Source organism: Sceloporus occidentalis, unplaced genomic scaffold (assembly GCF_023333645.1).
Source record: "Sceloporus occidentalis isolate IW3139 unplaced genomic scaffold, rSceOcc1.0.p SCAF_93, whole genome shotgun sequence".
Taxonomy (NCBI): Eukaryota; Metazoa; Chordata; class Lepidosauria; order Squamata; family Phrynosomatidae; genus Sceloporus; species Sceloporus occidentalis.
Window position 1 is genome coordinate 967,846 of NW_028317073.1, and position 236,718 is coordinate 1,204,563.

Here is a 236,718-nt window from a genome sequence, read left to right on the forward strand (position 1 = left end):
GGTTACCATCATTAAGATTCTAGAACTCACCAAATGTATTAACTAAATGGCTCCAATACCGTTACTCATGGAAACCTTGACATGTCATTATTTAAAGATGTACCTAATTAAGTCACCTGCATTCACCCATAACATACTCGTAGCAGAAGCCCCAATCAGCAGTATTATATATGATCACAGCACTGTAGAATAGGAAGGAGTCTGCTCCAGACTGTCTGACCCTGAGACGCTGAGATTGGGGGAAAACTCTGAGAATCAAGGTCAAACCCTGAGAGTTCCCGGGTATGGTTCCCATATGGAGAGGGATGGGGAAAACACAGATGGAGTACACCTGACAAGTTCCAATGTATTTTAATACAGGGATTATCATTCTTTTATTCATGCCTAAATAGAGTATCAGTATAGAACACAGTGAAACACCATTGTTTAACTCAACAAAAAGTTATTATAGCGATCATCTTTTAGGTCATGGGTACAGATAAGGCACAGTAATCACACAAATATTGATTAAAGGACATAAAGACCCATAATGATCTAAATTATAATATCAAAATGGCTTGCTCCACCTTTTCAGCCGATCTGTCACTTTTCCTATATCTTTTTAAAGCAATATTGTTTATAGAGTAAATTCTATGAATCAAAAGTCTGTTTTATATGAATACTATGATGAAAGTTATCCTAGCGTCCTGTTCTTAAGACCTGCTTCTGCTAGGGACTGATTATTCCTCCCCATTAAGATATTTCTGCTGTACTGTTTAGTTTCTGATTGTTGTTGTTTCAGGCAGCCTTTGTAAGGGTGGGTAAGAATAAGTTTGATAAGATTTGCTCAGATAATGTTGGTTCTGCCACAGGCTGCCATTAATCTCGGCATCCATAATGCAATTGTTCAACTAATTAATTATTTCTAAAACATCTGCACTGATTGAGAAACAAAAAGCGCAAGCTGTAGGCAGTCTATATAAATAAATGTATTTATGCTAAATTTTTGACAACATAGTTCCCCTCTGTAACATATGTGATCATGTGATATGGTCCATCAGCACACCAGTTGCCATCCATCCATGTTTCATTCTAAAATTGTGCACAAACCCTCATTATAAATAAGTCTGATTTAATACCCTTTCCACTTGCTTTCTCGTTTTACTGTTTTTCAGGATAATATTAGAGCAAAGTGGAACCAAGAAGAAAGAACTAGAACGAGACAATATTTCCGATTTAACATATTCTCTACAGTAAGGCTGTATAATACCTTAACTGGAAAGTAGCTCAGGGGTCTCAAACAAGAACTCACCAGCTGCTACAAAATAATCTGTCTCCAGCCTGACTATGAGTTTATTCACTAAAAACAAAGCTTGCTGGAGAGTTCTGGTTTTAACTCCGCAAACTTCACTATTTATTATGAATGGCCAAAACTGGTAAGTTTCTCTTGCATGTAGGGTTGAGTTGACCCTGAATAATACTTGAAGAAATCTTGCTGATTTAACAATACCTTACACAGGGCGTACCTGCAGCAGATGCTTACATGGGTTTGGACCTTCATAGTTTACAGCAATGTCATGGAGATGAGGCCTTACGTGAATAAATCCCTATAACCAGAAAAAAGAGTGATGCGTATGTCTTTATTTCAACACAACTAACCTACCAAAAGAAGATCTGAAAAACAAATGGGGAGCACGAAATAATATATTGATAAAATACTTTAAAAATATGCCTAATCAATTTTATAGTAGCGCTATACATTTTTAATTAATCATAAGTAGTGCTCATAATTTGAGTGGGTATATTGTATACATTAATAATGATAATAGAATTATGTTATTTGTCAATTTATGGGTAAAATAAGCAATAATAAAACAAGGGTGTTGTTTTCCATTACTGTGGTTCGGTATGAGAGACAAATGCTTAGCAATGCATTTTGGAAATCTAACTTTGATCTTGGGTTCACTTGCTCTATTTTCACATTTAGTAAATACTCCTCATAGTGGATATAATAACTATAGGATGATTAATATTTTATGTAAAAATAGTTCTGTTCAGTTTAGCTTTTAGTTAAATGATATGGAATATAATACAATAGAACATTTCAACATATTTGAATAGTTTAGGGTAGATTGCATATTAGCATGGTGTGCTAATTCATATTTACAAATATTTTCCCTGGATCAACATTACAAATGAAAATGTTAAACTGTTATGGCTCTTTTCTTTAAAATATAAATGGAATCCCGTCAATTGACAATGCATTCCTCATTGAAACTGCCCTGACAGCTAGAAAACAAACAAAAGCCAATCCCTTGATTTGCTTAATATGAAACCTTTTTTTCTCTAACCTTAGAAGAAGCCCCAATGTTTTCTGTAACCTCATATATGTGAAAAGATCCCCAGGGTGGTCTTTGGGTTGCCCTTGAAAATACATACCTGAGATCTTCTAATCAATTAATTAGTTTTGTTGACCTGCTATGAACCCTTTTCAGGCCGTGATGTACTTTTTATAAACTGGAGCAAAAATGGTATATTTAAGGTAAGGTTTTAACAAATATATTAATGTCAATGGTGCTATCACCTCCCTGTCTCCTCATGCCCACTGTCTTGGTGTCACTCTTGACCTTTCGTTCACCCCCCACATTCAGTCTGTCTCTAAAAACTGCCGTCACCATCATAAAAACATTGCCCTCAACCATCCCTTCCTAACACAGCATGCCACTAAGGCTCTCGTCCATGCCCTTATTATCTCCCGCCTTGATTATTGTAATTCTGTTTTAGCTGGTCTCCCTCTTAACCGTCTCACCCCTCTACAATCCACCATGAATGCTGCTGCCAGACTTATCTTCCACTCACCTCGCTTTACTAACGTCTCTCCCCTCTGTCAGTCTCTTCACTGGCTGCCTGTGCACTTCAGGATTCATTTCAAAATCCTCACTCTTATTTTCAAACCCCTTCACAGGGGTTCCCCTCCCTACATCTCCTCTCTCATCTCTAAATACACTCCACTCTTCGCTCATCCAATGATCTCCTTCTATCATTTCCTTTGATTTCTAGCTCTCATGCCCGCTTACAAGATTTCTCAGGGGGTGCCCTTATCCTCTGGAATGCTCTCCCCCGGCATATCCGTCTTTCTCCGTGCCTTCATTCCTGTAAAAATCCCTCAAGACCCACTTCTTTAAGGGTGCTTACAACATTGCACATTAACGCCCTCCCATCCCTTTAGCTCACCTTTCCTAGTCCCTCTCCTGCAATACTAGTGTGGCTGGTTCATCCCTAACAACGGCACTTTTACCTATTGTGTAAATATACCCTAAATCCCTCTAGATTGTAAACTCGTTTGAGCAGGGCCCTCCTCACCTGTTTTCTCTGTAAATCAAATTGTTATGTTACATACTACTTGTTTTGTCCTGCCCACCCATTGTAACAGCTCTATGGAATTTGATGGCGCTATATAAAACAATAAATAATAATAATATTATGTTTGTAACAGGAATCAGATAGGCTGGAGGGTACCTGTCCATTGTTACTGCTGTCCTTGGACTCTAAGCTGGTTACAGACTCAGGGTTCTCAGAGTAAACTATAAGCCCTCCAACAGAAAGTTTTTTTGGTCGCAAGGAAGGACAAAACATGTTAGTTAGGATGCAGAAGAGAAACACACTTTATTGGGGAAAATTATGCTTTTAGCAATAGTCAGAACAATATTATCTAGGGATTGCAAATTGAATTACCTACAGTATTTCTGTGCCTGGAGTGTTGCAACCAATCAAATAAAACAGTGGAGAACAATAACCAATCAGAATGGGACAGAGACATTTAATCAAAACAGCCAATTGATATACAATTGAGGAGATGTACTGTGGGAGCAACCAGTTGGTTAAAGGGTGCACATTTTGTCTTGTGGAGGCATTTAAACAGACAATCAATGAATACCGAGTACTGTAAAAGAGACCAATTGAGGAAAGCGTCCGCATTTTGAATGTAACCACTGGGTGCTATCACTTGGTGCTCCGGGATGTGGGAAAAACACTACCTGCCGACAGTGTTATGTGTGATGGCGAGCTTGCGCTATGTGGAATGCGCATAACAAAGTATTGATTACAGGACTAAGTTCGCATCCTCTACACCCATTCCCCTTGTAAAAAACGTCAACAACTTGGTTGTGTTTGCCATTGACAAGTGCTCTCAGATACTTCTCCATACAGGATTTCATAAATAAGCAGCCATTCATTTATGTTTTTTCATCTTATATGTTTTACTGCCCAGTCTGCTACTTTATCTTAATCCATCTGCAGGGAGACAACAGTATATAGCCTATATGTATCCTGAGGCAAAAGCAGAATCTCAATTTCCATTATTGACCTTCTGGAGAAAGAGAAGAAAGAGAAGCAATAGAAGAAACCGGTTTAATGCGTTAAATAATGATTCCATATGTATCCCTTTGCCCCAGTAAACTGGTTTGAAATATTTATTTGATATATGGCCCATTACATAATATTGAACTGAGATTTTTTCTATGATTCATGATTCTATGTATATCCTCATTAAACCTAGGAACATTTTCCTTAAAGATTTCCTTCTAATGTACAAACAAACAATTTCAGCTTGCACTCTGACTAGTACATAAAGCTAGACAGAGGGGGGAAAAAGGAGTCAAGCTCAAATCAGTACACACAAAATACCAATAATTATAAGTTGTGTTGTTATCACTGTGATCAAATTTTAAGGCAAGACAGGAGGCTTCCTATTTTGCATATCTTCCTTTACTCTCACCAACAGCAGCAAAGAAAGAGTTAATAACACAAGTGAAAACAACCAATAGAAACAGTACACAGGTGGTATATAAACCCCTTAACTATCTTCCTCTTCCTCTTTCTTTGCTGCTCACCAAAGTTGCAGGTCAGTCCTCTTCCTATCTACAGTTATTGCTGATTTATTGAATAATATCCGTTTATTATTCATTACATATTGCTTTTTTCACCTAATTCTAGATAATTAGGTGGGTATGCACTTTTATATACAGTATAGATTTTTGATATATATATATATATATATATGTGTATATGTAGATTTTTTACTTGTCTTTCATTATTTATATTCATTATTTCTTTGCACATTATATACAGGCTGTGTGTCCCTGTGGCCTTGCACATTATATACAGGCTGTGTGTCCCTGTGGCCTTGCACATTATATACAGGCTGTGTGTCCCTGTGGCCTTGCACATTATATACAGGCTGTGTGTCCCTGTGGCCTTGCACATTATATACAGGCTGAGCCCCTGTGGCCTTGCACATTATATACAGGCTGAGCCCCTGTGGCCTTGCACATTATATACAGGCTGAGCCCCTGTGGCCTTGCACATTATATACAGGCTGAGCCCCTGTGGCCTTGCACAATATATACAGGCTGAGTCCCTGTGGCCTTGCACAATATATACAGGCTGAGTCCCTGTGGCCTTGCACAATATATACAGGCTGAGTCCCTGTGGCCTTGCACAATATATACAGGCTGAGTCCCTGTGGCCTTGCACAATATATACAGGCTGAGTCCCTGTGGCCGTGCACAATATATACAGGCTGAGTCCCTGTGGCCTTGCACAATATATACAGGCTGAGTCCCTGTGGCCTTGCACAATATATACAGGCTGAGTCCCAGTGGCCTTGCACAATGTATACGGGCTGAGTCCCTGTGGCCGTGCACAATGTATACGGGCTGAGTCCCTGTGGCCGTGCACAATATATACGGGCTGAGTCCCTGTGGCCGTGCACAATATATACGGGCTGAGTCCCTGTGGCCGTGCACAATATATACGGGCTGAGTCCCTGTGGCCGTGCACAATATATACGGGCTGAGTCCCTGTGGCCGTGCACAATATATACGGGCTGAGTCCCTGTGGCCGTGCACAATATATACGGGCTGAGTCCCTGTGGCCGTGCACAATATATACGGGCTGAGTCCCTGTGGCCGTGCACAATATATACGGGCTGCGTCCCTGTGGCCGTGCACAATATATACGGGCTGCGTCCCTGTGGCCGTGCACAATATATACGGGCTGCGTCCCTGTGGCCGTGCACAATATATACGGGCTGCGTCCCTGTGGCCGTGCACAATATACGGGCTGCGTCCCTGTGGCCGTGCACAATATACGGGCTGCGTCCCTGTGGCCGTGCACAATATACGGGCTGCGCCTCTGTTCTCATCACCTACCTTATACAGCCATAATGTCTCAGGATACTGTGCCATCCCAGGATGCCTTTATGGCCTGGTTAGGGGCAAAGTTTTTCTAACTCAGTGGAATCCTTTTTCTCTAAAACGTCTGCCAATTTGCCCCAAGGGCAGCCTCCTGCTCCCTCCAGACCAGAGGCAATACCATCGGAGTCAGAATCCGAGAAATCTGAAGGAGAGGCGTCCGGCTCCAAACGGCCTTGGAAGGGCAGTAGTGTTTCAGTCGGCAAGGGTAAGGTGCATGACCCATTATCTATAGTGGGCGTATGGCATGCGGATTCATCTAGTGAATCAGAGGCTTCAGCAAATCTGGTCTCGCCCAGAGATTTCGACTCGCGCTTCGTCCGTGAGTATTTGGTGGATGAGCCCCACCTAGACGATCCCCAGCAGAACTTGGGAGCAGTCACCCAAATCCTATCCCTGGCAGACAGAGCAGTTCTATAGGAGACACCCCTTTATCCCAAGACTATCTGAGATTGGGCACTTTGTGTGGTATGCCTGTTGGGAAATGCAACAGTTGCAATCTCTTCTGTACGTTGCAAAGGCTACTCCTCATGGATCCCAGGTTGGCGGAATGGGGCCCTAAAGACCTAGGTGCAGCCGCTTACTGTTTGGAGACACATTTGTCAAGGAATCAAACCGCCACGTATCCTAGATGACATCATGGAATAAGGCCAAACTGTCAATGAGGAAGGTCTTTCAGACTGGCCCTCGTTTTTCTGGGAGGGCTGGTCGACCGCCGGGCCACCAGCCGTTCATCCCGAGGCTCCCGGTACTTCCCTCAGAACCAGATGTCCTACAGGACTCCGTTCCAACAGAGGGCCTTCAACCCACGCGGAGACAGTAGAGGCGCTTCCAGTTTTCCCAGGGGACGCTCCGTTTTCGGTAAGCCCGAATGTTTCTTGTCCTTCTTTCCCTTCCCTGGGTTACGGGCCATATATCATCTTTTTCCACGACTGGGTGTGGATTTCGTCGGACCCTTGGATCCCCCTAACGGTACAGGTTTTCCAGATAGTTTTTCAGCTCTCCCCCCTTTTCAGGTACGCTGACCGCCCACATCTCGGAGGGCATTACAGATCAGGCCTTAATGGAAGCAGAACTCCGCACCTTATGTGACAAGGGGGCTATCCAGTGGGCAAAAGGATCAATCGGTTTCCTCAACTCCTTTTTCCTAGTACGCTAATGCACCGGGGACTTCTGCCCAGTGATCAATCTACGGGCTCTCAATGCTTTCGTTTATCGCCACTTCAAAATGGAAGGGATCCGTCTCTTCTGAGACCTTATGTTGGAAGGCGATTGGTTTACACGGTTAGACCTCTCAGACGCTTTCTCTCCGTCCCGATTCACCCAGATTCTGGGCGATTTCTTCAGTTTCGCTGGGGCAGGCAGGTATGGCAGTTCAAGGCCCTTCCCTTCGGCCTAAGTTCAGCCCCTTGGTGCCTTACAAAGCTCCTGAAGCCGGTTATGGCTCTCTTCAGGTCCAGGGGTATCAGGTGTATAGTCTATCTAGGCATTCTGCTCTTCTCTAGCTGCCGGGAGACCCTGCTCGTCCAGACCGCTTTCGTGGTGCAGATCCTTCACCAACTAGGGTTTCTAGTCAATTCTCTCAAATCCGACCTGGCCCCAAGCCGCTTTCTCTTCTTAGGCTTCTTAGACAACATGTCGGCGGTTCGGTATATCAACCGCTTAGGGAGTTCTCGGTCCAAGTACCTCAGAGGTAACAAAGGACGTTTTTCGACTTTTGCCTTGCGTGCAGCATACTCTGCAGGCAGGATACCTCCCGGGTGCCGCGGTTCTCTTGGCGGACGGGTTCTCCAGACACTGGCGGGATGCGAGCGACTGGAGACTTCTCAGTCAGGTCTTGCACCTGGACCTATTTGCATCCAGGACGAATCGCCTGACGGTCATTTCGAGGGTCATCCATCACCTGTGTTGGGACGGGGGGGTCTTTGGTTCTGGTGACCCCCCCGTGGCATGCTCAGCCGTGGTTTCCAGCCCTGCTGCGGGTATCTGCCCAGGATCCTCTGGAGATCCCATCTCTGTACTATCCCCTGACGGGCCCGGAGGTCCAGGTTCATCCGCACATCCTGGAAAGACATCTCCTCCTGGTGGTATGGACGATTTCAGGGGACCCCGAACAGTCTTGGGCCTATTGGAGGCGGCTCAGTCCTTGCTCCGCAAATCTTAGGCTCCAGGTACCAGTATGTCATACCGGACAGCTTGGCGAGGCTGGGCTCCTTGGAGTTTGGGACGGCACATGGATCCCCTTGGCTCCCTTAGTCTGCCACCTTTTGCGTGGTATTCGTTTATCCCGTCCTCCGGCGCCACGCTACGGTTCTCTGTGGGAAGTAGCTGTCGTGTTAGATTTCCTTCGGGATGGCCAGACAACGATTCGCTCTCCCTCCGACAGTTGTCGGCGAAACTTACCCTTCTGTTGTCTCATCATTTTGCAGGGTTTTGGATGTTAGCGCTTTGGATGCTCATGCTGTCTCTATTTCTTCCCCGAGTTGTTCTCATCTGTATCCTAGCCGTTTTTTCTAGGCGACCCAAATATGTGTCGCCAGGTGTGTCAGGACTTATCTGTCACGCACAACGTCGATCTGTCCGGTCTTGACATCTCAACTCCTCTCCTTTGTGAAACCTTTCAAGGCTGTTTTCTTCTCCTACAAGAGCATCGGTGCTCTTTCCGTCAGGGGAGCTGCGGCCTCCTGTGCCCTTCGGGCTGGTGGAGCTTTAGTGGATATTCTGCGAGCGGCAGATTGGTCCCGTGCCTCCACCGTTTTATTTCGCCTGGTTTCTTCAGGGGCAATGGCGTTTGGTTTCCGGCGTTAAAAATGCAAAATAGGAAGCCTCCTGTCTTGCCTTAAAATTTGAAATTATTCTAGCCTTGGTGCCCGAATAATTATAATTTTAATAAAGACAGGAGGCGAGTATTTTCCCTCCCTGCCCTCCCGATGGTTAGGTGTACACTCTGGGTAAGTAGGCCAGGTTTGAATTCGTTTTTTGGGGGGTTTTGTCTACTCCGTTGCGTTTGCTAATTTGTGATGACTCGTTCTACTGTGTGTTACCATGTTTGTGAAGAATTTGGTTCTGTTATGTCTCTCTCTTTGTTTCAGCTTGATACCATCTCCGTGTCAGCGGTTCAGTTTCCCAGTTGGAGTGCATTGTCGCCTTGCTCTTGACTTTGGTTCCAGTTTGGGTGTTGGGTTCGGTTTTACATTGCTAGACGGTTTGCTGCGTTCTTCAGTTCCGGTTCACAGCGGACGAAAGAGGAAGAGGAAGATAGTTAAGGGGTTTATATACCACCTGTGTACTGTTTCTATTGGTTGTTTTCACTTGTGTTATTAACTCTTTCTTTGCTGCTGTTGGTGAGAGTAAAGGAAGATATGCAAAATACTCGCCTCCTGTCTTTATTAAAATTATAATTATTCGGGCACCAAGGCTAGAATAATTTCAAATTGTACAACTAAATTTCTCCACCTGAACCATGAAGAATACAGATCAACATACTGAAGATAATGCCCCAAGCCTATTCAGTGTAAATCAATCTTAATGAAAAGCCAATGGTTTTAATAACAATTAAGCCCCGATATCAACTGAATACATGATCCGCCATATACGTATATGAACACCCTCTGCTTCCTGGCCATAGTGGGATGTTTTTTTTGCTCCTTTAACAGCTAATGCTTCCACTTAACTAAGGGTCTTCTCCTTTGTATAACTTCCTGTTACTAGATGATCGTCAAGCTTCAACTCACCACAACTTTAAGAGAAAACTACAATACTACTTCTACTTACCTCCTCCTTCTTTTTGTATTTGTATGCCCCCGCCCTCCCTAGAAAGACTGTAAGCTCTACAGGGAGTAATAATAAAGTCTATCCTTTTTGGCATGTTCACAGCTCAGAGCTTAATTGTATTACATTTAATATCTTGAATGTCCTTAAATACAACTAAACTTATAACACTTTCTGTGTGTAAAGCAGTGATGTGTGTCTTTTATTATTTATAAACAAAAACATAGTGTATAACTAGGACCATGTTAATGGCATATTGTACACAGATGCATATTTGTGAATATATGTTTAAAAAGTATATCTAAAACAAGAATATTTAGTGAACTAGGAAACAAGAAAGGGATAGTAGTAATGGTGGGCAAGATTGTAGTATATGGTAGTCTCACTTTACGAGACACTCTGGAATATGTTGCTCTATAGTTGGCAGCCATTTTGTGTTGCATGTGTTACCTCTGGCTTGCTCAGTGTGTTTTTTATGCTCTCCAAGTGAATAAAGAGTTGAATCTACACTAAAGGTAATGCTTAGAAACATAATATGTTCTCGGACGTATTTGAACTGTAAAAACAATAAAGTACCAGAAAACAGAAGTGAGACTGCTACATACTTTCAGGTCACTGGTTTTGAAGGTTGCGCTGTGTCTGAGATGAACTGTATTCATCTACAATGCAGAGTGGATCAACTTGGAAAATGGGAACTGGAATTATGTAAGTGTTATAAGGTTTCCATATAAACCTCCAGCACAGACCTCATACTCCATTGCACATAGACGGTCAGCAGTGGAGGACTGGCACGTTCTAGCCAGGGGGCTGGTAAAGCTAATTGCCCCCCAGTAACTCACATATATTTACAGACATTTACACAAACCTACACACGGTTACACATACTTACTAACACACACTAATGAACCACTAACACATATTCCCTCTAACACGCTTACACATATACCTGCATCACCCCCCCCCCCGGCCAGCCCGCACCTGACTGCCAGTTCTCTGATCTCCCCAACCACGCCAACCATGAACACTGAAACACCTCCATTCCTCTCAGCCGCAGATCATGGGTAGTGGTCAAGGGTGCCTAACCGGCAATCCGGCTCTGTAATATTCTCCCATGCGAGGTTCATGTTTAACCAATTTAATTTAAAGAGAAGCACACCACATGTTTATTAGTTATGGTAACATTTTATAGGATAGCATCATTACATCAAGAAAATCTGCCCTAAACTAACTCCTGAGCAATGATAGGAAACTGGGTGATGTGTGTACTGCATTTTCCTTATGAAAGACAGTGACATTCAACTGTTCCTCCTTTGAAGGTGTCCCTCAGAGGGCCAAAAAAGTGAATATGATGCTGTAAATCATAATATGTTTTATAGGAAATATTCCCAATTTTTATTAGCATTCAACATCAAAAAGTGTATATGGGACTTTTTGCAGTATTTTTACCACACATATTTACACATTTCTTCACATTTCTTCTGTATAAGCCTCTCCCTGTTTCATCAATTTCCGGCTGCTCCAGACACATTGTGTAATACCTGCCTACAAACATATTGAACCGTTTCACCATCGCCATAATATGCTTCATTTGGATGCACAGGTTTGAGTTTGCTTTCATCAAAGTTGTTCATAAGGAGAATGTCTACGATATAAAAATAAAAATGTGCTGAAAATGACAAAGTTGTAAAATAACAAAAAAAGTGCTATTATGCTTAAAACACTGATAAAGATAGAAACATAGAAAAACAGAATTTTATGGCAGATGAGAATAATTCGGCCAATCTACTCTGCCCATTTATCCTAAAAAAAAGACCCTAATCAGTCCTTAGTCTGGTCTTAGATTTGGGATAGCTGTATGCCTGTCCCGTACAGTCACCCACTCTATTAGCCTTTCCCTGCTGGGAGGCTGTTCCATTTATCTACCACCTTCTCAGTATAGTTAAACTTCCTTATAATTACATCTAAGCCTCTGACCCTCTACATTTAGATTATGACCTCTTGTTTCAAGATAAACTACCAAGTCTGTTAATATTTGCATATAAATGTAATTAATACTTTACCTGTGGTTGGCCTTTTATAGAAATGTACTCCTGTACTATTTAGGAGTCATAATTAAAAATGACCAAATTTGTACACATTTAAAAACACACATAGTGTATCAAGAAGGTAACAACAGCAACAACAATAGCATTTGAATACATAGCATAGCAAAGTTTGAAACCTTACGGAAAAAGTACTGTGCCCTTTTAATATTTTCACTATACATATCAGAAATATAAAAGGTAATAACCCTACAAAAAAAGGCAATCCCAAAATCAGTACAACATACAGTGCCAACAATAGGTTGGCATTTCCCCCTTTTTATTTAATCACAACAAAGTCTGACTTCTCCAAGAAGATATATAAGTATAGTATAAATGAGAAAACAGGTCATTTCAGGTGAACAGAAAAATTACAAAAATGCAAGAAAAGTTTAGTCTTTGGAGTATATAAAGATGCTAAGTTTGTCACCTTTTGCCACTTTTGGTTCCATAAAAGTAAATATCCTTACATTTAACTTAAATGTTTCAAAATCACAAGCAATTTGAATTTAAATACATTGAACTGTGCTAAATGCTTCTAAGCTGGTATATATCTTTTGCATCACTTATGCTAACATCAGGTGTCTCTTTTAGTATGACTTCATTGAAATCTGACCACACAAAGAGATATTGTGAACAATAAACTGCACTTACTTTCACGGAAGCATTGATGATAGTTCATATTTCCATCAATACACGTGCCTTTTAGAGGAATTGAAGGATGTCGGTTTTTAAAGCCATCCTTGCAGACAATATTAACTTCTGTGCCGTGCTTGTATGTTTTACCTAAATACTCCATTGACTGGAGTTCAACATTTTTTTCATTGAGCCCTTCAATGGAAATTCTACACGGCTCTGAAAGATAATTGTACTTTGTTAGACATGGCATAATTTCACATGATGAAATACATTTTGATTAGACCTACAAAGTCTTGTTGTCAGAATTGTTAAAATCATATGTTTTGCAAAAGTTCTAGCGGGGCTTTCCAGTAAAGTTGTGTTTAATGTTGTCATCAGTAATGGATGTTCTAATTTTTTATGACAATATTGCAGACCATTTAATCATCAATTTAATTACTAACAAATATCAAGGTGGAGTTTTACCCTTGTAATGCAGTCTTTAGTTGAAGCTGATACTTTTCATTAAAACAACATAAAACAAATATGTAAGGTCACACAAAGTCTGCTTTATGCCTACAAGTTGCAGAAATGTGTATTACATTGATGTAACCATTTTTACTGCTGCTTATTTTCTTTTTTCTGTAAGATTTCTGCATAAAAAAATACCCTTCAAATCAATAGAAGTTATCTGGTTGTGATAACGTATAAGAAGTTGAGTTCCCTCAATAAAGAAAAAAACATGAATATTATATGTGTTATTTTATAGTACAGTTGAAGTTACATTAAAAAAAGTTTCTGATGGAGAAAGAAAAAAATACTGAATTATACAGGTTCTTTTTGCAGCAAACGCTCACTTAGGTTGGACCTTCATAATATATAAATAATTCAAGGGGATGAAATCCCGACTCTCGTGAATAGTGACTTGACCTCATAGTGTGAGGTAATCGCGGAAACACTATTGTATTTAGCATATTTATATGATATACATACTTGCAATGACACATTTTGGGTAATTAAGGTTTCCATTTTCACACGTGGCTTCCAGATTGCTTTCTGGAACCATTCCTTCATTACATTCAAATTGAACGGTTTCTCCAGGAAGAATTTCATCCATCCTATCAAGCGATATATTTCTGATCTTCATTGTTGACTGTGATAAAAAACAGGACCCTATAAAATAAAAACATCAGTTATCACCATTTTTCGGAAGAAGAAACATCTAATTACATTGAAACAATTGTGTATACCACATGCAACAACAATATAAATCCTATGGAGAGACAAAGCAAATATTGATAAATCCAGGTAAACGATCACTTAAAATACACTTTGATGTATCGGTTTTATTATACTGTTTAGTATACTTTCTAGCCCTTTCATTTCCATTCTTAACCTTCTCTGTAATCGGTGTCTATTTTTTCAAGATATGAAAGCACCATTTATACAGAGGATAACATCTGTTGTTTTTAAGGGGTTGCAACTATCATCAGGTCAGTTTTTTAAGGTATAATAGTCAGACAAAGGCTTAGACTAGATGTAAGATGTAGGTACGTAAGGACCACAGGTAGGCAAAATGTCCATACATGGACACCCTTATCCTAAACAAGGCTTTTAATACGATGCTTTTTAGTGAACTGACCATCTCCAAGCTTGGTGTGGCCTACCTCTACTCAGGGTGATCAACTGGGTATTATCAGTTATATTTAGTCTATTTTTCACTCTCTTTTTCCTCTCCATTGCCTCCAGCCATTTTCCCATTTCTTTACCTTAACCTTTTTAAGTATTTTCCTGGAGCCACCCCTTTCTGCTCAAGACATGTTTCACCACTTTACCAACCTATGTACCTCCCAGGGGTGAGGGGATGCCTCATCATTGCATATGTGTGATTTGGCTAGTGAAAAAATGTATGATTACTGCAGTTTTTAATCAATCATGTATGTGATTTAATTGTAAAGTCTGAGTGCTTAAAAATAAAGAACATGAAAAAATCTGGGGTGATAAAGCTGTTTTTAGACCACAGTGTCAAGGTTTCTTCTGGAGTTGCGATATCTCCACATGGAGTATCTGTGCACCGAGATGAGCTATTTTCTTGGGTCTCTGAAAGACATTTTGGGCTTCAACCGAGTTTAAAGGCAAGATGACCAAATAGTTGTGGATATATGTTAGAAAAGCTGGAATAAGCGTTCGATCATATCTTTGCTGTTCAGGGCTGGATTCATTCAGACTAGGAATGTGCCATGTTTGTATGGGCACCGCTTGATGCATAAGGGCTTAGGGTAGCTGTTCCCTATCTACTTTTGTATAAACCAAACAGATCTTATGCATTCTACACCAATTCACCCTTGTATCGAGACCATTGAATGCCTATACTGTCCTATAATGACTACAGGTCATGAATGAGAATGCAGATATGGTCTGTGGTATTGGTTTCAGCATTTTTATATTTGCTCACATATGTAAAATCCTTTAAAGTTTAAAATTCCCGATCGCACGATCGGGCATTCCCTACCAGGTTGCGTCACTGCTGACGTAACCCGGAAGTTCATCGGAGGACAGACGCTGCAATCTCTATGCACGTCTGTGAGGACCTGCATAGAGATCACAGTGTGATCGGTGCAGGGGGATCACGGGGAGGGGAGTGAGAAACCATGTCTCTCACCCACCTGTCGTCCTGAAACAGAAAAAAAAAAAAAGTTTATTAATTTAAAAAATAATAATAAAAAAATCATTAAAATAATAATATAAATAATACTAAAAAAAAAATAATAAAGTGAGCTAAGTGATGTCATTGTGACATCACTGGCATTAATAACATGTTCAGGAGGTCCCTAAGAGAACCTCTAACCATTTAAAAAAAAAAAGTATATATATATATATATAAAATACAAAAAAAATGAAATAAAAAAATGAAAAAATATATAAAAAACATAATAATAAAAAATTAAAAAACCTTACATCCCATTGCCCTAGCATAACATCTAGCCAGTATAACCCTCCTGCCCCCGTTCACAACCCCCAAACCCGTTAAGCCATAGGCATAAAAATTATACCAAAAATGTACACCTTATAGTATGTTCCTGGTGCTAGGAAAGTATGGAAAATCTATATAAATTACATATTTCTGAAATCAGGACACCTGAATTGATAAACTTGGAGGGGATTTTCCATCACTTTACCTAATTTTGTGAGGATTCAGAGGGAAAATTTAAAAAATATTAGGTGTTTTTTTCTAATTTTCACTAGTTTTTACTAAATTTCTTATTCTAAATTTTCAGCTAATCATCCAACTATAGTATCAAAAGAAAGCTCTATCTCTCCTTGAAAAAACAATATATAGTTTACATGGGTACACTATTCACAGGAAAAGAGAATAATTGCTGAACCGACATAGCGCAAAAATGGCAGAATTGCTCTGGGACTTGAGGTACCAAAAACCCCTGGGATTGAACATGAGCATGTTAACATTTTTTGCAATAAACACTTGATTTGTGTAGGTTAAAATACTTACCAATCTTGAAACATTTAGGATACATAATCACCCCTTTATTGCATTTTGTGTTTAACTGTGTTGGATCAGATATTTCATATCCTCTCATACATACAAATGACACATGATCATCATGTTCCATGTACAGCTTATCAGCATATGTCCATCTTAATAATATATTGTGTTCTTTAAGATGTATGTCCTTTACAGTGCATGGCACTAAGTAGAAAACAGAACATTCATGTTAGATACATAACTACACAGTAAGATACAGGAGGTTTGTTGTATAATGGTTGGCTACAATATTGTTCCTTTTAAGTAATCTACCCACCGTTTATGCTAAACTGAGCTCTCTAATTTGATGCATTTTAACAGTATCATAATAATATTTCTCCAGTCTAGGTGATTGCCTATTTGGGCAATCAGTCCCCTTGGTCCACCATTTGTCAATGGGCCTGTTATAAGGAGATAGCTGATTTCACCAACTGGCCCATTTACACTATGAAGGACTGTACCAAACTAGCACAGCACTGACTACTACACCATCATAAATCTAAAATTGCATTTGAGCACATACCTAAACAAATTGGTGGATCTTGCCATGTTCCGTTCTCACACTTAATATGTTGATTTCCTTGAAGTATATAATAGTTTGGACACTTATATAGCACAACAGACCCCGCTTCGTAAGTAGTCTTTCTATCTCCTACATAATCCCCAAAATCTATTATAGGTGGGGGACCACAAGGTTCTTTATTGCCTGAAACAAGGAAAACCATTAAATGGAACAAATTCAAATATTAATACTGTGTATGATAAATCTAACAAAAAAGTAACAAATAGGCAAAGCAGTCAAGAAATCATGATACTTACATACAAGAAATATCCTGTGGATTTCTGTAAGATTTTTTTGACTAGTTAATATTTTTATTTTTTTTAAAACAATCCTGGATATAAGTACCATGCATTCTTCACACATTAGTCTGTGAGTAGTCACATGGGATTGGGACCTCTGGAGCTGCTGAATGCCACTACTGGAGATCTTATGCAGTCACATATTCTCCGTGGGCAAAATGATTAAGCAAACATTGCTTATATTAAAATGAATATTTGCAGAATAATTCCGCAAGAGTTTGGTAGATAAAAGTAATTAGGCAAACTTGCTTCCACCTGTATACTTGTCTTTCTGTTGAAGGTGAAGACCATTCAGGAGTTGGCTCTGTCTATAAAATGCAGTTGGATCCTCAATATACAGTGTAAGGGATGCTGAACCACCATTTAATTAAAATTCTTGGGACTGCAATTTTACATTGATTTACAGGAGTTTAACTTGTAATATTTTGTATTTTCACCCATTTCCATTTCTATGTGTATTCAGAATGATTCACTGTCTAGGTTTAAGTGCTACTTCTTTAATCCTAATAAAGAGATCCCAATAAAGTGTGTTCTCTTTCATCCTTACTGGCGTGCATGGTGGTACGGTTCTTTGGGAGACCCCTTTTCCCCAGAGGAGCACTTTACTCTTAGATCCAGAGCGGCAACCCACTCCTTCTCGTTACGAGGAAGATGCAACAACAGCCAGGGACACCCTGCTTGCTTCCCGTTACGAACAGTGAGGATACAATTGTGCTGTATTGACACATCCTGCTTCCATATGGCATTTGCTTTTTTCTACCAAACTCTCAAATAAACTTTTTTTTTAAAACCAGTATTATTTTGCTATAATATTACTGTATAGATAGTGTAACAAATTAGTAATATCTGATGGAGCAAAATTATTCGTTTGCAGATATTTATTTAAGAATTGGTTAATGGTATTTACTTATGCACTTTGGTAGCGGAGTCCATCCATTTTCAGTACAGTTAGATCTGCCATACTTTTCTTTCAATGGTGTCAGATATCCATTATTGCAAAAAAAGAAGATATCAGTACCCACTGGTTTGGGAAGCCAGAAAGAAAAACGAAAACGGCCATTTTCAATAACTGGATTCTTACATGTTTTAACTGTAGACAGAAAGGTAGCATCAGATACATAAATAATTGTAAGCCATGCCGATAATCATTATAAAATTTATAAGCAAGCAATATTCAAAGTAAGCAGGCATAAAAAATGTGCAGGTCAAACGTCATGGGCTCTACACAAACAGATTTCACTTGTGTCACCCATTGACAAGGCTCAAATGGGGGGTGAGGTTGTTGTAAGCTAGAGTAACGGGCAAGGGCATTTTATACTTTGTGGTTTCCGGCCTGGCTCTCATTGCTTGCACATTCATTTTGGCAAACAAGTTGCCAGCCAGCTTGCGGACAGTTCTGCAATTAATAATGCTTTCTTCTACTCTCCTCTAGTGTTCTGGAAAGGTAGGATGAGTTACCAATGAGTATGGGCACAAGTTTCAAATCTGGATAGTTCTATTGAACTTGGGATGTGTGGCATTTGGTATATTACGTATATATGTATATTAGTGTAAACATTGCAAGCGATTCTGCTGCTGATAGAATGCTTTAATCCTATGTGCCACAAGAACCAATAATACAGATTTGCTCACACTCAAAAATCTGATGGGACGGGTATTGAAAAAAGGAAACACAAAAGAATGAAATAATCAATTATTGTTACATGCAGTCATTATGATTACCTACAAATAAATAATGAAAGTATACAGGGTAATTGCATTTAAATTCCAATCTGTTTTTCCTACTATTTACCTGAATTACCCTCTTGTATGGCTGCAAGTCCTAGATGTAATGTAACCAACAATATAGTTATCAGTCCAGTCATATTAAAGCCAGTGTGTCAGAGCGCTGAACCCTGTTTTTTCTGGAATGCAATCAATAGGCCAGAGCTTTTAAATAGGTCAGGGAAGTGTTTACTTAAGTAAATCATTGAAATTCTCCAAGCAATGTGTTTACCAGCACACAAGGATATGATATGATATAATTGTTTAATCTTTTTTTTTTGTTTGGATTAAAAGACACTAAAGCACAGTTTGAAAAGCCCTGACTCTATTTAGCAGTCAGGGCGGCATGTGGTTGTGGGGATAGAGGGGTCATGTAGAGGTCAGGTTGTATAACAGGTTAGGATAGAGGTTACATAAAAGAAAAAGAAAAAAAAGTAGAAGTTTCTAGCTGTGCTCGCGCCGCTTAGTTTGCCGCACTTTTGCGCTCAAGGGTGTCTCGAGCCACTTAGTTTAACCGCGATTTTGCCTTCCCTGAGGTAAAGTGTATCTCGCGCTGCGGTCGCGGGTGCCTCGCTCTGCGCAAAGGGCGGGATTTTGCCCTATAAATAGACCTGCTGAGGTGCGTTCCTGTCACACCTGCGGCAAACCTCTAGCTGCCTGCACTGACCTCTTTGTAGCGTCTGGTGAGCAGCAGCATAGCGGGAGAGCGGGAGAGGTAAGAAGATGGAAGAACTTCTTCTGAGGCGATAAAAAAAATAAAAAAATAATAATCTTTGTTGTGGCTTGTATTAGGGTTAAGGTTGCCCTTTTTCTTTTCTCAAAAAAATGTATGAGAAAAGAGGGTGAACCAGTGGTATTTTGACTGTCCTGGCTTTAGGGCGGATGGTCTTTGAGTATTTAAGTATGGTTGCACTCTTGATGTTACATTGTAAGCTAAATAAAAGACCACGGCTTGTTTATCCAATTCAAAGTTGTCAGTGTTTTTATTTATTATAATATGAAAAGGGTTTATGTTAAAGCTGGTTTATTTGTTTGGTGCATATCCCTTACAATCACATGACAACAACATGTTTTTGCCCCCACAGAAAGCAGTTTGGGTGCCTTGAGGCTAAGCTATGATTTTCACTGTCCATACTCCTGCCACTGAAACATCCGACAGCACTGGAAGACAGATAGATAGTTGTGTTAAGTGGGTCTGATCTGCCTGGGCTTTACTTAAATTAACCCCTTACCATGCCACTGCACCATGGGACAGGTCCAATTCCATCTCAATGGGGTGTGTGTAGTGGTAGAATAAGGGGCACTTGTATCCCCTCTTCCATTTTATTTCTATCCCATCACATATTTAATGTTCTTGGGTTGTGTGGGTATGGCCATTTTGTCAGAAGTGAAATTTGTGAGTTTGAACGCTGTTCCTAAAAAGTGATGTGACTGCAGTGATTGAATTAATCCCTGGAACCTGCTGATCTGCATTTTTTATCTACATTAAAAAGCAACCCACTTTATATCCTGAAATCAAGAGGCGCCTGAAGACGCATAGATGTAAGGGCGACATGACTTGTCTTGGTCAGAGAAGGTGCACCCTTTGCATTGGTTCCTGGCAAAGATTGGGATGGTTTGGGGCTTGAGGTTAGATACTGGGGTGTGGCAGGTTCACCCTCTTTTTTACAGCCTAAGAAGAGATGTTTTCCACTCTAGTGCCATGGAGGAAGGGTATAAATATGTGGGTATGGGGGGTGGGAAAGTCTGTGTATCTATGAAAAAGCCAAAATGTAACTATTACAATTGCACACAAATAAATAAAATATGCAAAATATGCAGGATAGGGTGCAATGCTAGATAAATACCCTCCAGGGTCTAAATAATGCCATAAGTATATATAACTTAAAGCCCCAAATAAGAAAGAAATGTATACGCATGAATGAAATTTACTATGTATGGCAAATATCTGAATATGAGCATATTCATTATGCGTTTTTTTTTATTTTTTTTTGATGAGCATGCTTTAAATTATATATACTTATCCATGAAAAGGTGACCTCATCCTGAAGTTTTTGGCACAATGACCCTATACTGTGCCAATATGCTAGCCCAATTGTAAATATTTTTTCTGTTTCTTTTCACTTCTCTATAAATGCTAGTTTAATTTGAAATGAAAGGTAATTTAACCCTGAACTACATGATATATAGATGTGTTTAAAATATGCTCTACCAATTATATAAAAAAACAAACCAAAAAAACGTTTTATTTTATTTTTTACCAACAGCACGGCTATTGAAAGGCAGAACAAAGTAGTTTCCCAGCAATGAGTAAAGGTCAAGGAATGGCCAATATTTATACTTCTTTTGCAAGCATTCATGAGTTTAAAATCAGATTTACGGGAACATAAAGGTATTGATTAACACCAACAAAAAATAACTAGAAGAAAGGGCTACTTAAAACACATTTCGTTGTGGAAGGGCAATACTACTCCTTTTAGTAAACTTAGTAAATGTTAAGTTTTATGTAATTTCAGTAGTGTGACGTAATCTGATGTACTAATGGACATTTTTTTCTGTAATGGCATTGATGAGCTAAAACTTGAGAAACCTCCAATCTGTTAGCTATTTAAGTTCTCTTGGCTGACCTGAGGCTCACTTTTTTTTTTTTGTTGCGTAAACCGAAGGAAGCACAGATTTCCTATATCCACTGAAAATGTTATATTTATTATGTGTATAACAGGTGACCTTGATTTGACAAAAGGATTCCTATAGATCAAGCCTGCACAACTCCAGCCCTCGAGAGCTGCGAATTCCTGGCCAGTTTGCCAGACCTCAAGGATTGGAGTTGTGTGCCCTGCTATAGATCCATATTTCTCAACGTGTGATATGTGTATCCCTTGGAGTACTTCTAATGGAGCCAAACATGTTTTAATTCCTCACATGGAATAACTGGATTAAATAACTAACTAAAGGAATCTTTCTAAGGTGTGCACAAGAGTATACTGGACTTTAAAGAATTAAGTGTAAAATAAACATTGTTAATCTGATCCCTAAATTGTATTATTGTTTGAGCAGGGCCATCCTTACCCTTTGTTTCTGTAAAGACAAATTAAGTTCTGCCGTATTAAACCACGGGCTGCGGAATATGATGGCACTATATTATAATAAAAAAACCACAATATATAAAGCAGAGCTGTTTTAATAGGCAATTTCATTTAGAGTTGCCAAAGAAATGAAACCAATGCGTGGCTCTCTTTAAGTAACTGATTTATAATAATAAATTAGATACCCAGATTTAGGAAAATGCTCTGCTTTTTTACACACCTGTGTTAACATAATTGGTTGGGTCTCCATAGTAATCATCAGAAATTAGTATGTCAATCCCAATTAAGCACATTCAAAACACATGGAATCATGAGATAATTTACTGATTGTTACACAGATTTTCAAGCCAACTTTAATTTGGCTTGTGATAACCATCATGGGAACCGTGCCTCGAGTATACGAACACTTCTAAAACAAGATTCAGGCATTAAATGTTTGGCCATTGTTTAGCAATGTACAACAACCCTGCTCCTTACACAGGTTGCATATTAATGGAGAAATAATTGTGGAATATTTCCTGTTGAATATTAAAAACGTCGGCTCAGTCTCACATCATTTACAAGGTGCAAAGATGTTAATCAAAAACATTGGCAATCTTGTGGAAATGAGGCACGATTTAGATCCCGGTAAAATACATATTTTGTAGCTTTATTGTGGTCTGCATTACATAATAAACTAAAAAAACAACAATATCAAAAGTTGTACAGACAATATCAGAGGTACATCAATGTATGTATGTCCAGTGCTTTCTCCCTGTTCTATTACCGGAAAAGGCTAGAAAAGAGAAAAATAATTGCTTCATCGTAAATCCAGTAAGTAAGTTATGTTTTGCAAGAAGTGCAACCAGACTGCATGTGGAAAGGACACAACTCAGGATGCAGGACAGGTCAGGGACACAGGAGAAGGACAGAGAAGTTAGGAGATCTCATCTTGCTATTTATGTTGAATATTTTTGGTGAAAACTGCACAAATGTCACTAGACTTGCTGCATCTGTTAGATCCCCTGGAACCTTTGCAGATCCCTTAGTCTTTCCTCATAATTTTTATCCTGCAAAACATTTACCATTTTAGTACTCCTCTTCTAAACTCTCTCCAATATGTAAATATCCTTCTGGAGATGGTGTCCCTAGAATTGTACGCAATACTCTAGGTGAAGACAGAACATTGTGGCTGGATAGCCCACTGACACACAGCAGGTATTTAAGGTCAGAACTACACCCAGGTAATCAGGTTCTGCTGTCATAGTACTTGGTCATAGGTTTTACACTCAGAAGAGTGGCCTCTAGTGGTAGAAAGGGATAAAACACCTGATGTACCTGGTGGACTCCTGACAGATTTTTTGGATAATGTTGATTGTGTGAATTCACACAAAAGAAAATAAAAAAAAAATATTTAGGCAATATTTTACGTTAAGGAATTATTGCTGGAAAGGGTTACGACATCCATGATCACTAGGAATTATATTTCTGGCAGGGCATTGCTTGTGAGGAGCCAATACCACCGCATAGCAGGGTGGGGTTGATAATCCCTAATCGCCACTCCACTGCATTTACAGTCTGGGACCCACATCTTGCAGCCAAGAATTCAATTGAAGCCAATGTTGATGAGGTGCACTAGGTATGACCATAAAATATTTTGTTGACCACTTCTAGATCCCATGTGTTTCACAACTAAACCCTTTATGTGTTGAACAATGGAACTAAAAATGTTCATTTTTCGGCAAATGTGTTCAATTACCTCAACATTTCAGATCCTCTCTTTTGTGCATGTTGAACACTTTTACACCAAACCAAAATGAAACACTCATTACATTACAATTATTTAACGTCATCAGAATCTGTGGAGATGGTACAACCAGAGTCAGTGAAATCATTTAAAATCTCACACAATAGCAATAACATGGATGGTCCTGTGACACATACTGCTCACATGCCCCACAATGTGGTGATTCAATTGGTTTACATGTCATGCGGCAAACATCCTCCCTCAGCGTGCAGTGTCAGTGAGGGTGGATGATTGCAGCATGTGGAATGATTTTGGCACATAGGGAAAGACTGCTATCATGACACTTGCTTCTAGAAGCAAATGGAGGCATAGGGGCATTGCTGCTGGGTGGCTCAAGTGTGCCCCTCACCTTGCAGTGACTGGGGCAACTGGCCCTTTTGACTCATGATGAGTGGATATTGATGGGAACAGGAAATAGCCCCCTACCATCATACTTAAGGAATTAAAATGCTTCTCTGGAGGGGTCTGTTGTCAACTGTATTATTGTCTGCACAAAACTAAACATGCACCAAAAGAGACCACATTTAAAAAAATAAAGTGTTATATTTATTTCAGTTTGGTGGTTGTAGCTCTGGATATTATAGCTGGAGATAAAATTATCGCTGCATAACATTTCTCCCACACGTGACGTAAGAAAAAACTAACATAAAACAATAAATATAATCCAGCTCAAATATTCACCTTACTGCCTATTGGTCATTAGAAACTGAATAACAGTGCTAAAAAAATCCATTACTACTAGGAAATCTAGTTGTATGTTTTTGTGCGTGTGTGGGAGAATATGAGAATTTAGATGAAATCATATGTTTATGGGAAAAAAAATGCATTGCTGGAACTTATCTTGATTTAGGTCATTAAATTGCTGAAAGGTCTAGGATATATGTATATTGTAAGACTTAATACAGTTTTGTTCAAATTTTTCAAACCTTTGCATATGGGACACAATTTCCAGCCAGCTTCCTGGGGGAGATGGGGGAAGTTCCTAATGATATTTGGTGATGGATTTAATTTCCAGTGGTAAATCTATCTCCGGTAACTGAATATCAGTTCTCCCACAAACCACAATATGAAAAAAAAAAACAGTGATAAATGATCTCCGGTGATAGAATCTAGCACATAAATCCCAATAATTGTATTGCAAATATTTTTTTATAGTGTGCAAAGGACTGAGCTGAAATGGAAAAAAAAAGAAATGACACAAGAAAGTTAAGGATGGAAATATAAAGTAAATTCTAGAACTTGATAAGTAACATAGTAACATAGTAACATAGTTCATAAGGTTGAAAAAAGACCAAAGTCCATCAAGTTCAACCTATATACATATTGTGTCCCTACTGTGTTGATCCAGAGGAAGGCAAAAAAACCCTTATGAAGCAGATGCCAATTGCCCCATACCAGGGGGAAAATTCCTTCCCGACTCCAAATATGGCAATCAGAATAAATCCCTGGATCAATGTTCTGTCCCTATTAATCTAATATCCATAACTTGTAATATTATTGCTTTCAAGAAACACGTCCAGGCTCCTTTTGAACTCTTTTATTGAGTTTACCATTACCACTTCCTCTGGCAGAGAGTTCCATAATCTCACCGCTCTTACTGTAAAGAACCCCCGTCTGTGCTGGTGTAGAAACCTTCTTTCCTCCAACCGTAGAGGATGTCCCCTTGTTATAGATACAGTCCTGGGTATAAATAGGTCCTGGGAGTGATCTCTGTACTGTCCCCTTATATATTTATACATAGTTATTAAATCCCCCCTAAGCCGTCTTTTTTCCAAACTAAATAACCCTAATTCTGATAATCTTTCTGGGTACTGTAGTCCTCCCATTCCCCTTATTACTCTGGTTGCCCGTCTTTGAACCCTCTCCAGCTCCACTATATCTTTCTTGTACACTGGTGCCCAGTACTGTACACAGTATTCCATGTGTGGTCTGACTAGTGACTTGTACAGTGGTAGAATTATTTCCTTGTCGTGGGCATCTATGCCCCTTTTGATGCACCCCATGATTTTATTTGCCTTAGCAGCAGCTGCCTGACACTGGTCGCTACAGGTAAATTTACTGTTAACTAAAACTCCTAAGTCCTTTTCCATGTCAGTCGTCCCCAGTGTTTTCCCATTTAATACATATTCCCAGCCTGGATTTTTCTTCCCCATGTGCATAACCTTACATTTATCTGTGTTGAACCTCATCTGCCACATCCCAGCCCAAGCCTCCAACCTATGCAGATCCATTTGTAATCATGCACTGTCCTCTATTGTGTTAACCACGTTACAGAGCTTAGTATCGTCTGCAAAGATTGATACTTTACTATACAATCCCTCTACAAGGTCATTAATAAATATATTAAAAAGAATAGGACCCAAAACTGACCCCTGTGGTACCCCACTAGCAACAGTAACCCACTCAGAGTATGTACCATTAATAACCACCCTCTGTTTCCTATCACTGAGCCAGTTACTTACCCACATACACACATTCTCCCTCAGCCCAAGCATTCTCATTTTATGTACCAGCCTTTTATGTGGCACCGTATCAAATGCTTTGGAAAAATCAAGATATACGACATCCAGCCTTTAACCCCGATCCAGTCTTGAGCTCACCTCCTCATAAAAGCTGATCAGGTTAGTTTGACAGGACCGATCCCTTGTAAACCCATGCTGATATGGAGTCATACACTTATTTTCATTGAGATACTCCAAAATAGCATCTCTTAGGAAACCCTCAAACAGTTTACACACAACAGAAGTTAAACTAACAGGCCTATAAATCCCCGGGCCACTTTTTGTCCCCTTTTTGAATATTGGCACAACATTTGCTATGCGCCAGTCCTGGGGAACAGACCCTGTCACTATAGAGTCCTTGAATATTAGAAATAGGGGTCTGTCTATTACATTACTTAACTCCCTTAGAACGCGGGTGAATGCCATCTGGACCTGGTGATTTGTCTATTTTGATTTTTTTTAGGCGGCACTGCACTTCTTCCTGGGTTAGACAGGCGACATGTACTGGGGCAGTTATCTCATCCTGCTGTATATTACCTGGCATTTCATTTTCCTCTGTGAATACAGCAGAGAAGAATATATTTAATAGATTAGCTTTTTCCTGATCCCCGTCTATAACTTCTCCCTCATTACTTTTTAAGGGGCCAACGCTTTCATTTTTAACCTTTTTACTATTTATATAGTTAAAGAACATTTTGGGGTTTGTTTTACTCTCTTTGGCAATGAGTCTTTCTGTCTCCACTTTTGCTGCTTTTATCTGATTTTTACATATTTTATTTTTTTCCCGATAGCTTTTTAGTGCTTCCTCACTGCCTTCCTGTTTTAGTAGCTTAAATGCCTTTTTTTGCCATTTATTACCCCCTTTACATTTTTATTTATCCACATTGGTTTTCTCTTGTTCCTGACTCTTTTATTCCCATACGGTATGTACCTTTCACAGTGAGAATTTAAGATATCCTTAAAAATCTCCCATTGAGTGTCTGTACTCTTGTTTTTGAGGACATTTTCCCAATTTACAGTGTTAAGGGCTTCTCTTAGTTGATCAAACTTTGCCTTCCTAAAGTTCATAGTTCTTGTGGCTCCTCTAAGAGTTCCCTTATTGAAGGACAAGTTATAATGTATCATATTGTGATCACTATTTCCTAGATGCCCCCTGACCTTCACATTAGTTACTCTGTCAGGTCTGTTGGTTAACATTAAGTCCAGTAGGGCGCCCCCTCTGGTCGGGTCCTGTACCATTTGGGACAAATAATTATCCTTACTTATAGTCAGAAACCGGTTTCTTTTATGAGATTCACAGGTCTCTGTTTCCCAGTTTATGTCGGGATAGTTAAAGTCCCCCATAATAACCACCTCATTGTGATTTGCTGCCTTGTTTATTTGCTTTAATAATTGATCTTCTGCTGCTTCCATTATATTTGGTGGCTTATAGCAAACCCCGATCAGTATTTTATTATTTTTCTTTCCATATATTTCTACCCATAATGACTCCACATTATCATTTCCCTCACATATATTCTCCCGCAGTGTGGCTTTTAGGCTGGACTTTACATAAAGGAAAACTCCTCCCCCTTTTCGTTTTTTTCGATCCTTCCTGAATAGACTATAACCCTGTATGTTAACCGCCCAGTCATAGCTATCATCCAACCATGTCTCTGTTATACCCACTATGTCAAGTGTAGGATATATAATTGGCATATTATAATATTGGTAATGTACAAGTTGTAGGATTTTAAAGATAAAAATATAAATAAATTAAATGGTATATGAGATACGAATGTATCGTACATCTTGCAGGGAAGGACAGCTGGGACAGTTTGGGAGCAGGACCAGCCAAAAAGGACAGTTATATGGTTGGCAAAAACATATTGGCACAAGACACACTATCCCGTTCCGTTCTACAAACAGATACTGCATTAAAAAAAATCACAAAATAAGCAAACGAAGAATATAATCACAATTACATACTATATACAGTCTCTGTTGTGCCAGACACCAGGGGTGGTTATTGGGTCTGCGTATTACAGGTGGATATGTTAAATGTAACACAACAACTTTAATGCAGTCTTAAGGTAGAGCATATATGAAGATTGAGTTGATAAGTTGGTGCAGAACATTAGACCCCAACGAGGGATGGGGAGTGGAAGTTCTATAACTTCACCATAAAGTATTATTTTTCATTGTTTAGGCTAAATTAATGCATACGAAGGTACTTAAAAATACTCTTGCATGCATTAATTTTTCAGAAGGCCACCTGAGACACTTGAGTGTCCTTTTTAGTTCGCTGTTGGTTGCAGAATAAAGGCTATATCATATTCTAGCTAGGTGGTCTTAACGTCTCTGTGTAGAGCAATACAAATTAGAATGTCCCACATGCTCAGAGGTGCAGACAGCTGGATCCAGCCACTGCTTATCAGATGATTATACCCTAGAAAAAAAGTTTATATAATCATGTTTAGAACACACTACAAGTGATATTTCATTTAGTGTCTGGACCTCCTTTTTTGAACCATATATATACAGCAACTGAACCAATGTAAAATGTACTTTATTATTAACTATAGATTCAGAATACTAATTAATGTGTATCACTGTATAAATTAGTCCTTATCGTTCATAGGCATTGTAACTGTTCAATTGCAGTGGTCATTTTATTGTAATGCATATTTGTACCTCTCTGAAGAACAAAGTTACTTGTAAATTCGGTGTGCCATAAAATGGACCTTCTGTGAACAATGAGTTTTATTCACATTATCTCAGTTTTTTCACATTTTCTCTTTGTCCCCATCCAACATGATTAATCCTTCGGGTTTCCAGGGAAGCTTAAAACCTTTTACAAAGCCCTTATGTACAAGTGCGGCAACGCAGGTTAACAAGCCTAGTAGAGGATTGTGGAATTTTATACAAACAGAGCCCAGTGACCTATAGACTCCCATGTTTAGATATTACTTAATATTTCTCCTAGAAAAAAACAATTGTTGTGTATTGTCTTAATCACTTGACCCTTGCACATGCTTTAGATAAAGTGCCCCACCTTTTAACTTTTTGCCCTGAGGAACAAAAACACAACTTAAAGATACAGGAAACAATCAGGATTGGATATTCAATTGCCCAAAGCATTTTAAAAAAAAATAAATGATTATAGATAACACCACAAGTTAATGATAACATATAATCTGTAAACATATTACCAAGTACATTACATCTACCATCAGTGAATGATGATCGCTGGATAACCTGTTAAGAATCTACCCTCTGGAAAACTGCTGTAGGCCTGACCCCCCCATACAACAGATCTTTTTAAATTAACACAGTGGTCAGGCTGACAGATCCATCATTACTATGTCACATCACTTGTGAGGAGGCATGATTCGAATCTCTAACGTTTAAAGCACAACTTGCCCCTCTCCATTTAAGCTCACTTAACTGCCTAGAACCTACACTTCATCCATGAAACCTAACTGCTGAAGCTGACACAAACTTCCAGGACAGCTCTTGCTGTGGTAATGTTCAGAGAGGGCTAGCACCCAGGGAGATGCAAATGGCTAATGCAGAGGTGCTTTCCCCCAGGACTGGCGATGTCATGTCCCATTTTCCACTGAGGAACTCCAGTGGGCTCTTCAGAGGCAAAAAGAAAATCATGATATTCCTGTAATTTCACTTCCTCAAAAAATTATCCCTTCAGAATACTATTCTCAAATAAGTCAAACAAACGCTAATTGTTGTATAAGCTTTTGATTAACAGCAGAGTGGCATATAGGGGTTAAAAGGCATATCATGGGGCAGAGTGGCATATAGGAGGGTATAAGTGACTGTGTCAAGAGCTCGACTATATGGGGCTGGTCTCCAAATGTTTCCAGGGCTGCTTTTCATTCCCAGTCTGGCCCTGTGGGGTATTAGTTAAACACACAAATATAATTAGATGATTATATTATTCATTATAACGTATATCGTTATATTACTCTAAATTATAGAACAGAATTTGGTTTTATGCATATACAGTATATGCCAAATAAGCCCCTACATGAAGAATTGAAGTGTGTCCTTAAGGGGCTCTTATGCTATATGTAGTAAACAAGGGGCAACATATGTAAGGCGCAGTTTCTCTGTGCGCAACCAGAATGTAATGCATTCTGCAGACTGCTTTTTGTTAGCTACCTCTAGACACAGTAAGTGAATAAGTGTAGTTGAAACAATCCTGCAGCTCCCCAATGTCCGGCTTACATTGTTTTCTCATCACAAAAGAAACTATTATGATTATGATTGACTGAATATTAAATTAGTCAAGAATGCAGCTCAGAGAGTTCCCCTTCAAACATATTCTCAAAATGGCAACTGTTATCTTTAAGCATTGGATTCAAGCTTCCGTCTTCCCACCTTCCTGAAAACACATAGGAGATAAAGAACACATCAATACAAAGCTTTATACAGACTATCGGTACATTCATTCTCGCCTTCATTTTTGTACATCTTATGTCAGTAATAACTTATTAAACTAATCATAATGATATTTATGTGGTATTTGGATTAATAGGACACTGTAATTACATTTTGCATCAAAACAACACTTGCCAATGTTTCATTAAGCACAATTTTCCTTTGATCTAACTTGCTGTAACGTTTCTGAAGGTGTATACAGGTAAGGAATCCAGTATGCAGAAAAGGTAGCAGCAGGAACGGTTTGGACGGAATCCAAAGAATAGTCAAGCAAGCCGGGGTCCGGAATGGAGAGGTCAAACGTAGTCAGGCTCAAGCAAATAGTTCAGCAACAAGAGGGTACTCAGACAAGCCGGGTCAGGAGTGGAGATAACAGAATAAACAGGAACAAGCCGAGTCAGCAACGAGAGGGTAATCAGACAAGCCGGGTCAGGAGTGGAGATATCAGGATAACAGGAACAAACCGAATCAGCAACGAGAATAATGCAGTACAGGTAACAGCTCAGCTGGGAACAACAACCAAGCACTGACTGAGTGTCAGTGCTCAGGTTTTAAACTTGCCGCTTTTCCAAGCCCCGCCCCCAGCCGATGACGTGGAGCCGCGCGTGCAGCGTGGTCTCCACTGAGGCATAGAGAAAAGGAGGGGGCGTGGCGCGCGAGCGTCCTCCATTCCCCGGAGAGGAGGCATGGGGAGCAGCAAACCACGGGTGCCTGCCGGAAGTGGGCACCAAAGATTGGGCACCGGGGAGGGCACTCGGGTGAATGGCTGCGATGCGGTTCGGGACGTGAACATCCCGGATCGTGACACTGGCAGATATACCTTTCACCACCTCCACGCTGTGCGTGAAAAGTTCAAAACAGCCGCTGAGCAGCTGCGAGCGGGATTGAAAGAGGCAGCCAGGCCGTGTGTGCACCGCGCCGCTCAATGGCCATGCCTCAGCACTTTGTACCACGTCTTAAAAGGGTTGAGACGAAGAGATGACTCCACCCGATGCCCCCACCAGACACCAGCGAGTCAGAAGCAGTGGTAAGTCGGAGGGTGGGTGTAATATGGAGGGCATAAGGCATAACAGGGCATAAATCCTGGATAGAAGGTGCTCATTTTTACCACACATAGACATTCAATGGGTGTTAACGATCTACCAAACTGGAGTTTAGGCAAGAGGGAAGAAATAAAATGTTTTAATTGGTGGAATAAAAAAACAGATATACCAGAAATTAAATGGGTGTATTTCAAGCCAAATCAGTAAGTGGTTTAATCCTAGACTCCTTAACTACATACAAAGTATACAGGTTGATGGCAGGTTGAGGGCTGACATATTTCCTAGCGATGAGCCCGGGCCCAAGTCTGGATTAAACGTTAGAGGGAAGAGGAGGTTAGGGAAGGTAGTAATAATGCCCAAAGCAAATACCGGTAGTTTTTTCAGAACCCTTAAGGTAGGAGCATTGGTTGGGTGCCCATAAACAGTAGGATGCCAATGGCACTCAGATATCCATTAGACAGCTGGATGAGGGTGCAGTAAGAAGTTTTCTACAATTTGCAACTGTTGCTTTGGTCTGGAACCCCCATAACACCATTCACCACCAGGTGATAACCAGGTATTGCAGGAGACTTATCAGTCCAAATTTATTTGGAAATCATTGTGTGACATTGTTTAAAATAAGATCAGGGAAGGAATATTGGCAAGGTCTGGATAATGTAAAGAAAGAAAGGTAAAATATTTATTTTAATTATGCTGATCCTGCCGAACTAAGGGATATGGGAAAAGGCCCATGTACGCAGGTCCGAGGAGAAGGAGGATAGTAAGAGGTAAAAAGTAAGAGCCAATAATTGGGATAGATCAGAGGGGATATGAATTCCCATATATTTCAAACAGACCCCGCACCATCTGAAAGGGAATCCAGTGCCTATCTGCTGGGAGAGATTAACTGATAAGTGAGAGCCCAAGACATCCAATTTTTGCTAATTAATTAAAAAACATTCTCAAGTTTTGTGACAATGCGTGACCATAAACAGCAAGGATATGAACAGCATATGAAATGCAAATGCACAGCATATATTGCACGTTTTTGGGTCAGACGACCAACAGATATACCAGAGATCTAAGGGTTTGACCTTATCACGTTAGCCAGGGGCTCAATGGCTAAAATAAAAAAGGGAAAGACGGTATCCTTGGGGTGTGCCATTCGACAGGATGACCAGACAAGAGAGTGATCCATTTATTATGACCTGGGCCGTCGGAGATGTGTATAGTGTATCAATTTAAAAAATCTGACCCAAAATCAAAATGCCCAAGCCAATTCTCTGTCAAAGGCCTTCTCAGCATCCATGGAAACTAAAAGAGAGGGTAATTTGTGATGTCAAACGTGAGCAGGAAGATCAGCGACCGTAATGTTATTGTCCCTGGCCTCCCTGCTAGGGACGAACCCCACCTAATCCTGGTATATTTATTTAGGTATGTAAAATTTGAGTCTCGTAGCCAGGATTTTTGCAAACAGTAACACTCAAATCAGTGTTAATCAAGAAAATGGACTGATAGCTGGGGATAACTGAGATATGTGCCCAACTGGTTTGAGGGACCAGAGAAACACCCACTATGAGGGCTTTAAAGAAGGAGATGCTCTGTGGACCAAGAATTGGAAAAAACATTATAGTACTATAAGATAATGAATCCATTTGATCCAGGGCATTTGCCCAGTGGAGAGGCTTTTACAACCGCCTCCAGTTCCTTCAACTGAATAGGAGAATACAAAAGTTTAAGGCGAGACATTCTTTCAAAAGTAGTCCCAAAGTTAAGCAGAAATATCTGAAACATAAGTGGGATTGATGACAAGATTCTCATTAAGCCTCCAGCTCCAAGTTTTAGGCGGAGATTAGGAAATCAGAGCAAATTAGAACAACAAGAAAAACCAAAAGCATAGTAGCATAGATACTATATCCTCAGAATGTATTATTAATTAACTAAGGCAACAATATTGAGTATTAGAAAAGTAAGAGCAATCTGAAGTGTGGGAGATGATGAAAAAAGCCACCACTCGTCTTTGTGGATAATAATAACCAAATAAAATCTAATCCCTGTGAGACTCCAATCGGACATCAGTTGAGTACGCATATCCAATAGGCAATGTAGTCATCATGATGCCGGAAAATAAATTGACAATACAAAGTAAACAAATACAAAGTAATCTAATTAACAGAGGTAATGGTGCCTGCTTGTTGCTTTAGTTTTATAACAACCACTGTTGAAAAAAAATATCATCTGGACACAACAAGGAAGATAAGCATTGGGAATGTTCGCTGTGCAAGGGAAAGTCACTTCCAAGCTAACAAGGATATATCAAGCATATTTGATCCAGCAATGAGTGTAATGAAACTAATTAGTTTGTGTAGTGTTAAAATTCCCCATAGACTCCAGTAGAAAATAGTGTAATCGGTTGGCCACTTTAGGGTATTCGCATGTCAAAATGCTCCTGAAACAAGGTGCGTTGGCAAGGCAACCAGACATCCATTGCAACTTTTCTTTAACAACACAGATGAGGGTTGAACAGAGATGTAACTGAAAAGTAGTCTCCGAAAGGCAACATTTGTTCACTTAAACCGTAGAGTGTGGCAGCACAAAAAAAATAATTCCTGTTTCTCCTTCCCTTTCCCTCCCTTCTTATTCCCTCTTACTTCCTTCTCTTCAGGGGAGGGGGTAATGCCATACTCGGAAGACATAAAGATCAAGGTGTAGCAAGTCTCCTAGGTATCTGTCTGTTCCTTTTTCTTATGGCCTAGGAGATCAAGGAGTAGACCTGGCAACCGAGTTGTCTGTTCCCAATCTGCAATAGAGATTATCGGTAGACCTAGTTTACCCAGAAATTGTGCCCTTACTAGCAATTAAAGCAAAGGAGAATCCTCATTAGTATGGTATTGTGGCCTCTCGAAGGGAGGTTGTAATGGATTTCAGCACCCTTCTATTTTGAAGGGTGATAGGAGAGAGCTCTTGAAAAATGTCCATTTTATGGCCATCAAATTTCCCAGGGTCTATGGACCTGTATTTGCGTAGGATTAACTCCAATTAGTCATGGTGACAACAGATTATATCTCTTGGAGGCACGTTATTGCTATTTGTAGGTCTAAGTGCATGGTGTGCTCTGTAGAATTTAATGGGTGAACTGGTGGAACGTTGCAAAATGTAATTAAAAATAGATTGTAGAGTGGGGGCAATATCAGTGCGTGAGATGGATTCAGGGATCCCATGAACACGCAGATTACATCTGTGGCACTGTATATCTAAATCCTCCAATTGTCTCGTCAGTTTTTGAATCGTACATGTCTCAATTGAAATTTGGGAGGTGAGAGCATCAACCGTGGTGCAGATTTTAGTGCTATCCGCTTACATGAAGAACACATGGCACCAAAATGCATCGATGGAGCCCCACCTCACAATTTACAGGATTTAAATGATCTGATGCTAACGTCTTAGTGCCAGATCCCACAGCACACCTTCAGAGATCTAGTGGATCTATATCTTGACGGGTCAGGGCTGTTTTGGAAGCAAAAGGGGAACCTACACAATATTAGACAGGTGGTCACAATGTTATGGCTGATTGGTGTATAGCACATCTTTGTGCATCTTAGAAACTTGTTTAAACTTCTTGGGGCTCCATATTAGGCTAGCATGTCTGGGATATTCTTCAAACCATCCGGAGGTTATAACTCTGATAGCGTATTCCCTTTGATTTACAGAAAAAGTTATCTCCACCATCTCTTTCCTTGCCCCCAAGTGGCTAACCCATTTTCAAACATCTTATACAGATAAGCTTTATTCTATAAATACATCTGGGACAGTTAGAATGATCATATTTGGTGGAAGGTACTAAATGCTGGGATGACCAGCAAGAACACTGCTCTTCATAAGTGTGGTCCTGCTTTGTTATTATAACCTGTGCTGAAAATAAATTTCATGAGATTTGTTAATTGTTTAAGGTAGGCGTTGTATTAAGTGGCCGTGCGTCTAAATAATCCCTAAACCTTAATTTATCATACATTGTAGCTGGCAGGGGCATTTTTATTAACAAGCAACTGGAAGTCCCTGTTGAAATACCGCTGGTTTTGTATAACATTTTCAGAAAATATGAGAACATACTATTGTGTTCCAGTTTTATGCACAGCAAGTTTTCCAGCTAATTCTCGTTATCCTCTCTTTATTTTGCAGGCCTTATTAACATTATTTTTTTTAAATGCATAGTTTAAGCTTCATTCTCTTCAGACTATACATATTGGAAAAACAGACACACATAGACCACTTCAAATGAAACTGAATGAAACTAGAAACTACGAACAGATACCATGCTGAGGAAACATTCCTAAGGACGGAAGTCTAACAGATTCATATAGTTAAAACGGACGCTCTAGTCATTATATACACCTTAATCTATATGACAGCTAAGTGGTTCCTTTAAATAATAGTTTCCCCTTGCAAATGCTTGAAGGGAGCCTGCCAGCTGCTTATCTTGCAGAAAGATGTGCTGCCACCATGCCCACAGGGTGTACTCATCACCAGCCAGCTCCAGCACTGGGACACAGGGCCGGCCCAAGGCAAAATCTACCCTTATCTACCCTTCCTCTCCCTCCGTCCCTGCCGCCCCCCCCACCCCTTGTACTTACCTTTCAGCAGTCCTGCGGCGAGTCTCCCTGTTCGGTCTCGGTGCCGGCTTGTAATGCTGAGCGCCGGAAATCTTCCGGCACTCAGCATTACAAGCCGGCACCGAGACCGAACAGGAAGACTCGCCGCAGAGGAGGAAGAGAGGGGCGCCGAGCGGGTACTGACAGCTTGGTAAGCGAAAACCACTCAACGCCCCTTTCTCTCTCTTTCGCTTTAAAAAAAAAAAGGGCTTGGGGCGGCAAAGGTTGCCCCACTCGGCTCCATTGTCGGGCCGGCCCTGCTGGGACATCTAACGAAACCGCATAGCACCCCCATTGATTTAAGCAGCCAACAGAGGCAGGTGTTCCCCCTAGAACATGACACCTCAGTATGATTTAAGATTAGTCTGTACAGCGTGTAGCACATCTTACTGGTATCTAACAGGAGATATGTGCCTTCTTGGAAGAGATTGCCCACATAGTCAGTGATGCCCGAGTTGACCACTGACCAGTGTATTTTTGTAACGTTTTCAATGAAATGCCTGGGCAACTAATATTAAAAGACAGCCAATCCATCCAAATGAAACAATTTGCTATTAAGACTGCACTTGAATTTTGAAGTATTTGCTTTCTCAGTGCCAAGTTTACTACTGTCTCCTGGGATAATATTAGTGCTGGAGATTAAAGCTGTAAAAAGATGCTCTTATTTCTTTTAACACACCAGCTGCTTTGCAGCAACACCACAGCTACACTCCATACAAATAATTTCTACTAAGTGTGACTTTAACCCCTTTATGTACAGAGCAGCTGCCAATGCAACAAGATTATCTTTTCTGCAATCATACATACCTCAAACAATTGAACCAGTGTCTCATGCAGCCCCACCAATCAAGAGTGCATATAAAAGTAATAGTTTTATATTGTTTATCTGGGAACAAATGCGCTTTAATCTTGGAAGATGCATGAATCCATCTATTTGGTTGCAAGAGGGAAAAAGTTCATTTAAAGGCAACGTTCAGCTATCATATGTATTAATGTGCTAGAAAGTCCCTTTAACATATCTGCCAACATTTCAGGTGCCTAAATTGGGGCTTTTGTCCTGGAGATATGGCAAGAGGTGGTAAAAGGGAAGACTCGCCCTGATGTGGGCAGGATAGAAGACATGGACACTTGGCTATTTTACCCATATAGCCACTCTGTGACCCTAGAGACTATGTGGAAGTTTTTCCACCACTCTGGACTGGACTAACAGCCCACTGCCCAAAAATCAAGACTGTGCCATGAAAACAGGACTATTGAGAAGTATACTTTAGAAGTTCAGGATTTTTTGTGCAACTGGAATAGACAGGGCTATTTATAACTCTAATTGGACCTAATTTCACATATACACAGTGGGGACTGTACTGCATTTTAACCCAAATGAGACACTCAAGCAATTTGAAGCTCACTATTAATGAGGCACCTGTGCGGCAGGAGGGGCTGCTCAACCCTGCACACCCTTGCATAGCAAAAATAATACAGAAAGGAGAGCATACAACCTAAAAAAAGGCATAAAAGACATACACATCCATATTTGCAGGTACAAACACTGGTGGCTGTGATCCGCCAATCACATGACCCGGGGCAGCGCTATTGGTTCCTGCAAGATAGTAGCTCTTTCGAGGCATGCTATTGTAGAAACATAAGAATGTGTCAACAGATGAGAACCATTCGGCCCATCTAGTCATGATAGAGTTAGTGTGCCTCAAAATTATGTCTTTGAACCTCATTATGAATGCAAAGTGGTTAAGGCTGTAGATCCTTAATATACATTCATTCTCACCAAACATTCCGAAAACCTAGGAAAAGGAACATCAGAGAAAGATAAAGGGACATCACAGAAAGAAAGTGAGAGATTCAGGTCCAAAGGAGGGCCTATTGATCTTATGACACATGGTTGGTTTGTAGATGTTCATTATATGATTGGATGATCTTTTACGGTGAAAATGTTTGAATATTTTTTATATAGTTTACAGATCTTATCACCTATGTTTGTTTTCTCTTTTATAAAGTGCACATCTCAACATACGCCTTTATTATAGATACTGATTATTATTTATTGCTTTATATAGCGCCATCATATTCCATGAAACTGGGTAAACAATCGGTAAACAAGAAGTATATAACTTAACAATTAGACTTACAGAAATAACAGGTTAGGAAGACCCTGCTCAAACAAGCTTACAATCTAGAGATATTACAAATAAATATATAAATACATAACAAATAATGTATACATTTTTTTGTATTGATTTATGAGGCAAATAAAATAACGTGCCTAAACAGAGGTTATTGCCAGAGGTAGGCAGCAACCAAGTTTTTTAGACCTTCAAGTTAAAATCCCTTATGCCTCAATGGATTTCAAAAACCTTGTCACACCTCTGCAAATGACAATTAATGATTAATATTGCCATATTAATGATAAGATTTAATACGTGTTAAAGATTTGAGTGGAATGTAACAAAGCATACCCCATGTTTGTCCCTGCATATCTTTTGGTAAATTAGTTATGTGCTAATGAAAAAGACATCATAAAACTGAATGGATCGCAAGCCATGGACTGAACTGTTTGTTATTTTATGTTTGAGTTGTGCATATGTAGAAGACGAGTATGTTCAATATACAGTAAACTTATACAGACATGTGCATAGACTTATACATGTATGTTGCATGTATGACAATATGGGGGGCACCGTTTAGCTTTGAAACACTTTTTCTGATGCTTGATGCCTATTAACAGTAAGCAATATACAGCAAGTCATTATGTATCCAACTGAACACAGGGATAATCCTCTGACTGACGATAAGAAATTAGCAGCAGGTAGCAAGGTAATTTTCTTCGGTGGGACACCTAGGGATGCAGTCAGCTGTCACCAACCTGAAAACAATGAGTTTGTAACAAGAAAATGTTACTGGTGATTGATCTGTCATACTCCAATAAGTCTTCCATTCGTCTCAATTTAAATCTAAGCAAAAGGTCAAGAAAGGTTAAAGAGTTTGGGTTAGATATATCACCTAATACAGCAGAATGGTTTCAAATGATTGCTTTTCTCCATAAAACGGTGGTCTCTATACATAAACTAGCAGAGATGTGCGGTGCTGGATAATGAAGAATTGGCCTGTTGATTACACAGCTTATGTTACTTCTGTTTACAAAACTGTAAACATTACACTTAGGCAACTATATATATTTGGCTTGAATAATGATGTCAGCTGTTAGAACCTTTTCTCTAAAGGCATTCTACTACAACAGAGGAGGGCAAGTGCATAGCTCTTGATAAGCCAAGGTTGAGCCCACAACCATAAAAACAGGCCCAGTCTGGCAACCTGGCACACCCAACAGCGCCACACAATCAGTATGCAGCCACCGGCTGGATATGCCCGGCCACACAAGTTTTGAGCTTATAAACATAGTGTGCGTCCGCGCATATCCTGCAGTCTGGCCTTAAACTGACAGGGCCACCTTGTCATTGCCAGACTGGCCATGTCACTTTACATTCTCGAAGAGCATAAAAGTAAAAGAGAGGAGGTTGAACTGGCAATAGGTATTCTTCGTGCATTACACTTTTAAATAAAAAAAACAACATAGTAAGATAGTAAATTCGATTTAAAAAAAGAATCAAGTCCATCATGTTCAACCTTTCAGCTATCCCTGTCCATGCTGTTGATCTAGTGGGCAAAAAACCCAATTTTTTAAAACAAAAATTAGAAAATAACCTTCTTGACTCAGAAATTAGTTAGGCATACATATGTATTGGTCCAAGAGAATTTGGAGTTTCGGTTTAACGTTAATACCCATTTAAATAAAATATGTAGTTGCATAATCTTTTGAGGCCTCTAATTAAGGTGTCCTTCTAAGATGTTTCTCAATGGATCATCAACTATAATGATTCCTGTTATTACTTCCGGGCCAAGAAGTAGCAGTGCATTGCGGAGTCTAATCCCCCATATGCCCCTGGGCAGGGACTGCTGCCCTCCTTGCATCAGCTGTGCTACGCCAAGTTAGCCTAGGCTAGAATGTGCTACTCTTTAGACCCATAAGTTGAAGTAAATTTACATTTTTATTATATTAATAGTCTTTTTGGGAACATTGAAGGTGTATAATGATTGATATTTGTGCATATGGCTTAGTTTTGACCATTTTTATCAGTGGAAAAGAACAAATAAAATCAAGCAAGAAAATAGAATGTATGAAAGATAAAACTGCAGAAGGATGTGAATATGGCGATAATAATACAGAAAAATAGTAATAAAAACCCCAGTGAATTGAATGAAAGAATAATAAGCTATACTTCATGGTTTAGCAAGTACGTAAAATCTTTTGCGACTGGCAGTGGTGCCTTTTTAGTGAAGTGTTAAATCAGATGCTTCGGGAAGCTTGGCTGTCTTCATAGTCCATTTCACATTTTGCTTAGTGCTTCTTGAGTGGCAAATGAGATCAGCAGAGGCGTTTCTGATCAGCACGCTGAGGATGAGTCTGGGTGCTGAATGTATTAAGAGCTTCAGATTCTGAACACTGTATCTGCCAGCAAGGTAATGCTGCAAAGTGTTCAAACTCAGCATCCACGCTGCCTCTTCTTGCAATCTGCAGACACTGCCAGCATCCATCAGACAGTTACTCTCCCTTGGTATCCTATGAACATAGAAGAATGGTGGATTTAGACAGTGAGGTTCCTCCACTGCCTCCTAGGTACAGATTTAGGGATTTGCTGCTAGGGGACCAGGGCTGGCAGAATGATGACAGGTAAGGTTCTACAAATTATCATTATACTGTATGGCTGTTAATCTGCAAACACCTATGCCTAGGTTTTAATTGACAAATCAATATACATAACAAGATCTCTTTGTATGACTATAAAAGCTCATGTCATTGTTAATACTGAATTCCTATTATATCCACATTGCTATTTCATGGGATGAAAGTCCAATGACGAAACAAATCCATCACAACAGATTTACAAAGTGAATTTGGTTATGCATATTTTCTTCTTTCTGCAAAAAACAGATATTGAAATCCTTGCTTTCAAAACACAGGAATACTTTTTTTTGAAAAACAGCAAACTGCAGTTTATCTGTACAAATTGTAGGAAACAAAATCATAGAATATAACTTTCTACTTGTTTGACTCAGATGCATCTATAGTGTGTACATTAAATTACTTATAGGACATCATAAGAAAGGTGGCATTTAGCACACTGCATATGATTTTGTAGATACAATTAGCCTGAAGAGCTTGCAGTTTGTGTGTTTAAGAACAAATGTTTATTTTTTTCCATATCTATATTTCTTTGGGTTGTTTCATGAAACTTAGATGAAAACAATGTGTCATAATAAAAATGATTACATTATTATAATTGTTGAGATATAGAAATATTTTTGAAGGTAATAAAGCTTAAGGTACGTGTTGTAGTGAATTATCTAGTAGTTTACGGAGATGTGAGATGTGTCAGTTTTATGTTAAAGTTTGCTTTGTGTAAAAAGAAACCTTAACCCTTACTTTGCCAAGAGGGAATGCAGAACAGTGCATGAGCAGTTTTGAAAGACCTAAGATCCTTTTGGCTACGTGCTCAGGGCAACTGCTCATATTATAGTAAACATTTCTAACAAGTGCTGTCATCCATGGGCTGTAAATATTGATTCTCATAAGTAGGTAGAAATTACAGAGGGGAAACCCATGCTTGAGTAAAGATGACTCATCCAAGTAAGGATACGATGAACTTGTCTTCATCCATATGGAGGTTTCGCAAATGGGAATCACATGGAGGTTAAGTGAATATCTGAAAATGAAGGGATTCACAGCAATAAAACACACTTTATTTAATTACATGCCAGATAACAAGACAGTAAAATTAATTAGCTTTCCTGCTTTTACTGTGCCATTGAAACTACATTTTTGTCAAAAGGTGTTATGTATAGGGATGTCTAAATGAGGGGCAATCACTGGATAACCCAAAGGAATTATTCTGTTTATTGTGTCACCTACTTAAAATGTTCTACCAGAATAAGTAAATCCAAGGTAACGTCTGGTAATTATCGCTATATTCTGTTTTTTATAGTCACTTTACAAGCATAAGTGTGCCCTGGAGCTTTACAAATGAACTGAGCAAATCACAAATAAGCTAGTGTCGTGATTCACTAATGGTGGAAAACAAAGAGTTTTCAAAGTCCATTACATGGAAGGAAGTAGAGATATTATGAAGCCACCAAGGTCTGGACTGGCCAACGGGCACACCAGGTTAATGCCCCTAGCCAGTTGTCAGGACGTCATCAGGTGGACCACCTAAACATTCCCAGTCCAGTCCTGAAGTCACCTGTATTTAAACAGGGATTGCAGTTGTGATACACCATTGGGGAAATATTGACTGAAATGCTTAGATATTAAAGCAGAACAGAATATGAGGTAGTCAGCTTCAGAATATGTGACCCTGAAGATATGCCTTAGAGACCCTTAGAGTTCCAAGGTGCGAGTCATGTCATGCTAGATATTGTGAACTCCCGTTATGCTCACCCAACTTCTAGTGGCTGGTCATCACAGGTATTGCATTCTATTTCCATCCTAATTCATTGTGACATGCCTGTGCTTATTCATTGTTATTGAGAAAAATAACATCTTAATGTTTAAAGCCACATAAGCTTGAGCAACACAGCTAAACATGAAAATTACCCAACACATAAATCATTAAAATGTATTCAGTTGTGTGTATATGCATCATTTACTATCACATCTTTCTTTTACCAGTTTTCGCAAAGGTATTTTTAGATAATCTTTGAGATAAAGTTATTAAAAGGGCTGTTTTAAATTACCATCTACCTAGAATTCTTCAATATATTTTTGCAAATATATATATATATATATATAAATTTTTTGTAAAATATAAAAGCGTATTGATTTTTTCATACACACATCAAAGGGTGTTTATTTGAACTTACAAAGAGCTTGAGGCAAAACCAACCAGCATTTGAACCATACGGCAAATCAGAAAATTAAGAGCAGAGTTATTTCTATCAATGTACCTTCTGGAAGTTATCAAATGTTCATGAAACAGCAAATACTTTTGGTATTTTCAGAAATCCTTAAATCATATGAACACCATTTCATCAAATGTAAATGCCCAGTGCGATAGAAACCTGCTGAGTTTGCCGGTATAACTGTACATAATTCAGCCTTCTGAAGCATTTGATAGAAAAATCACTAAAACAAGTCTGTTTTTTTCAGCATACTCATTTTAGGCATTACTACAAGTTGTCTGTGGGATTCGCGTATTTCAGTTCAGTTAAAGTTACCCTGCCTTATGCTTATGTCCTTATCTTGCATAAAAATGTGGTGGGACATAAAGAAGAAGAATTAGGGGTGTAACTAGAAACCACTCACTGTATTAACCTCTACAACTTGTGCTGAGAAGCTATTCCATTTACCTAGAGCCCTCTGAATAAAGTAAAACTTTCTTACAGGGATATCAGTGTCTATAAGATATCCAGTGCAGAGACTGCATTAATAAATTGCATACCTGGGAACTCTCTTTTGGGGTTAGAGTGTCTGTGTGATGTGCTGCTTCCCGGATCTCTGAGTCACTCTACTCTTTCTCCCTTGAGCAGGGGAACTGCGTTTAGCCATACTCACTCTCTGCCCAATTGCCCTTCCACTCTTAACCCATTTAATGCCATCTGGGGCTAGCTCAGCCAGCTTGCAAAGCCACTCTCTCAGGAGGAGACAAGCTCCATATAGGAAAACTCCCAGGCATGCAAAAAATGATCAGTGAAACAAACTCCATTCACTTTACAGATCCTAAATCCCTAAGAAATATTTCCTAAAATTCAGCATAATATCTTGCTGTGATAACAAAAATTACTAAATCACTTTAATTATTATTATTTTTTTTCAAATCTCCATTTATTAGATATGCATAATGTCAATACAGAGAAAATACAGGAAAAATGGTTACTATATGCATAATGTTATACAAAACAGAAGGACAGCGGACAATAATGACCCACATGCCTTAACAGGAAGCGGGCTAGTGACGACATAGTGAGCGGATCATATGCAAACGGCATGCCGAGCGGAAAATCACTTTAATTATTGAGCTTTCTCTCAACATTTTGTCTATTTTTCCCACTATTTCCTTCTATGTCTTTCTCTTGCTTCTCTCTCTTTATGCTCATTCTCCTTCTTTGCACAGCAAGTTTTGTTCTGATATGCCCTATTATTGGACAAAACTGTTCTTCACTGATTTTTTAACAAACCTTTTTAAAGCTGTTTTTAGAATGATATTTTAGAAATAAAGATGAATAAGCCTCAATTAATTCTAGTGAAATGCAGTTTGTTTGTTCCCAAGAGCACATGGCTGATTATAATTAGCATATCACTTTGATGTTCCAAAACAGGATTTTGGGGAAATCTAATAATGTGGATTGCTGATGACGGTGTGTTGTCTGCGATCATCATGAATACAAACAGTACGTTAGACCTTGTGATTTATTTTCTATGCTGCATCTCTGCTTGATCTGCAAACGTCTTTTTGTAATTCAAATAAAAGATCTAACTTTCTAACTCATCTGCTAATATTGGCTATTGTTGCCGACAGCTCCACAAGCTCACCTAATCTGGGGCTCCATCAGCATACCTGGGAACTCTCCGTGTTTGACCCGGAGATTGCCGGGTGAATTACCGCTTCCCACTCCCACGCCCCGCTCCCCGCCCATTTTCCCTTTAAAATGGGGGGTTTCCTGCTGCCGTCAGCAGGAACGCCCCCAACATCAGCTGGACTGCCCCCGACGTCAGTGGGAGTTCCCCGATATCAACAGGGACATCAGGGGGACCTCCCACTGGCGTCAGTGGGAACTCCCATCGACGTCACGGGACCGCCCGCTGACGTCAGTGGGCAGTCCTGGCCGCGTCCCCCAAGGGAGGTCTCTGGGTAGCCGGAGACCAGACGTTTCCAGGTATGTCCATCAGGTGCTGAAGTGTGGGACCAGCGGTTGGATATGCCCGTCTGCACGCTATGTGAGCATAAAAATGTAGCATGCGGCTGCGCATATCCAACTGTAGACTGCACTTACGTCATTAGGCAACAGCTGGCTTTAAAGCCCCAGGGCTGCCTCATCATCGACTTTTAGCCCTGTATATATAAATATATATATATATATAATGGATTTACATATATATATATCCATTCATCTAACATAAAACCAAAATATCTTTTAATCTGTCTTGAGATACTTTACCTGATCAAACTTTGGGGCCAGTATAGACCTGGATTTCTCAATTACCATACAATGCTGTCTCCCATACACATGTAGATCTGTGCAGGGGTGGCCAGGTGGGGCGGACTACTCCTGTGGGAGTAGTAGTGGGGTATGTCATAATGTGTGAGTGTATATGTGAGAGTGTGCGTTAGAGTGCGGTTTAGAATTTATGTTTCTATTTGTACATGTGTATGCTAGTGTTATTGTTGGTTATTGTGGTAGGGAGGGGCCGAGTGACTTAACTTGCCCCAAGGCCAGAAGACGTTAACCTTCCCCTGTATAAGTGATGATGGAAATACCTTAGATAGTCAAAGCCAATTGGGAAAATACCTAGAACAGTTTTTAGCTACAGTTTTGATTTAGATCTTTTTACTAAAATATCAAAAATAATTCACCTTCCCAAACTATTTTACTTTTGTTTCAGATGTAAAATGCAAAAACATTTTATCAAATAAAGTACAAATACAAGAACCAATAAGATCCTTTAGTTGTAAACAAATAATTGCAATGTCTGACTCCTCGTTCAGTATTAAAGTGCAACAAATGATGGGTGAACTTTTGGTAAAACAGGAAGAAAATGTATTCTCGGAAAGAACATGCAGGTTACATAGCTCTAAACATAAACATTTTCTCAAACCTTTTATACATTTATCTTAAAAGGGTCAGGGCAGTTTAAAGCATCTTGGGGCTAGTTTCAAGAATATAGAGGCAGTTACATACACTCTAAAGAATGTGAGGCCTCTTACATCCTTATCTCTTTTCCTACAGTACTATGGGTAGTTGTTTGAAATATTCAGTCAAGGACAAATTAATATTTTTGATTGTATATAATGTATTATATATATTATGATATTGTTTTAAGATTTTTTATTACCGTACTTGCTCGATTATAAGACACGTTTTTTTTCCAGATCAAATGCTCTGAAAAATACCCCTTGTCTTTTATTCTAGGTCATCTTATAATCAGACCACAAATAGAGGTCTGACTACAAGACTAAGATCCAGATCCCCCGCAGCGCTGCAAGGGACCTGGATCCTCCTCTCTGGCAGCTAGTGAACGTAAGCAGAATGAGCGCAGACAACCTCCGCTGCTACTGGCACTTTGACTTGGGCTTCTATGACGGAGCGCCGGCGTGACATGACCTTGCGGCGCTCCACCATAGAATCCCTGGCAGCAGTGGAGGTTGTCTACGCGCATAGCGCAGACTAAGCACTGGAAGGTCACGCCGGTGCTCCATCATAGAAGCCCCAGCATGACGTGACCTTTCAGTGCTCAGTCATAGAAGCCTCGACGGAAGTGTCAGGTAGCAGCTGAGGTTGTCTACGCACATTGCGCAGATGTCCACCGGCTTCCCCCACTAGACACCAGGGAGTTTGGGGGGGGCATATAGGGGGGTATAAGGCATATCTGGGGGGCAGTATACTAGGTCAGATATTCCAACCCTCCCTTTCTATATATGAGCGTGAAGGGGATCTAGTTGTGCTAGTTCAGAGAGGGAGGCTAGCTATGAACGGGGTGTGGTTGCTACCAGGAGGCCAGTACTGAAACTGGGACAGATTTCGAGAGTTATATATGTATATGAGACATAACTCTGGGATAATGCAACTCAAAATACCAGGTACAAGGTACCTGCATAGTTTACTTATAACATAACACAATATGGATTTTAATGGTCACACGAAATTTCACACACCACATATATAAGGACGAGGCACAAACAAATGCACGTTTTAAGAGGGATGTAATCTTATGGTGTCCCACTACTCCCCGCTAGTCTATTCTGAGATTCAAATTATGAGATTTCCCATACTCCCTACAGTTGCAGAAATGCGTTTGCTGATCAAGCTCTGAACATGTTGTATTTTCACATCACGAAAATCAGCAATTGCTTCTTTTATTCTTTCTATTCATTGTTATTTCTCTGTTTGCTGATGATTATGTTTCTATTGTTGGGTAAATGCTGGAGCAGGGATTCTCCCCTATAAATCATGTCTGCTTTTGTTTATTTTCTAGATGCTATTATTTTACTGTTCCAATAGTACCATAAAATGCTGTGTTTATATACATTAACACAGTGGTTCTAATTTAACGCTGCATTCTAGATCAGTGTTCTTTAACATTGCAAGTCTCTCTTTAAGTATTACTGTATAAACTGTTGTAGAGTTGGAGAAGCAAATGTTGTTAATGTTGAGTTGTCTCCTAAGTCCAGGGAGCGCTAAGGTGGGTGCACGTTATGTGAATTACGTGACCCCTTGGTAGTAGGGAGGCAGTGGCGTGGCAGTTTGCCAGTGGAGACAGGTCTCCGCAAAGGTAAGAGAGGTAGAGGGGGAGGGAGGGACAGCAGTCTGAGCTGCACGGCTGATGGGACAGGGGATGGGGAATAGTGTGTGTGTCCTCATATGTATAGTGTTAGAGAATCAATATGCGTGTGTATATGTGTAGTGTATGAGTCAGTATATGCCCTTTGCTTTATAGTGTGTGTATATGTACATGTATGGTGTTTGAGTATGTATCCATGTGTATGAGAGCTTGGTGTTAGCATGTGCAAACGTATGATGTGTGTGTTACTGTACGGTGTTAGCATGAGTGCGCATGTCAGCATTTGGTCTTAGTATTTGTGTTAATATGGTGTTAGCATGTGCGTGTCTGGTATTAGTGTGTGTGTTGGCGTATGGTATCAGTGTGTGGTATTAGAGTGTAAATTTATGTTAGTGTATGGTGCTAGCATGAGTGTGTGTGTCTATTAGTGCAGTGAAGGAAAAATTATTTTCTGCTGATTTTGTACGTTTCACCTGGTAGGTTTATTTGAACAGTGAGAGACAGAAAAACAACAACAAAAATCAGTCGGGCTGGCCTAAGAAACTCAATTTGGACATGAACATGTCATACTCTGCACTGTCAACTTCTACAGTGGAAGGCATGAGCATTTAAAAAAAAACAGTGGGCGAAATGATACTGTGCAAGGGCTAAGTGCTACTAGTATTCATAACTGGTATTCTGCCAATTTTAAAGTCTTTCTTTGAACTACAGATACCCCATACATAATTCAATCAGACAGGAACAGGAGAAGGGAATGTTAATAGTGTGTTTGCTCTATCTCTGCTATGAATTATTAAACCAGACATTGTTTAGTTCCGTACATCATACATCCCACAGGCATTTAATTGAGACTTTCTTTTACAATATCAGAAGACCTTCTATCATTTATAAGGAATAACTCCAAATATATAAGCAGTCATGTAACTAGGCACCAGAAGGCCCCATGTCCTAAATATGTTTTTGGTTTCACGTAAGTGCTCACCCGCTCATGTCCATTTACAATATTGTAATATCAGCAAGCTTGTCCTGAAACAAATCCTTCATGATACGTATTTAAATCCAAATCTGAACATTGCACTGTGAGAAATGTTGGCATTAAATAGAGGTCCTCAAATCTTCACAAACCTTTTGTTTATGTATCCAGAGCAATATCTGTTCTTGAAATGAAAAAAAGTGTTGATGATGCACCCTAGGTATAAACAAAACATTATGTGTACATTTTCTTTAAGAGATAATAAATATTGTTTCTCTCAGTTGATGGTTTTCAATAAAAAAGGAAGATTTTACACATTTATTGTGCACTATTTTTTTCTCTTTAATTGTCACTCTATTCTCAAGGTACAGAATATCCAGATATAAGCAGTATTCTTTTAATTAAAAAAGTAAAATTTCCATGCAAGGCATACAGCTGATGTGAATTGCAACACTGAAGATGGGTTTAACATTAGCAATCTAAAAACCAGTATGCATAAATAAATGCCAACATCTAATACAACCAGAGAATATCACTGTCCAAAAAAGGTTAAGGCATAGGGCTGAATTTGGACCTAATTGCCTAGCAGGAGAAAGAAAAGCATTTCATTTCCATGACCTCCATAGTGATCCAACAAAGCCAAATGAGACATTCATGACCAACCGGTAAGGGAGGAAGCATCTCAGATGATTTGGCGCATGCAACATTTCAATGGGATTCACGCTGTATATATAATACTGTATATACCATTAGAGTTAATAGGACTTTACATATATGCCCCATTCACAATGTTTTTTCTACTTTTTAATATCTGGGAGGCGCTAGTGTTTTCTATGAGTGCATATTTTTTTTTTCTGAGAAGAGTAGGTCTATAGATGGCAGAGGAAAAGGTCTGATTGGGTACCCTGAAAATATCACAGCACTGTCGGCTTATCAATCAAAAGACACTGCACTGTTTATTTAAGAATTTTAGTTTACATAGACGTAATCTCTAATAGTTAAATTTTAGTTTAACATTATATAAAGGTGAAATTCATTTCAATATGGATTGGTAATTTTTAGGGCCAGACTGGGCATAATGAGGTAGCCCTGGTTTGGCGGCCACATATGATAGGGCACACGTTTTATGCTTACATGCATGGCTTGGCATATCCAGCTGGTGGCCGCAAACTGCAATCTACTGCTGGGACTTTGCTCTGTGTTTATGTTGGCAAGTCCAGGCCTGGTAATATCGATCCACTTTGCAAGATCATATTTCAACCCAGCAGATTCCATTTCTTTATTTTCAGTCCAGTAATTGCTGCTAAATCTCTCTGCAATCTTTGTAACTTCTAGACACATCACAGCTGGTGCCAGGTGAGAATGAAAAGATAGAATTTTTTAATTTTCACCTCCACATTTTGTGTACTTTCCAAACTGTAAATGTGCCGTCCAAAGCTTTGTTCATGTTAAACTGTGAGATTGCAAAATGGACTGAAAGAAAAGTCATCTTCTGTAACAGTAGGTGATGTGCCGATGGCTGGAATCATATCTTATACGATCATAGGCAGTAAATTCTTGACAACGTCTATTACATGTTCACAAACTGGTTCGCATGTTAACCTACTTCACCAAATTTCAAATGTAGATGGGCATTTGAGTTTTAGGTATATGGCTAAACATTGGGCTTACCAAGATTTTTACGTAACCTATCAATAGCAACATATGTAGCTTAGTATATTATTCCAATGAAGAAAATGTCTTATTATCAAAATTACATTTTTAAACACATTTCTGTTGTTTACATACTCCTTATAATAACGTTTACAGTTGTTTATTGTTGTCACACTGATAAAGAAAATAGGTTAAAGACTTGTGCATGCTAAGCAAAATTAATTTGGAAAATGTTTCAGTTTTTTTCCCCGCAGTTCTTATCTGGCAGGAAATTCCGAGGCCTTTTTTGATTTAGAAATGGCAATGGTGGGAGGGGGGAGTCCAAAGGTGTAAGTCCCTGACCAGGCCCGGACTGGCCATCGGGCACACCGGGCATTTGCCCGGTGGGCCGGGGTACAGGCGGATTGACTTAGGGGCTAATGGAGCTGCAGCTCCAGGCCCCTACCTTAAAATAGGCCCAGTCAGGACCGGACTGACTGGGCCTATGCGGCCGTCCTTAACGCAGGGCAAAAGGGGCACCTGCCCCTTAAGCCCGCAGCAACTGCGACCGGGCCTGCAACTCTAGCAGTGGGCCCGCTACTTACCTGGCAGAGGTGCGCGAACCAGCATCTCTTCTTCGGCCAGGGTGACGCAGGAATCCAACAGAGCCATGTCATGTACGTCTGCTTCCCCTGTGCAGATTTGCAGAAGTCTGCGAGCGGCGCGTACATTATCAGTTCAGGTAAGGGGGTGAGGAAGGCTGTATGGAGTATGTGAGATTGAATGAAAGAGTGAATTAGTGAGTATCTGTGAAGGAGTGAGTGAATGAATGGTTGTGAATGAGTATATGTAAATGAGTATCTGAGGGAATTAATGAGTATCAATGTATGAATGAATACCTGAATGAGGGAATGATTAACTGTGAATTAGTGAATAAATATTTGTGAACGAGTGAATGAATATGTGTGTGCGATACCATGGATGTGTAAGGGGGGGCAAAGATGCAACGGGGAGGCTGTTTTGGTGGCAAAGATGCCACAGGCAGGCTGTTTTGGTGGCAAAGATTCCACAGGCAGGCTGTTTTGGTAGCAAAGATGCCACAGGCAGGCTGATGGAAACCGTCCTTGGAAACCCTCCGGATGCGGGTGTCAGTGTGGCAAAGCCTGTCCTGGTGTTTGTGATTGGGTGTCAGTGTGGCAGAGCCTGACCTGTTGTGTGTGTGTTTGGGTGTCGGTGTGGCAGAGCCTGTCCTGGTGTGTGTGGGTGTCAGTGTGGCAGAGCCTGTCCTGGTGTGTGTGTGTGGGTGTCAGTGTAGCAGAGCCTGTTGTGGTGTGTGTTTGTGTGTTGGTGTGACAGAGCCTGTCCTGGTGTGTGTGTGTTTGGATGTCGGTGTGGCAGAGCCTGTCCTGGTGTGTGTGTGTGTTTGGATGTCGGTGTGGCAGAGCCTGTCCTGGTGTGTGTGTGTTTGGATGTCGGTGTGACAGAGCCTGTCCTGGTGTGTGTTTGGGTGTCGGTGTGGCAGAGCCTGTCCTGGTGTGTGTGTTTGGTTATCTGTTTCCTTATTTACAGTAGGAACTATTTCATTTTTATCCAGAGATAAAACGCCCTTCTGAATTTGACTTCAGGTGACAAAACATTCAAGGCCCTGAAATCATTTAGTGGAAAAGATAAGGTATTGTGTTATTTACTCTATAATATTTATTTCAAGGATTAGTCGCACTAAATTGTGGCTTCAGGCTTCCCATGTTATATGACCAAGTATTATGTATATGTATGTACATATATTTTTTTTTCATAAAAATGGGCTGCTCAGTCTGAAATGCTTGGCCTATTTTTTGTCCCAGTCCGGGCCTGTCCCTGACACCTTCTGGATTCCCCTTACACTTACAGCAGCAACTCAAGGTTTAGGAAGATAGGAAGAGATCCAGACTATTTTGCACTACAGGACAACCACCAACAGCAAAGGCAGCACTGCACCAATGGATATACAAACATCCAGCCGCATGCTATGGGACTGTTATGTTCATGCTATGTGCTGATCCTTCAGAGTAAGGAAAGTTATTGTAATGATTTGGTGAGGTAGGACCCTGGATGGCGGAGTGAGCCAGGCCAAACAGGAACCAGAAAGTCAGAGAACCAATTGGGTCAGACAGGTAATCAGGATAAGCCAAATCAGAATCCAGAGACGAGGTCAACAAGCCGAATCAATACCAGACGAGCAGGAATCAGGAGCCGAATCAGAGAGACAGGAATGAGGTCAACAAGCCAAGTCAAAACGGAGCAGTCAGTCACAATCAAATGCACAAGCAAGTAGCAAACTACACCAACCAAGGGTGACCCAGAAGAGGACGCCCAGGTTTAAATAGGGAGAGGAGGAGGCGTGTCCTGCATGAAGATGTCACCCGAGGTTACAAGAGCACCTTACAAATGTAACGTGCAATATTACGTTTTGACCACAAGGTGCCGCTGTGGTACCAGTTTGCTGCGTGGTTGGCCATGTGGTGAAGACACCAACCTTCAAGCATCGCGGGAGCAGCCATGGAGCCGGACCGAAGAGGCAGGTAAGTCCTTACAGTGATAAAGCAGCGACAGCAGTAGTAGGGCACTGGGTAGACATAGGCAGAATTTCCCTTGAGCTGTAGCAGCAACTGAGACAGGGCAGGGCACAGTGCAGGCACTGGCTGGCAGACCCACAGACCTATATTGTAAGTTGACTCCCCACAGTAAGGAAGAAAATAGCGCTTCTCGGCCTTTTGGCTAAGATCAAGTGTAGTTCCCCTTGTGGTGGGGGGGGATGACACTGGTCCTCTGGCCTTAGGGTTAGGGAAAGCAATGGAGCCTGAGGTGGAATTGCCCGGGCAGAAATGCTGGAATCACCGTGTGTGGTATTGCACGCCACTGCACACGGTGAGCGCACGTTCTCACTTGCGGCCTACCAGCACTACCTTTTCCCCATGTACCTTCTGGTCTTGGGGTTAAGATTTTATTTTTGAATCCGGCAGGCCAGTAATGGTCTGTCCTTAAATTATTTTTCTTTAATTTATATAATTCACATCGTTTTTACACGAGTGCCTATTAATTTCCCCGTTTTTGAATTCACGGCTTTTGAAATTCACGGCTTGGCCACCACGATTCTTTGGTATATGTTTTTGTAACCATGTTTTTGGACACTGTTTTTCTTTTTAGAGGCAGTGAAGTCTGGACTTTGCTGGAGGAGGATTGGGAGCCTTCTGGCCCCTTCCTCTCTTCAAGAAGGCCAGCAAGGAGTCTCACTCTTCGGGGTGAGACTTAAGATCCGACCCTCCCATGGGGGGGGGTTGGAATTTGTCCGAGTTCTCCGTGAGGGAACTCGGTATCGTAGTCTGGCTTCTGCTGCCTTGTGCACAGTTTCGGCACCCAGGAGCACGCCCCTCGGGCTCCAAGAAAAAAAAAAAAAAGTAATAGTAAAGTGTGTGGCATGGGGAGGAACTGGCAGATAGGCATATGCAGACCCTTGCTACAGGACTGAATTCCCACAATATATGGAAAATTAAAAGAACTAATGTCCCAGAATAAAGAAGGAGAGAGAGGAGCACCAGCAGTAGGGCACTGGGCCTGGACAGGCAATGGGCAGACCGACACATCCAGCCACTTGGTACAGGACTACATTTCTACAAGTTAAAATATTTTTAAAATGATCCATCAGAGTAAGTAGGGAGATTGAGCTGCAGAGGCAGGATATTGGGCAGGTACTGGCATTTTAGAAAAATTAGACTTCATCCTCAGAGTAAGGCAGGGCGAGGCATAGGGCAGGCACTGACAGACAGACACATGCAGATTTTATAGGATTGTACAGGATCAAATGTTTATGCTGTCTAAAAACTAGATGTTTTGCTGGGAGCGTAAATGTGCAATTGTCCTAAACCCAATTCAAGAATAGAAAAATGCAATATGGGGTGAGCAGAAAGTATCCCATCTGGGGGCTGGAAGATGCTCATTTCTATTGTATTTAGAGTCAGCTGTGTGTCACATGTATGTGCTTAAGGGAACATCATGATTTTATGTGGTTCTACTGCATTCTACTGCATTCTACTGGGGTTTAGTATTGAAACCTGTAATGCCTTGTGTACCCACCATGCTATAATCAACAAGCAGCTCTGAAAAGTTTTTTTAACGATAAACATGAAAGGTGTGGAGTTCTACATGTAAAAAAAGACTGCTGCTTTTTAAAGTATTATAACTTTTTTAAGGGTTATACATACAATAAACCTGGATGCTATGATTCAGCAAGGTCACACTTGATCCGTAAGGACTGCAATGCTGACCGTGTTTTACAGTTTCTCTAATTGGTTTCTAGAGAAACAGAAAACCCAGTGCAGAGCATCATTATAACAACCAGTTAGTGCTTACAGCTGTGTAAGTGTAGTTTTTGCCCACGATTCTGACAGAAACGGGGAATAATGCAAGTCCCATACTAAAGAATACAAAAAAATATTTGATTGGAGTAAGAAACTCATAGATTATTAATTTAAACGGATTCAAGGCAAAATGGTAAGGGTTAAGTGCAGAGTGCTTAGCTTGCGATGTCTGTAGGTGGAAGCAAAGAGAATCTGTCTGCTTACATGCCATCTTTTGTAAATACGCATTGTGCTTCGCACAGCGCACTTAATGTTTATGTGACTTATCTGCAATGCTTTTTTATGTATGCATGTAATTGTAATAAAGTTTTGTATTAAACTAAACACCGGCTTAGTGTGATTTATGTGGCTGGTGTGTGTGGCTGAATGTGATCTGTGTCACTGTGATCTGTGCGGCTGAAAAAGGTGTCTGTGAATATTGTCTGTGTGGTTGAGTGTGATCTGTATGGGCCAAAGTGGTATGTTTGTGCCATTTGGATCTATGCTATAAAGAGAGTGGTGTGTGATTTGAGTGGCTGAGTGGTGTGCATGGTAGAGTGTGATGTCTGGCTGAGAATGATGTGTACTGCAGAAAGTTATTTGTGTGGCTGAGAGTGTTGTTGAGGGGGGTTATGCCTGAGAGTAGTGTGTAAGGCCACAGATGTGGCATAAATATTGATAGAGATACTTCCCCCGGGTTAGCCCCCCCATATTAAGAATTTTAACAAAAGATCATTGCATTTGTTAGATCTTTGTTAGATCAGGTTTGATCAACTGTTTTTTTCGTTAGATCTACTCTAAAATAGGCAATATTAACAATTTTTTTCAGGGGGGGCTAACAAAATAGGTTTGTGAATACCGCCTCCTGCGTGATAGATCTAACAGAAAAAAAAACAGTCGATCTAACCGGATCTAACAAATATCTACCAAAATCCAATAAAAAAAATCTAAATTTCAGTTGAGGGGGGCCAGTCCCCCTCATTAAATATGCAATATCTCAGTAATTAGACTAGATCTAACAAAAATCTTGTCTGATCAAACCTGATCTAACGCAGAGCTATCATAATCAGTAACATTTTAGGGGTGGGCTGGCTACGGGTTAGCCCCCCCAAAAAAGATTGTTAATATTGCCTATTTTAGAGTAGATCTAACGAAAAAAAAACAGTTGATCAAACCTGATCTAACAAAGATCTAACAAATGCAATGATCTTTTGTTAACATTCTTAATATGGGGGGCTAACCCAGGGGAGGTGATAGAGAAGAAGGTAGGAGACTCAGAATGAGAAGGATGATACTAAATATTAAGCTAAGCTTAAGGAAGCAAACCACATTATTAGATGTGCCAAAGCAGACATGGAGAAGAAAATTGCCAGGTTAACAAAAAGGGCAACACATTATCTGTTAAATATATATGTGAAATGAGAAAATGTAAGCAAGGAGTTACAAGATTAAAGACAAAAGTTACACTATATGGACAAAAGTATTGGGACACCTGATCATTGCACCAAAATGGACATTGTATTCTACTTACATAGACATTAATATGTAATTGGCATCCTCTTTGCAGCTATAACAGCTTTCACTTTTCTGGGAAGGCTTTCCAGAAGATCTTGGAGTGTTTCTATTTCAAACTCATCTAACCATGTCTTTATGGACCTCGGTTTGTGCGCTGGGGCATAGTCAAATAAATCTTGGATCTAAAACAAGATTAAGGACTGATTAAGACCCTGAGTCTTACATCAGCAAAAATGGGCAGACTAGATGGGTCGAATAGTTCTTATCTGCTCTGAGTGTGGTTTGTGCGGCTGATAGAGAATTGTGTTTATGAGGGTGGCAAGCACAGTACAGTAGCATTGAAGATATTATTGTCCCATCTACTGAAAAGTTACTTGGTTAGTATGTTAAACAAGATTTCACAGAGCTGGCTACCATCAGAAAAGGGGGTTCATATTTTTTTCAGCCCACTGCCGATCATCTAGTGTCAATATAATACCATGCATTTCACTCAAAGGGTAGCTAGGTCTAAACCCTGACTTCTTATGATATTTATTTGGAAGAAAATAGATTTTAAACATTAAGTGGTCGGAGGTAAAAGAACAAAACATTTACAGTATTGCATTACAAAATTATGTATCTCATATACCGTATATTAATAACTAAGCTTAGGCATGCGCTACATACATCTAATGCAAATCGTACTTTTAATGTTCTAAGTCTTCTTTATCCAAAAGTGTTATTGTAATAGGACCAGATAATGCTTTGTGAATACTCCAGCTACATGATGACTAAACCAACTAATAATAATGTCCCAATATCTGCCAGATAGAGAGGTCAGACTTGTCACCTTTCTGTCCATCTCCAGCTCACACTTCGCAACATCAGTTCAGGCCAAGTCATATAGGATTTAAACCTAGGACTTAAACCTAGAAGCCTGGCAAGTCATATAGTATTTAGTCATTGGGCAATCTTCTTCAGTCTTCCACAGAAATGTGAAACAGAAGACTCATGCTTCTGTATTTGTTTATTTAAGGCGGCACCATATTCTAAACAATCTAGAAAGATAAGACTATTTTTTAAGATAGCATTATGACTTAAAGTCTCTTGAGGAAGGAATTATTTTATTTCCTGAATCAACTAAAATATTTGGAGACAGGCACTTTTTAAACAAAAATACAGAGATAAAAATGTAAAATGTTCTTGCTTCTCCCATGTGTATATAGAGCCATATGTTAACAATTTCTTAAGAACACTGTTAGAAACATGCTTGGAATATTGCCTAGTGAGTTTAGTACTTATGTTATTAACTAGTTGCAGGCAGTACCAGGGGAGCACAAGCACCTTCTGGCCGATGGGGCAGGTACAGCTGGGTGCCCTCAGCACTGCCCCCCCTTCTAACTAACTAACTAACTAACTAACTAACTAACTAACTAACTAACATAATCATTAGGACATGCACACCCACTTTATCTCATACACGTGTTTATACTAGCAAACACACACTCACTGTAAGACATATATAAACTAACACACATTTGCAATCACTCTAACACACACTCATTCTCGCACACTGTCATCACATCTCACACCTCAATCACTCCACAATCACACCTCTAGAAATCATGATACCCTTACTTTGGCTGTAGCTTTTCCTTATGGCTGCTTGCACACTGTCAAACCAACTGCGCATTTGCCATGGGGTCAAATATCATAGCATTTTCCTTTTGTGGGGAATGGATGTGGGCACCAAAGTCAAAAGACATTGAGCAGTCATATTAAAATGCATTTTTTTAAATGTATTACACTTTGATAAACTGGTGGTCCTATTAATACATTTAATTCTTCCCTCTACTACGACAACCTTACAAGACTGGTGTAAGTGGAGGTATGCGGAACAAGAAAGACACCAGCATGGAATGTAAACTAGCTATGAAGGAAAACTGGTGGACTAAACCTGTCATTTTACCGCAGTGTCACATACAGATATTGTAAATGTAATTCAGAATATGCATGCACATATAGCTGAGAATATTATAGTACACACAAAAATGTTTCAGTGGAAGTCGTGGATAGATACATTCTCAATTCCAATTATATTTTGGATGGGACCAAGATCCAAATGTGGATTGCACCTTATTTTTGCCCAGAATATTTAACTACCGGTATGAATTGAAATCCATATTTTTTTAGAGTTTTTACTTTTTGTTTATGATAGGTCTTTTGCTTCTTATTCTATATTTATATATATAACTTTGTTGTGGTAGAAGAGGTGTTATATGTCCTTACCCTTTGTACCAAGGTTTTATTTCTGTTTTTGGGTTGTATCAGAGTTCAGATAAAATACTGCAGACAGACCATGCCCTCTTCTTGTCTTGCTCGTTAGTTTGTTGCTAATGAACACTTCTATCTTCTAGCTTGTTAAAATGATTACTGGTTTTCCCATATCGCCTACAAAGAAACCTGTTACTATATTACACTTGTTTCTGCTGTTTAGCTTCATTATCATTCTTCATTTATAACTTATTTAGTTTAGCTATCACATTTGTTTTAACCATTTCTCTAGTAAAATGTTCTAGAATCCACTTTTCAAGACCTCACGTTTTATCAATATGCATAATTTACTATAAAATCCACTGAAATATTATATTATTGCACTTTTCACCAAATAAAAACTTGGAGTTTATATGGTGGTCACATAGCTAACAGAGAAACATTGACCAATAGAATTTGACAGCACATAAGCCCATATATTTTGCCCGTTTGTTCCTGCTTTAAAGACTCAAGCCTTAGTCCTTTGCATCATCTTATATTCAGGATAACTATATGCCTATCCCATGAGTGTCAGAGAATTGTTGTTTCTGTCTGGTACATTAAGTAGGAAGCAACCTTGAATTGTTGGTTGCCACTCGATCAGTGGGGTTACATGTTAAAATTTAATTAAATAAAAAACAATTTCCATCAAGCCTCCATTGCTTCTCTAGGACAAATACTCAGGACCGTTGATTGATAGATGCATTCCTACATGAAACACTAATCTAATTTCATAAACAGGGATTTGCGATGTTGCTTCACTGATCCTTGAAATAACCAAAAAGCAAATGTCATGGCTGCCTCTTTAATTGTGATACATGTATCCTTTCTCACATTAACACAAATAAAGGAAGCAAAGAAAAATATTTTCTTGCTATGCGTCCTTAAAAATAGGCTTGTTTTTTCCTTTACAAAGCTGAACAAATGTGCTGCAAAGGTTAATCAAAAAAAGATTAATCAAACCCTAGAAGTGCCATCTCTTTCAACACTATTAATGCATAAACTCCATTCAACATCACAGTTTCAATAGAGCAATGCTAAGCGACTTTTTAAATTACATTAAATTATAAGATAAGCTCAAATGTTTATTTGAGGCAACCATATGTTGTCGTTTTGTTTTCTACCGAGGGTTAATCAGCTATGCCCTGTCTATCGCAGGTTTTGAGATTCTTTGAGAGATGATACATAGGACAGAATCTCACCCCTTTTGAAGACACAGATTTAGCTGTAGATTCCTGTCGAAACATAATTAGACCTTGGAGCACATCTGTTCTGTATTTCCTATCCTTTGTTCTGCCCCACAGGGTTAAATAAAATAGCAATTTGTTTTTGAAAGTCTATGTTTACAACAGCAGAGGCGTCAGGTCTGTCTGCATGAGCACAACTAAGCCAAATAGCTGTTTTGACATGAAAACGTGGGTAGAGAAAGTATTAAGACTGTGGAGCTTGTTTCTAAATTTTATGTATATACGGTACCCTGTGGCATAATTTACCATGATATATCGTATTTGCCTGATTATAAGACGAGGTTTTTTTCCAGAGCAAATGCTCTGAAAAATACCCCTCGTCTTATAATCGGGGTCGTCTTAAAATCAGACCTCAAATAGGTCTGACTATGAGGCTAAGATCCAGATCCCCCGCAGCGATGCAGGGGACCTGGATCTTCCGCCTGTGTTATGCCCCCCCACCCCACCCCAACTTACCGGTGCTTCTGAGTCCCCGGTGCTTAGTCTGGGGAGTGTGTAGAGCTCTACGCAAATCACGTAGAGCTCTACACGCTGCCCGGACTAAGCACCGGGGACTCAGATGCAGGGGACCTGGATCCTCCTGTGTTATGCCCCCCGCCAACTTACCGGTGCTTCTGAGTCCCCGATGCTTAGTCCGGGCAGCGTGTAGAGCGTGTAGGGAGGGAGTGTTAAATGGACGGGGGGGCATAAGGCATTTCTGGAGGCAGAGTGCTCTGTGAAATGCCTTTTAACCCCCTTAATGCCACTCTGCCTCCAGAAATGCCTTTTAACCCTCTATGCGCCACTCTGCCTCCTGAAATGCCTTATACCTCCCTATATGCCACTCTGCCCCATAATATGCCTTTAAACCCCCTAAATGCCAGAGTGGCATATAGGGTATAAGGCAATTCTGGAGGCAGAGTGGCACATAGGGGGGTCAAAAGGCATATCATGGGGCACAGTGGCATATAGAGGGTTAAAAGGCGTATCATGGGGCACAGTGGCATTTAGAGGGTATAAGGCATTTCTGGGGCAGAGTGGCAAGCCTGGGGGCAGATGTGCATAACTGGGGGGGCAGGTTGAAAAAAAAGAAATAAAAACAAAAACAACATATTTTTCTCAATCATAGCTTTTATTAACAAACAATAGTTCACATAGTTTACATGAATTAACATTTACTGGTAAAACTTTTTTCCTATAGGGTCGTCTTATATTCAGGCTTTTTCTTTTTTTCATTAATTAATATTCAGATTTGGGGGGGTCGTCTTATAATCAGGGTCGTCTTATAATCGAGCAAATACGGTAATCTTGGTACTTCAATTAAATTACCATGGGTTACAATTACCCCAGGGTGTGTGGCTAGGAAAGGCCCTAGTTAGAACAGGAACTAGGCAAGTAAACTGCAAGTACGTTGGCATAATCATAGAGACCGGGATGGACAGAACCTACACGGGGCGTCAGGTGTGACCAAACACAACTCCCATTCCTGGATATGTAAAATACTAACCTGGAGTCGTTGGGAAGCGTCAGTTTACCTGGATCCTGGCTGGATCCTCAGGGGTAGGACAGACTGCAGAATGACAGTAGCCACCACCTTGAAGTGTCTGCAAACATTTCATTACATAAAATAATCTTGCTTGCCTTTATTATTAATATTGTAGTTCATGAAATAATACACTACTTTTCATCTCACCAATAAGTTATAAACAACAACAGGATCAGGTTAACTTATTTGATAAGACTTTAAAAGGACAGTTTAGTGCTCCACCAATGACAAATGAATATTCAAGTACATTTTAAGCACATTGTGAAGGGATGACCTGGCTGGGTACACCCGCCAAACTGTTCTTCCTTCTGCCGAGACACCAGGGGGATGCCACTGCACCGGAGCTGCAGTGGTGCTTTAGCTAGCCGTGGCTTAGCGTATTCAGCGTATGTACTGAGTCATTATAGCAGCCCACCCCAAGCATCTGAAAGGACCAATGTTGAGGTGAAAACAGAACAAGCTTTATTAGACACACATACATGTATTTATATAAAGCAAATGCAATCAACATACAATGGAACAGAAAAACACACAAAGTCCTCCTTTAGGTTCAGCAAGGCGAATACACCACATGGGATACATGGGAATTATAGGAGTATACCATTGGCTCCTGACTCTGGGCCCCCTGTGGATACATAGTCTAGGGAACATAGAACATGCCACTCTGGGTCCCCACTGTCTCTAGCCCAAATATGGCTCTAATTGGGGTTCCAATCCGCTCCAGAGTTCCTTTCCAGTCAAACGCATGCAGCGTTTCCAGCTATGTAGAGCCCCCATAGCCGACTAGTCCATCGAAGTCTGGTTAGGGCAGACCTGACTGGGTCTTCTGGTCACCTTGTGTCCCCAAAGAGCACAGGGTAACGTGGACATAAGGGGAGGGGGGACTGGTCAGGCAGACAAGGAGTCTGCCCATGAATCCATCATGGCCCCATGCCAAACTCAAACCTACCCCCATGTGTCCTCAGCCTGAGGAGGTTACTGTGACACACATTAATACACATTCTTTTACCTAGAACTAGATAAAGTAATACTAATACATTACATCAATGCCCCCTATTCTTTGTGCTTTTCATCAGTTTTATTTGCTTAAAGCAGCTAATCACTGACAGGAAAGTGCACCTATTGTAATTGTAATGGTAGCATTTTCTATGCAAGGGGTCTTGTTTAAACCCACTGGAATTCGCTCAGAGCTTTTGATGGAACACTTAGGTGCAAATGCATAGAGGAGATTCAGCTGAATGAGATAACTCTGTGGGGTTACCAACCCTCTTAAGTTTTTTTAGATTGTAGGAAGTAGGTAGATTCTAGAAAATGAAAACATGCACAACCATTAAATATGCTGTTCCACCTATTGTGCAGAATGTAAATGCAGCATTATCATTAAGTTGAAAACGTCCAAGAAAAGGAAATTTGCAGTAACTACAAAGAGTCAAGTTGCGAATGCTAAAAATGTTCTAGTAATAAGCATAAGCATATTATGAAAGAACAATTCAAAGCATGTGCTGAATGAATCATGTTTGTTAGGGGTCAAATGCAATCTCACTGACAGCGAGGCCTGATTTATCAGGAGTGTTACACTAGGTTTACAGCAATTGGTTGCAGTCAAAAAGATATGAATGAATTTCCCTGTAACCAAAACAGAAAAGTGCTCATCAGTGTTATCATTGAGCATGTGTGAAAGACCAGTACCTTTCCTGAATGATGGCCCAAAACAAGGTGACTTCAAACTTTTTTTTTTTTTTAGAAAACCATCGCTGTCTTTAGACAATTTGTGATTATAGTCCTAGTCTGGCCAATAGTTTTGCACCAAATCGTCTGTAGCAGTTAAACAAATGAAAACAGCTGAAAATGGCCAATCAAAGCAACAGTTTGATTACTATTTCATGTAATGTTATAGTAGCACATTTCACAGATTCATGCTCGGCTGCTGATTTATAGTTCTTTTGTTCATGTCCTTTATGGAAAATGAAAAGAAATGATCAGTCTGCAAAATATTTTTGCACTTCACATTTAGATGGCAAATTTTAATAATAGAATTTTGATAAAAGGGAAGAATATTCAGATAATTTCAACACCTCCGTATTTTACTTGAACAAAAGCGTTCCTGTCTCTCAACCTGATGGAAGGTTTTAAAAGTGATTTTCTGCTATGTACATCACAGATTTCACTTTAGCAGTCATCTGAAGTGGAATTGGAGACTTTTTGATTTTAAACAGTGATGGGAAGTAAAAATGTAGGGAGAAAGAAGGCTGGTGGAATTTTATGTGGAATAAGGTATTTTTCATTTTTTTGTGTGTGATTTATGAATTTTGTATATTGTCAGTTTAAATGTTATTGTTAATATTTACACTCTCCTATTGTGCTACAAAATATGCTGACACTCTCTTTTTAAGATTTAAGGTAATAATGTGTTAAAGTGGGCTAGGAGTATTTATATTGTGGGCTATTAGGTTCATAGACTTATGGAAAACTGTTTTGCTTGGAGACTTGATGATTTAGTTGCTTGTACATAAACACTACTTAATAGAATGAGACAAGAGGAGAAGGAACTAAAAAGGGAATGAGAATGAGTTTATTAAATACATATCATTAATTGAGCCAGTTATGTCTTTCTGGTCTTTCTTCAAAGACTGCTGCCCATACAGGTTTTCATAATGATATATAACACATTACTTGGTAATGTCCAGTGTAAATTGTTAGATCACACTGCCTTTCAAAAAAGCAGATAGGCAGAGGTTATAAATAAGTTTAAGTGACAAATTAACAGTACAAACCATAGGCAAAATAGTAAGAAATATGTACACATTTCTTATGTCAGCAAAACCATATACAAATTTTTATTTTATATCGTATCTTTGTCTTCAAAGGAAAATGTAACACTTCAGACATAGGTTGGGCTGACCCTAAGGATTTTAGTGCCCAATGTAAAGTGTGATTAAGTTTACCGATTTCTATTTTCTAAAATATCCTGTGTCTAGGCTGAGAGCACAACCTACCCCCACTAACCGCTCTGTGTTTTAGAGTACCCCTACTGAACTTTACTTAATTGATTATACCTGATGGCATTTTCACTATTTACAATGATCTGGAAGCCTAGCTACCTTGCATGAGGGCTCACAACCTATAGGTCCCTGCCATTGTGTCACATTACAGTTATGTTTTCCTGGCAAAATTATGAACAAGGTAAGATATTACATTACATTTCATTTATTTATAAAGTGCTATCAGATTCTGCAGCACTGTTACAGTCAGTAGAACAATTTAGAAACACATACAATAACTGGTGCAAAGGAGAAGAGGGACCTGCTCTTGCGAGCTTACAATCTAGTCGGATGTGACATATTTATAAAATGGGTTTGGAAATTCAACAGTACCAGGAATGTTGCTAATGCTGCATTAGGAAGGTGATAAATTTAGCAGACTAGGTAGAATAGAATCTTTATAAAATAGTTTACGTATGTACGTTCTGTGTTTTGATATAGGTAGATTACACCAATTCATACTAGAAAAGTGTTCAACACAAAGAGTTGACTAATGCACACCAAAGTACAGTAGGAGTAGATATAGACCTCCATATGGTTCAAAAGATTCTAGATTATATTTTAGTGAAGAGGTCATGTTAAATTCCCTTTCCCGTCTAAGGTAATGAAAGAATAATGAAAGTAATTTCAGGCAGCTGAACTGAAGAGTAGGAGACAGCATTTCATTTGTCAATCATGAAGGCAAAAACGAATTGCTTTCTAGGTCTTTTATGGTAACTGCCTACTACATAATAACACCTACAAGCATCACTTCTACATCGTTTTGAGGTCATTGTGTCTATAAGGTCTCCCAGATTTTGTATGTTCCTTTTGGAAAAGCACAGGAAACATAGAAATACACTTAAAAAACACTTTTAAGGTTGATAGAAAAAGAAACAATCCATAGTAAATCTTTAACCTTGATAGCAATTATATAATTGTCTCACATAACTGTTTCTATTTTGGTTGGAAGCATAAGCTCAGTTACCAATGCTGACATTCGTTCTAGTAATACAAAATTCAATACATTATGTTTTTCATGTAAGATTCCTTAAACAAAAATGTGAGGCTTCCAATGCCTGTGTGCATGCATGTGCCACAACAAGAAAATATTGACAAAAATATGTCTAGGAGCAATAATTATTTCTTTAGCATCTTTACTCGTCAAAATGGCCCTATGATGGCCAAGAGACAGGGTCCAGTGAATCAAACATAGTCTTATGTAGTTATCTCTGAAAAAATGAGAAGGACTTGTTTTTCCAATCCCTTACAATCTCCTTCATCCTTATGAAGATAAAGCATAATATATCAAAACCCCTCTGGCTTTTCATCCACTGGCCAGGTCTTTGGAGAAATGCATGGATGGGAATAGAATGTATTATTGTCCATTTAAACCTCATTCTATCCAATTCTCACTAATCAAAGAAACATGTGCAATCAAAAGACAGGGGCAGTTCCAGAGCCTTTGGGAGGCCACCCCCCAACAGTAACACACACACTCACACTTACACACACATGTCCAGACACACACTAATGTACTCACTAAAACACATACCCAGACACACACAAACACACTCATACTAATACACACATCCAAACAGTAACACAACCAGACACACTAACACACATGCATACACTCATACTAACACACACAGTCAGACGCCCAGCACTAATACCCACATAGACACACAACATATTATGACACTCACAATAACATACCCAGACACAACAACGTACTGTAATGGTTGGGTGAGGACGGGATCCTAAGAGCGGAGGTCAGACAGGGATGGTACATGTGACAGCCCATCTGTTTGTTTCCTGTTATTTTGGCCCCATACCTGTTTTCATGTGTTGCACCCCATCTCTGTTCTTTTCCCATTAAGGGCTCATGGACCCTGTATACCCCTAATGCTGGTCGGGTTCCACCTTCGTCTTGCTTGGCGCCTGACCGGGACCTAGCCGTAGATTCATGACACTTTACAGGCGCTAGGAACCACGTCAATGCTCACTGACAATCGGAACTGCGTCGCTACGGTTAATTCCTTGAGCAACTGAGCATTCATGGCAAGGAGGATTTGTACAGCGGAGCTATTCAGCCAGAGTATGGGTCTCCCTCACAGTACACAGAAACTGGAACTGTACTGCTAGGCGGAGAAGAATCAATATCCGGCCTGGGTCAGAAACCAGAAAGGGTAGCGTCAGGTTCCAAATTGTAGGGCAGGGTCAGAATTGTTAGACAGACTGGGTCAAGATGCCACAATTAGATGCATCAAACAAAATCAGGAACCAGTAACACAGTCAAATGGGAAGCGGGATCAAAACCTTAAATTTGCAGACAGATAGAGCAGAACACATTACAACATCTAAGGGCAATATATGGGAGAGGGCCCAGTGTTATATAAGTCTATTCCGGGTTTACCTAATTTGCATGCACACTGTCCTCCCTGATGCAACCTACTCACGAGTGGAGCTTTGGAGGCAGTGGTTACAGAGGTAAGTACCCAGACACTCACACTAACACACATATCCAGACACTAACACAGCCAGACACTAAAACGAACACACATGCACACAGACACTCACACTAAAACAACCAGGCACTCACACTAACACACATGCATACAGACACCCACAGTAACTCATGCAAAGTAACATGCACAGACACAAACACACTTACCCAGGCACAGACCAACACACAAAGGCTAACATACCCAGACGCACAGACACAAATGCTAAAATACCCAAACACATTCACACACTAAAACCCACACACACACGTCAATATACCCAGACACTCATGCTAGCACATACCCAAACACACACATACTAACATAATCAGACACACACCTACTCAGACATACAATGCACTTACCCTATCATCAATGCAGCTTGCACACAAACAGTGCAAGCTGTCGTGCTACACTCACAGGGTAATGCAGCGAGAGGTTACATGATCCTGCTCAAGCCCTCGGGTCCCGGGACTTACCTCTTTATCCGCATTTGTGAAACATGCTCCCGGCTTTCTCAGCCGTTGCCCCCTGGATCTGCACATGCTACAGGATTTAGTTGTGTACTGTAAATGGGAGTTAGGGATTAAACTGCTAGGTAGCTTCTTCTGTATGGAGGGCTAAGGGGCCCCCTGTATAAATTATAATTTAATGTGTGAGGTAACTAATTGAAATCTCAATTATTTTAATTACGCATTATACAGGACCAACCAGAAAATGTTTATTGAGGTTGGACTTCTACATTGTACAATGCGTTGGTGAGTTTATACAAACTCCCTGCCAACTCTCGGTTTTATCGATTATAAACCAAATTTCATGTTACTTTAGGGACGTTTCTGTAGAATAGCTATAAGTACTCATGTATTATTAGTACTTTTTTATTGTCTGTTATGCGGTGTACCTGAGTCAAAACAACATCGTTTTCTTTAACAAGAGAGAGTTGTGCATGAGGTGATGAACATGACAGTATGCCCCCTAGGGTGCTAAGCTCTTTCTATAATTACAAATAAAATGTATGAACAGATTTAGTATAAAATGGACCAAAAGATATTACCTATAGGGAAGTCACAGCTGTGCTGCTTTTGCCATGCATCAGCTGCAGTCAATTAAGGATAATTCCTTTTTACCAAATAAATAATTCATTCAATCTAATTGTTGTTCTGAAAATTTGCTTACGTATGTGTTGTTGCAAATGTGACTATTACCATATTAGAGTTCACCTCTACATAGGCTAGAAAGAGTCATTTAAAAAAAACCAACTACTAGTAGTTGTTAGAAAGTCCACTTTATTCGGAGAAATACAAATAATAACTTGCGGACAGAGGTCTCCGCATTAATGGAGCTATGGCATAATCAACCTACATGATTATGGCCCCATTGAGAAGCGTTTCAAATTACGGCTTATCACCATACCTGGAAACTTCCCAGGGCCGACTTCCCAGAGCTCCTCTCTCCTGCTCCATATAGGAGACTGGAAGTGGTTGTGCCTTTGACAGGTGTGGGGCTAGCTGTGCATAGGTTTTCAGCACTATCACATAGTCCCATCTGTCACGCCTTAGGATCCAATGTCTTTCATTGAGATCCACGTTTACCTTATAGTCACAAGCAGACAAATGGTAGGTTATCATTAAGGATATTATTTTTCTTTCAATTTTTATATAAAAAAAAAATGGGTCAGAGCATTTTCAAAACTGCAGCTCTTGTGGGGTGTTCCTGGTCTGCAGTCGTCAGTACCTATCAAAAGTGGTCCAAGGAAGCAATAGTGGTCGACCAGTGACAGAGTCATGAGTGGTCAAGGCTCATTGATGCACGTTGGGGGACAAGGCTGGCCGATGTTGTCAAATTGCACTACTGTTGCTCAAATTGTTGAAAAAGATAATGCTGATTCACTGATAATGATAATGCTGTGTCAGAATACACAGGAACACTGCAAACCTATTTGATTCTGTTACTAGGATTTGATGCCCTTAACATAGGACAGGATAGTCCAGATTCAGTATTATAGACAAACAAATATTCTGAGTATATAAACAACATTGATTGGTGAATTACAATACAATTTGGTTAAAAATGCAGAGGGAAAATGTATTTTTATATCAGCCATGGTTTAAAGTCTTAATTTATACAACTTTAAAAAATACTCATCTGGTGTCCATTTGTTAATTTGTTTTGACTAAATATCTAAATGTCAGTCAAAATCAATCTTAAATGGGTTCATTTATTATACAAAACATACATACATCAATCAAACAGCACCAATCGATAGTAACAGGACCATGGCACTTGGGTCCTGGAAGCTCTTGTTCTTGAAAGAATAAAGGAGAGAGAGGGTCAAAGGTGAAGGTAGAGGGGACTTTCAAACTACAAGTCTTTATACCCTTTTTCAATATCCGTTAGGGTGAAGTGATTACCTTCTATGTCACATACCTACTACATCATACAAGAATTTCAGAGAAATTCTCTAGGAGTTCTGTAGTTCATGTGTCACTTATACCAAATGTATATGTATATAACAAAAACAAACAATGAAAACATGTATAACAAAGAAAGCATGGATTTCCTACACCATTCCCAAATGTTCAAATATAGTTGAAGCAAACATGTCTAACTCCCTATACGCTAAAGCCAACTTTTAAAACAAGTCATCTTGACCCAAAGTGATTTCCTCACAGTTGCATAAAAAACATTTGTTAGCGGCCAAGTTGCTGTCAAATAAAGTCATGAGATGGTAGCATTAAATCTAAACATGTACTTTCCAGCTCTACATAAAATAAATAATATGCCTAAATAATAATCATTATAAAATAAAAGGGCACACTAAAAACATCTATTAATCAGCCAATGTGTGAAGAGATGGGAGTTAGAAGTAATAATGTAAAGAAACAGTGACAGATGTAGCTTCGACTCACGGGCCAGGCTCAGCTCAGTTGCTCAATTAAATAAAACACCAACACACAAGATGGGTTTGAAAAGGCCACAGCCGTTTTATTTAACAGTCATTGTCCTGTAAAAATAAACATAGATGTGTTAACAGAGACAATGACGTAACCAAAACCAACCTAGCTTGCCAAGTTATCCAGGTACCATACCACACACCAATTTTGGGAGGGGACATACCAGGATGTCCCAACCCGAACCTGAGGTTCCGAGAACCACTCCTTGCAAGGAACCTCCCACCGGTTATGACCACCAATGATCATACCACCACATTAACCCCTTGGATACCTGGCAAGCTACCGCCATGAGCCCATCCCTTGACACCTCAAGCCGGATGGGCTCCCCCACAAAAAGCTTGGTCCTCTCAAAACCCACCGCCACTCACAGAATCAAAAAATCTGCACCAAATGCCTACAAAAACCTATCCAGCACCACAAACCAGCACATCCACCTTTGCTGCCTCTGGACAAAGCACACCAGCAGCGTAACCATTCCGCCCAGGCAATGCTCAGTACCCCTTTAACTCACATAAGGTGCTAACAGGCACGGCACCTGTACAAGCCAAATCAACCGTCTCACGGTGACCAACCCTCACATAAGCAACATAAATGAACAAACTCATAACTGAACAAGTTTTGTAATGTCGAGCCACCAAGGTCCAACAACCCACACCAAAATTTCCATCCCACAAGCACCAAACCAGGGGCGTGCTGGGCCGGGGGGCAGGGGGGCAATTGCCCCCCAGGCCGCACCTGAATCCGGTGCCGGTAGCGTACCTGGCGGGGGGCGGTCCGCCTGGAGTGTCGCTCACTGAGGGGTGCCGGCACGCCTCCAAAAACGATGCGCGCGGTAACTGTGGCTGTGCATCTGGACTTGATGTCAAATCCCGGCGCACAACACTGAAGCCACCCCCACCGTCTTCCGCGCTCTCTGCACCGGAAGAACAGGACACAGAAGAGGAAGAAGAGGAAGAATGAAGAGGAGGAGGAGGAAGAAAAGTGACAGTGCCAGAGGAAAGGTAGGAAAATCTTAGTAAGTGTGTGAGAGTGATGGGTGTTATGCTATAGTTTATGATGAATGTTTGTGAATGAGGGTTTGAGATTGCATGGAAGTGTGGGGGGATAGCATGGCATAGGGATGCTATCTAGGCATGATAGGAGTGTGATTGCTGTTTTTTTTTTTTTTGTCCAACTGCGGTGTGTTAACAACACTTATTAAAAGTAAATTACATACCAAAATTGGACAGAAAAATTCAACAACAGTATTAATAGATATATATGATTGCAAACAGCAATCACACGCCTATCATGCTAAGTCAGCCAGTACATGCTAGAACCTGGGCATGATAGGATTATGATTGCTGTTAATTATATATATGTATAAGTATAAATATGTGTATATGTATATATATATATATATATATATATATATATATATATTAATATTGTTATTGATTTTTTTTTGTCTAATTTTGATGTGTTACTTTTAATAAAGTATTTTAAAAGTTTTAGTTTTTTTCGGTTTTGGCCAAATGAATGCATCCCTACTATGTACTAAGCCAGTCACTGAAGTGTTAGGCCTACACCACATCAATGTTTGGCTTAGTATATAGTGATAGGGGTTGTACTGCAGTATTGTCAGTGTTTGGCTCAAAGTATAGGCACACATTGACGGTGGTACAGCGTAATCCTTAAGTATATAATGTTAGCAGTTATGCTAAGTATATAATGATAACAATTTTGCTGTACCCCTGTCAGTGTTTGCCTAATCATAGAAACTATGCAGTTTTGAAGTGTGTGTGTGTGTGGGGGGGGGTGCCACATACAGGATTTGCCACAGGTGCCAAATATTCTAGGTACGCCCTTGCGTCGTGCGGCAGTCAGGCCCAATGGCCATTCCTCAGCTCTTTGTCCCACGTCTTAAAAGCGGTGGGATGAAGAGCTGAGGCACAGCTATTGGGTGGGGTGGTGCGTGCGCGCTGGCCGCTTTAATTTCATTAGGCGCCGGTGGAGTGACTGCCGCACGGCGGCCACTTTCAATGTCGCTCGCAGCCGCTTTGGTGGCGCAATGGGCCACTTGACTAGACTTGTCCCCCAGGCCTTAGGCTGCCAGCCCTCCCCTGCACCAAACCCTCTGCGTAACCCAGCTCCACAAACGCTATGCCCAACTGCGGCCCCCCCGATGGGCTCAGTTCTCCAACCACAGTTCCACCACATCCCCAAAACTAGTGAATGCCGATAGGTGACCCCCACAAACCGGCACCCCCCAGCAACAAGAAGAACCAAAACAATCTTACTCATAACCAAACATGTGTAATGGCAACCCAGCCACCACCAAAAACTCCTGGGAAACCCAGCTGCAAACCGCTATACCTAACTGCGGTCCCCGTCGAGGTCATTACTCTTGAGAATGGCTGATAACCTGCCTACCAAAAGAGGCCCGAAGAAAAAACCCACAGAGGGGAGAAGCAACCCGAGCCCCCCCCCCCCCCCGACCACCAGCCTCAAACACCATTTGCATGGTGAGGCGGCCAAGCAGACCGAGCCAACATCCATCCTGATGTACCCGGAAGAACACCATCCGCTGGTACAACCCCCAAAAGCCCATCCACATGGCGTCATCGGGCACAATAGACAAACCAAACCTGCCCACCAAGACCAAGACATCCGGTCATTTATGACCATAACACCAGCACTATCGCACATCAACATCCAAAGCAAAATTAGACAGTGAAACCTCATTAACCACCTCCCCACAAATCTCAATCGGGGGGGGACGAACGCCCACCACTTGATCTCACATCCACAAACTAAGGAGCGCTTCACCCAGCCCAAACCCATAGACCTGGGAAGGGGTTGCCCCTGCTAGGAACCATCTGAATATGGCTACGTGGGCCACCCACAGAGTTTACTGCCACCACAAACAATCCCACCAATGCCAATCTTTGTGACCTCGGGAGTCCACTATACTGCCAGGCAAGGCAAGCCCCCGAATGGTGTACCCCCAACTCCATCTGCCGAGGCCGCTTCCAATGAAGCAAGAACAAGAATCAGCGATACTTCTATGCAACACCCGAACAAAAACATGCACCACCAAGCACAAAAACATCCACCAAAGCCACCAACCATAAGAACCAAAGTGCCCTTCCTCCGATATAGCTCCATCAAAACCACCCTACCATTACCCCTGCCAACTCCCCAAAACAGGGCCGACACTAAGCAGAACGGTTCAAAGAAAACAAGGAGAGGGCGTATATGGCCAGACCTCAGGCCATACTAACATGAACCAATGGCCCCCTGGACAACCCCGTCACCAATTGTCCCAAACACTTCCCCGCGGCCTGCGGAGCAAGAGCTCACTGACCAGCAAGTCAACTCTCAGCACCTATTTCACCCCACCTTACACATAGTTACCCGAATCAGAGCCCTCCAGCTCCCGAAAAGCCAAACTGAATCCAGACCAGGGAAATTTAACAAACCTATGCACCAGCAAGTTTCCAATCGCTCAGAGTAAGTGCACGAAAACCGAAGGAACACAGAAAAGACATTGAACACCACCACCCCTCCCCAAAGATGGTGACCTCTTAGACGTACCAGAAGCAGATCAAAATCAGACAGCGGCACCCAAAACAGGAGACTCGCCCCTCAGTCCCACTAAATCACCTTGGGCCACGTAGTACATACCACCCCAGTGCAACCCCCAGTGTACAAACACAGCAACCGCACACGCCACAGTGTATAGCCCCAGTAGTTGTGTGCCCACAACACTGGCGTACCCCTCCTCCAACCCCAATATATCCCTGCGCAGCCCGGCCTCAGCCCGCTTGAAGTCTTTGGACAAACCGTAGACCCCATGGCCCAGGGAAATGCTGACAGGCACTCTTCCTGCAAAGCGAATCCACCATCCCAACAGAATCAGCTTCAAACCCCATGACGAAAGCATTTGGTCCCCCACCGCTATCCCCTAGGCACCAACAAAACAGCTCTCTCTATGGCGACCCCAACAAAAACGTTACCCCCATACAACAAACCTGACAAACAGAGCGGATCCCTAGTTAGGAGACTCCCTCCAATACATCTCACCCCAGTCATGCTGAACCCAGTACCGAAAGTTTCAGAAACCCGCGGTACCGTAGCCCCCTTTCCTTAACCTCGTCCCATCAACGCTTCCCAGAGGAAGCCAGAAGCAATTTCCCTCATGCCTCGTCCCCCTCCTCCATCTTAACATGACCCCCAGGCCAACCGGGGACACCGCTCAGGAGACATAATCCACCTCAGAAAAACAACCATCAACATCGCCTTCCTGCTGCAACTCTTCAACCATGCAATTTGTCACATCAACAGATAACCCGTACCCCCTCACCCCAAAACCCCAGTATGACCTTACTTGATTGCAGGCGACCTGGACAAATGCAGCTACACACCACAACAAAGCAAGGGTTCCCTGTATAAAGCTGCCTGTGCAACCCACTCAAGAAGCAGCTACAGGAGGGGCCAATAAAGGGGGGGGGCACACAAACATTTCCAACACACCGTCACATAGAAAGTGACAGCAGATTAGGCCCATCCAGTCTGCCCAATCTCCGAGTACTTTCCTTAATACCTGCCCTTATCCTATATCTAACTCGGTCTTATGCCTATCCCAAGCCAGGTCAAAGATTTGTACCATATTAACATCTACCACTTCTGCTGGAAGGCTATTCCATGCATCCACTACCCTTTTCAGGAAGTAATATTTCCTGATGTTACCTTTAAACCATTGCCCCTCTAGCTTATGACTATGTCCTATGTGGTAGTACTTCCTTTAAAAGAAAATCTCTCGCTTTATCTTGTTGATTCCTCTTAAGCATTTAAATGTTTCTTTCATATCCCCCCTGTCACGTCTGTCTACCAGGTTTCACCTCCCTCCAACCACCGATTAGACTGACAGCTCTCAAGAGAAGAGCCATGCTTTTCCCCTGCAGTGGTCCGTCAGTGACCGTGACCTTAAACCATTCCACTGCCCCCAAATAAAACATTGCTACGGAACCTGCCAGAATCACACAAACAAATGCAATGTAACCTGCAAAGAATCTCAAGCCCAGCACATCTATAAACTTCCCAGGAAACTCCCCACTATACGCTCCATAGATACCGCACTACAGCCCCTGAAAAACATCTCAGCATCAACCCCCACTTGTGCACCATAACACGCCTTAATAATGGACCCCTTGGCCGTCCCGTACAGCAAGGTCGTATGATCCTGTGCCGCCGCAGAGAAATACCGCAGGAGTGGCAGCACCAAAACCACCTCCTTGGGATGCAGATTCCCACCAACTCATCCCATCCTGATAGAGGCATCAATTAGGGTGTGCCTGCTTGTGTGTCTGTGCGAGGGATGGGGTGCTGCAGCCGGAACCCCCCCATATGCCACTTCAGGATGGAGATTGGAAAAAAGAGGGGCCTCCCCAGCCCCCCTGCTCCACAGCCGAAACCTCCTGGCCTGGATGCCCAAACAAGCCTCACGGCAGCAGCCCCAGGTAACTGCCTAGGCCTCTCTCCGGTGTCTCCCTACCTTGACATCTGCACAGGCCGCAGTGCAGGCAGCACCCGGCCGTCCTGCCAGCTTCTCTGCCTCCCTGGATGACTCCTGGAGGACCCACATCTGGGGAAACACAGCGGTAGGCCTCAGAGGCCTATACCAGGCCGAACCTCCTCCTTCAACTGCCGACTCCTTGCACGCTGCGCCCCCTTTTCCATCTGTGGAGCGGTCAGCAGCCACAGGACACCCAGCTGGGCCATCTGAAATCACTGCCTTCCCATGGGCCCTTCTGGCCCGCTGTGATGGAGCGCTGCGAGGGCCGAAGCCTCCTCCATGCCATTGCACTGCACTGCACTGTATGCCTCTGAAAGCCCGCAAATGGTTTCTTTGTCTCCCAGGCCCCGTCCTGGGCCATCTGCGTCGTCCTCCTCAGGTCTGCCTCTGCTCCAATGCTCCAACGCTGCTGCAGTCCTCCATGCCAGCCTTCAGGAACAGTCCAGCTGGATCAGCATGCGGCCTAGTCGCTCCTGCAGCCACGAGGTCCAACAGCTGCTTCAGAACCTCAAATCCACACAGACACCTGCAGGGGACGAGAAGAGGGGAGAGAAAAAAAAAAGGGGGAACAAAGAAAGGACAGGCACACAAAAATGAGCCCCAGATAAAAAGGAAAAGACTCAGACACAAAAAACACAAAAACAAGAGACAGACCCAAACACAAAATGACACAAAAAACAAAGACAGGCCAGGACACAAGAGAGAAACAGACAGCAAAGGAACACAAAAGAAACAGAAGCTAGAAACAGCCAAGGATACAAGAGAGACACAGACAAAAAGACAGGGGAAGACAAACAACACCAGGTAAGGTTAAACAAAATGGATCCTTACCCCTGTGATCACCAAACTTAAATATCCTCCTACCAAAACTCCTCCCCTAAAATCCACAATTCCTGCCTTAGCCTAGCCCTTCTCAGCACTCTGTCAGGGCCCACTCTAGTCCATTCTGGCCCCCGTGGGCTTCATGAGCTTTACCCCTATTTACTGTGCAGTGTGTGGTGGGGACTATATGTATGAGTACTGGACTGGGGGCTCCCCATTGTGGGTGTTTTGGCTCTAAAAATGAGGTGAATCACATTGATTTGATGACTTTAGGGATAAGAGAACAGTTAACAAAACAAAATTAATTAACTATGCAGTTGACTTAGAAATGACAGAATCTTAGATGTATGAACTCTTAACTGCAAGAGGTGACAACCACATAATTTGTTTTGCTTTAGCGCAATGGACTCCGGTGCACTTAGGACACAGAAACAAAATTAGATTTGTGAGCTCAGCAGGTATATTGTAACAGAACAAATGCAAGAATAAAGTAAAGGAGAAGTGAATTGTCATTACTCTGCTGTGTTGGGTATCAGGAAAGATACAGAAATTTAATTCACAAATGGAATGAACTGTATAGGAAATAACATAGGGGACCTAGTATTAAATTGATTTTGCAGCAAGTGCAGTTTCCAAAGATGTCAATAGAGCTTTACAATTGGTACTAGTGAAGCAGTCACCATCAAAATGTGTATTTTCATTGTAAAGTGAATGAACTACTGCTTATTGAACTGGGAAACCAAAGTACTTTAGAATGCTGTCCTGTACAAATTATGTTTCAGGGAAGCCCTGAACTCACAGCCCTTAAATCAGTGTTGGAGAAAATGTAGACAGGTGGCTTCCACACCCCAAATCTAGTGGAACTGTTATCTTTTACCCTTGTGGAGCAAAATGTTTCATTTTTCATCTAAGATATTTCACATGCAAATTAGGTTGTCACCAGAGCTGGCTATTGTGGGCAATATTACTCATTAAATCATACCTAAATATCATTAACTACTGGGGTTCGTATTATCGGTAGGGAAAATAATGACTGCATGAAAATGAAGACAGTGCAAGCCGCCTGCTGAGGAAGTGCTGGGGGAACATAACGTATTTATAAGATGGAGAATTACTCACTTAATATACAATACCATGGTAGAATTTGACAAAGAATGGAAATGTTGGCATCCATCTCAAGCAGAAGGTGTCACCCAGAAGTAAGGTTATCGTGTCTCCTTGCATTTTGTGCAATTATACTTTTAGTATACTTAATTTAAGCTAATTTAACTCTATGTGTCACATTTTATTTGTTCATTTATATTTATATTTTGTATGCTATATTATACAAGATGTTGTGCAATCTACGATTTTTTGTGACACTATGGACTAATATTTGGAAAATGTGAAACATGTGCACTTGATGTTATGCAGAGGTTACCAGATTGTAGATGATATTATTTATCAACTGTTGCACAACATACTCAATAAAAACAACAGTTATTTTTTTTATATACAGGGAGCCTATAGGTCCACCATAAGATAAAACACATAAGGAACTCCCATTCCGCTTTTGTATAAACCAGGCACTGTGGATGCTAATCTTTCTGTGGTCATGATACTCAGGGCATTTTCCAGGGTAGGTGACAGCTGGGAGTGTGCCTAGGGCTGTCCTAGCAAAGTCAGGACCACTATCAGTAGGCATGCAAGAGGGATGATTGATATGTATATTTTGTAAATTCCAAGGCGTTTTTTTTTTTTTAACTAACATAAAAGCATTGTGCAGCTCTTTGTTTCTCTTTCATACTTTTAAACCATATTTGTAGTATACACAAAGTGACTACTATTAGATTCCCCTGCCCAGACATTATATGGGAGTCAGGACTCAGATAAATAGCCCACAGCCGGACCTCCAGGACCACATGCAGCCGGGTGGTATAAAAAAAAACCTTATAAAGATCATATTAGAAATCTCTGAACCTTTTTGGCAGACACCAAAGACAGTATTTTTCGAAAAATAGAAATAGTACTTTAGAAATCATGACTTTGCATTACATTTATATTTTTGGTGTTTTATTTTCTGTTGTTAATTTTCTCAATCCATCTCACTCTTCTTTAATGACATTTTACAGGGTTGTCTTTTGCACAGGGCAGGGAACTTGATCGGTTCCAACAGGACCAATAGTACCTGTACAGGCTCAGTAGTAATTTTGAACATCCATGGGATAAGCAAAACGACTATCCTAGATACAACACGAGCCAAGTAAAAAGAGTTATTACAGTAAGTAGTAAATTGTTCCACTATCAAGTTCCATTTAGTAACATTGTATTTAAGATTGAACATCAGTCTGTCAAGTTCAATCCACATTGAAGAGATTTCCAAAATGGGGAAAATTAGTTCTTGACTGCAAATGTCAATCTGATTCCTTACTGGATCAACAAGCTATATCTTTCTAATCATAATATGTTTATCCCTGCAATAATCCAGGCGGGATATCACAAGGGAGTGGATTAGTAACTTGGTGGTATCTTGTGTGAGGAAAGGGCGGATTCTGGACATGTTTTTCAGGTGGAGGCGGCAGGATTTGGTGAGGGACTGGATGTGAGGGATGAAGGAGAGAGCAGAGTCGAGGGTGACACCAAGGCAGCGAACCTGGTCTGTTGGATGGATAGTGGAGTTATCAACAGTAATATAGATGTCAGGAAAAGTGGACATAGCAGATGGCAGGATTACCATGAGTTCGGTCTTAGAGATGTTGAGCTTTAGGTAACGGGACGCCATCCATGATGATAGACAGTCAGTGAGGTGAGTTAGAAGAGAGGGGGAAAGGTCAGGAGCAGAAATATAGAGTAGGGTGTCATCTGCATATAGGTGGTACTGGAAACCAAAGGAAGAAATAAGTTTTCTGAGTGAAGAAGTGTAGATGGAGAATAGCAGAGGCCCAAGAACTGAGCCTTGAGGAACACCAGTAGATAGCGGTAAGGGAGAGGAGAGTAAATGAGACACTAAAAGTACGGTTAGAAAGGTAGGATTTAAGCCATGAAAGAGCTGTGTCACGGATGCCATGAGCATGGAGGGTTTGTAGGAGAAGAGAGTGGTCGACTGTGTCGAAAGCGGCTGAGAGGTCCAAGAGAAAAACCAGTGAGAATTGGCCTTTTGTTTTAGCTGTGAGGAGGTCATTAGTAATCTTAGTCAGTGCAGTCTCTGTTGAATGCTGTGGACAGAAGCCAGATTGCAGAGGGTCAAGTAGAGAGTTTGACGAGAGAAAGTTTGTCAGTTGATTGTAGGTTAATCGTTCCAGCAATTTGGAAGCCAGCGGGCGAAGTGAAACTGGACGGTAGTTTGATGGGGATGTGGGGTCAAGTGAAGGTTTCTTTAGCATGGGGGAGATGATGGCATGTTTGAATGAGGATGGGAATACACCAGAGGACAAGGAGAGATTAAAGATGTGGGTTAGGCTTGGGGTAAGGATACTAGAGAGAGGTGGCAGGAGATGTGAAGGTGCAGGGTCGAGGGGACAGGTGGTGAGGTGGGAAGACAACAGGACATTGGAAACGTCGAGGGGTGTAACTGGGCTGAAGCAGGTGAGGATTGATTGAGGTGAAGAGGGAGGTTGAGGTACCATATGATTGACACTATGGGGGATGTTAACCCTGATGATGTCAATTTAGTTTTTTAAGTAGGTGGCAAGCTCTTGGGCAGAGAAGTTGGAGGGCAAGGGGAGTGCTGTGGGTCTGAGAAGCGTGTTAAATGTGGAGAACAGACGTTTAGGGTTATGGGAAAGAGAGGTGATTAATGAAATGAAATATGTTTGTTTGGAGAGATGGAGGGCCGATGTATAGGAGCGGAGCATAAATTTGTAGTGAACGAAGTCTTCAGGTGAACGAGACTTCCTCCACAGGCGCTCAGCTGTACGTGAACACCTTTGAAGGAGGCGTGTCTGCTTGGAATGCCATGGCTGAGGTGGACGGCGTGGGGGATTGCGTACAGTTACAGGGGCAACCGTATCTAGGGCTGAGGCTAGTGTATGGTTATACTGATCTGTGGCTGTGTATATATATATACACACACACCTAATTTCTACCGTTTGAATACTTGCAAACGCACAGATAAATTCAACTTATTTAACGCCAAAAAATAACAGTATAATTTGCATGGGTATATGACTTGTAAGAAACATATATCCTAAATTACAGATATTTTTACTTTTATAGCCAAAAATAGTGGTGCAGTCTAATAATTGGTCCTAATCATTACACTGTTATCTTTGCAGTAAAATAAATTATGAAGAAAAAATAAATTCTGTAACACGCATTCCTTTATAATTGGATGCAGTATTCTCTGAATCACCTTTTTCTTCTAAAGTAATTTCTGAAAACTGAAATTAACCTTAAACAAGTGCAATTTGCCTCAGATTCAAAACACGATTTTGTAAAATGATTTTGCTCAAAGGGTGCTTGAAGAGAATTTTATTGAGGAATAATGTACTAAATGGGCATGAAATTGAAACAGCACAGCAAAACATAACAGAATGGCAAAAAATGATAAAAAATGAATTGATTAAAATACATACTGTTTTCTACTTATTGAATAGAGTATTTAAAAACATTTTATGACTTGTGATATATATTTTTTAATTCACAGTAGCACTAAAATTCTTTCTCCTCAATGCCATTGGGTTTGTCTGTTTTCCTCCATTTAAATGCCTCAGATAATAGGTCACAAAGTCATATCAAAAGTCTTGGCAAAGCCCTACCCCTTGCTATGTCTAACCCTATAAAATAGATGTGGCACTCTTTGACTAGTTGAAATTTTGGGAGGTATGCTACATGACACTATTTATTCCACATAATACAAAAAGGATAACTAATCCCAACACAACCTCAATTACTACTCAGGATACCTAGCATCAAGGTTTTAAAAGTCTCCAGGAGGGACTAAAATGTAAACTTTTCTTTGTACCACTACTATGGTGATATAAATACAGAAAATCCTTGACATGCTCTCCCTTGATTTACTAGATTGATATACACACACATACATATATGTATATATATGTATATAAACAATAATGAAGTACCGGCACGAGGCGGCACTAGCTCCTTGGCATCAACCAGTGAAGAGTAGCTGCCCTTCGTCGGTTGAGGCTGGAGGAGGCCCCTGCCGGCGACCGATCGAACTCCTGATGCTGAAACTTAGCTTGGGGAGGTTCCAGGAGTTAAAGGTCCCTAGTAGCAACTCTATTGGTCGCCGGCACTGAGCTCCTCTGGCATAAACCAATGAAGAGCAGCTGTCCTTCGTTGGTTAATGCCAGGGGAGGCCCCTGCCAGCGACCAATAGAGTCGGTCGTATGGACCTTTAACTCTTGCAACCTCCCAAGGCCAAGTTTCGGTGTCAGGAAACCGGCACGAGGCGGCACTAGCTCCTTGGCATCAACCAGTGAAGAGTAGCTGCCCTTCGTCGGTTGAGGCTGGAGGAGGCCCCTGCCGGCGACCGATCGAACTCCTGATGCTGAAACTTAGCTTGGGGAGGTTCCAGGAGTTAAAGGTCCATATAAGCAACTCTATTGGTCGCCGGCACTGAGCTCCTCTGGCATCAACCAATGAAGAGAAGCTGCCCTTCATTGGTTTATGCTGGAGGAGGCTCTAACAAAGAGCTAAGAGCATGCTCAGGTAAAGTAGGCACATGTCCATTAGGAGACAGAGAATCCCGCAACCCCAAAGGATAGGTGTAACACCTTCTATACAGAAGGTTGTTGGCTCAAGTTGCCGTGGTTCCTGCCATTAGGCCCTAAAGAAATGTTCCACCAGGATCAGGACTTTTTCCTTTTATGACCCTCCATGCAGGCGCAGAGGGCCTGCTCAAAAACTTCTTGATACTCCCTCGGTATTATGGTCCAATTGGAGTCCGCAATGAGGTCCGCATAGACGTGAGGCGTATCAACATGGGATGAGCTCACAGAAGCTGGTGCCATGTCACAGAGTACAGTGAACAGGGCAAACTTGGCCATGTCTCTGGAGGAGTTTTTCTTAGTAGGTTGACCAGGAGTACGCTTTGATCTTTTAGTAGTCTGAAGGTCCTGATATGGATCTATAGTCTCCTTTTCAGAGTCCAAGTCTCCCCAGGTGTTCTACTATTTGGAGGCAGAGTGTGAACAAAAAGTGTGAACAAAATATCAACTTGTTTAGTTTGGAGGTTCAGCTAAGGCTCCAATTTACCATATGGGTTTAATGGGTTCACAACAGGCTAAACTCAGAGCTCCTGGTTGCTGTAATGAGCTCTATATAATACTTTGCTTGAGAGCCAGTGCATTTTCTTTAGAAGATGCATAGGATTTAAGGTCTTAATCAGTTGAGTCAGAAAGGATGCACTGCAGGCTAGAGGTAGATGGCCTAATAATCATGTCAATTGACAATACCATCCATTTGGAACTGTGCTTCCTCTTAGCTTATGCCGTGCCAGAAGGTAAATGGAGTGCCAGAACACTCATGCTAAATCTGATCCTGTTATTGGGATTAGAAGGAACTCTTTGGGGTGTGATGGAGCAATAGCTGATGCAGTGACCTTATCCCTGCAATAAAAACAAAGATTCTAGTTCCCATACATCAGTAGAGACAAGGCCCTTAGGCCTGCTGACAGTACAGCACAGAATGGTATCAAAGCATGTAAAGAATGCAGTTGCAGCCCTGAATTCTTGGGAGTCTTGACTGCGGACTTGGTGACTGCTGGTATTTCATTTAGAAGGTTTGGAACTGAAGCCTCACTCCATATAATGCCCTGATCGCAGGGATTGTAGGTGTTTTACCCCCTTGATCAATAATATAAATCCAAGTTTGCCCCTGTGGATTCCACAGTGTGGCTAGAGCATTCTGTCAGTACTGTGGATCCCAGGTCAGATAGGAATCCATGTGGAGGGACAGACTCCGGCTCAGAACTGAGCGTAAGGTAGACAGGTGTCGATGCACCTAGTTGCAGATGGCTGGCTGCTACAGCCTTAGACTTTTTTTTAGATGCCATCTATAGACACAGAACTGGTAGAAGCAGGGAGTCGGAAGAGGCTCATGGCAGCAGACTGGGGAATGGGCAGACTGCAATGGAGTCTGGGGATCTGAGGTCCTTCACAAGGGGACAATTGCAAAGTACATAAAGATAAGCCAAATGAGTAATCAAAGGTCAGAGTCCAAACAATCCAAGTCAATACGTTTCAAGAGTACACGCCAGGATTGTAGTCTAAGCTCTAGCCAGGGGATAAAACTAGAGAAATGTCTGGCACAAAGAAACCAGATTTGCAGGATGCCAGGCCAAAACCTACAATTCTCTAGCAAAGAAAGCTTGGAGCGTGCCCAGGTTATTAAGTCTTTCAGTACAGGAATTAGTACAAGGTGCTGCCAGGAGCAGGTAGGCATCTCATGTTCACCAGGAGACAGGGTCTCTGCCAGCTCCAAAACCATCTGGTGGTATAAAGAATAGGCTCGGGATCAAAGCTTCATATGGTCTTCATGAAACATCACATTTTATTTTACTTAGTACACAGCTGGAAAATATGGGATTTGGAAATGTGATATATATATATATATATATATATATATATATATATATATATATAGAGTGAGAGTGAGAGAGAGATCTCACGTTAATATTAGAAGGGGTAACACAACCTTTGCATTGTTATAAACATTACCATGGATTCTTTCATTAACCTTCTAAGAGCTATCACGTAAATTGAAAAAAACAAAACTTCAGTAAATGGGAATTTTAAACAAGATCATAGAGAAAGCTTCAAGGAGGCAGGAGAAAGGATAGAGGAACATTTTCTGTTTGCTATTACATTCTGAGTCCCTTATCAGATTACCATCAACCAGCATAATCATACACATGGGCCATTTCTCCAAACTGCTTTCTTTAGAATCCTCTTATATCTCACGGTGATTTAATTCAAGAAAGAGAGAGAGAAAAAAGAGGCAAGAGCGGAACAAGAGCAGCTTCAGTAAGAAAAATCACTGTAATGAGTCAATGTAGCAACCTGTTCCTTATTAATGAATGTTACAGGGATTTGTAATGTAATCATGTTAAACAGAACAAGGTCCTTCCTGTTCCCGCCGAGCCTGGTTAGTAGGCGAGATGGAAAGATTCCTGCCAGCAATAAACACATCAGGCAGGATATTGTAACAAGGGAGTCGAAATGCTTTCTAGTGTATATAAAAATATAGCCATGGACAATACAGCATCAGGGGTTTGTGGTTCTGTAAGAAAAAAGACATGGCAATAAGCAAACTTGAATCATTGCAGCAGTTTGCATTGCAGCAGAAGACTAGGATGTCTCCACGACTAATTCACTGTGGTGCGACCTTCGTGCCTTTCCCTGGACTGGAACCTACTCTCTTTGACAATGGACAAAGGTAGACAACCTGCAGCATTAATACACTATAAAATGTATTGTACCATGTACCGTATACGCTTACGTCTATTCAATGTTGTGTATTTAAAGGATTTTCATTGTTGTCTCATTTACGCTATACAAACAGCTACAGCTAAATAGTTTAATTATTACTGAATATCTACATAAAGTTTTTAAAGGACTTGTAGAAAACAAAACAGGTTGCTGTTAATATAGGTGCATTACTGCCTTTTAATTTTTCTATTTTTAAAATGATGTTTATGACATATCCTTGTCTTGTTCTAAATTGTACTTTGAGCAAATGTGTTTGATGTGTTAGAAACTTGTTTCAGATACTAATACACAGTGCCAAATAACCAACAGTATTACATACATAGGTACATTCAAGAAACTAGTACTAATCTTTATATTCATTAGTACATTGTTTAAACCTTTATTAATCTTTTGAATCTTGTTTTGGTGACAATGCTGATTACAACGGATGATTATCAATTTGGACCAGTTTAGAGCCTAATTGTAGATACTTTGAACAAAGGTATTTGATGAATTAAAGACTTGTTTCAGCTACTGATACACTGTGCCATATAACGTATTTCACTAGTAGGCTTTATTACTGTAATTTACAGAAAATGTTTCATATATTTTTATAACTGGTTCCCAAAAGTGTTTTTGTCCGTATAAACTGGGGTACTGTTTCAAGTTGCTGCTTCTTTTCAAAACCCAATTTTTGCCCACGATATGTGATCCTGTGGTTATTATGCAGACATCTGTCTGGTATTATAATAGCAGTAAAGGGCCTCTGGTTTCTTGTAACCTTATTATGGTAACAGTTCCATATTAGAATAAGTGGATACATATCCTAGTACATGGATACTTGCAAAACAAACACTAACAATGCTTTTAAGATGGCTTCCTGTCCAAAACAGACATGCCATATTCAGGTTATTCCAATAACATATAGAATGACGATACAATGACTAAAGATTCTTGACTGTATGTTAATGTAATAACTTCAAATTTATACCTAATCTTATGCTACTAAATACCAGGAAGTACCACTGCTCTTGCTATGGGTACGTAAACCAGAGCTAGATGCCATTTTAGTCATCCAGTCCACGTCCACCTCCAATCCATCTAATTGGTACCAGAGTATGTTGCCGGAGCTCATTTAAATCTCAAATGCACATTGTGTTTCAGTTTATGGCCCAAATAAACATCTGCTTTCTGCGCATTGGAGATTAACTACTCATGCTACTAAACTACATGAAGAACTTTAAGTTATGTGGTTAGATGTTTTATTTGCTGATAGGAATTTTATGCTGAAGCTTCTTAGTGATGCCCGGAGGAATCAGAGATGTCCCTGCTGGTTTACTTTGAACTTTTAGATCTCCCTTGTTATCAGGATGGATATTGTATAAACTTGCCACCAGAACTGTCAAACCACTATATGATAGCTTATAATGAGGGTAAAGTTCCTTGAAATATTACATAAAATGTTGTTATTGCCTCAGGTGGTAAATGTGTTGAGAGGACCTATTCACATTGGAAAATAAATAAAAGTTTTGCATGTTGTACTATATGTTAATTGTTTGGCCATCATTAACCACTGAAATAAGACAGACCAATTAAAGACAGCGTGTCAGGTATTGACTTTGCAGGGACTTCAACCTTGATTTCTAATAGTTGAGTTTCAGCTCTGGTAACCAGGACAGGCCTTGGTATCATTGGCAACTCCCCACAGCTGTGTCTGGTCAGATGTCTGCTCTCTACCTGTAAAAGCCACTTCCTGTCACTGTCATTTTGTCACTGTCACTGCAGATTATTGCGATTAATGGACTTCAATCAAGCCTGTTGCTGTTTCTTAACTGTGTTGCATTTTCCTACCTACTGACCTCAGCTTGCCTGATTATGATTACTTCCTTTTGGTTCCAGTCAGCAATGCTGTTATTACTTAGAGCAGACAGCAGCTCTAAGCTTAAGGTCACAACCACCTGAGTGGCCATTTCTGGAGGAAGGCCAAGTAGTCTTGTGGAAATAGCATAATGAAAACTTATCATAGCCTATACAGTACTGTACATTGCTGTGAAAAAGTATTTGCCCCTTCCTGATTTCCTCTATTTTTGCCTATTTTCCACAGTTAAATGTGTCAGATCATCCAACTAATTTTAATATAAGACAATGACAGTATAAACAAACGCAAAATAGAGCATTTAAATAATAATTTCATTAACCCCTTCGCGACCTTTGCCGGTTCAGGACCGTCATAACAAGAAGGTCACTAAATGACCTTTGACGGTCCTGAACCGTCAAAAAATTAAATAAGCTTAGAAAGTGATAAAGGATCACTTTCTTCGCTTAAACGGCCTTGCTGCAATGCCTCGATGTCGAGGCATTCAGCAAGGCCGAGATCGGCATCGGGGGCCATGTCTGGCCCCTTCCCGGGGCGTCAACAGCCGCCATACATTGTATGGCGGCGGACGCCCGTTTTAAAAGCGTTTAGGAGGTGATCAACGATCGCCTCCTAAACTTAAATGGTGTCGCTGGAATGCCTCGATCAGGAGGCATCCAGCGACACCAAACACTTACCTCTGGGTGGGCTGTGGCCGCTCCGGAGAGCGGTCACAGCCGCCGCTGCCGGTGATCTTCGCCATCAAGCAAGATGGCGGCGGCCCGGGAAATAAAACAATAAAGACGAAAAAGTTCGCTAGAGGGTCTCCAGACCCTCTAGAGAACTGGCTCCACTTGCTGGTTGAATACAGGTACTGCATTCAACCATGCAAGTCAATGGAGCCCAGCTTTCTAATCACTATGTGATTAGTAAAATATTCAAAAAAAATAAAAAAATAAAAAATGGAAATTTTTTTTTTAAAAAAATGTGCTAACATTTAAAAATAATTATGCAGTGATGTCACTAGATGAACCATCCAGTACCAGCAAAATGTGTAAAAAAAATATATAAAAAAAGTATTAAAAAAATAAAATAAAATTAAAAAATAAAGTTTATTATTTTGAGCAAGTGCTAAAATTTCTCAAAAATCTCAACAAAGAGTTAAAATAAAAGCACTTCAAATACCCAAGGGGTGTCTAATATATAAAAAAAATGGCTGATGGGGTAAATTGGAGTGGCCTAGCTCAAAGATAGGGCATAGGTACAGACTGACCAAAATGGCGAAAAAAAGCGCACTTCCCAAATGTGGCATTTTAAATCTGAAACAACCCGACAAACCCATGCATGTCGGGTATCACTGCACTCAGGAGATGTTCCTGAACACACATTGGCGTGTTGTTTGACAGTGGCATATACCAGGACCTGTATATCTATAACTAAAGTACAATTTGTGTGAAAAAAAAATAAAAAAAATTACTATTACAAAGTTTGACAAAGTGTAGTTGTATAATTGGTGCATGGAAAGGGTTAAAATAACAGCATTTGGAATACCCTGGGGTGTCTAGTTTTCAAAAATATATGGTTTGAATGGGTTAAATTGAGTTAACCGGCTTCAAAGATATTCCAAAGAGGAGAGGGAGGCACAATGACCAAATGACCACCTGAATTACGCATGCCCCAAAAGTAGCCTTTTACCAGCCAAACAATCTGACAAACCCATGCATGTGGGGTATCGCTGTACTCAGGAGATGTTGCTGAACACATATTGGGGTGTTGTTTGACAGTGACATATACCAGCACCTGTATATCTATAACTAAAGTACAATTTGTGTGGAAAAAAAAATAAAAAAAATTACTATTACAAAGTTTGACAAAGTGTAGTTGTATAATTGGTGCATGGAAAGGGTTAAAATAACAGCATTTGGAATACCCTGGGGTGTCTTGTTTTCAAAAATATATGGTTTGAATGGGTTAAATTGAGTTAACCGGCTTCAAAGATGTTCCAAAGAGGAGATGGAGGCAGACTGACCAGATTTGTTAAAAAAGATTTGGAAATCATAAAACGCTGCTTGTACTTATTGCCCTATAACTTACAAAAAACAGCAAAAAAACATAAAAACATTGGGTATTTCTAAACTCAGGACAAGTAGTAGAATCTATTTAGCTAGTTTTTTTACTTGCTTTTTTAGGTGAGTAAAAGATTTTTCAAATAAAAGTCATAAAATGTGTTTTTTTTTCAATTTTTCACCATGTTTTTTTATTTTTTTTTATAGTAAATAAGATGATACGATCAAAATAATGGTATCTGAAGAAAGCCCATCTTGTCCTGAAAAAAACAATATATAACTTATGTGGGTACACTAAATGGGTGAGGAGAAAATTACAGCTGAACACAAGCACCACAAAAGTGTCAAAACAGCCTCGGTCCCACAGGGTACAAAACGAAAAATGAGCCCGGTCCTTAAGGGGTTAACTGAAGGCAATGAGGTAATATCATACATGCGTAAAGTTAATTTGCCCCCTAAACCTAATAACTGGTTGTGCCACCCTTGTTGGTAGCAACTGCAATAAAATGTTTGCATTAACCGGCAATGAGTCTTTTACGTTGTTGTCTTGGCAGAATTGTTTTAATTCAGCCACATCGGAGGGTTTTTGAGCATGAACTGCCTTTTTTAAGGTCATACCACAGCATCTCAATCGGATTGAAGTCAAGACTTTTATGAGGCCATACCAAAACCTTAATAAAAGAAGAGCAGTATTATTTGATATATCCCCTTAGGCAAGTCCAGAGTGTAATTAGGATAGGCATCAGCTTCCAATGTAATAGGATGTAGCAGGAACACACACCTATAATGATAGTTGCAGTTGAAGCCAGAGGGTTTCTATATGAATTTGTCATAGCAGAATATTTAACAGCTTAAGTGCTCATTTTATGAGCCTTTATAGCATAGGACATCTATTTTAATGCTCTGACAACAAGGGGTGCACAACCACCAAACCTCCAGTGAATGTATAGTTACTATTAGACTTCGGGCGAACATGAAAAAAACACTAAGGGTGCGTTTTCATTGTTCAGACTGAATACCGAACAAACGAACATGGCGGCTACAAAACGTACACGAAGACGAAGACACACAACACGAAGAATCTTCGTGTTCATCTTTGTTTACTAATCTCCCTGGTCCCTTACCCATCTAGTCTACCTTATCTACGCAGCATCGCAGGGGTTAACGGGAGCAGAAATCTTTAGGTTCGCGCAAGGAGTTTAAGGTCTGTGTAAGCGACCCTATTGGCTACCTGCAGGGCCTCCTCTGGCATTAAGAGGTTGATGCAGGTGCAATTTATTGGTTGATGAGAGAGGAGGCCCCTGCCGGTGACCAATAGAGTTGCTCGTATGCACCTTTAACCCCTCAATGACCTTTGCCGGTTCAGGACCGTCACGGAAAAACGTTCACTTAACTATCACCTCCTAAACTTCAATGGTATCGCTGGAATGCCTCGATCAGGAGGCATTCAGCGACACCAAACACTTACCCCAGGACAGGCTGTAACCCATCCGGAGAGGGGTCACAGCCGCCACTGCAAGTGATCTTCGCCATCCGCAAGATGGCGGCCGCCCTGTAAAAAAAATAATAAAGATGAAAAAGTTCGCTAGACGGTCTCCAGACCCTCTAGAGAACTCTGGCTCCACTTGCAGGTTGAATACAGGTACTGCATTCAACCATGCAAGTCAATGGAGCCCAGCTTTCTAATCACAATGTGATTAGTAAAATATAAAAAAAAAAAAAAAATTATGGAAAAAAAAATGATTAAAAAAAAATGTGCTAAGATTTAAAAATAATTATGCAGTGATGTCACCAGAGGAACCATCCAGTACCAGCAAAATGTGTAAAAATAAATAACTAAATAAATAAATAAATAAATAAAAATAAAGTTTATTATTTTGAGCAAGTGCTAACATTTCTAAAAAAATCTCAACATAGAAAGATTTAAAATAAAAGCACTTCAAATAACCCCCTTGGTTTAATTTAATAAAAAATGGCTTGATGGGGTAAATTGGAGTGGCCGGGCTCAAAGATAGGGCATAGGTACAGACTGACCAAAATAGAGAAAAGAAGCGCACTTCCCAAATGTGGGATTTTAAATGGGGTATCACTGCACTCGGGAGATGTTGCTGAACACACATTGGGGGGTTGTTTGATAGTGATGCATACCAGGAGCTATGAATTCATTCCTGAAGTACAATTTGTGTGGAAAAAAATACTAAATTAAATTTTGGCAAAGGCAGGTGGTAGAATCTCATGCATAAAAGGGTTAAAATACCAGCATTTGAAATACTTTGTGGTGTCTAGTTTTCAAAAATATATGGTTTGATGGGGTAAATTGAAGTAGTTGGCTTCAAAGATGTTCCAAAGAGGAAATAGAGGCAGAATGACCAAATGACTACCTGAATTACGCGTGTCCCAAAAGTAGCCTTTTACCAGCCAAACAATTTGACAAACCTATACATGTGGGGTATCACCTGTTAGCAGGGGAGGGCTGGCAGCCTAAGGCCTGGGGGGCAAGTCAAGTGAAGTGGCTCTGCCCTCTCGCACTCACCTTTCACCCCTCACACTGCTCCCATCACTATGCGGCCATCAGACTGCTGGAAATCTAAACGACCGCTGGGTGCTGATGCCACCGGCCGGAGCTACTTTAATCCTTTTTTTTTATTTATTTAATATGCCGGATCGGCATATTAAAAATAAATAAATAAATAAAGTATTAAAGTAGCGCCGGCTGGCAGCATCAGGACCCAGCGGCCGTTTAGATTATATTTCCAACAATCTGATGGCCGCATAGTGATGGGAGGGGTGAAAGGTGAGTGCGAGGGGGCGGAGCTTTCACCCCTCACACTGCTCCCATCACTTGGCGACCATCGCATACGGCCGCTGGGTGCTGATGCCGCCGGCTGGCGCTGCTTTAATACTATTTTTTTTTTCATTTAATAGCCGATCCGGCTTGCCATATTATATTTTAAAAAAAGGTATTAAAGTAGCGCCGGCCGGCGGCATCAGCACCCAGCGGCCGTTAAGATTAGATTTCGGGCGGCCTGGGGGGCAATTGCCCCCCAGCCCATCCCGCCTCTGCCTGTTAGAGATATTAATGAGACAAAATAGGCAAAACCAATATTTTATCACACACGCAAAATAACAACGCTACCAAATATTGTAGGACCACATCCACAATATTAATTTAAGGAGATACCCTATATTTTATCTCCGATCCTAAATTCTTTCAGATCGCCGAAAATTATAATTCAAATTAGATATATATCATTGCGATAGTCAATCAAAAAAATATTATTTATCGTTAACACAATTTATAAAATATCTATATGAGTCACACAATGCATGATATAAAACACAAAATTCTTAAAACGTCAAATTGAATCAGTTCCAAATATAGTATATAATCGAAATTATCAATATGAATTAGTACTTTATGAGTCTAACACACACAATTAATTTCCAGTCCACTCAGCAACCAACAAAGATAATAATCAGGGCAGTAATAAAAAGATCACTCACTCTATTTATATATTAGTTCTACTAATATGACATTAAAAATAATTTAATAATGTCTAAGAGTATAAGTGAAGTTCCTAATAGATGCAAATGATGTCAAACTTCATCTACAGGTAAAAATACCTTTTCCATCGTTGTCATTATCACGGGTTATAAGCTGCAGTCTCACAAGCCGTCATATACAATAATGTTAAATACTTGCTATTTCCCAAAAAAAGGGAATTATATATGAAGAAGACAAAATTCACCTCTATTCAGAATAATAAAACAATTATAATTACCACCACTTGTTGCTGTGGTCCAACTGGTCCTTGTAGAAGTTAAGTGTAAAAAAAGGTGAGAAAAACCAGTATAGGGAATAGGATAGTGAATGGTAGGAATAATCAACCTTAATGACTTTCCTTGTGTATCTGGAACCACAGCTGCAACCCTTAAGCAACACTCTCCGGGTGTTGAAGTAATACAGCAAAAAGTCCACTAGGGGGCGCTCGTATGTTCCATTCAATGAAAAATAAAAATAAAACAGAGAAAAAAAAAAAATATATAGTGTAGGAGTAAAACAGTGTGTTATGCCCTGTGTATCGCAGATTTCCCACTCACACCTAGATGTGACCAGATTATCGCCAGAAATTACGGGCATCTTGACACTTATTTAAGTGTAAGTATATTTCCACTTGTTGCGTATCTAGCGCCATATACATAATACACTATTGGATTCTTTTCTGGTTTGTTTCCTCGGTATATATTCCTATATATGGACCCCAAGGCCATCTCTATGACGCACTGAACCCCATCAACACACTGTGAGTGGGAAATCTGCGATACACAAGGCATAACACACTGTTTTACTCCTACACTATATATTTTTTTTTTTCTCTGTTTTATTTTTATTTTTCATTGAATGGAACATACGAGCGCCCCCTAGTGGACTTTTTCCTTGTAGAAGTTAATCCAGGTTCAGTGGCAAGAAATTAAGTGGGAAGAAATATAACTTTCTAAAAGTTATATAGGTTAGTACTCAAAGTAACTCTAAGAGTAAAATATGGTGTCAGGATCTTAAGATGTTCCAAATTCTCTGGGGTAAATTTGGTGAATAAGTTCGTCAGGGTCTGTCTGTTTGTCTAGGTGACTTCATTTCAGGGTTTAGGTGGCCCCAATTAATAAAGACATAAACTTTTAAAGACCAAGCTTATTATCATAGCCTCCACCTCTTGATTGGAATTATCCAATCATAACGGTGGGTTTTACCCATTATAATTAGGACTCCTACTCATATTTACACCGTTGTAATTTCTTAATTTACCTCCGAGAGACGCTCTGGTCTAAGAAATAACTTAAGACCATTACATATGCGTTTGGAATTTATCCATGGTCACCCTTATCTTTAGATGTTACCTCCTAGATAGTAAATCAGGTCTTTGTAGTCACCCATATCTCCAGATGTTTCCTCCTAGGTAGTAAATTAGGTTTTGGTGGTCTTAAGACGTATCCCCCATTCCAATTTACATTCCTAAGGATATGTAGTGTCTACTCCTTAACTTTCTCATGAAAGATAACGTTAATTAGATCATATATACTGAAGCATCTATATACATGACTACTTCTTTGTTCTCAATTATAGAGGGAACAAAGACAGAAAGTAAAATAAAATGGCTCTGACTCCATTTTGTGTTCATGTAAAATACATATATATAGAATACATGTTTTCCATCATGAAATATCTGACACACCATACTCAGGAGATGTTGCTGAACACATATTGGAGTGTTTGACAGTGACATATACCAGAACCTTTATATTTATAACTAAATTACAATTCGTGTGAAAAAAAAAAAAAAATACTATTACAAAGTTTGACAAAGTGTGGTTGTATAATTAGTGCATGGAAAGGGTTAAAATACCAGCATTTGAAATACCCTGGGGTGTCCATTTAAATATATGGTTTGATGGGGATTAATTGAGTTAACCGGCTTCAAAGATGTTCCAAAGAGGAGATGGAGGCAGAATGACCAGATTTGGAAAAAAAGGTTTGGAAATCATAAAACGCTACTTGTACTTATTGCCCAATAACTTACAAAAAACAGCAAGAAAACATGAAAACATTGGGTATTTCTAAACTCAGGACAAATAGTAGAATCTATTTAGCTAGTTTTTTACTTCCTTTTGTAGGTGAGTAAAAGATTTTCAAAGAAAAGTCATAAAAGGTGTTTTTTTCATATTTTCACCATGTTTTATAATTTTTTTATAGTAAATAAGATGATATGATCAAAACAAATGTTATCTGAAGAAAGCCCATCTTGCCCTGAAAAAAACAATATATAACATGTGTGGGTACGCTAAATGGGTGAGGAGAAAATTACAGCTGAACACAAGCAGCGCAAAAGTGTTAAACACTGCAAAAAGAAAAAATGAGCCCGGTCCTTAAGGGGTTAAAATCCTGGTGCCAAAGCTGCTGCGTAGTGCATACCACGTTAAACTGAAGAATGAACACTGAAGAATGTACACGAATATTCACCCGAACCGAGCACTGGAACGGGGGAATATTTGTGGAATACAAAGATTTTTTTCCCCATGAAGACGAACACGAAGACGAACACGAAGAGTTGGCCAGCGTCCAAGTCTAGTTACTATCATATTTCACAGTAGCTGAAATGGAGTACTGCTTTGGAGAGTGGAAAGAGAGCTTAATAGATTGTAAGCTAGTAGAGTAGGACCCTCTTCTCCTTCTGTACTGGTGGTTTTCAACATGTGTTAATGTTTGCCATTTTACATATTGTAATTCTTAATATTTTTTTAATTTTCAATGTGACCTATTGTAATAGGGATAAAGAATTTAATGTTGCTCTATAAATACATGTGAAGCAATTAGGGAGGAACATTCTCTAAACATTAATGCACAAGTCATTGTAGAAAAACACAAGGGAAATTTGTCTAGTGTGATAAAAATCAGTTAAATACTCAGGTCTTCACAGCTTCCAAGAGCAATTCTACACATTCAGGAATGGTGTTAAGATATCCCTGCTTGCTTATCTTATCTTTTTCCTCTACATAAGTTATGCTCTTGGTAAGTAGCATCTTATAGAGAATCAGACCTTGGGCCTGGTCTCTCTGGAGGCTGCAGTTATATCATACAGTGTTCCATGTATTCCTGCTATTTGTCAGATTCATGGTAGCTGCTCTTTTAATATTGTTTTCATTTTACAATTTTCCAATTATTTTTATTTCATACACTCTTCTTTTTTTGCAGTGATTCCAAATACAATTATGTGTTCAGGAAAAGAAAAGCTTTTCTAATTTAAATATGTGCAGTAGAAATATTGTTCCTTTCACAAACAATATATAATGACCTTTCCACATGCTTAATAAATGTAGATCATTAGAAAGAGAACAACACCCAGTGTTATTATTAAGCCTCCTCCTAAAGAGTTTAATAATTTATGTTTGGAATGACATATGATTAGCCAGCATGAAACATATTTTGATGCATGACTTTACCTAAATTGTGCAGAATAAAGCAAGATTCTTGCAGCTTTCAGATAATGTAATCAGTGAGCACTGCTGTCTCCTTCATTACAAGAGGCATCACCTGTTAAGTGATAATATCATTGTATACTGCCTGCTGTGACTGGTGTTCCAGCGATAGACAAGCAATTTCTCTATAAGCATTGTAAAAGGAAAAAGGCAGCTTCATCCCATCACATATGCCCTTCTTTCTCCCCATCAGATACCTATTTCCTCACTATCCCCTACCCCACTTTCTCCCTATATCTTTTGTTCAAACATATATATAAATATATATAACTATAAAAGCTATAACTATAATATATATAAACGTATACAAATATAGGGAAAAAACAGCTAATACCGTATTTGCTCGATTATAAGACGAGGTTTTTTTCAGAGCAAATGCTCTGAAAAATACCCCTCGTCTTATAATCGGGGTAGTCTTATAATCAGACCTCAAAGTCTGACTATGAGACGACTAAGATCCAGATCCCCCCGCCCCACTTACCGGTACCTCAGAGTCCCCGGTGTGCAGGGAACTCTGATCTCTGACAGCCGGGTAATGTCTGCGCGATGCACGCAGACAACCCCCGCTGCTAGCCACGCCTCCTTCCGGCTGCAGCGTGAGTCTACACGCTGCCCCAGCTACATGACAGGAGACTCAGAAGTACCGGTAAGTGGGGCGGGGGTGGAGTGTTAAATGGGGGGCATAAGGCATTTCTGGAGGCAGGGTGCTCTGTGAAATGCCTTTTAACCCCCCTTAATGCCACTCTGCCTTCAGAAATGCCTTTTTAACCCTCTATACGCCACTCTGCCTCCTGAAATGCCTTAAACCTCCCTATATGCCACTCTTCCCCATAATATGCCTTTTAACCCTCTAAGTGCCAGAGTGGCATATATAGTTAAAAGGCATATCATGGGGCACAGTGGCATATAAGGTTAAAAGGCATATCATGGGGCACAGTGGCATTTAGAGGGTTAAAAGGCATATCATGGGGCACAGTGGCATATAGGGGGTATAAGGCATATCATGGGGCACAGTGGCATTTAGAGGGTTAAAAGGCATATCATGGGGCACAGTGGCATATAGGGGGTATAAGGCATTTCTGGGGCAGATGTGCATAACTGGGGGGCAGGTTGGAAAATAGAAGGAAATAAAACCAAAATATTTTTCTCAATCATAGCTTTTATTAAAAAAATAGTTTAAATGAATTAACATTTACTGGTAAAACTTTTTTCCTATAGGGTCCTCTTATATTCAGGCTTTTTCTTTTTTTTTTCCTAAATTAAAATTAAGATTTGGGGGGTCATTTTATAATCAGGGTCGTCTTATAATCGAGCAAATACGGTAATTGAAACAAAAATTTTTTTTAAAATATTGAAAAATTGGACCCTAGGAAAGCATTTCCTTGGGCCCCCCTCCACGCTCACTAGCATGTAATCACTCCCTCCACTCCCACACCAAACAAAAATATTTCCCACACTGACTGCAGATTAGGGAAAGACTGAGAGTCAGTTAAGTCTTCCCTCCTTCTGGCCCTACCGTGACTTTGAGAGGTCCTCTCCCCCATAATTATCCCAAGTCCCTTTGTCCCCTCATTCACTTTTACTTACTCCAATACAGACATACACATCCTGTATTTGCAAGTATACAATAATAATGTATGTAAACATAGCATAGCAGGTATAGATCAACAGAATAACAACCCCAGCTTTGCAGGTATAGATCAACTGGAAATCACATGTAAACTCAGAATTAAATGTATAAACACCCCTAAATTACAGGCATAGATCACAGGTTGCACACCCCAAAGGCCAGCCCTGGCATCCACATTGCCCACATAGGACCTGACCAGCACCCATATTACACAAAAAGATCACAGTCCAAAGTGAGCAAACTTTGTCCCCAAACAGCCTAGCACAAGCCAACTTTGTCCCCAAGCAGCCCAGCTTGAGCCATCTTTGTCCCCAAATAGCCCACCCTGTGCCATCTTTGTTCCATAAACACCCTGTCTGTGCCATCTTGGCATAACACCAGCCAAAAAGACTAACACCATAGTCACACAGTGCACACAATAAGAACTCTCTTTAGAAGTACACTATGTCCTAGTAACCCTTGAACTTATGTATTGTATTAAGCGCTGCGTAAATTGTTGGCACTATATAAATAAAAGATAATAATAATAATAATAATAATAATAATATATTGCTATGCTACTTGTATACAACTACACTTGTATACCCCAACACTAGTTGTAAATGCTATACATACATACATACATACATTATTAACTCCAAGTACAGTTCAACATTGTTTTGTGGGGCAAGAGCCTATACAATTTAATTTTTCAGAATTTTTTTAATGAAGCCTTAGATACTAATGCTCACAATTACTGGCGAGACAGTTAAACAGGTGATCCAGCGGGTTCAGTGGATACCAGGTCCTCAGTCTTCAACTTCTGGGGTTGCACTCCTCAAAGTGGAATATGCAGCCCCTTCCTTCTGTCATGCAGCAGAGAACTGCTACTAGCAGCCAAGCAGCAGCTAGCCAGAGCAAGCTCTCTGCATAGTTCAGTCGGGCTTCCACAGAATTTGTGACGAGCAACGAGGGGTTGTGCATACTATTTGCTGGATTTAAAAGTCTAGAAGTGCTATCCAGAAGTGTGGTGCTTCTGTATCATGAAGCTGTTATTTGACTCCTGGCCTGTTTGGCTACTCTCTGTCTAGCAGTTTTGTAGTGTTTTTTTACTCTCCTGACTACCTGCTCTGCGTACAGACCTTGGCTACCCACTTGCATTGAACCGGGTAGCGGCTGACTACCTGTTCTGTATACTTGACCTAGTTTCTGGGACTCCCTGTCCTGAGTAACTACCTGTGACATTTCCATCTACATGTATCCGGCTATCCAGCTAGTGCTTCAGTTCCTGCAGTATATATATTCAGTTTCTGCAGTATTTGCCTCTAACTGAGCCGCCACGCTATTGGAATAATCAAAGTCCCTGTTGTCTTGCCTTAGGGAACACAATTACCATCACCACCAGCCATAGGCCAGCGCATAAAAAGCTTGCAGTATGAAAAGGGTCAGGTGAAAGGGTCCAAGGGTGTGCTCATCAACTCAGTCAGTGATGTAAAATATGTTCCTGTATAACTACAACCATGTGTAGAATGCCACCAGTTGGCAACAATGCTTAAGCCAAGAGGACCAAGCTCTCTCTTTTTCACAGGTACCCACTTGATCTTAGCCACTGAGAAATAGTGAAGAGTAGCATGTGCTGTTACTTAGATAACAACAACTGTATCCTCTTGAATGGTAACCATATACAAATGCTACTCAATATAATATTTCTGGAAAAACTTTGGGCATATATTATTTTTTTGTATGGTAACCAAATAATAAATATATGATAAATATTTTCCCTTACAACAACTTATGGGTAACTGTTGGGTCAAATGAAAAAAGTTTGAATAAGGCAAAATTTAACTTGATAGAAATATTTAGAAAAATAATCTGGTGACCTAGAGTTCAGAATTTAAGTTTATATTTGGACATTGTATTTCAAATATGTTTACTTCTTCTACTTTCTTCTACGGAAATGAAGGTGTTAATAAGTTAGAAGATGTATCAATTCCTAAGAAACTGAGCATTTTATATAGTTCTAGGATTTTTTTCTTTTTCATAACTTTGCATGCATTGTCATTTCTGGATGCAATCAACTACTTATTGTGTGGATACTGCTGTAAATTATACACATTTATATGAAGAATGCATCTTCATACTGTATTCATATAAAATAATTTACAAAAAATATAAATGGAGGCATTTTCTGTGCAGAGTGAAAATGCTGTAAATATCTTACTGGAAGTTTAAAGTTATAGGAAATGTTGGAAAAGAGAGGAATTTGAGGTGTTATCACTTGTAAGAGGTTAAAAGTTAATACTGTAACTGTAAGTATAAGTCTTAGGCGAGAGATACCTTGTTAATAAAAGAAGAAAATGTGATTGACAAATCATGGGTTTAGGCAAAAACCAAAGCAATTTGCTTTATGACAGCCCAAAGAGGGTCTAGAAAAAGAAGCAAATGGCAATTTCTCAATAAGCTCCTTAAATTTTTTGTTTAATTGCATATATGCAGAGCCAAAATAGGGGCAGGTGCACAGGGCCTATACATTTTATAAGGGACCACTGTATTCCTCTGTGCAGGGGTGAACCTAGGTTTACCAGCCCCTGGGTGCAGGATTTCTTTCATCATGCTAACATGGCTATCCATTCTAAAACCCTGTGCATCATCCACTCTCAAACACTATCCACTAACACACACATTCACTCTAACACCATAGACTAACATTATATGCTAACACTCTCTTACACACTAATATACACTCTCTACCACCATACACCAACGCACCAGAAAAACTCACTGACATTTCTTGTGTGAAGCTTTTCTTAAGAACACAGTGCTTTAATGTACCAACATGGATAGATCTGGAGCGTAACTGCCACAATTGTAAGGACTGTAACGATCTTGCTTTAGGATACATGACATTTTGTGACCTCACACACTTGCACAATGTCACCTCTGATGTCGAGAAATCTGCTACTTGCAACTTGGCACTCTCCTGTTAAGTTTAAGTTGCTCACAGCATTTAAAGTTGCACAAAATAATGCATATATTTAATGGGGAATATCATCTGAAATCAAAGAAAAGCAGCAATAGGCAGTAGGGAACATTTCCATAAACTGCCTATACTATAGTTGCCAACAACTTCCACAAGGCTTTCTGCGTCCTTGTACGGACGTTTTGCACATTCCAGTTTGTAATAAAAACAATGCTAGGTGTATGGTAAAATGTATCTGACTTTGATGAATCTCAGTATAACTATAACTACTTACTGCAATCTAGAATAAAGAATAGTTCACTGTCTGATCAATAACCCTATTGGCTGTTATTTATGTTGCTTTTTATCGGGTTCTACAGAAAACTCTCTGCCTTTCAAGTGTGAACACTCCCCAAAACAATCACAATGACATTGCTCTTAGTCAAAACATATGAATTATAGAATAAAAAATACAATATATATATATATACCGTATTTGCTCGATTATAAGACGATTTTATTTCAGAGCAAATGCTCTTATAATCGGGGTCGTCTTATAATCAGACCTCAAATAGGTGTAACTATGAGACTAAGATCCAGATCCCCCCACAGCGCTGCAGGGGACCTGGATCCTCCTGTCTTATGCCCCCCATTTAACCCCCCCCAAAACTTACCGGTGCTTCTGACTCCCTGGTGTGTAGGCGGGGCAACGGGTAGACATCTACGCGATTCGCGGCTGTCAGAGAGGAGAGTTCCCTTTTCTCTATTTTCTCTCCGATTACTCCTTTTAACTATTTCCATTGCTCCTGAGGAAGCTGAACCGGCGAAACGCGTCGAGAAGGATTTAACTGGACTAACTGGACTCTCTCTGGCAGAACTACTGCGGACTTTGGGTGTAATGAGCGTTTAAGCACTCCTCTATATGTTGTGCCTACACAATCTGTGAGTGCAATTTGACTTTTTACCATCCGGCACACCTAAAAATACTGCACTATTGTAGTTTGCTTTTTTATAGATTTTAAAGAAGATTATTAAAAGGATTTTACACCATATGCTGATGGGTCTGATGCACCTATATTGTTTGTGAGTGCATAATACACTACACATAGCACTTAATATTGTTTAGACATATTGCACTATTATCATATAGTTTTTTTCCCTGTATGTACTTGTGCCCCAACGAGTAACACTTTAAATATATGTAAATAATTGTATTTGTAAAAGGGTAAAAAGCAGGTGAGGGGATACAAGCAGTTGGGCACTGCCCTAGGCCCGATGCAGGTGTAGTGCCCCTCAGCCTCCCCTTTGCGATCAGATCCTCAATGCATTAAAAGAGGCACAGCCCCTTCAAGACAGGGCTTTTGGGAATTCTAGGGATATAGAATTTTCCACAGTGTTTTCCTTGTATTCTAGATCACCATACTGTAAACTATACTATAATGCTTATACATATAAATACAGCAAGGTACATTATAAGTCTTACTTTTAAGTGCTCACAATTATAACATTAAGAATGTTTAAAGTAAATATTAAACCTTACTCAGAAATAATTATTTAACCAGGTAGGTCTTTATTACTTTTAGTCTGTCATGTGATACATGTCAAGGGCACACATAAGTTTTAAAAGATTATCTTCCCATAGTAGCAAGAACAGCACATCTAAAGTGTTAAACCCTAGGACACTTAGTTGATGTTTTGTCTAGGTAGAACAAGACCTTGATAATTAAGGTTATATTGCTGTAGAGCAGTCTGGCCAAGAAAAAGTTAATAAGACAGATATAAGAACATAGGGTCAATATGACATTTAAATACACAGAGACACACTGTACATAGAGTTATTGTACTGTAATTGCTTAGGACCAATGGCTTATGCAAAGACATGATAAACTATCTCTAATTACAGTCTATTGCAGTGAAAACAGATTTTATATCCCCTGGGTGGAATTATTTTTTTTGTAGCACAGTGGGTACAATATACCCTTTTCAAAGTCAGTCCAATGCTGTTCAAGTAATCCCCATATCACCTTCTTGCATAATTTACTATTAATGTTGGAATACAGCTCTTCGTGATTAAGTTTATTTTCTACATATTCACTCACAATGTACTCTAGAAATAGCTTTAAGAAAATTTTGAAACGAAAATGAAGATGTAGTGTACTTGGACTGTAATCTCTACGTGACAAGGACTTTCTTAATGTGTTTATACATTTAACACGTCAATCAATATTTGTATTACTACTGTACTCTCTGGTGCATTATTCTATATTGGTTTTGAAGAAACATTATTGAAATAATGAACTGTGTCTGTATTAAAGTAATTCAGGTTACCCTCTAATTTATTCTCTGCTGGAGCATAGCCTTAAACAGTTATATCAACTTTTTTGCCATGTTAGATATATATATATATATATATATATATTTATATATATATATATATACTATAAATGTTGACTTTTGTGGTATTTAAAGGTTCTGTTCTACATAATATGTTTTTTCCTAACATTCCAAAGTTTGTATATTGTTAGGTGAAACTATGGTACACATCTTAAATAAATGTATTCCTTTTTAACCCCTTGACAACAATCGACATGCTAGGCACGTCACGGAAATGTATCCCCTTAATGACAATTGGCATGGGGTTAAATAAGCTTAAAAAGTGATCAACGATGGCTTTCTTTGCTCATCTGATACTGCAATGTCCTGACATTGAGATATTTAGCAAGAGAAAAAAAAAAGTTAGGGCACCAAGTAATCACTTTACTAAATCTAAAAATGTATAAAAACTAAAAGATATAAGAAGAATTAAAATAGTTTTAAACAATACAATTCAAATTTAGTAATAGCATTACCATCATGTTCTAAAAAAATGTATACAAAAATAAAAACCCTGGGGTGTCTAAGTTTCATAAATACCGGTATAATTTATATATACAAAAATACAATTGTATAAATACAATTTTCATTTAATATATTCATAAATCAAAATGTATGGTTTGATGGGTTAATTTGAACTGTTTCAAAGATGTCCCAAACAGGACAAAGGCGCAAGATGTCAAGATTCCAAGCTGAAAACTGAATTGTGCATGTCCCAAAAGTGACCTTTTAACCTGAAAAACCTTAATACCAACATTTCAAATGCACTGGGGTGTCTAGTTTTGAACAATATATGGTTTCATGGGGTAAATTGAATTGCCAACTTCAAAGGTGTCCGAAATAGGGAAAATTCCAAATAAAAAAAAATTCGTTTCATTTTATCATTTAATTTTGTTATGAATTCAGTGAAAAAATAAATCTGTCTCTATTAATTACCATTATCACACATACACTTGGATTGGTAAATACCAAATAGTGCCCCAGAATCAGAGGTGTCCAGGTGCTTAAGCCCCCCAAAACCTTATTAGTGCATAATAGAATCATTTTATTCTGGCACCAATGACATCTGCTGCTCAATGATGTAATTAGCTTATTGCCAACTATGTGCAAGGTGTTTGTTATCATATAACTGGATATTTGTGTAAATACATTGACACATAGGGTTTTATTACCTATATAATATAACTGAACATAACTGTGTTGTTATTGCACACCTTGAATTACATATTTAGAGACAACGACATTTAGATCTATAACACAGCTTGCAGAGGAACCCAATGTTTTGTGTTATTCCACTGCCTAGACTTAGTGTCAAAGGAATCAAAACCTATTTATTTACTTTCTAATTAAATATATAAGTGAATATTTCCAGGATAACTTAACTACTAGGTTTGAGGAAAAACAGTGACACCCGAAATAATCATACACGGAGTTCGAAGAAGCCGTCATTTTGCCCAAATCTTTGCTGCACAGATTCACTATGCTACATTATTATAATTTATAATTTACAGAAACAAAAATAATTTCTTGAAACCTTTAAATCCTATAGCTTCTCCAGAGGTTCCATAGTGTTAATGCTGTTGAATGAATGGAGCCTGTATGTTAATATACTTAAGGTATTTTTCTTGTGTGCGCACACTTTAGTTTTAGTAAGAAAGAGAGGATTGATTACAACAGATATTACATTACAGATTGATTACATTATAAAATATTAAATTAAGCACATTTATAATCACTTAATCTTACCATTCTTACACAGTCACATTTGTACATTCATTTTATATGTAATCAAATCCCTTGGTTTTAATGGAATTTATTTTTCATGATATTTCTTATTGAAATTAATTCAACTGGCAAAGGTAAACCTACCAGACTTCTTGAATGTTTTGTCGGTTTCCTCTCCATGAGACCAGTGAGGATAAGCTGACATTTTTCCCTTGTTGAGTTATGGTCACCATGTTATCTGCCTGCAGATGGTTTAGAAGAGAAGAGTTGAATGATATGATTAAAGTGATTTCTAAGCTCCTGCATTTACTGAAAATGGAAATGCAATCAGCTGTTATGTGGCTGTTATGTTTAATTATTTGAAATGGTCCGGAGGACCTGTAATACTGAAGTACTGGAGTAAGCAGGGTCCGAATAGAAATCAAAAACATAAATATATAACAGTAATATGTTGTATCAATGGGAATTTAGAAACACTGTTTTGGAAACAATCCTAGTTAGATAAACACTGGTAGACTAGATGGGCCAAATAGTTATTAACGTATTTGCTCGATTATAAGATCCTCCTGTCTGGTACCCCCCAAATTTACTGGTGCTTCTGACTCCCCGGTGTGTTGTCCGGGCAGCCGGTAGACATCTATGCGATTCGCGTCGGCAACTTCCGCTGCAGCATTTAGAGGGTTAAAAGACATATCATGGGGTACAGTGGCATTAAGGGTGTATAAGGCATTTCTGGGGAAGAGTGGCAAGCCTGGGGGCAGATGTACATAACTGGGGGGCTGGTTGGAAAATAAAAGGAAATAAAAACAAAATATTTTTCTCAATCATAGCTTTTATTTAAAAAAATAGTTTACATAGTTTACATGAATTAACATTTACTAGTAAAACTTTTTTCCTATAGGGTCTGTCATGAACTGGGTCCATACAAATGACTGTAAAGACCCAGAGCACCCAAAGATTGTGTTCAGGAGTTAAGATGCAGTAGCAGAGTTGGACAGGGCCTGGTGCAAGGCGACAGCACTCTGCTGGTGGGCATCTAGGGTTGTGCAGCCACATACCAGCGCCCTGACATAGCAGCAGATGATGACAGAACCTGGAGATATCCTGCAGGCACCCTGAAGCAGGCATGAGACATAGCACTGAAATCATGTGCAGGATGCTACAGGCTGAGAGTATGAAAGCTAAGCAGAGTACAGGAGAAACATAGCAAGCAATGGTGACAGAGCAAGGAGCATAACCAGACACGATATACATAATACAGGGCACAACAGGGAACAAGACAAGGAATACTCAAGATCCGATGAGAACAGGACAGGACACCCCTCTACTGGGGATTCAAGACAGGACACCCCTCTACCGGGGATTAAAGACAGGACACCCCTCTACCGGGGATTAAAGACAGGACACCCCTCTACCGGGGATTCCAAGACAGGACAGCCCTCTACCGGGGATTCCAAGACAGGACAGCCCTCTACCGGGGATTCCAAGACAGGACAGCCCTCTACCGGGGATTCCAAGACAGGGCAGCCCTCTAGTGGAGATTCCAAGACAGGACAGCCCTTTACTGGGAATTCAAGACAGGACACCCCTCTACCGGGGACTCAAGACAGGACACCCCTCTACCAGGGATACAGCACAAGACAACAAGGCACAGAGCTGACAAGACTGACCAGGCAACACATGACAAGAATACACAGGAACCACAAGACCAAACAGGACTAGCCTAGGACTACAAGATAACAATTGGAGATTCCGTCACATCTTATGGCCATAGTATGCTTAGCCCACCACTACGCCAAAGTACTCCAATTTACGGTGGGTCCTAACGCTAAACCCTGCTTACGGAAGTACTAATAAACTGAACATTAAATCTATACACAAAACCAAGAAGGACATACCTTTAGACTGCTGAGACAAACAGAACACATGGGTGGGGCACACCTTATAAAGGAAACAGAGCTGAAGCAAAGAGCAAGACTGGAATAAAGGAATCAGAAGCACATAGCAGAGCATATGGAAATCCAGGAACAAAACATGGGAACAGAGCATATGGGAAATCCACAGCAAAACATGGGAACTGAGGCAAGGAAGGGAAAAACAGAGATATGCAGCTCCGCAGCCTGGATGGACCCAGACGTCTTATATTCAGGCTTTTTCTTTTTTTCCTAAATTAATATTCAGATTTTGGAGGGGTCGTCTTATAATCAGGGTCGTCTTGTAATCGAGCAAATACTGTATCTGCCGGCACATTCTATCTTTTAATGAAAACGTGACAAAACTCCAGTTCAGGAGAATTTTATGTTTAATAGTCATTATTACAAAATTCACACATTAAAATTATATTGCTTTCTAAGTATAATTTTCATTGTGTGTCACTCTGAATAATAATTATCTTGTATAAAATAATGTGATTAGATAGCTGGAGAATATTTTAATTGAAATATTTCTTCTGCTTAAATGGCAAGTTAAGTATGTTATAATTTATGCTGCAAGACATGGAATCATCTGTAATTGATTTTTACATTTCTGTGTATAAACGCAACGGTGAACACAAAGTATAGGTCAGAGAAAAAAAACGAGTGATTTGCAGACTTCTTAAATTCTTTCTAAAAATCAGTATTGTAAGTGAGGAATATTGTGCCAGAGAAGTATTTTTTTGTTTATTAGTACTTACCATAAACAGGTGCCACATGTGATTTTATTCTTATAATCAACACAGTAAAAAATATGCTGCTCAAGGAAAATCTGAGTTCTTTGTTATATCTCCTTGCTTTATATAAAACCCATATGCTAAATACAAAAATAAAATGATATATATATATATATATATATATAAACGTTAAACAGTGTAATTGACTTATAATGATTGACTTTTTTAAAAAAAGAGACAGTCTTAAAAGTCATAAACATAAGACAGTAAACTCATTTAAAACTCATATAAACACTTGTATTTGGCCACTCTGCAAGTTTTTCTAAATAGGTAATTATATTATAATTAAACTCATGCAAATGCTTTTGGAACAGATACACTGCACAATATAGCAACTTGATGAAATTTGTAATGCATTTTAACCATCAAAAGCATTGAGAGAGCTAAGATCAAAGAAAAGTAGTGTACTAGTATCAAATGTTTGAATTAGCATGCAAAAAAATAATAAGTAAGCCATGACTTTAGAAGACAATCCACATTAAAACACAGAGACAATTTAATTAAGTGCTGTAGCAAATCGTTATTTTCTGCCGTATTGCATTTTTTAATTTTGATTTGTTTTTCAAGTTTTTAATAATTTTTAACAAATAGCTAAATTTTCATGATTCTATTGCTCAAAGGGTTAATTTTATAAAATGTGTTAAGTTACTTGTAATGCAGAAATGCATCTTCTAAAAACTAATTATCAATCTATAAGTGCTAATATAGTCCTAGTTTGTAATATCTTCCCATAGATTGTTTTGCTGAGTTTCTACATTAGGATTAGAGTTACAAAAAACACTAATGTAAATGGTTATTTCTCAGAAGGGAAGTGCTGGCCTAGGGGGCACGGGGCAATTGGTGCAAAATTGGACCGGCTTACTGGCAGAGGTGGGAATGCAGCTAGGTTAGCAGCTGTTAAAAAAGAGCTTGGAACAAGGTAAAGTGTTAAGGGTATGTGGGAGGAAGTGAATATGTATGTTGGCATGAGCGAGTATGTGTTAGAGGGCGTATGTGTTAATATGAGTGTGCGTAGGTGTGTGTGTGTGTTAGTGTTAGCTTGTAAGTGTGAGAGTTGGTGTGTAAATACGACCACCAGTGCTTATGTTAGTTACCAGGTGGTAACAAGTGGGCAAAGGGCAGGTGGGGCCACTTGACTTTACCTACCTCCCCAGACTAGAAGGTGCAAGCCCTTCCTGTTTCTCAGATATGCATGTATATCAAAAACTAGGAGCTTTCCAGGGGACACAACAAAACTTCTATCTCATTTATTTCTTCTCTCTTTCTTCTGATATCATTAATAGAACCTACATACAACAACCCTTTTGCAGTGGCGTATCCAGCTTTCATATTTGGGGAGGCACATGGGGGGACAGGGACCAAAGTAAAGGGGCCAATTATAAAATGCTACATACACTCTATGTGTGTATGTGTGTGTGTGTGTGTGTATATATATATATATATATATATATATATATATATATATATATATATATATATATATATGCTTTAGACATGTATTCTTAACTACATAATATGTGCTCTCGTTGAAGTAAAGACTGTGATTGAAATATAATTTCAAAATAACAGCTGAACTGGCAGTTATTTTTCATTCTTTCATATTAGACCTTGCAGCCAATATATACTCATATTAGCCCCTGCTGCCGATATATATCAATATAAGCCCCTGTTGCCAATATATTTTATATTGAAAAAATTGAAAAGCATTTCCTTGGGCCCCACTCCACACTCCCTAGCATGCAATCACTCCCTCCTGCACCAAAAAACAATATTTGCCACACTGACTGCAGATTAGGGGAAGACTGTGAGAGTCAGTGCAGTCTTCCCTCTTTCTGACCCTACCGTGACATTAAGAGGTCCTCTCCTCCGTAATCATCCCCAGAGTCCCTTTGTCCCCTCTTTCACTAAGCCACACCTCTCTTTTACCTGTAGTTCAGGTATAGATCAAATAAACAACACATGTAAACAGCAAGTGAATGCATAGATCATCTGAATAAGACATAAAAACCCTGTATATTCAGGTATACAATAAAAATGTATGGAAACATAGCAAAGCAGGTATAGATCAACAGAACACACAAACCCAGCACTGCAGGTATAGATCAACTGGAAATCATATGCAAACTCAGCACTGAGGGTATAGATCAAATAAACAACACATGGAAACAGCACTGCAAGTATTGGCTAACTCAATAAGACATACAAACCCTATATAGGGTATAGATAAATAATTTATGGAGACATAGCATAGCAGATATAGATCAACAGAATAACACAAAAACATAAAAACTCAGCATTAAAAGTATAGCTAAAACCCCCTAAATTAGAGGCATCGATCACAGGTTTCACACCCCAAAGGCCAGCCCTGGCATCCACACTGCCCACATAGAACCTGACCAGCATCCAAAGTACACACTTAGGATGTGCTATCTGTGTCCCCAAACAGCCCAGCATGAGTCAACTTTGTCCCCAAACAGCCCAGCGTACAACATCTTTGCCCCATAAGCACGCTACCTGTGCCATCTTTATACCCAAGGCTTAAACACCCTGCTTGTGCCATCTTTTATACACACAAACACTTTTACAGTCACTCACTAATTCACACTTTCATTGACATAATTCATTCACACAATAATTTATTCTCTCACTCTTTCACACAAATCATTTACACATATTCATTAATGCAGTCACACAAATTCATTGATTCTCACTCATTAACACAATTCTTCCACACATTAATTCATACACTCATTCAGACAATTCATCCACACATTAATTTATACTCTCACTCATTCAGACAAATCATCCACACATTAATTTATACTCTCACTCATTCAGACAATTCATACACACATTAATTTATACTCTCACTCATTCAGACAATTCATACACACATTAATCCATACTCATTCTCACTCTTTATTTAAATATTCTTACTACCCTCCTTTCTCACTATCTACCCCCCTCTCCCCCCTTTTCTCATTATGTACCACCTCTCCCCCCTTTCTCACTATCTACCCCCTCTACCTTCTTTTCTTACTATCAACCCCCTCTTTTCATTATCTACCCCATCTCCCCTCTTTTCTTACTATCTACCCTCTTCCCTTTGTAGTTCACTTACCTTACAGAAGTCCTGCGGGAGCGCGAAATGCCGGCACTGCAACCAAAGCAGAGGCCTCGCGGAGGAGAGTGAGAGGTGCTGAGCGGTTGCTAAAAACTTATTCCTGAGCGACCGCTTGGTGCAACTCTCTCTCCCCTCCCTTGCGGCTGCCAATTTTTTTTTACGGCGTTTCAATTGGGGGGGCACATGGTGGGGCACAGCATGATGTAGGGGGGCCATGGCCCCCTCTGGCCCCCCTTGCTGACGCCACTACTCTTTTGCACTGTACTGTTTCCAGGTATGTGTATTGTGTCATAATGAAGCACAAGCTTATAGAGTAAATGAATGATCAAGTAATTGTATTATTTAATATTAAAGTTTAGCCAACCTCCCTCTGCACTGGAGAAACAAATATTTGAAAGTTTCAGTGCGCGAGAGCAATATAATCTAAATCTACTGCTTTACACCAAGAGCATTTAGAAAAAAAAGTTAATTAGTATTTAAAATAGTTTCTTAAAATAATCTAAAGTTGTGTGCCCCATCTGAACAATATTTTAATGTCTTTATTTTGTCTATGCCAATGAATAGTTTTAAGCATTCACAATTAAATCTAATAAGCATGGCTTTTAATAGAACTATTAAGACATATGAAAAAATGAGATATGAAATCTCTAGAATAGGAATACATTTCAATATCTTAAACCTGCACCAACGTTTCATGAAAGTTCACATAATGATTATCTTTGAAGTGTATGCTGTGTTTGACTACCAAATCTCATCTGCAAATTGAAATTGTCCCTGCTTCATCCAACCAACAATGAAGCATATTTAATACATTATCACAGTTGTTGATATGCTAATGTATCCTTCAAGCCACTGTTATCTCTCTACAACGGTATTGCATATATGGTAGTTTTCCTTTTTCTTAACCTACAGGAGAGGTTGACGTGCCACTTACAGCATTCTGCTAGTGACTTTTACTGGATAATAACTGGATCTAAGCTATCCTAAGTGAAATGAAATCTGACTATTCCATTCATTGTATATCAGTTTGTGCTATGAAATAAGTACTTCCTTTAAAGTACCAGGAAAAGCGCTAACAGTTGAAATAATTAAAAGTGACATAAAATGAGAGCCTATGCATTATTTTCCACAATATAAGTAGCTTTAAATGATAAAACACAAAAATAAATTTGTTGAAATGAAAGAAGGATGTGACATGTAAAACAAGGGTTTTTTCATAGGATGACTTTGTACTTGAACTCTCCAAAGTAAAACCAGACAAATCCATGTGATACAGCCAAAGTTATTAAAAGAGCTTAAAAGTGGCCTGGCAAAACTATTGGCAGACTTATTTAACCCGTCGCCATCGGCAGGAGTAGTTCCAGAAGTCTGGAAGGTGGCAACTGTATTACCACTCAACAAAAAAGGTAGCAGGGAAGATGCTCCCAACTACATACCAGTATGTGTTGGTAAATTCATGGAAACCATGCTAAAGAATATGATTGTTTTAAAGAAAATGATTTGCATGATCAGAAACAGCAAATGTTTACTACAGGGAGATCCTGACAAAATAACCTAATTTGTTTCTTTGACTGCGTAATTGAGATAATAGACAAGGGAGGAACTGTTAATATAGCTTATCTAGATTTTAGTAAGATGTTCAACGCTGTTCTCCACATTGGCAGATCTACCCCCCCCCCCGATATGGAGGCATGCTCCGGGAGTAGGGATAAAGCGGCACCTGGACTTTATCTCTTTACCTCTCTAACTTCTAGGAGGAGGTGGTGTCATGCAGGGTGAGCTGCATCAAACACAGACTGAGATACAGGCAAGATTTAACCGGGTCACGAAAGACAGTTTGGGGTAGGCGGAGATCAATGTTAGGGTTCAAGCAAAAATCAATACCAGGAATCAATACAATAATCTAAATTATTAGTACAAAGGTACTATCACAGGCAATGATAGAACTTAAACTACCGCTTCTGTGTTTATCTTACACAAGCGCCCCTAGGTGGATATATTTTTTGGACATCAACATTTGGAGAGTGTTGTTTTAGGGTTGCAGCTGTAGCAATATACTAGGAAGAGGAGTATCTATTTCATTTTATTGTACTATTTCTACACATTATTATAGTTTGTCACCATAGACACTAGTACCCTGGTCACAGGTTTAAATATCCCTCCAGGCTCATAAGACTCATGACATGGCGCATGCCCCGCTCTGCTTCTCTGCCGATCGCGGGAGTGCGCGCCTCTGTTTGCGGAGGCTGGAGAACTTCATTTCGGCACCTGTAAACAGAGACAACAAGGGACTGAGCTTGAGGGCCAAGACTCAGTTACCCTGCTTGCTATTCAGCTCGGACTCTAACAGTGTTTGTGTGAGTACCCATCCTGAGGTTCTGTATCCGCCCTTGGTTCTTCATATGAAAAGTTTAAAGTATAAGTAGAAAAGTATGGATTTGGGTTTGAATGTAAAATAGTTGAATGGATAAGGAAACGGTTGAGTGATAGGAGGCAGAAGGTTGTAGTTAATGGTGTTCAGAAGATGGACTTGTTATTAGTGTGGTACCTCAGTAATCAGTATTTTTTAATATTTTTATTAGTGATGTTACAGAAGGTCTTAATGGTAAGGTATGTCTTTTTGCAGATGATACAAAGATCTACAACAGGTGGGACAAGTCAAACTGCAAATGACTTAAATTAGAAGAATGGTTGTGAGTATGGCAGCTGCAGTTTAATATTAAAATATATGTGAAATAATGCACTTGAAACTTACAAATCCCAAGGCAGAATATAGCATTGAGGACACTGTTCTTTCAGTGACAACAGAAGAGAGGGATTTAGGAGTATTTATTTCTGATAACTAAGGGTAAGCAGACAATGCAATAAAGCGTCAGAAAAAGCAAGCAGGGTGCTGGGTTGTATGGTGACAGGCATTAGTAGCAGGAAGTGGGAGGAGGTTGTGCTACTTTACAGATCTCTGGTAAGGCCTATTGTGTACAGTTCTGGAGACCCCAACTCCAGAGGGATATTGACACATTGGAGAGAATTCAGAGGAGGCCTACAAAACTGGTAAGACAAAAATTATCAGGAAATACTACTTATTATGTATAGCTTAGAGGAAAGAAGAGATTGGGGAGATGTGATAGAAACATTTAAATGCTTAAAAGGATTGAACAGAGTACAGGAACCCAACAATGTACAGGAAGGAACAATGTTAGAACAAGAGGTCATAGTCTAAAAAGAGAGGGTAAGAGGTCATTTTAAAGTTCTACTTTACTGGGAGGGTATTAGATAAATGGAATAGTCTCCCAGCAGAAGTGATGGAGGCTAATTGCAGGAATTTAACCAAGCATGGGACAGACATAAAGTCTCACTATGGGACCAGACCAAAGACTGAGTGTTTGACTAGAATGGGCATTCCATGTTCCATGTTTCTATGTCAGCAGTATAACTTGAAAGATTGATGGGAAGGCAGATTTGATAGATACATTCAAATACATAAAGAAGTCAAACAAGGTATGGGAGGAAAGCATATTAAAAAACATGGTAACAGTTAAAACAAGAGGTCAATACATAAAATAAGAGTGTTCAGGACTTTGTATAATGTGAGATAATCTTATTTTACAGATAAGGTGGTGGGTAGATGAAATATCCATTCAAAGGTAAGGTAAAATATAAAACCATAACATTAATGAGATATTTGGGTCTGTAGAACCCTCATAGTAACCAAACATTCTGAGTTACTAGAAAACCTAGACATCATGTTAGGTCCAGACAAATTTGGGTCCCAGAAATTGACTGTCTCTGCTGGACACTTGGGCATCATGTTACACATTAAGGGATAGGGATTATGCATAGGAAAGGTATAACGTTATCTGGAATGTATGAGTAGGAATGAGAGCAACTAAGGATCAATGTCTTACAGTAGATATAAAATGGAAGATAACTATGTCTACCATCAGATTATATGTTCTCAATACAGGGTACATTGCCCCCTGGCTGCCTTGAACATTTCCTTTTTTTATAAATCAAAGGGGAAAGGTAAAGAAAGGATTCAGCCAAGAAAGGACGGGAGAAAAAATAAAATATACAGTAAATTCCTGTCGCAGCAGGACAATATCTGTTACAAAAACATGGGCAATAATACAACATAATTCAAAATTAACTCAACTCATCAGGGCTTGTGACAAAGGGTCCCCCATAATAACGTGACCAGTAAAACCAAGTCCGCCTATGTTTGTCATCCCGGTTAGCAGACCTGGCCACCAGATCCTCTAGGGACCGCATATTCTCCACCCTCATGACCCATTTCCGCAACGAAATATGAAGGACGGTCCCTCACTTCAACCCATAACGCCAACAGACATAAGGGTAATCAGGGAACATGGCGTGAAGGCGTAAGATACCACATTGAGAGGAGCTTGTATGACAACTCCTGAGTTTTAGTGCTAATGGAGCACCCATGTGTCAGCAGATCTTTACCCATTCTGCTCTAGACAACGATACATTAAGTGCCTGTTCCCACATACCCACATATGTGGGCAGGGGATCTTCCGAATCATGAATAAGGACCTTGTACAACAGAGAGATACCATGCGATGGGAGAGCATCTCTCAGAGGTAAAGATTCAAAAGAAGTGAGCTCTCTGGGCGAGATTATGTTTTTGTAAAATGGACCCAATGAAACCCCTCAACTGCAGATATTGAAGAGTCTAAAGCACAGTCCATCTATGACCATATTGTCAGGGACTCAGTTGGAGTTGCTAACAAGAAACTACCCCCAGACAGACCAGGAGGAAAATCAGGATTATGTTGAATGGGAGTCTGAGGTGAAGGATACGTTGTGAGTCGAAATGTACAATGCGCCATAAGGATAGCCAAAACAAAAGGATTCCCCCCCCCCGCACTTCTTCTAGCCATACACGGATCTATCCAGACAAGAACCCACAAGGGGACAGAATGTATGTAAAGTAACAAGGGCCTTAGGCAGAATTTGCAACATTGCTGCTTGGTGTTTGAAATGGATGGTTATTGTATCGTATTGTATTGTGCGTTGGGTATGTTGTTTCCTAAATGCATGTTATTGGTATATTCGGGCAAACATGAAAGCAAACAAGAAGGGTGCGTTTTCTTTGTTCAGCCCAAATACCGAAGAAACGAACAGGGCGGCGGCAAAACGTATAAGAAGACGAAGACACACAACATGAAGAATCTTCGTGTTTGTCTTCGGTTACTAATCTCCCTGGTCCCTTCTCCATCTAGCTTACCTTATCTACACAGCACCGCAGGAGTTAACGGGAGCGTAAATCCATAGGTTCGCCGTCATGAGTTAAAGGGCCGTGCAAGAGACTCTATTGTCGACTCAATGACGGCAGGACAAAGAGCGAAGGTACAATGAATGCAGAATAACCAAGCATCATCTGGTTACATTTGGCAGGCTTATGGAGTACCTGGACGTATTTAGTTGCCTGGGACTTGATGTAGATGTGTCACTAAGATTTTAACTTAGTTGTCAGTGGAGGGTTGGGAACAAGACAATCCATGTTTTTTTTCACAGTACTACCGGCACTGTAGGGTGCAACAAATTAGGGGAAAAGTCCTTATCAGATTGTTGTCAACTAGATGCCTATTGAACACAATTTGTAATCAAGGAACCATGGATGGGTGGCAATCAATGTTGCTTAAAAGGCTGATAATTCAGTAGATCCATTTATCCTGCACCAAATAGAAACTGGACCCTGTGATCTTTTAAGTATTTCATGAAACAGCATACATATTGGTATGTCTGTAATATCATTGTTGTTTGTAATGTTATTGTTTGTAATGTTTTCTATCTGTAATTTAAATTAAATTTTAAAAAAAGAAACAGCATACATATTGAAGTTAAATTCTATATGCCCACTGGACTGAGTTTGGAAGGTTGTGAACAATGCAAGAAAAACAACATGGGAGCCTCATCTCAGCCGAGAATGAACAGTGCTGTAATAGCCTGCCCGACTAAGGAGGGGCATCACTGTTTTTTGTTCACTTGCACCATTACAGACGGGACCATTTCATTAGCATATCAGACTGTTCCCAACCAACAGGGCAGTCCAGGCCCAAATGCATGATAAGCCCCCCTGCACGAGGAATACAGCAACCACAGTCGAACGTTTCATCCTCTCATAGACTTCATCAGTGTGGTATGCCTGATATCCCTCTAGCTGCAGTGAGCCAGGGACCCATGTCTGGGCTTATCCTGAATAACCTAAGGCAAGAAAAACAACATATGAGCCTCGTCTGGGCTGTGAACAATAAATATTTAATATGCAATCCAAAACAGAATGCTTTCCAGAAGTTCAAGGTATATTGGGAACACATATCTAAAACAATGTTATTAGGTAGGAAAAATATTTTCAATAAAGACAGTGGCAGACCCCCCAACAGAAGGGTGGCTTTTTATGAGGGAGATGAGTGGTAGATCTGTCATAAAGTCCATAGAAATCTCAGACAAGGGAACAATTAGGTAGTGGTTGTAGTGGCACAGAAGTCACAAGAGAAGACATTTTAGGCCGCCAGAAGGTCAGATGTATGAAATCTTTGGTATTTTTGATGTCCCTTCGCTAGGATGTCTGGCTGTCGGTATTATTCATTACATGCTTTTGGGTCTTTTGCTGCCATATAAGAGAGAGCATTGGCCTTCCAATTCTGAGAAAAGGGACAAGAGGTAATAAATAATCGGCAAAGGAGAGAGCCCATCTGGTTTATCTGGGCCAGAGTCTGCAGGTGTTGCATAAATAATCCAAATTGCAGCAATCAGCGTGCACTGTGAAAGGTTGATTACCTCCAGTTGTTGCGATTCTTTAAATGCTAGTTTAACAGCATGTAGTTTTCTATCTCCAACATCATAGTTCCCTTCAGCAGAGGTTAGTGATTTGAGACGTATGCAATTGGATGCAGTTTATTTCGCTCTGTATCTTTATTACAGAATACCACAATCAATGGTGAGGAAAATCTCCTTCTCTTACTCATATGCACATTGCACCGATCTTTGTTAAGTTACCATTTGTCTGGGGAAGGGGCATGGGAAGAGCTTTTCTTTGGCCCATTTACGGTTAAAGACAGCCCTGGTACTACTTCCTGCTGTACAGACTCTCCTCTCCAAATGTTTTTACCAAATTGTTAGTTTCTGCTGAGAAAAGGCCAGCTTGCAGGTTTGCATCAGACAATTTTATACATAATCTATATTTAAAATCAGTTAAACAAATTAGTGACACAAAGTTGTAGAATTTAGACTCCTCTGAAGGAGATGATAAATCTTATTCCTCTACAAGTGGAATCCACCACAAGCAGAAGACAGCTACTTCTTTGAAAATTGTTTTTTCTATATGTATTAACTGCCTTCTCTAGATATAACTCACACAGCATGTCCATTAATATTTGGATAAGCTCAAGGGAGGATTTAGAGGAGCAGCTGTGTTGACTACATGCTCTGTTGAGCGCCAAACAGGGATCACTGTTGTCAAAAGAAGAAGAAAAGTAGGAACTGCAGATCAGGAAAATAATTGTACAACGCTGCCTTGGTTATTAGTTAAAAATCTATTTTGTCGACGCAGTTTCCTTTAAAGCCTTCCTGTTCTTTTTAATGAACTCTATCAGAATAAATGCCACAACAGTGAATAAATGAGAGGCGTTCAGCTATGAAAACACATTAAATATGTATCAATTTTTCATTCTGCAAGGAGCCATGGAAAATATATTTCTAGATAAGTAAAAATAAACAAATGTTCAATTTTCACACCAAACTTATTTAATGATTTATGTTAGAGTTAATTAATATGCTGCCTGAAATCAATATAGTATTCCAAACGCTTCTGGAGCTCAAGATTAGCCACTTCACATACTGCTTCCAACAAATTACTTATGTTCTAGGTAATGGGCATACTGAAGACAATATGGACTTTCCATGGGCAGGGTTCCACGTCAATTGCACACCTATGATCTAGTGTTGGATACTGGAAAAAAAATAATAAGTGTACATTTAGCTATGATGCCAAAAAGTGCTGTGCTAGAACTGATCTTTTTAACTGGACATTGAAGGCTGGCATCAAACACCAGGTTACTTTAATGTAAGCAGAATTCTGTAGCGCTGTAGCTAATTATGCAATCGGGTGTTTATTCTGCTATTGTATTGGAAAGTCTTTATCGAATTAAAAGTGTTATTAATATGAAAATCCCTTTTTAAGCTTTATTTGAATTTTGACAATAGCATTTGAAATCAAGCACATACACATTTTCACAGAATACAGTGTTTGCAGATCTGCAATAAATTAATTTGGTTAAATTAAACAGCTAATTCCAGCTGATCAAATAAGCAAAGCAGATGTGAGATTCATTCCTATGATGCAGATTACAGAGCAAATAATTTGCACATATCTAGTCTGGAAGGAGTACTATGGTATTGCAATAAAACCTAAAAAATGTTTACAGTTAAATTAATGTTTTACTTTAAATATGTTGTAAAATGTGTTAAATACTTTTAAAGCAACACTGTATATATTACACAATATAGCATTTTGTACATGAAGATTGCATTCACTCTTTTCCACCAATACTACAAGAATTGCTGTGGTTGACATTGCTCATACATGGTATGGCCTCAGGCTGGATACTTTTAGCCATTTCCCAACTTTTGAAATATTGTGCTCTCGATCAAATCTAGGTTAAAAAAGCCACCCTACAATACAATACTCTACAATATTCTATTTTAAGGATTATTGCCTTACCTTATTTATCTATTTTCAGGAGACGTTAGATGAGTCTTTCTCCTAACTGTAGCTGAATTCATAAAAGCATTGTGGCAGGTGTCTAAGAAGCTAAGTACGAGTCTGTTAATCAGCTTTAATAACCACTCTGGAATATAAATGATTCTGAATTGATGCTCTGCAGTGATTTCTCAGGTTTAAAAATAATTATGTTGCATTTTTAACGTTAGATTATTTTCTAGCTCAGAGTTAACATGCCATTTCAGACTAGACCAGGATAAAAGATGTGATGTCATTTTTTTTTAATAATTCAATCTCTCTCAGCCCTCTGTCTCTTTTTTTTCTCCCTCAAAACTCTTACTTAACCACAGCACAGTAAAATGTGCAGTTATCAGACCTAAACTTGCTAGCTCTCTCTAGTACAAAATGATGATGAACAGGCCTCTTTACAGTTGTTTCCAAGCAGGGACATATTGTCTAAAGTCTATTCTTAGATGCACATTTTCTGCTTTTCGATCAAGCCTGAATGCTCAGGCAGCTGTAGACAGGTATTAAAAAGGGTAATGTGTTAATTCTTCTTAAATAAATGACCAGGTAAGCTTATAGACACAATACTTCTAAGATGGTTCATGCAACTAAAGTTGAATATTTCTTTGTTACATTTTCATGTACCATGGAGAGCTGAAGATCTTTTTGTCTTTTCTGTGATCTTGTTACTGACGTCCTGTAAACTTCATAATGGTGTTTGGCAATCTTAGTAAGTACACTGTTATGACAGGTTTTTACATTGTTCTCTGCCACTCTTTAGCTCAATGTGGCAATGTACTTTAGTCCAAGATCTCCAGCTTCCCTTGATGCAGTTAGTTGTTTGCCTGTTAAGCTATAGCAACAAGAATTGTCAAAAAACGTGAAATAATCAAATTACATTGTGATTTATGTGCTGAAACAAACGTGCATCCGTTCTTTTAAAGGGACTGTAAAAGATATAGGTTTACAATAATATCCACAATATTTACATATTTAGGGGATACAACATTTTTTGGGCAAACAGATATACTTTCTCTTCAAAAAAAAAAAAAAGATTACAAAAAATGATTCTGGCCTGGAAGGGAAGGCATTCTATGTGTTTAATTACCAGAGAGGAGATTGCCCTGTACGGTAATCAGGTTCCTTGGTATGCCACTACTCAATGTGCTACTTTGTAGACATGAGCACACGGACCAAAAACAATCCAGATGAACATCTCGTGTCATTTTTGGTCCATTTGTTTTTGGACAATTAAATATATTTCCTGCCCTTTTGTTTTGGATGAAATTTGGAAAAAATTTCATATTTGGAAAAAATATGGATTTGTCATTCTCATTTTATCCCTCTCTCCGTCAATGTCCCCCTGTTTCTTGTTCAGAGTTTTTCTGGTCTCCTATCTTTTGTCTTATCTGTTGGTCCACTTGTCCTGGCTCTCAGCAGCTTTATCCTGGCCTGGTGTCGTACACCCTCTCCCCTGATTAGATGACTGAATTAGAGGCTGTCCCTGCTGTCGGCAGTCTGTGGTTTGTCTGCACTTCTCTTTTTCTGCGGATCAGTCTGCATTTTTCTGACCTGGTGTAGTGGTTCTGCAACAGGGTGGTGCTTGGGGAAGTGGACCACCACAGAAGAATGAAGAAAGACAAAGCAAAGTACAAGAAGTACTAAGGAGAAGAAGCCATTGACATGCTGTGAAAGAAAAAAAAACAATGAAAGGCTAACAAAAATTTTCTGCTGCAGTTTCATTTATTTCATTGGGGCCTCATCTATACGAATAAATCAAATTAAGTAATTACATTAACATTAAAATTTGTAGAAATCCAACTACTTTCGGATATTTAACTGGCCCTTTTAAACAAAACTTTCTCTAGTTGGCTACAAAACATCAAAGTACAAAATCATATGTTAAATATATATCTCTTTCAAATATACCGTATTTGCTTGATTATAAGACAAGGTTTTTTCAGAGCAAATGCTCTGAAAAATAACCATGGTCTTATAGTCAAGGTTGTCTTCTAATCAGAGCTCAAATAGAGATCTGACTACAAGACCAAGATCCAGATCCCCCGCAGCGCCGCAGGGGGACCGGATCCGCCTCTCCGGCAGCCGGAGGAGGTCTGTGCGATGCGTGCAGACAACCTCCACTGCTGCCAGGGCTTCTATGATGTCACATGACCTTCCATTGCTCATTCATAGAAGTGCCGGCAGCAGCAGCGGAGGTTGTCTGTGCACATTGTGTTGACCTCCACCAGCTGCCCCCACTACACACCAAGGAATCTGAAGCACCAGGGAGAAGTCTAGGGAAGCACTGGTAAGTCGGAGGAGGGTAAGAGTGGCATATAGGGGGTTAAAAAGAATATCAGGGAGGCATTTAAAATAACATTTTAAATAGTTTTAAAAATTTAGAATTTATGCAGCAGTATCTTTTTAGGTTGAAAGACGCTGTTTTTTTATTACAAAAACCTGATAAATTATTCTTTTCAAATTACTCTGTCCATGGTTTGTTTCAATGAATAGGAAGAAATGTAAAACAATACATTTGTCATGACTGTTTTGAAATACACCATAGAAAAAAGTACATTTTGGCAATGTGTTTAAAATGAATGCGATATCACAGTGCAGCCGATATCCATTAGCTCAATTTCCATTATCTGTGCTACACAAGAGCCTATGTTACTGAATCTTATTTAAAACTATATACAATTTTTCCATGGGATAGAAAAGGAAATCAGTGAACTAACAAATGAGTCATATGAAAGGAAAATTATGAATTAAGAGTTTGATTGCTGGGAAAATTAGCAGCCATGCAAATAACATCATTTTCATAACTATTCTTTATTTAAGAGCACAGTTTTTTTAATATAAATAGTTGTTTTTTTTCAGGGTGCAAGTGGAGTTTTATGTGAATGAAAACACTTTTAAAGAGAGACTGAAGCTGTTTTTCATCAAAAACCAAAGATCAAGTATGTATACCCACATAAGATGTGTATTGCTATATAAACATTTGTTGAAAGCATTTAATTGCCTTATTTCATTTACACTCTGCTAAAAAAAAAGAATTCTATAGAAGAGGATTATTTGTATTGCAATAACAAACATTGCAACAAACATTGCAACAAACATCATTTTTTGTAGAATTGTGGATTTGTATAGGGCACAAAGCAAATCAAGATCTGCAATTTAGAAAAAGCAAGAGTAGGAAAAATGATTTCCACAATTAAAATATTTTGTTTATGTAGAACACAAGTTATTCATTAAAGCTGGCTGTCAGAGCAGTTACGGAGGTTACTAGACTGACTTGTCAAGATAATTCTGCTGCATTTGACAAAATAGAAATATGATGTTTCTTTTCACTGAAAGTTGAGTCACTGTTGAAACAAATGTTGTCAAATCTGAAATTTCATGTCTTGTCAAGTTGTGCTGAATTGCAGTCAACATATGTTGAGTTGCTGTTGAGGGCCATTGAGATAGAACCCAAAGCTGTTGAGTCGGTAGGTTGGTTAGGTTCACCAGTTCTAGTCAGCACAATTTTGTAGACTTGGACCGCTATGTCAGCCTGATGAGATGGAAGAGACCTTGGAGGCTCCGAAAGCTTTTATAACTTTTTATCTTTTTCTAGACCAATAAAATATATCAGCTTCAACTAACTGCTCCATTTTTCTGTTGGGCTAATACCAATATATCCATTTTTCTTATTGACCTGATAAATAAACCAAATGGCCTACTAAGCTGTTTGTGATATGCTGGGTTACTCTATTTCAACATGACTCAAGTTATTGATCAAGTTGATTCCACTGGAAATATGTCCAAGTTCAACACAGCAACCCAGTCAGCTAACCTTGTGCAAATGAGCCAAAAAGGATTCGGACAACTTTTTCATTTCATTTTTGGTCCATTTGTTTTTAGACAGTGAATTTCAGTCCAATTTCAAATTGGGCAAAAATCAGAGGGGGTATAACATTTGGAAACAAAATTTGCCGTCACATTATTCACTCTCTCTCTCCTGCTTACTCAAGCTCTAACACTCTTATTCACATTCTCACACTCTCATTCACTCTCACACACTACTTGAATGTCTCCCTATAGTCTCTACCGACCGCTTCCCTGTCTCCTTATCACACAGCTCTGCTTCTTCTCTTCGATTATCTTGTTCTTGGTCTTCTTTCTTCAAACACTGCTCCAGGCCATGTTCATTGAAAAGCAGTTGAAGAAAGAAGATACAAGGAGCAGTGGACAAAGAAAAAAAAAAAGACAGGGACATTGAAGGAGACAGGGACATGGAAGTGGTCAGCATAGAAGGTCGGTAGACCTTCCCCATAGGGCACAGAAGAGACGAAGGGCTCCAGTTTACAGGGCATCATGTCCTTAATTTCAATGAGGAACAATACAGAAGCAAATGAGAAATTTGTTTCATTTGTGGACTATATCATTGTGGACTATATCATATGTGGACTATATCATTCTGGCTACAAAGTTCTTGTGTCACATGGTAAACCAGGACTGCTGGGAGCTATGCTTCATGCAACTGCTGAATTAAACTTAAGCACATAATACTGCATATCTCAATCTTTAATGAATAAATGGATGGTCTACCATATTGTCTATGGGACATATAAGTAGCACTCCACTTATCTATTCTTGGTGTGGCTTGCCGTGGTAAATCTCTGTGGATGCCCAAGAACTGGAGCCTCATTTTCTGTAGGTGCTATCACATTACTTATTTTACAGTTAAGAAAAAAATTATTTGATCCCCTGCTGATTTTGTACGTTTGCCCACTGACAAAGACATGATTAGTGTATAATTTTAATGTTAGGTTTATTTGAACAGTGAGAGACAAAATAACCTTGTTACCTGTATAAAAGACACCTGTCCACAGAAGCAATCACCACCATGACCAAGACCAAAGAGCTGTCCAAGGATGTCAGGGGCAAGATTGTAGACCTACACAAGGCAGTAAAGGGCTACAACACCATCGCTAAGCAGCTTGGTAAGAAGGTGACAACAGTTGGTGCGAATGGAAAAAATGCAAAATAACTGTCTATCTTCCTCGGTCTGGGGCTCCATGCAAGATGTCACCTCGTGGAGTTTCGATGATCATGAGAACGGTGAGGAATCCGCCAAGAACTACACGGGAGGATCTTGTCAATGATCTCAAGGCAGCTAGGACCATAGTCATCAAGAAAACAATTGGTAACACACTATGCCGTGAAGGACTGAAATCCTGCAGTGCCCGCAAGGTCTTTCTGCTCAAGAAAGCACATGTACAGGCCATCTGAAGTTTGCCAATGAACATCTGAATGATTCAGAGGAGAACTGGGTGAAAGTGTTGTAGTCAGATTAGACCAAAATCGAGCTATTCGGCATCAACTCAACTCACCCTGTTTGGAGAAGGAGGAATACTGCCTATGACCCCATCGTCAAACCTGGAGGTGAAAACATTATGCTTTGGGGGTGTTTTTCTGCTAAGAGGACAAGACAACTTCACCGCATCAAAGAGACGATGGATGAGGCCATGTACCGTCAAATCTTGGGTGAGAACCTCCTTCCCTCAGCCAGGGCCTTGAAAATGGGTCGTGGATGGGTATTCTAGCATGGAAATGACCCAACACACACAGCCAAGGCAACAAAGGAGTGGCTCCAGAAGAAGTTCATTAAGGTCCTTGAGTGGCCTAGCCAGTCTCCAGACCTTAATCCCATAGAGAATCCGTGGAGAAAACTGAAGGTTCGCTTTGCCAGACGTCAGCCTCGAAACCTTAATCACTTGGAAAGGATCTACAAGAAACCTCTGACCTCTGTGATTGACAACAAGGGTTTTGCCACCAAGTACTAAGTCCTGTTTTGCAAAGGGGTTACTTATTTTAACTTATATAACTTATTTGAAATGCGTTATTCTGGATTTTTTTTTTTTTATTCTGTCTCTCACTGTTCAAATAAGCCATTAACATTATAGAATGATCATGTCTTTGTCAGTGGGCAAACGTACAAAACCAGCAGAGGATCAAATAATAATATGTGATTTATTATTACCTTATTGTATGAGAAATATTTAGAGAGAGTACATACATTCAAAGGGTATGCCAAAACTTTACTGACTAACACAAACCAATATATTAGGTAAGATGGCCCTGCTCTAAGGCTTCTCTAAAGAATGGAATAAAAAATAATGAAAATTAAATATTATGTAAGAACAACAAATTTATTTCCCAGTTGATGGGAAAAAAAGGCATCTGATGGATTCCGTTTGAATTAAATGAGTTTTATGTTTTCTTAAAATGTTAATATGCCACTAGATTAATGTTCAATTACATTTATAATGTAAATGGGACCGTCCTTTCAGTGGCATTTGCAAAAATATAAAACAAATATTTAACAGTAATGCTACTACCACGTAAATGTTTTACCACTGTATTTTTTATTTTGCTTTAGCCTTTATTTAATGGCCCACCCCGTATTTTGCTATGTTCATTAATAGCTTAAGATCAAAGTGTTTTGTCTGAAAATATTGCCTTATCTTTTTTTTTCTAAAAATGCCTATATGATACAGACAGATGTCACATCCTGCAGACAAATTTGATTTTAATGAGAGAACAATCAAAACCTATAAATATTTTTTCTCCCAATGCAAACTGTAAGAATTATTTTAAAATATGTTTATGTATGTTATTTGATCAAAATTAAATTCAAATATGTGGATAGTCAGCATTTTTATTAATATTTCTATTAATTTAAAAGCGATTTCCTACCATCTTATTGGAATTGAATGATGGAGAAAAAAAATTGCAACTAGAGGTAAACAAAATACATTTAAGCAATTTGGGTCTATTTTTATTTAAAACAACATAATGCAGCTTTAGATTGGTAATGTGATGTCAATAAAGTATGGATTATATAGGACCAGCCAAGCTCTAAGCTAATTGTAAATTAACTTAGGTTGGACTTTTAAAATGTATTGTAGAATCGGCAAGTTAAAACCTCAACTCCTGTCAACTCTCACTTTGGTGAATAATTCCTGGTACAGAGAGCAATGAGACAACAAGGCTAAGAAAAGGCATAGAGGAGCAAAATTGCTTTTGACAAATTTTTATTGTTGAACAACATATTTAGTTTCCTGACCTTTAGGTTTTGATTACATTTGGAGGGGTTTATTTATTCAGAAAGGAAATTTGGAGCAATATTTTCAATGAGAGAGGTCTCTGCCACCTCCTAGACTCACTTACTTTCACTTACAGCAGCAGAAATGAGTTTTAGTCTCAGTTAATACTTTCACTGACTGTCTGACATTTCCAACTTTCATTGGTTTCTGGAGTTAAAATGGCATCATTGATTGGCCAGAGTAAAAAAAGAAAGAAAAGATCCCAACAGGCTGTTGGACTATCCCTCTACTTCTTTCAGTCACTTATCATGTACCCCACTAGACACAGACCCTTCCCAGTTTTCCTGATCAAATAGCACCATAAAGAGCCAAGACAAAGAATGAACAAATCACAACAGAAATTTGAAAGTTTAACATTTCATTTGTTTGAGGTCTACCCTAATTTTAGGAGATTCATACAAACAGCAGCCAGATATAAAAGAGAAAAACCCAAATGCATTTACCTAATCGATATCACCGTTTCACATGATTTCCCATATCATATATTTATAAAAAATATAATTCTACATTCTTTAATAATGAAAACTGCTATATGAGTACTAGCTGGCTTGACATTCAAGGGGAGTTTTTAGTGTCAAGTCAACCAGTTCAATGTGTGTAACTCAAATCCCTCAGGAAGCAAAATAAGAACAAGAGCAGTGATTCTTCCTACTCATATGAGAGTTACATTTCCTAGAATTTTATTGATGCTTATAATGTAGTTGTAATTATAGCCAATGTAAAAGGCTAAAAAGCTTTCCTCATTGCTGTACAAAGAGGTACGGAGAGCCCAGAAGCTGACTATATCTTCATCTTCAGTGAATATTGAGCATCACTGGCTGGCAAGGGATTTGACTGTGATGTGTGAAATGTTTACAGTGTAGTGCTGCAATACCTTAGGGAAAGTTAATTTGTTCAACAAGAAGCTATTATCCCAAAAAAGTTATCTCAGTTTTTTCCTTGTATTAGCTGTCCCTAAATCACAAATTTGCAGCATAACATTACCACGGACAATATATTATATTTGATGTCCGCTGGAGACCTGAAATTTTTAAAATATCTTCCCCTTTTATCATTCAGTCCTCCATTAGTACATAGAAAGAGTTAAAGTATCAGCATTTACAATTACCCTGAGGTGTCTAGTTTAAAAAAAAAAGGTTTGATGGAGAAGAATTGGCTGGCTTGAAGGATGTCCCAAATAGGATATGGGCACAGGATGACCAGATTTTAAAAAAAATGTTTTGAGCAATACTTTACTTGTACTTTTTGCCATATAATTAAAAAGCAAAAAAAAAAAAGACAAATATAAAAAACATTGGGTATTTTTAAATTCAAGACTTTTGTACCATATTGTCAGCGACCATGCGGACGACCGACCCGCAGCCACTCACCGGAATACCCACGGGTCGGTCCTCCGCAGCACCCACGCCGCGTCCAGCCGGCAGAGACGCGGCTCGGTCCTCGCCGCATCCAGCCGGCACAAACACGGGTCCATCCTCGCTCGCGTTCACGCCGCATCTAGCCGGCGCGCGCGAAAACCTTTTTCTCTGCTTCAGGAGGGTGGGGGCCGCGCGCGCTCCCGATGACGTCACCAGCCCGGGAACATTTAAAACCCAGCAGCTCCTGCTGCTGGGCACTTGGTATATTTCTCTCTCTGTGTGTTCCTGTTGCTAAGCTATTGTTTTGTTGTGACCCTGCTTGTTTAACGGACTTTGCCGATCTTCTGGATACCCTGACCCTGCTTGTTTTACGGACTTTGCTGATCTTCTGGATACCCTGACCCTGCTTGTTTAACGGACTTTGCTGATCTTCTGGATACCCTGACCCTGCTTGTTTAACGGACTTTGCTCATGTTCTGATACCCCGATCCCGGCTTGTTTATCGGATTTTTGCTGATCTTCTGGATACCCTGACCCTGGCTTGCATACCGGACTCCGCCATATTTTTACCTTACACATATATTGTACCATATATTTATTTTATATTAAAATTAGATGATATGATCAAATTATGGTAGTTAAAGAAAGAAAAAACAATATGTAATTTGTGTGGGTACCCTAAATGAGAAAGAAGAAAATTACAGCTAAACACAAACTCAGCAGAAATGTTAAAACAATCATTGTCACGAAGGGTACAAAACTTAAAAATCAGCTCTATCCTTACGGGGTTATGGTTTGCTTTGGTGTTACCTACCAAAATCAAAATAAAATAAAAAATAGCGACAAAAATAAGCGGGATGACTTCCTGATAAACAGGTTGTTGAATCCCTCGAATATATTTTTTTATGAATTTGTTCTTGCCGCTCACCTCAATTCCCAGTCCATGTTTTTCATTTTTACATGTAGTGCTACTGTAATGCCAGGGCTTTTTTTATTTTAATAATTTTTGTTTGTTGTGTGCACTATTATATGTGTAATATGGATAGAGATCCCTTTTGGAATCTTTTGTACATCTTATGAATGCCACTATTTTTATTTATATTTCATTTTCTATTTGTGGGAAGAGGGAGAAATGTTGTTCCCTCTCTTCCCTCCAATCTCCTCTGCACTGATCACACTGTGATCAGCAAGCAGGGCTCTATTGACTTGCATTGCTGATCGCAATGCATGCTATCAGTCAGAAAGGGGGGGAAATTGGAGATCTCCTGTCCTCCAGTGGCATTCGGGTGGGTGTCAGCGGTGATGCCTACTGGAAGCCAACGCCAGGGATCAGGCATTTTTTTATAAAACAGTGTACCTGTGCATGCACCGCTTGGTCAGCAGGAAGTCAGCAATACTGGCTTCTGCTAACAGTTGACAGCCAGATCTGCCATGTACATATAACAGTGTCCCAATGTGCTTGTAAGCACAGCTTATGGCTGGCTCACAATATAGTGCTGTGCCAGCAGTTAGACATGAAAAAAGAAATAGAAGGGCTAAAGGAGGAATTAGTGGACCTGGAGCACAGTCCAAGACGAAACAGTGTAAATTAGGGGTATTTGGGAGGCGTGCCCTGCTGCTGAGCTTTGAAGGTATGTTAAAGAGCTAATTATGGGCCTGTTGGTTGAAGAGGCCCTGAATGACATTTGTTTAGATCAAACTGAAATCTCAAAACCCAAGGTCCTGAAACCCTAGCTTACCATATGATGTGATAACTTGTGTTCATTTTTGTAACACAAAAGAACAAATAATGTTGGCCTAGGTTAGACATAAAAAGCTTCCAGAGAAGTTTCCCAAAGTCACACTGTTTCTGGAACTCTACACATACACACTACAGAAGAGAGGGTCTTTTGTTGGTGTTACCCAGACCTCATGGCTCAATAATATATGCTACCAGTGTGGTTACCTGCTGAACTCCATGTTCTGAAAGATGGCCAAGCATTTACCTGGCACGCACCAGAAGAGGAACAATGCAGTTTGAGATTATAAAATTATGTTAAATTACAATACTTGGAATGTGTAAATAAACAATTAAGGAAACTCAGCCCGTGCTCAGATTTCTTAAGTAGTGGTACAATATTAAAGGTAACAGAGCAGACTCACTTGATCTCACTAGATCTTTGTGAAAGAGACCACTGTTTATGTTAGATTGTAATGGTAATAAAGTAAATCAGACTGCAAAAATGCTGACCTGTTACAGTTTGACTTTTATACACCATTTTATAGTAAGAAGAAGATGGATTAAATTTTTAAAACCCATTTCTCTGCCGCAGCTATCACCCATTGCTAGAAAATCCTTGGAGGCCCCACTGAAACTTAGTTAAAATACTAGAGCTGTCAAACACTTAAAGATAAAATCTGTAAAGATGTCCCTAGACACACCTCTAACCACAACCGTTAGAATCAAAGTGTCTACAATATGTAAAAACTATATGTGTCCTGGAAAACATGGCTGAGGAAGTCACTCTACAACAAACACTGGGCAGATTTGGGATATTTTACATTTTTCTGGTGAAACATTAATGGGAAAACATTTTTACAAAACACAATCAGAACATATGCCTAAGATTAGAACAGCACATAATTAAAGAAACTGTTTTTGTGTAATGCTATTGCAATTTTCTGTAGCAGAATGACACACGATACCTTTTAATTGCTTCACTGTTGTTTAGCATTGCTGTGGGAGTTTGGAAGACATGGGAATATTGGTGTTTTTCCAAAATAAGCAGATGCAACTAAAATTAGTAAACAGGGTTATAAAAACACACCAAATCATTGGGTTATTTCATAAATAACATAATGGCATGCATTTATTATAAAACAGTGCTTCCCCAGAATGGTCACTACGTTAAATTATTGTGTGAACAAAGCTGCTTATTTTGTAAACATGGTTTCCATAGTGTAGAGTGTTTTTAATTTGGTTTTGGGTTAAATGGGCTTAAGAAATACAAAAAATTTTAAAATGCATTTATGTGAATGAGTAAATTAAACTCATGCCAGCTTTATTGTCTCTTCATTTTAAGTTGGCACATTATTTCTAGCACCTGATTATGTAAAGCAGAAACCTTTATTTGGGAACCAAGGTAATAGATTTGCTGCCAAGGAAAGCAGGGCAGAAATGAAATGTCGGTAAAGTATTTGGTTTGGCTTTTCTTAGTACTGAAACAAGAAAACACCTAACTGGGATCGTTATACAACCAATGCTACGCAAAAGAGCTTTTTTAACCCCTTAAGGTGTAACTCAGAAAACACCAGTGGGTGTGTAACAAATCAATCATAAAACACTGTGGGTGATGTTTAGTATGCAAAAATGCAGCAATCTCCAGAATGATACCCCAACTCGCCAATCCAAAGTAAACAGTCAAAAATAAAGATGCACAAAATATAGTGGATAAAAACGATAGTGTATTATGTAAAACAGATGGGGAATATAAAATGTGTATAATGCACTCACAAAATTAGAAGCACCATGTATGCATGTAGAGTGGTCTTTAAAATATTTTCTTCTTAATATCTAAACGTGTTACGAAAAAAACAGCACGCCAATGGTACAGTACCCAGAATCAATGAAGTAAAAACAATTTAGATATACTCAGAAAAATGTTCTGATAATAGGAGCCCAACTGTAGTCCCACCAAGGAAAACTGCACATTAAAGCACTTTAAAATGCATTAATTAAACATGTAGGATACCCACCCCATGGTTATATTAATTGTGCCAGTCTTGGCTATATGAAGCAGTCAACTACTGTCACTCTCATTGTTATAAATGGGAGAGTGTTCTGGACATGCATACAGGGGTCTGTATCCCTGGAGCGCCTAAGTGAGCTACTGAAAGAGCTGAATGGGGGGAGTATACCCCTTGTGCGTGGTGGTAAGCAGGAGATCTCTTAGGCCAAATACATCTCCCGCAAGCCAAGCTGCTGGGGGAGGGGGGCAGTTGCATCCCTCTACACATTTGCAATTGGGAAAAGGTGTTAGTTTAAAGGGGACACTGATCTATGACATGCCTTACAGTTCGTATGATGATGTCTGAAGTGTCCCTGCAACAAACATTAAAAAGGCTTTAGGCGGTGGCACATAATACTAAGTCAGAGCAGCAACAGCGACCCCCTTTGCCAGCCCTTCCGTGCCAAGTGTATCTGTTCTCATCTGTCTGTTAAACTAAATCTTATTATATGCACTACTACAGAATTTGTTACAACTTTATTAATAAATGAATGTCCTTTCTTACTTTTATTCCAGGTCTTAGAATACGGCTGTTCAATTTTTCGCTCAAGCTTCTCAGCTGTATGCTGTATATTGTGAGAGTGCTCCTTGATCAACCCTCTGATGGCGATGGATGGTAATTTATTTTACTGCTGCAGTGGCCTAATATAGCAAACCATATCCATTTATTGGCAGGGAATATTTGATTTACAGTTAGGTAAATCTCTAGGTATAATTCTCTAGATTGTAAACTTGTTTGAGGAGGGCCTTACCCCTTGTTTTGTGCTTACTATGGTTAAAGGAAGGATATTGCTTAAACTTTTAAGTAACTTATTAATAGCTTGAATATAATTGAATGAAATCTTTTAAAAAATAATCATGTACTATGTTTGCAATAATAATGATTTAATAATGTAGTATAGTGTAATAGACAGTACTTATAGGCAGATTTTGTGCTATTGGTATATATTTTATGATTTTTTAGAACTATATAACACTGTGATACACCCATAGCCACTAACCAAAAAGTAGGGGACGGACTAACTTTTATACCTGGAAACTTAAAAATAAAAGATTATGTCTTTACAGTTACACAGTAAAAAGTAAAGATTAAAACTTGATAAAATAATAGCAAAAACAATGTATCACACACTTGCTACAATGTCGTTGCTCGTGGCTACTTTTTGTTTAGTCGCCATGCACTGACCTACCTCAAAAGAAAGACTTGGCACAAATGTGTAGCTTACATTCTAGAAATAAGCACTTACATTTGTGATATCTTTCATGCTAAATGGCAAGAGATCAAAAAAAGTAATGGTGAGTTACTCTCATTTTGTTAAAGAATTCCAGCTTTGTCATGACCATCTGTACCTCCCACCATTCAGATCTTTAAGCCAGTGACTTTTACATCCTTGTACCCCATTACCCTCAGACTTCCAACAGAAGTTCACAAGAACAGGGCTCTACTCTCTCTGTACCAGTCTTGTTGCTCATTCTTTTGCATGCCAGGCAGCAATAACATCACCAACATCACCCACTTCAATAAATCAACGAGGCATCGATGACTTGGCCATGACTTTAAAATAAACAAGATACATTAATTAACATATTCAGCATTAGAAAATTATTCAGGGTGAAATTGGTTTCTTGACAACTTTCTAATTTAGAAATTTGTGCTGCGGCCCAGTTATGTACAGAACATTTAATATTGCTGTAATCATTCTAGTCACAAGATAATATTAACCATTCAGTCCTAATCTATTGCATTATTTTTTACCCTATTGCAGATAACAATATATGTCATCTAAAGACTCTTCTCAATGTCATTGAGAGCTAATAGGCTGTAGATGCACACTGGCATTATCAGTTGAGCAATAGCCTGGTGCTAATAAAGTGATCGTCTCTCGCTGTTTCTGTAATGAGGATCATTTGCTTTGGCTAGCAAATAATAGAGGGTTTAGGTTAAGATCCCTTTTACCATTCTAGATGAAAATTGCATTGCTCACTGAGACTATTGCTGACCAGCTAACTGTCTGGAAGAAGCCAAAGCTGGTCACCCTGAGAAAACAGCTTGTAACTTCGAAAGGCTTCTCAAAAATGGATTTCTTTTGAAGAAGTCAACATTGCTTTTAAAGTTTACTGAAATTTAGCATTTTGTTTCCTGAAGCAGATGCATACAAAGAGCATCGCAGTTCACTAAGGAAGGAGTACAGCCTTCCAGCAAAAGTGGGAAAGGTCATTATAGCAAGAAGATTAAAACATGTATGGGAGAGACATAAGGATATCCTAAATATAAAGCAAGACCTAGGCGCAAATAAGGTTTATGTTTTTTCTACTAGATGCACTGAAAGGTCCTTATCTGCTGTCAAATTCTATGTTTCTACATTTCGTTTCCAATCCTGCTATAAAAATCAAAGGGTGAAAATAGTGGTTATAAATGATGCTGATATGACAATCGGCCCATGTGAACAGGATTTTAATATGGTTGCCCATAAAACCATTTAACGTAATAGACATCCCTGGAAAACATAATGGTTGTAGACGTCTACTCTAGGGCTTATTTATTTACATAATTTTAGGATGTATTTTACTATTTTACAACCCCTTTTCACAAAAGTAAACATCCAATATTTTGATCACATAATAGTCATTAGTTTCCCAATGGCAGCGGGAACGCTTCATTCATAAAGGCATATCTCATCTGCTGCATGTACTTTAAACTGGGGCCATTGCCAAATTTACTGAGTGATATGTTGTAAACTACCTGGAAATACAGGGAGAACTAATTGAAGAGTATCTTGTTGTGAGATGATTAAAAAGGAAAGAGATATAGAGACATACTGAAAGCAGCAGAGTACAATGGCAGTTCTGGGATGACATCATTTAGTCTAGATCAATGCAGCAGTATTGTGTTGTCACACACATTGAACCTTGAAAACTATTGATGTCATTAAACAATGCTAGATATATTGCACTGTGCCTCCTCAAATCCACCTTATTAACACAAATTCTATATTTTACCAATTAAGTGGAAGATTTTAGCATCTTCTTCGTTCTATTAAACGAGTTTGACTTAGCAAGACGACAATTGTTCCATGAATGTGTTAGGGGAATCGGACTACAAAGGAACAATTTCTAAATAAATATATTTACATTTGTTGTGCAGTGTCCAATAATATACCCTCAAATTTAAGTCAAATGTTGGACCAAATAAAACACACCAAAAATAGAAACATGATTTTGATCACCACTTTAGTATTAATACCCTAATAATGTGATGTAAAACTATTAGTAATTAATTTAACACATTTCACTGTTTTTCTAGGTCTCATATATTATGGGTACAGAGAAGCTTACCCCTGTGGGGGTTGCAGGTAAGACGCATATAACCATTTTTCATTCAATATTCTATACTTTGTACCAATAAAGCTAATTTTCTTAATTATTAATTTATTTACATATGTCATACAATCCCAATTGCCTTCATAAACAGCGATTCAGGTCAGGAAAGACTGCACATTTTTGTTATTGTTAATCAGCCACACTATGAGATAATTTACATGTATGAATATATTTAATTCTATATATGATGATACAAAATGTGAATTATGGAATCAGCTGAATTAACTAGTATTTAAGACATGTATTATAGTTATAAGGTATTCTTCTGCAAAATTTGAAAAGTAGTCTCATCATTATAGCAAACAACTCAGTGATGTAATAAAAAGGACCATTTCATTGTTGGTATGGTGATAGGACCACTATAACACATCGTGGGAGGGGAGCCAGATACAGAAACTGAACAGTGAAGAGGACAATCCTGTGAGCTGGCTAGAAAAAAATTGAACAATTATCTTGTCTCTGATGTTTACCTTTCAGGTTACAGTGGCACTGATCAGCCTTTTTGAAACAATTCTGCTTAGTTACCTCAGCTATAAGGTAGGTTTAACCCCTTTCGTGACAAAGGCTGATTTTACTTTTTGTACCCTTCGTGACAATGGCTGTTTTAACATTTCTGCGCTGCTCGTGTTTAGCTGTAATTTTCTTCTTTCCCGTTTACTGAACCCACACACATTAGATATTGTTTTTTTCAGTTTCTAACTTTTAGTTGAAAAATCTTTTACTCATCTATAAAAGGTAATGAAAAAACCTGCTAAATAGATTCTACTATTTGTCCTGAGTTTAGAAATACCCAATGTTTTTATGTTTTTTTGCTTTTTTCTACACATTATAGGGCAATAAGTACATGTAGCGTTTTGCTATTTCAAAGCCATTTTTTCCAAATCTGGTAATTCTTTCCCCCATGTGCCATTTCGGGTATCTTTGAAGCCGGCCAATGCAATTTACCCCATCAAGTCATATATTTTTGAAAACTAGACAGCCCAGGGTATTCCAAATGCTAGTATTTTAACCCTTTCCAAGCACTAATTCTACCATCAGCCTTTGTCAAACTTTATGGTAGTAATTTTTTTTGCATTTGTTTTTTCACACACATTTTACTTTAGGTATGAATTAAAAGGTTCTGGTATATGTCATAAAACACCCCAATATGTGTTCAGCAACATCTCCTGAGTACAGCGATACCTCACATGAATGATTTTGCCTGGCTGTTTGGGGGCAAAAGGGCCACATTTGGGGCATGCGCATTTTTCAATGTTGAACTTTGGCATTTGGGGATCCACTGCCCATGCCCTATTTGGTACATCTTTGAGCCGGGCCATTTCAGTGTGCCCAACAAAACCATATATTTTTGAAAACTAGACACCCCAGGGTATTTTAAATGCTGGTATTTTAACTCTTTGCATGCACACATTTTACCACCAGAATTTTTTCAAAGTTTGCAGTAGTATTCTTTTGTGTGTATTTTTCCCCCACACACCTATGTTATGTATGAATTTACAGCTCCTGGTATATGTCACTGTCACACGACACCCCAATATGTGTTCAGCAACATCTCCTGAGTACAGTGATACCCCACATGCATGGGTTTGTCATTTTTTGGGGGAACTAAAAGGCCACATTTGGTACGTGTGCATTTTTCTAATTGGAAATTAGATGTGTGGCCATCCTTCCCCCCGTGTTAATTGGGACATTGTTGAACCCGGCCAATTCAATTTACCCCATCAAATCATACATTTTTTAAAAGTAGACACCCCATGGGCATTTAATATGCCAGTATTTTAACTCTTTCCATGCGAGAATTGTTTTAAGCTAATGTGCTAATTTTAGGACTTGCTCACAAAAATATATTTTTTATATATATATTTTAATTTTTTTTGCCTTTTTTTAAAAAAAATTAATTTTTTTTTTCAACTTGAAGGTTCCCCTGATAGTGACATCAGTGGGAAATAATTTTTACATTTTACTGTTTTTTTTACCATTTTTTTCTAATTATTATTAATTTTATTATTTTTTTTAATTTATTTTTACTAATCACACTGTGATTAGAAAGCTGGGCTCCATTGACTTGCGTGGTTGAATGCAGTACCTGTATTCAACCTGCAAGTGGAGCCAGAGTTCTCTAGAGGGTCTTGAGACCATCTAGTGAACTTTTTCATCTTTATTATTTTTTTTCCCGGGCCGCCGCCATCTTGCTGAAGGCTGTGACAGTCCATCCTGGGGTAAGTGTTTGGTGTCGCTGGATGCCTCCTGATCGAGGCATTCCAGCGACACCATTTAAGTTTAGGAGGTGATCGTTGATCGCCTCCTAAACGCTTTTAAAATGGGCGTCCGCCACCATACAATATATGGCGGATGTTGACGCCCCGGGGAGGGGCCAGACATGGCCCCTGGTGCCGATCGTGGCGTTGCTGAATGCCTCGAGGGTGCTTTCTGCACCCGTTTAAAGACATGCCGGACCTGGCACGTCATTTGTCGTAAACGACTTGATTTTCCGTGCCGTGCCAGAACCGGCAATTGTCATTAAGGGGTTAAGCAACATATAGTATGTCTTATATTTATACTTGATTTAAAAGTCTTCTATAGTCCTGATTTTAAGATATGAGTGATCTGTTGCTTCCCGATGTCTTCCTCGACTTACGGAGCTGCACCCTGTGACTTTCAAGTTGTTTTGTCACTGCCTGAGTGAACGCTAGTATGGCTAATCCCTTTTTCAATTTACACTGTGCTCACACCTCTAGGTATTCTTAAAGCAGCACTGTTGGAGTGTGAGGCTGGATAGGCAGAAGTGGATTAGGTGCGCACCAAAAATCCATTATTTGTTATTATCGCAATACATAACATTAGCAAAATAAAAATAGGCCCATTTACGTGATCGGACAATTCTCCAGTTATGGATTCGAAAACATAGTTACATAGTACATAAGTCTATCAAGTTCAACCCTTCTACCTAACCTTCCTATTCTTGATCCAAAAGAAGGCAAAAAATCCTTCTTGACTCCAAAAGGGCAATCAGATTTCTCCTTGGATCAAGAAGCTCTAAAATATTAATTCTATTTATAGCCCTGTATGTCATGCCTTTCTAAAAAAATATCCAGACCCCTTTGGAAGGCATCTAATGTATTTGATAACACCACCTCCCTAGGCGGTGAATTCCATACCTTTATTGTCCTTACTGTAAAGAATCCCTTCCTTTGTCATCTATGAAATCTCCACCCTTCCAGTGACAGAGGGTGACCTCTTGTACTTTGTACATTTCTGTTAATGAACAGGTCACTGAAGAGCTCTTTATATTGGCCCTGCATATATTTATATAATGTTTTCATATCCCCTCTAAGACGCTATTTTTCCAGTGTATATAATTTTAACTTTTTTAGTCTCTCTTCATAACTAGTAGCCCTCCTTTGCACTTTTCAAGGTGAAGTCTTACCATAGACCTGTAAAGAGGCAAGATGATATCCTCCTCCCGTGAATCAATACCTCTTTTTATGCATGCCAAAACCTTGCAGCTGCTTGCTGGCATTGCACACTGTTGGCAAGTCTGTTGTCTACCATTTTTCCTAAATCCTTCTCATTGGTAGTTTTCCCCAAGCATATTCTATTCATAGTATAGGTTGCATTTTTATTATTTTTACCATAATGCATAACTTTGCATTTATCTATGTTAAACCTCATCTGCCACTTGCACGCCCAGTCCCCAACTCTGTCTAAATCTTCCTGCAAAGAAGAAACATCCAGATTAGTCTGAATTACCCTGCCTAATTTTGTGTCATCAGCAAAAACTGTGACATGGCTCTCAATGCAGCCTGGGAGATCATTTATAAATAAATTAAAAAGAAGTGGACCCAGGATAGACCCCTAAGGACCCAGGACAGACCCCTGAAAACAGACTCACAATATGTTAATAGGAGTAACTGGAGACTGAATGAATGATTACTTAAACTGATGCTAAACCAAATTTGTTCAGAACTATATAGAACATAATGATAATGGCAACGTTTCTGCCACAACCCTTTGGTGTGTTTTAACACGCGCATTAAACGGCCATTTTAACCAGATGGGCACTTTTGCAGATATTCAGTTTTAATTAATAAACTAAAATTATGAAAATTTGTTTAAAACTTTATTGCACCATCTAAATGAATGGGCTAATTATAATTTATCGTGGATAAGCAGACTCAACATGATTAATACTTATACCAAAACTTACCTATTTGAACAATCCTCCTGATAGTACCATATAAGACTCTGCAACAGTTTCAATGTTTATTTTTGAAATGTATTTGGAAGAAAAAGAGAATATCTCGGCTATTGACCAAGTGAAAATGTAAGTATGGGGGTTTATCTATCCCACATGTAATAAAAATTGATTTGTTTAATATTTATATTGGGGAAAAAAGAAAGAAAAAAAACATGATTAGAAATGTAAATGGAAAGTGCTAAGCACAAAACTGCACCCTCTGTTTGCTTGAGAATTAATAAAAATGTTGCCCTTTGGAAGCACCCTGTATGTCCTAACATTTCAATGAGGGACACTTTCTTAGACGGTATAATAAGCAGTGTCTTACTAGAGCTGAAAAGCAACCCTGGTACTTCAGCGGTACTCTCCGGTTTTATACTGTTGTAACTGATGGCCGCTTAAATCCAGCCCACAGCCACACAATAAAGGATCCAATCTGCTGCTTTAGCAACTACCACACTGCTGCTTTAGTGGTAGTAAAGGTAATTGTGTCACCCCATGGTCATTTGCCTAGTTTTATTTATATAATTTTATTTACAAATACCGTATTTGCTCGATTATAAGACGACCCTGATTATAAGACGACCCCCCAAATCCGAATATTAATTTAGGAAAAAAAGAAAAAGCCTGAATAAAAGACGACCCTATAGGAAAAAAGTTTTACCAGTAAATGTTAATTCATCTAAACTAATTTTTTTTTAATAAAAGCTATGATTGAGAAAAATATTTTGGCTCTATAATTTCCTTCTATTTTCCAACCTGCCCCCCAGTTATGCACATCTGCCCCTGATATGCCTTTTAACCCTCTAAATGCCACTGTGACTTCTGACTTCCCTGTCATGTAGCCGGGGCAGCGTGTAGATCCCACGCACTTCCGCTGCAGTCAGAAGGAGGTGTGGCTAGCAGCGGGGGTTGTCTGCGTCCATCGCGCAGACCTTCCCCAACTGTCAGAGATCAGAGTTCCCCGCACCGGCACCGGTGCGGGGAACTCCGCTGCCCCAACACGCTGCCCCAGCTACACACCGGGAACTCAGAAGCACTGGTAAGTGGGGTGGGGGGGGGAGACAGGAGGATCCAGGTCTCCTGCAGCTGCGGGGGATCTGGATCTTAGTCGTCTCATAGTCAGACCTATTTGAGGTCTGATTATAAGACGACCCCGATTATAAAACCTCGTCTTATAATCGAGCAAATACGGTATATTTCTCACTGTTTATAAGCATATTATTGGCATTTATATATATATATAGCCATCAAACACACATTACAGGACCTCACCTATATCACCAAATATAGTATAATAAATTACAGAATTTGCTTGATTATAAAGTGACCCTGATTATAAGACGACCTCCTCAAAATTTGAATATTAAAAAGGAAGGAAGAAAAAGTCTAAATCTAAGACTACCCTATAGGAAAAAGGTTTTACTAGTAAATATTAATTCAAACGTAAACTATTTTTTCATATTAAATAAAAACTATGATTGAGAAAAATTCTTCTTTTTATTTTCTTTTATCTACCAACCTCTCCCCCAGTTATGCACATCTAACCCCGGCTTGCCACTCTGCCCCCCTAGACTTATCAATTCATCCCAGACTTCCCCCCAGTGCTCCATGCTAACTGGTGTCTAGTGGGGGCATCCAGTGGATAAATAAAAAGTGTCTTATATTCAAGCAAATTCGGTAGCTTATCTGTTATCAGGATATAACGCATTCTTTTGTATAGTTTAAGAAAAAAGGACCACGCATTGCATTTACAAAACTACTCTCAAAAGGAATGAAAGTTCTTGGCTAAATATTGACATGCCCTCTAAATTGGGATGTTTATTATACCGTATTTGCTCAAATATAGGACAAGGTTTTTTTCACAGCCAATATAGGACTATATGACTAAGATCCAGATCGTTGCAGCGCTGCAGGGGACCTGAGTCCTTCTCTCTGACAGCCGTTGGACTTCTGCTGGGGCTTCTATGATGGAGCGCCGGCGTGACATGACCTTCCAGCTCATCGCCCACCGGCCGACAGAGAGAATGATCCGGGTCCCCTGCAGCGCTGCAGCAGATCCTCCTTTCTGGCAGCCGACGAACGTTGCGCAATGCGCACAGACCACCTCCGCTGTACTGCCCGATACTCCCCCGGGCCTTTTATGGTGGAGCACCGGAAGGTCACATTGGTTCTCCCTGGTATATTTAGTTTGAGGAGGCCAAGCCAACTTAATACCTCTAAGTAGATGGCATACCAACAGGTGTTGACCCACCAGGATTCCATTAACCGAAATGTGAGCCGCTGATATAGCAGATGTGGCAAGTGCAAGGAACGGAAAGATTTTCCCAAAGAAAACCTATGGGGCAAGAAGTTCAAAATGGAGGAGACAGGTGCCGTAAAGGGATCGCAATCCCGCAATCCCGTTCCAAACACCAATCACTCCAGAGATTCCAAGCGGCCATGCGAGTGCCCACGAATCCCAAAGAAACTCTTTTGTTGTTTGCGATAGGCCACTGACATTCCATGATCCCCTGAAATTGCCCAAGCCACTAACGCAAGGGGATGTTGGTTCCCCAACAGATCCCGCAAAAGACCGGTGAACGGCGGGAGAAGTAATGGATCCCTGAACGTTAGATCTAATAGGTCGGGGGAACCAAGCATGGCTCTGCCATAATGGTGTGACAAGAAGAATGGACACTACCTGTCACCGAACCTGGTGAACAACTCTCGGAATCATGGCAAACAGTGGAAACGCATACACACCCTGGAGAGGCCAAGGCTGAAGAAACGTGTCCATGGCCACACAATTCGGATCTGGGAGCCAACTGAAGAAGACAGGGAGTTGACAGTGTGACCGGGAGGCGAACAGGTCCAGTACCAAACATCCTCGTAGACGAGAAAACTGTGTCATGAAGGGTCCAATCGCTGGTGTCTCTCCAATGGCGAGAGAACCAATCCAATCAGATTGATCTCACCCGGGAGATACGTGGCCCTGATTGAGATGTTGCTTTGAAAGCAAAACTGGAAAATATCCTTGGTCACTTCCGCAAGAGTTTTGGAGCGAGTCCTGCTCAATTAGTTGATGTACTGAACTGCGGATACGTTGTCCATACGAAGTAGAATGCAACAATTTGATAGATGATTTGTGAAGCTGCGAATGGTGAATGAGCCCGCTATCAATTCCAACCAGTTGATGTGAAGGCCATTCTCTGTCGCCGCCCTAGCTCCCTCTGAACATGATGCACCCCATCCCCTTTGGTGTCCTTGTCCTGAATCTCTGCATCTACCAGTTGTTGATCTAGCGATAACACCATTGGGGGAGGTCTGACCTGTTGAACTGGTTCTGTGAAAAAATCTATAACATACCTTTGGACTGTGTGAAGGACCCATGAATCTGGAATTTGCCAGGCCTGGGGAAACAAAGCAATTGACTTACCGGCAGGGAAGGCAGACAGAAGGCATTTTCTGATGTCCGTTGTGTCCACGGTCGATCCCTGGGACATGGCTTTGTCTACCAGGAGGAGAATACGTGATAATGGGCCACACACATCGAGCAACTTGTCTTGAGTTGCACGTAACCCTTTCTCGATTCTCTTCCGGGGATCTCTGCCCGACCTGGCCATAAATACCCCAACAACATTATCAAAAATCGGTGTAGCCAATACCTTATCTGGGAGGTTAGGTCTGGGACATTCCACCTTCAGTCTCCTGTGGACCTCCTTGTCCAAAGCTTACCAACCCCAGAAGTGCACGTACTGAGCCAGATGATTAGGGAGTGACCACTCAGAAGATTGAGGATGACGTATGGCTGCTGTCCAGCAATGTATCCCTTTCTGCAGGATATTCATATTCCACAGAATAATCCTCATTGAATTGAGAAATGTCAAAACAGTCATCTTCAGAGGCCGAATTGTCCCCCGCTTGCCAAGTGTCAAGCACTGTCAGCGGGAGGCCGGGTTCGTCTTTATCTTCCGAGGTGAAAGGACGAGTAGAAAACCCAAGGGTCTTTGTTAGGGCTGCTTAGGAGCCTTGCCCTTAAATGTGCCCAAAGATGAACGCACACCCTTCCAGTATTTCTTATTAGGGTCCCCTGTCTCCTCACCTGGACCATCCATGTCAGGCTTATACATTCTTCTAGCATCATGGCTAGATGGGGACTCCAAGGGGGTAGCAGCTTGGCCAAGGCCTTTTCTACAGATGATGCCACTGAGGCGTTGATAAGGGCCTGTATATCTTGAAGATGATCTGAGGGAGCATCCACAACTGACAATGGAAAGTGTGATCTCAGATCAACACTAAGGTCTAAAGCAGAAAACACAAAAACAATAAAGAAAATCGGACATGTCTTCCTAAGGTGTTCGCCCAAATAGCTGCCAACTGGGGTGTACCCAAATTTGAATAAATGCAGGTCAGATACTGAGCTGCTAATGAATCCCAACAATAAAGGGGAATTGAAATGCAGAGGCCACTAGGGTTATAAATAAATCCTGCTTCAGCAAGATCCCACAAAATCACAAAGAGGGGTTCATCCCAGTTGCACAGTGGTGTTCACCCCTGAAAAAGGAACAACATCTATGCAACAAGGTTTTTTAATTTAATGTATTTATTGTCTGCAGAATAGAGGGTTAAACCTGTATCATGCCCTTGATGTGTAACATGAGCAGCATATATAACCTGAGGTTCACCTCAGAGGGAGAAAAAATAAACTAAAACAAATTTATACCAAATTTGAGCTGCAGGGTTCACCCTTGTCAACTCTGTAAAAAATGACTGTCAATAACTTCTAAAAATAGGATAACTTCTAAAAAGCATGAAAAATCTGTACGGTTTTTACTGTGGGGTATTTGTGTAATCTGGAGTCGTAGTGAACACGTGTTATTGGACTCTGCAGATGCACATAATGTGTTAAAATATTGTCAAGTGAAACCCTGAATATGAAAAAAACACAGAAAATTCACACTACTGCGGAGATGCATGGCTAAATGGCTGCATAATAAGCATAAATGTAAATACACCTTTGTGGGTTATGGTGATAAATATGGTATATAAATACACACACTATATGGACAAAATCTGACCCATTATCACAGTTGTCTAAAATCGAGTGGTGTAAAGCAGGCGCCCACTGTACTGTGGAGCAGTGGAAATCTCTTCTGTGGAGTGATGGATCACGCTTTTCTATTTGGCTGATAGGCGAGTCTGGGTTTGGTACCTGTCTGATTGCATTGTACCACCTGTAAAGTTGGGTAAAGGAGGGATAATGGTCTGGGGCTGATTTTCAGAGGTTGGGCTATGCCCCTTACTTCTAATGATGAGAAATCTTAAATCTAAAATCTTGGAAATTGGGAAAAGCCTTCCTAGATGAGTAGAAGCTGTTACAGCTAGAAATTAATGTAAAAGTCCCTGTTGGTGTAATGGTCAAGTGTCACAATACTTTTGTCTGTCTCGCTCTCTCTCGTCTCTCTCTCTTCCCTCTCTTAATTATTGATGCTAAACTATATATAAAAATGTTATCTGAAAAGAGTCCAAATCGTTCTTGAAAAAAGCAATATATAATTTCTGGGGTACACTAAAAATTTAAATGGGAATGTTGGTTGAACAGGTAGAAAAAATATATTTTAATAGGTTTACATAGGTGGGAGATGTTATTGCAGTGCCTAATAGCTGTTACCAGAAATGTTGACAGTAATATCATTGAATTCTTTACTTTTAAGTTGTATTTGTTCCATTAACTTTCTTGTTATCTCTCCTCAGGGAAACATATGGGAGCAGATTTTGAGAATACCATTTATATTAGAAATGATCAACACAGTACCATTCATAATAACAGTAAGTATCTAGCTATACAAATACAATACATCACCGTACATAGTTTTGTGTCATCTGCAAAAAATAAGACATTGCCTCCAGTAAGTCATTGATAAACAAATATAAAATAATCGGCCCAAGGACAGAACTTGAGGCACTTCACGTAAGACTTTTTTTTTCCAATCCATGCCATTTACAACCATCCTCATCAATCTGTCTTTCAACCAGCTCCCTATCTGAGTACAAATAGGTTTTCAAATCCGACATACCTTAGTTTCTTAGTTTACTAAGTAACTTTTAGTGTGGTACAGTATTAAAAACTTTGGAAAATCTAGGTATATTACATCCACTGCTTTACCTTGGTCTATAATAAAACTTACCATTTAATATAAGGCCAATAAGTTATTTTGACTTGACCTATTACGCATAAATCCATGTTGCATATGTGTAATAATAATGTGATTTGAAACAAAGTCCTGGATTGCGTCTGTTAACTATAAACAGTTTTCCTACAATGGATGTTAGGCTTACCAGTCAATAGTTTCCTGGTTCTGGACAGGACCCCTTCTTGAACAAAGGCATCACATTTGCTATTCTCCAATCCAATGGTACATTTCCAGTCAATTGAATCCTTCAAAATTAAATATAAAAGTTTGTCAATTACTGAGCTACGTTTCCTAAGTACCCGAGGGTGAATCCCTTGTGGTCCGGGAGCTTTATTGACATTTAGCATTTCTATATATCCCTATGGTTTCAAATGAAAGCCATGACTCTCTCAAAAATAAGAGAATAAGAAAGAAATTATGACAAAGACAACAAAGATATAAAAAAAAGTGCTAAAAATACTTTGTCCCGCAAGATTTCAAAGGAAAACAACCTTAGTCTTTAAGGGGTTAATCTATGAATGCCATATAGCTGGTTTTGATTTTATAGAAATCCATTGACCAAATTAGATGGGAACTTCTAGAAACCACAGCGAAAATGATACTGTGTTTAAAAACTAATGTATTTGCCCAGTTGCCGTCAAAGATGTCTGGCAGCAGATGCATTAAAGACCTTCAGACACACCTCACGTACCATGATAAAATCATCATTTTATCACATTTCTTTCTGCTTATTGTCTGTGTTCTATTTAAAACTCATTAGCTTTTCTTACTTGTAGAAGTTAACAGTGGGAACTGTCACTAGACCATATTGGACAAAATAACCACATTGTAAGATTATAGTGTTTTCCATTGGTTAGAGCTTCTTATATAATCTTTTAGCAGCATGAAAATGTTACTAATGTGATGTAAGAAGCCCTTGGAAAAAAAGACGATAACACTTAATGAGCCATGTATGACTAAAAGGCCACATTATCTACGTTGCACCATTTTTGAAATATACCTTTTGTTGCTGGAAAAGTACATCATCTTTAAAGATGATGGAACTCTTGGCAAACCTCTGTTCAAGATCCCTCAAAGTAATTGATTACATTTTCTTTATAGCACCCCTTGCATTAAAAACATATTGCAGTCTCTAGCTAAAAGTACTGATCCATACTTTTTGAGACCATCACCTACCTACTATGGGCAGTATGTAGACAAAAACAGACATTGTGACCTTAAATATAGCTGATCCCTTTGCCACATGGAAAAGGCAGCCCCATGGAAGATATATGGCTGTAGAAGTTTTTTTATCCAAAGGGTATATTTGTGTATAGTACTGTTACTCACATGGTGACTAAGTAAGCAAAACAAAATGAAAAAAACAAGATTTTTTCAAATCCAAATCGCCACAAATATAATCAGTATTCCCTGCTTATGTAATATTACCCTTTTTACTGTTTTAAGCTGTTTTCAAGAGATTGCATATTATTATCAACAGTATAAGTTATCGTTTGATATCAAATGTAAACTGAAGCAGTTCTCACCAATGTAATAAACTTAAAAAACATACCACAAATGCAAGTTTTGAAGAAAAAAGTTTTGGCTTGTAGTTTGACTTAAAATGCTTTGGGTGAATCTCTGTGGGAAAATGATGAAAAACATATTAACAGCATTTTAATGTTACACGCTCCTGCTGAACACCAGCATGGCACCAGATTGTAATCCTGCTGCCTCTGGATAACTATAAAAGCAATTCTATCTTTCAAACTCAATGCTTTAATTATATAGTGTCTATAACCCCCAGGTGACCAGAAATTAACTCTGTTTTAGAGCAAAAAACCTTATTTGTCTTAAATACAAGTCAACTTCAGCTATGTGTTTCCACAATTTAGGTTAGAAAATATTTCTCAAATATTCCCTCATAATAATGCTAATGTCATAGACACAAAATATGAATTAAAAGGGAGTTAGCTATGCCTGAAAACCACATTTCTTGATAAGTCCTTGGTTTTACCTCTGAATTCTTCATTATTATTACTGTTCAAAAAGTTCACCAAGATATTGGCTTATTGGTTTTAAAGAAGTTTGTAATGTTTTCTACTTAGAAATGTATTCAAAGAACAAGTGATTTAGTCACCCAATCTGTAAAGAGCTCGGATATGTACCGTATATCTGATTGAAGGGAGCTCTAGGGTCTTAAACACTTACGTGACTTTAAATCTTGTTTTCTGATACTATTGTCTGTAGAGTCTGCATTAACTTATGTCCCCAAGACCCCAAATGTTGTGCTCCTAAATTAAGGCAAGACACACTCTGAGAGAAAAGAGAAGGAAAAAAATCTCCAGCTTTAAAGTTCCTTCATTACAGTTGAAAATATGCTCCATCAAAGTAATCCATTATATTGGATGTAATAGCAACAGATAAACTACTATATTTGCTCGATTATAAGACGAGGTTTTTTTTAGAGCAAATGCTCTGAAAAATACCCCTCGTCTTATAATCAGACCTCATAAAACGTCCGCTGGGGCCAGGCTGCTTACCGGTGCTTTGGTCGCGAGCAGCGTCTCTTCTACTAGCAGCAGGAGAACAGGAAGCTAGCAGAGTGTCACATAATTCTGCCTCCCCCTCCTTCCTCTGGGGGCATGGCCAGAGAAGTTGCTCGCACAGCCGGGCCCTTCCAGAAGTCTGCGAGTGGGAGATCTGCAGTTCAGGTAAGGGGGTGGGGGAGGGTTTTTGAGCAAGTATGTGTGATTAATGGAATGAATGAGTATTTAAATGTTTGTGAATGAGTGTGTGTGTGATAGCATGGATGTGTAAGGGGGGTGGTGGTGGTAGCATGGCATAGGGAGGCTGTACTCACACTCCTATCATCCCCAGGTTCCAGCATGTACTGGCTGCCTTGGCTTGATAGGAGTGTGATTGCTGTTAGCAGTTATATATATATATATATATATATATATACCTCCAGAAATGACTTTTAACCCCCTATATGCCACTCTGCCCCATGATATGCCTTTTAACCCCCTATATGTCACCCTGGCATATAGGGGGTTAAAAAGCATATCATGGGGCAGAGTGGCATATAGGAGGGTATAAGACATTTCTGGAGGCAGAGTGGAATGTAGAGGGTTAAAAGGCACATCATGGGGCAGAGTGGCAAATAGGGGGTATAAGGCATTTCTGGGGGCAGAGTGGCAACCCTGGGGGCAGATGTGCATAACTGGGGAGGCAGGTTGGCAAATAAAAGGAAATTAAAAAAAACTTTTTTTCCTATAGGGTAGTCTTATATTCAGGCTTTTTGTTTTTTTCCTAAATTAATATTTAGATTTTGGGGGGTCGTCTTATAATCAGGGTCGTCTTATCACCTTAACTTTCTAATTCGAAAAATGAAATACTGGGGTCAAACACAGAAATGATCGCATACAAGAAAAAGAAAGATCAAATTTGCAACACGTCTTTTTTTGCTTTTTTGACCTTCAATTAAATTATATTTTGCACAATTTATAAAACTCTTTGTTTGAAATGCCTCAAGGTATATTTTTCTGCTGTGTATAATCATTTTTAATTGTCCATTACATGTGATTATACTCCTCAACAATGGCCTGACCGTTTTACTTTAGGATTCAAACACAGGATATGATAAATGCATTGTTGCAGAACAAAGAACATAAAGTGTTCCGTCAAGTGAGTGCTAGATAAATGGAATTTTATAGGATAATCTGATAATAATAATAAAAGGAGCATTCAATTAAATTCAAAATTTGTGTTCATTTTCGAGGGGAAAATCGTTTTATTCATATTTGCCGAAATTCGTCACATGTAGGAGTCTGCAAGAAGTATGTTATGATCATACTGGGGATAACTTATTGGCCCAGGTACTTTAAGCTGGACATGTTGCATTTTTATGCTCACATATCCATGTGTATGGAGCACTGTCTGTAAAATGAAAATGAAACAAAATATTGTATTTTTCTACTTACCAACATTGTTTTGATACAATCAGGAAATTTATAACTTCTATTTAATTTAACCTTGAAATATTGTAAACAATGTTTCGACAGTGAATTGCACATTGTTCTGGAAACAATCAATAACAATAAATTATAATAAAAGCCATGTTAAAGAAGCATGTAAGTTTCAAGGTTTTAACTTTCAAACATTGGTATATATTATTTTCAAATATATCATACATATTAAGCATAATATACAGCACTGAGATCTTTCTTTGCAAGCATATGTTCTACAGTAACAGTCTATCCTTTCAGCTAATAGATTTTTTTCTGTTCTTAGATTTTCTGGCCTCCAATAAGAAATCTATTTGTTCCTGTATTCCTTAACTGTTGGCTGGCAAAACATGCTTTGGAAAACATGATTGTAAGTAAAATAAATGCAAATGTTCCCAAGCTGAATTTTACAGGATGTGATTATGATATATGTATGCTTAGAAATTGTAGTTGTATTGGATTATTTGGAAAAACAATTGTAGGTAGGTTTAAATTTGATGGCAGATAAGAATCATTGCGCCTATTGTGCACTATGGAATATGAAGGCGCTATATAAAACAATAAATAATATTTTCTCCTGATGTAAAGACTCAGACCTTGTTCTTGTCTTAGATTCATGATAGTTTTATGTCTATACCATGCATGTTTAAATTCCCCAACTGTATTAACCTCTACAACTTCTGATGGGAAGCTGTTCCATTTATCTACAACCTTCTCGGTAATGTAAAACTTCCCTACGTTACATCTAAAACTCCAACCATCTAATTGTATGACCTCTTGTGCTAACCATTTCTCTTCTTTGAAATAAACTTCCTTCCTGCACTTTTTAACCACTTAATGACAAAGCCCGTACATGTACGGGCTCAAAGTGCATTGTTTTCAATGGGTTTAGGGACCGCCCATTGTCCTTAAGGGATTTTTAAATCACTTTAAGTATGTAAATGTCTTCTTCCTCTCTTTTCTCTCCTTATCCACATTAAGATCCCTTAGTCCTTGTAATTAATATAGTTGGTCAACAGTTCATTGTTTAACTATAACGTTTATTCTGACTGAAATACTAGGAGCCATATTAGGGAAAAAAGGTCAAAGCACTGAATGTAGAGCAATCAAATGGATCATTCATTGGTTTCTGTGGTTTCCTTCTATGAGTTCATATGTTAAGAAAAGCAATAAATGCTATTTCAGTGTTAGTGTCAGATAATAAGAAGGATCATTACAAGCTTGTTATGATTCTAAAGCATATATTTATAATGTGTAATTTATAAGGATTCATTAATCATGCTGCACATATATTAATTTCACTGTAATCCCAATTTGTGCTGATTGTATTGTTACCAGTATCGCAAACATACAATATTACTATCACATATTCTAACTGCTGTATATTTTGAAATGCAGGGCCTTGTTCTTTGTAGGAGAAAATAAACACCTAAGTGTGAAGTAGAACTTTACAAAAACATTTATAATCAAGTTTTAACCATGAAAACAAGACAGCTGAACCATTTATACCTTAATTTCTACCAGTTACCATAGTTGAGCAGATCATTTTTTTCCCTGTACTTATGGGAAATTAGCAATCCAGTGAAATTTAGATATTCTTTGAAGAATACATGTAAGGAGACTCTGTAATGTGTTTAAAGAGCTAATATCACCAACTAAAAGTTAACATAATTTTCTCATTACTACTTTCAGAATGATCTTCACAGAGCAATTCAACGCACACAGTCTGCCATGTTTAATCAAGTCCTAATTTTGATATCAACTTTGCTATGTCTTATCTTTACCTGGTAGGTCAATACAATTGTTCTACTTCATCTTTATAGCAATCACATTTTTGGGAACTTAAGTGGGATTTGTTTCAGATAAAATCTCTTAAAAGTTTCAATAATGACTCTTGAGACCTATAAAGAATGATATTCTGATGATGGTATAGGATGTTATGTTTTAACCATATCTGTTCTTAGTTCTTAATTGGGAAAATAAAAAAATAACCAGCATATAACTTGGCATGACTTAAATTATATACCGTATTTGCTCGATTATAAGACAAGGTTCTAATCGGGGTCGTCTTATAATCAGACCTCAAATAGAGGTCTGACTATGAGACTAAGATCCAGATCCCCCGCACCGCTGCAGGGGACCGGGATCCTTCTGTCTCCCCCCCATTTAACACTCCCCCCACCCCACACACACTTACCGGTGCTTCCAATTTCCTGCTGTATGCCGGGGCAGCGGGTTGACGTCCACGCGATCCGCGTAGATAACTTCCGCTGCAGCTGGATGGAGGTGTGGCTAGCAGCGGGGGTTGTCTGCGTCCATCGCGCAGACCTTCCCCGACTGTCAGAGATCAGAGTTCCCTGAACTGCGCGATGGACGCAGACAACCCCCGCTGCTAGCCACACCTCCTTCCGGCTGCAGCGTAAGGAAGACTGCTGCCCCTGTATACAGCAGGAAATTGGAAGCACCGGTAAGTGTGTGTGGGGTGGGGGAGTGTTAAATGGGGGGGAGACAGAAGGCAGACTGCTGCCCCGGTATACAGCAGGAAATTGGAAGCACCGGTAAGTGTGTGTGTGTGTGGGGGGGAGTGTTAAATGGGGGCATAGGGCATTTCTGGAGGCAGAGTGCTCTATGAAATGCCTTTTAACCCACTGAACGCCACTCTGGCTCCTGAAATGCCTTATACCTCCCTATATGCCACTCTGCCCCATAATATGCCTTTTAATCCCCTAAATGCCAGAGTGGCATATAGGGGTATAAGGCATTTCTGGAGGCAGAGGGGGTTAAAAGGCATATCATGGGGCACAGTGGCATATAGAGGGTTAAAAGGTATATCATGGGCCACAGTGCCATATTGGAGTGGCAAGCCTAGGGGCAGATGTGCATAACTGGGGGGCAGGTTGGAAAATACAAGGAAATAAAAACAACATATTTTTCTCAATCATAGCTTTTATTAAAAAATGTAATAGTTTACATGAATTAACATTTACTGGTAAAACTTTTTTCCTATAGGGTCGTCTTATATTCAGACTTTTTCTTTTTTTTTCCTAAATTAATATTCAGATTTTGGGGGGTCGTCTTATAATCGAGCAAATACGGTAAATACACTCAGGCATTAAAGGGGCACTAAAGTCTGGACCATATGATGCTGGCACTGCTGTTAATGACTTCTTCTAACCACTGATCCAGAACAAATCACTGGCTTCATTTTTCAGCATGTTATATAAATTAGTATTTAGTTGACGCAGAAATGTTTTTCAAACTTTGTAGATCTCTACTTCAAAGCACACTATTCATTTGAACCAGAAATGTCAAGAAACAATAAGATACAAAAGATTTTAAAGGATTTGTGTAAGGGTGCGGAGGGGAAATGTAACCTTGTCAGTTTTGGCAGAATTGCTCTCCTACAAGTGTATCTGTCCTTTGTCTGGTCACATAATGTCCTGAATTGGGACAATGAGCACATGCTATAAGATATACCACACTGTAGATCCTCAGCAAGGTGCAATCCCTGCAAAAAGAAATATACTGTATGTTGAAGCCTTTGTTACCCTGCATGTTTTAATTTGCTTACAAACCAGGCACTAGGCTTGGTTGCAGCTGCAACTTCTCAAAAAGCAATATTTTGGTTTCTGTATATTGTTTGAACATGGTTGTTTCAAGAAAATGTACTATATCCAAATATGCTATATCTAAATGTGCCCCAGAAAATATCAAAAATTACAGTGAGTGCTTCAAATTAACATTTATGAGTGCCATATATGTGGGTATGTGGCTAATAATGAATGATCTTTATTACAAAAAAGTAGATGTTAGAGAGGGTGCAAATACATTTTAAATGAAGCAGTAATCAAGTTAACTTTAACTACTTAATAATAATTGAAAAACCAGTGTAAGGATACACTGGGATGTTCCATGGTCTACGATCACATGAAAGGTTACACATCATATCTCTGAATTATGTAATTTTCTGTGCACATTAGCATACATTATGTTTACTTTTTTGCATAGACTTATTGTGGAATACAATTAAATGTGGATAATCCTTTTCATTTGATACAAACTTTAACATTTCCTTGAATTGCCTACACTCCTTGAAATGTAATTTGTGTAATTTGTAAATTAAAAGCAATAAAGTATGACTTTCTTTCACACACTGTTTGATAATTTGAATTAATGCTTTTGATGACTTTTTAGAACTCTCATTTAATAGTTGATTGTTGTGATTATTGTACGGAAGAGGGTTATATATATTTAAAATCACAAATCTATTTTAATAGCTAATGATGCTTTGCAAAACTTCTAGTAATTGATAATTCCATTATTCTCATTTTCATTAATATTATATTGTAGCATATAGTTACTTCTAGTAATTGATAATTCCATTATTTTTCATTTTCATTAATATTATGTTGTAGGATATAGTTCTTGCATTATGTATGTAAAGGGTTAATAAAATTAATCTAAAATGAAATCAGTAAATAATGTATGAAATGCACCTAGCATCAAAAATGCAAGGTGTTCTACAAAGAGCATAAGAGAAAGTTATAGAATTTATTTATATTTTATATTTCATTTTAAAATAGATATTTTCTTGAAGTCATGCATTAGATACTAACAACCAAAAAGTTAGAATATTATAAGCATCTATTTCTAATATCACAGTGTGATCAGTTTCCCTTAAAATTACATTTGAAGTCATCCATCGGGCCCTAGCAGCGGCTCCCCCTCATAGCACACTTCATTGTGCTGCACGGGATAAGCTGGTGGTCATTGTGGCTCTCCACCCCGGGAGTCTGGCCTGAGAGTGGGCCCAGACCATTACCGCTAGCGTGAGGCCTTGCTCCCACGCAGTGCACCGTGTCTACGAGGTGTCTACACCGTGTGGGGCTGTTCGCTGGACCAGATCCTCTGGCCGTCAGTTCTCCCCATCTGCCGCCCGACCGCATCTCACGGAGGTTGACCCCAGCTGCACTTACGGACGTGTGTTCCAGCTCACAGAATGGGCCCGGATCGCAGGGATCCCAACTCCAAACCTAGACCAGTGATAATCCGCCTGCTCAACTTCCAGGATAAGGAAAGGATTCTGCAGGAATATAGAAGGCTCCCGGAACTTCTTTTGGGGTCGCATAGAGTTTTTATGTTCCAGGACTACTCCGCATTGGTGACCGCGAAATGCAAGGAATTCACCCCATTATGCAGGCAATTGTTTCACCATAAGGTAAAATTCACCCTTATGTACCCTGCGAAGCTACAGATTGTCCATGATGCCAAGGCTGCATCCTTCATGGATCAGAGGAAACTTTCACATGAACCAGGAGGGTCCTAATCTGGTGTATCCCTGTCACGATCCCGGCCGGAGTACGGTCCGGGGGGACTCACCGCGTCGCGCTCCCGTGCGGAGTGCGTCGCCCGAGTACCCGCGGCGTCACAGCCCCGTCCGGGACGCGTCGCCCGGGTGCTCGTGGCGTCGCGCTCCGGTGCGGAGTGCATCTCCCGAGTACCCCCGAGTGGCGGGTACTCGGTACTTACCCCTCCCGGGATGATCCAGCTGCACAGGGTCCTCTTCCGCGGCGGTTCACAAGAATGAACCGCCGCACAGTGATGGACACCCACGGTGTCACAGGACACGCCCCCCTGTCAATCCTCTACCCCTATGGAGGAGAAACACGTCCATTGGACGTCATCATAGTTGGGGGCGGGATCTGGAAGGGCGGCAGGTTTAAAAGCAGAGCACTGACACCGGTTCAGTGCTCAGTTGTTTTTACAACTAGCTGCTGTATCTACCTGGTGTTTACCTGTCTATGTTGATTCCTGTTACCGACCTTGGCTTGAATTCTGACCACGTTACCCTCTCAGCTCCTGACCCGGATTGTTTGACCATTCTCTGCCTGCTGCCTGTTACCGACCTTGGCTTGATTCCTGACCACGTTAACCTCTCAGCTCCTGACCCGGCTTGTTTTGACCATTCTCTGCCTGATACCTGGTACCGACCTCGGCTTGATTCCTGACCTCGTTTACTTCTCTGCTCCTAAACCTGGACTATCTGACTAAGAAGAGACAGGTCCGTTTGTTTCCTGCATCCTGGTTTCCACACCTTTGCAAACGTAACATAACAACTGAGCCCTCATGGAAACCGCAGGATTAGCCGATGCTGTTGCTGCTCTCGCCCAACAGATGCGGCAATTACACAATCCCTTCATGAGATCCAAACTGGACAAAATCAACAGCAGCAACAGATTGTACAAATTCAAGGTGCTCTCCAGGTACCCGGCAACCCGCCTCCAGTACCAGTCGAGGTGCCTGAGCCTCCAGTACTGCAAGGAGCAGCAGCGCTGGAACCACAAGTGCCCCTGCCAGACAAGTACACCGGAGACCGTACAAAATACCAGACCTTTATAACCTCATGCCAAATATTGTTTGGTCTCAAACCTAGAACTTATGCTAATGACTACATCAAGATTCACACGGTCATAGCCCTCCTGTCCGAAGAACCCCAACTCTGGGCCCATCATCTGATCCGTACCAATAGTCCGGTACTTGGCACATGGAACACCTTCCGGCAGGCCATGGATGCACTATACGCCGATCCGTTCCAGACCACGTCCGCCACCAGTGCCTTAAGAGCCCTTCGTCAAGGGAAACGTCCAGTAGAGAACTACATAGCCGAATTCCGACGAGTCTCCCTCGAGACAACATGGAACGAGTCGGCTTTGCATGACCAGTTCCGGCTGGGCCTATCGGATCCGATACGAGATGAACTTGCTTGTTCCGCTATCCCGTCCTCTTTGGAAGACTTTGCCACTCTGTGTATACAAATCGACCGGAGGTTAAGGGAAAGAAAGGCCGAACGCTTAGCCTCTCCTTCTCACACCTGGTCCACCGCCAGACCACCACCGAAAACCACACCCAAGAGGAACCTATGCAGTTGGGACTCATCCGAGGTCCTTTATCGGGTGCCGAGAAGGACCGACGTCGGTCTCTTGATCTCTGCCTATATTGTGGTACCCAAGGCCACTACGCCAATGAGTGCCGAAATAAGAGACGACCATCCCGGGGTAAGCTACCCTCATTAACTATTCCGGCCACCCATGGTGTTTCTCCACATTTACCACATCATTTGTCCCTCTCCATTACATTACAGTGGAAGGGGAATACCGTCGCTCTCGCAGCTATGATTGACTCGGGTGCCAGCAGTAACATACTTGACACCGACGTGATCCGTCAACACGGCATACCTGTCCAGAAGAAGACAACACCTCTACTGCTCCAGTTAGTGGACGGACGACCTCTACAGTCCGGTCCCATCACCACAGAGACATCACCCTTGCACATGCACGTCGATCCTGATCACACGGAGCACATATCGTTCGATGTTATACCCTCTCCTGTGTTTCCGGTCATCTTGGGACTCCCCTGGTTACGGACTCAAAACCCTCACATTGACTGGACATTCAACTCCGTGTCGTTTCGTATCAATAAAGACCCTTCTTCACACAAACCGCCTCCATCCATCAATGTAGCACACGACTACAGCTCCCTTCCGATACCCACGATTCCAAGCCATTACAGCCGATTTGCCAATGTGTTCGAGAAAAAAGCAGCCAACAGGTTGCCACCCCACAGGGAGTACGATTGTCCGATTGACTTGTTCCCAGGAGCCCCTATTCCGTTCGGTCGTTTGTATCCTATGTCCGAACCTGAACTCGTCACCCTCAAGGCCTACATCGACGAGAATCTAGCCAAAGGCTTTATCCGACCATCCACTTCCCCTGCTGGAGCAGGGATTTTCTTCATTCCCAAGAAGGACGGGGGATTACGTCCTTGTGTCGACTACCGGGAACTGAACAAAGTGACAGTAAAGAACCGATATCCACTGCCGTTGATCCCAGAACTTATGGAACGAGTTGGCACTGCCTCCTACTTCACCAAGATTGACCTGAGAGGCGCATACAATCTGGTGAGGATAAAAGAGGAGCATGAGTGGAAGACAGCATTCAGATCCCGGTATGGACATTACGAGTACCTAGTAATGCCATACGGGCTATGCAACGCCCCAGCCACGTTCCAGCATTTCATGAACGACGTGTTCAGATCGTTTTCTTGTGGTCTATCTCGATGATATACTGATCTACTCACCCTCGCTGGTTGAACACAGAGAACATGTTTCCAGGGTGTTGGAACGTCTCCGAGAAAATGAACTATACGCAAAACCCGAGAAGTGCGTGTTTGAAACACAGACCGTGGAATTCTTGGGCTTCATATTGACACCTACACGAGTGGAGATGGACCCAAAGAAGGTACAGGCCATCCTACAGTGGCCCGCCCCGACGGACCGAAAGAGTGTCCAAAGGTTTGTCGGCTTTGCGAACTTTTATCGGAAGTTCATCCGCAACTTCTCTAAAGTCATACAGCCCATCACCGCTCTCACGTCCGTCAAACGAAAATTCCACTGGTCTGAAGACGCACAGAGAGCCTTTCTGTTTCTGAAGGAACGATTCACGTCAGCCCCCATATTGATCCATCCGATACACCAAAAGCCATATACGTTGGAGGTTGATGCCTCTGACAACGCGGTTGGTGCTGTTCTCTCACAAAGGGCCGACGGCGACAATCAACTCCACCCGGTAGCCTTCTTCTCGCGTACTATGACCCCTGCAGAACGGAATTACGGGGTCGGAGAAAAAGAGATGTTAGCCATGAAACTAGCACTGGAAGAGTGGAGACATCTGTTGGAGGGGACGCAACACCCCATTACCGTTTTCACCGACCATAAAAATATGGAGTATTACAGGACCGCCAAACGGCTGAAACCTAGACTCGCAAGATGGTCCTTGTTCTTCACCAGATTCCAACTTCATATCACCTATAGACCAGGCTCAAAGAACACCAAGGCGGACTCACTGTCCCGCATGTGTGACGTATCCTCGTCTCATCAACAAGACGAGGAGACCGTGTTAAGGCCCGGGCATTTTTTGGCTGTTACCCACTCTTTCTGGGACTTGTTCCACTTCCAAGCATCTGACACCGTCCCTCCAGAGCACCTCCAATTACGCAAGAAGAACGGGTACTACTACCGTGGAGACTTGCTTTATGTACCTCCTGCCGCACGTCTCCAGGTTCTACAACACTGCCATGACACACCAGCAGCAGGACATGGTGGTATGACCCAGACCCTGGACCTGATCAACAGATCTTTTTGGTGGCCCACACTACGCAACGACGTCCTTCGATTCGTTCGATCCTGTACAGTTTGCGCCAGGGCCAAAGGCACTCGGAACAAGCTGGCTGGTCTTCTGTGCCCACTCCCGGTTCCCGCGACACCCTGGACAGACCTGTCGATTGACTTCATCACAGACCTACCCGTGTCGCATCGTCACACCACCCTCATGGTAGTAGTTGACAGGTTCACGAAAATGGGCCACTTCATACCAGCCAAACGCTTACCCTCAGCTACTGAAACAGCCTCTCTTTTTATGCGCAACATATTTCATTTACATGGATTACCAGTGACTATCGTGTCAGATAGGGGAACTCAATTTACGTCAAAAGTGTGGAAGGCCTTCTGTGACACACTCCACATCCACCGCTCCCTGTCTACATCATTCCATCCACAAAGCAACGGCCAAACGGAGCGGACTAATCAAACGCTAGAGCAGTACCTCCGCTGCTTTTCCACCCATCTCCAAGATGACTGGTATGAGATGCTCCCCATCGCCGAATTTGCGTACAACAATCACATCCACTCCTCCACACGTTTTTCTCCTTTCTTTTCGATGTACGGACTACATCCGTCCATGCTTCCTGGTTCTCCGATCCGTAGTGCGGTCCCTTCTGTGACGGAACGTGTAAAGAACATACTCGAGACACACAAGATGTTACGCAACACCCTCCATAGAGCACAAGAGCGATATAAGGCACAAGCAGACAGACGGCGTTCCGCTGCCCCAGTCTACAAACCAGGAGACAAAGTATGGTTATCAACTGTCCATCTCAAACTGTGCTGTCCCACTAAAAAATTAGGACCTAGATACGTAGGACCGTATGTCGTGGTAAACACACCCTCATCAGTGACTGTCGAACTACAATTACCCCCGACGATGAGGATCCATCCTGTCTTTCATGTATCTTTGCTGAAGCCTTACCACGCTAATCCTTTCCCGGGACGCAGTCCCGATCCTCCAGCTCCGGTTACCATAGACGATACGGAGGAATATGAGATAGCCAGCATCTTGGATTCCAGGCGACAACGAGGATGCCTTCAATACCTCATCCAGTGGAAGGGATATGATGTCAGTCACAATTCATGGGAAGACGCCCGTGGACTACACGCGGAAGACCTGATAAAGGCATTTCACTCTGGTCATCCCAGTCGCCCTGGACCCTTGAGGGGCCGGAGGCCCCTCCTCAGGAGGGGAGCCTGTCACGATCCCGGCCAGAGTACGGTCCGGGGGGACTCACCGCGTTGCGCTCCCGTGCGGAGTGCATCGCCCGAGTACCCGCGGCGTCACAGCCCCGTCCGGGACGCGTCGCCCGGGTGCTCGTGGCGTCGCGCTCCGGTGCGGAGTGCATCTCCCGAGTACCCCCGAGTGGCGGGTACTCGGTACTTACCCCTCCCGGGACGATCCAGCTGCACAGGGTCCTCTTCCGCGGCGGTTCACAAGAATGAACCGCCGCACAGTGATGGACACCCACGGTGTCACAGGACACGCCCCCCTGTCAATCCTCTACCCCTATGGAGGAGAAACACGTCCATTGGACGTCATCATAGTTGGGGGCGGGATCTGGAAGGGCGGCAGGTTTAAAAGCAGAGCACTGACACCAGTTCAGTGCTCAGTTGTTTTTACAACTAGCTGCTGTATCTACCTGGTGTTTACCTGTCTATGTTGATTCCTGTTACCGACCTTGGCTTGAATTCTGACCACGTTACCCTCTCAGCTCCTGACCCGGATTGTTTGACCATTCTCTGCCTGCTGCCTGTTACCGACCTTGGCTTGATTCCTGACCACGTTAACCTCTCAGCTCCTGACCCGGCTTGTTTTGACCATTCTCTGCCTGATACCTGGTACCGACCTCGGCTTGATTCCTGACCTCGTTTACTTCTCTGCTCCTAAACCTGGACTATCTGACTAAGAAGAGACAGGTCCGTTTGTTTCCTGCATCCTGGTTTCCACACCTTTGCAAACGTAACAATCCCGTACTACAGCTTCCACCTCACAGAGACTGCTCCTGACATAATGCTTGGCGAGATCCTCCTCATGGGTGACGTTGCACGTTTAGAGGCACATCAGGTTTATGGTTATGAATCTTTTTATTTGTATTTATCTTATTGTTTCTGTTCTTTTCGTGTTTGTGTTATTCGGGTCATGGCTCTTTTGTATCTAGTTGCTTTACCAATGTCCCACTTTAGGTCTGTTCTTGGGTACCCCCTCATGTGCTGGGACAGCAGGGGACCCCATATGTCTGATGCCCACACACTTTTTCTAGACAGCGATACCAGGTCTCCTGGTCTCACTTGTTTATTGTTATGAAATTCCAACACTTTGGCCAAACTTTTCTAACGCTGATTCGGCAGTTGTATTGCGATCCCTCTACGGTCATTACGACTAATGGATTGGATTCTCCTCCGATTACTATGGAGCGGGGTGTGCGGCAGGGATGCCCCCTTTCACCACTGCTCTTTAATTTAGCACTGGATCCTCTGTTGCAATTATTTCTTTTATCTCGTACTGTCCTGGACATTAGTGTGATTGCCCATAAAAAGGTTTTTGCTTTTGAGGATGATGTCCTTCTCTACATTACCCACCTGCACCTTGTCATACCACACATTTTTGACCAGTTGGATACGTACGGTTAAGACTCTTATGCCAATTGTCTCCTGTCTATGTGATCATGTACTGTTCTCTTACGTATATAAGGAGGGAGATGGGGTATTATGTTGTTTTTTTCTGTTTAAAATTAATGAAAAGAGTTTTAAAAAAAATGACCCTGTGGCGCCTCATCTTAATTATGATCAACACCTAGACAGAGCTGAATACTCTGGAGCACACCCAACATCAAACTAAACCAAAAAAGGGACTCTCTGTTTCACTCAAGGGCTTTTTCTCTCCCCAAAGGCAGTAAATGTTCTGAAGAACCAGATAACTCATAGCATTGCTTCCAGTCACAAAGAGAAGCAACATGATGCTAACAACACTGGGTTCAAAGTGGGGGCTGATTTTACTCTAATTTCACTAGTTTCATACAGGAATGATATAGATATGTCTGAGCTTATTAAGAACTACAGTATATTTACCAGAGTTCTCAATGTTCAGGGTAATGGTTATATGCATTACGTTATGTTGTTCCTGAAATGACCATCTGATTAAGTTTATGCTTAAATAACAGCTAGTCTGGATTTCTATGAGGACCTGTATTATAGCCATTTGGGTAACACATTATTTGGATAGTCACTATGTAGAATCTTCATTATTTGCTATTAAAGAATTAGTATTTCAAGAGTCTCAAGGTCAGATTGTAGCTCCATTCATATACTGTACTGGTTTGACATTCTCTGCCAAAAGTCTGCATTTCATGTTTCAGGATGTGTTGGCAATATGAGAATAAATAATAAAAAAAATCGTATACATAATAATAATAATTTTCTAGAGAATTGAATACAATTTGTAAGAAGTGGAGGAAATGAAAACCATTGACAGGTTTATGGCTTTTAACTTAGAAAACATATTTTTTGCATGCGAAAAAAAATAGATTTTTCATCTGATAGTTATTAATAGGAATAGGCTGGTATTTCCCACTCCTGATAATAGATAAAGTCATTCCCGGCAGCTGTTCAGATGAACTACAAATGAGTCTTAGGCATTCATCTGCATGCATTTGTGTGACAGTGATCATCAAATTGATTCAATGTACTTTCAATGTAGAATGCACTTATTATGGGGTCACTGTATGATATGCATTCCTTTTTGTATCAGAGGAGACTACATTTGTCTTTTTTAATGTACATTTTGCATGGACTCTGGCAGTAATCTATTTACCTTAGGCCTAACCCAGACCGCCCCCTCTCCATCACTGTCCTTACTACATGGTACTGAACCTTTAAAGGAAGTGTGGTGCAGAAATAAACTATGGAGGACTGTACTGACTCAACACAGCCCTCCATAGTGTCCCCCTAACTTGACATTATCTATAAGATACACTTAATTGAGTCACCTGTATTCAAACAGAGATATCAAACATAACAGACTGGTAGTAAAAGCACCTGTTGGCAGTCTTATAATTGATCACAGCAGTGTAGAATAGGGTTTATGTAAGGACTTTTGCCACCTTAGCATCAGGCCTTGCGTTTCAGCGCACCCTTGTGATGCTGCCAGTGAGTAATGCTGAGCTCCAGGATATGACACATCCTGGCATTCAGCAGTGAGGTCAGGCACACTGCCGGTTGGAGGGAAATCAATGATCTACAGGCCCTGTTCCTACACCAGCAGGCAGACCAGCCCACCACTCAGGAGGTACGCCCAAGTTATCTGTTATCTAGATTTCTGCCTCATTTTCGTCCTCCCTGCCTGTCTCTACTTAAGGAGGGAGTCTCATATATATATATATATATATATATATATATATATATATATATATATATATATATATATATATATATATACAAGTTGAGCTGCCATTTACTCTGTGACTGCACAAACATTGTAATTAAGTTTACTGCCTTCATCAGTAGAATCAGAAAGAAAATGATGCATAATCGTCAATGTCCCATAAAAAAATACATTAAAAACTCTAATTTGAATTTGCTTTCTATAGCTTTTTTTTTAAAAAAAGGAAATAAATAAAACGTACATTTTTTTCATGTATTTATCTTGTGTATTGATTCCAAATAAGCTTGCCGCCTTAATTAGAATGCCAATAACACAAGTTATGGTTTGTAAAGGTGATGGAAAACCCTTCCACTTAAAATTAAGAGAGGGAGTAGAAGCATTATTAAACACTCATCTACAGACACCAGACAAGCCAGAAAGCTTGCCTTTTCCCTCAAAAATCTCATGGTGCTGCCACAACCACAGAGATTCAATATTTCAAATTACCATTTGTTTTCCTGCTGCCCATGTAAAATTACTTTGGTGACCAAGATTGTTCAAACATATTACAAAAACATACCTAGGAATGCATGGTAGGCTACTTGGAACTCTTAAGGGAGTATAGACAGGCTAGATCCACCATACCTTACAATTGAACTTTAAATTAGACTTGGACACCAACTGAAAGTTCATGTTTGTTTTCGGGGGGGGGGGTTCTTCCCATTCTATGAAATTTGTCTCCGTCTTTGTATTCAACGAAATTCGTCCAACATTTTTTTTCCAGAAATCCCATTCGTCAGGTTGCCATAGAAACAATAAACAAATGTGTAGAAGAAGTTAAATAAGGGATTTGAGACCAATGGATGGAAGAAAGAGGGTCAAAATTAGCTTAGAGTTATAGGGTAGTGGTAGTGGACTGGTTAAATTAAATCAAAACTTTAGAGAGTCTTAGACACTGTGAGAAATGGCAGGCTGAGGCTCACCAAGTCTTACATAGAAGAATCTCACTCTGTAAAATGCTTAGATGCAGCACAGGAATGTCACATAAAGCAGCCACAGTGAAATGAACTGATCCCCTGTCTGCTCTGCTCTTATATAAGCTCTCTTCATTACTAGTCTGCTTTTTTTTTCTTTGAAAGATATGGCACAGCCATTGGACAAGCCCTCAACATGATGTGACAGGAGTGAGCTAATTGGACAAATGGAGGTCATCTTACTCAATGTCCCTCTACTTAGTGATAGCAACATGGCTAGATTTTCCTCCTCTTTGTATAGTTAAAATGACGGCCACGGCAATGGAATGAATGAACAAAGATTTTCGTATTGTGCACATTTGTTTTTTTGTTTCTTTCATTAAATGTTGCATTCATTCATTAACTTGAACAAATGAACGAAAGGTAACATTTAGCACGAAAACACATTTGTCCAAAAATGAATGTGCAAGTCTATTTTAAATTGTCTAATGCCTGAAGGAGACTCAAGCTGTCTACTTGGATGCTAAACTGGCCATGATTCAGGTGGGAGGGATGAATATTTGGTGAGTCAAATGTACTCACCACTTGTGTATTGTGATAACTAGATATCAATATAGACCTCACAGTCTTGATCAAAAGTAATTGTTAATGGCATGGGCTAATGTGCACCTTGCTGTGCACTGATTTGTCCATCAATTTTTCCATCTTTCCATCTTTCCATGTCAGTAAGAACACCAAAAGGAAGCAAAACTATGGAGTCTGAGGGTGTCAATCCAATGCTTTTAAGCGTTTAATGATATTCACATGGAGTAAAATACACCACAGCAGAACAAAAACAATAGCTTGACAAATTTGCACTTACATGCTTAGTCATAAGCTAATCACCACATTGTGAGACATTCTTTATATTAAAAAATTATAATCAATAATCATTACTCCTCTCCATACCTAGGAGGGAAAATAACACCCCAATTAATTAATTAGTGTGTACACAAATTGATGTGAAATTGCAATAGTTTAAAATCTGTCATTACTTTATAAAGACAATAATTTAATGAATGGTTTCTATAAAAAGATTCAATCACACCTACAAGAAATCTGTTACTTGTTTTGTTTTCTGGGAGGAAATAAATATTTTTGGTTGAATTCAAGAAATTGAATTCATTGTTTTGACAGTGTTTAACGCATGTGCCCAATGAGGTATCAGTTTTATTATAACCTTATCAGGCTCTTAGAGTCTAGTAATTTTCCAACTGATGTTAAGACCCATGTTCATGTGTGGAAAGTGCACCCAGTGATTTCTGTGGGAATGGTCTCTTGCCACTGACTTTATGTGCTGCATGTAAAACCTGCCATGTTGCTGCCACCATGTTTAAAAATGTCATTATGTTCAGTCTTTTAAACTGATGTACACAAGGAGCAGGAAGTGTGTTACATATCACTGCTTAGCTAGACAATAGTATGTAGTGCAACCTTGGCTGGGGGATTATGAGAAGATGTAGAAGGTTTGCAATAAATGCCTTGATTATACTCTTAGAATAATGTGGTGGTAGTACTTAAAATTCTAAATAAAAATCTGAAAACGTTAAACATAATACTTTTAATACAGAATGCTTTAAATATAGCATTCATGCAATAATGCCTTTATGACTGGCCATCTTTCTTAGTCTAAAGAAAGATGGCCAGTTTTACCATGTTTGTTACACTACAATTTTCCATGTTTCATGTATCCAGATAAATTAGACATTATTTTTTTTCTTGTGAAAACATATACATACTGTATATATAATGTAATAATTCTAAGGCCAAATATGCAAACAACCTACAATAAAAAGAGAAGAAAAAGCACCAGGCCCTGTTCAACTCCGCTACTGCGCAATAACTCCTGAATTCCATCATTGGGCGCTCTGGGTCATTACAGTCATCTGTATGGACCGAGCCCCTGACAAAGAGTTTTTTTTAATGCAGAAAACATACGGTTGCGGGGTGGATTAGAGAAGATGTAGTGACTACTATAATGACAGGGACTGCAGCAGCCATTTTGAGTCGATTGAGACAGTTGCCCAAACCTGTAATTTGTGGACAATTTTTTATTATATTTTTATCATATCACATATTCATTGATAAACAAATATTGGTGACAAAACAAGGCATTATTATAAATCATATTGGGGAAATTCAGACCTGCTCCAGGGGACTACAGGAGCCTACTTTTTAATAAATTTCTATAATGAAAGGGGAGTCCAAAAGGTCTCAGGGAACCCCCTCCTTTAGGAACTCCCCCTAATTGTCGCTCCAAATCAAAAACGGCCAGGAAACGAAACTTGTTGCCCAAAAACAAATGTACCAAAAATGAAATATTGTTCTTTCCATATCAGCCTTTTTATATTGTAAATTAAACAGTTTTGTATTTGTGTTCTTTTTATCAAAGTATTCAGTTACCATTAATACAAGCTCAGAATGGATTTAGTTTCAGTGTGGTCAAAATGCAATTTAGTGCTAGCGCAAGTGTATTGTAGTGTTGACATTACACCATCTGCCTTGGTGCTTTCATAATAAAAATGCTGGCAATTCTTCATTGTATTAGATTTTGGTGTAATTGATTGTATTGTAGTTAATTGCCTTTTTGCTACCATAAGAAACATGCTTTTTATGCCCAGGAATACGATTACATCATGTTCCGATATACTCTGCAAATAACCAGTTAATTAAATCCATTCTATAATAAAATTATGATTCTGTTTTAATTTTATTTTAAGCAATGCTTTTATTAAATTAATTACAGTGCCTATTTTACTTATTATATTAATTAATGCCCCATTGGTTAACAAACAACCTTTAATATGTATAAAATTAACAATAAGCCTGCCTCCATACAATAAGTAATTTGGGATTTGGTCTTCTTGCAGGTGAAGACTTTATGGTGGTCAAGCTGCCCCTTTCTGTGAATACCAGTGTAGAAATTATGAGATCTTTTCACCTAATACAATTCAACCAAAATGTCCCCACAAGTTAAATGTAACCTATTTTGGTCACAGAATTTACCATACTTACCAAACATTGCTTGTGTTGAAACATAAATAACATGTCTTGCATCGCAAATTTCAGAACGCACATAAAATAAGAGCTTGCTTAAACTTTTTTCTTTGAGGTGGAAAGTGTTATATGCCTCTGTTTTTTAAATTTTCACCCCTCTACATTGATGTGACTCTTAAGAGTGCCAGAGGTTATCTGGACCCATCCCTTCATTGCTACCACATGCTTGGTTTCCATTTTAATTTTCAGTATGGAAATATGTGTGAGATCTGTTTTCTGTTTGTGTCAGACATTTTGCATGTTCTTATTTTAATAGTTTAAAATTTAAATTAATGTACTTCATTTACTTTTATTTTTTAAACCCTTCTTACTTTCAGTGCCATGCTGGCAAGGGTGTGTTAGAGGGAGTGTGTGTGTTTGTTAGCATGATTGATTATATGTGTGTAAGTGTTAGAGAGTGTGTGTAAATACATGTGCCAGTGCAAATGTTAGTTGCTGGACGGGGGCTTCTAAGGCCACTCAGCTTTACCTGCCTTCCAGGCCAGAATGTTCCAGCCCTCCCTTGCTTTCTTTGCACTTTAGAGGGGGGCCTTTCTCAGCAAATCTCAGCAACTTTTTGCGATTAATATATTAGTAGCGGTTAAATTGGACAGACCTTATTAAATACCCTGGGAAAAATACATACAAACCCAAGTTTCATATACTTAATCATTTTTCCCCCTCCTCTATACCCCTATTCGGACTGACTCATAGATTATTATAAAGTTTGACTTTCAAGACCTTAGATCCCCAGACATTTTAACAACTTGGCACTCAAAAATGATACTCTATTACATCATGTATGTAGGTTGTATGTTTTTATGTAATATATTAAAAAACATATTTTCCCCCTTTGGTTAGGAAAGAGTACAGAATAACCAATTGATGAAATTATAATTTATAAATTTGTCTGTATTTATATTTTTATTCATGGAAGTTTTGTAATACATTTTTTGAAAACCAAAAAAAGAGAAGGGGTCCCTGACAGTCCTATGCAGGAGACACTGTGTTAGGTCCTATCTGGTTCGTAGGAAGAGAGCCTGGGACACTTGCAGGTAGGTATTGATACTTTGTTACCAACAGTGAGGGGCACATCTGTCATAAATCAACTCACCCTCTCCCCGGTTCCAGCGTCGGCAGGTCTCGGCGTCGGGTTTCCTCTCAGCCTCTGCTCGCCGACACAGACACGAGCAGAGGCTGCGTGCAGGCACGCCCCCTCCACTGCTGGCAGAGAGCAGCAGGGAGGAGGACGCGGTCCCAGGTTGCTATGGAGACGCGTCCACTCCCTGCTACTGCTGATAGACGCCGGCAACGTAGGAGTTGTGTACACGTTGCCATGGCAACGCGTCTCTCAGTATGACGTCATTTTGGCGCCAAATTCAAATTATAAAAGCCCCTTCCACTGAGAGATCATTGCTCAAGTATCAAGCTATTACTGCCTCTGTACCTAAGCGTTCCTGATTGATTCTACTAGTGTACCAGATCCTTCCTTCTGATTTTTGACCTACGTTCCTTGCTGCCTGCCTCGACCATTGCGTGTGACCTGACCTTGTTTTTGGATTATCGTTTTTGTACCTCGCCTCGGACTTTGTGGTTGCCATCTGCTATTAGGAACCATCTACCTTTTCGGCTCACGGGTCAGCCGTGATAACATCACACTAAATCCTCACAGTAAGTAGCACAGAGCCCTTGATTAAACTGGATCCACAGGAGGATCCACAGGAGGCTCCAAAGCCTTTAGAGCAGCATAGGTAGGCTGAGGAGTCTGGTTGATCGGAAGCAGGTGACAAACAGGCCAGGGACACAAACTGGAATCACAGAAACTGAGTACGACATGTGGCCGAACAAGATGGACTATGACGTGGCCACTGACGCCACAAAGAAGACAATACCCACTTGGGTGGGACCCAAAGAGCTGCAGGAGCAGAGAGAAGACAGATGGGTAGTTACTCTTCCTAACACTCGGATCAGCAGGCTGATCTGTTGCAATCTTCATGGAGTCTACTAAAGCAGTGTGAGAATTTGATGTCATATCCCAGCACTTTCACTTAGAAGTTCCTACTAAGGGCCCACAAGAAAGCTGTTTGCGGATCTGCGCTAGCAGATCACAGTTTATATTGTGGTTTGCCCACAAGTTGATTAGGATGCGTGGTTTCAGCAAATTACTGCTAATCTAATTTAATATCCCTACAAAGTTTATTTCAAGATATATAACAAATGTTTCAATGTCCTCTACTGCAAGAATAAATAAAAAAAACACCAACCTACATGCTAACTAAATAAGTAGGTGCTCAACAACATTCTGCATCCCTGATATGATAGAAGAAGCTAAATATCAAAAGGAGAATACCAGTATGCCAAGATAAACATACTACAAAGTGGAATATCATTTGCAACAAATGAGAGCAACAGAAATAGATTCCATAAACAGTAATGCAGTTAGAAGCTTATTAAAAATAAACAACATTAGTCTGTAATAGTAAGACTGCATCAATAATTACAGTTTGTGTACCTTGATGGTATGTAAAACATATTTTAAAATATTTGACAGCCAGCTGGATTACCACTTGGCTGCAATCTAGCCATTCTACAGACTGTAGCCACTCTTCCCTTTGCCAGATTATCTTTCAACCATGATGTGGAATTAAGCGTGGCTCATATCAATGATATCCTGCTGTAGCTTATACTCTCCCAGATTTTAGCATTATTTGTTGTATGGAACAGACGCAGTTTCATTTTCTCATAAACCATCTATTGTTTGCCTAGCCTCATCCTTACTCTTGAGACCTTGGGCTCTACCGCTAACTAACTAACTAACTAACTAACATTTCACTTTATTGTACATGATTGTAAGCTATTTGCAATGCACACTAGAGATGGGGGAGTTGGTGGTAGTGGTACTGAGGAAGTGAGACACACTAAAGCAATGATGAGAGCCAGCTAAGGGTGACAGGCTCAGGGAACCCACAGTACCTATGTGAAAGAGCTGATTGATGAGTATATCTTGCATCACATGCCATTAAGGTGCTGGAGATGACGCTGGCAGGAGATGCAAAATACAGTTAATGCAGTTGCCATTAAGAGGCCATAAATAAGAGGTGGTCTTATTGCAAGAGAGTAGTAAATAAGTAAATGCTTGCCACCATGGGCGTGTGAAAAGCTTCATGCAGGAACTTTGAACAGAAGGTGCCAGTTACATGTTTCTACATCAAACTTTTGTTAAAAAAAATGTGTTGTAGCATATGGCAAAAAAATACAAATGTGATGGATGTGTTGGGAGGCATTTGATTCTGGTAGCAGAAGCTACATCAAGAGGGTTATTTTTCTTCAAGGACCATGACATCTTTGTTCCACAAACATTATAGTTGAAATGTTAATTTGCTCTTAGTCTATTAAGCAAATACAACTTGTCAAATCACATAAAGCAACACAGACACTTTTAAGAAGAATTTTCACTGTCTATGGCAACAACATCTCAGTGTCTGCTTTTATTTCAGCATATTTTTAAATGAATGACGCTAAAATGTACAGTTAAATAATTAGCTCTGGGATAGTTTTGGGTATTTCAAAAGTATTAGGAATGTTATTTCTGGTGTTAAATTTAACTGAGTAGGTAAAAAGGTGCCTTTAAATATATCATTATTTTCTGTTGAGAAAAAAAAATAAACTGCATAGATACTGAATGGAAGGTTCACTTGTGCCACATTCCTTTATTGAACATGTAACGGGCCATCTTTAATGCTGGGTAAAAGGGGTAGTAATCCTTGGCCCATGGTATTTGCTTCTTGGGTCCCTTTACACGGATCCTTAGATATAAGGAAAGCCCTGAAAGTATATATATATATAAAAGCTATCCCTGGTCAGGGTTTCAGAGCCACTGACCCATTTCCTAATGTACCAGTCCTGTATGAGAGGTGAAAATGGCTCTTTACCCAAACATAATTTCCTGGTTTTACCTCTTAGTATTACTTTCCTTTGCTTTCTTTGTAATTTCTACAATATGATGATTAGAGGCGAGTCATTTGAAAGACATTTAAGAGTATATTTGACATGTCTAATTTTGCAGTTTACTTCCCTAAAATACCCATATAGATTAGTGTATGTCAGTAAAATCACCAAATGTCTTAAGGATTGTATATCACAACATAAAACCAATATTAGAAGGATAACAACACATCTTCCACAAAACACCTAATATAAGCAGGGGACAAGTGAGATAACAGATGCACATACTGTACCTCCACCCACAGAAAGGGGCATTTAAAGGGTTTAAAGAAAAGCTTGAAGTCAATGGTTTCTATAACTAAGGTTTGTTAGTCCCTGTCTTATATGACTTGGCTTATATGTTAGCCTTTTGTCTTCAGAGACTTGGAATTCCACTTGGATAGATATCTTAATCTAGAATAGATGAATATACATCTTGTATTTTTAATTGCACTACACTATTATTTTGATTATATATATATATATATATATATATATATATATATATATATATATATAGTGACAAACCATAAAGCATGAGGGCCATAAAGTTATTTTTCTTCTTTTCTTTAACAGCATCTGTGGGATACAGCACCTTGAACGAGCTGGAAATCATCTATCTCTTTTTGATTCTCTTTACTTCTGTATTGTGACCTTTTCAACAGTGGGATTTGGAGATGTGACGCCAAAAATCTGGCCTTCCAAACTTCTGGTAGTCATCATGATCTGTGTAGCTCTTGTTGTTCTTCCCATCCAGGTATTGTAAAACGAAATACCTAACATTTAAAATTTGTTATAAGATAAACTAGAGACATTTAAAAGTAGCTGATTCTTTAAATGCTAAAGTAGTAGTAGTAACGTCCTAATTTTTAGGGACATGATAAGAAGTGATTGAAAACACGGCTTGTGTAATTCATTGCTGGCTGGTGCCTGTTTCTTAGCAAGAATAGCCACTGGGATTACTATATAAGTCTATACATTGTCCCACAGCAATGGTGTTCAGAAGTGATGGTCAACTTGACATAAGACCATGTCATTCAGCTGAAAGGATAAGGCAGGGAGGTGTTAACAGTACATAAAGAAACATTTATCTAAAATGATATGACTGTACGGTATTATATGGCAGACTTAAATGTTTATGCCCTATATTGGAAATCCCTCTTGTTAGTCCAGTAGTAGAGGCCCGATAACACATTTAATACACAGAATGCCCCCAAAAGAATGCCCCAAAGCCATTACTATTATAATAATCTTGTGAGCAAGATTTAGCAATACTGAACTTTACCTACTTACATATATTTCTATGATATCCTTGATAATTTAATACAGAACAACAAAACCTTATAAAAGAAACAATGCTTCAATATTCAGAATCTTCAACATAAAAGAAAATCCCATTGACCTGGGTATGATTGCAACATTCAACCATAAACGAAACTGAGCAAAATGGTACCCTAATATAGTGAACTAAAGCACACTTAGCATATTGTGCATCCCTCAGCTAGGTAGGTCTGAGTATCTGAAGTGTCTGTGGCAAGAGTGGAAGTTATTTATGCCTATGGATAGTTAATAAAAGGTCCATCATAAAGCTTGTTACTGCTAACTTCTACCGAATGGTACAAGTGGGCCAGTCATATCAAATACTCATTAAAGAAAATTTACTTCAGACCTTGGTCACAGAAGCTGTCAGTAACCCATTACTGTCCATCCGGCTCTTCAATGCTCATTGGCTTTAGAAGTTCACAAATCTGAAACAATGGCCTGTGAGTGTTAATTCAAAATATCACTGTCCTATTTAGAAGGTACTTTTTTTAAAATGGGTATCTGTTTAAAGTAGATGGCTGGTTTGATTTGTATCTGTCATCAAAGTCCAGTTCATTTCATGTAAGCCAGGTATTTTACTTCTAGTATAGAATACACTCACTTTTATAGTATGTTGCACTGAAAACTTGACAACCACTGAGTGTATATTTATTGTATTAGTTTGAGCAGCTTGCCTATTTATGGATGGAAAGACAAAAGTCAGGAGGGAATTACAGTCGTCATCGAGCACAAACAGAAAAACATGTAGTGTTATGTGTCAGCTCTTTGAAGATTGACCTGCTCATGGATTTCCTAAATGAGTTCTATGCACATCCAAGACTCCAGGTATATATATGTATCTTCCAAAAGATGCGTTCTAAGTACAGTTTTGTTAATAAACGATTAAGGCCTTGGGTTTTCCCACAAATAGAATATGTATAAACCTTTTTCTGCACAGATTTTATTTTACCAAATGACATGTCTCTTTTCAATGCTTACCTAACAATATATTAATATATGCAGTCAGATGTTTACAACTTAAACACTACTTGTGTACACATTTATATCTATACAGACTATTTTTTATCTATTTCTCACAGGATTATTATGTGGTAATTTTGTGTCCTACTGAGATGGATGTGCAGGTTAGACGTGTTCTTCAGATCCCTATGTGGTCACAAAGAGTCATCTACCTGCAAGGCTCAGCCCTTAAAGATCAGGACCTGCTAAGAGCAAAGTAAGTAATCATTAATCCACAGTGTGTGCACTGATCAAACAAAGGACGGTAGAACACAACAATAGAATCTATAAAGCAGTGTTCATTAAAAAGCTGTAAAACCTAAACCAAAGTGATACAGTACATCCTGTCTTAGTGCCAATTAACTCAGGCAGCTGCCACCCCAGAAAGACACCCCCAATGTGTGGAAATATGCCAGGCACCTCTTCAAACCATTTGGGGTGCACCAAAAAGGGCTATGCCTATACGGACATGGTGTGAGCGTTCTGAGGGGAGGGGGGCTGCAGAGAGGAATTTGGTACCAACCATGTCTCCTGTTTGTTTCTGAAATCAGTTTGGTTTTAGTATCATATTAAACATGCTTTTCATAAATGATTTTTTGCGAATCATGTGCAGTACATTTTCAATGACAACAGTCAATAAAAAATAGAAAAGGAAGTCTGGGGGAGCAGTCATTTTGATATGTGTCATACATTATTAATGCTATTACCATATGACTACCCACCCATTAAATTCCACATACTTTTAATTTACTAAATAGCATTAAACAATCCTATAAAAAAATGAACACAAATCCATAAAATTTAATTTATTAATAAGAACATAATGTATATATTTGCAAACTATGTTTGGTGAATGAACCATTTCAATTACCATGTCATCTAAGATTATCATGTATGTTTCCCACTTTTTTTTTTGGTCCTTCTAAAGATTTGACATGCTTATCTCTTGTGGATTTCCATTAAAATTGTAATAAAATATAGGGCCAATACAAACTTCAAATAATTGGATCAACACATATGTATGTGCGTCAAAAATAGGCAGAGTCACTTAGATGCAAACAAAGGTAAAACATTTAATATGAACAAAAATAGAAGAAGAATATAAAAAGAAGATAACAAAAATAATACGAAACAAGTCTTACAAAACCTTCGAGAGGAATTTAGTTCATGACATCTGTCCTATGCAAAACCCTATTTTAGGTGGTCACTGTGCGTATATTGTAATGCCCTTTTACAGTTACAACTATACCATGCATTAGCAAGTTACTATCCTATCTATAGAATGCCTGTTCAGCAAATCCTTCATTCCATATTTTAAGGTCAAGGAAACCTTGAAGCCTATTATTGAAACATATTAATATATCTTAATAATCATTTATTTATGAACAATGATTACATATCTTTGACTACTGCCTATACCAATAATTATATATGGTCCATTTCTTAATTGAGGTTAGAAAATGTATTAGAATCTTTTACAAAAATACAATTCTCTTTTTTGTCCTTTTTATTTAAGTCCCAAGAGACTATCAGACACAGTGTGAATACAATAAGGCAACCATTCGGAAACAACATAGAAAGTTTGCGCTTTAATACTTATTTTTACCCAACCGCACATCTCCACCGCATGAAAGCTGTTCCTTCTTATCTTGTGGATTGTTATACATGACACGTAATGAGCCAGTTCAAAAGCATCAATGAATCCTAAGTATGTCTGCTCAGTTTTTTTTGTATCTGCCATAAAATATTACTGCGAGTTTCTAGGATTTATGCCATCATCCTCCTTCCCTATATTTGTAAAATAAAATTTGAACTGAGAAAAAACAAAATTTTGGGGTTCCATACAGCACTAAGTTAACTGTGAAAGGTATATATAATCGTGATTGATGTGTCATTTTGAACAACTCAACAGTTTCTTTATAAAAGCAATATGTACTTGACTGTTTGAACACTCACCCATCTGGTAATAGGAATTATTGTGTCATGTACTAAGCAAGAGCAACTTAATGTTTTGCTCTACATTACATGATATACTTTACTACCAGGTTATCTACCAAAAACTGTAAGTTGACCACTTAACTGCTCATCTTAAGCCAAGCTGCATTGATTGATTCTCCATTCAATAATGCTGATCTTAGTTAGATTTTGGGGCTGCTCATCAGGTTTTTATAGTTGTAGATTAATGTTCCATCTGACTTAATTTCACCTTAATAAATAACTAAAGAAATAGTTTTTAGCTTGGTAAAAGAGAACTACTACCTTTGCGGCGCATTTGGGCTAGCACATATTTTATAAATAAATTCTGTGGAGTCTCAAAAGGTAAAAGAAGCATAATAGACATTACAATTACTATCCCTGTAAATGATTATTCAGTTTGACTGCTGTATATTATATTCAAAAAATATGCTTGAACAGAAAACAAAAACTTGATTTTCAGATGAGATGCCAACATATCAATTGCTGTGGAAATGGACACCATTTGTTTTACTTATTTTTTTTTACACTGCTGAAACATGCCAGAATTCAAAATGCATTAGGTCCTGGCTCATCAAAGGGTCTGTTAATCAGAAATGCGTACCTACTGAGCTGACATGCATACCTTGTGCAATTTTTCATGCATGGTTAATCTACCTGGAGCATATGAATCATCCATGCATAACTCGTTAGACACTTGAGAGCCATTCAAGTTATTTTCAGTTTTGTCCAAAAAACAAATACAATATATTAACTTAAGTAGCTGAGAGTCCGAAAGCATGATAGTCCATCTGAATGCTGTGGCAGTCAAACAATGCTTTCACTTACCTTTACAAGCTTTTTCATTGTGTTAGGAAAGCATGTCAACAAAAACACAAAAAATGGTGATTATGTTTTATATCACGACTCAGTTATTACCACAAATTGTCCTTTAACGGTTTTACAAACTCACCTTTGTTTAACATGTGTACACAACCTATTTGTTATATTACCATTCACGAAACTATAAAAAATAAGTATTGGTTTAAATATCTAGAACAGTCCTAAAAATCAGTGTTGCATTTTTGAGAATGGATTTGGAAAAGACATTGAAGAAAATAAGTCTTTGCATAAAGTATGCCATGCAACAAAGTAAGAATACATTTTATATTATAGGATGGATGATGCTGAGGCCTGTTTTATACTGAGCAGCAGATGTGAAGTAGACAGAACAGCAGCTGTAAGTACAACTTATCTTATGTCTTGTACCATGCATGTAGACATACATATTGTGATAGGTTTCCTAGTTAACAAGCTATGTAAAAGCATGATGTCAACATATATCAGGATTTCCTTTCTAAATTTTCATCTCCGTTTAGTCATTATGGTTCTTTCTTTATCTTGTTCTGAATTTAGCTGTCCAGGAGCTGGTACAACATTATACTAATAGTTTTTGTATTCACTCTCGCTCACTCTCTCATGCACATTTACTCTCTCAAGCCCTCTAAATGTTTACATACCTTTTCTGCTGGTCACTTCTGCTTCTTCTTGTTCTTCGTCTTCTCTCTTTTATCATCTCTCTTGTATTTATTCTCTTTTATCTTCATCTGCATCTCTGCGGACATAACGTGGCGCTTAGCTTCAACCAGCAGTGAGGATGTCACTGAAAGCGCTGCCATTTTTGCTAAGGTCAACTTACACCAAAATGGCATCACTTTTGCTGATGCCCCCTCCCCAGTTGGAGAACCAAAAAGATCTTTTTGTCAATTAACACCAGAGGTGGGTTTGGTGCACACAGAGCGGTAGCTATACAGAAAAGTAACTCATGTCTAGGATTAAATATGGCGATGGTTCTTTAATGGTTTGAGGGTGTTTTTCTGCAAGAGGACCTGGATAATTTTGGTAGAATACATGACATATCATGAACTATATCAAATATCAACAGATATTACATTAACACCTAACTGTCTCTGCCAGAGAGCTAAAAATGGGCCATGGTTGGATCTTCCAGCAGGACAGTGACCCAGAACATTCATCAAAATCAACACTTAAATGGTTTACTGACCATAAAATCAATGTCCTATCATGGCCATCCCAGTCCCTTGACTTGAACCCCATAAAAAACCTGACAATGATCCACAACATGCATCAAAATCAACACAAAAATAGTTTACTGGCCATAAAATCAAGGTAACACCATGGCTATCCCAGTTCCCTGACTTGTGTTGACCTTAAAATTTAAAGGATCTGGAGAGATTATGTATGGAAAAATGGTCTGCAGTTATAAAAATCACAATGCAAAAAGACATGTACAACTTCTTATATTTAGCAAACATTATAACAAACTGTTGAAACAAACACAAAATGTATTCACCTTAATAATAACCCTTATCCCTATTAGCCTGAAGTCTAAACTGGCCTTGGGCATTGACCATTGACCTCTAAGAAGTCTGGCAGTTGACAAGTACCCAAATAAAGGACCATGAAAAATAAATCTTATGTCAAGGAAAATGCAGAAGTTTGGGCAGCTCCTAAGGGCATACTGTAGAGAAGCTATAAAGGATATACTGTATTGATCTTTGAGTGTTTACCATAGAAAAAAACCTGAAGGTTTCTGTGGCCAGTATTGTGGGCCACATCATCCCCCCAAAAATTATTATCTTGAGGAATTCTATCATTGAGTGAAAAAAAATCTACAGTATTATGTTCTTGAGGATTTTTTCTCACTTCAAAGCACTAGTTTCAGAATTGTCCAACAGTATGGAAATATGTGCAGGAAAAAAGCCAACTGTATAACAGTTTAGTTATATTTTTAAGAAAAGCATGTATGATATATTTATTATGTCTAAGAATTCATATGTAAGGAGAGTCATTACTTCCCCCCTGGATATGGCATTGTATTATATTGTATATTGTGTATAAAATATTATTAACTTAAAGAATAATTTAACATAATGAAATCATCATACCACACAATTATATCCAAAATATTATTCCTAGAACAACATCCCTCTTGCTTATTTGTTTTAGTTGTTATCTCAGCATGGCTTCAAGCTTGGACGAGAATATTGTTTAAATGTAAATTATTGTATGTATATCACTTATCATTGTAATATGTGAAATGTTAATGAGCAGTTTGTGATGTATAATAGTTATTCTGGGGTCATTGCTTCTAATTGTGTTTGTTTCATAGGATCATCAAACAATATTAAGAGCATGGGCAGTAAAGGACTTTGCTCCTAATTGCCCTCTGTATGTTCAGATACTGAAGCCTGAAAACAAATTCCATGTCAAATTTGCAGGTAATGTATTGTCATATTGCATACTTTTTTTTGCTTCATTTTCCACCTGTGTGTGTGGGGTTTGGCCTTGTCTTTGTGGCTTTGTACGAATTGCAGAATTTGCCAAAATTCTATAAATTTGTACAAATCCAAACAAGTCCAGTACTAATAAGCCAGGACCATTTGCATCAATACATTTATAGTCAATCAGAAGCCAAACAAAAGAATAAATCAAAACCAGAAAAACAAATATTCCAGAGCAACAAAACCAATGACCAGTTTGCATACACAGGAAAAAAATCACGACACTGTTTTAAAGGCAAGCAATTTTGTCTCCATGTTGATGTCCAAACAATGTTAAACTAATGGCAATATAAAAAGAGGAATGGACAGCAATTTGATTTCTGAACTGATCCTAAAGAACAGCCACTCTTGTGTCTAAGGCTAATAGTAGTAGGATTACTTAACCAATGGGAAACGTAATATTAGGTTCCCTGCTTTTACACTTTTATTCCCATAACCTTTCTTGATGGCAGAATATGTGTTCAAACTTTTATATCAGTCAAGTAATCAAACGAGTTTTCTTCTCTAGATCCCTGGAATACTATGACTTTTATTCGTGCACGGCTTATATCTCAGATAAGTTTTGCGTACATTTTTTCAACATCATTGCTAACCTGTATTGTAAATCAGTGAACCCAAAATCAATTACGTGAACAAAAGAACCATGTATATAGAACTTTTGAATCCTGTATTATTGATTCTTTAGAAAGAGGTGAGTGAGTAAAATAGTGCCTATTACATTACCCAGATTTTGTGTTTGAGTAAGAGTTTTGTAATAAGCCACTTTGGCCATGAATAATTGTTCGGTGGCTGAAAAATAGAGTAATTGTTAAAAGACGGTACATTCAAGCACTAAAATGTGTACACCATTACATAGATATTGTTAGTTTTAAACCTATGTCATTCATCAACATTGTTCACAATAAGAATATTGGCAGCTATAAAAATACATTTTGATTAAAAGAAGAAACCATATCTATTTCTAATAACAAGCAAAAACTAAATCAGAGGTTTCTGAAAATCTATTAAGATCACAAATTCAGCAATATTTTTATTTTAAAAATACTACACCATTCAAATTCAATTAGGGAATCATATAATTCAATGTATGACACAAAACTAATTCTAAAAGTTTTAATTAGGACCAAGCAGTTTTTACAACTATAAAATACATTTCTATATGATAATGGAATTTTATGTCTTCCAGAGAATATCATGCAAAAAATATATTAATTACAGAATGCATTTTGTAGTAAAAAGGCATGTTACAAAGGACGGTATTTATTTTTGTGATCCACAAGAAAGTTTTGTTCAAGTAGCGCTAACATTTTGTTTTAATTCAAGTAGAGCATGACAAGCATAACAAATTTTGAGAGTTGAGATTATAAAAATGGAGACAAATATCTGATACAGAATATGTATGTCATGTTAAATTCCAGTAATAGCTCAGTACATTTTATATTAGTCTAATTTGACTTTTAAATCACCATTTCAGTGATTAAGTTCCTATGTATGGGTTGAAGAAAGAAATCATCTTTGAAAATATTCTCTCTAAAAGTTTACTTAGTCTAATGAAAAAGTGTAAACAAATATTATAAAACTCGTTGGAAGCCAATTTAGCTACTTATATTTGATTTAAAAAGCAGGCACATTATATATATATATATATATATATATATATATATATATACTTAATGGGAAAACACATAGCTGCAAATCAATTTTCTCTAGACATTGAATTAAATGCACACAAAAATATTCATGCAAGCACTGTGTATAGCTTAGTAGTTCTCAATAAATTACTGTAACATATGATTAACCAAAGACAAATGGGTCCAGTGAATATCAAGAACTAATGGTTGAGTAGACAGATTAAAAACGATGGTTTATAGAACAGAGTATGTTCTATATGCAAATAAACCCATTAGTACCTATTCAACTTTCAGTGGTATATTTCTCATTTCAGATTATATTGAAAAGGTTAAAATGACTCAGTGATTGAAAAAGGCGGCGGGAGAGTTTCACTAAGATTTAAAGTAGATTATAGAACAACATCAAGGAGAAAGTCAATCAAAAGAATATGAAAGATAACACTTATACTGATATGTATAGGTAATACACATAAACTTATATTATTTGAGAAATGGTCTGGAAAAGAGAACATTCTATTTTTACTTTACTTTGACACATTGAGCTGGATTCGGTGTCAAAGATATGTCTATCCAAATAGATGCAGTAGAGATTTATAGAGAACGGATGGTACCTCATTTAACTCCTTCTCCAGGTACTCTAGTGAAAGCAGGAAGCATACTTAAATATGCTTCTTGTACACGCTAAGTAAAGCTCCCATTCTAGGCGATAGGAGCTGAGTGTATCCTGAAATCCTCTAACTTACAGTAGAATTAACATGGAGGGAAATTTAGTGAGACTTTTCTGAACTTCAACCACTAAATAATGAGTGCACTAAAGTTAATTTAGTTGGGCAGACTAGATGGGCCGAATGGTTCTTATCTGCTGTTGCTTTCTATGTTTCTATGTTAAAGTTTAGTGGTGAATTAAGATAGATGTTATCTAGTGGGTAACATGCCTCCTTGACAATTGAACATGTTACAAGTAGGAATTATTGGTAAATTCTGCATCTGACAAAAAATAAATTCACAATTGAATGATTCAATAACATCTCCAATTTGACAATGTTTGTCACATATTCATTCTGTTAATATTATTTTGTATACAGATCACGTTGTATGTGAAGAGGAATTTAAATATGCAATGCTTGCTTTGAACTGCATATGCCCGGCTACATCTACACTCATCACCTTACTAGTTCATACCTCAAGAGGACAGTAAGTTAATGTTTAAATACATATATTCTGTTTAAAGTTGTTTTTGGAAAAATAAATCATGGCAGTTGCATTTAAGATGTTTCCTAGTTTAGAATGCAACCTTTTGTTGGTGTCTCATGAGGCAGCATATGGGTTGTTGAGGGTTATGGGTTTGGGTACGTTAGTATGTATTTTGGCTTATACTTGATTTTAGCTATGTCCATTTGTAAGACTATTAATACACTATGTAATTTTATAAATATATGTTAAAAACTCAAACAATAGTACTTGCCAACTTGCGGATCCAAATCCTGTTTGATTTCTAAAGTATGGTTGATGGTCGAGGTGCCAAGTGGTCGCACAAAGTGGAAGCATCATATTATGTGTAAGTGGTCGAGGAGTTTTCTGTTTCGAATTATCAGTTACAAACATGATAGAAGCAATAGATAAAACAGTGTTTGAGCTACTAAAGTATTTAGAATGGATTTGCCTACCCTTATACCCTTATACCCTTGTTGTGGACGTGGAAATGTAGCTTTTTTATTAGTACACACACTTAACAAATATCTATATGAGAGGAGCACTTCATTGGCCTAATTGTTTTTTCATTCAGAGATCTCCATTCTGGAGAACTTAGTTGCAAAAATTATATATTGATGAAAGTTTGCACATTTTTGGCACCTTCTGCAACATCATCTGCTATTTTATTCACGTTTAGCTTAGATTTACGTAATATACATTTGTGTTTTTTATTTAAGCACTGCCCATTCTTCATAATTAAAAAAATCCAGAAAACATCTCAAGTGAGATTTCAGTGGGCATCTTGATATTAATCTGTGGTTTTACTAAGGTATTAGTACTGGCCACTCAGCAAGATCTGTGATAATTGACGTATATGCTACAGATATTGGGAACAGTTTTATTACTTATACATTAGCATAGTATAGGTTTCTGTTTATATTAGATGATTCTGTGCATTTTCATGAGAAGAGATACAGTATGGTGGTTGTGTATATCGTGGAAGTACTGCAATAGTCCCCAATTGGTATCTGTATCTATGTCCAAAATGAGTATGGATACAGCTATGGATCTGTTGTGCTAAAAACTAAATTTTTTGTTGTTACGGGGATAAATACGGGCTTTTTCGTTAAGGGGATAAATATGATTTAAATCAAAATAGCATTAGCAACATAGCTGTTGACTTCATGCACTTATGAATTTTTTACCTACAAAAAATAGTGAACATAATGAGGATTCCGGAGGGACTTTAAGCAGTTAAGCAGGTATTTAATTTGCTACTTAATGTCTTATTCTAGTTCTTCATTGCCCTTCAGTAATTTCCCTACATGAGCAGATGTTTCAAAGAGTTGCCTGACTGAAGTCTGGAGACAGCCGCTGAGAATGTAACAAGGGTCAGTTCATGTGGAACAAGTGAAACGCTGCTCATTTAGGTTGCGATGCAATCATATTTTTCCCCGAAGAACTACTCTTTAGATAATCAGCCTGGTTTTAAAAGGTGCTACAAACTTAAATGCAATATCCTCAACTAAAATGTTATCTCTGCAGCATCTATATTCCTTTTTGGTTTTCTCTAGGTCACATCATAAAGAAAAAGAATACTTTATTGGTCAAAAGGGTTGTTAAGCGGAAGCACATTTCATCTGGCTCCACGCTGTTCAAAGGATTAGGAAGGTGGCAGTGTGTTTTTATATAAAAACTTTAGAACCCAGGCTATATTATATTCTCCATTTTGATCTTTAGTTTGGCTTTAGGAAATCTTTGCCTGAAGTGTTAAATGTTCCACCACTACTCCTTATTTAATAAGATCAAGAGCCTTTGGAGGGAAAACCATGTTAAAGCTAGCCATTGGGAAAAACACACAGCTTTTTAACAATCTCAATATATTTTCTTTTTTTGACTCTCTGGCTACAGCAATATTTTACTGTGTTTTATTGCTTTCTGTCGGAAAAAACTGTGATACAACATAAAAATATATTACAAAAGTAAATCCCAAGTAAACTATGTAACAGTTTGGCCTAAATAGAAAAAGTGTTTTCGATGGGGCTCCTGTGTAAGCTGCAAGAGGACTTAAAATTGTACCAAACTTTAAAAAAAGTCCAGCACTTGAAGTGACAAGGCTTCAATTAATAAATAATAAAATAAATTGGAAAAAATAGAAACATTAAGTTCCATCAATTATTCAGACCAACATGATTCCAATTGTGAATAAATATGTAAATGAATTTAATTAATCAAGGAATGGATCAGTCTATGGGTATACAGGTATGCCCAACCTTTAGATGGTGAATATCAAAATAAGATCAAATTTCATCCACAATAGAATGTTTAAATGTAAAAAGCTTCAACATAAATATAACGTGCACGTTAATAATAAAGTGCAAAGTTCTCTTTCCAATTATTTAGTCGTCTGTTCTTCCGACGTAGCTTCTGGGTAAATGTAAAAAAATGTGTAGTGTACTACTCACAAAAGTGAGTTACACCCACATGAAAAAAGAAATGAAGAACAATAGTGTAATGAGGCTCCATTTCAAACAAATATGGAACAATGAAAAGGCTCATAAAATGGAATTCTCCGTATTCTCAGAGGCACTGCTTCCTGGGCTTCAACAACACAACCAAAAAATCTTAATTAGACAATGTATTTCTTCAAAGGTCTATTATAATAATAAATAACAATTATAGTTTAAAAAGCATATATCACTTAGAAATGCCATTCATTAATGATTTCATATAAAAACTAATCACTATAAATAATCCATTATGTATATAAACCAAATAAGAAATAACAATCCAATAAATAATTTCATAAGTTCAGTAAATATCAAAAATATCAAAGAATCACCATAAATCATAAAGCAATTGAATTACTTTATAGATACAAGAATGTTAGCTTTTGCCAAACTTGACAGGATAGGGAGTACAGTATAAGAATTATGCTTAATTAACCATAATTTTTTTGGAAACAAAAGTTAATGAGCATGATCACGTAGGCTTGAATACATAGACTTCCATTCATTGTTTCATATATATAAAAGTAGAGGCCTACTTTTATATATAAAAGTAAGCCTCTACCAGCAAATGTAGACTCTGCCACAGATCAATTTTGGTGCTTTGGCGCTAAACTCTGCCGTGCATAGCTTTCACGGTCTCCCAGTTCGTAAAGGGACATACAGTAAACATCTGCTTCAATCTTCTTTTAGCTAGTTATTATGCATGCGTTTTGATTTGGTTAATAAGCTATATGCATGACTTCATTCATTGACTGAAACTCTCATCTCTGTATCCTTAAACTTGTTAACCCCTGCCTGTCCACTCAGGCATGTGAAGTCTTGGGTTTAAAACATATGAAAAGATGGGTACAATAGCATTTAAATAATTCATAAGCACACAGAAAATCTTAAAAATGGTAACTATTTTTCATTGAAAATTATGTTTGATGTGAAGAAACTACTGACGTTATTTTGAAAAGTATAAAGTAAAATAGGACCATCTTTTGTTATGAGCCTATTGCCCAGTAGTGTACTTAGAGGGGGGGCAGTCAGTCTCGAGTGCTACTCATTAGAAGGGTGCAACACTGGCACACAGGTCTGACCTTGACCAGCCCGGTCCAGCTGGACCAGACCTTGTAAACTATTTTGGACCAGACCCGTGAGGCAGGAAGGTATCTGTGTTACTTAACACAAGGTTGTGTGACCCTGCATATAAAAACAAACAGCAGGGGTGGAAAGCTGCAGTTGAGGTAAGGGAGTGAATGAGGGAAAGAGTGTGCATTTATGTCTGTAAGTATGTGTGAGAATGAATGTGTATGTACAAATGTGCGTGGGTATGACTGTATGTGTGTGAGCAAGGTTATGTAATGGTATATGTGTCAGCATGGTTGCCTGCGTGTGTAATTATTTGTGAGCATGGATATGTATGTGTGAGCATTAATATGTGCATGTGTAAGTGCGTATAAGCATGTATGTGTTGGACCATGTGTGTGTAAGCAGTTGTGGTGTGTGAGCATGGATGCATATGTGTAAGAATGCATAAGCATTGATGTGTAAGTATTTGTGAGTATGGGTGTGCGAGTGTGTGTGAGCATGAATGTGTAAGTATGTGTGAGCATGAGTGTGTAAGTGTAAGTATGTGTGAGAGGCAGTATGTGTTAATTGTGTAAGTGTGCGTTAGTGAGCATGTGTGTGTGTGTTGACATAAGTTTGTAAGTCTCTGCAAATGTGAGAGAGAGAGTGTGTAGGTCTGTGTGCCAGTGCGTATGTGAGTTATCTGGAGGGGGCCGCAAGGTGCCAATGGGGTGATGCCATTTGTAGGATCCCCCAGGGTGCCAAATACTCTAGGTACTCCCCTGCCTAGTGCCTTTGCAATAAGGTATTTTCCTCTAGTATGTGACAAACTATTGAACTACAAGTTTATAATGCTGCTGTGCTGTGCATTTAGCCACTTGGTGGTGTGGTTGCCTATGAAATTAATATGAGCTGAAAAACTAGTACAGCTACTCTTTAGATCCTCCAAAAAGGCTTCAATGTATTATTACAATACAGGGGCAAAATCAGTATTCCGTTATCTAGTATTGTATAAGTGGTGAGCTAGCCCAGGCAATGAGGGGCAGGGGTAATTACTAGACTTGGGCACCAGGGGGCTCTTCGTGTTCGTCTTCGTGCTCGTCTTCGGGGAAAAAAAAATCTTCGTATTCCGCGAATATTCGCCCGTTCCTGTCTTCTCTTCGGGCGAATATTCGCGGACATTCTTCGTGCTCGTTTAATCTTCGTTTTCCTCCTGGTTGCCTAGCAGGGGTTAATACGGGGTTAATAACACATCACAGCAGCAGCAGCTGCCGTGAAGGTACGTGTGTGCAGCTCTATTGGTCGTTTCGGCAGGGGGCTGGTCTGGCATCAACGAGTGAATTGCAGAACTGCAGAATGCACTTCATTCGTTGATGGCAGGCGAGCCCCCTGCCGAAACGACCAATAGAGTTGCACACACATACCGAGGTGTACTGTCCATAGATGTTTAATAAAAGAATAGGGAATATTTTACATTTTTAAATTGATTTTGGACCACTTTACATGCCTAACATTTGCTACCTATTTACAATGGCATACTTTGCAACAACCCAACTTACTTATTGGACAGGACTGGAAAATAGCAGGACTGTCCACCAAAATCTTGGGTGTGTTGGCAGGTATGCTGATGGAAAAATGTTGGACAAGAACTAAAAAATAGCTTAGGGTTAATGTACGGTTATGTTTAAGATTAGTAGCAGTGCACTGGTTTGGTTAAAGATGGATTATGTCTAAATAATAATAATTTAATTTTAATGTTTTTTTTTAAAAAAAAATAGGGGTTTATTTAAATGTATTTTAAAGTTAGATTTATTATTTAGTACTTGATTATATTTATTAAATGTTTATAGTAGCGTTACCTACCGAGCTATAACTACCTATGTGTATTTGCATTTTGCATACCTAGTTTAGCTAAATTAGATGGGACAGGACTGGAAAAAAGCAGGACTGTCCCTGAAAAAGTTGGGTCTGTTGGCAGGTATGTGGATGGAAAAATGTTATAGGGTGAAGTGTGAGTTATAGTGTTAATGTAATGCTATTAGTGAGTGAAGGCCAGGGCAAATAACAAGGAAAAGGTCCTTGTGTTTTGTGCATTGTAAGTGTGTGTGTATGTGTGTTATGTGTGATGTCACTGTGTGTTATATGTGTTATTGTGTGTGTTATGTTTGGTTGGTTGTGTATCAGAAGGAAAATAATGAAATGGAAAAGGAAATGGGAAAGGCGAATGAGAGGGCAATTGGCGACCCGCTCACCTGTTTCACCCCAGGGCAAAGCACCCAAACACTGTCAGTCTTAGACGTTTGGCAGCAGACTTCCAGAGCTCAGACACAAGGCCCTAGCGTAAGCTGGCCACTCCGGCGGAGGTAGCAGGCGTTGCCACACCGCAAACAGAGGCAGCCAGGGGGGAGAAACTGCCCTTACCATTAGGGACATTTTGGGCATGACTCTAGCCAGGAAGCGAACTGGCAGAGAAGAGATGCTGGCACCACCACCAGCAGCAGCATTGAAAAGGCGAATGAGTGGGCAATTGGCGACCCACTCACCTGTTTCACCCCAGGGCAAAGCACCCAAACACTGTCAGTCTTAGACGTTTGGCAGCAGACTTCCAGAGCTCAGACACAAGGCCCTAGCGTAAGCTGGCCACTCCGGCGGAGGTAGCAGGCGTTGCCACACCGCAGACAGAGGCAGCCAGGGGGGAGAAACTGCCCTTACAATTAGGGACATTTTGGGCATGACTCTAGCCAGGAAGCGAACTGGCAGAGAAGAGATGCTGGCACCACCACCACCACCAGCAGCAGCATTGAAAAATGGGAAAGGCGAATGAGTGGGCAATTGGCGACCCACTCACCTGTTTCACCCCAGGGCAAAGCACCCAAACACTGTCAGTCTTAGACGTTTGGCAGCAGACTTCCAGAGCTCAGACACAAGGCCCTAGCGTAAGCTGGCCACTCCGGCGGAGGTAGCAGGCGTTGCCACACCGCAGACAGAGGCAGCCAGGGGGGAGAAACTGCCCTTACCATTAGGGACATTTGATTCATGACACTAGCCAGGAAGCGAACTGGCATCGAAGAGACACTGGCACCACCACCAGCAGCAGCAGCAGAATTGGGAAAGGCGAATGAGTGGGCAATTGGCGACCCACTCACCTGTTTCACCCCAGGGCAAAGCACCCAAACACTGTCAGTCTTAGACGTTTGGCAGCAGACTTCCAGAGCTCAGACACAAGGCCCTAGCGTAAGCTGGCCACTCCGGCGGAGGTAGCAGGCGTTGCCACACCGCAGACAGAGGCAGCCAGGGGGGAGAAACTGCCCTTACCATTAGGGACATTTGATTCATGACACTAGCCAGGAAGCGAACTGGCATCGAAGAGACACTGGCACCACCACCAGCAGCAGCAGCAGAATTGGGAAAGGCGAATGAGTGGGCAATTGGCGACCCACTCACCTGTTTCACCCCAGGGCAAAGCACCCAAACACTGTCAGTCTTAGACGTTTGGCAGCAGACTTCCAGAGCTCAGACACAAGGCCCTAGCGTAAGCTGGCCACTCCGGCGGAGGTAGCAGGCGTTGCCACACCGCAAACAGACGCAGCCAGAGAGGAGAAACTGCCCTTACCACTAGGGACATTTTGGGCATGACTCTAGCCAGGAAGCGAACTGGCAGAGAAGAGATGCTGGCACCACCACCACCACCACCACCAGCAGCATTGAAAAATTGGAAAGGCGAATGAGAGGGCAATTGGCGACCCGCTCACCTGTTTCACCCCAGGGCAAAGCACCCAAACACTGTCAGTCTTAGACGTTTGGCAGCAGACTTCCAGAGCTCAGACACAAGGCCCTAGCGTAAGCTGGCCACTCCGGCGGAGGTAGCAGGCGTTGCCACACCGCAGACAGAGGCAGCCAGGGGGGAGAAACTGCCCTTACCATTAGGGACATTTGATTCATGACACTAGCCAGGAAGCGAACTGGCATCGAAGAGACACTGGCACCACCACCAGCAGCAGCAGCAGCAGAATTGGGAAAGGCGAATGAGTGGGCAATTGGCGACCCACTCACCTGTTTCACCCCAGAGCAAAGCATCCAAACACTGTCAGTCCTTGGCGTTTGGGAGCGGACTTCCAGAGCTCAGACACAAGGCCCTAGCGTAAACTGGCTACATTGGCGGAGGTAGCAGGCGTTGCCACACCGCAGCAAGTGCAACCAGGGGGGAGAAACTGCCCTTACCATAAGGGACATTTGAGGCATGACACTAGCCAGGAAGCGAACTGGCAGAGAAGAGACACTGGCACCACCACCAGCAGCAGCAGCAGCAGCATTGGAAAAGGCGAATGAGTGGGCAATTGACGACCCGCTCACCTGTTTCACCCCAGGGCAAAGCATCCAAAAACTGTCAGTCCTTGGCGTTTGGGAGCGGACTTCCAGAACTCAGACACAAGGCCCTAGCGTAAGCTGGCTACACCGGCGGAGGTAGCAGGCGTTGCCACACCGCAACAAGTGCAACCAGGGGGGAGAAACTACCCTTACCATCAGGGACATTCGAGGCATGACACTAGCCAGGAAGCGAACTGGCATTGAAGAGAGACACTGGCACCACCACCAGCAGCAGCAGCAGCAGAATTGGGAAAGGCGAATGAGTGGGCAATTGACGACCCGCTCACCTGTTTCACCCCAGGGCAAAGCATCCAAGCACTGTCAGTCCTTGGCGTTTGGGAGCAGACCTACAGAACTCAGACACAAGGCCCTAGCGTAAGCTGGCTACACCGGCGGAGGTAGCAGGCGTTGCCACACCGCAGCAAGTGCAACCAGGGGGGAGAAACTACCCTTACCATCAGGGACATTCGAGGCATGACACTAGCCAGGAAGCGAACTGGCATTGAAGAGAGACACTGGCACCACCACCAGCAGCAGCAGAATTGGGAAAGGCGAATGAGTGGGCAATTGACGACCCGCTCACCTGTTTCACCCCAGGGCAAAGCATCCAAGCACTGTCAGTCCTTGGCGTTTGGGAGCAGACCTACAGAACTCAGACACAAGGCCCTAGCATAAGCTAGCTACACCGGCGGAGGTAGCAGGCGTTGCCACACCGCAGCAAGTGCAACCAGGGGGGAGAAACTACCCTTTCCATTAGGGACATCTGAGGCATGATTTCAGCCAGGAAGCGAACTGGCAAAAGATACTGGCACCACCACCAGCAGCAGCGTTGGAAACGGAAAAAGGTGAATGAGTGGGCAATTGACGACCCACTCACCTGTTTCACCCCAGGGCAAAGCATCCAAAGACTGTCAGTCCTAGGCGTTTGGGAGCGGACTTACAGAGCTCAGACACTAGGCCCTAGCGTAAATTGGCTACACCAGCGGAGGTAGCAGGCATTGCCACACCGCAGCAAGTGCAACCAGGGGGAGAAACTACCTTAAACATTAGAGAGAAAAAATTTAACTTTCCAAGCTAAGAGCTGGGTAACCCAATTTGGGCAGATTGAATTTAAGAAAGGCAATCTGCTCCATCAGATGAGGTGCCATGCGTGAGCGCTGTGGACTCAGTATGTTTCCAGTCATAGAAAACACGCGCTCACTTTGAACAGTGGTTGGCGGACATGATAGAAGCTGCTGCGCAACCCATGAGAGTGCAGGCCACACACTCTTCTTTTCATCCCAGTAGCTAAGAGGATCAACATTAGGAGCAGAAGGAACTTCACAGAGGTAAAGTTTGACCATTTCAGCAGCACTACTCTCCTTTCTGCTGCTAGCTCTGTCAGATGGTCCAACTATACTGCCAAGTGCCTCTTCCCAAAACGCAGCTGCTCCACTCAGCTGTGTTGTGCTGCTTGTGGCACTGCTGCTGATGCTGCTGCTAGGGGTAGCAGACCACATCATCTCTTCCTCCTCCTGCACCTCACCCTCCTCGGACAGCATTCCCATTTTACGCTGCCAGTCACGCACCTTGTTGACCAATTGCTCCCGGTAGCTACTGAGAACATTGAATTTCAAAGCTAGCTTTCCCTTAATTCTTGGATCACAAAGGCACGCTAGCATCATTTCGGGACTCTCTTCCATTCGCTTGCGAAGGTGTACTTTTAGCAGATCCTTCAGCTTCCTGACTATGGCTGCTACGTCAGGATGTAGAGTGCCACCTTGAACAGCCTCACGGTTTCCAAGGAACACATCCATCTTGCTGCCTAGATGGGAGAACACTGGGATTACCTGGGCCAGACTGGCAGTGTTTGAGCTTAAATTTTCTGTGGCATCCCTGAATGGTTTAAGGACTGCCACTAGCTGGGCGATCACTGTCCAATCCTCCCTATTCAATGGAGAGGTAATCCCAATATTGTGCTCTGAGGCAAGATTATGGATTGCCCTCTGCTGCTCCAAAATCCTCTCTAGCATGTCTAACGTGGAGTTCCACCGTGTACTGACATCCTGACGTAGGCAGTGTACGGGAAGACCTGACCTCTCTTGCTCTTCCCTCAAAAGTTGGCTAGCCTTAACACTATGGTGAAAGTGCCCAGCGATCTTTCTGCAGCGGGACAGAACTACTGCTGCCACATTAGTTCCTTCTGACATTGCTGCCTTCACTACAAGATGGATGATGTGGGCTGCACAGCGCACACCAACAATATGACCATCTCACAGCGCTTTCACCATATTGGCACCTCCGTCAGTTACCACAAAACCAACTTCAACATTGGTGCCCGCCTCTGCTCCCACCCAAAGGCTAAACATTTTCCTAATCGCATGCAGAATATTTTGGGAAGTGTGCTTTTCATCCATCACTTCTGCATGGAGAAGGAATGATCGGTAGCCTGCTGCAGCAACTTCCTTAGACACACCGGGCTGCCACCAGTGTGCTGTCAAAGAAAGAAAGGCATGCTGGGCGCTAGGTGCACTCCACAAATCTGTAGTGAAATGAACACACTGACCAGCAGCCTTGGAAAGCTCCTCTTTCACTGCTGCAACACAGGACCGATACAGCGAGGGGACAATGTTCCTGCTGAAAGTGGAACGTGACGGAACTGTGTATTGTGGAGCCACAGCCGCCATCAATTGTTGGAAAGGCTCCCCTTCAATCATGGAGAAGGATGCCCCTCCAACAGCAATGAACTGACCAATAAGTCGCGTTACTTTATTGGCCTGCTGTTTGGGCATCGTTCTCTTGGAGTGGAATGCCCCAAATTCTTCCAGGGTGGGCTGGGCATGCAGTGCTCCAACCTGCCTTGGTCTCTGGCTGCCAGCACTAGTTGCTGCTGCTGCTGCTGCTGCTGCTATTGGCTCAGAAGAAGAAGCTGTTGGGGTTTTTCCACGGCCACCAGCTATGCTGCCTGCACTAAGTTTTACCTCTGCATCTTTCCCCAATAGCACAGCGTTGTGTTGAGTGCTGAGGTGATGCTTCATGCTAGCACTGGTAAAATGGCCAGACACTTTCCCTCTGCTTATTAGCTTCCCACAATGTTTGCACTTTCCATAGCGCCCTTCTTCAACATTTTCAAAGTGCTCCCAAATTGGGGCGCGCATAGCCTTGGAGTGTGCCTTGGGTGCTGCTCTTACTGCTCGGGGTGGATGAACAGAGGCAGAACTAGTGGTGGTGGGACTGGTGGTAACAGTACTGGCCATAGTGGGACTGCTAATTGCTTTAGATTTGCTAGGTTTTGCTGCTGCTGCTGGTGGTGGTGATGGTGATGATCGTAGCGGAGAAGGTGGAGGCTCAGGGGAAAATTGTGCACTAGTCATTTGGACACTGCTCCCTGAGGAATCTGATTCCTGACCACTCATCTCCTCTACTTCCTCTGGCTCATAGTCTAGCTCTTCATTAGCCAGATCGAATGGAATTCCTGCTAGGCTGGAGCTAAGACTGATATCGTCGTGAGACTCGTGACTAGTAGTAGTGCGAGCAGGAAGAATAGACTCTGCACTTGGCCTCTCAGTCTCAGGCTCCTCTGCTACCTCGCTAGGTGGAGTTCCACTATGTGTAGCCCTCTCTCTAACTGTCTTTACAAAAATTTTGTAAGGACTTGGTGGCTTGCTAGAGGTACTAGGAGGACATGGCGTGGCGGTACCAGTGGGAACAGTAGGCGCAGCACTAGTGGTGGTAGAGGCGGGGGTGGTGGTGGTGGTGGTTTTCCCTACAAAGGAATGAGATCGCTTTGGTTTGGGACCCCTCTGAGTCTTGCTGCTAATTTGGCTCTGCTTGGTACCTTGCATGCTGCTGGTGGATGGGGAAGATGCTGCTTGGGGCAAAAGGCACTTCTTTTTAGTCACTGGGCTGGTACTACTTGTGCTACCCTTTAACTTTGAACGTGCTTCTGGTGCTTTAGGCTTTCCGTAAAAAACCATAGAGCTTGTGGGCCTAGCCGCACTACTACTGCCTGCTTTTGGTGCCTTTCCTTTACTTGATGATCCTTCAAGCAATGCTTCCCCAAATGATAAGCGAGAGCTTGGCCTACTTGGCCGACTAGACTGACGCAAAGGCTGCATCTTAGAGCTGGTGGTGGTGCTGGTGGTGGTGCTGGTGGTGGTGGTAGATGGAGCTTGTCCCTCCTTAGTCCCAAAAGGAGGATCCATTTCAAATTTTGTGTTGTGTGTGTAGTGTAGTGTAGTGTAGTGTAGTGTAGTGTTTAAAAAACTATAAAAAATAAAATAAAAAAATAAAAATAAAAAAAAGGAAAAACGAATTAAAGACAAAAAAATTAGAGGAAGTTCTCTTCAGTGCTACTGCTTAAAAAGTAAAACTATGCACTACTGCACTGTGCTGTGTGCAATCTGCCAAAATCCTAAAGTTATTGAAATTATTAACTCAAGATTAACTATTTAATAACTAGCAGTATTTTATTTTTAATTTGAATTTACACGGGCCTAAGAGCTTAGCCTACCACTATGCTAGCCTAAAGCTATATTTCCTTACTATAAGTCTACCTCTAGGCAGACGCTCTCAAACCCACTAAGCTAAAGTGAGGTTAAATCGGATTCAGTATATGATTTATTAATTAATATTAAGTTATATAATATTAATAGATTAGAACTAATTTACTTATATATTATGTATTATAGATAGAAGAATATAGATTATGAATTAGAATTTAGAATTAGAATTACTTATATTATAGATTATGAATTAGAATATTATTATTTATAATATATTATAGATTAAGATTAAAGAAGATTAGAATTATTTTAGTACTACAGCTAGTAGCTTGAAGCTTTGCTTAGTACAGCTCGTCACAGTCAATTTTTCTTGAAAAGAATTAGAAATAAAATAAAATGTCACAGCAAAACAGTTATCTTCACTGCTTGCTGCACTCACTAGCCCAACAAGTTCACTTCACTGATGGACTGAGGTGAGCAAAACACTAAGGGTACTTTTAATAAAATTGAAATAAAATGTAAAATAAATGAGAAAATCTTTGCAAAACAGTTAACGTCACTGCTTGCTGATCAAAAAAAACCACAGCACTTATGCGGCTGCACTCACTAGCCCAACAAGTTCACTTCACTGATGGACTGAGGTGAGCAAAACAAATGAAATAAAATGAAAGATTAATTAAGAAAAATTGACTTGGTCTCTTACTGTTGCTAAAACAAAGCACAAACTATAGAGCTGCAGCACCAGTACTAATAAGATTAGCTGAACTATACGCTAGTAGTAATTAATTAATATTATTACTTTTATTTATAGCTAATTTAATTAACTATTAAGATAAGAAAGAATTAGAGAATTATTGATATTACTGATTTTAGATTAGACACTAGTAGATGTTCTGAATGTCTACAGTACACTCTACACTAGTATACTATTACTAACTATAACTGACAAATATATATATAATTTTATAATGAATTCAATTATTAATTATATTAATTAATATTACTGATTTTAAATTAGACACTAGTAGATGAATGTCTACAGTACACTCTACACTAGTATACTATAGTATATATATATATATGACTGACAAATATATATATATATATATATATATAATATTATAATGAACTATTAAATTATAGATTCTATTAAATTGTAATTTATAAATTCTATTTAATTTATTTAAGCAGGACAGGCAATAGGCACTAGTGCCAGCCCAGGGCAAGGGCACCCCAGTGCCACTGAGGCACTGGGTGCACTGTCAACTCAACAGCACTTACACTAAAGTTGATGACAAATTAATTTTAAAAAAATTAAATTAATCAAATTATTATTATTAAATATATTAATTAAGTAGCACTGAAGTGAGGATGAAGTACACAGTGAGAAATGGCAGGCTAAGGCTTACCAGTCTCACACAGAACAGAACAATCTCTCTCTGTAACGCTCGGATGCAGCACAGCAGTGTTGCCAAAGCAGTCACAGCGAAAAATGAATGGATCTCTCAGGCAAGCTCTGGTCTTATAAAGGCGCCTTCAGAATTCAAAAAACAGCAGCACAGGCATTGGACGAGACCCTTAGCGTTACGTCACAAGAGTGAGCTGATTGGACAGACGAGGATCAGCTCACTCCTGTTTGAAATTTTGGCGGTTGCGCGGCAAAAACGAAGACGATCACGAAGAATCTTCGATTCTTCGTGATTGTGAGTCTTCGTCTTCGCCTACGGTTTGCCGGCACTGTATTCTGTTCTACGTTCCTTCGGAACGAACAAAAAAACGGCCTCTTCGTGCTCGTTTTCATGTTCGCCCGAAGACGAATGCACAAGTCTAGTAATTACCTATCACCTTCAAGCAGATGTAAATCTATTGCCTTAGGCCAAACCAGGTGTGATGTGTGGCACTTAGTAGGGGTCACGTAATACATTGCTACGTGACCCTGTGGTAGTAGTGTGGCACATCAAGCATGGTAAGTGCATGTTTGCGTGTCAGAGTGGAATATTAGTCTGTGTATAAGTATGCATTACAGTAATGGGTCGGCAGGGGGTCACTTGTCTTTATGTATACCACAGACCAGAAAGATCCAGCATTATATTATAAGGCAAACAAATGCAAGGTACCAGTTTTACAGTGATATGACATTAAACACCATTAAGTAATTACATAATGCATTAGCAGAAGATGTCATTAGTGCTATCAACTAACTTTTGCACTAGTGAGAGTAACATATGAGCTAACATATTATGCAGTCCAATTGAGGGATTTCAAAATTAACAAGAAGCAAGATGCAGATAGACCAATTTTTTGCAGTTGGTGGCCTTTTGAAAATATTATATTCTATCTCCCAGATGGAATGAGAAAAACTAATAAACACATTGATATATCCTTTTCTGTGCTGAGGCAGCAAAAAGTTTTGATTAAAAAAATACCACTGATTGGTTTTATATCATGCTCACTCTCTGTATGTTTTTGTATCCCATTACAGGGAAGGACAGCAGTCTCCAGAACAATGGCAAAAAATGTATGGTCGATGTTCAGGCAATGAGGTCTACCATATTAAGATGGAAGACAGCATCTTTTTTGCTGAATATGAAGGCAAAAGCTTCACATATGCATCATTCCATGCTCATAAAAAGTATGTTATAGCTCCTGTTACATATAAATCTCACATTAAATACTGCACTGGCTGCTACTAATCTACCAATGCCTTAGTTTAAAAAATGATTATATTCCTTGCCTCTTATATTTCTCTCTATGCTTCTTCTCGTTCCACTCAACTCCAACATTAGGAAACACCATATCTTATGGATAACCAACCTACTTCCCATTACTTTTTTCAATCAGTCCTAAAACCCACCTTAATCACAAGTGCCATACTTGTCTACAGTATCTGCAATGACCCATCACAACCCTGCTAAACTGGTCTTCTTACTTCAACCCATTTCCTCATTTTAAAACTGTATTCTTCTAGTCTCTGCTAAAGCCTAAGCATTCTGCTTCCCTAAGCACTCCCCACCCTAGTTGCACACTGATATGTACAGTCATGGACAAAAGTTTTGAGAATGACACAAGTGTTCTTAGATATTTTTGTCAGATGTTACTATGGTATACTGAAGTATAATTACAAGCATTCCATATGTGTCAAAGGCTTTTATTGACAATTACGTTAAGTTTATGCAAAGAGACAATATTTGCAGTGTTGACCCCTCTTTTGTAAGACCTCTGCAATCCGCCGTGGCATGCTGTCAATTAACTTCTAGGCAGAGCTGGCCTTAAGTGTTCTGGCGCCCTGTGCGGACTACTCCTCTGGCGCCCCCTTCTCACTACCCCCCCCTCTGCCCATTCTCACTATCTCCCCTCTGCCCCTTTTCACTATCCCATCCCTCTGCCCCTTCTCACTATCCCCCCCTCTGCCCCTTCTCACTATCCCCCCCTCTGCCTCTTCTCACTATCCCTCCCTCTGCCCCTTCTCACTATTGCTCCCAGAGCCACTTAGCTATCCCTTTTGCCTTATGGCAGGGTGCTTAATCATGCTGGAAAAGACATTGTTCATTACAAAACTGTTCTTGGATGGTTGGGAGAAGTTGCTCTTGAAGGATGTGTTGGTACCATTCTTTATTCATGGCTGTGTTCTTAGGCAAAATTGTGAGTGAGCCCACTGCCCTGGCTGAGAAGCAACCCACACATGAATGGTCTCAGGATCCTTTATTGTTGGCATGACACAGGACTGATGGTAGCTCTCACCTTTTTTTTTCCGGATGCCCCAAACAATTGGAAGGAGGATTCATCAGAGGGAATGACTTTACCCCAGTCCTCAGCAGTCCAATCCCTCTCCCTTTAGCAGAATATCAGTCTGTCCCTGATGTTTTTCCTGGAGAGAAGCTGCTTTTTGACACCAGGCCATCCTCCAAAAGTCTTCGCCTCACTGTGCGTGCAGATGCACTCACACCTGCCTGCTGCCATTCTCGAGCAAGCTCTGCCCTGGTTGCGCCCTGATCCCACAGCTGAATCAACTTTAGGAGACGCTCCTGGCGCTTGCTGGACTTTCTTGGGCTCCCTAACGCATTCTTCACAATAATTGATTTAGGTGCAATCTTACTAGCAGCAATATCCTTGCCTGTGAAGCCCTTTTTGTGCAAAGCAATGATGACAGCACATGTTTCCTTGCAGGTGACCATGGTTAGCAGAGGAAGAACAATGATGTCAAGCACCACCCTCCTTTTAAAGCTTCCAGTCTGTTATTCTAACTCAATCAGCATAACAGCGTGATTTCCAGCCTTGTCCACGTCAACACTCTCATCTATGTTAACAAGGGAATCACTGACATGATTTGAGCTGGTCCTTTTGGGCTGAAATGCAGTGGAAATGGGTTTTTTAGGATTAAGTTAATTTTCATGGCAAAGAGGGACTTTGCAATTCATTGCTATTCATCTGATCACTCACTCATCATAACATTCTGGAGTATATGTGTCACGATCCCGGCCGGCGTGCGGGTAGAGGGTGCTCGCAGCGTCGCGCTCCCGTTCGGAGCGCGTCGCCCGAGTACCCGTTACGACGGGATCTCATACGGAGCGGGTCGCCCGAGTACCCGCGACGTTACGGTCCCGTCCGGGACACGTCGCCCGGGTGCTCGTGGCGTCCCGCTCCGGTGAGAAGTGCTTCACCCGAGTACCCACGAGTAGCGGGTACCCGGTACTTACCCCTCCAGGACCGATGCCGCAACGGTGTGTCTTCATACGCGGCGGTTCACATGAAAGAACCGCCGCACAATGATAGACACCCACGGCATCATACACCACGCCCCCCTTCTGAATCTAGTCTCCAATGGAGGAGACGAAACGTCCATTGGACGGCACCCCTGATGGGGGCGGAGCTTAGAAAGGCGGTTGGTTTAAAAGCTGAGCACTGATACCTGTTCAGTGCTCAGTTGTTCTTACAACTTAGCTGTATGTGTACCTATTGCCAAGACCTTCTATACCTGATACCCGGTGCCGACCTCTGCTTGCCTTGTGACCTTGTTGACCTCTCTACTCCTGACCCGGATTGCCTGACCCTTCTATGCCTGATACCCGGTACCGACCTCTGCTTGCCTTGTGACCTTGTTGACCTCTCTGCTCCTGACCCGGATTGCCTGACCCTTCTATGCCTGATACCCGGTGCCGACCTTTGCTTGTCTTGTGACCTTGCTGACCTCTCTGCTCCTAACCCGGATTGCCTGACTCTTCTATACCTGATACCCGGTGCCGACCTCTGCTTGCCTTGTGACCTTGCTGACCTCTCTGCTCCTAACCCGGATTGCCTGACTCTTCTATACCTGATACCCGGTGCCGACCTCTGCTTGCATAGTGAACGCACTCCCCTGCATCCTGGTTTCCTCACCTGTACCATCGTAATAATATGCAAATTGCCGTAATCTAAACAGAGGCAGTTGACTTTGTGAAAGTTAATATTTGTGTCATTCTCAAAACTTTTGGCCACGACTGTAGTATAAAGCAACATAATTTTTACCAGGAATGGAAAAGAGGATCTAACTAGACCCATCTCTATCTTTTGGGACCCAAAACAGGTATGCTTTTTACAAAAGCAATAAGAAATGATCGCTCTGTCAGCTTCTGAACATTATCAGAGATCATACTTTTACAGTTTTTTTTTTTAAATATTGCAGTAAAGTTTTATGAACTTTTTATTTGATTGTATGATGGCTACATAACCTCTATCTCCGTTCATCACAGCAGGTGCTACACTAATGTGAACTGGCGGTGTGGTGTTACATTTTATTTATATTTTTCTAGTATTACTAATGTACATTACATGTAAGCAAAAAATTAAATAAAAACAATTAAGCTTTCTCCTCATGAGTTATCTTGGGGCAGGAAATTCAGCTGATTGTGTAACCCTGAGATCAAAGACACATCTAATATGTTGTGATTATGATATCTATAATGCAACTATTTAATGCACAAGCTGATTTTTGGGATTTCTGTAGACATTTATGTAAAAACAGGCCATTTTTCAGTATTTATTTCAGATGTCTGTTTATGCTGGTGCACCTTACCATTTCAATTTAGTAGCCGGTAGTCTGGCCCAAACCGGCATACCTGGGAACTTCTTGGCCCCGGCAACCCGGAGCCTTCCCTTGCGGGACACGGCCAGGACTGCACACTGACGTCAGTGGGCAGTACCGCTGACATTGGTGGGCGGTCCCGCTGACATTGGTGGGTGGTCCCGCTGATGTTTGTGAGCCGTTCCGCTGATGTCGGGGGAGTTCAGCGGGAAACAGCTCCATTTCAAGGAAAAGATGGGCGGGGAGCTGGACGTGTCAAGATCCCGCTCCCGTGACCTGGAGGATTCGGGAGGAGCAGCGCTCACCCGGCAATCTCCGGGTCAAACCTGGAGAGTTCCCAGGTATGCAAACCGGTGTGGGCTACTTACTTTTACTCTTGGTTGTGCGGCAATTACAGTTAATGAAATTGTGACTGCAGACATCCGTCTGCTGGGTAAGTGCAGAATGCAAATACATAATTTAGTGGGCACTGGCCTTAAAGTGCCCAAGCCATTTTTCTCCCCTTCAGGCCTATCTGTAGTCAAATCTACATACTTAAAAATGTATGCACAAAATCTTTTGTTATGCCTATCCCTTAGATTTGGTGTGTGCTTAACTGGCGTCCGGAGAGAAGATAATAAGAACATCTTGCTCAACCCAGGACCTAGATACATCATGAACACAACTGATACTTGTTTTTATATCCATGTCACCAAAGAAGAGAATTCAGCATTCAAACAGCAGGAACAGCTTGAAAAGTTACACAAACATAAATCCACCTATCATGGACCTTCCAGGTTACCTGTTCACAGTATCATTGCCAGTATGGGTGGGTATATGTATGTTGATTTTGTTAACAAATAGACCATTAGAAAAAAAAAGTTAAATGCCATGGATATCACATTCCTTTATAAAGAGTCAATACATAGGCCAGCATTCATGTGAAATCATACCTGGCAGCATACAATAGTACCTAGTGCTTCAACTGGTTATGACATACATTTTGAAGGAATCAATTGAATGGCAACAAAGTAAGGGACATTTGGTAGTATTTTTTCATGATAATGTTTGTACATTTTATTACATTTTTATAGTATACAAAATCTATTTTAGTGACATAATTCTGCTATTAATGTACTGAATAAATAACTATATTATTGTATTGCAGGTACTGTGGCCATAGATTTACAAGATACTAGCTGCCATTCTTCAAGTGGCCCAACCCTTACTCTTCCATCAGAAGGACCTCCATCAGGGAGGAGACCTAGTATTGGAACAGTGCTAGAACTAGCTGACAATGCATCTACACAGCCTTGTGATCTTCTAAGCGACCAGTCAGAAGATGAAACGAACCCTGATGATGATGAGTGTTCCGAGGGCAAAGAGTATGTATTGAGATTGTCTCAAGCACCTCATGCATTATTAAAATTCTTCTTCCTGTGCAGTATCTAAAACAGTTGTTATTAATCACATAAGTAATAAAATGCATTAATGTGTACACCTAAGCAATGTTGTTCTTTGAACAACATACAACCAGTAAAGCACTGTTAGGCAGAGGAAATGTTATTTTTATGTACACTCCTGCTCCTTCAAGTAAATATTTATACTAAAAAAACTTTAAAAAAAAATATCAGATAATCATTATGCAATTATTTAGATGATGTTATTGGCCACTTACTTATCCCACACGGTATTAAAAAACACGCCTATACCCAAAAAATAAACATTTACAAATCACAAGAATGGTTAGAAAGAAGATGTAAGACACAGACTTACTAAACCTAAAACAGAGAACATGTTCTGTCTGGTGTTCAAGTGCAAACACCTGTGTGGTCATAGCTCAAAGCTACATAAATCACATTTTTGTTCCTCTTCTGCCTCTGTTAACTCTGACAGTATTTTTCATAAAAACAACCAATGTAACCCAACAGGCTAGTCTATCACATTCAGTGGTGTACATTGTCACCTCTGTATTTAATTCTCCTACGGTATGCCAGGGTCTTTGCTTTCCAGTAGCACCCAATGATATTGAGAAATCTAATGCACATGGTCACTAAATCTTACTGTTAAAGGCTTGAGCTGATTGATAGAAAATTTAGTTTGTGTCATAGCTATGAAACAAATCTTTCATTTGAGATAGATTGGCCATCCTTTTATATGCCTTGACAATTGAGAGGTAAATTAAAATTCATATTGTGTGAAAGAAATTTGATTGGGCAGCTATTTTTTTCTAGTGACTAACATGCCTAAGATATAAGGTGACCTACTTAAGTCTATTCAAAGCTGTATGCCATGATTGATCACTAGCCAACCAACTTGAAAGATCACTGGCTGATGATACTTTTTCCTATTGTAGACATATTTTAGCTATACTACTAATACTATATATTATAATAATTATAATTAGTAACAATATTTTTCTCATATAGGTATGCTAAAGGATACCCACCAAATTCCCCATACATTGGAAGCTCTCCAACATTTTGTCACCTACTACAGGAAAAAGTGCAATTCTGCTGTCTACGACTAGACAAGGTAAGGAGGTACTTTGCTTACATTTAGTTTTTTTATTTTAACACAACAAGGAAATTAGCAAATTTTGCCCATATAGACTTAATAGAATTTGTCAGGAACCTTAAATTCACATTTAAAGATAAGTAAGAAACACATTTTAAAAAATATATATATATATAAAATATTATATATATATATATATATATAAATATAGCATAATATTATATTATTGGTATTGTATAGTTTTGGTGCAATATATCAATGTAAATTTGTATAAAGTATGTAATTCTGTAATTACAATTTTAGCAAGTTTATAAATTTAGATTGAATCACAATACAGTAAAATTTTTACCTGGGTTCTTAGGGATGCCAGCATAACTATTTTGAGGATGCAAAAGCTTATGGATTTAAGAATAAAATCATCATAGTTGCTGCAGAAACAGCAGGGAATGGATTATACAATTTTATTGTTCCGCTCAGAGCATACTACAGACCAAAAAAAGAACTTAACCCAATCATATTGTTACTGGATAACCCGTAAGTATAATTTTATTTTATAATAACCAGACAAGTAACATATTATAACATTTAGATGTTACAGATGTTACAGTTCTAAAGCTAATTGTAGATGAATCAGGTTTACCATATCAAATTAATTTTTTTTTTTAAAGAAAGTTAAAAGAAAAAGTTAAAAGGCTTCTCATTGGGTCCCCTCAACAACCACCATAGTCTGGAGAAAAAAATGTTAGTTTAAAGGGGAAAGTATTCTAACTATAGTAATCAAACTTTACTAAAACTACAAACATGAACCAGCCCCCAAAGGGAAAAATGTGTCAATACAGAAGACTCATAGGGTTAAATGTTATTGCTTTGACATTTTAGACCGTAAGAACAAAAAGAATATGGAATTCTCTGCCTAAGGATATTGTATTATCTAACTCTGTGGATATTTTTAAGAAAGGTCTGTATGCATTTCTGGTGAAGCATAACATAAAGGGCTACAAAAAGGACAGTTAAAAGGACAGTCATGTTAGCAAATTGATCCATTGTAATTTGAGGTTAGCCGTGGATCATGGAAAGAAATCTCTCCCCGAAAAAAAAATGGCCGGCAGCCAACTAAAACAGAGCTTAAGAAGCTATTAAGAATCGCTTCCTAAGCATAATCGGTGTTGCTGACATGCCTTGATACCGAGGTATTTCTGTTGATCTAAATATGTAATTAACCCCTTCAGTCCCCTATGGAAACGCATCCCAAGAATCCCCTATGGACATGTCAAACAGCCTGGACTCCCCCCTGACAGCAGAAGCCAGCACAAAAGCCGTAAAACTGTTAAATTTTTAAACGCCGATTGCGTGATCAGGCATTCCCTTCAGGGTCGCGTCACTGCTGTCGTCACCCGGAAGGTCATCGGAGATGAGGCACAGTCTGTGGGGACTTGCATAGAGATCACAGTGTGATCGGTCCAGGGAGGAGAGTGAGAAGCCATGAAAAATGAAACGGAGAAAAAAAATGGTTAGTGATTTAATTTTATTTTTTTTAAATCACTAAAATAATACAATAAATAATAATAAAAAAAACAATAAAGTGAGCTAAGTGATATCATTGTGACATCACTGGCATTAATAACATGTTCAAAAGGTCCCTAAGAGGACCTCTAACCATTTAAAAAAAAATTAAATATATATATATAAAAATACAAAAAAAAAAAAAAAAAAATACAAACAAAAATATAAAAAATAATAATAAAAAAATAAAAAAAACCTCACATCCCATTGCCCTAACACAACATCTACCCGGTGTAACCCTCCTGCCCCCGTTCACAACCCCCAAACCCGTTAAGCCATAAGCATAAAAATTATACGAAGAATGTACACCTTATAGTATGTTCCCTATAAGTGTTGGGAAAGTATGGAAAATCTATATAAATTAGGTATTTCTGAAATCAGGACACCTGAACTGATAAATTTGGAGGGGATTTTTGCCATCGTGAGGTAGAAGGCAAAAAAAAAAAAAGGGAGGATGACAAAGTGTATGTGTGCGTTTATGAGTGTAGGACAGTGGGCAGTAGGGCCAAACAAAGCACAACAGAAGAAGTGCCGGTCATGGCCCGTGGGTATGTGGAAGAAGTAGGTAGAAGAACCCCAACCAAACCCGTAAGTAATGCAATGGGAAAAGTGCGGTATCTCGAAGCACCCCAGTGGGAGTGTGAAGTATCCCAAGATGACAGGTGTAGGAATGTACACAGGACAACACCAAGCTGGCACCATAACCGGCATAGCAGATAAAATGTATAGTGCGACATTGTCACTCAGCCCAGAGGGTGCCGCAATATCAAACTAGAAAGACTAGTTTAGTGGTGGAGACAGGGAAAACGAAAGTAAAAAAAAAAAAAGGGGGGAGACAAAAAACCGCCCAACCCACCTCGCCATCCCGGACTTCCCCACAGCAAATGTGTACGCAGCAGGTACTAGAGAGTGTGTAGTGCAAAGTGCTCTAGAGGGGGCCGTGACAATGAGCCAAAATGGCAAGAGCCGTGGTGCGCGTAAGGCGAATTAAGGTAGAGAACAGGAGGCCGCATAAGGGACATGGCATAAAGTGCAACACCGCCACGCAGCCCACAGCGGGTCTCGGTGAGGGGGAAACTAGTAATGCACACATGTTAACATAAAACTCCATGGCGCCTGACGGGGGCAGGACCGCGGCAGCCCGTAGGTTAACCCCCTCGTCGCCACCGCAGGTCAAGGGGGACAACCATGCCCGGCATAGCACATGTATAAAGAACTGTAATCAGAACACAAAAACTGCAAGGCCCAAAAACAATGAACGGGGCCAAAGTCACTGTCTCAGGGGTTTACTCACGGCACAGGGCAGCTGTTACTCCTCGCGCACGAAGGCTCTCGGAGGGGTTCCAGTCCCCGGAGGAACAGAGGACAGGTCTCGTTGTCCTGGTGGGCCACGAATTCTGGAGGCCTCACGGCGCCGTCGACGGGGCAGACGGTCCGCGGGACACCCAGGTAAGTGCAAGTCCGGTAACCCCCAATCGTCGACATGAAGATCTTCTAAGCCAATCTCCTCCAAGAACTCGGGGAGCTCATGGTGGTAACGTAGCATCGCAACTCCGTTGTTGGTCCGGACATTCAGGCTGAAAGGGTAGTCCCAGCTGTAACGTAGCCCGCGTCGTTGGAGTTCACTCGTTAGCGGGCGAAGTATACGTCGAGTGCGCAGGGTCAGGTCGGAGAGATCGTGGAAGAAGGATACGGTATGGCCCTCGAACTGCCAGGTGCCCACCTCCCGCGCCTTCCGCATGATGGCTTCCTTCAGCCTATAGTCCACCATGTGGCAAATAACATCCCGCGGTGGGGCGCAAAGTCCTGTGAGCCCTATCCATGGGGATTGCGGTGTCGTGGGGCCGATTGAGCAGCGAGTTGAATAGAGTAGTGAGCACATGGAACACATCGTCCTCCACCTGGGGGCCTACCTCAGAGAGGCCGCGTATTCTGATGTTGTGTCGCCTACCCCTGTTATCCAAGTCCTCCAAACGTCTCCGATAGTCCGCCAGATAAAGGGTGTGTTGCGTCGATATCCTCGCCACAGACAGGCGGGTGGTCTCACGTTCCTGGGAGTCGATCCTCTTCTGGAGGCCTAGTAGGTCGGCCTTCAGCGATGCCACCTCCTCCTTCACTGTGAGCTTAAGCTCCGTTATTAGCTTGGCAAAATCAGCCTTCCAGGGGGCCGAGGAAAATAGATGAAGAATCGTCTCCTGACCCATAAGGTCCGCTGGAGTGTCGTCACCACCGCTCTGCCTGTTGTCCTCCGTGCCTGCTGTGCTTTCAGGGGACGGTGCTTCAAGGCTTTCAGGAGGCCACGGGGCGAGATCGCGTGGCGTTTGAAAATATTCCCGTAACGAGGCAGAAGTCTATTTGTTCTTACCCCGTGGGGTCTCTGCATCTTCCGGCATCTTTTTATTGCGTCCCATATTGCGGGATGGCTATAGATAGCTAGGACAGGTCAGGGCCGCGGCAGAGCTCTCCACTTAGGCGGCCATCTTCTCCGGCGGCTGGCCACGCCCCCCCGGAGGTTAATATATATGTGTTATATTGTAATATTGATATAATGTTTACTTTGTTTTTTTCTATTTTCTGGTATTACTTTTATTATGCTCTTTTTATTTTCTTTAATAGAAATGTCTTTATCGGTTCCTTATAGACAGTACCTTAATGATTGTTTGTAATTGTTTTACTCTTTTTATCAATATTTTTTTTTGTTTTTGGGGAGATTAATGCATTCTACTACAGAGTGATAGGAATACCTGCTCATATGATTGAGCATTCAATGACATTATACTAGCTTTAGTGTTAAGCTCTGTTACACTGGAGCTGTCAGTAAACAGCCATCAAAGGTACTTTTATAATATAATATGCATAGGATTTACTATGCCATCCTTTTGTGTTCTGGTCATTTTTTTAACAATGCACTAAGAATTTAAATCAGTGAGACTTTGAAATTATTTGCAGGTGTTAGGTTCCTTGAAAACCCTGTGAATACCAAAAATTGTCAGTACAGAACCATTGATCCTATGGGAAAAAGGGGGTTAGGTTCCTGCGGGACCCTGTTCATTATACACTTTTACTACCGATCACTATAAATTCATCAATTCATGTACCCTTCTTGTAAAAAAATTGCTTATTTATTATAGGTTTCTTTGTAATATTTTAGCATACATAATCCTTCAGTGTAACATCATTCATTCATTCATTCTCTTACACTGTTACTACTCATTCATCCATACTGTATACAGTACTTTATCACTGAAGGCAATTATTATATGACATCATATTTATTAAGTGCAGTTCTTTGGTAAAGTTCCAAATATGGAACAATTAGCTGATTCCCATGTTTAAATGTCATCCTAGACTTTTTTTTGTATAAACGTCGCCCATTGGGAGTTAAATATAAAGTATTCCCAGTGTAGAAAAAATGATAGCTAACACCAACACTATCCTGACTGCATGATAACTGAATTATAGAGTATATTGCCCTTATTGTAAAATACATATTTTGTAATTTTGTACTTAATATGATTACTTTGTGGTCCTCAGTGGCTATTCCTCCTTGATTCGTGAATTGGTGGCTAAACTGGTGGCTAAATTGAGATATTTTGCTTTGTACTGTGTTTACAGGAAATGGTCCAACATATGCAGGAAACTTCTAAGCTTTAGCCTTCACTGATCATACATCTAGGAAAATGTAGAAAAAAAAAGTGAAATAATGTGTAACGTAAACATGTGATTTATTTCTTATAATCCTTACACTTAATCCTTAGGCCAGATATGCATTTTCTGGATGCAATATGTTGGTTTCCAATGGTCTACTACATGGTGGGCTGTATTGACAAGTAGGTAAAATCACCCCTAGTACTATATGTGGTGATTTTATACGTGGTCTGTGTATATGTCATGGTCTGTGTCAGAAACAAAGCTGTACCTCCTGGGTTATATTCTCAGCCAGAAAACGGAAAGCACAGGCTCCATCCAAAAAAATAGTTTCCAGATGGGTGCTCAGACATCAACATATTGGCGAAATCCTGACTCCAAATGCTTGGAACAATCCAAAAAATTTGTGACACTCCTAAATTTATCAGAACCTGGTAAAAAAAAATTAAGGCAGCACAAGGTGCGGAATGTGTTAAGCATTAGGCTATTGAGGATCTCATGTTGGTAGAGCCCTCATGATATGTGAATGTTTTTTTATATAATCCAGTAACGGAAATATATTTTTACCAGCCATCTTTGAAGTTTTGATTAACAGTTTACTGTTCCACTCTCAAGTTTATTTCTATGTCATTGCGAATATTGCAATTACTTCGGAAAATACTAATAATTGACTGTTACCATTAAACATAGGGACATTTCTGACACTGAACATGACAAGTGTGGTCCCTGTTTAATTGTAGTGCATGGTCTATATTCATAGTGTTCGCACACTTTTTGATTTAGATTTTCATTTAGATCTTGAGAAAATTATTACAATATACATTATATATGTGTTTAAGGGGGAGTGAGGAGGAAGGAAGACATGGATTGTCATGTAAATGAGCATGTGGCTTTAAGTTATCATATGGAAAAGTAGGAGATGCAGGCTTTATCAAGGTTGCAAATGGTTGGGGCGCAGGTACATGTAAGGGAAGAAAATAAATATATAGTGTGAAAAGTATAAATACTGGAAAATGAGTATTATTGTGGTTACACTCACAAACGGATAAGATGCTTCAGGCCCTTCAAATAGTGTTGAAAAAGAATCTTTAATATATCTTCATACAGAATCTAAAAGATAAAACTGAACATGGTGCAGTATCCTCAATAAAACAATTATTGCTATTCAGAATGCACTCACAGTTCGTCCATGCACTGAGTGCATATAAAAGCGATGGATTAAAAGTCCGCCGAAAAAATCAATCAAAGGGGGGGGGGGTCAAGTGTGAAGATTCTGTATGAAGATATATTAAAGATTCTTTTATCTATTTGAAGGGCCTGAAGCATCTTATACGTTTGTGAGTGTAACCACAATTATACTCATTTTCCAGTATTTATACTTTTCACACTATATATTTATTTTCTTCCCTTACATGTACCTGTGCCCCAACCATTTGCATATCTGTACATTTTCACCCTGAGGAAGAGTGCCTTTTGGGCTGCTGCGGTCATTTGGGAAGTATATCACATTTTTCTTTTTCACTTCTATACATCATACTTATAAACACGAGAACTAAGCATATTGCATTTTGTCTATTTTATCAAGGTTGCTCACCCTTTATGACCCTTGATAAAGCCTTTATCGGCGAAACGTGGAACACATTGTTGGACCGTTGTTGTCTGCCCTTCTGTCTATTTTTTGCTGATGTGTCTTTATTATGGTATTCTTTTTGATTTTTGTGGCATGAGTTTAATTGCTGATTGGCTCCCACTTGTACTATTGTCTTTTTGTAAATTGTGCTCATATAAATTATTTTTTTTTTCTTAATCATACAGTGGGTTATGTGTTCTTTTTGTGGCATGTGCATCTCCTACTTTTCTATATTCAGTGTGTAGCCCATTGGGACAGGCTTGTAGCTTTTGCACTGTCTTTTTGATTTTTGTATGCTTACATTATTTTCTTTTATGTAATTTAGAGTGCTGCCTTTTGCCATATTGCTTTGTTATCATAGTCACCTTTATTCAAATGGTTATATGGATTGCAAAAATTAGGGGCATCCTAATGGTCATTTTGAAGTTTGAAGATAGCATAATGATATTATATTATGTGAATATCGCAAAACACAATTTCATTAGTATAAATATGTTCATTGAATGCACCAATGGAATTCATGGCTCAAATATCAAGTCCTTTAATGTGTTATAACAAAATAGGTTAAGCTTTTACAGTAGTTATTATTTAAGAGTAAAGACAATTCTGAGACAATTCTGAATACAGCCTATTCAACAAGGTACAAGATAGTGTTTTTTATATCAGGGTGTTTACTAAGGTTCCTTAATGGGCCATTCTTATAGGGAATCACAAAGAAATTGAATTCTAAGCTTCCTTCTAGTTTAAAAAAAAATCATAGCAATTTAGGCACTGTAAGCATAAAGGGACCAGAATTGAGCCTTCTTATGAAACAATAAGGACTACGTCTCCTAATGGAACCCCCAAATTGTGTCTAGTGTATTACAAGTTAATGAAGAAAACATATTATTAGAGGATTAAGGCTGTATAGTAAATACATAAAAATATATATATATATATATATTTATAGGATAAGTACCACCTTCAATGTTCTAAATCAACCATTGGAGGGACATTGAGAATAGACATTATCAGAGATCCCACAAATTTCTTACCTAAGGCATTCTCTAGGTTAACGGACCCTGAAATGGTTGGATTCTCATCCTGTGGTTATACTGGATTTTCCCAATAGGTTATTCACACAAGGCTTTTTTTTGTATTACATTTAATATTTGTGGTGTGCTCTTGAATTTATAGTGAAGATTATAGTATTTCAATATGATTATGTATAGAGGCTCCCTTTTCAAGCAATGGTTGGTAATATTGATTTAGCTGAAGTTCACAAGGAAATAAATCAAATAAATATAAAATAGTAGGTATTGCATGTAATTCAAATATTTACTGTATACGCATTTAATACATTTAAAACATAATACATCTTGCTTTCCAAAAGCCTAGATGATTTGCTGAAATGTGGAGTAACATTTGCAGCCAACATGGTCGTTGTAGACAAGGAAAGCACAATGAGCGCGGAGGAAGACTATATGGCCGATGCCAAGACAATAGTCAATGTCCAGACTCTTTTCAGGTAGGCACACCTTACCATGCCTTTTGGCACCTGGTAACTATTAACACTCCCTTTGGTATTAGATTTGATTTGTTTTCTTTCAATTATGCTTTAGAGATATAATTCATTCCACCCAATGTAAAAACTGGGATCACACATCACACACAAAAAGCAGTATAGTAGCCTGCAAACAGAAATACTCTGGGGAAAATTTATTTCTTGCAGTGATCCATTTTGCATATTTTTTGTACTGCAATGGTGCTTACAATTGTTTTTACAGGATAGGTCAATGGGATGCATTACTTTTCCTGACACAGAGCAGTCCCTCTCTCTCTGTACACCCCTTCCTAGTAAATATATCACTAGGGAGCATGCTATACATCTAATGGTTTCTTATCCTTACAGTTTACCCAAATATCTTCAGTAGCTGCCTGAAAGTAAATGATTTATATACAATAATCTCTGTATGATTTTCCCCAACTCTGTTTTCTTAATTAGGCTATTTTCAAGCCTTAGCATCATTACTGAACTGACCCATCCTGCCAACATGAGATTCATGCAATTCAGGGCTAAAGACTGTTATTCGCTTGCTCTGTCCAAACTGGAGAAGGTAAGGCAAATCTATGTGAATAATGCTTTTGCTATGAACAACTTTGTAATATATTTAGCTTTTTATATTATATTATTAAGTACAAATTTGCAAAGGAGCTAAATTCACAAAGCTGAACCCAATATAATTTGAGTGTGTGAATACAGTGGATGATACAGTCATTTTCTGTGTCAAGACTGTTGTAAGAACAATGGTGGTAATGTATACTTAAAAAAAGAAAAAGTAACCAACATAGTCATGCAGGTATTATTAAAATGTAGCATTTTGTACAGAAACCTATACCTTAATATATGTGGTTGATTTTTGCATGCCATGTTATTTTAATGCATTCTTTTGTTTTTAACATGAGACTTGTAAGATATACTTAGATGGTTGTTTGTTATGGGTGTCACAAGGCCAAAGGAGAAGGACAAAACCAGAGTTCTGCCTTTACTCCTTGTGCTCCTCCCTTCATCAGCAATATTATGTTTCCTCACAAATATAACTCAATTTCAGTTTATGGCAGAATGGTTAAAGTACTTAAAAAAATGTAATTTGATTTTTTTTCATTGAATCAGTTTAACTGTGCATGTCTTAATCATAAAGTCTCTTTAACAGTGTTAAGGACTGTTATGACTGTTCTTTCCACAGAAATATGTGACATTTAACACTCCAACTTGTAAATATTTTTATTGTTAAGACATGTTATCAGAAGCTGATGATTTCCAATGTTAGTTTGTATCTACCTTAGTGCAATTAAACAGGTCTGTTTGCATGTTATGTTTGTCCTTTTAATTATTACTCCATCTGTTTCATGAAATACTGTAGGGTAAGTAGCCTGGAGAGTTTAACATTTATTTCTTTATGTGCACCTTGACTTTTTAATATATATATATATATATATATATATATATATATATATATATATATATATATATATATATATATATATATATATATATATATATGTTTTCTGGTAACACTGGTGCCAACATTAAATCAAGTCACTAAATTTCAGAAAGTATCTTTAGACCAGCTGGGAAGCAGAAAGATTGTGCCTCTGATGAAGCAGGTCTTGCTTCTTCAACTCCTTTGATTTCCCATGGCCTTTTCCTTTTACTAAGTAGTTGAGTGCCAGAAAAATGTATTGGAATGAAGAAATCCTATTTTGAAGCTAATCTCATTTGGTCCGTAGAGTTTACATCAAAAGACACTATTTGAATATACTAGATTTTAAGAATAGAAGGTGTTTTTGTTATTTTTTCTATTTCAGAAAGAACGAGAAAGGGGTTCTAACCTGGCATTCATGTTCCGCTTGCCTTTTGCTGCTGGGAGAGTATTTAGCATCAGTATGTTAGATACACTCTTATACCAGGTAAGTTAAGCAGAATGAGAGGTGTGATAGAGACCTTGAAGGTAGGGGGGCATATGGTTTCTTTATAGAATGCAAATTGTTTGTGTTGAGAGCATAGCGTTAAGCTTCTCTAAAATTATATATAAGGATGATTCTGACAAAATGAAGTAAGTTCAAGAGAAAAAGGTATAACAAAGCTCAAATGCTGCTTATAGTACATATACTCCATATGATTATTTATGGAGTGCTAACCCATTCCACAGTGCTCAAAATGGTTTTCTTTTTAACTTTTTTTTTTATATACAGAAACATGCTATTTAAGAACACATATCTTTCCTGGTGTTCTTGCTTATCTACACAACACATTATCATTACATTTTGTTTTACCTTAAGTATTTGTATACGTATATACGTTGGTAGAATAAAACATTTGCTTTCATCTTGTAGTCATTTGTGAAAGACTATATGATCTCCATCACAAGACTGCTGCTGGGACTAGACACCACCCCAGGATCTGGTTTCCTTTGTTCTGTAAGTTGAATGGCTAAAAGCTTATTATATAATTTTCTGTAACTAGGATAGAAAAATCACACAGATTCACCCTATAGCACATGGATTTTACTGCTACTGAAAATTTGAAATTATTGTTAGTGAAATGGACATTCAGAGTGTTTTGGGGGTCTAAAGAAAAACAGCTGCTGCTTTTCTTTATTCTGTAAACAAACATTCTATTTTCAAGAATTATTCTTTTGATTTTTGGGGGAATATCAGGGAATTGGCACAAGAGATGGATTAATACTTTATGGTGGGATGTGGGAAACTGAAGGTAAGATTTAAATATTAAACTCAAATGTCAAGTCAAGTAAAAGCATCTAGGATGTAGTTAAAGGGGATAGCTAATATTTTGGGATGTAGATAAACGTATTTGAATTAAATATTTATGTTTTTTGCCACCTGAAAACCTGGTCTGCTGTTAACATGATGAGGTGTGAAGAGATGGAGCAGGTGTGAGGCTGTTTTAGATGTACTAGCACACAAATTCGTGGTGGCCATGACTCAATACTTTAGATTTAGAACATGGTTAATCAATTTTTCTTGTTAAACAAACTATTCTTTCCTATGGTTGTAGTGCAGCGAGGGGAAAACATTTAAATTAAAGAGTGCTGTTCTTCTAATGTATAAAAAATACTTTTGTTCTTGAATGCTATTGTGTGGACAACCAACAAAAACCATCCATTGTTGATTTCATTATCCCTACAGATGAAAATTACAGAGGATGATCTGTGGATTAGAACATATGGGAGACTTTACCAGAAACTCTGTTCATCCACTGGAGACATTCCAATTGGAATCTATCGGACAGAATGCCAGAAGCTCACCACATCTGAGGTTAGTTTCCTACCTCATGTGAGCTTTCATTGCACCCTCAAAATGAAAGGGAATCGTGGGTTTACTTTTACATAAAGCATAAAAATAAATAGAGTTGGTAGAGGAATCTTGAATTCTAAAATTTTACTTCATTTTAACTGTTCATCAAAGAAAGAACACTCCTACGACTATTTACAATGTTGGCATTTTTTGTTAGTACAAATAACACACAGTCAAAGAACATTCAGAGTTTTTGAATCAAGACTACAGCTTTTATTTCTTCGGTCATGTATACCAAGTATTACAATGGGGCACTAGTCATTGTACACACTTCAATGCACAAGTGTCAACTTCTATGTTAGTTATTTTGGTATTAAAATGCATAGAGGGATTTATCACAATCTACTCTATACATTTACTGTATTTCCCCACCCCCAGCTATTTGCCTTGCGAGAAATTTTATGGAACTATTCGACCCATCTAGTTTGCTCATTTTTCCTGATGTAAAGGGGCCTTAACCCCTTAATGACCATTGATGTGGGAGTTCCCGCTGGTGTCGGGGGCGTTCCCACTGACGGCAGTGGGAAACACCTCAATTTAAAGGGAAAATGGGCCGGAGAGTTCCCAGGTATGCTGATAATTCCACAACAGTTCATTTGATCTGAGGTTGTTAAGCTTGCCGCCTTATGTGTCCAAGGATTTTTAATTTTATTAATATTGTCTTAATTGCTAGAATTTTCAATAGGCCATTTTGTACAGATAAGTAATATTACTTGGATATTGTCTAGTTAAAGATAGAGACCAGAGAAGGTATCACATAGCACATTGGTTTTTTTCTTGATTTTGTGGTTTATTTTTACCAGTGATAAGTGATTGCAAGTGGTCCTTTCAATAAAGGTATCTATATGAAAAGCAACCGGAATCCATTGCAAAAATACATTGCCAGTGGATCAGTGGTTTTTACCGTATTTGCTCGATTATAAGACGAGGTTTTTTTCAGAGCAGCTGTCAGAGATCAGAGTTCCCTGCACCGGTACCGGTGCTGGGAACTCTGATCTCTGACAGTCGGGGAAGGTCTGCGCGATGGACGCAGACAACCCCTGCTGCTAGCCAAGCCTCCTTCCGGCTGCAGCGTAAGTGCGTGGGATCTACACGCTGCTCCGGCTACATGACAGGGAAGTCAGAAGCACCGGTAAGTTTGGGGGGGGTGCCGGGGGAGTGTTTAATGGGGGGGCATAAGGCATTTCTGGAGGCAGAGTGCTCTGTGATATGCCTTTTAACCCCCTTAATGCCACTCTGCCTCCAGAAATGGCATATAGGGGTATAAGGCATTTCTGGAGGCAGAGTGGCACATAGGGGGTCAAAAGGCATATCATGGGGCACAGTGGCATATAGGGTTAAAAGGCATATCATGGGACACAGTGGCATTTAGAGGGTTAAAAGGCATATCATGGGGCACAGTGGCATATAGGGGGTATAAGGCATTTCTGGGGCAGATGTGCATAACTGGGGGGCAGGTTGGAAAATAGAAGGAAATAAAACCAAAATATTTTTCTCAATCATAGCTTTTATTAAAAAAAAATAGTTTAGATGAATTAACATTTACTGGTAAAACTTTTTTCCTATAGGGTCGTCTTATATTCAGGCTTTTTCTTTTTTTCCTAAATTAATATTCAGATTTGGGGTCGTCTTATAATCAGGGTCGTCTTATAATCGAGCAAATGCGGTAATTCCATTACCGAACCTTTGACATTTTGGAACAAATTACTTGCACATCACACACACAGTGGTGGAAAGAAAATGAAAGGCCTTGATTTCACACCACTATGCTACATCACATTAAAAAAGGAGAGAAGAGAGCACATTGGTGCAGCAGAATGGTTATTACAATATAAGCTGCTTTACATGACATTTGGTTTCATTTTCATGTTTCTCCTGTTTTCATCCTAACTGGAAAGATTTCTCCTAACACCCTTCCATCAGTTACAGTATGTGTGTAGAATTGTAGCTGTTATGCAATGTGTGTGTGTGTTTCGTTCAATGTTAAATACGTTTTCTGTCTCTTTTTGTTTTTTCCTACCCTTTCCTCTGTCAGTCTCGAGAAATGGCTTCTCAAGTAAGTTTGTATGTCTTCTCTTTCCTGCTTTTGTCTTTTATTGTGCAGATGTTATATTTAAAACAATATGTGTATGAAATTATCACAGTGTTCTGCAGTTCCAAAACTCACAATAATGTTTAGATTAAACAGCAAGACAAAGCAGGAAATGTCTTATAAATAAAGTTGTAGAAATACACAATAGCTGTGTAAAAACATGATGACATAGTAGATGGCCTTGAATTCACAGCTGGGGATGGGAAATTGTCTCATGTTCTCCACGCAAAGGTTTTTGTATGAAAAAAAAACATCAAGTTGTCACTTGTCTGATGAACAGTCCAGAGCAAAACTATCACCCATAAACCAAACTTGCATCAAACTCTCTTTATAGACACATGCATCGAATCTATTTAGCCAAAACATCTAAAGGGAACTTGTCATTTTTGTGGTAATCTATCATTGAATTAAGCACTGAAAACCTGTCTGTCAATGTTCAGTCTATGACCAATATATAATGTGTTTATATGTGCACAGGAAGTAGATCTCACTTTTATCACCATGATTTTTCTATTTTCATTAAGTCACAGATCTCTATTAGTGTTGAAGAATGGGAGGATACAAAAGAAACCAAAGAGCAAACTACAAACCGCAACAATCATCGAAATTCCACATCCAGTGACCAATCAGAACATCCTCTTCTTAGAAGGAAGAGCATGCAATGGGCAAGGCGACTAAGCAGGAAGGTGCCAAGACACTCAAACAAAACAGAACGAATTAGTCAGCAGAGAATGACTTTGTGTCGGAGGTCGGAAAGACAAGAACTAGCAGAATTAGTAAAAAACAGAATGAAGCATTTGGGTCTTTCAACAATAGGCTATGGTATGTGTTTTAAACAGAATGCTGTGTTCTAAACCACTAGCTTCTTTAGCAGAAAAAGGATGCCAAAAATATGTGACTAATGGAAATGGCCCACGACCCCTTCAAAGTCCAAGGTGGTCTAATTGGGCAGGCATGTCATATCAGCAGATGGTCTTTTTAAAGTAATCTGTCTCTTGAGGCCTCTAACTAGAGTGGACCATCTAAAAGCAAGAAATTGAATATTTATCTGTCCGTCCATTGATTCATAAATTCATATAACATGGTAGGCCGCCTCCCTTGGGCCAGTCTTCAGGGCCGCAGCGAGGCAGCTGCAAGATTGTGCCCTCCCCAACCAGCCCTGATGGGCAGCGTGGACCCAGGCACCATCAGCGCTGGTCTGGGTAGAAGTTGTCCGATGAGCAGGGCTGGTTGGGGAGATCACAATCCCCCTCTAACCGGCTCAAGATTAGGGAGCACAAGATCTGCCACTTCAGACCTCGGCTTAAGTGCTTCCTCATCATATGCCATCACCCCAGCGCTCTGCATCAATAGCCGGCGCATAGTGATGAGGGAGCATGGAAGCCGAGGTCTGAAGTGACATGACAGGGTGGAAGATGATGGAAGATGAGAAAAGAAAGAGATGAGGAGAAAGGGGTTAAGGGCTGTGTATATGTGTATGTTTGTAAGCTGGTGGGTGTGTATAAGGGCAGTGTGTGTGCAAGGGCAGTGTGGGTATTTGAGTGTTTGTAAGCAGGTGTGTATAGGGGCAGTGTATATGTATACATGTGTTTATGGGCAGGTGTGTGTAAGGGCAGTGTATGTGTATATGTGTGTTTATGGGCACATATGTGTAAAGGCAGTATGTGAGGGCAGTGTAGGTATTTGTATGTTTGTAAGCGGGTGTGTGTGTGTATGTATATGTATGTGTGAAGTCAGGGTTGTGTGAGGGCAGTGTATGTGTATATGCATGGTAATGGGCAGCTGTGTGTAAAGGCAGTGTGAAAGGGCAGTGTATGTGTGTGTTTATGGGGAAGTGTTTGTAAAGGCAGTGTATGTGTGTGTTTATGGGCAGTCGTGAATAAGGGCAGTGTGTGTATATGTGTGTTAATGGGCAGCTTATTGTGTGTAAGGGCAGTGTATGTGTATATGTATGTTAATGGACAGGTGTGTGTGTAAAGGTAGTGTGTAAGGGCAGTGTAAATAAAATAATCTCTGTAAAAAAATAGCTGAGGGGCACAATTTTCCACTCTTGCCTCAGGCGCAAAAGGAGCTAGCTACGGCTTTGAATATACTCACATACTCAGTATTTTTATGTAAAAGCAACCATCCTCCCTCTGTTGGGCATTATTTGAGAATTCTCAGTGTTAAAAAAGTAATTTTCTATACTTTTTGTTATTGTCCATAGCAAACATCTACATTTGTATCCTGGATATATGCATGAGTGTGACAGCACTGGAAATGCAAATGAGTACCTTTTTGTTCCATTGTTTGAAATCTTGAGAATAAATTGGCCATTCTTAAATTGAAATATTACTTATCTAACATGATTTTTCTTTTACAGAGCATGTGCTTTAACATAAGTTTGGTATTCTCCCATGTTTCACCAGCTTCACTGGCAAAGAATGCATCTTAATGTAAATACATAGTTTGGAGAAGCATAGGAGAACATGGATGCTAGGTTGACATATAAATGTAACTAGGGTTGCAAGTAATGATTATTTTCCTAATTGAATAGTTGGCCGATTATTTTTTCGATTAATCAGATAAAAAACAAAAATGCACATTTTTCATTTGTTTAAAATAATTTAATGGTAATTAAAATGATGATTAGGCGCTAAAATATATATATACATCAATTAATATAAACAAAATATATAGTGAAGAAGTGATATGATCAGTGCTGCAGACAGTAGCGTACCTAGGGGGGGGGGGGCGGTCCGCCCCGGGTGCTGCTCGTCAAGGGGGTGCCACGGGCTAGGGTGACCACATGTCCCGGATCCCCGGCAGCCTCGTCACTTTTTTAAAAAAAAATTTTACCCGGAGGAGAGAGAGTCAGTCTCCTTTGCGAGGCCTCTAACTCCGTCGCGGTGCGGGCATGTCATGCTAAGCGCCGAAATATGATGTCATATTTCGGCGCTCAGCAGTGAAGCAGCGCAGCGGCAGAGCAGGAAGCAGCGGCAGAGCGGGAAGGTAAGTACAAAAACCTTTAACTACAAAGGGGGAGAGGGGGGTAGATAGTGGGGAGGGAGAAGGAGATAGATAGTAGGGGTAGATAGTGAGGAGGTAGGGGGAGAGGGGGGTAGATAGTGAGGAGGGGTAGAAAAGGGGGAAAGGTAGATAGTGAGAATGAGTGAGAGAATGAATGAATGTGTGGATGAATTGTCTGAATGAGGGAGATAATTAATGAGGTGGTGAGAATGCATTAATGAATGTGTAAATTTGTGTGAATGAGAGAGAATAAATGATTATGTGAATTAGTGAGTTACTGTTAAAGTGTTTGTGTGTATGATAGATGTAAAATTGATTTGTGGAAAGGCAAAGATGGCACAAGTAGGATGTTTGAGCCTTGGGGACCAAGATGACACAGGCAGGGTGTTTATGGGACAAAGATGGCACAGGCCAGGCTGTTTGGGGACAAAGTTGACTCATGCTGGGCTGGACAAAGATGGTAAATCCTATATGTGTAATCTGGGTGCTGGTCAGGTTCTGTGTGGGCAGTGTGGACGCCAGAGCTGGCTTTGCATTGTGCAACCTGTGATCTATGCCTGTAGTTTTATCTCTTGCTCTCTTGTTTCCATACATTATTATTGTGTACTTGCAAATACAGGATTTGTATGTCTGATTCTATGCCTCCAGTGCTGAGTTCACATGTGAACAATAATAATAACAATATTTATATATATATATATATATATATATATATATATATATATATATATATATATATTGCTAACAGCAATCACACTCCTATCATGCCAAGTCAGCTAGTACATGCTGGAATCTGGGTATACCTGGGCATGATAGGAGTGTGATTGCTGTTAACAATCATATATATATATATAATATATTAATATTGTTATTGAACGTTTTTTCCTATTTTGCTGTGTTACTTACTTTAAATAAAAGTGTGAGATTTTTTTTATGGTGGGGGTCATATTTGGTTTCGGACAGGTAAATGCTGGATTTTCGGTTTCAGTCCAGAATTTTCGTTTCAGTGCATCCCTAAGACAGACAATGAAGTGGCAGGCCTACACCACATCAATGTTTGGGTTGGTATATAGTGATAGGCGTTATGCTGCACTATTATCAGTGTCTGGCTCAATGTATAGTGATAGGGATTACGCTGTACCACCGTCAATGTCTGCCTCAGTATATAGTGTTAGGTGTTATGCTGTACCCCCGTCAATGTTGGCCTCAGTATATAGTGATAGGTGTTATGCTGTACCCCCATCTATGTCTGCCTCCGTATATAGTGATAGGTGTAATGCTATACCACCGTCAATGTCTGCCTCAGTATATAATGATAACAGTAATGCTGTACCACCTTCAATGTCTGCACCAGTATATAACGATAGAAGCTATGCAGTTTTAAAGTGTTGGCCATATACAGGATCTGCCCCAGGTGCCAAATACTCTAGGTACGCCCCTGGCTGCAGACACTTGAGGTACAGATACCACAAACAGTAGTGAAAAGTAAAGTGTTGCGCACAAAAATTTAAACTTATGGAGTGACAATCAATTAAAAATCAATCAAAATAATTTAATGAACAAACTGGGTGTTAAAAACAAAGAGCAGACTAAAAAATTTAAAATTGACATTAACATGTGTCATTGTATTACATTATCACAATGGCGTTTCTCTAAACACCTTCCTATTTTACTGATATAATAATAATAATAAAAGCTTTATTTTACAAGAACCCAAACATAATATTTCTCAAACTAGGTTTTATTACCTAAAAAAGTTTTACTAATAAATATTAATTCACATGTAAACTATTTTTTTCGTATTTAATAAAAACTATGGTTGAGAAAAATGCATTTCTTGTTTTTATTTCCTTTTATTTTCCAACCTGCCCCCAGTTATGCACATCTGAGCCCAAGCTTGCCACTGTCCCCCCAGATATGCCTTATACTCCCAGATATGCCACTCCACCCCAGATATGCCTTATGCCACCTATATGCCACTGTACTCCCTGGTATGCCTTATATCCCCCTATATATATGCCTTTTACCCCCTGATATGCCACTGTGCCCCCTGATATGCCTTATACCCCCTGATATGCCTTATATCCCCCTAAATGCGACTGTGCTCCCTGATATGCCTTATATCCCCCTATATATATGCCTTTTACCCCCTGATATGCCACTCTGCCCCAGATATGCCTTATACCCCAAGATATGCCACATGCCCCCCTGATATGGCACTCTGCCCCCCCCCGACATGCTCCAGACTCCCTGTTGTCTAGTTGGTGCAGCAGGTGAACATCTGCGCGATGTGTGTAGGCAAGCCCCTGCTGCTGCCCGACACTTTCGCTTGAGTTTCTATGACTGAGCATCGGAAGGCCATGTGACACCGGTGTTCCATCATAGAAGCACCAATTGAAGTGGAGGGAAGTAGCAGAGGATGTCTCTGCTCATTGCACAGATGCCTACCGGCTGCTAGAGAGGAGGATCCAGGTCCCCTGCAGCGCTGCGGAGGATAATCCTCTCTGGCAGACCAGTGAATGTATGCACGATATGCTGCTGCTGGCCGGGACTTCTGCCGGACTGACTGGGCACCGGACGGTCATGTCACGCCGGTGCTCCATCATAGAAGCCTCAGCGGAAGTTGAGGGCAGTAGTGGAAATTGTCTGCACGAAAAGGATCCAGGTCCCTCTGCAGCACTGCGGGGGATCTGGATTTGTCTTATAGTCAGACCTCTATTTGAGGCCAGATTTTAAGACGTGGGGTATTTTTCAGAGCATTTGCTCTGAAAAAACCCTCCTCTTATATTCCATATAATTGATTCAACTAATTGATAATGAAAATTGTTGACAACGATTTTCATTATCGATTATTAACGATTTTATCTATTTGTTGTTGCAGCCCTCAATGTAACTACCCAAAAATATGTACATTTCGTGGCCTCCTATGGGGATAAATAAATGATTGATATAGTTTGTAATTGTAACAATTTACTGGGAATAACACTAGTATCTGTTTTTCCCCCCAGATGAAATGAATGATCATCAGAACACCTTGTCCTACATCCTCATCAATCCTTCCCCAGACACTAGACTGGAGCTGAGTGATATCGTGTAAGTTATCAGAATAAAGCCCAGATATTTGTTCCTTGTCATTCATTCTGATAATGAGATGGAAGCAGTGATAAAAGCCTATATAAATTAATTATGAGTGAAACAAATTAGCTTTATTTGATAGAACATAGATTAGCAAAGACATTAACAACTAGTATGCCATATAACTTACCCTAAAGAAAAGCTAAACAAAGCCAGGTTGCAAAAATGGTAATACCAATAAAAAAGCAAATGACGAAAGGGTTTAAAGATGCAATCAGAGAGAGAAAGCCAAACAATGAGTTACAATAATTTTTTGTTCCACTCATTGGTTCCTCATCTATGTCTTTATTACGGGGTCTCAGGAAGCCTCCTAAGTAAACACTGCACATGGGAGCATTTTGTGCATTGTTTAGATTTAAATCAAAATAACACTGCCTTCTCTTTAGTCTGATGATTCTTGCCATAGCTGGGAACTTTTGGCCTCCGGCTACCCGGAGCCTTCCCTTGCGGGACCCGGCCAGGACTGCACACTGATGGCGGTGGGCGGTCCCGCTTACGTCAGTTTTGTAAGATTGGCATTTTGAACATATTCAATATTTGTTGCCTCTAAGTGTCTGGTTGGGTATATTTGAAGCAATAAAACATAGCAGAACCAAATATCAGAATTAAAATTTGAGTAAAAAGTAAAATAAAATGTTGCTATAAATTTACTTTATACTTGTATCAAAATTGCCTATTAAGGTGCTACCTAGTACAAACTAAACATAGAACCATTAAAACAAACACATGCAGTATCAAGCGACAAAAAACCCCCAAATGGACAAATAAGCTTCCAATGTAGCCCTGGGTAGCAGGTCATGAGGAATCAGTCCTGGGTAGCGGGCTACAAAGGCCCAGTTCAGTGTAGCTATCTGCAGTGGCCTAGTTACAGGTAGTAGACCACGATGGCCAATAAGGGAGTATGTGACAGATCAGGGAGGCCGGGCCTCTTGCCTGGGCCCAAGACACAGGTACTGGTTGTAACTCCCTGATTGGGGCTCTGCCTCTTTGATGTTTATTCACTAAACACTAAGCTTGAGCTGGCCCTGTATAATGTATAACTCAATGTGTAAGGAGACTTTGAAGAAACCTCACCGAATAACTATCCATTTTAAGGGCCAGCCAAGCTCTTCCTGCAGAAACAGAAATACAACTATCCTGCAAACTGTCCTGTCAAACCTCCCTTTAGTGAATAACACCCTTGTGCTCTGTCCATTTCTTACTACCATCCATCCCTTGTTTAGGTCCCTGCCATGCATTTGCAAATGCGCTCTTCTTAGCAGCAGCCATACATATAACCCAAACTACAATAGTAGTTATTGTGTGTACGTGGCAGAAAGGTAAAGCTGCCCCTACAACCCTTTACTAACTACTATGCATCTCTGCTTGTCCAAAAAAAATTTTGCAGCTTTCTCTTGGCTGAACTTTTCCAATCCTTAATCCATCTCCGATGTCACCTATTATTTCTATGTGGAAATGCTGGTTTAATAAACCATAGACAATTTAGTCACATTCAGTCCATACTTTTTATTTAATCATGTTTGTATAACTATTAGAATCCTGAAAAGTTTTTTGGGGAAATTATTAAATATGTACATATATTTTTTTTCCAGTTATCTTATCAGGCCAGATCCACTATCCTATGTTCCAGCGAATGCATCCAGTCGGAAAAATAGCTTTTGCAATGCAACAGGACAAGAGTCTAAAGATGAAACACAGCTCTGATACATGAGTTTTTCTGGTTGAAGAACTACTGGCTTTAGTGAAGAACAGTGGCTTTAATAACACCACTAGCCAATCAGCAGTCAACACACCATAGCTACTGCTAGAAAGTGCAAACATATGCTTCATTGTGTAGGCTGAAAAAGATACCATCATCAGTTATGTCTATAATCTGTGACCAGTGTTATTTGTAACCCATTCACTGTTGGATAGGGTTAACTGAACAAATATCTGCAAATTAGATTGGATAATGGGACTGAAGAAGATGGATGTTTGCCAGCTACTTAATGCCATGTAATGTCATTGTTTTTGCTACCAAAATATGAAATTTTGCTTGCTTTATTAGTAGAGCATGCTATTTATTGCACAACAAAACCATTGATTGGCATATTTATGATTATTTCCCCCAGTGTTTTAAATTACTAGATTTTATGGTGAGAGGTTGGTTGAATTGTAATATGTGGCTGGCAATGTGGAATGTGAAATACATATACAAACGCTATAAGCTGCATGTGTCTTATTCATTTTGTTTCCACAATCTATGCAACACAGGTAAGGACAACTTCCCTATATAAGCTCCATGTAGGCATTTAGATTTTGAAGAGTTGAGTTACATATTCAGAATAGCACAAAACTTGCAAGCCAACAAATATTGTTGAGAAAAGTTAGAATAGATTATTTAAGCATAGCTGCCCAGTACCAGACTAACGTACAAAATAAATAAATGCCGTATATGTTATCTTATATTTGTGCAAGAAAATGCACAATATGTTACTGGATACCTAATGATACCATGTATCCTTGTATATGTTAACATTTCATATTATTTATAATCTACCATAGAAACATGGAAACCTTTACAACATACATGTATTCTTCCTTAGAGCTTCCTGTGAAGCTCAACCCCCCTCTTTGCCCCAGTTTTGAGGTCTAACAGTGTCTTTCAGCCAGTACATCTTCAACTAAAGCTAGCTCAGGGGATGTTATTAAATGCTTGTGCCTTGGTACACATCATATGTAAGTAAGGAAACAGATATTCAAATGAGCTGCCATGATAGCATTGTTAGTTATGGTTGGATTACATTAGTATGGATGATGGAGTAATGGGTAAGCAAGCATCCAGAAATACTGGAAATACTAAATAAACTAATACACTAGTACCATTGTAGGTACATCTATACTTGATTATGTCTTATGGCTTTGTTTCCTTGCTATCTTAGATTGAGTTTTTCAATTAATTTAGCTTTTAAAGATAAATATATATATATATAATTATTATTATTTTTATTATTTTAATACAAAGAACAGAGAAGCAAACAAAATCCAGAATGGTTCAATGTGCTTTGGTTCCAACAGTCAACAGCAATAAAAAAAAAGCACTAAAATATAGCAATTTGTGATAGTCCCCAAATAATTAATTCTCGTATTTTATCCAACATCATCTTTGGAGAACTTGTAGACCTACACTGGATTTTGTACAATGAATCTACTATATAATTACATATGGAATTTATTATATATATATATATATATATATATATATATATATATATATATATATATACTTATATATATATATTAATATAGTTCTCTAAAAGAAAAGACAGATCACCTTCAGATAAAGGAGCAGATACAAATGATGAAACAGAAAGATTAGACTTTGGCTTTGCCCAAGCTTGGAAATAAACCTGTTGCTTTAATCATTAATGAGAAAGTTTAGAGGACAGTTTCATTTTCAAGTCACTGACAATTCCCCTGTATACGCTCTTAAGTAAATAAAGCCCTAAGCCAATGTACATGGTTTACATGTTTATGTCTTACATTTTCATGTACAATATTTGTGACTGTTGCAATTCGTAAGTTAATTTCTTTCCCAAATAAGCTACCCAAAGGGAAGTGAAAAGTGAACAGGTATACAATAGTTGTTTTATCAGTCTTACACTAATCGACCGTGTATATTTATTAAAGTGCTAAGCCACTATATAGAAATCATGTCATTATTGTGTATGCCATGTTATAATTAAGTATGATAATGAATATGACCCTGCCTAATTTAACATTTAAAACTTAGGTTTGCACCAATATTTATTTCTAGTGGATGATGACTACATTCCAGCTTAAGTATATAAGAAACTTGCTTTTAAATCAGTATTATGGACCAATGACAAAGAATATTCTATTATATATTTTATAAAAGTATAACAATATATTATATTTATAATAAAATATCATAAGCCTGTTGAAGAACTATATACAGGTCAAAACAAAAACACCAGAATTGTCTTACAAGTTTAAAACAAAAAACACAAAATGAGCCAGGATCGTTGAATGTAAACTACTGAAATTGCAGAATATATGACTATGTTCGTTAATGTCTGGGGGTATTCCTTATCGTATTAAATACTTATCATCTTTGTCAACAATAATTTGTTTCTTTATAAAACAATATAGTAAAATGTATCTTTTTGGAGGATGTAAAATAAAACATAGCAGTAACAAAACTCTTTATAGTATATTGCATACATGATGTAAAAAAGTGTCCTAAGTATTTGTAATGACTAATGTAAAAAATACATAAAATACTAAAATTTACATTCATTTAACCATCATATTGGACTTTGGTATCATTTCATTAACATATATTGGGTTTTTGCTCTTCTACCCTCCATGTTTGTTTGGGGGCACTAATACGATGCCTGGAGCTACTGCAACACCATCCTCTTAGCTTTTATATTTTTGTGATGGGAAGGGTAATAATTTTCATTGAGGTTGCTCACAGGCCTGTCCTACTTATCAATGTGCAGTTGGGGTAGGCGTTTAAAATACACCGAATGCATAGGGATTCCCTATATCCTCCCCCCATAGTCCCCATCCTAATGTTTGTTAAGAGGGTAGAGTAGACCACAACTCCCATCTAACACTTATCACCTATATTGTGCAGGGGTGCCATAGATCTGTTTGGCCCAATCCATGCTGAGGGTTAAAATAAAAAAGTATTCCTTACCTATCCACTAAGAAGTTGAGACAGGTGTGTCTTAATCACGCACACACTTTCAGTGAGAAAGAGATGCATTATATAACTGATTGACTCTTCATGATTATGTGTGTCTGCCTGGATATATAATAATGTGTGTCTGGGTATGTATGTTAGTGTGTTAACTTGTGTCTTTGGGTATGTTAGTGAAAGGATTTTTTTTGGGGTATGTTAGTGTACGTGTGTCTGTATGTTTGTGTACTTTCGTGTGTGAACATGTATCTTAGTCTGGGTATGTGTAGTGCATTTTAATAATATGACTCCTGGGCCCGGTCACGACAGGGTTAATTAGTTAAATATAGTTATATAACTTGTAGCTTTGGCTTCAATATGTACAGACCACTGTGCCGAATAGATAAGGAAACGCCTAAGCACATAAGAACAAAATGGCGAAGGACCTCTGTTTAGGGTGTTTGGCCTGCATCACAGAACAGAAGCCGCCTATAGGTAACACCATGACATAAAGACACTTGTCCCTGGATTATAATGGAAAGTCCCCACAACGGCTAAAAAACCCTAAGGCCGCAACTACCAACTTTGAAGCCTCAACTGCGGTGTTTGCAATAACATGCACGGGCAGCCCAGGACGGATCCAGGGATCCTTGCGTCCGAGACAAGTGGCTCTTCGAAAAGACTGTCCTCAGCAAGAGGAGTGATAACTACTAGGCTGGGTGATGTATTACTGTATTGACATTTGGCACTATAGCATTAATTGCTGTGATATTGATTGATTGCTCAACTCATTTTACACACACACATATATACATAGATATACGTTTACACACATAACTATTTTTTATTTGCTGTAGTAAGAGTTCTATATGAAAGTGTGTTGTGCTGTCATTCCGTATCCTCATTGATTGGGCCAAACAGTTTGTTAGTATGTGTGTGTCTAGGTATGTGTGTGTGGGGGGGGTATATGGGTGACAGGGCTGGCCTTTGGGGGTATGCGACCTCCAATGTAGGTGCCCTCAGTGCAGGGGGTGGGCGATATGTATGATGTGCTTATATGACTCCACCCCCAAGGGCAGTATATAATGGGGCAGCAAAATTAGTCTTTTCCTAGGGTGACAAAAATCCGTGCACCAGCCCTGTCTGGGTGTATGTTAATGTGATTGCCCCTCCCGAAGTCTTTTTTTAGGGAGAATCTTGTTCTTTTTTTGTTATTAGTTGGTTAGATGAGCAATTAGGTTGGATAAAAGGGTCAGTGTAAGGTTATTTATAATAAAAAAAAAACAACAATAAAAAATACATTTATAGTTATGTGTTCAAAATGCTCCATATGTATAGTTTGGACAAGGCTTACATCATTCTGGCATCCAGTTTAGACACCGCAACAGCCTCAGCTATTGAGCTGATTAGTAACAGTTCAGGGGGCTGTGCTGCGAGCCTGCAACCCCCAAAAAGAACAGTCTCTATGCCTATGCCTGATGGAAATCTGTGGCTGCCGCCTAATTTTGTGCAAAATAACCATTCATGGCAACAGCAAATCTGGCATCCTACAGACTTGCTGGAGATCCAAAAGTTTGTTTTTTTCCACTCTTGCTGGGGATGGCTATTTTTGAAAAGCCAAGTATACACTCCTATTGAACCAAGCATCCTATATGGACCAACCCGCTTTTTCCTGCCATAATGACCGGGAGAGGTTGAACTACTCTTCCGTTTCCTCCACTTCCATGACAATGCTATGTCATTCCCTCATATGACAGGCTCTATAAGTTAAGTACCTTTCTAAGTGATCTGTCATAAAAATGTTCTGAAATATATATGCCTGACCAAAAGATTTGTAAAAAACATTTGAAAAAGAAAGTACACACACTATATGATTTCTACGGTTTTAAATATTAGGACATAATAACATTTGTTCTTTATCCGGTCTAAAAATTAGGTAAATGCAACCCCAGATGAGCAACAAATCATGACATATTGTCACAGAGCTGGCTAGTCCGAGCGTCTACCTCCGCTGACTTGTGCTCCCTTAGCCTGGGACAACACACTTTCCCCGGGTTTCCCAGTCACTAGCCAAGACTCAGTGTAGGGTATAACCAAAACGAAGACTCACTTTATTTCAGACACACAGGGCTGGATATATCCAGCAAAACAAATATTAACATAAAACAAGATATTGGAACACAAACCGCCCACTTAATCTGCCTCCCAGAGACAACAGGGGTAGTAACGGCATTAACAATACAATAAGGGTCCCAACCTCCACTATCACTGGCCAAAATCAGTTCCAGGGATGGCCGGGGAAAATGTCTGTAGTAATGGCAGTGGGGGGGGGGGGGTTTGACTGAATTATACAACATAAAACAAAAAAAATGGTGGTCACTACCTGGTTGCAGATCCGGATGAAGATAATCCCATCAGGAAATGATGAGATGATATACTGCTGGGGTGACACAGAAGTCTTTACAAAGTCAGGCCCATAGTCAATAGGGAGGAGGCTGGCAGTCAGGACACTCCAGTGGTCCCAGTGATGGAGGGTTCTGTCACACATATTACACCGTGTCATGATTTACTCAACAAAAATAAAACCAAAATAGAGAAGCCATGTGTGAAAAACTAAGTACATCTCATGATTGAATAGCTTGTAGAATCATCTTTAGCAACAATAACCTGGAATGTTCATTTTCTGTATGACTTTATCAGTCTGTGCAATATGGCCAAACATCTGCACTTTGCTCTTGTCTATCCAAAGGACATTGTTCCCAAAGTATTGTGGTTTGTTCAGATGCAACATTGCAAACCTAAGCTGTGCTGCCATGTTCTTTGTAGTAGAGGCTTTCTCCTGGCAAACCTTCTAAACCAGTGGTTCTCAACTCATGGTCTTCAGTGGGTCGCGGAGGGTCAGGGCCAGAATGGAGGCATACCGGGAAAATTTCACTTTCCTGGGGCTGCCTTACACATTCTAGCGGCAATCTGCGAGCCGCAGGCTGTCAGGACCGCGGCCGCAACAATCAGGGCCATCAGGCAGCCTCCGGTCCGGCATGTACTTAGTAGTATTACTCCCCAACCGCAAAGCAAGTTGCTTGATTGCTTTGTGGTCACTGACTGCTCCTAGTTTTTGCTCCTCCCCTCTTCCTGCTGCAGCCCGCGGAAAGCCTTTCCACTCCCTCGTCTTTTCTGAGGTAAGTATATATTTTTTTAGTGTACTAATTATGTGTATATATATATATATATATATATATATATATATATATACATTCTGCTCTGCTGTCCCTATTGCCTCTGTTCCCCACTAGGACACAACCCCTGTTACCCCACCAAATCCCCACTACAGCCCCAGTTACCCCCCACCACATCCCCTATCCACCATCCAAAACACTCAGGGGTGGTGAAGATAATTCTTGAAAAGGCACCATATGCGGTTTGGGACCATTGTTTTTTGCACAGGGAGGCATTAGCAGCCAAGGATATGGTGCCAGTGCTTCACGAAACTTTGAAAGATGCTGTCAAAGTGGTGAACTACATTTAACGGAGTGCCAAGCATGCCAGGTGTTTTCAGAAGCTGTGCATAGACCTGGGCAGTGAACATGTACAGGTGCTGTATCATGCGGAGGTGCGCTGGCTTTCCAGGGGCAAAGTTCTCTCATGTTTATACGAACTGAGAGAAGAAATCGCGGCCTTCCTCTCAGAGTTCAACTCGACTCTTGCCGATCTGTTTAACAGTGACATGTGGCTTGCACAAGTTGCTTATCTTGCAGATGTGTTTGAGCAGCTGAACACATTAGATGTATCTAATCAATATTTTTGCAGAGACTGAATTGTATGAGGTGCCGTTAGGGACATTATTTCAGGTTTTTTTCCCTTGTATATCATATAGTGAAACGCATATATCATATAGTGAAACGCATATGTCATATACTGAAACGCATATATCATATACTGAAACGCATATATCATATACTGAAACACATATATCATATAGTGAAAGGCATGTATCATATACTGAAACTCATATATCATATACTGAAACGCATATATCATATAGTGAAACGTATATATCATATAGTGAAACGTATATATCATATACTGAAATTTTTCATATATCATATAGTGAAATGCATATATCATATACTGAAACGTATATATCATATAGTGAAACGCATATATCATATACTGAAATTTTTCATATATCATATAGTGAAACGCATATATCATATACTGAAATTTTTCATATACCATATAGTGAAACAGATGGAGTGAAATTTGTATATATATAGACTGAAAAAAACACTTATATCATATAGTGAAACAGATGGAGTGAAATTTGTTTATATCATATAGTGAAACAGATGGAGTGAAATTTGTTTATATCATATAGTGAAACAGATGGAGTGAAATTTGTATATATATAGACTGAAAAAAACGCTTATATCATATAGTGAAACAGATGGAGTGAAATTTGTATATATATATACTGAAACTGGTCATCAGTCACATGATCATGACCCTGCCAGGTTGACTCCGCCTCCTAGAGCTCATTCTGAACTTGCTGGTAAGCAATGTAGGCCTCTGCATTGAACTGGGTAAGTTTTTCTTCCCATTGTGTTTGTACATTTGAGCCCCTTTGTTTAATTTAATCATTTTCTGCATTTTGAATTGTGTATTATATACATTTATGTTAGTATCTGTGAAATGGTTTTACTGCGGTTCAATTAGTTTCATTGTTAATGCTTGTTTAAGACGGCATGATGCTATCATGTGAGTTTTTGGATGGGGGTTTTGGGGTGAGATGGGGGACTTGCTTGTTTTGATCTTTTTTGGGCATGTGGGATTAATGTTGGAAGTAGTGATGATTTTTGGGGTTCGTGGGGTTACATGTGGATGTGCTGCCTTGAGATGGTCTGTTGTGGGATTAGTGGTTTTGGGGAGTGGAGGAGGTATTTCTTTTTATTACTTCAGGTTTTTTTTTATTAATTTTGCCATTTCATTATGTTTATCTTTTCATTAAAAAGACAGTGTAATGTAGGTTTGATTTTTTTTATTTTAAACTAATTGGATTGGTTGGCAAATGTTTTTCCAGACACATTGAAGATTATTTCTAAAAGGTATGTGGTGCATTAACCATTCCTTAAATGTACAGAACACAAGACATAGTGACATATAGGGGGTGCATGCACATAGTGAAATACAGTGGTACACTATAAATATAGGGGCACAGGGTGGTACATAGACAAAAATAAGGACATGGGAGGACATACAAGCATAGGGACACAGGAGGACACAATATAAATATAAAAACACATGGGGACACAGAAACATAGGGGCCCACAGACAAACAAAATAAAAACATAGGTACACAGAGTCACACATATATACAGGGAGACACACAGACACTCACAGGGACACATAGAGGCCAATACACACAGGAACACACAGGGTTACATAAAGGGGTACGCTTGAAAAGTGGTTCATTTGCATATCAAAATACAGGTAATGTCATAGACACGAGGAAACCTTTTCCTAATTCATGCATTTGCTTGCATATCTGTTAATACAATGTATAGATTATTCTTCATCATTATTTACTCTCTGTATTCACAGTATAAGTAATGATGAGGTTGACTCAGTAACCTTTAATATGGGTACATCTCATGGAGAGTGTCCTTACTTTGTGAATTAAATTCATCCCATTTGTGAAAGGAAGAAAATACCTACAAATTGTTGCTTCTCTCTTTCCAAGTGTCACTTCTTGCTTGAGCTCAGTATACTTTTAATGCTCAATTTCTGATTGATTTATCTTTATTTTTTTGTGGTTTTTGAAGATTTTACAGTTTGGTCACCCTCCATGTCCTTGTTCCTGGAGCTCAGTTTACCCCCCACATCGTACAGTGTATTTTACGTAAAAGATTTTAATATTGTAATTGGTAACTTTTTTTATTACATTTGTAAATACAACAGATGATACTTTGTAATTCTTATTAGAGTTAAAGCAATGCTTGTCTCCAGTACAAATACATGCTTTCTCAAATGATTGCAACATTATTGAAAATCTAATAGGAAATTAGAAGATTACTTAAGAATTGTAAGTGCATAATTGTTTGTTTGCACTCTGTGATAATTCAATTCAGATATCCGAACTATGTTCTATACTAGATGAATTGTATAATTTAACTTATCAATCATTTCATTTTTTACAGGCTCAAATCCCGTTGGAGGATGCCTATTGGAGACCAACATTTCTTAGCTCTTCGCTTGGTAGTGACTGGCAGGCGGGGACGTCCAAGATATGATATAAACGTGGAATATATTTCTGCTTTTTCAACTTTTGGTTTTCATTGGCAAACAATTTCTAAATGTTTTGGTATTAGCCGTTGGACTTTGTATCATCATAGCCAAACAACTGGATTTTGAAGACCCCGATTATCAAATATTTCTGATTCTGAACGTCAAAATCTTATATATGAAATTCTCATCACTACTCCAAAATGCAGGAGAAGTTGGTAGCTTAAATGCAAGACAAACTCGAGTTTAATGTTTATTGACCCGGTTGGAAGTAGATCATCTATCCAGAGAAGAGTTTCTAATGTATTATGTTCTAATCAATTATGGTAAATTTTATATTTTGTAATAAAAAATATAATATTGTATCATTCGCTTAAAAATTCTAAATATATGATATATAAATTATATAATTATACCATGTTCACGGTCTATCCATTGTCTCAATTATTATCTTTGTTCACATGTTTTTCTTTCTTAATATGGTGACAGCACAGGTAGAGAGTCCTTACATTTGTGAATTAAATTCATGACACTCAGAGAGGAGGTACACAACCACAAGCTTTCAGCTCCTCTCCTTCCAACTGCCGCTTCCTCACGGAGCTTAGTTTTGTATTCTACCTCCTCACAGAGAGGATGTTCGCTGTTGAAGCTCCGTGTTATGCATTTTAAAAAAAAAAGTATTTTTATTTAATTTATTCTTTTTTTCCCCAGAAAATTTACAGTTTTTTTAATTCACTTTCAAGGCCTATAGCTGAATAGAGTGTACCTAAATTACCTATGTGGTTTATGAGGTGAGGAAGCTAGAGTCAATGCATCTCCTGTTGTGAAGTACCGTGAGGTACCTGGGGTGCGGGCGAGGGAGGAGTCCAAGATTCAGGGGAGTCTAGAAAGAGTCTCAAGAAACTAAGAGGAAGTCAATAGGCAAACCGAAGGTCTAGGCAGGCAGCAATCCAAAGCAAGGTCAAAGAACAATCAGTTGTCAGGTCCAGGCAGCAATCAATAGGCAGGGGTCAAAGAACAATCCCGGGGCAGCAATCAATAGGCAAAAGGTCACAGTAGGGAAGGGAGCGCAGAACTATGGACGCACTGCAGCCGACAGAGCGCCTCGGAATATCTGAGCACCGCCATAAGGGTGCTCAGAGGTTTTATAGGGATGACATCATGCCTGAAGATTCACCTCCCATGCCTTCCTTACTACTCTCTGTTGAAGGAGACAGCGCTGTAAGCGCCGCCCCTTCAACTGAACCCAGGGCTGCCCCGCCCTCCTTCCCTTCGAGCACACAGTATGTAGGAGAAGGCGGCGCTGGAACTGTCCCTTCCTGTCGTCCCTCGCCACTGCCTCCGGTGTGTTTAATGAAAAAGAAAATTGATAAAAGCTTCTGTTACTGATGAGTGAAAAATGGAGGTGCCTCAATCACTTCTGACGAAGAGAAGGCAGAATGCCCTCTAAAGACTATATGTAAATGGAGGACAGAGCAGGCCTTCATAGGGGAATAAAGCAAGGATACAAGTATTGGCTCAATTATAGGCCGCACTTTTTCGGGGTGCAGCCTGTAATTGGAGTTTATCGCAGGGATGCGCAATTTGGGCACGGGCAGGTGTTTTGTTTTTCTTTATCATTTAGCCCTGCTGTGGCCAAGCAGCAAGGTTAGGATCCAGATCCCCCGCATCGCTGCAGGGGACCTGGATCCTCCTCTCTGGCAGCCGGTGGGCGTCTGCCCGATGCAGACAACCCCCGCTGCTGCTGGACTTGATATGATCTTCCGGTTCTGTCAAAGAAGCCCGGCAGCACTACCGGCCAGCAGTGAACGCCTGTGCAATACGCGCAGATAACCTCAGCTGCTGCCGGAACTTCTTTGACTGAGCGTTGACATAGAAGCCCCAGCGAAAGTGGCGAGAAGCAGCAGAGGTTGTCTACGTGCATCGCGCAGACGTCCACTGGCTGCCCCCGCTAGACACCATGGACTCTGGGGATGCATTGGTAAGTCTGGGGGACGGGGGCAGAGCGGCATATCAGGGTGGCATAAAGCATATCAGATGGCAGAGTGGCATATCTGGGGGCAGAGTGGCATATCAGGGGTTATAAAGCATATCTGGGTGGGTGAGTGGTGTATCTATGAGTAAGGTGTATTATTAATTAAGGTGGAGGACCTTAAAATGATTATTGGTTTTCCAAATTTTGTTTGTATATGACCTATGCTGACTAACTGCATAATGGATACCAAAAACAAAATGCATGTATTCCTGTTCATTGGATAAAATACTGCTTCATTCCACTCATGTGTATTTGTTCTCTAAAAATATTTTTTTCTTTAAAATAGCACCAAACGTTAAGGGTGCCGCCTATAATTGAGCCAATACGGTATATTTAGACATTTTAAAGGTACTATCACAGTGGTGGTTATGGATTCCTCGCCAATTGTACAGGAGATGCTTTGACCAAAGCTTCCTTACCTCATAAACCACATAATTTAGGTACACTCTATTCAGGTATACACCATAAAAGTTAATTAAAAAAAAAACTATAAATCTTCGGGGGGGAAAAAAACGAATTAAATAAAAATATATTTTTAAAAAAATGCATAACACGGAGCTTCAACAGTGAACATCCTCTCTGTGAGGAGGTAGAATACAAAACTAAGCTCCGTGAGGAAGCGGCAGTTGGAAGGAGAGGAGCTGAAAGCTTGTGGTTGTGTACTTCCTCTCTGAGTGTCATGAATTTAATTCACAAATGTAAGGACTCTCTACCTGTGCTGTCACCATATTAAGAAAGAAAAACATGTGAACAAAGATAATAATTGAGACAATGGATAGACCGTGAACATGGTATAATTATATAATTTATATATCATATATTTAGAATTTTTAAGCGAATGATACAATATTATATTTTTTATTACAAAATATAAAATTTACCATAATTGATTAGAACATAATACATTAGAAACTCTTCTCTGGATAGATGATCTACTTCCAACCGGGTCAATAAACATTAAACTCGAGTTTGTCTTGCATTTAAGCTACCAACTTCTCCTGCATTTTGGAGTAGTGATGAGAATTTCATATATAAGATTTTGACGTTCAGAATCAGAAATATTTGATAATCGGGGTCTTCAAAATCCAGTTGTTTGGCTATGATGATACAAAGTCCAACGGCTAATACCAAAACATTTAGAAATTGTTTGCCAATGAAAACCAAAAGTTGAAAAAGCAGAAATATGTTCCACGTTTATATCATATCTTGGACGTCCCCGCCTGCCAGTCACTACCAAGCGAAGAGCTAAGAAATGTTGGTCTCCAATAGGCGTCCTCCAACGGGATTTGAGCCTGTAAAAAATGAAATGATTGATAAGTTAAATTATACAATTCATCTAGTATAGAACATAGTTCGGATATCTGAATTGAATTATCACAGAGTGCAAACAAACAATTATGCACTTACAATTCTTAAGTAATCTTCTAATTTCCTATTAGATTTTCAATAATGTTGCAATCATTTGAGAAAGCATGTATTTGTACTGGAGACAAGCATTGCTTTAACTCTAATAAGAATTACAAAGTATCATCTGTTGTATTTACAAATGTAATAAAAAAAGTTACCAATTACAATATTAAAATCTTTTACGTAAAATACACTGTACGATGTGGGGGGTAAACTGAGCTCCAGGAACAAGGACATGGAGGGTGACCAAACTGTAAAATCTTCAAAAACCACAAAAAAATAAAGATAAATCAATCAGAAATTGAGCATTAAAAG

General features: G+C 39.7%; 1 protein-coding gene across 3 annotated transcripts; it reads left to right on the top strand.

The window, feature by feature from the left end:
• Window positions 1-40,999: 40,999 nt before the first annotated feature.
• LOC149284420 (potassium channel subfamily T member 2-like) lies at window positions 41,000-223,699 on the top strand. Of its 3 annotated transcripts, XM_089496717.1 has the most exons (28): window positions 41,000-41,094; window positions 121,833-121,912; window positions 131,745-131,844; window positions 134,533-134,581; window positions 135,087-135,146; window positions 144,583-144,657; window positions 149,295-149,378; window positions 150,701-150,795; window positions 171,201-171,381; window positions 172,608-172,772; window positions 173,027-173,163; window positions 176,076-176,139; window positions 178,093-178,201; window positions 180,981-181,089; window positions 195,987-196,136; window positions 200,144-200,373; window positions 200,713-200,929; window positions 201,974-202,079; window positions 202,423-202,595; window positions 207,383-207,454; window positions 210,275-210,409; window positions 210,887-210,998; window positions 212,251-212,352; window positions 212,779-212,862; window positions 213,592-213,720; window positions 216,376-216,673; window positions 221,869-221,953; window positions 223,588-223,699. In XM_089496717.1, the coding sequence occupies exons 1-28, from the start codon at window positions 41,000-41,002 to the stop codon at window positions 223,697-223,699; spliced, it is 3,408 nt and encodes a 1,135-aa protein (XP_089352843.1). The 3 variants fall into 3 exon arrangements, with proteins under 3 accessions (XP_089352843.1, XP_089352844.1, XP_089352845.1); XM_089496718.1 differs by lacking the exon at window positions 207,383-207,454; XM_089496719.1 differs by lacking the exons at window positions 195,987-196,136; window positions 207,383-207,454 and adding an exon at window positions 215,795-215,815.
• The last annotated feature ends 13,019 nt before the right edge of the window (window positions 223,700-236,718 follow it).

Bases quoted from the DNA above. Each gene is read 5' to 3' on its own strand.
- LOC149284420 (XM_089496717.1), top strand. From the start codon at position 41,000: ATGGTGGATTTAGACAGTGAGGTTCCTCCACTGCCTCCTAGGTACAGA. The intron at 41,095-121,832 runs GTAAGGTTCTAC...GTTTTTTTTCAG, and splicing joins GGCTGGCAGAATGATGACAG to GGTGCAAGTGGAGTTTTATG. The intron at 210,410-210,886 runs GTAGGCACACCT...TTTCTTAATTAG, and splicing joins AATGTCCAGACTCTTTTCAG to GCTATTTTCAAGCCTTAGCA.